The sequence below is a fragment of the Pinus tabuliformis genome, chromosome 5_2, assembly GCF_031772625.1.
Source record: "Pinus tabuliformis cultivar Carrire ecotype Pingquan chromosome 5_2, CPIR1, whole genome shotgun sequence".
Lineage (NCBI taxonomy): Eukaryota > Viridiplantae > Streptophyta > Pinopsida > Pinales > Pinaceae > Pinus > Pinus tabuliformis.
The window spans coordinates 248,151,245-248,439,602 of NC_142306.1; the positions used below are offsets into that span (position 1 = coordinate 248,151,245).

The following is a 288,358-nucleotide window of genomic DNA, read 5'->3' on the forward strand; positions in this document are numbered from 1 at the left end:
GTTCTAAGTATTCCTCTAAGGTTTCATCCTCTTGCTGGCTCATTCTAAAGATATCATCTTTGGAATCTTTGGATCTACAATAAGGTTGATATTTCCTTAGAAATATTCTTCTCATGCCATCCCAATCAACTATCACATGCTCACCAAGCCTCATGAACCATCTTAAGGTTGATGCCTTTAATGTCGCTGGGAAGAGTCTAAGCCTATGGGCATCATCTGTATAGCCATATGTTCGACATACAATGTCAAACTCAAACAAGAATGAGTCTTGATCTTCCGAAGCCATACCATAAAAGTTTGGTAGCACGGATGGAGGTATGTTTTTCATTTTCATCTCATCATCTTCTTGTGGTTCATGTATAGGAAACTTAAAAGTTGACTCTTCTTCGTCTCTCTGTCCTTGATTTGGTACTGATCCAGCTCCTTCCTCAGCCATTCTAATAGGTCTCTCTGTGTCAGTGTCACTTGTTTTAAAGAGGAGATTAAAGAAAGATTGTTCGGTCACTGTGCTACTTTCTCCTTATGTGGAAGATCTAGGAAAGTGCTTCTTCTGCGATTTATGTGTTAATAAAGTTTGCCTTCCGATGAGAGTAAGTCTTTGTCCTGACTTTTGTTTATCCTCTAATGCTTGTATGGTGACTTCCTCAGCTGGTGTTGTATTCCCTAAAGAGTCTACTCCTGATGATGATGGGTTAGTTTTTGGATGGTGGGGGGTTTTTATGAATCTACCTTGATTGTCTCTAAATCTAGGCATAAATGAACATGATTTCTAAATCCATGTTTTTGCTCGTTTTTGTTTATTGAAATTTTTTTCTCTTTTTAACTCCTTTAAGTACGCCTCCCCGGCAACGGCGCCAAAATGTAGTGTCCTATCTAGGGTGCTAGACTAGGTTATATTTATTATCGACCAGGATGCGTAGACTTAGAGTCATGCGTCTATAGTATATAGACATAAAGGATTATTAGCTAAGTGGTTATGATGGTAGGTTACAGGACTTCTTTACGGAAGATTGAGGTGTGTTACCTATCACCTAAACACTTAGGTCACTCAGTTAATCTACCTAATTAAAACATTGTCATTCAATTCATTTACCAAATTAAAACACTGTGTATCACTTTAAACCAAGATTTCAATCTCCTTACGGAGACACTATGCATAAAACCCTTGTTCAGCAAATACTCAGCATTCACTAATATTCATGAAAGATAAAGACATACTGAAATCATAAGCATACTTTAAAATGATAACAGAGTTCATGACATTGCTTTAAAAGACAACAAAGGATCGAATCCCTTACAGGATACGATTCACGATCTCAGTGATGAACTGTTCAAGCACTATCATAAACATCACTCATACGCATTCTATTGAAATCAAAAACCAATTCTAATTGTTGTGCATATCATTTAATACCCTAAGTTGCGAATAAAAAGAAATGACAGTATACCAGTTTAACGCAGGGCCCGTCCGCGTTTCAGAGGTATACTGGACTCTGATCAACCGATTATAAAATCAACGCAACAAGGAAAATCGTGACTGCAACCGTGTTCTTGGTATTAAGTTCAAAACTCTGTTTTCAAACGATACAATGATAACCAACACTAACTACACAGAACTGTGTTTACATATGTTTTTACAACCCTTACATTTCGAAAACGAATGTACATTCATGATGCGGCTGTTGCCGCTTTTATCATGTCGTGACTTTTAAAATGTTTCTATTCTGAACTGATTTCAAAAAGGAACAAAACTAAATCAGTTTAGAATGCTATGTTGTTGTTGCCTTTGTCGCCAACATGCTATACTTTGACCATGCTTGACCGTGCATGTAGGAGGGTCGGTTCTGCTATAGGATAGGTATTCGTCCATGCTTGGACATTCTACTTTTCATCCCTACCCTTCACTGAAGTTCGCTCTAGCCTAGCTGTCATGCCACATGTCAAACAATAAACCAATTACAGGATGTTGGAACTTCCTATAGTCATTTTACCAAAAATTCCTAATTCTTTAACATAAAACTCCTAAATCAATTTCAATGCATTTTAATAACTATAGTACTATTAACTAATCAATTTCAAGGGATCTAAGAGATGTATGATGGAAAGAGGTAGGCAAATGATATGTTTTAGGAGGAAAAAGGAGGTCATGGGATGGTACCAACAGGGTACTTTAACAAAAACATCAGGTTTATTGGGCAATGGGTTTCCAAGAACGGCTTAACTTATATCCATCCTCATGATTAAAGTTGTTAGGATGATTTTCAATTTCAGAGCTTCTCTTATGACACAATTCAAGATGAAGGGGTTGGATACCAAGATTTTGGTTTCGTCAAAACATTTTAAATGTTTAGTATTGTGGGAGTGTTTAGTGATTTTGTATTTTTCAGTTCTATTATGGTAGTTGTTAGCCATATGTTTTTTAAGGCAGAATTTAATGGATCTCCCAGTTTGTCCTATATGAGAAATTTCATAGGAGCAAGGGATCTCAAAGACTTCAGGGCCGAGCTTAGGGTCATTCTTATCTTTGAAATATCTAAAGAACTGGCTAAGAGTTATATCGAACTTGAACAAGGTTTTGACGTTCTTTTTATAAAGGACTATGGAAATATGATATGTAATCCCTTGAATGTATGGTATTGATATTCTGGCCAAGGGTGGATTGTTAGAGAGGTTTTTAGTATTTGGGAAGAGAGCTAAATGGAATGATATAAGATAATGAGTAACGATTAGCTTTAGCACCCTTTGTGATATGGTATTTTTCATTAGAGAACGATTATGAGGAAGAAATTTGAATGGCTCGAGTAACAATAGTTTTAAGCAGATCATGCTTTTAAGTAGGATGATGTTGAGTGTTTGCATAGAGGTAATTATCAATTTAAGTCTTCGAGAGAGACTTTGTGGGTAAGAGAACCATCAAGGAGGAGAGAGACAAGGACGTAAGGAAAGGGAATGGATTGGTTAGGTTTAAGTTCCATAGTAAATTGAATGTTAAGAGGAATATGCTTAAGATGGGAAATAAAGGCCTGTAGGATTGAATACCATGGGACCAGATAACAAAGGTGTCATTGACAACAAATTTCCAACATTTTGGTTGCAAGTGGAAGCTTTAAAGGGCTAACATTTCAAATTGCTCCATAAAATTGTTAGAAATGACAGGAAAAAGGGAGGAACTAATGGTTGTGCCCTCGATTTGCTTGTAGCAAACTCCATTAAAAGTGAGGAAACTGGTGCTTAGGCAAACTTTGATAAGACCAAGGATTTTAGAGTCAACAATTTTAGATATGAGGTCAATTGCCTCCAAGACAGGGATTTTGGTAAATAAGGAGATGACAAAAAAGTTGACCATGATGTCATTTCTATCAATCTTTAGGTGTTTGGTTTTGTTGTTGAAATCGACGAAGTCTTTAATCAAGGATGATGTATGGTTGGAGAAGGGATGAATTTTTTTACCAAGGAATCAATAAAGTGCATGAGTGGGGCCACCAACTCAAAAGAGTTATTTATGGCCCTTCATAAGCTCAATACCAACCCCAATATTCTCATTTTAAAACCTGATAAAGGAAATGTGTTTGTTTAAAACGAAGTCTTTCAGTAGAAATCACATAAGAGAAATGTGCATGTTTTCATGAATTTTTCATATTACCAATATAAAATGCTTGAGCTCCATTCCTCCTCCTCATAAAACCCTTAACCAATAAACCCATCAAATCAATGACAAACAAGGTAATTAAATCCATTAAAACCTCCTCCTTGGATACATCTATCCAAAAACTTCTCATTCCCCTTTACCCCATCACCCCAAGGATCTATGGTCAACCTAAAATCCATAAGAAGGATATCCCCTTCAAACCCATCATGAACGCCATTGATGGATTCACCCGTGTCCTTTTTGTATTCCTTGCTAAAAAACTTCATCCATTCTATGGCCATACCTCATCCTTCATTAGAGACTCTATCGATTTTGTCGATAAAACCAAACACATAAAGCTTGACAAAAATGACATCATGGTCAGCTTTAATGTTGTCTCCTTAATTTCCAATATCATTGACCTTATATCCAAACTTATTTACCTTAAAACCCTTTCCCTTATCAAAATTTGCTTGACCACCACTTTCTTCGCTATTAATGGAGTTTGCTACGAGCAAATTGAGGGAAAAACCATCGGTTCCTCCCTATCCCCTATTGTTGCCAACATTTTTTTGGAGCACTTCAAAATCTTAGCCCTTGAAAGTTTCCACTCAAAACCCAAATGTTGGAAATTATTTGTTGATGACACGTTTGTTATCTACTCCCATGGTATGCCAACCCTCCAACCCTTCCTTTCCCATCTTAATTACATTTCTCCTCTCATCCAGATTACTATGGAACTTGAATCTAACAATTCCCTTCTATTTCTTAATTTAATTGTCTCTCGCATTATTGATGATTCTCACCAAGTTTATCAAAAGAAGACTTACACTGATAGGTACCTCTATGTCAGCTTTCATGATGGTCTTAGTCAAAAGTTTGTTATGCTTAAAATTATTGTAACTTGAGCCATTCAAATTTCTTCCTCACAATCATTCTGCAATGAAAATAACATCACTTGAAGGTTGTTAAATCCAATGGTTACTCGTCATCCCAGATAATTAAAAAAAAATATTCCATTAAGCTCTCCACCCCAATCCTAAAAACCTCTTCAACTATCCACCCTTGGCCAAAGTTTCCCTATCATACATTTAAGGGATTACTAATCATATTTGCAAAGTCCATTGTAAAAAGAATATCAAAACCTTTTTCAAGCGCCATAAAACTCTCAACCATCTCTTCAGATCTACCAAAGACAAGAATGATCTTATTCATGGCCTTGTACTTTATGAGATCCCTTGCTCCTTCAAAATGTCTCACATAGACAAATTGGAAGATCCTTTAAAACTCGCCTTAAAGAACATATGACCAATAACTACCATAACGGAATCGCAAAATCCGCCATTGTTGAATATTCCCACAATGCGAACATTTAATCTTTTTTAACAAAACCAAAATCTTGGCCTTTACCTCCTCCACTTGAACCATGCCATGAGAGAAGCTCTGGAAATTGAAAATCATCCTAACAAAATTAATTGTGAATATGGGTATAAGCTGAGACATTTTTGGAAACCCACTATCCATTTTTGGTCCAATAAACCTAATCTCCCAAACACTGATCTCGGTCCTAACCATTCTCGTAGCCCCCACCCCCTACAACACTCCCCTGATCTTCTTTGTTCCTCGATTACCTTGTTGTTTAGTCAATTTAATGTTCTTAAATTGTAAGAATAAATTATCGACCAGGGTGGGTAAACTGATGAAGTGCAAGTGCACTGTATGTGCTAGAAGTCATTTATGTCGTTAAGGCGATTATGCTATTGTTATCTAGATTAATGTCAAACTCTAGAATCAGTGTTGAGATGACGTTATTATCTATACTAGGATGTTATTTCTAAGATTTGTTAATTGACTACTCTAAATGATATTTCTAGAATTAGTTATGATTGAATTGAGCTTTTAGAATGATTGAATAATGATTTTAACTCTTTTCAATAAATATGTTATGTTAATTTTTTTTCAACTTATCAATTGTTTTTGGATTTTTATGTTGCAGCTAAACAAAGCTAATTATGAAAGCATGAAATGACATAAAGAAAATCCTATTTTATCAACTTGGAAAATGAAATGTGCTTGAATTCAGATGCTGAGAAAGACTATCACTCTTATCTACTGCAACTTTATTTCAATGCAAAAGAAAAATAGAAATGAGATTACTGAGCTATGAAATAACTAAGCTATGAATGAAACGAAATTACTGAGTTATGCTAGGTATTAAGAAAATGAAATGACTGAGTTTATGCTAGATATTAAGCAAACAAAATTAACAATACAGAGATCAATCAAGTGAACCTAGTCGTGAACTTCATTGAACTGCATCTTAAAAATATGAAAACAGGGCATCCATGAATTAAATCTATGAAACAAAAGAAAATCTAATTGCAATGAATCAAAGACCTGATCTACGCGCAGGGGCCCTCCACAAGGCAGTCAGTTGCCTTAAATCAACAACACATAAAATGTATGAAACAAGATCTTTGCATTAAGCGAAAAAGAGTTCTACAGGATGCTCAAAATTACATATGGTGGCGCACCTGTTACACAGAGTTGCCATTTTTTTTATAGAGTCTTTTGTTAATAATACGAGAAATTTAAGCCTATAGGACTTCACTATAATCCTTATCAAAACTTAAATCATATCGCTTATTTGTCGATTTGCTATTGAAAAAGAAAATCGATGAAATCTCTTAAAAGTAAGACTTTGTTCCATCGCATTGTCTTGTTGTTGACTGTCATGGTTGACCGTGTTGTAGTGCGGATCTCCTGATGAATTAGCTTGAGGAAATGGGAAGAAATCCATGAGAGGATCATTCCCTATCTACCCATATACTCCTTTGATGAGTTGACGCACTTGAACCCTATCAACAATGGAAGTAGTTGTGGATCTGTGGATTAGCTGTAGAATCAAGTCAATTATGTAGCTGCATGTAAACTTTAATAAAACAATAAGGGATATTGACAAAATATGAAAAAGAGGACATATGAATGTTTACCTTATCAAAACCTTATGTTTATTTCATTTATTTGGATGATAGCGATAGGAAAAAGGAGGTAAATATGGACAAAAATGATGTCAAGATAAAGCAGTTCTTGGACTCTACATTCCCCCACACTGGAGGTTTTGTATGTCCTCATACAACACAAAATTGTCATTTTTCTGTATACCTTTGCCAACACATCTAGGTTTCACTTTCTTCTTCTTCTTGGTAGTTACTACCATCCTTGGTTTCCTCATAAGGATATTATACTTCAAGTTAATGATTTCTCTTTTCATGGCCTTGTTTTCTTTCTTCAATTTCTTGTTCTTTTTATACCATAGACTTAAGTGAAGAATGAGGTTATCACTTTTGGCAATTTGAATTCCATTTTGTGCCTTCAACATTTGATTTTCAATTTTGAGGTACCTATTTAATGTCTCCAACTCAAATATTTCTTGTTTCAAGACATTAGATGCTGGAGGTTCTTGTGGCTCATTAAACTGGTTGCTTCCTTCTTCTGGGCTCTAAATTGATCCTTTGGTTGTTGCTTCCTTTCTCTCTAATGATTCTATGTAATCATAAATTTCTTGCTGAATAGGATCAATACTTGGGCTTTGTACTGGACTCCTTGGAGGTGAAATGAAGGGAGGTGGTGATGCCCTTGGTGATAGTCTCAGTGATTCTCTCAGAGAGTTCTCAAGATCTTCAGATTGCTCTTTTGACTCAAGATCAATATGTTCTGCAACTTCTGAGGCTGCTTCTTTCATTGTGTTCAATCTGGTGCTTCTTCTCAAACCTGTGGTTGGCAACCCTTGAATTTTCTTTTCTTTAACTTTTGGATTTTCTTTCTAAGGAAGGATTTTTGTTTGGGGTAAAACCTCTGTTTCCTTGTTGGCTTTCTTTCTTCTAAGACTTTCTCTGTTCATTTTCTACAAAATTTCTACAATTGGTAGATCATCTTCTGACAATTCTTGTTGATGTTGTGGTTCCTGTTCTATTACTGTCTCAATTTTCTCTTTCTTCCCCTTAGGGTTTTGCTACCACTTGGTTGTTCAGGGGTTTTCTCTTCAAAGTGATTTCTCACTAGAAAATCTTCCCAATTATCACCTATGCTTTGAAGATGAAACTAAATCAAAATTTTTACTAAACCATGATAGTACATTGTGTTGTCTATAATTTGGCTTTTTTTCTGAACATTTACTGACATTTTCTTAAGGCTATGCAATAGAAAGTATGGAAGATTCATTTGATACTCTTCAAGGAATTCATCAATAACATAATGTGATATAAAAACATACACCCAAATCGGCCTTCACAAGTAACAAATTTCTGAAGGACAAGGAGAAAATTTCTCCATTTACTTTTGAGTGTAGAGCTAGTAATACCTTTTCTGAAGATAGTAGTATATATGCTTGGGTTTTTTAAGAAAATTTTTAGTCTTCCCCTTCGATTCTTCAGTTCTTGAACCATTTTTCTCTGGCTCTAGGTAGTCTGGTGGCTTCTGCAATCAGAGACTCTATTACTGCGAACTTGACATCGCCTATTTCAACTTTTGTTCCATCAAAAGATTGTGCAAAGGTTTTTGTCACCTCCCTGTGGAAACCATCAAACTTTTCTATGAAATCTAACCACTGAACTTTCTGTAACAATTCTCTGGTCTGGGGGTATCCTTCCAAAAATTTCCTTCTTGTTGGTTCTGTTCAAACAATAATGCCCATGGTGAGAGATGTTTCATCTCAAGAATTGTTTTACTTGACAAGGAAAATAGTCTTAGTAGGGTTTCGCTCTAAGATGGAGAGACTGTATGAATTGGAAGAATGAGAGAATGGGCGAGTATAATGAAGGTTTATGGGAATGAGTTAGCCGTTTGAATGCATTTAATTCAATGATTTAGCGATCAAATCGATGGATCTGAAATGAGGACAAGATAGGAGTTAAAATGGTGGCAGATTATAATGGATTTCACAAGGGACTATCATCCATGAATTGCAATGATTTTTTTTTCCAGAAATATTATGTCCACGTAATTCATATATGCAATATGTTAACCCCTATTGCAAAATTAAAGTGTTATATACCTTAGATTTATTTGCTAACATTTATTTGTCCTTTGATGTCATTTGCGGGTACTTTGCACTTTGAAAGGAGTCAATCATTTCTTCAATTTGAGCCACCAAGTGTCCCTGTTAGATTGGCTGCAGAAACTTTTTCAGAGCTGTAGAAACTTGCCTGAGCTGCAGAAAGTCACTAATTCTGTAGCTAAAAGATTTTCAAGAAAGGGATGTTTAGAAAAAGGGTTTTTTTTTAGAAAAATGATTAAGAGAAAATTTAAGGTGCCAACAAGGGTTGCGTTTCATGTTTATATATATATATATATATATATATATATATATATATATATATATATATATATATATATATATATATTATTTTTATTTTTATTATTTTTATATGAAATAGAGAAAAATAAAATTTCTAAGGTGGAAAAGAAGAAGGATTATTCTCAACCATCTTCAATTCTGAATTGTCTTGGAAAATTTTGACAAATTCTTCTTTTATCAATGGCTTCTGATAAAGTCTAAGTCGATGTCCATTCACTAAAAGAGGAATTTTCTCTTCATCAATAGTCTTGATTCTGACTGCACGATTGTCAAAGACATTTTCAACTTCATAAGATCCAAGCCAGTGAGTTTGGAATTTTCCTTGGAAGTTTTTAAACTTTGAATAAAAAAGACATGCCCAATCTCTAGGATGGAATTTGCTTTCTTTGATATATTTTTCATGCCATCTAGATCTTTGTTGCTGAACTAGGCAAGTCTTCTAGAAGTCATCTTGTCTTATTTCATCAAGCTCATTGAGTTGTCCCATCCTTTGCTTTTGTGCTTCTGATAAGTCAAGAACCAATTGCATTGTTGTTTTACAGGTTTGGATATGAAACTCTATTGGAAGTAAGACTTTCTTCCCATAAACAGGTTCATAGGGAGTATGTCCTATAGTGCTTCTCCATGTAGTTCTATAAGCCCACAAAGCTTCTAAAAGATTTTTTGCCCAATCCTTTCTATGTAAGTGTACAGTCTTGATGAGAATTGCTTCAATCACCTTGTTTGTAGACTCAACTTGTCCATTGGCCTGAGGATGGTATGGAGTAGATTTCCAATGCTTGCTTTTGTATTGTTCCATGAGCTTCTGCATTAATCTTGATGTAAAATGTGTTCCTTGATCTGTTACAATTTCTCTTGGGACACCAAAACAAGTAAAAATATCCTTAAAAAAAAAATGAAACTACAACATTTTTTTTGCTCATGAAGAGGGAGCTGGAAGAGGCGGCGTCAAAAAAGTTTTGCCACTGTTTTCTAGGGTTTTTCCACTACGTGGGGGTGAGGAGGCTGAACCCTAGCTGCCTCTGCCCCCGGTTTCGCCTCTGCTTCTCTGGCCAGGATCGAATGGGTTTCTCGTTGTTGCAGATGGTGCTTATTGGATGCGTGCTGGCCTTTCCTCTGCTATTTTAGAGCGTTGAGGGAACATGGATGTGGAGGTGACCGTCTCTGCATTTTATTTCATGCCGCTGCAACATGGCTGGGTGTGTTGGGGTTTCTGAAGGCTGCTGAGGAAGTATGGGGGCAGCTGTTTTTACTTATGGTTCCTCTGTTTCAAGAGGAGAGTTTTTGAGGGGGTGGAGGAGGAGAGGCTACCTTGGTTGTTTTTTTCCCATTTCGTGCCTCTCTTTCTTGTCTGGGCTGCCAGGTTTAGAGCTTCCTATCTCGGTTTCTCTCCTCAGGAGTTATCTTCAGCTTGTGGTGGTTCGATGTCGGGTCTGAGCTGAACGGCTGGTCTGCCGCCTCTCTCTTGGGGCTGCACCACTGCTTTCTTTGTTTTTTTTCTGTAATGGGTATGGGTTTTCTTTGGACTCCTATTTCTACAGGTTTGCTAGGGTTTACATACCCATTTTTTGTTATTTTTTTGTTATTTTGCCCTGTCTAAGGGCTTTTTCTAGAATACTTCATTTGGAGTATTGTTTTGTAAGTGGCTCTGCACACATTCATCATATGCTTGTAGCTTCTACAACATGTAATGTTCTGAAATCAATGAAAATTACGCTATTTCTCCCCAGGGAAAAAAACAAAAAACAAAAAACAAAACAAAGCAAAAACATTTTCAGTAGCAAAAGGAAGTTCTTTAGCTTCTACCCATTTAGTGACATAATCAGTACATGCCACAACATACATTTTTTGTTTTGAAGGTGGATTGATTGGACCAACAAAAGGTTCAATGAGTACCTGAGGTTGAAATGGCATTTCATTTGAAAGAGTAGGTTTCCCCATTCTTTGAAAATTGTCACATCTTTTAACATATTCCTTGGTATCCTTGAAAATGGAAGGCCAATCATATCATAAGAGAAGAATGTTATAAGCATTTCTTATGTCAGATAAATGCCCTCCATATGGTTCATGGTGGCATGCTTTAATTATCTTTGGTATCTCGTCTTCTCGAACACATCTTCTAATGATGAGATGTGGTCCTGTATTGTACAATTCTTCATTTATCCATGAGTAAGATGTGTTGTTGTGAATTATCCTCCTCTTTTCTCTAGGAGACAAATGAAATGGTAATTTCCCTGTAGCTAAATAATTACCAATATCTGCATACCAAGGTGATTTAGTAGATACTGCAAAAAGATATTCATCGGGAAATTTATCCTCCACAGGTTTATCATTTTTATCATTCTGAATTCTAGATAAAAAGTCAACAATTGTATTTTGTTTTCCAGGTCGATCTAGAATGGTGATGTTGAATTCTTGCAATAGTAAGAGCCATCTGGTTATTCTGCCATTAGTGATTGGTTTATTCATTAGATATCTAATGGAAAAATGGTCTGTGTGAATGAAAGTTTCATAGCCAGTTATATAATGTCTGAATTTATTAATGGCATGAACTACAGCTAAAAACTCCTTCTCAGTTACAATATAATTTAGCTTTATTGGAGTTAAATTTTTACTGGTATAATAGATTGCATAAGGAGTAAGGTATTTTTGTCCTAACACAGCTCCTAAGGTTGTGTCTGAAGCATCGGTTGATATATGGAAAGGAAATTTCCAATTAGGTCCTTTTAAAATAGGTGCTTCAAAGATTTTCTTTTTCAAAGTTTCAAAGGCATTTTGACAATCAGGATCCCAACTGAATTCACAGTATTTGGTAAGTAGTTTGAAGAGTGGAGATGCAATTTTGTGAATTTTTCTATGAATGTTCTATAGTATCCAGTAAAACCAAGAAAACTCCTAAAATATCGTTGACAAATTCGCACTGATAATTTAGAAATGACCTCTACCTTAGATGAGTTTACCTTAATTCCATCTCCTGAAATATGGTGACCTAAAATAATTCCTTCGTTGGACATCATAAAACATTTCTCATGACTTAATGAAAGATTTCTTTCTTTACATCTTATTAGAACTTTCTCTAAATTTTCAAGTGCTTCTTCAAAAGAATTTCCATAAACTATGAAATCATCCATATATACTTCCACACAATCATGAATAAGATCAGAGAAAATTATGAGGACTGCTCTTTGGAATGTTGCCGGAGCATTGCATAATCCAAAAGGAAGTACTCGGTAAGAATTTACCGGAGCATTGCATAATCCAAAAAGAAGTACTCGGTAAGCATAAGTTCCCCATGGACAGGTAAATATGGTTTTATCTTGATCCTCAGGTGCTATATGAATTTGATTATATCCACTAAAACCGTCCAAAAATGAAAAATACTTTTTCCCTGCTAATGTGTCTAAGACTTGATCTATGAAAGGGAGTGGAAAGTGGTCTTTTAATGTTGCTTTATTCAATTCCCTGTAATCGATACATACTCTCCATTTCCCATTTTTCTTAGGAACGATTACTAGGGGTGAAACCCACTGACTGTCTGATATTGGATAGATGAAGTTTACATTTAGTAGTTTTTGTAATTCCTCCTTAACAATTTCTTTCATATTTGGATTCATTCTTCTTTGTGGTTGTCTAACTAGTCTCGCACTCTGTTCAATGTAGATATGATGCATGCAAGTTTTAGGATTAATTGCTCTTATTTTAGTGTATTCCCATGCATAAGTAGAAGAGTGTTTTTGTAAAATTTCTACCATATGGTTTTTCTGTAATTCTTCCACGTTTTCATTAATATTCAAAGTTTTTCCTGGAAAAATTTATATTGAAGAATTTCCAAATTTTTCCATAGAATGTAAAAACATTTGTCTAGATGATAGATATTCGATTAAAATACAGTCATAATGTGAGGAGGGTCATTATTTTCCATTAGATTTAAAATTTGGTCCTCCTCACTTAATTGTTCAGTAGTGAAAACAGGTTGTATATCATCATCATCATCATCATCTATCTGTTCCTCACTCTCTATTCTATTGTTGTTTTTGCAAGTGGATACAATGTAAATTTCTTTGTATAACTTCCATCTGAGATAAACATGTCATCTGATCTACAACCGATGAAAGCATCAGTCGTAGCTAACCAAGGTCTTCCTAGGATTAATGGATGTCCTCCTAAATTATTCTTGGGTGTTAAAACCATGAAGTTGATAGGATATTCCCAAGAATCTAAGGATACACAAACATCTTCTGACACACCATCAGGTTTAATTACAGACCTATCTGCTAATTTCAACAATGTTGGCGTGTTTTGAAGATTAGGAAGCCTTAGCGAATCCATGATTTTTTTACTCATTATGTTTATGGTTGCTCCTAGATCAATCAGTGTGTTTGGTATTTCAATTCCATTGATGTGTATTTTCATAATGGGGCTCCCTGGATCTAGATATTTTTGTATTGTTTCTTTCCCCATCATGATGTTTGCAATTTTCCCAACTACTTGAATTCTCTTTATGTCTTTTCTTTTTCTTCCTGATTTTTGAGTACTCAATTCCTTGATTGTTTTTGCAAAAATTGGTATTTCTTTTATAGCTTACAATAAAGGAATTTTTATACAAACATTTCTTAGTTCATCTAACATATTATAATCAGGCAATGCGATATTCTTTTCTACTCCTTCATCAATTTTCAATCGTTCAGGAAAAGGTGGTCTAATGGATACCAAGGGTTGTTCTATAATAGGAATATTATTAGGATTTATAGGAACATTTTCTGTTTGGTTATTTTCTTTCTGAGGAAGAGAGAGTTCTCCTTCTTCAGATTGATTTTTATATTTTTGAAGATTTGTCCTTGTTTCCTGAATAATAACAAGGGGTTTTCTTTGTAATACTCTACCAGATCTTAATTGAACATTATTTAGATCTAATGGAGTTATTACATAGGTCTGAGGAGTTTGCCCCTCCATATTGTAAACAGGTTGTGACATTTTATTATTTGGATTCGAAAGTGTTTGAGCAAGTAATTGATTTGGTTTTTGTGCAAATGGTAGGGAGAGTTGTGGATTTTGATTTTGGATTTGGACTTGAGGTAATTGATTAGCTTGAGGAATTTTATTAGATTGAGGAATCTAACTAGATTGGGGTAAGAATTGTGGTGGAAAATTAGGATAGGATCATGAATATTGTTGATATTGAGCATAAGCCCCATAAGGATTTTGCCATCCCTGATTCCAAGATTGTGATTGTGGCTGAGCCCAAGGCTGCCAAGATGGATTCCAATTATTTTTTGAAGACTGAGCAAATTTTTGTGATTTAAAACCTTGTGGTTGATTTTCTTGAGAGTTCTGCCATGGTCTTTTAGCAATAAAATAAAGAGGGTCTACTTGTTCTAGTATCCCTTCATCATTAAATACAGCCTTAAGACTTGGTAAAGAAGGACATTCTTTAGTATCATGGTTATCTACACACATGGCACAAGTTTATATGCTTTTTAGATCTAAAGGACATTCTCTTAGAGCATGCTTCTTTCTACACCTCGGACAAAAGATGGATAATGCAACATTTTCATATTTTTTCTAGTTTTGTATTTTAAGGGTGTCAATTTGTTCACTCAAATTCCCTAAAATATTTGTCAAGTGTCAAGAAAACGTCCTAATTATGCCCTACTAACTATCCCATTTGCAAATTTATTGATTCTTGATAAGAGAGGATCCCTAGGACTTTTTTCCAACTCGTGCCTTACCCCTTGAGATATGTACACATTGATCACAAATATCTGCAAATGGTAATTGAGAAATATCTCCTTTTACTGTCAAGTTAAGGAGATCAATCCACTCATCTCTGATAGATTTGAGTAGGAGGGCTTTCAAAGTTTCCTCATCCAAACTATCCATTTTTTTCCCTTTTAACATTATAAACAAATCTATTGACTAAGTCTTCAAGATTCTCATATTCTTTCTGTGTCATTTTGAAGACTTCGTCCCTAATGTTGTGAGGCATACAATAGTCCCTATATTTCTCTAAGAATGCTTCTTTCATTTGTGCCCATGTCCTTATAGAATTCGTTCCTAGACTCATGAACCATTTTAATGTTGAATCCTTTAAGGTAGCAGGGAACAATTTTAATTTTTGAGCATCATGTAGATAATCATATGATCTGCATAATACTTCAAATTCAAAGAGAAATGTCTTTGGGTCTTCACTTCTTTTTCCATGGAAATTAGGAAGAATAGAAGGTGAAATATTTTTCATTGTGAGGGTTGTATCTTCATCGAAGATAGGAAATCCAAAAGGGTCTTGATCTCCCTACCTCTACCTCCTCCTCTGCCTCTATCTCCACCTCCTCCTCTACCTCTACCTCCTCCAATCCTATTTTGTTCACCATTGACATTGTGTACCTTTCCTCCTCCTTCTTCAACCATGATAGATTCTTCAGAACTAATATAAGGATCTTCTAATTCTTTTGGTTCCTCTATCAATGGATAATCAAGATGAGTTTCTTGTTCCTCTTCTTCACTGGGAATTTCTAATTCTTCTCCTAGAATTTGTTCACCAATGGAAGATAGAAAAACTACTCCTGTAGTTGGGGATGTAGGATCTTCTTCGATTATAGCCTCAGTAGATGAAGTAGGTGAAGTTTTGGATTGGATTTTAGATCTTAAGATTTCAGGAAGTCTTTGTTGGCCTACGAATGGAATTCGAGTTTGAGTGGGTGGTGTGGAACTTCGAAGTCGTGGTGGAGTGAGCGGATTTGTGGGAATTAAGCTTCTTCCTCGTCCTACAAATCTACCTCTAGAGTCTCTTTCCCTACACATATCATGTTTTTATTTGATGATTTTTTTTTAACTTCTATTTGCACTTCCCCGACAATGACGCCAAAATGTTTAGTCAATTTAATGTTCTTAAATTGTAAGCATAAATTATCGACCAGGGCAGGTAAACTGATGAAGTGCAAGTGCATTGTATGTGCTAGAAGTCGTTTATGTCGTTAAGGTGATTATTTTATTGTTATCTAAATTAATGTCAAACTCTAGAATCAGTGTTGAGATGATGTTATTTCTAAGATTTGTTAATTGATTACTCTAAATGATATTTCTAGAATTAGTTCTGATTGAATTGAGCTTTTAGAATGATTGAATAATGGTTTTAACTCTTTTCAATAAATATGTTATGTTAATCTTCTTTTCAACTTATCAATTGTTTTTGGATTTTTATGCTACAGCTAAACAAAGCTAATTATGAAAGCATGAAATGACATAAAGAAAACCCTATTTTATCGATTTGGAAAATGAAATGTGCTTGAATTCATATGCTGAGAAAGACTGACACTCTTATCTACTGCAACTTTATTTCAATGCAAAAGCAAAACAAAAACGAGATTATTAAGCTATGAAATAACTAAGTTATGAATGAAATGAAATTACTGAGTTATGCTAGGTATTAAGCAAACGAAATGACTAAGTTTATGATAAATATTAAGCAAACAAAATTAACAATACAATAATCAATCAATTGAACCTAGTCGTGAACTTCATTGAACTGAATCTTCAAATTATGAAAATAGGGCATCCATGAATTAAATCTATGAAACAAAAGAAAATCTAATTGCAGTGAATCAAAGACCTGATCTGTGCACAAGGGCCCTCCATGAGGTAGCCAGTCACCTTAAATCAACAACACATAAAATGTATGAAACAAGATCTTTGCATTAAGCAAAAGAGGGTTCTACAGGATGCTCAAAATTACATACAGTGGCGCACCCGTTACACAGAGTTGCCATTGTTTTTATAGAGTCTTTTGTTAACAATATGAGAAATTTAAGCCTACATGACTTCACTATAATCCTTATCAAAACTTAAATCATATCGCTTATTTGTCGATTTGCTATTGAAAAAGCAAATCGATGAAATCTCTTAAAACTCGGACTTTGTTCTAGCGCGTTGTCCTACTGTTGACTGTCATGGTTGACCGTGTTGTAGTATGAATCTCTTGATGAATTAGCTCGAGTAAATAGGAAGAAATCCATGAGAGGATCATTCCCTATCTACCCATATACTCCTTTGCTGAGCTGGCGCACTCGAACCCTATCAACAATGGAAGTAGCTGCGGATCTATGGATTAACTGCAAAATCATGTCAATTATGTAGCTTCATGTAAAGTTTAATAAAACAATAAGGCATATTGACAAAATATGAAAAAGAGGACATATGAATGTTTACCTTATCAAAACCTTATGTTTATTGCATTTATTTGGATGATATCGATAGGAAAAAGGAGGTAAATATGGACAAAAGGGATGTCAAGATAAAGCAGTTTGTGGACTCTACATTTGTTAAAGGAAGGAATAGGGTAAGGATGATGATTTACGAATGGGGTAAATAATAATAGAGTAAAGGAAGGAATCAAATAGTTTTAATGATTAAACAAACAAAATAAATGTGGGGGGATGGCACAAAAAAGGGAGAGGGGAAGGAGAATAAGGGAAAGTAAGAAAAAGGAGGGGGAGTGGCGAACAAGGTAATTAGGGACCAAAAGTAAATAAAAATTGTGAAATGGAAGGGGGTACTAAGAATGGTTAGCACTGACATCAATGTTAGGGGGATTAGCTTTATTGGACAAAAAATGGACAGTGGGTTTCCAAGAATGGCTTATCTTATATCCATCTTCACAATTAAAGGTTTTAGGATTATTTTCAATTCTTAAGATTCTCTAACAACACAGTTCAAGTGGAAGGGGGTAGATGCCAAGATTTTTGTTTCTTCAATACATATTAAATGTTTGGTATTGTGGGAGTGTTCAATGATGTTGGATTTTGAATTTATATTGTGGTAGTTGTTAGCCATATGTTCTTTAAGGCAAGATTTAAAGGATCTTCCAGTTTGTCCTATGTGAGAAATTCCATAGGAGAAAGGGATCTCATAGACTCCAGGGCCAAGCATATGGTTAATCTTGTCTTTGAAATATCTGAATAACTGGTTGAGAGTTTTATGGGGCTTGAACAAGGTTTTGATGTTCTTTATATAAGGGACTCTAGAAATATGATCTATAATCCCTTAAATGTATGGTATGGATACTTTGTCCAATGGTGGATTGCTAGAGAGGTTTTTAGGATTTGGGTGGAGAGTTGAATGAAATTCATTTTTTATCTAAGATGATAAGTAATCATTAGCTTTAACACCCCTGGTGATATGGGCTTTGTAATTATACAAAGATTATGAGGAAGAAATTTGAATGGCTCAAGTAAAAACAGTTTTAAACACATCATACTTTTGAGTAGGGTGATGTTGAGAATTGGCATAGAGGTACATATCAATTTGAGTCTTCTTTCAAGATACTTTGTGGGTAAGAGGACCATCAAGGAGGTGAGAGACAAGAACTCCAAGAAAGGGAAGGGAATGCTTAGCCTTAAGTTCCATATAAACCTAATGTTAGGAGAAATATGATTAATATGGGAAATGAAGGCTTGAATGTTGGCATACCGGGAACGGATAACAAAGGTGTCATCAACAACACATTTCCAACATTTTGGTTGCAAATGGAAGCTTTAAAGGGCTAATATTTCAAAATTATCCATAAAACTATACGAAACAATAGGGGAAAGGGAGGAATCGATGGTCGTGCCCTTGGCTTGCTCGTAACAAATTCCATTAAAAGTGAGGAAAGTGGTGCTCGGTAAAATTTTTTATAAGGCAAAGGGTTTAAGAGTCAACAATTTTAAATATGAAGTCAATAGCTTTCCAAAAGGAGATTTTGGTAAATAAGGAGACGACAACATAGCTTACCATGATGTCATTTCTGTCAAGCTTTAGGTGTTTGGTTTTGCCGTTGAAATCGATGGAGTCTTTAATGAAGGATGAGGTATGGCTTGAGAAGGGATGAATTTTTCTAGCAAGGAATCGAGAAAGGGAAAGAGTGGGGCTACTCACTCAAAAGACAAATTTATTTCCCTTCGTAAGCTCAATAACAACCCCAACATTCTCATTTTAAAAGTTGATAAAGCAAATGTGTTTGTTTTCATGAATTCCTTAGATTACCAATATAAAATGCTTGATCTTCTTTCCTCGTCCTCCTCATAAAACCCCTTAACCAAGAAACTCATCATATCAATGATAAACAAGGTCACTAAAGCCATTAAAGCCTCCTCCTTGGACACACATATGCAAAACTTTATCATTCTTCTTTACCCCCATCACCCCCAAGTGTAGAGTCCTATGACTGTTTTGTTTTTGACACTCTTTTCATCCATTTTTCCTCTTTTCATCATCACTATCAACTCAAATAAGCAGTAAACTATATATTTTGACATGGTAAGGTACTCAGATGTCTTATTTTTCATATTTATTAATGTGCCTTATTATGAAGTTAAAAGATTGCAATAAGCTACAAAATTAATACGATTCTGCAGTTGTTTCATGATTCCAGAGCTATCTCCATGGTTTGTCGGATTCCACTACGCTAGCCAAGCAAAGAAGCACATGGGCAGATGAGGATTGATATCCTCATAGATCTCCTCCTATTCGCCCGAGCCAAATCATCAAGGAAATCACCTAGTGGTGCAATCAAAGAAGCAGGTCAATACGTGGATAAGCGGAGCAACAAGAGTTCGGATAAATCACGACTCTCTGATTTTATTTCAAATAGAAAATCATAGAGAAATGTTATTATTCCGTTATAGATTACAATTCAAACTAGGATTGATTTAAGTTTTATAAAGCATAAAAGTCTGAATTTGTTGAACACAAATTTTATATGTATAACTCTCTAAACAGAAAGCAGAGAGGTGTATGTAATCTTTGAATGATTGTTTGAAGTTTTATAACTCTATTCTCTTTAATTGAAGAAATATTTTCGCCAACCTCATGTGCAGTTAGTTGTTGAATTAAAGTTTTAAAACTTGATGTTTTGTGGAGGGCCCCTGCAGACAGTTGAGGTTCAATATTTTACGTTTAGCTCAATCATTTCATTTTCGTTATTTCCAGAATTTCATTATCGTAGCTTCAGTTTATTTGTAGTCATTTGTTTACAATCTTTCTTTTGTTGTCTACCAATTTCAATCATTTATATGCTTTCTAAAATAGAACCATGTATATACTCTTCTTATTTTCATAGCAAATACATATGTTAGATTGCATTCCTTCTGTTTTTGCTTTATTATTTCAAAGTTGAATTGTTAATTGCAATGTAGATATATTAACATAGGATGCTTTATAAATTCATTCTAGAATAGAAGTGATTCTCTTTTAGAGCATAAATAATTGTCTTTCTAGAACATAAGTAGTTTATTCACAAATTTTAGAATAACTTTCTTTTTAGTTTCTTTTCAAAAATACAATTTATCTTAAAGAAGTTTTTCATAGAATTTACAAAGTAGTTTTTCTTTTCCATTACCTTGCATAGTAGTTCTTTTGAAACTAACAATAGTCAGTTAAATAGGATCATGATAGCTTGTTTTAATTTTCTTTTTAAAGTTGATTGAAGGAATTGGATTGTAATTCATCAATTCCATTAGGAATATAAGAATAAAGAAAACACTTAAAACAAACACAATCATCATTTTAATAAACTCAAGAAGGCTTCTAGCATATATAGTGCACTTACACTACACAAGTTTACCAACTTGAAAATTTATGTAAGTAATTTAAGAACATTAAATTAATTGAACATTTTGGCGTCATTGTCGGGGAGGTGTAAATAGAAGTCTTGATTTCTTTTAGATAAAAACAAAAAAAAAAAAAAACCAAAAAAACATGATATGCATAGGGAAAAGACTCTAGGGGTAGATTTGTAGGTAGAGGAAAGAAATTAATTCCAACAACGTCACTTACCCCACCATGACCTTGTAGTGGCACACCACCTACACAAACTCGAATTCCATCCATAATAGCCAAACAGAAACTTCCCAAGGTATTAATATCTGAAATCCAACCTAGAGATTCACCAACTTCATCAACAGAAGCCATAATAGAAGAAGAGCCCATATCCCCCGCAACAGGAATAATTTTCCTATCTTCAACTGGATAAAAAATTCTAGCTCAAAAGTTAGAGGTTCCTACTAAAGAAGAGGAAGAAGAAACCTAATTCAAACCATTGATAGAAGAACTAGAGGAAGTTGAAAACCCAATCTTAGAACTAGAACAAGAACCCTATATTAGTTCTGAAGAATCTACAATGGTTGGAGAAGGGGAAGGAGAGGTACATAATTTGAATGGTGAACAACCTAGGATTAGAGGGGGAAGAGGAGGTGGAAAAGGAAGAGGAGAAGATATAAATCCAGAACCCTTTGGATTTACTATCCTCGATGAAGATACAATGGTAACAATGAAAAATATCTCACCCTCTATCCTTCCAAACTCTCATGGATTAAGGAGTGAAGATTCTAAGACATTTCTCTTTGTATTTGAATTATTGTGTAGGTCATATGATTATCTACATGATGCTAAAAAGTTGAAATTATTCCCTGAAACTCTTAAAGATGTAGCAATAAAAAGGTTTATGAGTTTATGAATAAACTCCATAAGAACATGGGAACAAATGAAAACTACATTCTTAGAGAAATATAAGGAATATTGTATGTCCCATACATTAAAGATGAAGTCTTTAAAATGATACAAAAAGAAGATGAAAATCTTGAAGATTTCGTCAAAAGATTTGCTTACAATGTAAAAAGGGAAAAAATGAATAATCTAGATGAGGAAAATTTGAAAGCTCTCTTATTGAAATCCATTAGAGATGAGTGGATTGATCTTCTCAATCTAATGGGTAAGGGAGACATTTCTCAGTTGTCACTAGGATAAATTTGTGAGTTGTGCATACACATTTCAAGAGGCAAAGCAAGAACCGGGAAAAATCCAAGAGATCCTCTTTTATCAAGGATTAATAAATCTGCAGCTAGGACAATAAGTAGAGAAGAATTAGGAAATTTGATTGATAATTTTGAAACATATAATTTAGGCAGTCTTAGTGAACAAATTGACACCCTTAAAATACAAAACAAGCAAAAAACTGAAAATGTTGCATTGTCCCTTTTTTTCCCTAAGTGCGGAAAGAAACATGCCTTAAGAGAATGTCCTCTTGATTTAAAAAGTGTAGAAATTTGTGTTATTTGTGCGGAAAATCATGATACAAAAGAATGTCCTTCAATACTAGGTCTTAAAGTTGTCTATCAAGAAGGAGTATCGAATTAGGTAGATCCTCTCTATTTTATTGATAAAAGACCTTGGCGGAATCCGCAGCCAAATACAGCTCAAGGTTTTAATACTCAACCATTTACACAATCTTCACAAAGTAATTGGACTGCCCCAATGCCTTGGCAATATTGGCCACAACCTTGGTCACAAGGATGGCAAAATCCTTATGGAAAATACCCTCAATATCCTCAATTTCCACAATTTCAACAATCATATCCTACTTTTTCTTCAGAATATTATCCTCAACCTGTTCAACAAACTCAACCTCACAATTTAAATCCATGAATTTCATTACCATTTCCTCAAAGACCAAATCAATTGCCTGCCCAACCACTCCCAAATCCAAATAATAATAAAAATTCACAACCTGTTTACAATATGGAAGGACAAAATTTTCAAACCTACATGATAACTCCACTAGATCTAAACAATGTTCAACTTAGATCTGGTAGAATATTAGAAAAGAAGTCCCCATCAATTGTTATTCAAGACAATGAAAAAGAAAAGATCTCTGAAAATGAAAAGTTTCTTAATGAAAAAGAAAAAAACTAAAATATAAGTTACTCCAACACTTTCAAATAACTCAACTTCGATTCCTTAATAAGAGATCTTCCTAAGAAGTCCGAGAAACAAGGAAACCATCACCGCCGCCAGACTGGGCGCACACACTCTGTCCAGAGAGTGGCCCTCTTACCAGACGACCAATATGCCCGATCCGACTACTGGGAAGGCGAGATCTACCTCATTGCTGATCACATTAGGGCCATTCACAATGTTGAGTACTCTATCGACCTCCGACAGACCGGCTCTGCCTCCTGCGAACACATCAACAAGCACTGGAAGGCTGCCGCAAAGGAGAACGCCCAGGACTTCAACACTGTTCCAAACTTCTAGATCTCTGTGGAGGCAGTGCTGCAGGAGGAAAATCTGGGCGTGGATGGGGCAGGATCCAGCAGCCCACATGGCATTATTATAGAGGTAAGGGTCAACTCATCTTTTATATACCCCTTCCACATACCAGAACTTGGCCAAGTCACCTTTGCATGGCCAATGCACAGCCCTGAATCGAGCATTCTCGTCACGGAAGACAGCCAGATGCTCAGATCTGCTATCATACCAACAGATCAGGTACTTAGAAGAACAAGCTGCCTTCACAAAGTCTAGATCTGGGGGCACACAACCGTCAAGATACCCCCATGCCCTGATTCCTGGGCCATAATCACAGAGGAATGCCAGTTATGCAAACAGAAAGGCGATGATCCAGGATCAGGGATCTGGATGTTCCGGGCAACAGATCAGGGGAAAACTCAATCGGACTCAAACCCTAGAGAGGCAGATCTCACACATTTCTTCCTTAAAGCACCGGAAGGCAGGCATCACTGCTTAAGCTTATGGAAGGGCAGCAGCATCCAGGATCTACAAATCAAAATACAGAACCTACTTGGCATACCAGAACAGGGGCAAAACCTGATCTACAAGGGACGCAGCTTACAGGACAACTACACCCTTCAGGATTACAACATAACCACAGACTCGACCATCATCATCAACCTCCGTCTACGAGGTGGATGTTCCAGAACCAGCTCAAAGAATATAAATTCCAAGAACACAGGCTCCTTCAAGGATGTTCAAGGGCAAAGGAAAAGCACAAGCCAATCTCACAACAGCCCCTGTACTTCCCGGGCCCTACATAGTTGAACAAAAAACCGTGAATCCTGCTCTCACCATTGCAATGCCTGAGGTAAGTGCTCTGTACTCAGATCTATATTCCCACTCAGTCATTTGTAGATTCAATGGGTATTGGCCCAGATCTGGCGATCTGCACCACTGGATCCACACTACCTGGACACCAAACTGCGAAATTTACTTATGTCCCAAAGGTTTTTTTATAGTAAGATTCAACACAGAACAGGAAAAGGAATACATCCTTAATAAGGGGCCATGGTTCTGGGGCATCGCAGGGCTCTTCATCACCCCATGGTTTCCAGATTTTGACGCCAATACAATGGTGGTATCAAAGATGCCAGTCTAGGTCAGGCTGCACAACCTCCCATTACACTTCTGGCACCACAAGGTTTTAATCGCTATAGGGAATACCTTGGGGAAATTTCTAAAGATTGATGAAGGCAGACTCACAAAAGGAATATTTACATTCACTAGAATATGTGTTGAAGTAGATCTCAGCCAGGGACTACCAGAAAGCATAATACTGAATTTTAACAACACTCAATGGACACAATCCTTGGATTACGAAAACACAGCATTCTGATGCCGAGGATGTCTACAAACAGGCCACCTTCTTAGTGCTTGTCCACAAGCAAGAAACATCCCCAATCGGAACAAGCAGCAACAAAGGAGGCCCAAAGGATGGCAACATATAGAGCCATTGGATGAAGAAGAAGATACAGCAGACACTATAGAACACAAAGCAGAAAAGGATGAACAAAAATCCCAGCACAACACGCAAGAGCAAGAGGAAGCCCCCAGTAATCCACTGCAGCAACAAGACCCCCGGACAATAGGAAAGGAAATATCTGGTAACAAGAGAACTCATGGATCAGAAGGATCTGAATCGGACAAGGACTCTCTCATAACTATAACAGAAAATCAGCTCTCCATTGTAACTACTACCCCCAACTCTAGGGGATGGTAAAAGGTGGAGAAAAAGAAAAAGAGAAAAGAATAGTTTTTTAAAATTTTATTTTTTATTTTTTTGGTTCCTGTGAAAACCGGATCAGTATCTCTGCATATGCATTTTAGCATCTACAAAATGTAATTTTGTCTTATGAACAAAATTATGACTTTTTCCACCAAAAAAAAAAACAAACAAACAAAAACAAAAAACAAAACAAAAAAACAAAAACAAAAACAAACAAACAAACAAACAAACTCAACTCCTGTTATGGAACAACCTTCAGTATTTGTTTCAAAACCACCTTTCCCTGAAAGATTAAAAATTGATGAAGGGGTAGAAAAACAAATTTTATTGCCTAATTACGAAATGTTAGATGAACTGAAGAATGTTTGCATAAAGATTCCTTTGCGCTATTAAGGAAATACCAATTTTCGCAAAAACAATTAGGGACTTGAGCATAAAAATACCTCGAAGAAAAAGGAAACAAATCAAAAGAATCCAACTAGTTAGAAAAATTGTAGATATCATGATGGGTAAAACAAAAATTCAGAAATATCTTACTCCACGAAGTCCCATTGTGAAAACACACATCAACGTTGTGGAGATCCGAAATACATTGATTAATTTAGGAGCAACCATTAATATCATGAGTAAATGAACTATGAATCAATTAAAACTTTATAATCCTCAATATACACCTACACTATTACAATTAGCAAATAGATCTGTAATCAAACATGATGGTGTATTAAAATACATATATGTGTCATTATATTCTTGGGAATACCTTGTTGATTTTATGATTTTAAGACCCAAGAATAAGTTAGGAGGACATCCATTGATTTTCGGAAGACCGTGGCTAACTACAGCCGATGTTTTTATAAGTTTTAGATCTGGTGATATGTTCATTTTTTACGGGAGTACAACAAAGAAATTCACACTGTACCCACAAGAAAAAACAACAATAGAGGTTGAAAATAAAGAATGGATAGATGATGACTTTGATATAAGACCAATCTTTTTTGCTTCACAAATAGGTGAAGAAGATCAAATTTTAAATCAAATGGAAAATAATGAATCTTCATCATATCGTGAATCTACTCATAATTTTCAAGAACAATGCAATATTGAGTATTTATCATCCCGTCAACTATCCTTGCATTCTATGGAAAAATTTGGCAATTCTATAATTGAAATATTTCAAGGAAAAACTTTGAATATCAACAATAATTTGGATGAATTTCAAAAGAAATAATTAACCAAGATATTACAAGAACATTCATCTACTTATGCATGGGAATATACTGACATGAAGGGAATTGATCCTAATACTTCTATACATCATATCTATATTGAAGAAAATTCCAAACCAATTTGACAACCTCAAAGAAGAATGAGTCCAAATCTAAGGGAGATTATTAAGGAAGAACTACAAAAATTGTTGAATGTCAATTTCATCTATCCAATGTCAGACAGTCATTGGGTTTCACCCTTAGTAATTGTTCCTTAAAAGAATTGAAAATGGAAAGAGTGTATTGACTATAGGGAGTTGAATAAAGCCACTTTAAAAGATCGTTTTCCACTCCCTTTCATAGATCAAGTTTTAGATACATTGGCAGGAAAGAAATATTTTTCATTTTTAGATGTTTTTAGTGGGTATAATCAAACCCAAGTAGCCCCAGAAGACTAAGATAAAAAATACCTTTACCTACTCATGGGGAAATTATGCTTGCAGAGTACTTCCTTTTGGATTATGTAATGCTTCTGCAACATTCCAAAGAGCAGTATTAGGCATTTTTCTGATCTAATTCATGATTGTGTGGAAGTGTATATGGATGATCTTATAGTTTATGGAAATTCTTTTGAAGAAGTTTTTAAAAATTTGGAAAAAGTTCTCATTAGATGTAAAGAGGCAAATCTCTCATTAAGCCATGAAAATGTTTTATGATGTTTACTGAGGGAATTATTTTAGGACACCATATTTGAGGAAATGGAATTAGAGTGGACACATCTAAAGTAGAAGTTATTTCTAAATTATCAATTCCAACTTGTCAACGAGATGTTAGAAGTTTTCTTGGTTTCACTGGTTATTATAGAATATTCACAGAAAACTTTACAAAAATTTCTTCTCCACTTTCAAACTGCTCACAAAAGATTGTGAATTCAATTGGAATTATGATTGCCAAAACGCCTTTGAGTCATTAAAAGAAAAAAAATCTCTGAAGCACCCATTCTTAGAGGACCAAATGGAAATTACCTTTTCATATTTCAACTGATGCTTCAGACACAACTTTAGGAGTTGTACTAGGACAAAAAGACTTAATTCCATATACCATTTATTACACCAATAAAAATTTGACTCCTACAAAGTCAAATTATACTATCACAGAGAAGGAGTTTCTAGTTGTTGTTCACGCCATCAATACATTCAGACATTATATTACTCGCTATGAAACTTTTGTACATACTAATCATTATGAAATTTGATACTTAATGAATAAACCAATCATTAATGGCAGAATCACTAGATGGTTGTTGTTGTTGCAAGAGTTTAACAATATTATTTTGGATTGACATGAAAAACAAAATACAATTGTTGACTTTTTATCAAGGATTCAAAATGATAACAATGACATGCCTATAGAAGATAATTTTCCTGGTGAATATATTTTTGCAATATCTGTTAAATCTTCATGGTTTGCAGATATTTCTAACTATTTGGTTACAGGAAAATTACCATCATACTTGTCTCCTCGAGACTAAAGGAAGGTAATTCAAATTACTGCATCTTATTCATGGATAAATGAATAATTGTATAAAACAGGGCCAGATCTGATCATCCGAAGGTGTGTTAGAGAAGATGGAGTACCAGAGATACTGAAGACTTGTCATGATGAGCCATGTGGAGGACACTTCGTTGATAAAAGAAATTCTTACAAATTCCTTCTCTTAGGATACTATTGGCCTTCCCTTTTTAAGGATGCCAGAGAGTATGTTAAGAGATGTGATAGTTGTCAAAGGATGGGGAAACTTGTTCCTTCTGATGAGATGTCTCTACAACCTCAGGTACTTATCGAGCCTTTTGAAAAACGGGCTCTAGATTTTGTTGGTCCAATCAATCCACCTTCGAGACAAAAAAGGTACATTCTTGTTTGCACTGATTATGTTACAAAATGGGTAGAAGCTAAAGCACTTCTTTTTACTACTAAAAATGTTGTAGTTTCATTTCTTTTTGAGGATATCTTTACTCGTTTTGGTGTCCCAAGAGAAATTGTAACAAATCAAGGTACTCAATTCACATCCAAGTTGGTATAGAAGATAATGGAGGAATAAAAAATCAAACATCGGAAGTCTACTCCATATCATCCTCAAGCAAATGGACAGGTGGAGTCCACCAATAAAGTCATTAAAGCAATTCTCACCAAAATTGTGCATTTGCATAGAAGAGATTGGGCAGAAAAGCTTCCAGAAGCTTTATGGGCATATCGTACGACATGGATAAATACTACAACGTATACTGCTTATGAGCTTGTTTATGGGAAACAAGTCCTGTTTCCTAGTGAGTTTCAAGTCAAAACTTTCAAGCCAGCAATCAAATTGGGTCTTGATCTTTCAGAGGCACAAAAACAAAGAATGGAGCAACTAAATGAACTTGATGAGATAAGACAAGATGCAATCCAAAGAACCAATCTAGTTCAACAACAAAGATCTAGATGGCATGACAAATATATCAAAGAAAGAAAGTTCCAGCCAGGAGATTGGGCATTACTGTTTGATTCAAAGTTCAAAGATTTCCAAGGGAAATTTCAAACTCATTGGCTTGGGCCTTATGAGATTGAAACAATCTTTGATAATGGTGCAGTTAGGATTAGAACTATTGATGAAGAAAGGACCACTTTTCTTGTGAATGGTCATCAACTAAGAATCTATCATAAGCCATTGACCAAGGAAGAATTTATCAAATATTTGCAAGATAATATTGATTTAAAGTTGGTGAAGAAGGATTTTCCTTCTTCTCCAACTTGATCTCCAAAAGTATTTTTCTTTTTGAAAATAAAAATAAAAAAAATAATAAATATATATATATAAATAAACTTGAAAACCAACAATGGTTGGCATGTTTATATAGAAAATCTAAGGTGAAAATCAAATTTTGACACCTTAAAATTTCCTCATATCTGTTCTAAACCCATTTTCTTTATATCCCACCCTTTTTTTTTCAGAAATAAAATAGCTACAGAATTACTGAGTTTTTGCAGCTCTAACAGATTTTTGCAGCCAATTTGACAGGAATTTCCGATGAAACAATTGAAAGAGAGATTGACTCCCTCTAGTGCGAAGCACCTAAAGACAATATAAAGGACAACAACTAAAGGTTAGAAAGCAATAATTCAAAGGTATACAACTCTTTAATTTGACAATAGGGATAAAGAAAAAAAATAGCATTAGACATTGTACTACCAAAATTCAAAATCATTATTACTAAGAGTTGATAGTATCATGTCAAATCGGATCTAATCCACCATTCACTCGTCATCATTATACTTACACTCCAACCCACATCCCGATTTTATTGATCTAATCGCCCAAATCATGCTCATTCATGCTCTCAACGGTTAGATTTTGTCGCACTTCTTTATACCCTTACCACTTACACTCCCATCATTCACACTCTCATCCTCATCGCTCTGAAATCCTCTGAAACCCTCATACCCTATCAAACAAAATAGTCTTGAGAAAAAGCTTCTCAACCATGGGGGTTATAGTCAGAACAAAACCAGCAAGGAGAAATTTTTTAGAAGGATATCCACATACAAGAGAATTATTGCATAAAGCGCAGTGGCTGGAGTTTGTGGAGAAATTTGAAGGTTTCCGCAAGAAGTAACCAAATCCTTTGCCAGAGCTTTTGATGGGGTGGAAGTTGAGATAAGGACATAAAATTTACAGTAACAGAGTCCTTTGTTGCCAAAGCTATTGGATTGCCTTGAATTGGAGAAAAATGGTTTTAAAATAGAGGTATTGAGAGGGAGGACAAGAAGGTTTTTCTGAAGAACCCTAACATGGACACCACCATTTTTAAGAAGGGAATTCTGAGCATAACATTGAAAAGTAAGTGGAGAATTTTACTTTTGATAATTCAAAAATTTGTTACTTGCGAAGGGAGGTTTGGATGCATGTTTTTCTATCATATTCGATTGATGGTGAATTTTATTGAGGATAATGAAATAAATCTTCCACATTCTTTACTTAATAGTCTAAGGAAGATGTCACGGAATGTTCAAAGAAAAATTCAGTGTATAGAGAATACCATGTATCACCATGGTCTTGTTAAAATCCTTGTTGAATTTCATCTTAAAAATGTGGGTGATAATTGGGAAAGCTTTTTAGTGAGGAATCATTTTAAGGAAGATACTCAAGAACAACCAAGTAGCAGCAAAGCCAAGAGAGGGAGAAAAAGAAAAATTGAAGAACCAGTGGAACAAGAACAACAACAGCCACAGGAGCCATCAGAGGATGGCATTCCTCTTGCAGAAATTTTAGAGAATATAAACAAGAAAAATGTTAGAAGAGAGAAAACCAACAAAAAAACAAAGAGCACACCCAAAATAGAAAAGCCTAAGATAGAAAGGAAGAAAGCAAAAATTCAAATGCCTCTTGTGGCAAATTTAAGAAGAAGTACCAAACTCAATCTAGCAACAAAAGAACTGCCTTAAAAAAGTATGGAGTGTATCGACTTAGAAGCAAAGGAAGATTCAAGGGTTTCTTTGCCAACTTTCATCTCACCTCCTCAGAGCCTAGGCCGAAGAACACCTGAAATTGATCATGTACAAATGAAAATTTATGATTATATCGAGTCCCTGGAGAAAAGAGATGCGGCAAGAACATCAACTTTAAATCAAGAAGAAGTCCAGTTTAGTAAACTGCAAGAACCTCCAATGATAAATGTTTTAAAACAAGAAATTTTCAAGCTGGAGACACTAAATAAGTACATTCGTAAGGAGAATCAACCCTAAAGGTGCAGAGTGAAATCCAAATAGCTAAGAGTGACAATCTTCTTTTACAACTAAGTTTGTGGTATAAGAAAAATAAGAAGTTGAAGCAGAAAAATAGAGCTCTACAAAGACAAGTCATAAACCTGAAGTACAAGATTCTCATGAAAAAGCCAAGGATGGCAATGGTCGGTGTTAGGCCCCTATACTACTATAAATCCTTATTGTTATTATTACAACCCAATTATTATATTGATGTACCCATGTAGTGCCCATATTGTTACTATTGTGCCCCATAGAAGCCCACTATTGTTATTATTGTGCCCTTACATTATTATTGTTATGTCGGCTCTGATTATGTTATGACCCCTTGGACTCCTATATATAGAAAGGAGGTCTTTTCATTTGTATCATCCAAGAATTGTTCATTTATGTAATGTAAAGGAGGTTGCCCCCTCGAAGAGGCTGAATTCTAAGGCGTTGATATATCTTTTCTATCTTTTCTTGAGCTGGTTTCATAACATTTGGTATTAGAGCTTTCGATTCTAGGGTTTCACTGCTCCAAACAGGACATCGTGGAATTTTTGCTATAACTTTTTTCTGCGACGTTTCAGAAGCTAAAAAAAAAAACCCATTTGAGAAGAAATCGCACTGAACCTTGGGTCCAAATTTTAGATCTTTTCGCGGTATATTTGCAGAGATATGATCTGAGGAAGTTGGTATTTTTGCAGACCCCTGAATTACATTCCAAACAGGTGACCTAGGGAAAATCGTCATAACTTTCTCTCTGAGCATCAGATTGAAATTTTGTAAGAAGGTACAAAAAGAGGACGGACTGTAGTTTCTTGTAGATATTGTTTAGAGCCAAAGGTCGAAACAGTGACACGTGGCACTTCATACAAGTTAGCTCTTATGGAAAGGTCTATAATCAGGTCATCTTGGGAGATTGTGCATAACTCTTTCTTGGAGAATCCAATTTGGATTAGACTGGTGGAATTGGAAAGAGGACATAGAGGGCTACTATAGGTCACAATTTCAGAACTTAAAGATCCGAAAGTATAGAGTTACAGTCGTTTCAAGATCGATCTCCTAAAATCAAGAAAAAGCAAGATGAGGAAGTTTGATGGAAAGGATCTGGTAAATTGGATACTTCAGATGGAGCAATATTTTGATCTACATGGTGTACCACTGTTACAAAAGGTATGTATTGCATCTTCATATTTAGAACCATATCAACTTTTATGGTATGAAGGGCTTTGTTCTCGTAAACAGCTTGTTACGTGGTCAATTTTCACGGAGGAAATGATAGCACATTATGAGGATACAAATAGCAAAACCTTCTTTAGAGCAACACAAAAACAATTGGAAAGAGTAAAAGGGCTTTGTGACATAGTGGAAAGAAAAATTATGGAAACCAGGAAGCATACCCCTCACAACTATAAAGATGGAATTGTTGTTTCTCCTAGCCTTCCACAACCTACAAGGGTTACACCACAACAATTGGAAGAAAAAAGAGAAAAAGGGCTTTGTTACAATTGTGATAGCAAATGCACTAAAGGTCATAAGTGTGCTGAGAAGAAATTATTTTACATAGAATATGAAGAGGAGGAAGAAAAGGATCAAGAAACATCAAAAGAAGAAGATATACGCTAGGACCCCACCCTAGAGAAAGAAGAAATGAATAAGACCATATCTTGTAAAGCATTGGCAAGAATTACCACTCCTCAAACTCTCAAGATAGAAGGACATATCAAGAAGAAAAAGGTGCAAGAAGTGAAAGATCACATCGAGAAAGAAGAAATGAATCCAACCATATCCTGTAATTCATTGGTCCAAATTACCACTCCTAAAACTATCAATATAGAAGGACATATCAAGAAGAAAAATGTTCAAGAAGTGAAAGATCACATCGAGCATCAAGAAATGAATCCGACCATATCTTGTAAAGGATTAGAAGAAATTACCACTTCTCAAACTCTAGAGATAGAAGGACATATCAAGAAGAAAAAGGTTCAAGCAGTGAAATATCACATCGAGCATCAACAACAAGTTCTCCAAATTTTAAAGGATAACGCCACTTCGGTGAAAAATCAAACGAAACAACAGGTAGATCAACATCGTAGTGAAAAATGTTTTGATGTAGGTGATTGGGTATTTGTACTGCTACATCTCAAGCGAGCTATTTATGAGAAGGAAATGTTGGCAATACTACATGCACTTAAAAAATGGCGACCTTATCGAATGGGAAGACTATTCAAGGATGAGGATGTGGAAGCATTGTTTTGTGTTATTCCTATTATCCAACCAGATTGGATAAATGAAGCAAGGGATGAATGGAAGAAGGACGAAGAAGTATGGCCACTTATTCAAAAGTTGCAAAAGATCCCAATTCAAACAATATTGCCAGAAATTGAAGAGGAAGGAAAAATCATATTGGAACCTGGAGCAGTCACAGAAACAAGAACTCGACAGCTAAAAAATCAATCAATTTATGAGTATCTCATCAAGTGGAAGAACTTACCCGTTGAAGATTCCACATGGGAGGACAAGAATTTTATACAGAAGCATCAAGAACTACTCAAGCGTTGAGGACAACACTTTTTGGAGAGGGGCATGTTAGGCCCCTATACTACTAGTGTAACCCCTTATTGTTATTATTACAACCCACTTATTATATTGATGTACCCATGTAGTGCCCATATTGTTACTATTGTGCCCCATAGAAGCCCAATATTGTTATTATTGTGCCCTTACATTATTATTGTTATGTCGGCTCTGATTATGTTATGACCCCTTAGACTCCTATATATAGAAAGGAGGTCTTTTCATTTGTATCATCCAAGAATTGTTCATTTATGTAATGTAAAGGAGGTTGGCCCCTCGAAGAGGCTGAATTCTAAGGCGTTGATCTATCTTTTCTATCTTTTCTTGAGCTGGTTTCATAACAGTCGGAAAGAAAGGGAAAAAGATGAAGTTGGATGTACTTGAAAAGGTCTCAAAAGAAATGCAGTAATTAAACAAGAGACATCAGTTTTGTGTTTTGCATGAGGACATGCAAAAACCTCAGCATGGGGGAATGTAGAGTCTCATGATTGTTTTGTTTTTGACACTCTTTTCATCCATTTTTCCTCTTTTCATCATCGCTATCAACTCAAATAAGCAGTAAACTATAGATTTTGACATGGTAAGGTACTTAGATGTCTTATTTTTCATATTTATTAATGTGCCTTATTATTAAGTTAAAAGATTGCAATAAGCTACAGAATTAATACGATTCTGTAGTTGTTTCATGATTCCGCAGCTATCTCCATGGTTTGCCGGATTCCAGTATGCCAGCCAAGCAAAGAAGCACATGGGCATATGGGGATTGATCTCCTCATGGATCTCCTCCTATTCTCTCGAGCCAAATCATCAAGGAAATTGCCCAGTGGTGCAGTTAAAGAAGAAGGTCAATACATGGATAAGCAAAGCAGCGAGAGTTCGGATAAATCACAACTCTCTGATTTGATTTCCAAATATAAAATCGTAGAGAAACATTATTACTTCGTTATAGTTTAGAATTCAAACTAGGATTGTTTTAAGTTTTATAAGGCATAAAATTCTTAATCTGTTGAGCACGAATTATATATATATATATAGATAAACAGAAAGTAGAGAGGTGTATGTAATCTTTGAATGACTGTTTGAAGTTTTATAACTCTGTTCTCTTTAATTGAAGAAGTATTTTCGTCAACCTCATGCGCAATTAGTTGTTGAATTAAAGTTTTAAAACTTGATGTTTTGTGGAGGGCCCCTGCAGACAATTGAGGTTCAATCTTTTATGTTTAGCTCAGTCATTTCATTTTCGTTATTTCCAGAATTTCATTATCGTAGCTTCAGTTTCTTTGTAGTCATTTGTTTACAGTCTTTCTTTTGTTGTCTACCAATTTCAATCATTTATATGCTTTCTAAAATAGAACCATGTATATACTCTTCTTCTTTTCATAGCAAATACATCTGTTAGATTGCATTCCTTCTATTTTTGCTTTATTATTTCAAAGTTGAATTGTTAATTGCAATGTAGAGATCTTAACATAGGATGCTTTATAAATTCATTCTAGAATAGAAGTGATTCTCTTTTAGAGCATAAATAATTGTCTTTCTAGAACATAAGTAGTTTATTCACATATTTTAGAATAGCTTTCTTTTTAGTTTATCTTCAAAAACACAATTTATCTTAAAGAAGTTTTTTGTAGAATTTACGAAGTAGTTTTTGCTTTTCCATTAGCTTGCACAGTAGTTCTTTTGAAACTAACGATAGTTAGTTAAATAGGATCATGATAGCTTGTTTTAATTTTATTTTCAGAGTTGATTGTAGGAATTTAATTGTAAATCATCAATTTCATTAGGAATATAAGAATAAAGAAAATCCTTAAAACAAACACAATCATCATTTTAATAAATTCCAAAAGGCTTCTAGCATATATAGTGCACTTGCACTTCACAAGTTTCCCAACTCTAGTCGATGATTTATGTAAGCAGTTTAAGAACATTAAATTGACTGAACACCAGGATCTATGGCCAGCCTAAAATCCATAAGAAAGATATCCCCTTCAAACGGGTCATGAGCACCATCAATGGCTCCACCCATGCCCTTTCCCTATTCCTTGCCAAAAAACTTCATCCCTTCTCTTGCCATGCCTCATCCATCATTAGAGACTCTGTCAATTTAATCCATGAAACCAAACACCAAAATATTGATAGAAATGACATCATGGTCAACTTTTATGTTGTTTCCTTATTTACCAAAATCCTTTTCTCAAAAGCCATTGACCTAGTATCCAAACTTATTGATTCTAAAACCCTTTCCCTTAACAAAATTTTCCTAGCCACTGCTTTATTCACTTTTAATGGAGTTTGCTACGAGCAAACCTAGGGCGTGACCATGGGTTCCTCCATATCCCCTATTTTTTCCAACATTTTTATGGAGTAATTCAAAACCTTAGCCCTTGAAAGCTTCCACTGAAAACCCAAATGTTGGAAATGATTTGTTGATGGCACCTTTGTTATCTAATCCCATGGTATTGCATCCCTCCAAGCCTTCCTTTCCCATCTTAATCACATTTCTCCTCTCATCCAGTTTACGATGGAGCTTGAAGCTAACCATTCCCTTCCCTTTATTGACGTACTTGTATCTCATCTTCTTGATGGTTATATTACCCACCAAGTTTATCAAAAGAAGACTCATACTGATAGGTACCTCCATGCCAGCTTTCACCATCATCTTGCTCAAAATCTTGTTGTGCTTAAAACTCTTATTACTCGAGCCATTAAATTTTTTTCCTCACAAACATTCTCCAAATGAAAATACCATGACACCAAGGCTGATAAAGCTAATGGTTACTCATCATCATAGATTAAAAAAAAGGTATTCCATTTAGTTCTCCACCCAAATCCTAAAGACCTTACCATCAATCCACCCTCTACCAAAGTTTCCCTATCATACATTCAAGGGATTACTAATATTTTTTCCAAAGTCCTTTTTATAAAGAACATCAAAACCTTTTTCAATCCCCTTAAAACTCTCAACCAACTCTTTAGATTTTCCAAAGGCAAGAATGATCTTATGCACGGTCCTCCAGTTTATGAGATCACTTGATCCTTCAAAATGTCTCACATAGGACAAATTGGGAGACCTTTAAAGCTTGCCTTAAAGAACCTATTACTGACAACTACCATAACAGAATTGTGAAATCCACCATCGTTAAACACTCCCACAATACTAACATTTAATCTATTTTAACAAAACCAAAATCTTGGCCTCTACCTCCTTCTACTCAAGCAATGACATCATAAAACCTTTGGAAATTGAAAAGCACCCTGACAAATTTAATCATCAAGATGGATATAAGCTTAGCCATTCTTGGAAACCCACTATCCATTTTTTATCAATCAACCTAATCTCCCTAACATTGATCACAATCCTAACCATTCTTAGTGCCCATTTCCCCGTCACCGCTCCCCTAATCTTCTTTTTCCTTGATTACCTTGTTCAAGGAAGGAATAGGGTAAGAATGATGGTATTAAAGAAGGAATTAGATAGGTTTAAGGATGAAACAAACAAAAGAAATGTTAGGCCCTTATACTACTAGTGTAACCCCTTATTGTTATTAGTACAACCCGCTTATTATATTGATGTACCCATGTAGTGCCCATATTGTTACTATTGTGCCCCATAGAAGCCCACTATTGTTATTATTGTGCCCTTACATTATTATTGTTATGTCGGCTCTGATTATGTTATGACCCCTTAGGCTCCTATATATAGAAAGGAGGTCTTTTCATTTGTATCATCCAAGAATTGTTCATTTGTGTAATGTAAAGGAGGTTGCCCCCTCGAAGAGGTTGAATTCTAAGGCGTTGATCTCTCTTTTCTATCTTTTTTTGAGCTGGTTTCATAACATTTGGAATTAGAGCTTTGGATTCTAGGGTTTCGCTGCTCCAAATAGGTCATCGTGGCATTTTCGCTATAGATTTTTTTTTTTTTTTTCTGCGATGTTTCAGAAGCTATAAAAAAAAACCCATTTGAGAAAAAATCGCACTGAACGTCAGGTCCAAATTTCAGAGCTTTTCGCATTATATTTGCAGAGATATGATCTGAGGAAGTTGGTCTTTTTGTAGACTCCTGAATTACATTCCAAACAGGTGACCTGGGGAAAATCGTCATAACTTTCTCTCTAAGCATCGGATTGAAATTTTGTAAGAAGGTATAGAAAGAAGACAGATTGTAGTTTCTTGTATATATTTTTCAAAGCCAAAGGTCAAAACAAGGACACGTGGCTCGTCGTACAATTTCGCTCTACTGAACTAGTCTATAATCAGGTCACTGTGGGAGATTTGGTGCAACTCTTCCTTGGAGAATCCAATTTGGATCAGACTAGTGGCATTGGAAAGAGGACGCAGAGGGTTATTGCAGGTCGCAATTTCATAACTTAAAGATCTGAAAGTACAGAGTTACAGTCGTTTCAATATCAAGCTCTTAAAATCAAGAAAAAGTAAGATGAGGAAGTTTGATGGCAAGGATCCGATAAATTGGATACTTCAAATGGAGCAATATTTTGATCTACATGGTGTACCACTGTTACAAAAGGTATGTATTGCATCTTCATATTTAGAACCGGATCAATTTTTATGGTATTAAGGGCTTTGTTCTCGTAAACAACTTGTTACGTGATCAATTTTCACGAAGGAAATGATAGCACATTATGAGGATACAAAGAGCAACAATTTCTTTAGAGCAACACCACAACAATTGGAAAGAGTAAAAGGGCTTTGTGACATAGTGGAAAACAAAATTATGGAAACCAGGAAGCATACCCCTCACAACTATAAAGATGGAAGTGTTGTTTCTCCTAGCCTTCCACAACCTACAAGGGTTACACCACAACAATTAGAAGAAAAAAGAGAAAAAGGGCTTTGTTACAATTGTGATAGCGAATGCACTAAAGGTCATAAGTGTGCTGAGAAGAAATTATTTTACATAGAATATGAATAGGAGGAAGAAAAGGATCAACAAACATCATAAGAAGAGGATATACGCTAGGACTCCACCCCAGAAAAAGAAGAAATGAATCAGACCATATCTTGTAAAGCATTGGCAAGAATTACCACTCCTCAAACTCTCAAGATAGAAGGACATATCAAGAAGAAAAAGGTGCAAGAAGTGAAAGATCACACCGAGAAAGAAGAAATGAATCCAACCATATCTTGTAATTCATTGGTCGAAATTACCACTCCTAAAACTATCAAGATAGAAGGACATATCAAGAAGAAAAATGTTCAAGAAGTGAAAGATCACATAGAGCATCAAGGAATGAATCCAACCATATCTTGTAAAGGATTAGAAGAAATTACCACTCCTCAAACTCTAGAGATAGAAGGACATATCAAGGAGAAAAATGTTCAAGCAGTGAAAGATCACATCGAGCATTAACAACAAGTTCTCCAACTTTTAAAGGATAACTCCACTTCGGTGCAAAATCAAACGAAACAACAGATAGATCAACATCGTAGTGAAAAATATTTAGGTGATTGGGTATTTTTACTGCTACATCACAAGCAAGCTACTTATGAGAAGGAAATGTTGGCAATACTACATGCACTTAAAAAATGGCGACCTTACTGAATGGGAAGACTCTTCAAGGTAAAAATGGATCATGATAGTCTTAAATACTTTTTAGAACAACTATTATCTTTAGAAGAACAGAAAAAATGTGTCACAAATATGTTGGGTTATGACTTTGACATCATCTATAGAAAATGGAAGCAAAATTTTGTTGCAGATGCACTCTAAAGAAAGGATGAGGATGTGGAAGCATTGTTTTGTGTTATTTCTATTATCCAACCAGATTGGATCAATGAAGCAAGGGATGAATGGAAGAAGGACGAAGAAGTATGGTCACTTATTCAAAAGTTGCAAAAGATCCCAATTCCAACAATACTGTTAGAAATTGAAGAGGAAGGAAAAATCATATTGGAACCTAGAGTGGTCACAGAAACAAGAACCCAACAACTACGAAATCGATCAATTTCAGAGTATCCCATCAAGTGGAAGAACTTACCCGCTAAAGATTCCACATGGGAGGACAAGAATTTTATACAGAAGCATAAGAACTACTCAAGCATTGAGGACAACAATTTTTGAAGGAGAGGGGCATGTTGGGTCCCTATACTACTAGTGTAACCCCTTATTGTTATTAGTACAACCCACTTATTATATTGATGTACCCATGTAGTTCCCATATTGTTACTATTGTGCCCCATAGAAGCCCACTATTGTTATTATTGTGCCCTTACATTATTATTGTTATGTCGGCTCTGATTATGTTATGACCCCTTAGACTCCTATATATAGAAAGGAGGTCTTTTCATTTGTATCATCCAAGAATTGTTCATTCGTGTAATGTAAAGGAGGTTTCCCCCTCGAAGAGGCTGAATTCTAAGGCATTGATCTCTCTTTTCTATCTTTTTGTGAGCTGGTTTCATAACAAGAAAGGTCGGGGGGGAGGTTGGCACAAAAAAGGGAGAGGTAGGATAGAAGGGAGGGGGCAAAGGAGAATAAGGGAAAGTAAGAAAGGGGGGGGGGGGGTGGTGAACAAGGTAATCAAGGAACAAAGAAGATCAAAATAATGGTGACATGGAAGGGGGTAATAAGAATGGTTAGGCTTGACATCCTTGTTGGGGGGTCAGATTTTTCGGACAAAAATTGGATAGTGGGTTTCCAAGAATGGCTTAAGTTATATCCATATTTCCAATTAAAGTTGTCAGGATGATTTTCAATTTGAGAGCTTATTTGATGACACAACTCTAGCGGAAGGGGGTAGATACCAAGATTTTAGTTTCGTCAAAATAGATTAAACGTTTGGTCTTTTGGAAGTGTTGAGTGATGCCAGATTTTGCAATTCTAATATGGTAGTTGTATGCCATACGTTCTTTAAGGTAGGATTTAAAGGATCTCCCAGTTTGTCCTTTGTTTGAAATTCCATAGAAGTAGGGGATCTCATAGACTCCAGGGCCAAGAATAGGGTCATTCTTGTCTCTAACATATATGAGGAGATGGTTGAGAGTTTTATGGGGCTTGAACAAGGTTTTTATGTTCTTTTTAGAAAGGAATTTGGAAATATGATTCGTATTTCCTTGAATGTATGGTAGTGATACTTTGGCAAATGGTGGATTGATAAAGAGATTTTTTAGGACTTGGATGGAGAGATGAATGTAATTTATTTTTTATCTAAGATGTTGAGTAAACATTACCTTTAACACCCTTGGTGATATCGACTTTTTGATTAGAGAACGATTGTGAGGAAGAAATTTGAATGGCTCGAGGAACAATAGTTTTAAGCACATCATACTTTTGAGTAGGATGATGTTGAGAGTTGGCATAGAGGTACTTATCAATTTAAGTCTTCTTTCGAGAGACTTTGTGGTTAAGAGAATCATAAGGGAGACGTCAAGAAAGGGAAGGAAAGTGTTAGCTCTAAGTTCCATATTAAACTGAATGTTAGGAGAAATTCGATTAAGATGGGAAATGAAGGCTTGGAGGTTGGCATACCAAGGGACTAGATAACAAAAGTGTCATTGACAACACATTTCCAAAATTTTAGTTGCAAGTGGAAGCTTTCAAGGGCTAAGGTTTTAAAGTGATCCATAAAACTGTTGGAAACAACAGGGGAAAGGGAGGAAACCATGGTTGTGCCCTCGGTTTGGTTGTAGCAAACTCCATTAAAAGTGAGGAAAGTGGTGCTCATGAAAATTTGGATAAGGCAAAGGGTTCCAGAGTCAACAATTTTAGATATGAGGTCAATGGCTTCCAATATAGGGATTTTGTTAAATAAGGAGGTGACAACAAAGTTGACCACGATGTCATTTCTTTCAAGCTTTAAGTGTTTGGTTTTGTTGTTCAAATCGACAAAGTCTTTAACGAAGGATGAGGTATGGCTAGAGAATTGATGATATTTTTTAGCAAGGAATTGGAAAAGGCATGAGTGGAGCCACCAACTCAAAAGAGGAATTTATGGCCCTTCGTAAGCTCAATACCAACCCCAACATTATCATTTTAAAAGTTGATAAAGGAAATGTGTCTGTTGTCATGAATTCCTCATATTACCAATATAAAATTCTTTAGCTCCTTTCCTCCTCCTCATAAAATCCCTTAACCATGAAACCCATGAAATCAATGACAAACAAGGTCACTAAAGCCATCAAAACCTCCTCCTTTGACACATATATAAAAAGAAATATCATTCCCCTTCACCCCGTCACTCCATCACCCCTAGGATATATGGTCAACCTAAAATCCATAAGAAGGATATCCCCTTCAAACCCATCATGAGCACCATCAATGGCTCCACCCATGCCCTTTCCCGGTGTTAGAAAATCAGAAAGGCAGAAATATTTTATTATGTTGATAATTAATTGTGATATTTTCATGTTCTTATTAAATTTCTTATGTTTTTCAATTATCTTTGTTTCATCAAGAAATCATCAGAACAAAACCATGAAGATCAATGACACGAGATTTAAGCTCTTAGCCAGGGATAAAACTCCTCTATAGGGGAAAACCTAGTCAAACTCTTCAACTAGAGAATTCAAATTGAGATATACCAAGACCCTATACCAAAATACCTCCCTCCTCCACCAAGTCAACTTTCCAATATGATTCAACAACCTTCAGTAGTCTTTTTCTTGTCCAATAGTTATAGCCCAACAAGAAGCCATAATTTCGGCCCAGCTATATGTTGTGCTCTACAACAATCCCCCATTTCATATCATTTTTATTCTCAAAACTATAATATGAAATGTGTACCTTTTTATTTTAATTGGTATCAACTTTGTATTATTCAAAAAGGTCATAAAACAAAATGAAAACATTACAAAAACTTTTTGATAAACCAATTATTTGGTCTTATAATATAAATGATTAATCTTTTATCATTGCGATAAAGCGATCACAAGATCGCATGTCGCAATGACAAAGGAGGCATAACTTAAAGACCCATTGGTTTTCTCCGACGCGACAACACGCAATAGGCTATCGGATATCGGCAATAATAAGTTAGCATAACAAAAGTTCCTTTCGCTCCGATGCGATGCGATAAAGTTCCTTTCGCTCCGATGCGATGCGATAAAGTCCCTTTCGCTCCGATGCGATGCGATATCGCTATCGGCGATCGGGGATGTACCATGCATGCTTTTCAAAGTGCTCAGTTAATACTCCCGATGCGATGCGATATCGCTATCGGCAATCGGGGATTCCAAAAGGAACCAATATAACGATTTAAGTTTTCCCCCGACGCCCGATTGCGATAAAGCCAAAAGCGCGAATTTCAAAGAATTGTTAAAGCAGGGATATTACGATTAATTCGTATTAAAGGCCTTATCTTCCAAACAGTGATTCACCTGCGCTCAACCGCCAAAACATCCAAGGCACGCTTAAACAAATCATTCGGCCAATAAACGATATGATGGGCATTTAAAGGATTGGCAGGTTTTAACGGCCATTTAATGAAATAGTAAGCCTAAAAATCTTTTCACAGATTGTATCCGCGGCCACTTTAAGTTAATCCTTCATCGTGCATTGATCAATATATCTCGCTCATATTTGGTTTGCGCTACCAATTCTCTGTATTACGTTCATTTTCACTCCTGTGCAGAACTCTTCCGAAGTAATAGATTCAAGCAGAATGGGGAAGAAGTCTAAGAAAACTACAATTTCTTCCGCTTCACCAGCCACAGGACAACTCATCGCTGATCCAAGAACTAAAAGAAAAGGATTGATATCTGATACTACATGTCTAGGACTCGGCAAAACTACTTGGCAAAGTACCTATAATTTGATTGAGGCCGAAGAACCCGAGGTGACAGCAGTACAAGCCACAGTAGATACCACTCGAAAATCTGATGCTACTCTAAAGGACTTAGCCGACTCTTTCCTTCATCGGATAGCAGCTCGGGAACAAATTCTCCCATATACGGATGTAATGAGGTGGGCAATTGAGGAAATCCCAATCACAGACAGAACCTTCTGCACCAGAGATGGGAGAATCTTCGGTTCATTTCAATCTAATGATTTGAGGCAAATGTATCATTTGCCTATGCCAGAGAAGAAGTACAACAAGGCATTTCTGGAGAAATTCCGAGATGAGAACGAAATTGAATCCGAACCCATTCGGGATTGGAGGCAAAATCCGGCAAAACACAAGCATGAATCTTCGGGTAAGTACTCTGTTGATTCTCTATGTTCTCCTTATTGTTACGCTGGGATAATGATGTGTAGATTGTGGGGGTTGCATGATTCCGCTAATTTCACTATAGAAATGGTTCCCTTGATGGAAGCGGCATGTAATAGTGAAATAATGGATTGGGCAACTATACTGTCAGATAAGCTAGCAACCGCAGTTCTTGATTTTAGAAGCAAAACCCACGTCACTGAAAGGCTTATTCCCCCATTCTACTACAGTGCTTATATACTAGACACCCTGTGTTTTAATTCTGAATTTCCCGTGCTCGGATGGAGGTGGACTTCACAAGACCCCATGCCCATTCACATATACCATCAGAAGTTGTGGAAAACTTACTACAAGCACCATTTATACCAAGTCTGCAATGGCTTTATGTTACCCATTCATTATTCTATTTTTGATAAACCTGCTCCTAAGATTTCCTACCAAGCAAGGATTGATTTGACATCAATAGGAAGATGGTTCAGAGAGGAAAAATTTACTTATACAAGAATTTTTGGCAGCCAAGCCAAACCTCATGTCCTTCCTTTGTACATACCTGATAAACTGCTGGCTAGGGAGATAGCCTATCAGATTATCTCTGAAGGAGTTACACAAACTCTAAAGAAAAATAAGAAGCAGGTCTGGCCCTCTTTTCCTCTTAGATGTGGTGTCTACACTTTGCATGATTTCAAACATGCAGAGAAAGAATCTGAAAAGATGAAGTCATTAACTCTAGCAACTCTCCCTAATAGGTGATTTGATCCAAACAAAGTTGCCTATAATGCACTTGAACAGGCCAAATTGACAAAGTTTGATCATAAAGAAGATAAGTTTGATGACCTGTTCTCCTCAGCCGAGTCAATGTCCCAAGTTAAATCACTGGCTAGAATGGAATACAAAGATGATGGGTTAGTTGAATTCAACAGAATCAGAGAACAGAGGTTGCAAACTCTGCCTCTAGATCTGTTAGCAACAACCCCAACAACAGAATCAAGCGAGCCTGAACAACGACTTACTAAGGAACCTCCTGTTACATCAAAAGAACAAGAGGAAGTGCATATGAAAAGACAAGAGGACACCCAGATGAAAGAGCAAGAACAGAGCAACATAGAGGTGAATGTAGATACTCAAATTGACCCGAAATTGCTCCAGGAATGGCAGTAATTCGACTCAATTATCAGTAATCTTGAGTGCTCTAAAGATGTCGAGACATCAAAAGCAGCTGATACACAGGAGACAACTTCAAAACAGGTTCCAAGTGGAACCAGCGGCCTACCCAGTTCAAAAGAAGTAGAGATAATCCCAAAGGATCCCTCCGATCATATTATTTTGTAAATAGAAGAAATTCCTCCCTTAGATGTCTTCTATAGCCCAAGACACAAAGCTGTGGTAAAACGACAAAGGAAGAGGAGAAGGACTGATCAACCTTCCCTATTCCCAGAACAAACAGATGGGCAACGTGGTTTGGAAAGAGGAATTTGACCCCTCTGATGACCTAACAAAACTATCACAATATGCAGGAGCCTATTCGACAGCAACAATAGACAAGGCATCAGAGGTGAGTACTTTATTAAAAACAAAAGACCAGGAGATCTTTTCACTGCAAGCACAACTATCAGAGGCACAGCAGAAGGCGGAGCAGGCAGAACGACAATTGGTAACACAACAACAAATAAATAATCAATTGATTAAACAATTGCAGGAAGAGAAACAGAGGATTGATTACAGCGCAGTTCAAAAGCAGAAAGAGCTGTCTGAGGCATTGGCACAACTAAAAGCAGCGAATGAACAAATGTTGAAGTCAAAAGATGAGCAGATTGCTCAACTATCAGCCCAGCTAGAGAAAACAAAGAATCTTCCACAGATAGCTGAATTCAGAGTAGAGGCATTACAGATAAACAAGGCATTGATAACACAGATAAAGCTTTTATGTCAACAAATCGCCCAGGCGGAACCATTATGCGATTTGACGACATCAATAAGTGAAAAATCAGAAAAAGCTAGAACAGACTTGGATCAAGCCGATGAAACATTAACTAATTTTCTTGAGTGGCAAGATACCGATCAGGGATAGGCGGCTAATTTACCAAAGATTTTAGAATCACATAAGGAGATATTATTTATAGAATGGCAGTCCCAGTTAATGAAAGCAGAGAGAGCAATTTCAAGATGCAAATCAAGCGCAAGTAATTTGGTTTAATTGGTTAATAATACTCTCTACTTGTCTAACATGATTTCTCAATGTACTCCAGGTAAATTGACAACGGCTAAAACATTGGAGCAATCATGTTATCCGGAACTAGAGAAAAATGGGAGATTAATCGCAGGAATTAACAGTTTGACATGGGACACCTATTGGTTCTTCTTAGTCAAACCACACAGCCAGAGAGCTACCCTCAAATGCCTTACATATGCAATCGGGTATATCATTCCTGATATTCAGGATGCCACCTATGCTGCCCAACTCAATTCTCGCCTCAACAAACCACCCGAAGTGGAGCCAATGCTTGTGATATGTCAGCTCAGGTTTAAAGGCAAACAGCCTAAATGATGATTCATGCCGCCGACTGCCAGATTGCTGTGAAAAAGATATTTAAGATCAATTGATACCAATTAAGTAGGATTTCAGTTTCATAGGTAGTTAGCTTAATTAAGTATTTATAGACCCTTTCATTGTATTTGAAAAGGGTCGTAAGTTTTGTATATGACTTAAAACCTAAAGTTGCACTATTGTACTTCAGGTATATTCTTTTATAAAACTGGACCAATCATTCTAATTTTGACAAAGAAGATTTTATGCGAATGTGCACTACTGTCTTTGTTTGAAAGTATTTCTGCGTTGGAAGAAGAATTTTAAATAGCGATTGATATTGGGAGTGATAAGCAGCTCATATGGTACTATTATCTATGTCTGAATTCGTTCTTTTTATATGAATTGTCATTTGACCGCTTTTGCTATTATCGGATATATGTATGTGTTTTAACACCATTCTTTATTCCTTCCACTATTGGATGTTTACAGTATGCTTTTCTTTTGACCATATATGTATCGATGATATAAATGATAAGTGTAGCAATATTGTGTTAATCACTTTGTTTAACTATTTAAACAAAGTAATCATTGAATGAATAAATGTCTATGTTTATTAGATAGAGTCATCTATATGCCTGTCAATAGACAAAGATCATCAAGCGCTACATTTCAAAAAACAATAGTTCCCGGGATCAGTAGTAGTTCTTTTATTTTGCTGATAGATTAAATTATTTGCCTATCGTTAGATTAGATAATCAATCATTCATCCACCCTTTCATTCATTACTGGGAAACTGGTCCCATTATCCCCAGTCGGAGCCACCATTCCAAACGGAAAAGGAGTTGTATTAAGGTCCGGACCAGGTGGTTATCCCCCAATGTTGATACAACAATTTTCGGGGCATCAACACTATATTACTGTAATTTCGACCCTTCCAACAACTCAACAACTTCACACATGAGAGAGAGAGCGAGCGAGAGAGGGAGAGAGAGTTTCAACTTCTTGTGCTTGATAGTGACCTCCTTCTCCTTCGCTAGCCCTTTCCACCTTCTTCCTTGAATTTCACACTTTTTACTGCCCCGACAACTACAGATCGAACTTGGTGAGTGAGTGCTCCAAATGAGGTCGAGTTGTTGCCTTTATATAGGATATTTTGCCCCTCAGTTAGGTCGACTTGTCTAGTTTGAGGCCGACTTGGTGGAGGAGGCCTAGAAGACCTAATTTACATAAAAATAAATTTGTTTCTTGATTGAAAATGCCCAAGAAGGGTCTATTACATTATGTCATGTACAAGGACACTTGACATAAACCCTAAAAGCCTACAATGGAGGATTTATAAACCATTAACCCAAGCATGAAACCCATGCTTTAATAAGTCAATTTATTTTATAATAAATTTTCTTTTTCTTTCTTTTGACAAATATATTACATCATGGCTCAAATACAATTATGAAGATTCACACTAGTTACATTTTTTAATGCTCCCTCTTAATTAGTGAGGTATTCGTAATTACATATATATAGGGGTACATGGAAGATCTCTAAATGATACGCTTTATGAAGAGTCACAACACACATAGTGCTACATATTATATATCTAACCAGGGTACTCTAATCAGGTGGGACTAAGGTGGACTCAAGCTTAACGCGCTCTAGGTACCGTTAGGCTATTAAGATCTACCACCAACCCAGGGATTTAGGTGTGTATCCAAGGTCGAAGTTCCACGACCAATGCCACCCTCCCTACTTCGGGATCTAGACATCAACACATAGATCATCTAGATGTCCTCCTAATCATCTTGTTATAAGTCTCTCCTAATCAACTAAAGCAAATATATCCACCAATCCATGCATGCTTCAAACATTCAATTTTTTACGGAGAGATCCTACACAATCACAACCCCAATCAGTGATAAACTTTCAAATGTATATATACAAGTAAACACAAACCTTCAAGGTCCTCAATCATTTTGATGTTGCTTATGCCATCTTCAATTTTCCTTTTCCATTTATTCAGAAACACCAAACACAATGTTAGTACTTCTTGAGTTTTTTTTTATAACTTCATTCATTTGTAGTACTTTCATGTTGATCTAAAGATGATCTGAGGTTGTCATTGATGTCAACCCAAGCAGCACTAGGGGTTACCCTGATCTTGCAAGGGAAATTTGACTTGAAAACTTACTCTATTTTGAGTCAAGGATCTTCTAGATAGATTCTACTCATCGAGATGTTTCCGTTGATATATGGCACGCCAAGTAATTCTTCACGGTTTAAGAGATATTCATGTTTGAAGTTAGTAACTCCAGTTAGTGGGCTAAAACCTTATGGGGTTGTGGCATGGCACTCATAATTGGTTGTGGTCATTGAACAATCATTAATTAATAATTTTTTAAGCTCCTAAAATCCCTCCAACATTCTCTATAGAAGCCCCTCTCAACTCTATAAAAAGAAATCTCATATATCCTCCAAATGTAGTGATCGTGGAATTTTCGCTATAATTTCATTTCTGCAAAGTATTAGATTCTGAAATTAAAACCCATTTGATTCGCAATCCTGATGAATGTCGTGACTGAATTTCAGATCTTTCTTCGCTATATTTTCAGAGATATGATCTGTGGAAGTTAGGGTTTTTGCAGGCTGCTTCATCTCAAAGAAGTGACCTTGGGAAAATCGTCATAACTCTCTCTCTGAGAAGAAGATTGGAATTATGTAAAAAGTTGTGGATATTGCACAAACTGTAGTTTTTCGTGTATCAATTTCAGAGCCGAAGGAGGAAACAGTGACACGTGGAATGTCGTACAAGTTCGCTCTAATGAACTAGTCCATAATTAGGTCATTGTGAGAGATTGGGCATAACTTTGCCTTGAAGAGTCCAAATCGAGTCAGACCCGTGGCATTGGAAAGAAGACTTAGAGGACTTCTACAAGACTGAAGATCACATGTTGGGGATCTGAAATCGCAGAGATACATCAGATTAAATATCGTGCTCCTAGAAGGCAAGAAAAACTAGATCAAGTGTTGTCAAGGGGTGCAAAGGACTAGACTTTCTAGGGCAGCAAAGAGAAAGGTGCAACAAAATGATGTAGCAGAGGTAAGCTACAGGTAAGTATCTTCTGTATATGCATGTTCATCTCTTAATTGCATTAGGTTCTTTGTATTCTAATTTTTTGTTTTTGTTTAGCACTGACATATGCTCTGCAGGATGAGGTAAGTTTTGCTATTATCATGTCATGGGTATTTCCTTGAAGACTTTTTGCAGGTATTATATATTCATCAAGAGAATATTTAATGCATAATATAATGTTCTGAAGAATGAGAAAGGGTAGCATGACAAGAGCAGCAATCAAGTGCAGAACAACAGCAAGAAGTTCACCACATGAAGTCTTCAAGTGGGCAGCACTGCATACAAACATTGTAAAAGTTATCATTGTACAGAGTCATTGTAAAAACATATTTTTAAAATTTGTACAAGTGTCTATCTGCCAAGAGTTGAAGAGGCAGTTTCGGGAGGTATAGGATCATCATTAGGTGGTTGTGTCATAGTTGGGGTTATGGTCTAGAGTGTCTTCTTCTTCTACATCATTTTATATCATTGTAAAGTGGACCATTTTCCCTGATATAGGAGTCCATTCTTCTTTTATTCTTCTATAGGGTGGTACGGTGGTGCTAGGATGGTGCATTAAGTCACCAACAGGTTCAAGCCTGTGAAAACTTCAGGGTGGTAGGGTGGTGATAGGGTGAGTTGTATCTCATTGGGTGTTGGGGCATCCGTTCAGTTAACTGCTAAAGAATCTCGGGCATTGGAGCATCCATCCAGTGGGAGCTGGAGAAGAATGATTTTCTATATTCTAGGAAGTTGGAGATTTCTTTTCAATTGGAGTTGAATATTAAAGAATTATTAGAAAAGTGTTCGATGGTTTTTGACCCGGAGGGGGTTTTCCACCTAAACTTTTTGTGCCTCCTGTGTTCTTTTATTCACTGTTGTTACTGCATAAACATTAATGATAATTGAATATATTTTTTTTCTCGGTAAAAACTAATTCTATTAGGAAAACATAATGTACAATGCGTGGTTACAAGCAAGAGAATCAAGAACATAGGCAGCCGGAAAGGATTGGTAGTCCACCTCGGCTCCTAAGAGTGGAGCACATGAGGAACAAAAGAGCAAGAAGACACAAGAGGAACAATGGAGCAAGAACTGAACAGAGGATTCTACCCCACATGTGCGGAATCCACTATTCTGCATTTTTTCCCTTTCTTTTTCCCAACTTTGACCCACTCGGGAGGATTTTGCTGAGCTGTCACGACTTGCAAACTTAGATGAGCCGACGGAGAGGTCTCCTTTTCTGAGTCCGAGGTGGAGGATTCATGGTTCCTTTTCTGAGAGACTGGTATGACTGACGAATCCGCAGGACCTGCCGAGAACGGATCCGGTTCTGACGCTGCTGCCCCACCTTCCTTATTCCCTCCCTCTTCATCGGAGCTGAAGTCAAAATCGTCCATGGGAGGAGGATCATGTGGCTTCCAGCTTTTGGATTTCTGCTTAGCATTGGCTTTCTTCTTTTGGGCTGGCATCGTGGGACAAGAGCTCTGAAGGTGGCCTGTATGATGGCAGATGCGGCAGCGGAAGGCTGTGTTCTCGTAATCCAAAGTCTGAGTCCAATGGAAATCTCCAATTTTGAGATTGATCTGGTCCGGGAGACCTTTGCTTATGTCTATTTCTGCACAGGTCCTGGCGTAAGTGTATAGGCCTTTTTCCCCTCTGGAGACGTCCGTGTTGAGTAAGCGTCCTAGTGAGTTGCCAATCCCTTGGAAAACCGCAAAATGCCAAAGATTCGCTGGGAGGTTTGGAAGTCTGACCCAAATGGGGAGTTTGGTGATAGCTGCTGTAGAGGGGTCGAAATCTGGGAACCAAGGAGTGAGGAATAAACCAGCTGCACCCCAGAACCATGGGCCACCAGTTAAGGCTTTTTGATAGTCCTCATCATAGGCAAACACGACGATGAAAAATCCTTTTGAGCATAGCAAAGTCTTGCAGTTGTTGGTCCAGTTGGATTGGATCCATTGGTAGAGGTCTGCTGTACGCGGCCATAGCCCATTAAACCTGCAGATAATGCCATGTTCCGCAAAATGTTGGGTTTGCTCATCCAGAGATGGATGTTTTATTTCTATGGAAGGGGATTCCTCCAGTTTATCCACCAGGAAAGGCTTGGGAGCTTGAGCTGGTGGAACTGTTCTTTCAGGCATCTTAGCATGGACAGCCTCTTTATAGGAAAACGCCTTGGCTGAGGATGACTGCCCTGCAGCGCCCCCTCTTAGACGAAGGGTAAGAGCTATGGAGGAATTTCTCTGAATGTTGTAAAAAGACAAGGGGAAGAGATCCTCGAGTTGTTTACCTTCATGGAGGAGTCGTTGTGCTGTAGAGGGAATCCCCAGCTTGATTTTCAGAGCCTGCTTGAGGTCTTGCACTAGATCCAACGATTTTACCCATTGAAGCAGGGTTTTGCCAGATAAAAGCTTGATCTGGATCTGATAAGGGGCAGAGAAGCCAGAGATCTGCTTGCCTCTGCCGATCTGAGACAACAGGCGGCTGGGGCTTTGCAGGGCCTTCTTATCCTGCGTTTGCCGCGTGGGGTAGAGATGAGAAGATGTGGGAGTCCTAGGGACGCCGAATTTTTTATCGATCGTTAGCAGGAAAGAGGCTTCGAATCCTCTGTTTTTAGGCGGCGTCGATGTGGTAATATCCCAGATCTGCGTTGCAGAGAGCGATGGAGCTTCATAGCACCGCGAACCCTGGGCTTTACTTCCACCCCATACCTGATCTACGGTTTTGCCCTTTAAGTTCCGCCCGAAATTGGTAGATGGAATCCCTGGTATGCTACAGTGGGGCATGAAGGCTGGCATAACCCTCTTTCCTCCATATTCGCCAGCCGGTTCGCCATACCTGTGCCAATAGTCCTTGTACGATGGCGTAACGAGACGAGACAAGGTGAGGATCCGTTGTTTTGGGGCATAAAACTCCAGACATAGGATTTCTGATGCTGCCGTGAAGAAATCCCTCTGCCCCCTGAAGGAGGAGAAACGCAATTTGTCATGGTTCAATTCGAAAAAATCTTTTCCATCAACGGATTCCGACCAGGACCCAAACGGGGCATCGTGTTCATAGTTTCCATTGGCCAGGCATCTAGCCGATCCAGTACAGATCAGGGCTCTTGGAGCCGCGGCGGCGCTGAGGATACCTTCTGAAACCCTAAGTCCCAAATACGCCTCCATCGCTCTTGGAAGGGAATTAATGATAATTGAATATTAACTAATGTTCTGAAAATATTTAAAAGTGATAATTGCTAAGGAATATTGATTCACCCACCCTCTTAGTATTTTCCAACATTTCATTCATTCGGTTTCATTCTCACTTCAAGGTATTCGTTATGATTGTCATAATATGCCCTCCCTCTAAACTGGAGAGATATACCCTTTCTTCTATCCAGGATCCCTCTCAACTTAGGGAGATCAATAACTTCAAAACTTCGGAGAAAAATCTTTCAAGAATTCATTTCTTTCTTATGGCATCAAGGTCATCTTGATAATAATTATTCTTATAACTCCCTTCATCATGCTCATTGTTATCATCTTCAACGTATGAATATCTTGAAGATTATGTACCTACAGATTTTCAACAATGAGTACAACCAAATACAAATATATAGAAGCAAGAAGACAACTATAATATGTTTATCATGTCTTACAATGGAAGCATCGAAACATTCAAACTTTAGGCATCAAATACCTAAACCTAGTTAGGTTCATAATCAACAAGAGAAATATCTTTTTATATACTAGCCTTCAATTTCTTGCTATTGTTTTGTCATAAACCCTATACTTCATCTCCGAGACATAAAGCCTTAGATATCAACAATTTGAGAAAAATCCAATCATAGTAAAATATATCTAAGGTTTCAACAATAAGTTTTTGGAATTATATGTTAGACTCTACTAGGGTTTGTTTCAAACTGTATATTTCATCATCAAAACTAAATCATATCAAAAGCAATATCCTAAAATATCAATCTCTACTAGGTTTTGTTACAAACCCTAGATTTCACAAACTATATCATTAAGTTAGCATACTTGCTTATAGATATCTAGGATGCACTAGCGTTTCACATCAATATCTACTAGGCAAACCCAAGACACAAACACCGAAGTTAGATATACAACAATTTTATTCAGACTAGGGTTTTGATCATACAGACGAATATACACCAAGGATCTTACTATAAAGGTTTTGTTCAGGAATCCTAAATCACCAAACCTTAAAAATCTAGAGTTTCAGTATATGTTCTATACAAACCCTAAGAAGACTTCGGGTTTCATTATTAACACTAACATACCCCTAGCATTAAGAGGCTAGGGTTTTATAGTGAAGCCTAAATGTTAGGGTTTCACAAGAATGATCAAAACGATAGTATAGCGAGGGTAGATTCAATCCAATGATTAATCACCCTAACAATAATCTTTAAGATTCAAAATCTTAGACATAACGATGTCAGTAATTTAAATCAAGTTTCAAAAGACAATGAACATACCTTTTCTATGAGGAGAACCTTGTAACAAGAAATGTAGTTTAAGAAATACCTTGCATTGTTCTTTAACAACCTTGTAACAAAAAATGTAGTTTAAGACATACCTTGAATTTTTCTTTAACAAACCTTGTAGGAAGTCAATTCTTGAAGGGATTCAATTGCAACATAGATTCTTCCATGCTTTAATTTTATCCTTTGAAGTCTCCTCCATAACCATTGTGTATTCTTCAATATTTCCTACGAAGGAAAACATAAAAGGTTATTAGCATATAATACAAACAAATCTTGATATGAGAGGGAAATCAAACATAAAAGAGGAGACAAAGAAAAATATACTTATAATTTGGTAAAATGGTGAAGACTCCCTCCTAATCCAATCGTTTTGAGGGATACCTACAACTTATCAAAATAATTCAAAAATGTCCTAACAAGATATGTTAAACCTACAAACTTTATAAATCAAAACATAAAGGAAAATAATGCAAAATTTAAGATAGAAGGATGTGCAAAGGATAATGTTCCCCACGAGTCTTTGGCACATAGATATTTGATTTTAGATTCTTTAATCTTGTTTATCTTAGTTGGAGCTTCATCAACAACATTCACATGTTCTCTTTCTCTCTTCTTATTCCTTGGATATTCACGACAATGACTTTTGTAGCAAACTATCTTACGACATTTATAGCATTCAAACTTGGATAGATCATCTTTCTTCTTTGGTCCTTTGAAATTATTGAAGGTTCCCTTCTTCTTCTGATGAACATAATAGACATTAGAGGTGTTGTATTCTTCATCCTCCTTCTTGTTGTTTACTAATGATATTTGGATTCTTCTTAATTGCATCCATTCCACATTTGTTTGAATGTTGGAGTATCCTTCCAACTGTTAATTCTTGATGCAAAAGCACTCCAAGATTTTGGTAGACCTACAAGAGCAACAATTACTAGTTCTTTTTCTAGTACAACCTCATTTATTGCTTGGAGTTAATCTCTTATTCTATATATCCTTACAAAAGATGATAACACAATATCATCTCTTGTCATCCTTATTGTCCTTAGTTCATTCTTGTAGCTAGCTATCTGACCAATGTTATTGATGGTGAATAATTTGGAGAGGGCTTCATTCATTGCTTTCAGAGATTCTATATTAGATATGTAAGGGGTGATATTGTCCTTCTCTCCATCTACAATTAAGTTCATGGCCAAGATATCAGTTTCCTTATATTTTTCTTTTCCTAGTTCATTTGTTGGTTCCTTGACTTTTCCTTGAAAAAAATCCAACATTTTGTGTCTTGCAAGAATAAGATCCATTCTCTTCTTCCATGCCTTGTAGTTGGTTGCTCCTTCTAGCTTGTTTTTTGACTTCATTGAGTTTGTCATATTGTTATCTTCTACTCCTTGTGACCTTCCTTTAAACCTTTTTTCTTATATCTCTCTTTTCAACAGATCCTCAGTCTATCTTTCTCTTCTTCTTCACGTTATCTCTGATACCATGTTATAAAATTAGAAAGGCAGAAAGATTTTCTTATGTTGATAATTACTTGTGATATATTTGTGTTCTTGTTAACTTTCTTATGTTCTTCTTTTATCTTTGCTTCATCAAGGAATCATGAAACCCAGTCAAACTCTTCCACTAGAAAATTCAAATTGAGATAGACCATGACCCTAAACCAAAATACCTTCCTCATCCACTAAGTCAACCTTCCAATATGATTCAACAACCTTCAATAGTTATTTTCTTGTCCAATAGCTACAACCCAACAACAACCTAGAATTTGGGCCCCCAACAAATCAAGAATTTTGGCCTAGACAAATTACTGTAACTTCGACCCTTCCAGTAGCTCAACAACTTCACAAGTGTGTGTGTGAGAGAGAGAGAGAGAGAGAATTCTGATTTCTTCTGTTTGATAGTGACCTCCTTCTCCTTCACTAGCCCTTCCCACCTTCTTCCTTGAATTTCACACGTTTTACTGCCCCAATTATTGCGGATCAAACTTGGTGAGTGAGTGCTACAAATGAGGTCAAGTTGTTGCCTTTATATAGAATATTTTTCCCCTATTTTAGGCCAACTTGTCGAGTTTGAGGCCGAATTCATGGAGGAGCCCTATAATACCTAATTTACATAAAAATAAATTTATTTATTGATTGGAAATGCCCAAGAAGGGTATATTACATTATGACATGTACAAGGACACTTGACATGAACCCTGGTGTTACACAGTAATTTGTCACCGTCCTGTTACCCCTTCTCCCGCACATTGGAGGACTTATTCTGGGACCTGTGAGAAGTGACATAACCTAAAAACACTTGCATTGTATCCCCTTGAGTATGTACTTCATATGCCCTGAAGACACCTTCTGCAAAATACCCATAAAAATAGACCTTTTTCCATTGGCGCGGTTCCACTGTGTATTACTCGCGCCAACGAGGGAAATCCTCCAAAGAGGGCGCGCCAGCTGGCGCTCTGTCGCAGAGTCGCACTCGCGCCAGCCTAGTTGGGTAAAGTTTTTAACAAACAAACTTACGAAGGTTCTTCCTAACCCACTCATGAACTGAATCTATATTGAGTTGGGTCAGTTTGGCTTCGAATCTCCATAGAAAGGAAGTAGTTCTCCACCTCTCATGGAAGCTTCTTAGTGATAAAGCCAATCCCATGAATCTTGTGGATGACCCTAACTCCTTCTCCTCTATCTATAAAAGCTTGTCCTTTTGCCTTTGACAAGTTAGAGTCTTCGAGTTCCAAATTCTAAGTCTCAAAGTCTGAGAATTGTTAAGCTCATGCTACAAGAAGCCTTCTTCATTCCCATGAAGCTAAATCTAAAGTGAGGAGATTCTTGTCCAAGTAACCAAGGAGAGAGAGGCTTGTTCACCATTCCCAACAAGCTTTGCAAGGCATGTGTTGCTGATCACCCAGCCAAAGGAGGATTCGACGTCAGAACTATGGTTGTATTCTTCTTTGTTGTTTATCAATAATAGACGACTATCATTATGGTTCCACTCTTATTGTCTTTGTAATGATGATTGAATTATATCCTTTCTGACTGATATATAGTTGCATCTATTGATTTTATGCTTGTATTTGTGTCGTTCTTTGCATGTGCAGGTGTCCGTTCACTAAGATCGTGGGGATTGTGACCGGCTGGAGCAAAGGAACGGGAGCAATGACTCTTCTACAAATACTAGCGTTGGAATCCAAGTAGGCCCTCATCATCGGTCTTTGATTTGCAATTAGGAACCTGCGTGTTAGCGTTGTTTGATTGTTGCTAGACCCCATTTGGGCTAGTAGGGATCGCCTCTGTCCGTAGAGGGGATTTACCTCCACAACAATTTGGCGACTCCACTAGGGAGCTAGTCTTGCTTTTTGGTTGTTTCTTGGTTTCTCCTGCTTGGTTAGCCTTCTGGGTTGAATCCTTGTGTTGCTTCTTGCCCCTTGGTGTACCTGGGTAGTGTTGACTTAGCTTTGGCTCATTTGTTTTTTATTTTTCCATAGCAAACTCGGTTGGCGCTCTTTTATAGTGTTACAGTCGTGCCATTTGGCGCCAGCTGCTCATTGACAACCCGCGCCAATCCCTGAAAGGCGCTCTTTTTGGCCTGACAGTCGCGCCAGGCCTGGGAAATTTTGAAGTTTGCTTGGTTTTGAGCCTCCTGAGCTTGGTTTTTGTTCTAGGTACCTTTTTTAGACTACTTGAGTGTGTTGGAGTGTGATTTGACTGGCTTTGATCATTACCCTTTGGGTGTTTGCTTTTTTCCATCGATTTCACATTTCTAGCCCTAGGGCATCTAGTGGCTTTGTGTGTCGAGCCTTCCTCAGGTGTTTTGATCTTCTAGTAGTCCAGTCGACTCTCTGATTACTCCCTTGCACTTGTTTGGTGGTTCTAAATCGTTTTGTTGTGTTACTTGGGTGACTTTCTTTGTCTTCACTTGAATTCCGCTTCGTCTCACTTTGAGCCTAGATTACACGGCTCATTGGTCTCTTTGGGATCTTTTTTGTTCTTTGGAGTTTTGATTTGTGATTTAGGGAACTGAATGTGTGAATAGAATTTGTTTGTTGTCATTTCTCAAAGTTTGTTTAATGCACTTTGCCGTCAACAAAAGAAAAAATCTCTTTTTCTTTGTATTAGTTAATGAGAATTAGAACTTTTCATTTTGATTAGTGATCTTAAAGAAAAGTTTTTTAATTTCCATTAGCTGCATTAGGGAAGTTATTTGTTGTTTTGTGATCATTTTGTTTGCATGAAAGCCCTCAAACCCTCTCATAACTAGCATTCATCGAATGAAATGACATATTTTGGCATATAGTTTGCATTTAGGGAATTTTGAGAGATTACATACGGTAAGGCCTGAAAACTGAAACCTAATACAAGATCAAATTTAAAATGAATTGAATGAATCTAACAACGCATTGGAACATAATGCAAACATTTAGAGGTCTAGGCTAGAGACGTGCTCCGGCGTCGTTAAACCTAGTCACTTTTGTTTCACTCAAGGTTGGGTGATTCCTCCTTCTGTGACGCAATAGTGGTCTAGTACGGATTTGAGCTCCCACGTACCGTCGAGTATATGGGGAGACCCCACTAGGTTATCATCCTTTATCCATAGGAAGGCGTGTCTGCTGCCTTACAAGCCGTAACGCACCGAACACAGCATTCGGGAAGATTGACTGCCGTACGGAAAGTCCTTGGTTTTCATATGACTGCCAAGGTGTATATGCAATTTTACGGATTGTCTGGTAAACCTTTTGCCTAGTTCTCTAGAGTAGTCACTTTTCAATCCTTTTCGGACTCCCTAAAAGAAAAGGCTCATCTGAGCACTTGTCACTTCAGGCTCATTAAACATTCGAAGGCGACTAGAGTCATCTTTTGTCCTTTTCTCAACTCTCAAAAAATGAAAAGGTCAAGTTTTGTTCCTGTGTCTTAAAATTTATTCGGCCACGATTCACATTTACCCGGTTAGATCTTGTTTGCGTTAGTTTGAGTAGGGTTCTTTTTCGTTTGTGATGGCAACTCTTCCGGAGTTTACCAACCCAGGCATCCCCTCTGATGGGAATCCTGTTCATTTCCCTCCTTTTGGAAATGTTGGTGCTCCTTACATGGCAACATTGTCCATTCCTGGGTTAACTGTTGGGTTGCCTGTTTGGTTGTTCTCAACCTCTCTGGTCCCTACCGTCTCAACTGCTGGTCAATCAGTTCCTCTACCCGAACAACATCATGTTGATTCTAAGGTGGGCCTCTCCCCTTCTTCGCCTGTTTTTGCGACCTCATCTTCTACTTCGCCTGGTGAAAGTCTGGATTCAAGTAACCCGGTGGCTAAGAAGAAGAAGAAGAAGACGAAGAAGAAGAAGTCTCCTAGGTGAGAGGTTAAAAGTACAACTCAAGTCGAGCCACCTTCTGCTCCTCCGTGGAAGTTCAAATTTCCTTGTAGATTGTGCAAGGACGACCATCTTCTTCGTGATTGTCCTGGTATTCCCAGGATCCTTGAAGTATGGTCTCACGATCCAGCTCGTCCCTCATCGTCCTTTAAAGCTCATGGCGATGCCACCCTATCACCCGACAACATTCAGAAGAAAGGGAAGATTCGAATCCCCTGTAGACTATGTGAAGGCAACCATCCCCTTCACCTTTGTCCGCTCATGGATAAAGCTTCCACTGTTTTGGAAAGTCTTACAGCTTCTTCACCCCAACTTCCTGTTGGATATCAGAAGCTCTCTTCTGACCCCCTCCCTGTGGACAAAGAGATCGACGTAGATTTTTCTCTTGTCTGTCCTCCTCCTTCTGAACCTGGATGTGCCAAGCCCACTCCAGACCAGCCATTGGTCGGAGAGAGTATCGACTTGAGTTCACAACCTGTTTATTACTCTGTTCCGGAGGAGCATCATGATTCTACTGCTCATGTTCTTCTCGTCTCGTCAAATTCTCTTGAGTCTCAGAACGACCCTCCTATCCTCGCTGATCAAAAGGGTCCTTCTTCGTCTCCTGTAGAGCAGGGGGGCAATCATACGATTCCCCCACCAAGTAGTTTGGTCGTTTCCTTCGACTGGAGTCATTTGACTACATTCCGCCTTCCATCCCATGTGCCTTTCCAGATTACAGTACTTGCCTATGATAAGGCAATACCTGGCACTGTCTTGGATGAGGGTGCATCTGTCACTCTCATGCCTTTCACTACTTTGCAAGCTTTGGGCTTCCCACAGCTTGTGCCAGTTGCACAGAATCTATTGGCGTTTGACGGAGGAACCAGTCAACCATTAAGGATCCTCCCGAAGTTCCCTGTTACTTAGGGAGGCAAAACCATCTATATAGGCGTACTGGTTACCCAAGGTGCTCCAGATTTCAGTCTTCTCCTTGGTCGTGACTATGTTTATGCCATGGGGGCCCTTGTCTCTTCGCTTTTCCGTGTGGTTTGTTTTCCACACGACGGAAGAATCGTGACTATAGATCAATTATCGTTCTTTAGTCCCCCGGTGCCTCCTGCGCAGCTGCCATCCCCTCCTGGTTTTTATCCACCAGTTGTGTCTACCCCACCGCAGGTCAACTACGTGGCTACTTATCTCGTGCCTGTATCCAGTGACGCCGCCATCATCCGTAGTGTCCTGGGGGCATTGGGTTCTGACTTCCGAGATGTTATCCTTCCACCGGGAGTGGAATTCTTGGAAGCAACGACTTCCTGTTCATTATGATGAAGTTCGGTCAGAGCATAGTTCGCTTTCCTATGTCAAGCTCCTTAAAAAATTGAAACTAGGTTTGGTCGGAGCATAGTTCGCTCTCCTATGTCAAGCTCCTTAAAAAATGAAACTGGATCTAGTCGAGCATAGTTCCTGATCTTGTGTCAAGCTCGTTAAAAAATGAAACAAGGGTTATGAGGATAGTTCTTTTACTGTATCAACCTCATTAAAAAATGAAACGACTCCCTTTCCCGATCGAGTCTTTGATTAAGATCTCGTAAAATCCAAGTCGAGTCTTTCCAAGATCTTGAAAGTGAACCTTCATTCCATCCACTTTGTTGAATGCAATGAAGCTTGGGGGGCATGTACCTCATTTTGCGTCATTATGCTGGGGGCATGCAAACTCATAACAAGCATAGTTTTTCGTTTCAAGCTTGTGTAAACATGAAACCGAATCCAAGCAGAGTTCTCCATGGTTCAAGCTTGTGTAAAAATGAACCCATACCTGATTTACCTCTCGTGATTACCGTTTTATCCGCTAATTCTGCTAGATGAGCCTTGGTTGTTTTCATTCCATCGCCACCATCTCTTTGGCCGATCATATGCTTTCACTTGGTTGTTTTACCTTTCCTGAGGGACCGCAGTTATGAGTGGTTTTGTTAGCCAGCCTCTTAACCATTATATGTTTTGAGCAGTTCCACCATTGCCGGAACCAGTTGCTACCCTTTATACCACTCGTTCCTCCAGGACGATTCACCTTTAAGCTCTTTTCTGACTCGTAAAATATGAAAAGATTGCCGAGTATTTTCCCTTTTTGACTCGTTAAAGAGAATAAAAATGGAGGTCTGCTTTCAGCTCTTTTCCAACTGTTTAAAGACGAAAAGATTACCGAGTTTTTCCTCTTGACTCGTTAAACGTAAATAAGAGGCGGTCGTCTTTAAACTCTTTTATGACCATGTAAAGACGAAAAGTTTGTCAGACCCTTGTCGTTTCAGGTTCGTTAACGGTTACGAAACGACGTGATTTCGGTTGCTTTTTTACTTTTTCAGGTCGAAGTCACTAGTCATGAAAAGTACTCCTCAATTGTAATGATCGGGTGGTTCTTTCGAGCATTGTTTTATACTTTTTCGGGCTTGAGAGACACAACTCTACGAAAAAGGACCCCCCTGGAGTTTCCTTTTTTGCTGTCTTTTCAAACTCTCTAAACATGAAAATACACCGAGTTCTTCCTTTGTCAGAATCGTTAAAACTTAATGACATTGGATTCTGTCGAAATGACACTCACAAGCATATGCTATCCCCATAAAGCTTGTCGATAAAAATAACTGGGGTACTCGCCAGAAATGGTGGGGGAAATGGAACCACAATTATTTTCATGTCGGCAGTATGTCGCTCTTGAACATGGCACTTGTCTGCATTCGTGTCTGGGTGGGGACGTCTCATCTTGTTTTTACACTTGCCTCTGTGGGTTTGGGTTATCATGTTTGACCTCTCATCTGCTCATTGCCTTGTCACCATGACCCCTGATCATTTGATGTCAAATACTGCCAAGTCCACTGTCGTGCCGCCAATATGTTCAAGAGAAGTTGACCTCTGCAAAATACTCAACCTCCCTCTGATACCTCACACAAAACATCTTATCCTTCTCTGTCTCATGTCGATGATGTGGGAAACATTATGGCCCACCTTCGATCAAGGTCACTTCCTGTCGACTTCAGCTCATTATCCAAGAAGTTGACCTAAAGACTCCCTTCAGGTGCCTTGGAGCTTGCATGCCTCAATGGCAGGTTCTTCGTGTTCGACGCGAGGTTTTCATCATCGGCCTCCGATCGAATGATTCTACGGGTGTTTGACACCGGCTCACTGATTCGCACGCCGTAGATTGTACCTATAGTACCTTGAGGACCATTATCATTATTGGTGGTACCTCTCGCGTATGTTAACAGTTTTCATCATTGACTGGTAATCAGACGATGTTCTTGCATGTTCGACTTCGACTCCCATATTCACATGCTTGAACTTGTACTTTTTTCGGGTCGAGATGGAGCGCAAGACCCTGGATTTTGTCTGTTGAGATCCAGGTTGCGATTTTGTGGATTATTATGATCATTACATGACTCATTCACTGGATGGCTGCGACCATGCCTGAGTCTGTTTATCGATCCTCACTGGATGGCTGCGCCCATACCTTGGATCTGGATTTTTTATGGACTCTGCTATGGATGGCTGCGCCCATACCACATACATCATGTACTTGAGATATCAATTGTACTTTTTCATGCAGGTTCTCCGGCGACAGTGTTTTCAGTTGGCCATGTTCTTGTAAAGCATTTCACCCTCTCTCTCTCTCTCGGGCCTCATGCTTTAGGGGGCATCTGTTACACAGTAATTTGTCACCGTCCCTGTTACCCCTTCTCCCACACATTGGAGGACTTATTCCGGGACCTGTGAGAAGTGACATAACCTAAAAACACTTGCATTGTATCCCCTTGAGTATGTACTTCATATGCCCTGAAGACACCTTCTGCAAAATACCCATAAAAATAGCCCTTTTTCGATTGGCGTGGTTCCACTGTGTATTACTCGCGCCAATGAGGGAAATCCTCCAAAGAGGGCGCGCCAACTGGTGCTCTGTCGCAGAGTCGCACTCGCGCCAGCCCAGTTGGGTAAAGTTTTTAACAAACAAACTTACAAAGGTTCTTCCTAACCCACTCATGAACTGAATCTATATTGAGTTGGGTCAGTTTGGCTTCGAATCTCCATAGAAAGGAAGTAGTTCTCCACCTCTCATGGAAGCTTCTTAGTGATAAAGCCAATCCCATGAATCTTGTGGATGACCCTAACTCCTTCTCCTCTATCTATAAAAGCTTGTCCTTTTGCCTTTGACAAGTTAGAGTTTCCAAGTTCCAAATTCTAAGTCTCAAAGTCTGAGAATTATTAAGCTCATGCTACAAGAAGCCTTCTTCATTCCCATGAAGCTAAATCTAAAGTGAGGAGATTCTTGTCCAAGTAACCAAGGAGAGAGAGGCTTGTTCCCCATTCCCAACAAGCTTTGCAAGGCATGTGTTGCTAATCACCCAGCCAAAGGAGGATTCGACGTCAGAACTATGGTTGTATTCTTATTTGTTGTTTATCAATAATAGACGACTATCATTATGGTTCCACTCTTATTGTCTTTGTAATGATGATTGAGTTATATCCTTTCTGACTGATATATAGTTGCATCTATTGGATTTTATGCTTGTATTTGTGTTGTTCTTTGCATGTGCAGGTGTCCGTTCACGAGGATCGTGGGGATTGTGACCGGCCGGAGCAAAGGAACGGGAGCGACGACTCTTCTACAAATACTAGCGTTGGAATCTAGGTAGGCCCTCATCATCGATCTTTGATTTGCAATTAGGAACCTGCGTGTTAGCGTTGTTTGATTGTTGCTAGACCCCATTTGGGCTAGTAGGGATCGCCTCTGTCTGCAGAGGGGATTTACCTCCACAACACCTGGAAACCTACAATAGAGGCTTTGACCTATAAACCATTGAGCTAAGCATGAAACCCATGCTTTAATAAGTCAATTTCCTTTACAATAAAATTTCTTTTTCTTTATTTTGACAAATACATTACATCATGACTCAAATACAATTATGAAGACCGACACTAGCTATATTTTTCAACACCCCATTCCTTGCCAAAAAAATTCATCCCTTCTCTTGCCATACCTCATCCTTCATTAGAGACTTTGTCGATTTCATCCATAAAACCAAACACCTAAATCTTGACATAAATGACATCATGGTCAACTTTGATGTTGTCTCCTTATTTACCAGAATCCTTGTCTCAAATCCATTAACCATATATCCAAACATATTGACTCTAAAACCCTTTCCATTATCAAAAATTGCCTCACCACCACTTTCTTCACCTTTAATGGAGTTTGCTACGAGCAAACTAGGGGCACGACCATGGGTTCTTCCCTATCCCCTGTTTTTGCCAACATTTTTATGGAGCACTTCAAAACCTCAGCCCTTGAAAGGTTCCACTTAAAACCCAAATGTTGGAAATGATTTGTTGATGACACCTTTGATATCTAGTCCCATGGTATTCCATCCCTCCAATCCTTCCTTTCCCATATTAATCATATTTCTCTTCTCATCCAATTTACTATGGAACTTGAAGCTAACCATTCCCTTCCCTTTCTTGACGTACTTGTCTCTTGCCTTCTTGATGGTTCTCTTACCCACCAAGTTTATCAAAAGAAGACTAATATTGATAGGTGCCTGCATGCCAACTTTCACCATCAGCCTGCTCAAAAGCTTGTTGTGCTTAAAACTATTGTTACTCGAGCCATTCATATTTCTTCCTCAAAATCATTCTCCAAACAAAATCCCATCAGACTAAGGCTATTGCAGTAAATGGTTACTCATCACCACAGATAAAAGAAGGTATTGCATTTAACTCTCCACCCAAATCATAAAAACCTCTCTAGCAATCCACCCTTGGCCAAAATTTTCCAATCATACATTTAGGGGATTACTATTCATATTTCAAATTCATTTCTAAAAATAACATCAACACCTTTTTCAAGCCCCATAAAACTCTCAACCAACTCTTCAGATCTTCGAAAGACAAGAATGATCCTATGCATGCCCTTGGATTTTATGAGACCCCTTGCTCCTTCGGAATGTCTTACATAAGACAAATTGGAAGATCCTTTAAAGTCTTCCTTAAAGAACATACAATTGACAACTACCATAACAGAATCGCACAATCCACCATCATTGAACACTCCCACAATACTAACATTTAATTTATTTTAACAAAACCAAAATCTTGGCCTCTACCTCCTTCCACTCGAACTGTGCCATCATATAAGCTCTTGAAATTGAAAATTATCCTCACAAATTTAATCGCGAAGATGGATATAAGTTGAGACATTCTTGGAAATCCACTACCCATTTTTGTTCCCATGAACCTAATCTTCCTAACAATGATCTCGATCCTAACCATTCTTAGTGCCCCCTTTCCTTTCACCACTTCCTTGATCTTCTTTGTTCCTTGATTACCTTGTTTAAGGAAAGAATAGGGTAAGGAAGATGATTTAACAATTGGGTAAGTAATATTAGAGTAAAGGAAGGAATTATATAGGTTTAAGGATGAAACAGACAAAAGAAAGTTGGGGGAGGGGTGGTGGTGGCCCAAAAAAGGGAGAGATAAGACAAAAGGGAGGGTGGGGAGGAGAATAAGGTAAAGTAAGAAAAGAGGAGGGAGGTGGAGAAATGGTTAATCAAGGAACAAAGAATGTCAATAGAATGGTGAAATGGAAGGGGGTACTAAGAATGGTTAAGGTTGCCATCAATGTTAGGGGGATCAAGTTTACTAGATAAAATTTGGATAGCGGGTTTCCAAGACTGGCTTAACTTATATCCACCTTCACCGTTAAAGTTGTTAGGATTATTTTCGCTTTCAGAGCTTCTTTGACAACATAGTTCGAGTGGAAGGTGGTAGATGCCAAGATTTTGGTTTCACCAAAACAGATTAAATGTTTGGTATTATGGGAGTGTTCAATGATGCCATATTTTGCAATCCTATTATTGTAGTTGTTTGCCATATGTTCTTAAAGGTAGGATTTAAAGGATCTCCCAATTTGTCCTCTGTGAAAAAATCCATAAGAGCAAGGGATCTCATAGACTCTAGGGCCAACCATGGGGTCATTCTTGTCTTTGACATATCTGAAGAGTTGAATGAGAGTTTTATGGGGCTTGAACAGGGTTTTGATGTTCTTTTTATAAAGGACTTTGGAAATATGATCCGAAATCCCTTGAATGTATGGTAGTGATACTTTGGCCAAGGGTGGATTTCTAGAGAGGTTTTAAGGATTTGAGTAGAGAGCTAAATGTACTGCCTTTTTTTTATCTAAGAAGATGAGTAAACATTAGTTTTAACACTCTTTGTGATATCAACTTTTTGATTAGAGAATGATTGTGAGGAAGAAATTTGAATGGCTTGAGTAACAATATTTTTAAGCACGTCATACTTTCGAGTAGGATGATGTTGAGAGTTTGCATAAAGGTACCTATCAATTTGAGTCTTCTTTCGAGAAACTTTGTGGGTTAGAGAACCATGAAGGAGCTGAGAAACAAGGATGTCAAGAAAGTGAAGGGAATGATTATTTTTAAGCTCCATAGTAAACCGAATGTTAGGAGAAATGTGATTAAGATGGGAAAGGAAGGCTTGGAAGCTAGCATACCCCAGGACTAGATAACCAAGGTGTCATCAACAACACATTTCCAACATTTTGGTTTCAAGTGGAAACTTTCAAGGGCTAAGGTTTCAAAGTGCTCCATAAAAATGTTGGAAACAACATGGGAAAGGGAGGAACCCATGGTCATGCCCTCGTTTTTCTCATAGCAAACTCCATTAAAAGTGAAGAAAGTGATGCTCAGGCAAATTTTGATAAGGCCAAGGGTTTTAGAGTCAACAATTTTAAATATGAGGTCAATGACTTCCAAGACAAGGATTTTGGTAATTAAAGAGAAGACAACAAAGTTGACCATGGTGTCATTTTTGTCAAGCTTTAGGTGTTTGGTTTTGTCGTTGAAATCAACAAAGTCTTTAATGAAGGATGGGGTATGGCTGGAGAAGGGATGATTTTTTTTTAGCAAGGAATTGGGAAAGGTTTAAATATGAGGTCAATGACTTCCAAGACAAGGATTTTGGTAAATAAAGAGAAGACAACAAAGTTGACCATGGTGTCATTTTTGTCAAGCTTTAGGTGTTTGGTTTTGTCATTGAAATAAACAAAGTCTTTAATGAAAGATGGGGTATGGCTGGAGAAGGGATGATTTTTTTTAGCAAGGAATTAGGAAAGGGCATGAGTGGGGACCCCAACATTCTCATTTTAAATTTTGATAAATGAAATGTATCTGTTGTCCTGAATTCCTCAGATTACCAATATAAAATGCTTGAGCTCTTTTCCTCCTCCTCACAGAACCCCTTAACTAAGAAACCCATCAAATCAATGACAAACAATGTCACTAAAGCCATTAAAAAATCCTTCTTGGACACATATATCAAAAAAGTTCTCATTCCCCTTTACTCCATTACCCCCAGGATCTATGGTCAACCTAAAATCCATAATAAGGATATCCCCTCCAAACCCATTATGAACGCCATCGATGGCTCCACCCATGCCCTTTCCCTATTCCTTACCAAAAAATTTCATCCCTTCTCTGGCCATATCTCATCCTTCATTAGAGACTCTGTCAATTTCATCCATAAAACTAAACACCTAAAGCTTGATAGAAATGACATCATGGTCAACTTCGATGTTGTATCCTTATTTAACTAATACCTTGTCTCAAAATCCATTGACCTTATAACCAAACTTATTGACTCTAAGACCCTTTCCCTTATCAAAATTTGCTTGACCACCACTTTCTTCAATTTTAATGGAGTTTGCTATAGGCAAATTGAGGGCACGACCATGGGTACCTCCCTATCCCCTATTGTTTCCAATATTTTTATGAAACACTTCAAAACCTTAGCCCTTGAAATCTTCCACTTAAAACCCCAATATTGGAAATGATTTGTTGATGGCACCTTTGTTATCTAATCCCATAGTATGCCAACCCTCCAAGCCTTCCTTTCCCATTTTAATCACATTTCTTCTCTCATCTAGTTTACTATGGAGCTTGGAGCTATCCATTCCCTTCCCTTTCTTGATGTACTCATCTCTCGACTTCTTGATGGTTCTCTTCCCCAACAATTTTATTGAAATAAGACTCATACTGATAGGTACCTCCATGCCAGCTTTCACCATCATCTTGCTCAAAAGTTTGTTGTGCTTAAAACTCTTGTTACTCGAGCCATTTAGATTTCTTCCTCACAATCATTCTCCAATGGAAATCACAACACACTAAGGTTGTTAAAGCCAATGGTTATTTGTCATCCCAGATAAAAAAGAGGTATTCTATTCAGCTCTCCACCCAAATCCCAAAAACCTCTTCAAAAATCCACCCTTGTCCAAAGTTTCACTATCATACATTTAAGGGATTACAAATCATATTTCCAAAGTCCTTTCTAAAAATAACATCAAAGTCTTTTTCAAGCCCCATAAAATTCTCAACTAGCTCTTCAGATCAACCAAAGAAAAGAATGATCCTATGCATGTTCTTGGAGGTTATGAGATCCCTTACTCATTCAGAACATCTCACATAGGACAAACTGGGAGATCCTTTAAAGCTCGCCTTAAAGAACATACGACTGACAACTACCATAACAAAATAAAAAAATCCACCATTGCTAAACACTCCCACAATACTAACATTTAGTCTATTTTAACAAAACTAAAATGTTGGCCTCTACCTCCTTCCACTCAAGTCGTGCCATTAGAGAAGCTCTGGAAATTGAAATGCATCCTCACAAATTTAATCATGAAGATGGATATAAAATGAGCCATTCTTGGAAACCCACTACCCATTTTTGCTCCAATAAACCTAATCTCCCTAACATTGATCTCAATCTTATTCATTCTTAATGCTCCCTTCCCCTTCACCGCTCCCTTGATCTTCTTTGTTCCTTGATTACCTTGTTCAACACCCGCCCCCCTCCAACACTTTTGTTTGTTTGTTTCATCCTTAATCCTATCTAATTCCTTCATTTACTCTAATATTATTTACCTTATTCTTAATACAATCTAATGTAATCTCATGAAATAAAATATCTATTTTTCTCTCCTTATCCCCTTATTCCCATCACTTTCTTTATCATTATTAATCATACTTTTCAAGTCTAAATCTAATAATAACCTTTAATACTATGTTAATACTATTTTAATATTTAATCAAAATATTTATTTCTTTTAATTATTTATTCTTTTATTAATAATAATTCCATTTTTTTTGGTAAAATCTAACCCATAATCTCTTTTGTATTAAATTCAATTTAATAATATTTATTAATAATTTGATTTAACAATTTTAATTATACTTCAAATCCCATTCATATTTTAATTGAATTATTCTTACTTTTAATTATTCCTCTAATCTCGCCCATGGGGCATAAAATAAATTGTGACAAGGTGTTTTGTTAAGACACTCTGCCGTGAAAAGGTAGTCTGGTTGGAAACTCCATGGGCAAAATGGGCAAAAATTCAATCATGCTAAACGCTGGCGTGGTGCCCCTGGGTCACAAATACTCAAGCCACAGGTTAGTTGTGCTAGTCATCTTAGGGCTCACATTGAGTTAAGAATTAGTAAAATCACATTGAATTGTGTCTATGAATACGAAATCTCATTTATAAAACAAAAAATAATATATGCCAAGGTGAGACTTTGAAATACATTATTTTGATTTTTTATTGTTTCGACTTGCTTTTTTGTTTATATATATATATATATATATATATATTAATTTGATAATATTTTTATATATTTAATTGGATGATTATTTAATATAAATTCTATTTTAAATTAAATTTAATAAAGAGAATACTAGTTATATTTTTTTAATGTTTAAAATATATCTTATCAAAATATAAATCTATTAATTTTCAATTATTTTAAGTATTTTTCTTTTATTTTAATTAAAAACTATACCATTTTATATATTCCCAGGATACCACATATTAAATATTACCAATCTAAATACTAAATTTGTGTATAAGACCCCTAAACCAATCTTGTACTTAAAACATCACTTTTATTATCTTTAAAATTGGAGATAAATATAATCCCTCTAATTTTACAACCATTATGGTTATTCTCATCTTAGTCAAGCTATATGGAAGTATTTTTAAAAAGGAAGATTAACATAAGGCTCCAAAGCCATGGAAAAAGAGCTAAAGGTCAAATTAGCTTTAAAGACTATCATACCACTCTCTACCATTTTGTTATGCTTAAAATCATTATAGAAAATATTCTATAATAAAACCAAACTCTTTTATTTTTGCATTGATTTTAGAATATCTATTGAAACTCATTCAACATAGTTATAAATTAAATCTTTAATTAAATTGTTAAATTTATATTTTAATAAGAAATAGTTTACTCGGTATAAAATTGTAATATATATATTTTTATTATTTTTTAAATTATATATTTATTAATTAAATTTTTAATAATTTAAAATGTTTTATTTGATGTATCTTTAATTTTGTTCACTTAAATCTAAATAAAATATAAGAAAATATCATTGCCCATAAAACAATTTCAACCTTTTTATATATATATATGTGTGTAAAATAACATTTCGATAAATACTAACAAGTGAATCATATATATATATATATATATTTATTTATGATAATATTTCTAAAATGTAAATGATAATTACTGGTAACAAGCTAATAGCATTTGAGCAAGGGTAGTAGTAGAATATCATATCTATCCATATCACACTTTTGCTTAGTGCCATACCCATATTTGATGTCAAGAATAAGGGAAGCATATGTAGTGGATCTAATCTAAACCCTCAAATTCACATGGTCATGGGTCATCTTAGTAATTATCAATTGGTTACCATCAAGGCAAAATTTTTACTTCAATTTAGATACATTTAAACTAAGGGCTATAACATAATTATCTCTCACATGTGTATGATTAAATTAGTAAACTATTATTTTGAATTTTGTAACAAATGCATAGATTCTCATTATCTCTCACATGTATATGATTAAATTAGTAAACTATTATTTTGAATTTTGTAATAAATGCATAAATTCTCATTGTCTCTCACATGTATATGATTAAATTAGTAAATTATTATTTTGAATTTTGTAATAAATGCATAAATTCTCTTTGAAATCAGCCTAGTATTGGTGGAGAGCAATTATTATTCATTAAATACAATCCAACTAAAATCTTAATCTTGTTGTCCTCTTTAAATTTATAAAAACTTAACATAGTCAAATAAAGTTTATTATGAAAGTCACAAGAGTTTAGAATTTACATAATTTAATGCTTACAATTCAACAAAATTAGTTAAACAATACAATGATTTATATACCCTAAATTTCTAGAACTATTGTTCTTAGAAAAAAAATAGCATTCCTTTCTTTATATGAAGCAGTCCTTTTCACATTTACTTACTACATAGCCCTAGATGTGTTTTGTTCAATGTGAGAGTTAATTAATATCTTTCAAAGTCCAATAATTAAACTAAGTGACATGAAATGCTAACTGTGCAGCCTTGTTTATACATTACAAATATGACCAATTAAAAATATGGAATAAAATGTAACTAGTGATTAAAATCATGGATTAAATTGTAACTAGCCCAGTTGAAAAATCAAAAGAATCCTAACTTAATCAATGGTGGAGCATTAATAAATTGTTTTAGCATTTTCAATAATAGTCAAATACGTTGTTGGGTGATAATGGGGCAATTTTCTCCAAAACCATTAAATAACCTCACAGAATAAATGATATATGGAAAAGTAAATTTATTTAATTATAAAAAAAATTAATTATAATTTGTCCCTTTATAAATTATAAACAAAAGTTATATAGTAGCAAGTACCCACCACTTCGTTTAAATATAGCTTAATTGAAGTAAAAAACAAAATATTTCATCATAAAAATAAAACAATTAATAAAATATTGTATTGTGGAAGGCCATCATCAAAGGATTAAGAAATATGATTAAATGTTTTTATTTATATTAACATATATAAACGGAGTTGTCTTTAGTGCCGTTTTTTGGACTTTCGGGTGTCGGAAGCCGACGGAAAAATTTGAGGTGAAATTTTGATTTTTGTTATTTAAACTGGTTTTTTTGATTGTATATATGGATTCAACACTTGAAAAACCCCTAGGGCACTTCGATTGTGCAGAGGTTACCCATCAAACTTGTGGCTTCAATAAATTCCTGCGGGATTTTAAAGAAATTAGACGGGAAAAACTTCAAAAAAATCAACTCGTATATAAACTTTAATATATATATATATATATATATATATATATATATATATATATATATATATATATTATATGATGATGATGATGATAACTTACTATTAAATTTATTAAAGTATGATTTTAATATATTAATAGCTCATCTTAAATTGAAAATATGGAAGAAAAAAATATAATTCATGAAAATAGAAGTAATAAAAACATGAGTTAAATAAAAAGTAAATAAAATAAAAAAATTAGTAAGTAACAAAAATTAAAATTACTAAACAACTCATAATAATACTTCAACCAATAACTTTACAAATAAATAAATTAAAAAAATAACAAAATTAAATTCTTAATATTAAACTATAAATAAAAACACTAAATTTTTGGTACAACACTCAATACTTAATACCATAACAACTATTTAATACCATTTTTATATAAATTTAATACCAAAAATCCCATGCAATGAAACTAATTTAAAAAATTCAAAATAATCCTCACATTCCAATAGATCATAAACAACATGACACATCTAGGGGAACGCTCTTTAAATAGTTTACTCTGATTTAAAATAAAGTACCCACTCCCCGCCTTTGCCAGACGGCTTTGTAAGATTTGAATGCTGTGCTGGTCTAAAAATGCTGCTCGGGTATATATATGAATGAGGAAGTAATAGAGCGTTATAGCAAAATAGCACCAGCAATGGCAGACACACGCCCCTCCAAGAGAAGCCGTACGAAGGAGAGCAAGGTGGAGGAGTCTAATACTTCGCCACCCCCGGAAGATAATGAAAATAAAAAGCCTCTGTTAGTCTTTGCTCATGGCGCCGGAGCTCCGTCAACCTCCGAATGGATGATAAGGTATGTTTTTTTCTCTGAAGATCTTTTTGAATTTTCTTCTCTTTCCAATTAAAATGGGTTATAGCCAAACCTTTTACTTCTGCTTCCAAGTTTTTGAAAACCTCAAATGATTACTGGTGACTTAAATCTGGGTGTAATTTTAAGCTTGCCCGTGGGGATGGGGATTTGAACCTTCACTAAAATAACTCACAATGGCCAATTAGTGCACAGTCTGGAAGAGAGATCTTATGTGCTATACATATTTACACATTTTCCACTAATGAGGCTCCCTACTATGAGTGTGATTGTGAGTCGAGCTATCTAAGCTGCTCCAAGACCAGGTCCTGATTCCTTTGGGAGCTGAAAAAGTCTCTGTTAGGAACTTTCCTGGCCCCATGGGATTAAGTCAACCTACCTGCTCTTGCTCCGTTGACTTTATATTTATTTGGCTCTCCCGCTTAGATGCCAAGATTGAGGGATAACCATTCCATCAGAATGAGCATTGCCCATGACTTGCGTTTGCCCTCTCAAAGAGGCATGCTATTTGAGTGGGATGGACAACAGCAAGAATGGTACCTAGTAGACGACCTAATACTTTTCTAACGTCACTAGTGAATCAATCCCCATTTGCAGAGTTCATAATTATAATGTGATTTAAATGGGATAGCATCTGATTTAGCAAATGACAGCTAAATAAGGTCAGCTGCAGCAAAAGAGGCCCAATGACGGACAGAACCAACCCACCCTTCCAGGGACAGTACTTCTGATTTAGCAATGATAGCTAAATTAGGTCAATTTTAGCAGCAGTTGGGTAATGCTGGACAGAACCAACCCACCGAGTCTTACTCATTGAGATATTACTTTGTGCTGCCACTTAATATCAAATTACCAAGTCGTAGTACTCTTGAACTCTGCTTACAGAAGGCATTTAACAGGCTAAGGGGCGTACATTATTTCTCGTGTGTGCATTATTGCATATGGTGCTCTGTTGTGATATCGAATTATGTTGGTGTAATAGATGGAAGAATATGCTGGCATCTGCAACTGATGCTGTGGAAGTTGTTACTTTCGACTATCCTTGTAAGTTGAACCATTTATTTTCATTTTATTATTATTTTTTTGTTTTTTAAATTGAATTGAAATGCATAAGTTAGATTGAATTAAAAGAATTGGCTTTACTAATTTAGGTAACTGATATTGCCTTTCCATGAATGTTGTCGGACATTTATGCATTATGAAATTATTGAACAGATTAGTTTAATAGAGTTTAGAACTTTGGTCTCATGATAACTGGGTGGCATTATGTTTAAACTTCAGCTTCATGAATTGTGACAAACACATCCAATGTTAGCCCCACATACTGCACAAGCACATGGGAAGCTAGAGCCACTGTCGTTTAGGAAGCTCTGTTTACCATGGTCACTTCTCTTGATCGGCCATCTTAGAAATTATAGTAGTGGATGAGTAGCTTAGTCTAAAATTGACATAAAACATGCAGATCTTTCTGGAGGAAAACATGGGGCACCTCCTAAGGCAGAAAAACTGGTTGATGCGCATGTTGATGAAGTGAAGAAAGCTGTTACCAAGTATCCAGGACACCCATTAGTGCTGGTTGGAAAATCCATGGGTTCAAGGTATTGAACTCATTTGCACATGCTTCTGATATTAGGAACTGTCAACAAAGTCACATGATTTGGATGCGAGGTGATTCTAATAGTAAAATTATGGCTTCTTTTAATGTCAGGAAGAGATTTTGTTTGATATGCACAACTCTACATTCAGAGCGTGGATTAATTTTAATTTCATGCTTTTTATGGGCAGGGTAAGTTGCATGGTAGCAGAGAGGGAAGATATTGCTGCTTCTGCAGTAATATGCTTGGGTTATCCACTTAAGGTGTGGTAGATTTTGTTTGTTTGGTGCTTATTTTAAATGATAAATTGATGATAGCGTGATGTATATAATTTTTTTTTTTTAGAGTTTGAGTCCTTGAATTTTAATTGCAAAGAACCATGAATTACATCCTGGACAAACTGATGAATTGAGGCCGTAAGAATGAACATATTGATATAAAAAAAGATTGAAAAATGTGAGATTTGTTTCTTTAATATCTTTGTTTCAATTTAATTCAAAATTCAAATCAAAGTGTTCAATCATATAGCTATTCAACTTTAAAGATTTACAAGTATCCCTTTGGAAGTTTTGCGCTATTGTAATGATTCCTAGTCTTTATGAGCATGCTTCTTGTTATTATGAATCCAAGTTCGTTGACCATACTATTTCTACCCTTGAATCATTCCTTGAGCTGTTATTTAAATTTTGTCATTTTGTCTTGCTCTTGTATATGCTAAGGCTAATTTATGGTGATTATTTTGGCTGGCATTTTAAGGCCATATTCTCAAATTGAAGATTCAATTGATCATTTTTTAATTTGATATAATTTAATTTGTCATTAAATTCATGATTGTTTGTCTATTTGTTCAGTTGAGCTTAGATTTATACGTTGGTGTAATTTATGGGGTTGAAAGGTTTGATTTATGTTACTTGCATAATGTAATGTACCGTATGGATTAATTGCCCAAGGGAGGATGAAGTAGCCTATCCAACCCCATAGGCTATAGTCATTGATAAAGGGAAATCCATTATCCAATGTTTTGGGGCAACATTGGGTAAAGTTTGGGGTAGCTGGGGAAAAAGCCCTGTAATTGCATAAAATGTTTAGGCACTGCGACAACAGTTCAGATCGGGGGTTGTCACCCTGATCCCCAATCTCTCTGTTTAAGCTGTCTCCCAACAATAGGCTAAGGGGGGTAGACCCTACGGAAATGGAATGAAGAAGAACTAGTTGGGAACGAACTGGTTCGCGAGACGCAGTCAAGCGACCAATTACTTGTTTTAGATTTAGCGAGACTTATAGGATTCGATTAGATTTAAACAATTGGTACCAGTGCCTTATGGAGTCAACTATTTGGCTAGGAAATTTAGGACCAAGTAATTGATGAACAACTGCTGCTTGGATGAATAACTATCTTATATGAAATGCAGATCCTAAAACTAATGTGAGATGCAAGAATCTTGGTTAATTTTAGTTAAGTGCTTATCTAAGTTTTAACCCTTTGATCCTTTCTATATTGAGTCTGATTTCGTAGTAAGTGGCAAAGAGAAGATAAGGTGAAGCACACTAAGGTGTGATTAATGATACCTCTCTTGAAAATCTAACATACCCAGTGCCTCTGGTGTTGTAGAGAGTTGTGGCTCTGACGACTGCAAGGTCACCATTTTAAGTACTATTAAAACCAAACTTCTCAAGCAAGGATGGATGGGTACCTTTCTTTTTATTGACCAAGCTTATGCTTGGAAGTAAATTTTAATAATGCAAGACTAACTTAATATGCAAATGCATGAGACGATTAGAAGATGGAACAAGATGAAGCCAGATCAAGGATTGAAAGTGCTTATGTCATGATTTATTTTTGAGCTATATGCCAAAGCCTTTAATCGCCAAAATGAATATTCACTTCACTAGACTAAAAGATAAACTTCTAAGCAATATGCTTAAAATATCACAAATTAATTCCCAATTAAATGACAAGCTTATCACTTCAATTTATCTAGATTCTTTCCAATGCAATTATAGCTCAAAGAGAACAAAAATCTCTTCACAATTCTTTAATATCAATGCCAATCATATAGATGTTTAAAAAATACTCGAAAGATATGCAATTTACCACAATTCCATAGAAGAATACTTAACAATTAGTTGAAAAATTCTCAAAAAATTATGCAATAAATATCCAAAAATTGAAGTAATTAAAACCACGCTTAGAGTTAATTAAACAATGAGCAATCTCAATAGATGTCAAGCATAAAAATGTTAAAAAACCCTTAACATGCAAAAGACTTAAGCGATTAAATTTCGAAAATTACTTACCATGAAGCACCATGAAATTTAAATGCTAAACACTTCAAACAATTTCGGATTCAAAATAATTTTCTTGAGTGCTCCAATCTAGAAAATTTTCTTATAGTCAAACTTTAGAGATAATTTAAAATATTTAAATGTGCTTGGACTATAGAAGAAATTTAAATTTTTACCCCTAAAAGAATTTTGCTTTTAAGATTTAAAAAATCCCAAACCCTTAACACAAAAAACCCCAAAAAATGAACTTTAGATTTAATAATTTATATTATTCCCTTTGGCAATTTTAATGTGATAAGTTTTATGAATGATGATTAAAATTTTAATATGGCAAATGATTAATTAATTTTTCAAAAGGCCACAAAAAAAATTTAAATTTGAAATTTTAAGACTTTGAAAAATCAAAGTCACACTTAAAAAATTAAAATCGAAAAAGCTTGGGATAACAAAGCAATTAAACAAAATTCCAAAGAAAGAAAACAAAGGGAAAAGGGTGCTAGGGTTTTTGAAGGCAAAAGAGAAAAATCGTATGGAGAAGAGAGAGAAGGGACGAGGGGAGGATGGGAGCGCAGAGGCTCGAGCAGCGAAAGGAAAAGAACAAGGAGGAGAAGCTGCGAGCGTGAATGAGGGAGCGCTTTTGTGTGCATGTCGGTTGACAGCGAAATAGCTCAAAGGAGGGATGCGAATAAGGACGAGGGAAGACACAGGAATGAAGGACACAGAGAGCGCCGCAGATAGAGAAGTTTGCAGGTCGAAGGAGCCACAAAGTGAGGAATGCCGCAGAGGAATGGCAACGCGCAGGAAAAGAAGGGTTCACGCACCGGTTGAGGAAGCAACGAGAGGAAATGCAGGTTGACGGGGCAACCAGAAGGGACGAGAAGCAATAGGAAAGTCTAGGGTTTCGAAGAAGGATGGAGGATCGAAGGAACTCAGACAGCGAGGGGAAGAAGGAAATGCTAGCCGAGGGAAAGGGAAAACATAGCAGGAGAGGAGGGAATATGCATAGGACGAGGAGAAGGCAACGATTTGAGGGAGCAAAGAAAGAAAAAACGCAAGGGTTAGGTCCAAAACTTAAAAAAAAAATATTTTTCCAGAACTTTTATTTAAAAATCTCAGAAATTTTATGAACAAATCCAGATTTAAATTTCTTTCTTGCACATAAAAAATTTCTGAGACAGGATCTTGCCCTCCAGGGCATAGATCTGTCTCAGATCTTAAAAAAATTCTTTAAAAAACCTTCAAATCAGCACCTACAAAATGGAAAACGAAAATAATACCCAGATCTCGATATATACAAAAAACTAAGCAAAACCCTAGAACCCAAGCTGAAATCTTTAGATATATACAAAATATTTATAGATCTATGCACAAGAGTTGCAGATCTATAAGATTTGTGTTAAGTTTAGGTATGTTCTATGCTTAGAATAATTTATTTCAATTTTCATAGTTAGCTCAATATCTTTTCTAGATTAGCAATCACATCAACATTAAAGTAAACTGCAGATAGAACATAAACATAAATCGCAAAAGACAAGCCAAGACAAGAGGACACAAGATGTGGCGCTAGCCAGGGACAAACCCCAATGTGGGGAAACCCTTGATAAATTCTTCTTATATGTTCTTCAATAGTTCAACACAGAGAGAGAGAGATAGTACATATACAACATAAGTCAACAGTTTGACTTATCTAAATAAGAACATAGATCATCTCTAAGTAGATGATACATGAGGTACTTGAACTTAGTTGAAGACACGTTACTTCAATTGATTCTTCCAGGTAACTCCATCACCATGCTGCACCTCATTGTGCTGCACCATGCTGCACCCATCATCACCATGCTGCATCTCATCATGCTTCACTAATCATGACTGTACCCATCACTGTACTACATCATGTACTTGCTGTCCCATGTGCCATTGCTGCACCATGCTGTCACACTACTTGTCCCAATGTTTAACACTGGTGTACCTTGCTGCCACACATGCTGTCCCAATGTTTAGTACTGCTATACCTTGCTGTCACACATGTTGTCCCAATGTTTGCTGCACCAAGCACCATTGCCTAGCTGTTCCCTTTACCATGCTCCAACCAATGTTTTTAAAACCGGAACCGGTGATCGGACCGGTCCACCTAATGAACCGGTTTACCGACCGGAACCGGTCTAACCGGGACTGGTTTGGTCTAAACGAACCGGTTTTAAAAAAATATATTAAATAATTAATTTTTAATGAAACAAAACTATTTTTAAGATGTAAAACCATGATTCCAAGCCAATAGAGACAAAATATGCAAAGTTTGCTCATTTATATACCATGTAAAGGTGAATATATCAAAATGGCACCGAGTGCAATACATATCATCGACAAAATAGAAAAATACATAAGAAATGAGGCTTTAAATGGCCTATAAAGTCCAAAAACAATGTTGCAAGCTATGAGGCCATTGGCCTACTACAAGTCTACAGTGTACACATGATCAATCATCAAGTTCATCACCACTACTAGACACAAGATCATCATCAGGAGCTACATAGACATCATCTGGTTCAGAGTCTGAGGATGCCTCAGCCTGATCTACAACCTCAGTATCAATGCCACCAATGACAATAGAAGTGGACCTAATGGAAGCACGAGTTTGTCGACCTGCATGACTAGTGCCTTCCATTGGTTCTTTGCCTTTCCTTGATGCCGCTACTGATCCTAGTTCTGATGCCACCACATAATCTGCTTCATCCCCTGCTAAAGCCATGTCGATATCAAAATCAGCGTCAAACACAGGTTCTTTAGTCTCCTCCACCCATTCTGATGTTGGATCAATATCGTCCAACACAATGGGATCTAGATCGGGAGTTTTGCTCATCATTTGGAGCTTCGATTACATTTATTGTTTACCCCAAACCATGAAATCCTGAAAACCATTAAGTCTGCTGAATTTTGAGTGAAATCTAAAATTCTAGTTTCTCCATATGAAATCCAATGAGGTCGAAACCACTCTCAAACATCCTGAGTCATTTCATGGTAATGTTAAAAATTTAAGTAAAAGGATGAAAATGAAAATTAAAGGAAATGTCACTTTTACTTTAAGAATTTAACATTACCATTTATTGCCAACATTGTTAGGGTTGAAACACCCTTAGTTTCCCCCCAAAAACCCTAAAACACAGTCAGAAATATGCTTTTTTAACTTTACGGTGGGCGTGCCTAAAACCGGCCGGTTTAGGACAAAACCGGCCGGTTTGATACAAACCGGCCGGTTCCGTCCTAAACCGGCCGGTTTTCACTGGTTAGGGCAAAAAAATGGAGAAATGGGCATTCAAACCGGGTTTTTTGGCCGGTTTAGACCGGCTGGCTTGCTAACCGGCCGGTTAGACCAGTAACCGGTTTTTAAAAATGGTTTTTAAAACATTGGCTCCAACAAGCACCATTGCCTAGCTGTCCCATTTTCCATGTTGTACTAAGCACCATTGCCTAGCTATCCCATTTGGCATGCTGTACCTTGTCATAGCCTGCTGTCTTATTGCTTTGTCCACCAAGTATCCTAGCCTTGCTGTACCATTTGCTTTCTCCACCAAATGACCTTGCTGTCCCATGTGTCTAGCTGCCAATACACCATACAAATGCTGCTCCAAACAGTTTATGTGCTGTTGTTCATGACTGTTTTGGTTAGGGCACTAGGGCAGACCTAAACTCCTCACACAGTCCTTGAACAGCCTTATGGAAAACTGCGACATACGCTTGAGAGACACCTCCTTTGCTACGCTGCTGCCGAAAGTCAATATCAGCCCTTAATCTGCCCCTATGCAAGCCTTGCTGTGGTGCTAAGGCCTGCGGCCTAGCACACAGCAATCCTGTAGGCTTAGGTCCCTAAAATAGTGCCTAAACCAACAACATTTAGCCCTTAAGGGCTTGGCATAACACACTGCATAGTTGGCCTCCATTGCAGCAACTCGGACCCCAAAACAATCCTCCTATTCCACGCTGTTCCAACCTCCTTATGCTGCGGCTAGGGCATGTTATAACCCTCCTTAACTGTGGCTAGGTACCACTCATTTAAGGCCTCCTCTATAGCGTTATTTCTCCATCCTAGGACTGCGACTAGGTTCCTTTAGGTAGCGTATAGAAGTAGGGGTCTCCTCCCTTGAATTCATCCTCCTTAGGACTGTGTTAGGGCATCCTCCTTAGGATTGTGTAGATCATCTAGGACTGCATTTAGGGCTTGTAGAGGGCAGCGTGTAGGCCTCCTTCCCTCCTGCGTCTTAGGGCTACTTCCTCCTAGATTTTTCTCACACTAAAACCCAGAACAAGTGGAGAGAAATCAAGAGTGAAGTGTGCGTGAAATGACTCTCAAGTCATCTCCTTTTATACTAAAACGTTGAGCACATGTGGGGTTTATTTGCTTGCTGGCTGACCTTGACAAATTATCTTATAACACAAATAAATTCATAACTCCATGAATACTTATCGGAATCGGATGATCTTTAGATCAATCCTACACCTCTCGATGAGAGGGATCCAAGAAAAATATCAGCTGCCATAAATAAGATGACCCACATGGAGTTTGACCCTAGTTGCCAACTTTAACACTCCCTCTCAATTAGGGAGTACTCCATCCGCTGATCCATCTGCCAGACTGTACTATCTCTGCCATTAGTGCCCTGCACTGCTCTACTCTGCTCTGCTGAACCATGAAGAAGAAGAATTGATTGAGAATGTCTCATACCATTCTCTACTGACCCGAAGTCAGTTCCATATGAAGAGAGTGTGTCATACCACTCTTACTGACCCGAAGTCAGTTTCATTGATCCTAGATCAATATCACAAGAGAGTGTCTCAAACCACTCATACTGATCCCAGATCAGTTTCATTGATCCCAGATCAATGGAGGTCATCCTAGCATAGGGAGTACAGTAGATACAACGATGCGTCCATCGATAGTACTACTATGGTCCCTAACCACATTTCCCTGCTCATTGGCCAGATGAGAGGTACTTCCCATGAGTCCCAGACTGCATGGGTAGGATGTCTCAACAAGAGAACCACTCATCCTGTCCCTGAGTCGCCATGGGGTATCACAGGGGAAGGCTGAGCCATTCACCCTGTACACAACACACCATTAGGGGAGGGTGAGTCGCCCTATGTTCGCTTGTTGCTCTAGGAAGTACCCCAAGCCCTTCAGAGCTCTCAGAGCTCAATGCATGCATCATGCAGGACCCTCATAAGAGGGTGTCTCAACGACTCCAAGTCGTTCGGGAAAGTCACAAATTTGACCTTTCCCCGGGGCTTCGACAGAATGTCTGCGACCTTTACATCAGTCTCAATGCGATGGAGCCTCCTTGCTCATCGATGTACCATATCCCAGATAAGGTAGTATCTGATGTCTACATGCTGGAGCAATCATAGAATACAGGATTCCTCAACAATCGAATCCCCCCTTGGGTGACACAGAAGATCATGGTGGTATCCATCATGTGTACAAACAACTCATTGAAGAGCTTCCACAACTAAGCAGCTTCCCACGAGGTCATACTCGTAGCTATGTATTCGGTCTCAGTGGTGCTCAAAGCAATTGTCTTCTGCTTTCTGCTCATCCAGGATATCGAGCAGAACCCAAAGAGAATTAGCACTGAGAAGTGCTCTTGAGATCCTCCACACTGCATGCCCAATCAACATTTGAATAATCATGCAGCTTCCTATTTCCGACAGTTTATCTCAATCCATGAGAGATTGTGCCCCGAAGATATATGGGAAGATTCTTGTCACCAATCTAGTGAGGCTCAACCAAAATATGAGCCCAACATGCTAACTGCAAAACATGTATCTGGACGGAAGTTCACCAAGAACATCAATGTGAATGAGTTTATGAAATTCAGAGGCATTTCCCAAATCTGGTCCGGCATCACTACCACATAACTTCTGAAAGTTAAGCTCCATCGAGGTATTCACGGGCTTGAAGTTTATCATTCTAAATCTAGAATCCAACTCCCTCCTACTTTTGTAACTGAGAGGGTCTGTACCTATCAGAAAGAGGCTGTCCTCAGAAGGTGCCCGTATGAGAGGTCTATCATCCACAACCTTCAAGCAATGGTTTGGATCGGCTTCACTTCTAGTGAATCTCAGCGTCATCAGACAGCTATCAATCCTCTCATATTACACTTGGGGTGTTTTGCTTCAAGCCATAGCGAGCTTTCTTCCACTTGCATACATGAGATTCCCAATCATGAATCTCAAACCCCTTGGGTTGTTCCAATCCTGTGGACTTGCTATATGAGGGGAAAGGTCCCCTTGCAAGATTTTCCTTCGGTACATCTTAGACATGTACCTTCATGCTCTACTTGAATTTAGCATCCCTGTCACCATCTGACTCACATCGGGTAGGGCCCCATAATAAGTAGACCTCTGGTGCTATAGATGAGATGTCACAACTGACATGGTTCCCAATGGACCATCTTGCAACTCGATACAAATTGCCAACCCTAAACCCATGAGTAAAAGCATCTTTGAAAATTCTATTTTCAAACACGTACCTTTCCATCGATGAATGCCACCTTGAAACCTTTGATTTCCATTGCCGAAATGGACACCAGGTTCTTCTTGCGATCAGGTACATAAAGAGCTTCTTTTAAATGAATCGAGCTACCCTCATTCAATTGGGATTGGTGGCATCGACTCCAAGTATAATCCCACGATTGTTTCCATCTCTACCAAATTAGAGAGAGCACCCTTCTATCCGATGAAGTGCCTTGAAGCACTACAATCAATAAGTCAGATTCCCAAAGAGTCTGGAGGAGAAGGCCAATATAAGATAATGCTTCTTTATCTTATCAAAAACAACATTTGATTCTTCATACCTAGGGTTCCTTGCTTTCTTCGAAGAGTCGCTATTTCCTTGATGACTTGTATCACCTATTATTCCTTCGATCATTGAAGATGTCCCTGGAATGATTGTTATCTTCATCAAGTGAGTGTTAGGTAATAGGGTCACTGTTATAGCCATACATGGTTACTGCCATATCAAATGTCATTGTCATGCTAGGTTACTGCCATATCAAATGTCATTGCCATGCTAGGTTACTGCCATATCAAATGTCATTGTCATGCTAGGTTACTGCCATATTAGGTTATTGTTATGCCAAATTTATTATCATATCAAAGGTATTTCTGTCAAAAACACTTGCCATAGATCGTGCCGCTTGCCACTGTCATTATCATTGCCAAGAGGTGCAAACATCAAAGTCACACAACAAGTATCATGGCCACAAGTCACAGAAAAAGATGCGAGTCACAGAGAATGAATGCAAGCCATGGAAAGTGAATCAAATGCAAGTCACTAAGAATGATGCGAGCCACATGCAAATATGCAAACCACAAAGATTTAATGCGAGCTACTGATATGCTAGTATGAGCCATAAAATATGCCAAGGCAAGCCATTGTAATACCAGCCACATAGATGCTAATGCGAGCCACTGTAAAAGCGAGTTACAAAGATAACAAAAATGCCATAATGTGAGCCACAAAGGTGTTAATGCAAATCACAAAGATATGAGTGAGAGCCACAGAAATACAAAAGCGAGCCACATAATAGGGAAAGCAAGTCACAATAAAGCGAGCCACAAAAATGCTCATGCGAGCCATAGAGATGCTAATGCTAGCCATAGAAAATAGAATAGCTGTCATAGAAAATAGAGTGTGAGCCATAGATAATAATTACAAGCCATAGAAAGACAATACGATCCTCATTATGACAATGTGAGCCACAAATTATAATTACGAGCCACATAAAGACAATTCGAGCCATAGTATGACACTGCGAGCCACAAAAATGCTCATGCGAGCCATAGATATGCTAATTCCATCCACACGAAATAGAATGCGATTCATAGAAAATAGAATGTAAACCATAAATAATAATTACGAGCCACATAAAGATAATACTAGCCCTAGTATGACAATGTGAGCCACAGAAAGATAATTCGAGCCACAATATGACAATGCGAGCCACATAAAGACAATTCGAGCCAGAATATGACAATGCAAGCCACACATGATAATAATTACCAACCACAACAAGATGCGAGCCTCAAAGATGTAAAGTGAGCCACAAAGAATATAGATATGTGAGTATCATTGCCATTGAAGTCTCTTCGAACTAATCCATAGAAATGTAAACTTTGATAATCACATTATTTTAGAAGATATGTATGTGATCCGAATTGCTGTGCTTGGGAGGATGATTGATCTTATATTTATAGTCTTCCTCAAGATTCAATGGGTGGCAATAGAAGTCAAGCCAACTTGTTAGATTTGGAGGGAACCATCAATTCAATTTTTGCCTTTAATAATATCGATTACCACATGCCATATTTATTGCTTGCCCAAATTTTGTGTCACATTAATAATAATATTTTTCTTATCAATTTGAATTCTTCCTTGGGGCAAGACGAGCTTCTTTGGGGTAGTTGGGTGCCTATGGGGAATTTGTTCCATAGCTACCCCAATTTTCAACAGAAAATAGGCTTAAAATTGACTTCTAGATGCTTGAAATGCCCTTGGGGGCCTTACTTCATCCACATGCTTCCTTAACTTTTCTTTCAACGGGCTATTACTTGCTTGAATAGGAATTAACCTGCTTACTTTGCCTTCAGTCAATCCAACGATTACCTTGCTTGATAATGCTTGTTCTTTGACCTTGAATTGACCTTGCTTTAGTTGCTTTATGTAAAGTTTTGTAGATGTTCTATGCTAAGAGCAATTTCACTTTTCTCACAGCGATCATACAAGTAGATAAGCAAAATGCAGATAGAACATATAAGCAGATCTTACAGAAGACAAATCAGAAACAAGAAAAATGTATGTGTTTGTTTCGGCGGTCAACAGGATGCTTCAACCAGCAAAGTCTCCTTTGGTCAGCCAGCCCAGCATGTGTCACAACAACCCTCCAACCAGTAGATGAGTCAACCCAAGTCAGTTCTACAAAAGTCAACGCTGTCCTGAAAAGTCAACGTAGGGACACCAAGCTAAAAGTCGACGCAGCAGCAAAACGGTCAACCCTTTGACCTCGATTTTTGTGCCAGGTAGTATGGCCTTCAAAAATCAAACCTCCCACAAGTTTTCAGCTTGTTTGGACCAAGCGTTGACCAAAGTCAACGCTGGTCAAACTTCTGCGAAACCCTAGCAGCAGAAAAATCCTCTTCGTCCTTCCCACGTGTGGCTGAAATTCGTCCTTCAGGTAGCTCGTACTTTTTAGGATGAGAGAGAAAGATGTGAGTTGTGTTGTGATCAAATTCTCTCCAACTTTTCCTGTATATATATATCCATCAATGAGGGTGTGTGACACATCTGTTGGGCATGTGAGCCTACATTACAAAACTGGCTGACCTTTGCACATATAATTTATTAAGAATAATAAATTCAAAATATAAGTTCTGCTCATCGGATTAAGACTATTTTTATATGGATTTTACACCTCTCAGAAAGAGGAATCCAACAAAAATATTAGCCTCTTAATCTGAGCATCAGAACATGGAGTTTGGACCTATTTGTCCAAATTTAACACTCCCTCTCAACTAGGGAGAACTCCATCTATTAGTGCAATTAACATCGTGAGTCATCCCGCCGAAACTTGCTTTGCTGGCTTCTTTATTTCAGAACAAAAGTGGGTCAGTCACAAAGACATCATTCCCCGACTGACATAATCAGTCCAGAGGTCCCAGACCTCACAAATCTTGATCCCAGATCAAGTGGTTGGACCATGCCATCCTAGATAGAGAGTACGGCAATCTCTGATGCGTCCATCAGTCTTTGCTAATAGTCTCTAGCTTTTCCACACCTCATTGGCCAAATGAGAGGTACTTCCCATGAGCCCTAAACTCAATGGGTAGGATGCATACGGGGCACAGATTAAATGAGTGGCGAACCAGCTCAATAATCACAAGGGTGGGGCAGAAGCATTATGAGTGCTTATAGCTCCGAGAAGCTATCCCCAAAGCCCCCCAGAGCTCCCAGAGCTCATCGTCCAACAGGACCCACATCATAGGGTCTTTCCACGACACCAAGACTCTCACGGAAGGTTAGGAACTTGACGTTCCCCAGGGGCTTAGTGAGAATATCCGCGACCTGCTCATCAGTTCCTATATGATCGAGCCTTACGGCGCCTCGCTGTTCCATATCCCGGATAAAGTGGTACCTGATATCAATATGCTTGGATTGGTCGTGGAACACAGGATTCTCAGTCATACGAATCCCACTCTGATTATCACAGAGTATTACAGTGGTATCTAGCACATGTTGGAACAACTCACTAAAGAGCTTCCTCAACCAAACTGCTTCACAACAGGCCATACTAGCAGCAATGTATTCGGCCTCCGCGGTGCTCAAAGCCACCGACTTCTGCTTCCTGCTCATCCATGAGATCGAAGCAGAACCAAGATTGAAACAGCATCCAGATGTGATCTTACGATCCACCACACTGCCAGCCCAATCGGCATCAGTATATCCCCGGAGTATCACACTCCCGGCAGTGTATCTCAGCCCATGGTTTATCGTGCCCCGAAGATATCTCAAAAGATTCTTGGCACCAACCCAGTGAAAATGATGAGGCTCAACCATCTGTTGACTCAAAGTATTCACTGCAAAACATATGTCCGGACGGGTGTTCACTAAGAACATCAAAGCTCCTATGAGTTGACGATACTCAGTAGGATTGGCCAAGATAGGCCCTGCAGCGCTGCCACTCAACTTCTTAAAGTTGAGTTCCATTGGTGTCGACACGGACTTACAGTCCACCATCCCAAATCTTTCCAGAAGCTTCACAATATACTTTCCTTGAGAAAGGAAAATCTCTCCAGGTCTCTGCCAGACCTCCAGGCCTAGGAAATAGTGCATCAGTCCTAGGTCTTTCATCTCGAACTCAGCAGCAAGCTCCCTCTTACATTGATGAATGAGAGGGTCATCACCTGTCAGGAAGAGGTCGTCCACATACAGCACTAGAATGAGAGGCTTTCCTTCCTCAACCTTAAAGTAAAGGTTTGGATCAGCATTGCTTCGAGTGAAGCCCAGCTTCATCAAGTAACTATCCATCCTCTCATACCAAGCTCTGGGTGCTTGCTTTAACCCATAGAGGGCTTTCTTCAACCTGCAGACATAAGTGTCTCGATCTTGAACTTCAAATCCCAGAGGTTGTTCTACATACACCTCTTCCTTTATTGCACCATGCAGAAAAGCGGTCTTGACATCCATCTGATGAAGACTCCATCCTTGCGTAGCAGCAAGGGCTATGATGGATCGGATGGTGGTATATCGAGCCACAGGTGCAAATATATCGTCATTGTCAATTCCTTCCTTTTGAGAGAAGCCACGGGCAACAAATCTTGCCTTAAACTTTTTAGCACTCCCATCAGATCCATGTTTAATCTTGTAGAGCCATTTAGCGGTGACAACAGATTTGTCCTTCGGTCTCGGGACCACATCCCAGACATCATTCTTCATAATAGCCTCATATTCTTCATGCATAGCATCCTTCCAGACTTGATGCTTGATGGCTTCTTCAAAAGATCCAGGTTCAGATTGTATAATAGTACTCATGGTAGCTAGATACCCTTGGTATCTACACGGCTTCTTGCTTTCTCGGAATGTTCCCCTTGGGGCAGCATGACCCTCAGCATCTTCGAGGGTGTCCCTGAGCCATGATGGCCTCTTTCCTAGAGAAGGGGAAGGATCAATAGGGTCCATTGGCCCTTCAACATCAGGCATAGTCTCATCCTGGGGTTCTTCCAGATTTCCAGGTCTTTCTTCATGGTTTTCTTCAGATCTAGGAAGATCTACTACTTTCTTCAGGGAAGCATCTTCGTCAAAAGTGACATCATGGCTTATCTCTACTTCCCTTTGACCAGGTACATAGACTCTATATGCCTTAGAAGTCTCACTGTAGCCCACAAACATTCCTTTCTTCCCAGTAGCATCCAACTTACTTCTCTTTTCTTTCGGCACATGAAAATAGACAGGACATCCAAAAATTCTAAAGTGTGAGACATCAGGTTTCTTACCAGAGAAAACCTCTTCGGGAGTTTTGGAGTCCAAAGCGGAATGAGGGCATCGGTTTTGAATGTACACAGCAGTATTTGCAGCTTCTCCCCACAGAAACTTTGAAAGACCCTGGTCACATAGCATGGCACGGGCAGCTTCCACAATAGTCCTATTCTTGCGTTCAGCAACACCATTCTGCTCAGGAGTATATGCAGTGGTAGTCTCCCTCTTAATGCCAGCTTCTCTGCAAAAGTCTTTGAACTCATTTGACTCATATTCAGTGCCATTGTCAGTCCTCAAAATCTTGATCTTCTTTCCGGTCATATTTTCCACCAAGGCTTTGAAGGTACGAAACCACATGAAAGCCTCATCCTTCTTCTTCAAGAAGTATATCCAGGTTTTGCGAGAGAAGTCATCAGTAAATGTCATATAGTAAGAACATCCCCCCAGGGATGTTACAGGCAACATACCGGAAAGATCAGAATGGACCAGTTGCAATATCTCAGATGTCTTTGTGACACTTGAGGGGAAAGGTCCCCTTGTATGTTTTCCTTCAGCACAGCCCTTACATACACCTTTATGATTATTTCCAAAATCAGGCATCCCTGTCACCACCTTCCTTGCTTCGGGAAGAGCCTTGTAATGAAGGTGTCCAAATCTTCGGTGCCATAGTTCAGTTTGACGGATAGTATCACAAGTCATAGCTCCCAACGGACTCCCTCCAACCTGGTAGAGTGTACCAACTCTAAAACCAATTGAGATAGCTTCCTTGAAGCTCTTCTTCCACATGAGTACCTTTCCATCAGAGAAAGTTACATTGAATCCTTTGTCTTCCATGGCAGATACAGACACAAGGTTCTTCTTCAATTTGGGTACATAGAGTACATCTTGTAGATGGAGGACTTGTCCTTGAGACAAGTGGAGGGTCACAGTCCCGGTCCCTTTCACAGGATAAGTGGCATTATCCCCAAGGATAATTTCTAGATTAGTATCCCTTTCAACCATGTCAGAAAGTGCTTCCTTGAATCCGGTGATGTGTCTTGAGGCACCACTATCGATTAGCCAAACATCCATAGTGTCGGGCGGAGATGCAGCTGAGAGAGCAGATATTAGAATATACTCATTTCTTTTATCAACAACATTAGACTCCTCATACCTGGTATTTCTGGTCCTTTTAGGAGGTGGATGGTTTCCTTCAAAGTGAGCCTTCCTCTTTCCTTTGGATTTGTCATTTCTTTGATTCCCATTCCTTCGGTTGTTGTTGTTGTCGTCACTATCGGGAGAATTCTTCTGGAAGGGGCATTCTCTAGCATAGTGTCCAGTCCTATGGCAGGTGAAACATTTACCCTTCTTCTTTTGAGTCTTAGTCCTTCCTTTGTCCTTGGAACCACCAGAGTTCTTCTTTCGGGAATGAGCAACATAGGCAGCATTTCTTTCATTATCAAATTCCTTCATCCTTGTTTCTTCTTGCATACATCTAGACAGAAGCTCATCAAAGTTAGGGATGGTATTATTGTTGAGAATGGTAGTTGTGAATACTTGCCATTCATATGGAAGTCCTCCAAGTGCGGTGAGAACCATCTCACGATCAGCTATTGTCTCCCCAATAGCTAGCAGATTGTTCCTGGTTTCGGTCAACTTCATAAAGAAAGTTTGAATAGACTCGTCTCGGCCCTTCTTCATATTCTTCAACTTGTTCTTGAGGAATAGCACTTGGTTCACATTGTTTACTCGGAACATAAGTATCAGTTTGTCATACATCTCCTTGGATGTGCCTAGTTCAGATATGTAGGCAACCAAACTCTTATTTATGGATTCCCTGATCAGCAGTTTTGCTCTGATTTCTCCCTTCTTATACTTGTGTTTAACAGCAGCAGAGGCATTTGATGGAGGTTCTTGAATCTTCCCTGTCACATGATCTAGGAGATCATGATCTTCTAATTTGAGATCTAATAACATCTTCCAGGCATGGAAGTCATCACTTCCAGTCAGCTTGTCATTCTCCCTGAATTCAAGCTTAGAGGAATCCATTTCCTTCGATGATGATTGCTATAGATAGAGTTTGTCTTCACCTCAGCTCTGATACCATGTAAAGTTTTGTAGATGTTCTATGCTAAGAGCAATTTCACTTTTCTCACAGCAATCATACAAGTAGATAAGCAAAATGCAGATAGAACATATAAGCAGATCTTACAGAAGACAAATCAGAAACAAGAAAAATGTATGTGTTTGTTTCAGCGGTCAACAGGATGCTTCAACCAGCAAAGTCTCCTTTGGTCTGCCAGCCCAGCATGTGTCACAACAACCCTCCAACTAGTAGATGAGTCAACCCAAGTCAGTTCTACAAAAGTCAACGCTATCCTGAAAAGTCAACGCAGGGACAGCAAGCTAAAAGTCAACGCAGCAGCAAAACGGTCAACCCTTTGACCTCGATTTTTGTGCCAGGTAGTATGGGCTTCAAAAATCAAACCTCCCACAAGTTTTCAGCTTGTTTGGACCAAGCGTTGACCAAAGTCAACGCTGGTCAAACTTCTGCGAAACCCTAGCAGCAGAAAAATCCTCTTCGTCCTTCCCACGTGTGGCTGAAATTCGTCCTTCAGGTAGCTCGTACTTTTTAGGATGAGAGAGAAAGATGTGAGTTGTGTTGTGATCAAATTCTCTCCAACTTTTCCTGTATATATATATCCATCAATGAGGGTGTGTGACACATCTGTTGGGCATGTGAGCCTACATTACAAAACTGGCTGACCTTTGCACATATAATTTATTAAGAATAATAAATTCAAAATATAAGTTCTGCTCATCGGATTAAGACTATTTTTATATGGATTTTACACCTCTCAGAAAGAGGAATCCAACAAAAATATTAGCCTCTTAATCTGAGCATCAGAACATGGAGTTTGGACCTAGTTGTCCAAATTTAACACTTTAGCCCTTGGGGACTTACTTTCTCACTTATTGCCTCAAAGCCTAGCTTGGAGGGACATTTCTTGCCTTATTTGATGAATTTGGCTTGCTATGCTTGCTTCAAATGCTAACAACCAACTTGATTAGGAAGATATTGACCCTTTCTTGGAGTATATTACACTTGATGCTTGATAATTAGCCCATTGGGGCTCCAACATTTCAATATTATTCCTCATATTCTTCCTTTACTCCATCAAAATAACCCCAAAGAGAATGACGTTGTGCCACACGTGTGGTACAAGTGCTTGGAGATGCCACCTTGGCTAGAGTGTTGAGTTGATTTGGCTTGTACAAGTCACTTGCTTGCCACATCTTCCTTGTCCACTTCATCACTTAGCTTCAAATTATGTTGCTTGCAATGCGACATGAAAAGCCCGTTTTCCCCAAAACTGGGTCCACTATTGTAACTAGAGTTCTTTGAGTGTGTTTTGTCTACTTTGAAAGGCAAGTGGTTCATCTAGGCATATATGAATCAAATGGACACGTTCTTTGTCTCAAAACTTGTAGCGTGTTGCCTCGGGAGATGCAAATTCATTGGGAGCTGCGAGACTATCAGGATGCAAAGCCAAGGCCAAAGGAGAGTGCAAAATACATAAGGCACATGGCACATGTGGGGTAGGGGGTGCATTGTGATCAGAAGGGATAATGTCAAGTAAAAGCACATATGGTTATCACCCTCACAGGACTTTATTAACAAAAGTGATCCCTTAAACCATGATTCCTAGCAATGCTTATTCCATGATACTTGCACACCATCTTAGGGTATAGGAATACCCATCAAGGGAGGGAGTTACCACTCACTAGGGGGAAGTCAACGATGCCATAGAGGCAGACATATCATGAAACAAACAATATCAAGAATATCCATGGCCATCCACACCAATGGGGGGTCTAAGAGTCACTTTCAGAAATAACACACCCCCACATGGCCTTTCAGGGCTATAAGGCACATCCTTTGGGCTTATATGGTGTGGCCACAAATTTCTGGAGTACTCCTGCTGAAAGAGGGGTGACAAGGCTTGCTTGATGAACCTCCTTGGCCAACCTCTAGGTTGTGATGAATTGGTATCTTAGCCCTATTGCCTCAAAATCTAGTAGGCTTTGTGAGATGCCTCCCCAAGGCAAGAACTAGACTAAGATACAATGGTGATGTGGTTGCCACTATCACCTTAGCAGTCCACCTCCTGCTCTTTATTGAAATTTCACCTTTTGGAAGGCTTCCCAATGTATATCACCTAAAAGATGTTCTAAGTCAATTGGCCCAAGGTGACGTATGTGAATGGCTAAGCAAGGTACTTCTTAGTTGGATTAGGGCACAAATCTTTATGTCAAGGAGCAACACACCATAAACTAAGCCTTGAAAAGAGTACTTGAGGCCTAGGGTTTCAATTTGTAGTTCAACAACAGTATATCTAGGCATGCAAGCACAAAGAAAAGGTTTACTTAAAGGTATGATCAATAATAGGAGATGGTAAACCTTCAACAAGCCCTAAGTTGAAGCCTTGTATAGAACTAGAGTTTATTAAGACACTAAATTGCTTAGGGTTGATGATGTTAGCCCTAATGAGGCACTTTTCTCTAAGAAATACGCTGGAGTTTGAGGTCAATCAAGTTGAAAGGAAGCCAAGTCAGCTCCAATGTTGCAATGGTCGAGGACCTAATTGAATTCGACCCTTGCCCTAGCCTTAGCAGCTTGCCTTAAAGGGTTCAAAAAGTAGAAGAAGGGGAAAAGGTAGAAATTTTAAAGAGTTTTGATCATCAATAGGATCCTAGTGCCTTTCCCTACTTGGGTGATGGAGTCTTATGGGTTTAAACTATAGAGATATCAAATTCATGCATGGAGTAAGGGGGAAAACCCTAGTTTTCACTTCAAAACCCTAGCTATCTTTTTATGAGGGGAGAAATTAACTAAAAGAAAATCTCTCTAGGAGGTCTTCTAGGGATTTCAAGGAAAATAGATTAAACATGAAATAATTCACCAAAACTTTCCAATAAAAAAATGCATTTAGACAAGGAACAATAGAAAACCCTAGCAATATTCCATTACATGTAAAACCATAAAAGATGTGCAATAAATACTCACAAATTTTCCAAGAAAATGCCTTATTTCAATCCAAAAAAGCGTGTCTCTAATACACAAACTAGTCTTCAATAACAACATCTCCACAAGTAGCGAAAATACAAAAGGCTAAGTCAAGCTCTTTCATAGAGGTCAAAATCCACATGAATGATGATGCGAAAATGAATGGAGTGATCCTTCTTTTATAGGAGGTCTGTCACATCCATTAATTCAAATAAAAGCCCCTGAACAAGTTCAATTTTGAGTATACACAGAGTAAATGGGTTACAAGCCAACCCAATAGCTCAATGAAATAAAATATGACAACATATGCCAAGACGTGTGAGGTTTAAGCTCTCTCTAAGCATGATGTCATGCCATTTTAGGGCATAAAATGCTCCCAAAGTGTAATGGAAGGGCTGGATGTTTCTCTAAGCATCATGATTAACCTTAATTTGAGGAATGGTCCTTAAATCAAACCTCAAAGCATCTCCATGTGTCCAAAAGGTAGCTCTACGTGCCCTACGTCATCTCCATGAGTGCCATCTAGACAACGAAGTGTATTCTCTCTCCAGCGTTGGGGTTCCATTAGGTGCTACAAGCCCTCCCTAATCATCCTGGGCATTTCCAAGGTCAACCCTTCATTCCATAGGTGCGAGTGAAAATAAGTGGCAACAGAGGGGAATGACCTCATGGCAATGGAGGTCCACGTCCTGAGTATGTATATGTAATGGAGGGAGTAATCATGGGGGTATGAGCTACCCCTTTCCTCAACCTGCTTTTTCCACTCCTCTGGTGCGCCTTTTACATCTTTTTGATAATGATTTTATGTGGTGTATAGCTCAAGGATCAAATCTTTCTCTTTATGATATAACATTTATTTTACCCCTTAAGATGAGTTAGTTTCTCGCTCATCAGGGTTGGGACATGCAAGGGTTCCTTATGATGAGATGGAGCATCAAGTGCTCAAGAATCAAGTGATGGCTAATGAGGGAGTTAGAGCTCAGGTTAGGGTTTTTATCACATGTTAATTATGCCCCAACCATCTTTTGCATTTTAACTAGTCTTTCACTTTTGTTGTGGCTATCTTATGCTTTTTCATTCTTTTAGCTGCATCAACCTCTAGGGAAAAGCTTTCAACCTTACTTAATAGTGTTGATGTGTGAGTGCCAAAACCTAATGAACTAATGACAGTTAACCCAAAGGATGGAGGTCGTATAAGGGAATGATGAAAGGTGTTAAGTATGGAATGGTAGTGGACACACTATTTCAATCCAAGTTTCACAAGTAGTGCCCCACCTATAACCCTAAGGCCTTAGAGGAGGTCCCACTAGACTAGGGCTAAATTCTTGTTATTTTTCTACGACACTGGAGTCTAGGTTAGAATCCTACAATCATTGACGCTACCAATCCAAGTATCGCAACAAACTACTTTGCACAACGGAACAATATACAATCGTAAATCTAGTAGTGCACAAATATAGACAACGTTCTACAATTTTCAATAACCCAACTTTGTTATATTAACAAATTTAATACAACAATCTAGGGCTCCTGTACCAGGGATAATGGCCTTCATACATTCACTGATACAAGAATAAAATAACAAGATACTTTGACGATGTAGTTGATGTAGTCGACAATCACAACTCCTCTTTTCATACCCTTAACACTTTGCTGGTTCTTGTGCTACCAATCTGCAACTTCTACCTGTATTAATGTACCAACTCCTTTAGGTCACTGAACACGGTTCTAGTCTGCTCTCTAGTTGGTTGTTAGCCCATCAACACATCAACACATTGAGACTTCTATTGAGTTGTTCACAACTCCATTTGTTCACAACTCCCAACTGCCCACTGCTTCTTCTTAGCTCCTTTGGGACTTCTTTCCTCTAATGCCTTCTTGCGCTGCTCTAATGAAGACAAATGTTGAGCCAAAGGACTACCACTTATCACTGCAAGATGTCCTTCTCCAACAATGAACTTGGGCTGATGTAATCTTCTCCCTTGACTTCCTTTCTTCGTCCTTCAAGAATCAGTCTTGAGCTTACACAAACGTGCCTCTCCTAGCAATCCTCTTTGTCCTTCAAGAGAGTGCTCTTAGGCCTGCAACTTCACCCTTCTTACAGTTTTCAAAGTCCTTCTTGGCATGCTGATTTAGGGCTACTTTGAGCACCTCCTTGCTGCCCTACAATAGCCTTCAGACACCCAACACAAATCTATCCAATCTGGACAACCATCCACTATCATCAAATCAACTTTAATACATCAAATACATACCCCTGTTTCTGTGCATATTGCTGTAGCTTCACCCACTGCTTAGGGCACCCAACAAACTTGTTTATCTCTCCAATTCTACTCCAACAGTCCACTAGAAATCTGCGCCCTTCCTTCCTTAATCTCCTGCTCTCATCTGTTGAAACCTAGGCTAGTTTCCAACCTTGAAATAGGCCTCATGACACCCTCCTTTTCCACTAAATAGGGCTTGACCCTTTTGTAATTAGCCTACAGACTTCAGCCTATAAAAACAAAGAGAAAGACCCCCCAAAACCCACACACAAGCACCCAGATTTGTCCTTAACCCATGTGGCTAGCTTCTGCTCCTACTCGGCCCTGTAAAAGACACAAACAAACCTTCTTTCACCCTTGGCCTAGTCTCCTTGAGCTACGACTGCCTCAGATTGATGTATTACTATGAAAAGATGCACTTAGGATGTGAGAACTAGCCTCCACGTCCACTCTTATTTATATGCATCTCCTTGGGGCTACACAAACTGTCATGAGGGCACACTTTTACCCTAGCCGACCTATCTTTCTTTGTGCAAACCCACCAACATACAAAATAAATTAATAACTCACAAACCACATGACATCTCTTGGTGTTTAAGGTGTCCCCTTGCTCCTCTAAGGGTCCCCTACATCCTCCAAGTGTCAAACCAATGAAATTCCTTGTGGTTTCACACCCACAAGCTTGGGTGCAAAGCCCACACCTTGGGTTCTAAGTCCACAAAGCCACTTGTGGTGCTCCTTCCTCCAACACCCCGAACTCTAGGGCTTGGAGTCCCTCCCAAGCTACCAATCTCAACACTCCCTCTTAGCAAGGGAGGTTCTAAGACTAGGAAGTAACTCGTCATCATCACTATCACTGCTGGAGACACTAGCCCAACTCCTGGCACCCATAACTGTAGCAACCATGTAGCATGGACTACGCCTCTCTCGAAAGTGTCACTGTCATTAGAAGTCTCCTGCTGCTTCTTCTTCTCTTGAAATTCTTTTAGGTCTTTCCATGATTCCTTCTTGGCAGCTGAAGAAGTACCCTTACTCCCCATTGACCATGTCCTCCTCTTGGGTTGCACATTCTCCCTCTAAACTTGCAAACTCCCTCTAGAACTCGGCTCCCTCTGAACCTGTGGAACATGGACCTTCTTTTCTAGAACTTGTACCCACTTCTCTAAATCTTGCACTTGCTTCTCTGGAAACTTTACTTGTTTCTGCTTCTTCTTCCCATGATATATAGGCTTGCCTGTTTTCCTATATAGACCATGCTCTCGAACTCCAATCACAACACCTGCGGAGCTAGGTCCTCTAGGCCCGAGTCTCGCCTTCCCACCTTGGAACAACACCTCAAACCCTTTCTGCTCGATTGCTGAGACATACATCACATTATATCTGAGTCCTGGTACAAACAATACGTCCTGAACTTGCATCAACTGACTTGTCTCCATCCTGAATGGCATGACACCTGATCCACTGATCTCCTTCTGACTATTGTCACCCAACACCATGTGCAACTTCGAGTCCCATTCAACTTCGAGTCTCAAACACATCATGCGAACTTGTCATGTGCTTCGATGCACCACTATCAACATACCATGCAAGTTCATTGATGGTACCTTGTGAGAAATGAGAGATCAATGCAAAGTCCTCACTCTCCAATCTCCTAGAGAGGTCATCAATCTTGGTAGAAGAGGTGACACCTGCAACCTGCTTCCCTTTCTTCTTCTTGTCATCTCCCTCGTTCTTCCTCAGACACTTCATCAAATAATGACCAAACACTCCGTAGTTGAAACACTTGATCTTACTCAAGTCCTTTTGCTTGCCCTTCATTCTTGTTGCAAGCGCCACGTTTTCATCTGAAGCCTTCTTGTTTGGATGATGATCCTCATCTCGCAACTCTTCCTAAATGAGGTCATCCCAAAACCTGTTCCAGTCTGGCAACTTCTCCCTAGAAACAATCCCCTTGATGAATGATTTCCACTTTGGAGTAAACCCCTTCAAAGAAATCCTCACCATCTCAAAATTTGAAACAATCTCATCGATGGTGGCAAGCTCATCTCTAACTTAACACAACCTCGTTAGATACGAAGTAACCCCTTCAACTTGTATCATCTTGGTGGCCTTCAACTTATCCTGTAACACTAATACCCGGTTCTCGTTCTTATTTTGGAACAAATTTTGAAGAGCCTCCCACATCTCATGGGAGTGTTCTTCTCAGATATATGAGGTATTAAGGAATCCTTGACACCATCTAGGATGATCAACTTTGCCTTCGTATCCAACTCTTCATACACTTCCAACTCCTTAGGGTCTGTTGGCTTCTTGATTGCTTTCTCGACAAAGTCCCATACCTAGTTCACCATTAGAACCAACTTGATCCATTCCTTCCATGGATTATAGTTGGACAAACCTTCCAAACTATCCTCATATCGGAGACCAACCTGCAACTTCGACATTGTTGTGAGCCCTTCAACAACAATGTGACCAACTCCCTCTTAAGTTGTACTTCGCTGTGCACACTTTGATTCACTGGCCCTTCAAAGTAGCTTTGATACCATGTTGTTTTTCCACAATACTGGAGTCTAGGTTAGAATCTTACAATCACTGACGCTACCAATCCAAGTATCACAACAAACTACTTTGAATAGAGGAACAATATACTATAGTAAATCTACTAGTGCACAAATATAGACAAACTTTTACAATTTTCAATAACCCAACTTTGTTATATTAACAACTTGAATACCACAATCTAGGCCTCCCCTACCAGGAATAATGATCCTCATACATCCACTAATACAAGAATACAAGAACAAGATACTTTGGCGATCTAGCTGATTTAGTCGACGATCACAACTCCGATTGTCGTATATTGAACACTCTGCTGCTCCTTGTGTTCCCAATCTGCAACTCTTACCTATATCAATGTACCAACTCCTTTAGGTCACCGAACATGGCTCTAATTTTCTCTCTAGGTGATCATTAATCCATCAATGCTTCAACGCATTGAGACTCTTGTTGAGTTCAAAACTCCCAACTTTCCACTGCTGCTCCTCAACTCCTTTCAGACTTCTTCCCTCTAATTCCTTCCTGCACTGCTCCATTGAAGACAAACTTCGGGCTGTAGGGTTGCCACCTATCAGTGCAAGATGTCCTTTCAATCTTGAGCTTACACAAACGTGCCTCTCCTAGTAGTCCTCTTTGTCCTTAAAGAGACTGCTCTTAGGCCTTCGACGTCACCCTTCTTAAAACTGTCAAAGTCCTTGGTACGCTGATCTAGGGCTACTTTGAGCACCTCCTTGCTGCCCTCCAACAATCTTGAGACACCCAACACAAATTTGTCCAATTTGGACAACCATCCACTAGCATCAAATCAACTTTAATACATCAAATACACACCTCTAATTCTGTACATATTGGTGTAGCTTCACCCACTGGTTAGGGCACCCAACAACCTGCCCTCCAATTTTGCTCCAACAATCCACTAGAAATCCGCGACCTTCCTTAATCTCCCGCTCTCATTCGCTGGCATCTGGGCTAGTTTCTAGTCTTGAAATAGGCCTCATGAAACCCTCCTTCGCCACTGAATTGGGCTCGACCCTTTTGTAATTATCCTACAGACTCCAGCCTATAAAAACAGAGAGAAAGACCCTCCAAAACACATACAAAAGCGCCCAGATTTGCCCTTAACTCATGCGGCTAGCTTCTTGTCCTACTCGACCTTCTAAAAGACACAAACAAGCCTTATTTCATCCTCGACCTTGTCTCTTTGAGCTGTAGCTGCCTCAGATTGATGTATTACTATGAAAAGATGCACTTAGGGTGTGAGAACTAGCCTCCATGTCCACTCTTATTTATATGCATCTCCTTGGGGCTACACAAACTATCATGAGGCACACCTTTACCTTAGTCGACCTATATTTCTTTAAGAAACCCTCCAGCATACAAAATAAATTAATAACTCCTAAACCACATGACATCTCTTGGTGTTTAAGGTGTCCCCTTGCTCCTTTAAGGGCCCCCTACATCCTCCAAGTGTCAAACCAATGAAACTCCTTATGATTTCACACCCACAAGCTTGGGTGAAAAGCCCACACCTTGGGTTCCAAGCCTACAAAGCCGCTTGTGGTGCTCCTTCCTCCAAAACCACGAACCCTAGGGCTTGGATTACCTCCCAAGCTACCAATCTGAACAAGTCTAACCCCCCTGGTAAGGTGAGAGAACAAGTTTATAGTCAAGATTGCTCAATCGTCTAGAATCCCAGATCAGCCCTTTATCCATGTTAGAATGTTCAAACATTAAGTAAAAGGACTCAATTGCAAAATGGTTAAAGTACTTGCTCAGTGGTAGCCCACCATTAAGTAAAAGCATTCAATTGAAAAATGGTTAAAGTACTTGATGAGTGGTAGCCCACCGTCAACCAAATGGAATGTTGGACAATGAGATGTGTATGACCAGTGTAAATGGCAGAGGAATGTGGCATATCATCATCACTGAGCAATGTTTGGGGCTACTGGCTAGCTAGCTGTCCAAGAAGTTTTCTCTTATAGGGCTACCCATTTTTGTGGGTAACATCTGGCCCAAATCGGGGTCATGGGCTCACTATAGAGTGCATGACAACCTTGACAATCCCTGGGTTTGTCGACTTGTTACATGCACACTTGAATCATCTATTTGTCGGCATGTATACGTGGTGTTGATCATCACCCTTGCGTTTATGTGATATAGAAACTACATACTGAAAAATAAAAGGTCTATTTAAATTCACTTTAATGTGGAATGCAACATAACAACATGAGAAATGAAATAAGTAGGATGCTCACACAATATGCAATGCAACTGTTGTCGCTCAAATTGTACACGTGGATGCGACAATGATCAGGGCAGGGGCTGTCAATTTGATCCCGACCCTCTCCGTTTAAACTGTCTCCCTACAATAGGATAAGGGGGGTAGTCCCTATGGATGAAATGATGAATTCAAGAGACACAATGAAATGGCCTAGAAACTTGGTTGAAGATAATTGGCAAGTTTAATTATTTAGCACAATTTAATTAGATTTATCGGAATTATCAATTAGAGACCAATGCCTTAAGAGTCAATTTAGTTGCATAATATAGATTAATTTCCAAGTTACCAGATGAACAATTGCTGCTAGGATGAACACTATCCTATATGAGATGTGACACCTATCCTATATTAAATGCCTATTGTAAGTGAATCCTTTCTCTCAATTGTTTTGAAGTTTGTCTCAAATGTAGGTTGTGGAGAGAAACCCAGTGGAAAAAGGTTATGGCCTTATTAACGATACCTACCCTCGGGTTCTAACCACCTGAGTGCCTTCGGCACTACAGGGACTGTGGCTCTGATGATTGCAAAGTCACCCTGTTAACCACAAGTGAGGGTCTAAACTTTGCAAGCTGGGCGAGAAGGTGGTCCTATCTTCTTTCAACCAAGCTTATGCTTGGAGGTAAATTTATTAATGCACAACTAATCCTAGAATTATATGCAAGATACGAGTGATAGCTTTAAGTGAGATTATTAATTGACCTTTAAGTAATTCAAATTAAATTACTTAAGATTTAATGCATATAATGTTCAACACTAGAGCATGAATGAAGTACTTAGAGTGAAATTATAAGAGCAAATATCACTAAAGAAAAAGTGCCAATGAACCACTTGATTGGCTAATTAAAGTGCTTCAAAACCAATTTAAGCAACTTACAATTGATTATCCAATCAAAAGATTTATTCAATGATTTAACAATAATGAAAATGAAAAACAAGAAGTACCAATTCGATGTGCAAATTATAAATCAAGTGAGACAATGAGGAATGCTCAAAAGATGGATAAAGTGATTATATCAATTAGCAATCTCAATGTTCTTTAAACAATGACAACAAGGAGCAAAACAATATTATATCACATTAGCAATTAGTCACAATGTTCCTCAATAAACAAGATGCTCTAAAAGTAACAAGAGAAAGGACAAGATGCACTTATGCTATATCAATAGATCTTTAGAGCATTAACAATACAACAAGATACGCAATTAGATTCTCTTCACAATGAGGTTGATTTTATTAGAGCACAGTTTCATTCGATGTTGGAAAACACTTATATGCAAATCTTGAGATGCAAAATTATGCCAATGATGCAAAATGCAAAGAGTGACCAGCAAGACAACAATTATGATTCCACAATGATTAGTCTAAGCACTTTGAGCAAAACCACTTAAATCACCTTGCCAAACAAAGCTTGTTGAGCCTTTAAACTATAATGATGGCTTCTTAAGTATGTTAGGACTGTTTGGACCAAGATTTTAGCATCAAGACTCAAAGATTTCACCACTGTTATAATTATATCAGACCTTATATCGGAGATATCAGATTTCCAAAATCACTTAGCAGAGGTACAAGACAAGCACGCCATTTGATTAGCCTTATTAGATTAATGTGCAATGATTATACCTTGAGTGAAAATATGTATTAAGGTTATTTAATGTGTTTGGATCAGATTTATGCCACTGTTATGCAAGTGCTCCAGATCTGAACATAAAACAGTGAGGAGGATAATGGGGTGAGAGAGCAAACCCTGGCCTTAAGGCCTTGCTAGATGGCTAGTTGACTTCCCAAAGTGCACTAGAGTCACTTCTAACATCTGCAACACAAATATTAGCCTTGACAAATGATGGATCAGCCTTCTTGTGACTGAAGCTAGGGCTTCTAGGGTTGGTTGATGAGGCTAGAGAAGACTTGAGCCCTTGAAAACTCCTTCAATGAGGGATGATGCATACAAAACCACTTGTTAGCTCAAAATTTCAATGGATTAGTGGCAAAATAATCTATAAACCAATTTTGAAACCCTTACCAACTTACCATAAGCCTGCAAAACAAGGATTAGTGTCAAAAATAAGCCGCGAAACCCCACAAGTAAGCCAAGACCAGACTGTAGCAAGGAGAAAAATGCCCAATTAGTGCTGCGGCCTAGGGCTAGAAGCCCTCTAAGGCTTGCGGCTAGGGAAAATCCCTTCTAGGGGCTGCATCTTGAAGGAAAAAGGTCCCTGAGGCCTGGGGCCTAGGGATTCAAGCCCATAATGGGATGTCGGTAAGGAGAGGAGGCCTCGCAAAGGGCTGCGACTCACAAGAACAAGGCCTTTAGGGCCTGCCGCGAGGATAGAAGGCCCTACAAGGGCTGCGACCAAGGGAAATAGGCCCTAAGAGTCTTGCAACTAGCCTCCAAGAGATTGAGAAACCCCACGATACCCCTACAAAAGAATTGGCCCCCCTGGAAACAAAAAATTGTCACTGCAAAATCACTCTAAAAGGCCTCAAAGGGCTATCGACTTCTTTCTTCTGGCTAGGGAGGTTGGATCTTTTTGGGAGCTGGGAAGCTTGGATCTTTCTGAGTTGTTGGGAGTTGGGAAGGTTGGATCTTGGCCTAGAACAACCTTTTTCTCTTGAATGAATAGCCCAAAAATCAATTGTTGCTTCAAACCCTTGAGCTATTACTCGCACAAGTGAAATGGAGAAGACCCAAGAACCCAATATATACAAAAATCGAAATAAAACCCCAAAACCCTAATAATTATTTACAAAACTTCAAAAATAAACAAGGGTTAGTGGAAAAATAATTTACAATTATTTACAAAATAAAATTTGCTCTCATTAGCTTTTTAAACTTTGTAGCACAAGTAAATAATTTGAAAATAGTGAGAGAATAATTTTTAAATTTTTTTTGCAAAGCCTTCCTGCATAAAATTTTCGTTAGATCAAGACTCTGATCCAAAGACGGGTGTGATCTCTTCACAATATGTGAACTTGGAGGCCAAAGGTTGGTGCAACTTGTAGCTCAATGCACTTCAAATGATAGATTATTAGATCAAGAGGGGTTTGATTCACACAAACCCCCTATAGATCTAGAGATACCTGCTAGATCTCGGTAGGTTCAGTGTGTTTCCTCTTGCCCAACACCTAAGGCAAGATACCAATATATGTTCTTACTACCAACAACTGAAATAATAATCGACAGTATAATAGCTCAAAGCATATCAAATAAAAAACCAATACATACCACAGATCAGCAAATGGGAGACACCTTGAATTGAAGCCCAAAGACTTTTTATTAAGTGCAAAAGAATTTTCAGTAGAGCCTTGCTCAGTACATTAGATAATTTTTTTTACATTATCCCCCAGATGAAATGAGGAGCTACATAGCTTCCTTATATAGAAAATGAAACAAGAAAATCCCCCCATGTTGAAATAACAACTAGTTGGCTTGATCTTCGTCAAAATGATATCATCCATCGATCATCTTTTGAAAATAACTTGATCTCCATTGTCGATTCTTTATTTTTGAGGAAAAATACGAATTTCTCTTGAAACCCCTTTTTTATTAATCCAAAAAATAATATTTTGGACTACTATCCTCAAAATACTCACTATGACTTAACCACCAAGGTCCAAGGGGTCAAATGTTTTTGAAAAATCATTTTTCCGTTGGTGGAGGACCTCCAAAATTTAATTCTTTTTTGACCCCAGAAATTTTTTGATGATTTTCCACTTGGAGAGAATTTAATTTCTCTCAAATTATTTTTTGTTTCAAATTTAATTAATTTTTTGGCTAATTATTTTCTTATTTTTGCTAGAAAAATTAATTCAATGACAAGAGGGGTTTAATTGTTTTTTCCACACTCAAATACTTTAGCCATCGTGTCTAACTATGAGTAACCATGCACTAAAATTATTTTTTACAAGATATTACAATTTAATTCAACCCTTAGAAGGGGAAATAAACATTTAGCCATATACCCTCAAGACATTAACCAATTCTGCGACACAATATGATTTAATATGAAAAAATATGTAGACTCGATAAACATTAGGACTCACCTAAGACTTTGTCAATGAATTCCACCCTAGATTTGGGGTATATATGGGAGAAAAACTCTTTCGATTATGCGTGTTTACAAACACACATAATTTGGGGAGGTTAAAAACCTCCCTAGGATGAAATCCTTTGACAAGAATCATAGGCTTACCTAGGTGTTGTTACATGGCTTCATAGTCTACTAGAATCATTTACAATAATAAAAGCAGAATTTGGGTTTACAATGACGAAACTAATGTTGAATGGTGATAATGTTATCTTCGAAAAAATTTGGCCACTGTTTTGTACCCTGCTTTTTAGATTGTTGAGAAAATATGGTCAAGATCTAGCTCTACTTGAGGACACGTTGCTTCACTGAAGGAATGTGAGAATCCATAATCTTGTATCTAAGAAAACATGGAAACATAAGGTAGATATGCGCTCAAACTCAAAATCATCATGTATACATCATCCATATATTGCTCATCTGCTGGAAAAGAAAACCTATCCTAACATATGAAAGATAATGACATAAAACATAATTGCATGGAATGAAAACTAACTAGTGACATAAATGAAATCCAATCTATGAGAGTAGAGTTAGAGATACAATACGAAGGATGCCCTATGGCATCAAATGTCATCTTTGTAGTCTAATCTGAAACATCTATTTGTTTACAAGTGGATCCATAGGCTGCTTGTCAGATTTTCCCTATTGAATCTTGTCCCTCTTTGGTTGATGAAGGTGTTCAATGTCAGACTGTATGGTATCTTTACATCTGTTCCTCTTCCTCTTTGTACTTGTGGGATGATATGAATAAATGTGTTGGACATGCTGAAAGAACTTAGTCACTATTGCATTGTACTCTCTAGGATGCCCCTGAATCTCTTGATTGGCAAGCCTTCTTGGATCCTTAATGTGATACCTCCTTTCGAATTCTTTTTATAGTTTGACCATACCATCTGCTGCCGTAGAGATAGTAGCATGAGATAGATCCAACTTGTTAAAATTGGAAACTAGGGCCAAACTCCATGTGGGTCATCTTATTTATGGCAGCTGATATTTTTCTTGGATTCCTCTCTTCGAGAGGTGTAGGATTGATCTGAAGATCATTCGATTCCGACATGTATTTATGGAGATATGAATTTATTTGTATTATTTGACAATTTGTCAAGGTTGACCAACAAGCAAATTACCCCAGCTCAACCTCAACGTTGCATTATAAATAGAAGAGTCTTCAAGTCATTTGACACACACTTCTCTTATGATCTCTCTCCACTCGTTTGGGTTTGGTGGCTAGAGAGGTCAAGAGGGAGAAGCCCTAGACGCAGTGAAGGAAGGGTTCTAGACGCAGCAAGACAAGGTGCCCTAGACGCAGTTGAAGGGAGAGACACCTAGCCGCAGTTGAAGGAGATCTGGCCGCAGTCAAGGAGGCCTCATACGCAGGCCTAATCCACAACAAAGGAAGGCTCCTATCCGTGCAAGGGTAAGGCCAAATCCGCAGCTATTGAGGAGCCCTAATACACAGTCCTAAAAGTGCCCTAGTCATAGGTGAAGGGGAGCCTTAACCCTCACTTAAGGGAGGCCCTAATCTGCTGTCAAGACAACCCTCAATCCACTGTCATAAAGGAGACTAGGACGCAGTCAAGGGAGGTCCTATTCACTGTCAAGAAGAAGCTCCAATATGCAGCAAACAGGGACCTAATTCGCTGTCCAAAGAGGCCCTAAATCCGCAGTCACAAGGAAGCCTAAAACCGCTGTCAAATGGAGCCCTAATACACAGCTAAGTAAAGACACTAAGCCATAGCAGAAGTAGCCCTAGGCCGCAACAAGAAGGAGTCTTATCACAACATTAAGATGCCTGGATAGACAACATATTTACTGTAGGTGACAGTGTAATAAAGGAAGCTGTTCTAGGTATGATTTAAGGACTGTTTGCTAGGTTGATAAGCCACAATCATAAATTGAATGTGTTGAAGAGATCTGCTCCATAGATCAACATATAGATGCTTGAAAGTGCTGCTGCGTTGATGATGTTTATGTAACTGTTTTGAGGACATTTACTTCAGTGTTGCTATGTGCTAGGCCACAGGCCATAGCACCATAGCAAGGGTTTCTTAGGGCTGCTCTCTTAGGGCTGTTTGGAGATTATGAAGGAAGTTTAGTACTACTTCAGGTGCCCTTATCAGATCAACAATTCATCACAATCAAGGGAGTTTAGAGCTGCATATTGTGCCCTAACCAGAATTGCTGGAGCAGCTAGCAATCGAAGGAATGTTGCATCAGGATATGCTACAACACTCTTAATGATTGAAGACTGTCATAATGATGTACTTTCTACTGCTGTCATAAAATCTCAGATTTGTATATTTGTACTATCTCTCTCTCTGTGCTGAACTATTGAAGAATATAAGAAAAATTGATCAAGCGTTTCCCCAAATTGGGGTTTGTCCCTGGCTGGTGCTACATCTTGTGTCCTCTTGTCTTGGCTTGTCTTCTACTGTTTATGTTTATGTTCTATCTACACTTTACTATCATGCTGATGTGATTGCTAATATGAATATTGACATTGGGCTAATATGAAAAATTGAAGTAAATTGCTCTAAGCATAGAACATTCCTAATTTAACACAACTGAATGCATCCTCCTAGATTGGCTGCAAATCTTCTTGATAAAAGCATTCCTCATACATTAGGCACATCTATGATTTCTATATCCATAGTAATTATTCTGTACGAGTAATTTGCCAAAGCTTCTTGCAAATCCTTGATTTACGAGTAATTTGCCAAAGCTTCTTGCAAATCCTTGATTACACCGAGGACTTTAATCTTCTTTGAATCCATAGAGAAAATATTATGGTAAGGCCTTCATATCCTTAAGTTCAATTGGTCCATGACCTTCTTATTCAAGACATTAGTTGAGGCCTTGGAATCCAACATACAATTATGAAGCACATGATCATTAACTTCAAAGATCAGGAAGAAAGGCTGATGATCTTCATTTGTCATGTAACAATTTAAATCCTTTAACTTAATTTCTTCATCTTTATGGTGCACATCAGTCTTATCCTGCTGAGATATGCCTAAGGCCTTCAAAAATGCAACTCTCTGAGATGGAATCTTTAGGAGCTCCAAGATTAGGACAAAGATTTATCATTTTACAATTGTTTATCCATGAGACCCAATCAATCTTTAGCCTTGATTGATATGTCTTGGATGAAGTTTGTTGCTTTCTCTGATTCCAATCTTTACCTTTTTTTCAATACGTGTACCCTTTACTTCTAGCAATCTCTACAATTTTCTCTTGAGATGGCTTTTCGCCATATATCTGCGTGATAGGATCATTTTCATCACTGAAATTATTAATGGTGAAAGTTGAATGGATCATTTCCATACAACAATTTTCCTTTGGAGAATTCTGATTAATATTATTTATTTGTTCACTTGTTTCCTCTTCTAAGATGCTTATAGCAATGTCACAAGAACTTTCGTCATGGAATCCTTCATAATCTCTGCAGAATGGCGCAAGCTGATCAACAACATTGGTAGATTCAAGCAGATTTGGCGGTCTTTGCTCATTTGGAGGATTTTTCCTTGGCCATGCATTATTATGAAGCTGCATATTATGAGCTTGATTTCTCTCCATTTGAATTAGCCTAGCTTGCATAGCATTCATTTCTCTGGCATTCTCAATTCTCATTTCTTTGATCATTTGAGTTAATTTTTTAATTGGATTATGCTCTAATTCTTTGACTTCTTTTCCCTTAGCTTTAACCAAAGTTCAAACCTCTTTCAACATGAGGAATTTCAGACTTTCCTGATATTTTCTTCTCCTTTCCCAATTCTTCAGGTAAGGCTTGAGCGACAACTAGATTATTTGGCTTAGAATGTCTCAACTCATAAGAAGTATCAACAACAAATGCATCAGGATACTGTTCTAACAAAGATGTATCAGTTGGTTTGTAGTCTTGATGCATTTCCTGTAGAAAATTAATGATCTGCAGCCTAACTCCAGTGTACAATTTTGCATGTGTTCATTTGACCCAACCCACATGTTTTGTCATGCTGATATAAATTTCAAAATGCATTATTTGTAAACATTCAAATAGTACTTCTACTATTTAACACATTTCCTATCAGCTATAATTAATGCTAAATTTATGCAAGCATTCAACCATGAGAGACACTTATTTTTGGTCGAGGTGACCCCGAAAAAACCCCATAGCCTTTTGGGGAAAACCAGTCTTCAAAGAATGATTTTATTGCTTGAGAAATTAGTCTAAGTACATAAAAAGATGGAAAAGATTGAATCCCTAACCCTAGGATTCAGTGGTTGAGATTTAATTTCCAAATCTCAAGATTTGTGGTTGAGATCACTTTTCCCAAATGATACCCCTCATACATTGGCCCAATTACTTAAAGCCTCCCAGTACTTTTTCCAAGTTGTATACTTTTTTCTAATTTTCTCATAAAGTGATTTTCTCAACTCACTTTAATATTAGAAAAATGAACTATGTACTTTACACATAAAGTCACTTTATAAAGTACAAGTGACTTTAATATTAGAAAAAGTACATGGTACACCACTTTTAAGTATCTCTTCCACCCATGACATTAATATAACTCATAAATGTCACCAAGTCAAAAGTCATTAATGTGTCTACTAGGCTAAAAGGGATAAATGCCTAGTAACACCTCTCCTTGGTATTATTTTCAACATTTCCCTGACAATGCCATTGAACCTTTTGTTGAATTCCTCAATCGTCTCTTTTTCATTTTTCTTAATGGTGTTGATAACTTCAAGTAGTTATCTTCCTTCCCTCTTATCCTCATATTTATCTTCGAATGATTGATGATGGCATGTAAGGAGTCAAAAGAACATTAGGCTTATCCAAAAACCATTGCATCACTTCTCCTTCTAGAGAAAGAACAAAGAGCCTCATCTTAACATCTTCATGATTATATGCAGCTCTGTTAACATATTTGCCCAAGAACGTTGTAAATGCTATAAGACGAGCTTCAACATTGATCACATTATTCCCTTGAAACATAGGTATCTTGTCCAAACCAGAATCTGGAAGTTCATGAGGTTGACCCTAAATGTTGGCAAAGTTGCAAGGAGAAAACAGATCCATGATGTCTTGCTTGATGGGGTCAAGGAAAATCAAGTGGATATCAGGGAGGGCTTCCTGTTCAAGAAAGATTAAATACTCGCTAGAATGTAATTTGTTTAACTGAGCTCTAAGAGCCTTTTCAAGATCAGGAGCGGGGTTAACCAAGCTACCAAGATTTCTTCTAGTATAAGCTCTTGTAAATGGATGAATCAGTGGAGTCGCCACCCAAATAGGAAACTATTCTGAATGTGCAAATTGATGGGATCAAAGGAAAAGATAAAAATCAGAAAATGTGCAAATTGATGGGACCAAAAGAAAAGATAGAAAGGTGTCAAAAAATGTTGACAATTGTGGACAAGGTGATGAACAAATGAGAAGATGACGAGAAAGGATGTCAAAATGCCGAGAACAAGAAACTTATCCGTAGCAATGACGCCAAAACAATGTTGTCGGTCAAATTGTACACGTGGATGCGACAACTCTCAGGGCAGGGGCTGTCACTCTGATCTCGACCCCCTCTCCATTTAAGCTGTCTCCATACAACAGGCTAAGGGTGGTTGTCCCTATAGATGAAATGATGAGTTTGGGAGGCACAACTGAATGGCCTAGCAACTTTGTTGAATATAATTGGTAAGTTTAATTATTTAGTACAACTTGATTACATTTATCGGAATTATCAATTAGAGAGCAACGCCTTAGGAGTCAATTTACTTGCACAATATAGATTAATTTCCAAGTTACTAGATGAACAATTGCTGCTAGGATGAAAACTATCTTATATGGCACGCGACACCTAGAACGAAGTGAAATGCAAACTTTTTGTTAATTTTAAATTAAATGCCTATTCTAAGTGAATCCTTTCTCTCAACTGTTTTGGAGTTAGTCTCAAATGTAGGTTGTGGAGAGAAACCTAGGGGAAGAAGACTATGGCGTTATTAACGATACCTACCTTCGGGTTCTAACTACCTGAGTGCCTTCGACGCTGTAGGGACTATGGCCCCGGTGACGACAAGGTTACCTTGTTAACCACAATTGAGGGTCTAAACTTCGCAAGCTGCGCAAGAAATGTGGTCCTATCTTCTTTCAACAAAGCTTATGCTTGCAAGCGAATTTATTAATGCACAACTAATCCTAGAATGGTATTCAAGATACGAGTGATAACTTTAAGTGAGATTATTAAATGACCTTTAAGTACTTCAAAGTAAATTACTTAAGATTTAATGTTTATAATGTTCAACACTAGAGCATGAATGAAGTACTTAAAGTGAAATTGCAAGAGCAAATCTCACTAAAGTGAAAGTGCCAATGAACCACTTGATTGGCTAATTAAAGTGCTTCAAAACCAATTTAAGCAATTTCCAATTGATTTTCGAATCACAAGATTTATTCAGTGATTTAACAATATTGACAATGAAAAGAAAGAAACACCAATTCAATGTGCAAATTAGAAATCAAGTGAGACAATGGGGTTGCTCAAAGGATAGATAAAGTGATTTTATCTATTAGCAACCTCAATGTTCTTTAAACAATGACAACAAGGAGCAAAACAATATTATATCACTTTAGCAATTAGTCACAATGTTCACCAATAAACAAGATGCTCTAAAAGTAACAAGAGAAAGCACCAGAGCACTTATGCAATATCAATAGATCTTTAGAGCATTAACAATACAACAAGATATGCAATTAGATTCTCTTCACAAAGAGGTTGATTTTATTAGAGAACAACTTCATTAGATGTTGGGAACACTTATATGCAAATCTTGAGGTGCAAAATTATGCCAAAGAGTGACCAGCAAGACAACAATTATGATTCCACAATGATTAGTCCAAGCACTTAGAGCAAAACCCCACTTAAAATCACCTCGCCAAACAAAGCTTGTTGAGCTTTTAAACTAAATGATGACTTCTTAAGTATGTTAGGACTGTTTGGACCAAGATTTTAGCCTCAAGACTCAAATATTTCACTGCTGTTATAATTATATCAGACCTTATATCGGAGATCAGGTTTCCAAAATCACTTAGCAGAGGTACAGGACAAGCGCATGAGTTGATTAGCTTTATTAGATTAATGTGCAATGATTATACCTTGAGTGAAAATATGTATGAAGGTTATTTAATGTGTTTGGATCAGATTTATACCACTGTTATGCAAGTGCTTCAGATCTGAACATAAAACAGTGAGGAGGATAATGGGGTGAGAGAGCAAACCCTTGGACCTAAGGCCTTGCTAGATCACTAGTTGACTTCCCAAAGTGTAATAGAGTCACTTCAAACATCTGCAACACAAGTATTAGCCTTGAAAAATGATGGATCAACCTTCTTGTGACTGAAGCTAGGGCTTCTAGGGCTGGTTGTTGTGGCTAGAGAAGACTTGAGCCCTTGAAAACTCCTTCAATTAGGGATGATGCCACCAAAACCAATCGTTAGCTCAATTCAATGGATCAGTGGCAAAATAATCTATAAACCAATTTTGAAACCCTTACCAACTTACCATGAGCCTGCAAAACAAGGATTAGTTTCAAAATAAGCTGCAAAACCCCACAAGTAAGCCAAGACCAGACTGTAACAAGGAGAGAAAGGCCCAACTGGGATTGCGGCCTAGGGCTAGAAGCCTTCTAAGGCGTGCGGCTAGGGAGAAAGCTCTTCTAGGGGTTGCGACTTGAAGGAAAAAGGCCCTTGAGGCTTTTGGCCTAGGGTTTCAATCCCACAATGGGCTGCCGCTAAGGGGAGGAGGCTTCTCAAGGGGTCGTGGCTCACAAGAACAAGGCCTTTAGGGCCTGCCGCGAGGACAAAAGGCCCTACAACGGTTGCGTCCAAGGGAAATAAGCCCTAGGAGGCTTGCAACTAGCCTCCAAGAGGTTGAGAAACCCCACGACACCCCTGGAAAAGAATTCATCCCCCTGGAAACACAAATTTTTTATTGCAAAACCATTCCAAAAGGCCTCAAAGGGCTAGCAACCTCTTTCTTCTGGCTGAACGTTGAGTCACTGGGTGTTGGGAAGGCTGGAACTTACGCTCGACGACCTAGATCAACATTCTTCTCTTGAACGAATAGCCCAAAAATCAATTGTTGCTTCAAACCCTTAAGCTATCACCTGCGCAAATGAAATGGAGAAGACCCAAGAACTCAATATATACAAAAATCGAAATAAAACCCCAAAACCCCAATAATTATTTACAAAACTTCAAAAATAAACAAGGGTTAGTGGAAAAATAATTTAGAATATTTGCAAAATAAAATTTGCTCTCATATCTCAAGTCCTAGTCAAGTCTTTGAAAATCATCTTGAAGGAATAGAGGACCTCAAGGACCCTACCTCCACTCAAAGAAGAACCACATTGAACCATCTTGAAGTCTCTACATCAAAGGGAAGCAGGAAGATGCATTGCCATCATCATCAAAAGAATCAAGGTGATCTCCCTCTCTTTTAAGAAAAGATCACATCTCAAGTATATTTGAAGAAGGACATCTCTAGAAGAAGTATTGTCATCTTCATGAAAGCTATCATTATCTATCATCAAAATCAAGAAAGGCATCAAGTTGACGATATCATCATCAAGGAACATCTTCACTTGACAAGCATCCTTATATCTATGACTAAATCTACTATCAAAATGACTTCATTCTGCAAGGAGAGCAATAAATTGGTTGGATCATCAAATTTCCTTGCATGGAAGAAGAGGACAAATTTGATCCACATAGAAAATGAAGTCATTGGACATGTTAAGGGTTCAATCTTCAAACCACCAAAAGAAGAAGCTCAAGCTCTAACAAAGTACATGAAGAGGGAGACTAGGGCTCAAAGAATCCTTATAGAATCAATCATGTATTCTCTCATCCCCTATGCAACAAAAATGGAGAAGTCAAAAGACATCTATGACAAGCTGGTAGAATTGTTCTCCGCAAGCACTGTACAAGAAGTGATATCTTTGAGAACTGAGCTATATAAGATGAAGGTATCAAAGGAAGAAGGGTTAGCTTGATATCTTATGAGGGTATCACAAATAAGAGACTAACTACAAGAGTTGGGGGAAATAGTGTCTGAAAAAGAGATGACCACCATGGTACTCAATGCACTACCCGATGAATGGGGAAACTTTGTATCAAGCATCTATGGAAAGAAGGAAGCCACCCCATTCAGTGAACTCTGGTCATTGTGTAAGATTGAAGAAACTAGATTGAAGTAAAAAGCGATGTAGGACCAAGCGAACAAGTTCAATCATTTACTGTGATGGCTAGGAGAAAAGGAAAGTTTGGGAAGTTTGGTCCTCAGAAAAAGAAGAAGATCAATATGTCAAAGATCCAATGCTATGGTTGCCAGGAATATGGGCATTTCAAGAGATATTATCTGAAACTCAAGAAGGACAACAAGAAAAGGAAAGAAAGGAATGAAGCCCATGTCATCGAAGAAGTGGAAGAACTTGAGAAGAAGAAATCAAAGAAGGAAGAAGTGAAAGATCTCTACTATGACTAAGATAATCGTCTTCACTTACTTATTTTCAATTTTGTGAAAGATAGCTATCATGGTAGGAAACATTGTAAGTATGATAGTATGCATCATATTAGAAGCATATGATTGAAGCAAGAGCTCTTGACATCATTATAGAAGCTTGAAAGAATAGCTGAAGTAGAAGTCTACATGGTTGTAGCAGTCCTCATGGAAAGAAAGTAGCTCTTTGTAACCTCATTGAAAGCATAAGTAGTATATATGAAGAAAGTCATCTATCATGATAGAAGATAGAAATAATTCATCATACATCATCATCATTAGAAGGGAGCATTTGCAGGATGAGGATAATCAAGATCCTCTGTTGAATCTTCATTAGAAGGTTCACCTCTACTTGGAAGAAGCAAGTGTCTCATTGATCATTCCACCTTGTGTGGAATCTATGGTTTAGAATGAAGATGGTATGATGACGAAGGAGTGCAACATGTGAAGATGATTGAAGTACTTTAAATTAAGGAAAGGAAGTTGCTGAAGGAAGTCTAGATGACTAAAGGGAGAAAAGAGGTATGTATATATTTGATAGATTAAGTCATGTCATCACATAGTTGCAAATAGCGTGGGTGAATGCTCTATCTTATGAGCATAATCAAAGTAGAAGGATCTCTTCCTTTGGAAAGATGCAAGAAGGCATATACCTTGAACTAGTTCACATATTTACAAGATGAAATCAACATAATATGTCCTTATATGGAATATGAGGTGGTTGACAAAGATGGAAGAACTGTGTATAGAAGTTCCCGGGGAACAATATGTGAAGAAAGGAAGAAGAATTCGTGAAAGATGCAACTATAGTCACATAAGATAAGTGCTCAACATCCTATGACTAGAAGAATTGGCTACTACATCTCTAGAAAGAAAGTATGAAGACTCTGATGAATTTTGTAAAGCTATGTTGCACGAAACTTCAAGGAACCCGCCGTTTCTAGCTGTACACGTACCCGAAACTCCGAAACTTGGCCAAAACTCGACCATAATGTAATCATCTATTAGAGTTAATATAGACTTGTTTTTCCTTCCAAATTGTCATCTGTGGGTCTTATTCCCTTTTTTCTTGCAAGATAATTTGTTATTCACTTATTTATTTATATATGCATATATGGCGTTTCAGTTGATGTTTCAGCCAACGTTTCCGTTTTTGGGAGGTGATGTTTCTAAACTTACTCGTTTCGGAAACTCTGAAACGTTTCGGCGTTTCATACAACTTAGCTGTAAAGGAAAGCGACCCTTGACATTGAATGTCTTGGAGATGTATTTATGAATGTGCAGGATGTTGATGTTGCAAGCAAGTAGATGTCATGATGAAGGCCATCATAAAAGGTAACTTTGATTTGATGTTCATTTTTATTTTTGAACAACATCTAGTTGGGTTAAAACAGGGCTACTGAAAGAAAGTTGTAGATGTCACCTACAACTAGTACTCATGAGAATGGATGGAAGATCCTAAAGAAACATGACTTGGAAGAGGTAGTTATATAAAGGAAAACCAGATGTGGACTAGAAGATCACTTTACGATGAAAAGAAGGATGACATGATTATTGGTTCAACCCTATGGTTCATTGAAGGAGTGATGGATGGTTGATGCCCTACAAAGAAAATTTAGAAGATGAAGGCTCCATAATAAAGAAGATGAAGTTTATGACATTGAAAGGAGGAGCCCTGCGAGCAGTTGATAGTACCAGGATCTCTACCAAAGAACATATAGCTGCTGTTGATATCAACTTGTCAAGTCCCTAGTTAAGAGGAAGTCCCTAGTTAAGAGGGAGCTTGGACAAGTGCCAGGGTAAGAGGGAGCTTGGGTATATTCCATTTTATAGGAATGAGTATAACTTCCCTAGTTAAGAGGAAGAGATAGACACATCATTCTTGTCTTCATGTTGTGAAGAAAGAATGGAGGATTAGGTAAGCATCTGAGATCGTTTCCGATACTCTTTGCGGATGTGGTGGGGCATCCAATAGGTAAGAGTAGTCAAAGAGGAAATTCCTTGAGGATATGTCATTCCAAGATAGAAATTGTCCTAAAAGGACATATCTTGTGAACACCGTGTGGGGTATGTGGCTTGAGAGACAATGATGATGGTGTCTATAAGTCATTGGTCTCACCAACATTTTTCTCTGATCTTGTGGAGAGATAGAGCTGTTAGTCAAGGCCTTGCTATGTGACAATGTTGGTTGGTATGATGAGATGCTTTGGGAGAGATAGACACATCATTCTTGTCTTCATGTTGTGAAGAAAGAATGGAGGATTGGGTAAGCATCTGAGGTTGTTTCCGATACTCTTTGTGGATGTGGTAGGGCATCCAATAGGTATGAGTAGTCGAAGAGGAAATTCCTTGAGGATATGTCATTCCAAAGATAGGAATTGTCCTAAAATGACATATCCTGTGAACATCGTGTGGGTATGTGGCTTGAGAGACAATGATGATGGTGTCTATCAATTATTGGTTTCGCCAACATTTTGCTCTGATCTTGTGGAGAGATAGAGCTGTTAGTCAAGGCCTTGCTATGTGACAACGCTGGTTGGTACGATGAGATGCTCTGGCATAAGCTAAGGAAGTAGCTTATGAGATGGCTTACCAAGCCGACTCTTCTTATGAGAATTCTTTAGTTTGAGAATGTCCAAGTGCCTTGTATAGATTATGAATGCCTCCCTAGTTAAGAGGGAGTGTTGAAATATGTAACGAGGTTCAGTCTTCATAATGACATTTGTAATCATGATTTTATGTATTTGATGTAAAGAGAAAAATAAATTTATTATTGTCATTCTTGAGGCTTTGATTTCATGCTCAAGAGAAATTTATTTTTAGGTCAAGCACCCGTTGAGTGCTTCTAGGGCTTGTTACATATTGCAAAGAAAATTTTATTTGAGTCAAAGACCCTTCAATACCTCGCCATAGTGCTAGAAACAAGTCAACCTATTAGGGGACTCAAGGCAGCCTATATATAGGAGCACTCGACCTCGTTCAAGGAAGCATTCATCTAGCAACAAAGAAGTTTGATCAAGGTAAGAAGGAGACCTAAAGAAGAGCGAGAAAAGGAAGGAGAGTTGAGCACAAGAAAGTCGAAATTTCTGATTTGTTTTGGGCCTCATCTCCTCACACGTGCGAGATCTAGGGCATCACTTTGCTGCAGTAAATCCGAGTTGCAAAAGAAGCTGAATTTCAGTGACAAGAAGTCAAGTTTGCTAGCCGAATAATCAAGGAAGATAGGGCTGTCCAAGTGAAGAAGAGAAGAGAACAAAATCACCATAATTCTCTCACACGTGCCACCTAGGGTTTCTGCAACAGGGGTAAAAAACTGTAGCTCGAAATTGCAGTCAAATTGCACGTATGGAATCTTGGTCAAAGGTGAAGTGGAAGCTGTTGGAAGGCAAGTTTGACTTGGGTTGAGAAAGTGCTTCAAGGAGAAAGTTTGACTTGGTCTTGGAGGGGTCTTGGTCAAGGGTCATAGGTCTTGGAATTCGTCAATTGAAGTTCTATAAGAAGAGGAGAGTTCTTGTGGGTTTTCCTCTCAACAAGAGAGATTTTGGCCCTGGTTGATCGCCTATATCTTGTGTCCTTTTGTCTCATTGTTCTTTATTGTTTTGGTAGCTGTTTGATGATACAAATACTAATTATAATCAAGAGAAAGAAGAAGCTAATCAAGTTAAGTAATATTCATCACAAACAATTATCAAAGTAAGAGAAATCACCTAATCTTGTTGCCCCTAGATTTCTCAACATTCTGCAATAAAGAGAATAAATCAACATAAGGGAAAAATAGCCCAAGAAAGTGAAAATAAACGGAAGCATAAGTGCACTAGAGAGAGAAATAAAGCAAGCACAAGAGAGAGGAACACGTTGATGGTGCCCTTAGGCATAACAATATATTAATGATGGAAAAGAATCCACTTGAATGAATATTACAAATGAGAATTGGTGTATATATACACAATGTTGATTTTTAATGAATTATCTCAACAAACAATTACTTTTTATGATCTTATCTTAGGTTAATCTTTTCTTGCATTTATTATTTATCATAAAATAATTGCTCAGAGAATCACAACAGTAAAAACAAAAATGCCAGTAGGATCATAAAGAGACATCCACACAAGAACACAATAATTTACCTTGGGAAATCCCACATCGGGAAAAATCCAACAACACTTATTAGAGAAATCATTAAGTTCAATAGAGATGCATCGAGTCATATACAAGGTCAAGCTAACCAATACTAAAGCTAGGTCAAACCTGGTCCATTGGCCTTAGATCAAGTGAACAATTTGCTCCACTAGTAGGTCTTCTTCAAAAGATCGATTCTGCTTCAGAGACTCTGTCTTAAGTTCGACCTTTGTCAAGCCTCATATATGCTATTTTGCTTGCTTCAAAAATGTTACTTCCTTGGCCTTAGAGATGTTATTTCGCTAGCCTCAGAGATGACACTTCGTTGACCTCAGATATGATCCTTTGTTGACCTTCGAGATGACCCTTTGCTAGCCTTAGACCTCATTTTCGCTGATTTCAGAGATGACTGAGTTGCTTGCCTCTAAAAGCTGGAACCGACCTGAATTGATGGAGGGCCGACTTTACGATTGGAACCAAAATTTTTGAGTTTTCACAAATTCAAAAAAATTATTTTTGGAGCCAACGTGAAGAACATGATTGGCATTTATGATTACATACATATGAAGGGCCGAAATGTTAATTATGAAGACTGAATATATCTACAAACTTCAACACTTCCTCTTAGCTAAGGAGCTATTCATAATGACTATCTTGATATTCTCATGTTGACAGATTTCTCGAAGAAAGGGTTATATCAATTCATGATTAGCATTAGCATCAACATCATCAACATCTATTGCCATAACTTAGTCAACAACTCTAAAATATGATAAATCATCAACATCAACTAGTTGCCACAACTGGTCAGTACCATTGAACCATATTTTTGGTCAGTAATCCTGACAAATGGCATGACATTTGGCATCAACTAGTCATTATAACTCGGTCAGTACCACTGACCCATAATCTTGGTTGGTACTCCTAGCCTAGGTTAGTGTTGGTTCATCATCCAAGTCAATTTCTTTGACTCGTGGTGAAACTCCAAAGGCCACACTCTACATGAGCAATTAGGCCTGGTGCTAAATGAGATCCTCATCCTTTCTATAAAAACTGAATCTTGATTTTGAAAGCCACACGCTCAATTGAGTGATCCTGGGCTTCTAGGACCATTCTCCTCAATTGGTCAACACTTTTGACACAGAGAATCGCTGTCCTCTACTGGACCATTCTCCCAAACAGGTCAACATCTTTAACACAGAGAGAATGACTGTCCTTGATTCTTATCATATCAACACTCTCTCTCACTGAGAGGTATAGGATCATTCTTCATAAGAATGAGTGTCCTCTGATGCTGTTGTCTCATCACTCCCTCTTGTTGAGAGAGACATGCTTCCAAGCTTGTCCTAGGACAATCTACTTGGTGACACTGCAACCGTACCGCTCTCTTCTTGTACCGCGTCTTGGTACTAGATCTCAAAGTGCCTTGACCTATCATCACGCTGTCATTTGCACCTGATCAACTAATTAAATAACTTATAAAGCCACACTACTAAAATACAAACTTCACCGGCCGCGATATACTTTGCTCTTGCAATGCCAAGTGCGACAAATTTCTGTTTCTTCTCTCATCCAAGAAATCATAGCAGAGCCCAAGATGAAACATTCTCCCGAAGTACTCTTCCTATCATCTGCACTACTTGCCTAGTCATAATCTGTATACTCCTACAGTTGTATATCACTGTTTGAGTCATATCTCAAACCATAACTGACTGTGCCATGAACAACTCTACCATCTTGGTACTTCAACACATGTTGAGTTATATGCCTTGGCTCAACCATACACTGATATGCTTCCTTCTCTTGATCCATCATCTTGGCTACTTTTAGGTTACCCTAACTGGGTGTTCTTTCTAGAACACATCCTGCCATGGCAATTGTAGTTGCTCCCTTTACCACTGATGCTATTAACATGCATCAACTATTTAGTAAAAATCATCAATTTAGAGATCAACTTCCTCTGAAGCTAAAGCAAGGGTTCTTGAGGAAGCCTTAAATGCTCCTTTTGAAGCAAATCTCTTTGGTCAATGCTGCTCCCTATGAAACATGGTTTCTTCTGTTATCATCATAAAACAAATCATATATAGGATCAACCTTGATCCAAGTGTATCAAATTTAAGGAGCATGTACAAGGCCTTCTTTCTGCTTACGAGTATAAGACTTCTTCATGTACTTGACAAGCTTGAGGTAGCTCTTATGTACACTTCTTCTTTCATCAAGAAAGATGATTTCTACATCTGTCTGATGTAGTTTTCAACATAAATCATTAGGATAATACATTTTAACATAACTGTACCTAACAAAATGTCCCTTCGTAGTCTTCTCCCTCTTACTGAGTTGATCCTTCGCTTTGTACTTCTTACCATCCATTCATACTTTGTCTTGGAAGTCACTATCGAGTTCTTTTCGACATGGATCATGACATACTTCGATCTTGCTGATTTGTCTGCCCCTTTTGAGTCCAGATCTCATCAAGTACAATATCTCTCATTACATATCTTTATGGGAGAGTTTTCTTGTCACAACTTTGCTTTGTTCTTCCATTTGCTGTCAAAACTTTGGCAACCTTCATCATGTACTTGCAATCCTCGTTAGGAGGGCCATGGAAGAACAATTACAACCAAGCGAAGGATACAAAGACAAGATACTAACTACTAGTAAAATAGAAATAATAATGATTAGAGAAGAGAGATATAAGATACTTATCTTTTGAGAAAATATCAACTCCCTCTTGATCTTTAATCTTCTTCTATTCATCTTGCACCTTTATTAACCCTGTCCACATCATCGTCCTGATGCTAGTCCTTCCTTACAAGAGCTAGGGCTTCAACTTTCAGCGGAAACGCCCAATCCTAGGGTTTTGTCCATAAACCCTAGGGTGTTCTTTTCCACGCCTTGTTACTTTCTAGGGTTTACAATCCCTAGATTTTCAATTTCATAATCAAATTTCAGATCCTTAGAATTGACATGCCCTTTACACATGTGATGAAACCCATCATTGTCATCAATCAATCAAGGATGTTTCGTCCACTTGATTGTCTTTGGTACTGTTACCACTCAAACTAGCAAGGTTCCCAAAAGGGGATGCTTGAAGGGCTCTACTAGGTCAAGGGCAATAATGAAACAATAGCCCACTGTCACTTCGGCTAAAGCTCCCTACTCTTTATGGAATTTCACTGATGGGAGAAGACCTGTTATAATAAAGATCACGGAAATGAATGGATCAATGATAGGCCTATTCACAAGAGAGGCTCAGATATATGGCTTGCTTGCTTTGAAAGCATGATGAAAGGCTCAGATATATGGTTTGCTTGCTTTGAAAGCATGATGAAAGGCTCTCTAGGAAGGGCTTAGGGGAATTCTAAGAGTTAGGGTTTGAGTATATGACTTGTCAAGAAGACTCTTAGCTCCTAAAATCCTTGTGGAAACTTGAATTCCAAGTGGTCTTTGTGAAGTTGCCTTCAATAAGTTGTGGGACCACATGGGACCAAGTGGACCCAGAAATAGGTCAAGGGGATGGAATTTATCGACCAATGGTGTGCTTAACCTAATTGAGGGGGAGAAAGGGATTAAAGGAGATTTTTTCTTTGAATTTGATGCAATAATCCCAATGAGGTCACTAGCCAAAGGAAACTTAGGGCAAGAAACAATCCTCGAGATTGGGCTTGCAATATCTCGAGATCCCACCGTCGGATTTGCCTCAAATTTGGAGGGCGTCTAGAAAAACTCCAACGCAGTTGTGGACTAGAAATCGAAATATTTGGATGGAGAGATTGTGAGATAAGTGATGCCCTAGGTGACCTATGTAGGCTAGGCCTAGAAAGAAAGAGAGAAGGTGAAAAAAAATTCTTTAAAGTGATCACCAATGGAAGACCAGTGCCTTGCTCTTTAGGAGAGATGGAGTCATGGGTAAATTAGTGTTTGGCTTGATTCAACTTATCAAGGAGGGCTAGTTTGAATTAGCTTCAAGGTATTTATACTTCGTTTAGCACAATTCGATAACTTATTAGGAGAAATAGTTATCCCTAGGAACATTCATTCATTCATTTTATGGCCTAATCATGATACAACACCATTTAGAAACTTAATTTCTACAACTTTGCATAAATTGATGTAGTAAATAAGCTCTAAAATAGCAAAATTCCCAGCATCATGATGCAACAAAATTACATAACAAAAATATCCTTTAAAAGGTACTTACATGCAAGAAGAATATATCGAATCATCAAATTTGCCAACAAGAGAAGCTCCAAGACAAAGAAGATTTAACCAAACACCAAAATTCATCCATTCATCCTAAAAAATATCCTCCTCCAAAGAATGCGAAATTCTCACAAGAGCGAATGATCAATCCAAGTGATGATACAAATGAATTCATGTCTCTCCTATTTATACACTCATTAGGTGTTCAAATTATTTAATTTGAACCTACATTACCCCATAAATTAAAATAATGTGCAAATAAATATCTATTGGTGACAAGCCCACCAAACTAGCTCACAAATAAAATAATATGCCTCCCATGAGGTCGTATGATCAATAATGCATGTCGTTGGAATCTCTAAGAGGTCTGATGAAGTCCATAAGTGCCAAACTAATAAGTTGGACTTCCAAAAGTAATGGGCAAGGGGATGGCCCCTTGTTCTCCACATAATAAACCTGTGGTGCTCCCAATGGTTGTGAGGGCACACAAGTGACCTATTGGGTCTCCAAGTAAGTCGAAGATGCCTGTAGACCATCTGGAAGGGCTCAGATGATGGTGTAGATGATGCCACATCATCCTACAAGTCTTAGGTCAGCTGCCAAGTGAATGGTACATCTGTGGGGCTATCTAGGCAAAGGTGAACCAAGTGCATCTTTCTCGTCAAATAGGTGAATCTCGAGCAATCTCTGAACATCTCTGGGGATCCATGGAGTGTTGTCTACTACTGTGGAGGCCCATGGCTCTCAACACACACCCTACATGTGCCAATGTAGCTCTTTGGAGGGTTAGGACCTCGTATAGGGAGACCAAACCCAAGATGGAGACCATCTACAATCTTGCATAAGATCCAATGCCTCCCCTAGCCTTTCAGTACAACAATTCATCAAATAAATAGAGTAAAAGAGCTTACAAACCATGGACCACATGTGGGGATTCCATAATGACCTGCTCTTCCATAATGGGCTTTGGCATGTGCTAATGTCTCCAAACTCTAAATGGGGTTAACCAATTATCCTCTTAGGTGGTTTCTATTTCTAAAGGGGATAATATGTCCAAGGTACATCCTTTAAAAGGAGGTGGTATGTGATGAAGAGGTGAATGAAGTAGGGGATGAGAAGGGGTAGCTCTGGGCCACATGCTAGCGTACAATGGTGGCTAGTAAAAGGGAAGCCCACACTTGGGTATATACTGTATAGAAGGGAGCAATCATGGTACATGAGGCGCCTTGACCTTGATTTTCTACCCTTCTTTATATGGCTTTTGCCTTTTTATGGTTTTTCTTTCATTAACTGCTTGGGGCTCAAGGGGTAAGAGCATGATGTGTGAGATATAGTAGTGGATGCCACCTTTTAAGGTAGGGTTGTTCATTTCCCACCAATGGTTAGGGCAATCATGGATTCATATATGATAAAGGAGGCTCATAGAACCTGTAGGAACTGGGGTGATGGCAATGATGATGGGGTAGAGCTCATGTATTGGCTTTTACACACGTGCAAAATGTGTTTGTCCCGACCATCTTTTGCATTTTGTGGTTATTTTCTTGTTGAATGTGGCCAATTATGCTTTTACTTTTTTTTTAGTTGCATCAACCTCTGGGGCATCATTCTAGGCATGACCCAAGGTGTGGGCAAGGGGAAGGGGAAAACTAGCCCTATGTAGACCTAGTGGAGGAATGTGGACCCATGTGGGAGAAGTTATGAATGGGTTAATAATGATTGGAAAGGGGATAATATATGTAGATGAGGGAGCGGGACCACGCAACCAAAATCATGGTTTCGCGTGAAATACCATCCCTAAAGCAAAGTGGTCAGTGAAAGAGATCCCATGAGACTAGAATCTGAGGTTAATATCCAAAAGGTGTCTAGGGGACAACAACACAGAGCTAGCCCATTCTTTTCGCCGAATCCCCCCATTAATCCATGCCCAAAAGTGTCCATGGTAAGCAAACTACAATACACAATTTCCAAATGACAAGGCATACATTTAGGTTCAGGAGGCCCAACTTCAAACATACGATCATGACAGATGGGTGAGGGACCATATCGCAGACTTAGGTGGCGGAGAAATGACACAATGAGCTAGTTGGTGGCTGCAAGGGGCTTCTGGCTGCCGAAGGAGGATAATCTTGGAGAAAATTTTCTCCTAGGGGTATGACCCACAAAATGGTGAGTAACGTCTCGCTCCAACTGAGATGTGGTCTCTCTCGAAGTGGACGAAGCTACTCGAACAGGAGGTCACAAGAACTCCAGTAATCTCTTGGTTATCGTAGACCTGCTACCTGTACATTTAATAGATGAAATGCAAGAGGCAACATGCTTTTGCAACGTCTCATGATCACACATGCTTAATGTTAGGTCGTAAAACCAACAAAAAAATAAAATATGCAAATTTTAGTTTAGATGCATCTAATCTACCATTAGAAATATCATATGATGTTAGTTCTAATGCAAAATCAACATGCGATGAACCCTACTCTACCATGCATATGATACAATGTCAAGTGCTAGGTATAATCATAGACCCAATGCAACCAACGCGTCAATTGATCAATACAAGAATGTATGCTATCATGATTATTTTTGCAATGGAATTGGAAATATGAATGGGAATAATGATGTGAGGAGTTACAAGGGCGGGAGGTGGGAAAGCATGAGACCCATATGATATAGAAAGGAACCCTAGAAGAAGGGAAAGACATCAACCGAGAAGACTGAATTTGGTCTTTTAACCAGGAGATAGAAATTTCAATGATCAAGTACATGAATCATTGATGAAGAGCTATGTCAGGACAATGACCCTTTAGGTAAGAAGGATTGAATTTCTCGAACATATTTAGGATGATATTATTTTGGTCATTGGGAAAACAAGAAGTGGACTCATCCTTGTATTTGGGGAAAACCATGATTCTTGGTTCTTCATAGGGGAAAGCAACTCTTCATCAAGACTAGGGGAATGAATATCATCACAAACCTCTATTTACAGGGCATGGGAGGAACGCTCAAAGATGAAGAAAAACCCTTTATAGAGAGCATGCCCTAAGGAAGCATCTTCCTCAATTTTTTCTATATTAGAGTCATCAAAGTTTCCCACAATCTTGGGAGGCCCTTCTTTGATTGAATCATCTTGGAACATGAAGAAGAGACCTTTCCAATCACTAGGAAGGGCTTCATAAGGACCAACATTGTTATTTAGAAGGGGCAGAGCATTTTCTTCTTTCCTAAGTTCATTCTTATGGACTTGAGAAACCATGGGGTCTTCATTTCTATAATCATACCCAATTCCCCAATCAACAACCCAAAAGTCACTCGTAGATTCTTTGTTTATTCGATTATCATGATCTTCCTCAGAATCCTCCCATTCTTCACTATATATTTGGTGTTGGTTAGGATGCCATTCATTCTCTTCTTTAGATAGGGAGGACTTTTCCTCCTTCATCTGTTCTCGAAGAATGATCTCCAAGCTATTTACTACATGATTTTGATAAAACGCCTCAAGAAGAAGGTCATCAGTAGGACTCTCTTTATATTCACTCTTCGTGTTACATAGCCTTTGCGAGAAAATCTCATCTTACAAGCCCTGAGTTAGTTGCCAAGTGCATGGTACATCTATGGGGCTGGCTGGGCAAAGGCGAACCGAGTGCATCTTCCTCGTCCAATAGGTGAATATTGAGCAATCTATGAACATCTCTGGGGATCCATGGAGTGTTGTCTACTGCTGTGGAGGCCCATAGCTGTAATATCCCCTATCAGAGGTATCCCTCAAACATAAGCAATATAGTAGTCGGGGTGCTCAAAGATATAAAACAAAAATAAGAGTATTGCAACATACAATAATGTATACATGGAATATAAGTAAGTACTCGAGAAATGCAGAGAGAAATGCTAAGCCATTTTATTATAATGAGTAATGGAAAGAGTACAAGAGGTGATCAGACAGGTAGCACCTCGACTTGCATAAGGTAAGTGAAGAAATACACTCAGAATGGTAGGGAAATGGCCTCTCTCTGAACTGCGTCCAAACTGCCGGAGAACTGCTGTGCTGTTGCTACTGTTGGAATCAAATGAGGATTTGGGGCTATTCCCCTCCTCAGAAAATGCTGAAACTCTGGAATCAGCCTTAGCTCAATAAGCCCAGAAAAGCCCAGAAAGCTTTTCTAAAATAGTTGGCCCTCGAAAATCACCCCCTTGGGGATCTACGCAATCCCTCAAGGCTCTGCACTGCTGCGCAATCCCTCAAGGCTCTGCGTTGCACCTGAAGAGAATCCTCCAAAACTCTACCCGAAACTCTGCCAAAATCCTCCAATATACAAGGGCTAATCCCTAGCTCAATCTCGCAGCTCAAATCCTCCACAAAACCCCAGTCTTGATCTCCTACCCAAAGAAGTTGCGTCCTTCCCTCTCAAGCCTGCGCAATCATCAAATGCTCATCTCCTCCTCAACTCCAAAGATCGCTCCTCCTGCAAAAGACTAATGAAACTACCTTGCCCGAGTAGGCACTCTAAGTCCCCTGGGGCTAAGGGTGAGATCTCTGAACGGAGACACTCGATGCACTTTACAGTGCTGCAGATAGGCTAAACAACCAGCGTGCTCTAATTCGAAATGACTAGCTCAAATGCAACATAATCGAATGATCAAAATGAGGAGGCTCCTCTCTCTTTTATAGTGTTGGCAAAACCCTAAGGCCACCTCCTCCAACGTAGCCTCTCTCTTGCCACGTGTTCCTTCTCATCTGCGCAGTCCCTCCAAGTATCTACTTGGGCCCCCTTGGCTCCCCTTTTAAGTTACAACATTGTGCTACTAGGGAGTGACTTTATTCATAAAGTGAGCTATGTCCCCCTTTCCTCACTTTTATTTATTTATTAATAACTATAGAAGGCAAAATTGAGCAAAATCGAATATTCCAATTAGCCATGGCTAATTAGGAATATTACAGTCTCCCCCGGCAAAATGTTGCTTGTCCTCAAGCAATTGAAGTGACGAATGCTGCAAAATTTTCTCTCTCCCAAGTGGCATCCTCATCCGGTAAATTCTTCCACCTCACCAAGAATTTGCGGACCGTCCTGCTCCGTAGTTGCCTCTCCCTGGTATCAATAATAGCCTCTGGCTGCAACACCAAATACCCCTCATCATCCGTGTGTGGTAGCTCATCTGTCACTGTCACCTGCTGCCCCAATGGCTTCTTCAGGCATGACACATGAAAAACGTTATGAATCTTGCTGCCTTGGGGCAGCTCCAATTCATATGCAACCTGTCCAATCCTGCGTATCACCTTGTATGGCCCATAAAAGCGGGGCTTGAGCTTATCAACTCCCTTCTGCTTCAGTAACGACCGTTGGTATGGCTGTAATCGTAGGTAGACCAAGTCCCCTACCTCAAATTGTCTCTCCACCCGACCTCTGTCAGCGTACAGCTTCTGCTGGTTTTGCGTTGTAGACATATTATCCTTGAGAGCTCGGATGATATCCTGACTCGTTTGGATCCAAATCTTGGCTCTCGGAGCCTTGCTAGCACCAAACATCATGTCAGCAAAAGATAAAGGATGATATCCATACAAAGCACAGAATGGTGACATACCAATGGACATGTGATGTGTAGTGTTGTAGCAGGTATCCCCCAGATGCAGCCACTTCAGCCATGCTCGCTGCTGCTGACTGACATAGTTACGCAAGTAGCCCTCCAGCCACTTGTTAACTATCTCCGTCTGCCCATTCGTTTGTGGGTGATAACTGGTACTCGGTGTCAACTCCGTCCCCACCAACCAGAAAAGCTCCTGCCAAAACCTGCCCATGAAATGATTGTCCCTGTCACTGATGATGGTCTTAGGAAGGTCTAAAGACCTCTCTGAAGAACAGCTCGGCCACCTGTGTTGCTGTGTAGTGTGCAGATATGGTGAAAAAATGTGCGTACTTTGTTAGTCGATCAACGATGACAAAGATACAATCCTTGCCCTGCACCATGGGCAACCCTCTGATGAAGTCCATCGAAATACTCTCCCATTTCCCCTCCGGAATGGGAAGAGGCTGCAATAATCCTGCGGGATGGCTCATCCCCCCCTTGTTCCTCTGGCAAACATCGCACTCCCGGATATGTTGGAGTACGTCCTCCTTTGGGCCCTTCCATGAGAACCTCTCTAATGGCCCTGTAAGTTTTGGTAAACCCCTGATGGCCAGCCAATGGTGAATCATGTGATGCCTGAAGTATCTTCTTCTTGAGCTGAGATCCCTTAGTCAAGAAGATCCGGTCCCTATAGTAGATGATCTCATCGATCACCCTGTACCTGTCATCGCCACCTGCCCATCCAGAATCTCACATGCAAATCTGTCCTTGGAGTACTCTACTAAGAGTCGAGCCCTCCAGTCTATGTCCAAGCTCATAAGAGACAACGTGGCTGGTCTACGTGAAGGGGCATCTGCTACCACGTTGTTCTTACCCTTGACATACTCAATGTCAAAGTCATACCCTTGGATCTTACTAATCCACTTTCGCTGCCTCTCCTGTAGCTTTTTCCGCTACAAAAAGAACCTGAGGTTGTTGTGATCAGTGCTCACCCTGAACCTGTTACCCACTAAATATTGCTGGAATTTGGCCAATGCATGCATAATGGTCAGCATCTCCTTGTCGTATATAGAATACAACCTCTCACGCGGAAGGAGCTTCCGACTCTCAAAGGCTATAGGGTGACCTCCCTGCATCAACACTGCGCCGATGCCCTCTCCCGACGCATCACACTCCAAAACAAATGGCTGTGAAAAATCCTACAATACAAACACTGGGTAGCTGGTCGTAACCTGCTTGAGCTTGTCAAAGGCTCGCTGCGCTGTATCCGACCAACTGAATGCCCCCTTACTCGTCAAATCTGTCAGGGGTGCAACAAGCTGTGAGAAACTCTTGACGAACTTCCAGTAGTAAGTACAAGTACCAATGAATCCCCGGAGTTCTGTCACGTTCTTCGGCTCCGGCCAATATCTGATGGCCCCGATCTTCTCCTCGTGGACTCTCACTCCGTCCACCCCTATGATGTGTCCCAAGTACAACATCTCCGTCAACCCAAACTCACACTTGGAGAGCTTGGCATAGAACTGCTGCTCCTCCAAGATGTCCAACATTGTCTCAATGTGCTGGAGATGCTCTTCCCAAGTCCTGCTGTAAATGAGAATGTCATCAAATAACACCAACACAAACTTCCGTAAGTGACTGCGTAAGATGTGATTCATGTAGGACTAGAATGTAGCTGGGGCGTTGGTTAGCCCGAAGGGCATCACCAAAAACTCAAAGTGCTCATAGTGACACTTGAAGGCGGTCTTGGGAATGTCTTGCTCCCTCACGCGAATCTGATGGTACCCAGATCTCAAATCAATCTTTGAGAAGAACTGTGCTCCTCTCAACTCATCCATCAACTCATCGATCCTGGGTATGGGGTACCTGTTCTTCAGGGTCTTCTTGTTTAGGGCCCTGTAGTTAATGCACATCCTCAATGTGCCGTTCTTTTTCTTCACCAACACCACGGAAGAAGCAAAAGGACTCGTCCAAGAAGCCCAAGAGCCAGCAACTCCTGAATGGCCCACTCAATCTCATCCTGATAGGCCTTGGGATGCCTATAGGGGGTAGTAATCACTGCCTTTATGCCCTGCTCAAGCTCAATGGTGTGCTCAAAACCTCGGTCCGGTGGCTATCCTGGCGGAATCTCCCCAAACACTGTGGCATACTGGTCAAGGATGGACTATATCTCTGGGTGCACCGTCTGCCCGGTAGTCCATGCCTCTGATGCACGCAACTCCACTGCCCACTCTACGTCTCACTTCCGGAAGACTGCCTCCATCCGACGAGCCGAAACAGTCTGAACCGGATATGTGTGCTGTCCCCGTATCTTCTCATGCCTCCCTGTCTTCTCATCATCCCATTCCATCTCTAGGACCTTCCAATCTGTTGTGACCTTCCCTAGAGTGATAAGCCATTGAACACCGAGTATCATGTTGGTGTCCGGAATATCGACGACGAAAAAGTGGTCAGTCAGTGTGTAGGTGCCCATCATCACTGATAACTCTGGAACATAACGAGCACACTCCATGGTCTGATCTCGTGGGACCAAAACTGAAAAACCATCGAAGCTCTCTGTCTGTATACCTCTCCGCTCAACCATCTGTGCATCGATGAAGTTGTGGGTTGCCCCACTGTCAACCAAAACTGATACTCGCTGGCCAGGTATTGTCCCCCGTACGCGCAGCGTCAAATACTTGGGAACTCCTCGCAATGCTGCAAGGGCCCCTTTGGTAGGTGCAAAGGCTGCACCACCTGTTGCTAGTGGTGGAGGTGGCAAGGGATCCTGTGCAACATGACTATCTCCTACCTCCACATCATCCTTCTCATCCTCTTCCCCGCTGCTCTCGGAGAAGACCTCAATAAAATGTGCTTTGTCAGCAGCACATCTATGTCCCGGTGCCCACGGCTCCTGACAGGTAAAGCACAACCGCTTCTTCTTCAACTTCCTCCTGGCATCATCTTCAATCTGTGCTCGGCCTGGATTCCCCTTTGGAGGCAGAACCCTCACATCCTTCCCCTTAGGCTGGAAAGCTTGTCTCTCGGGGTAAGGTGTTTGGGTCCTGGGTAAGGCATCCTGTAAGTCCTGGGTAAGGCATCCTGTAAGTCCTGGGTCCTGTTAATAGCATCCTGGAGTGTGGCTGGTTCTAGTGGATCTGATTAGACCCCGAATTTGTAATATTCCTAATTAGCCATGGCTAATTGGAATATTCGATTTTGCTTAATTTTGCCTTCTATAGTTATTTATAAATAAAAAGGTGAGGAAAGGGGGACATAATTCACTTTATGAATAAAGTCACTCCCTAGTAGCACAATGTTGTAATTTAAAAGCGGAGCCAAGGGGGGCCCAAGGACCACGTAGAGAAGGGGCCCAAGTAAACACTTGGAGGGACTGCGCAGATGGAGAAGGAACAAGTGGCAAGAGAGAGGCTACGTTGGAGGAGGTGGGCCTTATGGTTTTGAGAGAGGCCAACGCTATAAAGGAGAGAGGAGCCTCCTCATTTTGATCATTCGATTATGTTGCATTTGAGCTAGTCACTTCGACTTAGAGCACGCTGGCTGTTTAGCGTGTCTGCAACACTGTTTAGTGCATTGAGTGTCTTCGTTCAGAGATCTCACCCTTAGCCTCCGGGGACTTCGAGTTCTTGCTCGGGGAAGGTAGTTTCAACAGTATTTTGCAGGAGGAGCGATTTCTGGAATTGAGGAGGAACTGAGCATTTTGATGACTGCACAGTCTTGAGAGGGGAGGACACATTCTCTTTGGGTCGGAACTCCGGACTGGGTTGTGTGGAGGATTTGAGTTTGGAGATTGAGCAAGGGATCAACCCTTGCATATTGGAGGATTTTGGCATAGTTTCGGGTAGAGCTTTGGAGGATTCTTTTCAGGGGCAGCGCAGAGCCTTGAGGGATTGCATAGATCTCTAAGGGGGTGATTTTCAGGGGTCAGCTATTTTAGAAAAGCTTTCTGGGCTTTTCTGGGTTTATTGAGAAGAGGCTGATTTCAGAGTTTCAGCATTTTCTGAGGAGGGGAATAGCCCCAAATCCTCATTTGATTCCAGCAGTAGCAGCAGCACAACAGTTTTCGAGCAGTTTGGACGCAGTTCAGGCAAAGGTCATTTCCTTACCATTTGAGTGTATTTCTTCACTTGCCTTGTGCAAGTCTAGGTGCCATCTTTCTGATCACCTCTTGTACTCTTTCCATTACTCAGTATAATAAAATGGCTTAGCATTTCTCTCTGCATTTCTTGAGTATCTGCTTATATTCCATGTATACATTATTGTATGTTGCACTACTGTTATTTCTCTAGTTGGAGTTTGCTTGTGTTTGAAGGATATCTCTGATAAGGGATATTATAGTGGTATCAGAGCATAGATCTGGCTCAGCCTGTGGAGCTAGCAGTGTATGACACCGAGGGAGAAGCCCTACATCTGTTATAGAGGTAGGAAGTACAGAGATATTGGGCGTAGGTTGGAGAACACCTACAGAGAGGGAGACTATGTTCGGGTGGTGGACACAAAACAGGAGGAGCCTGTGGTGAACACAGAACAGGAGGAGGCTGTGGTGGACGCAGAGCAGGAGGATCCGATGGCAGATGAGGATGGGAAGAGATTTGCGGACATGCTCCTCACATCAGTGCAGGATCTGTCGAGGCAGATCGAGGTGTTGTGGCAGAGATTCATGGTAGTGGAGGCTAGACAACGTGAAAACCCACGGGTTTTCCAGGTTGGTGAGGGATCGGGTACATCCCACCATTTGCCAGAGCAGGGTGCCACTCAGCATGATACTACTCAGCAGATGGTCTCACATGCCCCTACACGCTCTACCCTGCCCACTTTCCTAGGAGCAGACACGGGGGCCGGAGCCCAGCAGGAGGCAGAGCTCGGTCATATGGGCGATTATTTTGTAGAGTACCATGCCTATGGGCAGGAGTTCAGGGATGCTCTCTCATTCAGAGACTTTGTTCAGCTCCAGCGGGATAACAGGCCCCGCGACCATCACAGAGGATATCGGCATGATCATGATGGAGACACCCACTGCACAACTAGTAGATTCCACTTGCGTACATTTGATGGCTCATCAAACAGTGCGGTAAAGTCTTGGGTGGAGAAGCTGGACCTCTATTTCCAGATTAACCAGATGTCGGAGACAGAGGCCATCAAGGTGGCGACATTACATTTGAATGGTGAGGCCCAAGACTGGTGGTTCCATGGGTTGGTTACACTCGGACACTCCACAGTGACGACATATGCCGAGTTCACTAGGAGACTGATAGAGAGGTTTGATCGGAGGGATCTGGAACAACACTTTGTTGAGTTGACAAGGCTCAAACATACTGGGAACCCAGAGACCTACATTGCAGACTTCTTGAGGATTTCAGTGATGGTGCTAGATCTATCGGCGACACAGAGGATCTACATGTTTGTTGAGGGGTTAGCAGAGCCACTTCGGGGTCTAGTTAAATCCATTAGACCAGCCACACTCCAGGATGCTATTAGCAGGACCCGGGACTTACAGGATACCTTACCCAGGACCCGGACACCTTACCCCCAGAGACAGGCTTTCTAGCCTAAGGGGAAGGATGTGAGGATTCCACCTCCAAAGGGGAATCCAGGACGAGCACAGATTGATGATGATGCCAGGAGGGAGCTGAAGAAGAAGCGGTTGTGCTTTACCTGTTAAGAGCTGTGGGCACCAGGACATAGATGTGCTGCTGGCAAAGCACATTTTATTGAGGTCTTCTCGAAGAGCAACAGGGAAGAGGATGAGGAGGATGATGTGGAGGTAGGAGATAGTCATGCTACGCAGGATCCTTTGCCACCTCCACCACCAGTAGCGGGTGGTGCAGCTTTTGCACCTACCAGAGGGGCCCTTGTAGCATTGTGAGGAGTTCCCAAGTATTTGACGCTGCGCGTACGGGGGACAGTACATGGCCAACGAGTATTAGTTTTGGTTGACAGTGGGGCAACCCACAACTTCATCGATGCACAGATGGTTGAGCGGAGAGGTATACAGACAGATAGTTTCGATGGCTTTTCAGTTTTGGTCCCAGGAGATTAGACCATGGTGTGTGCTCGTTATGTTTCAGAGTTATAAGTGACGATGGGCACCTACACACTGATTGACCACTTTTTCGTGGTCGATATTCCGGACACCAACATGATACTAGGTGTTTAGTGGCTTATCACTCTAGGGAAGGTCACGACAGATTGGAAGGCCCTAGAGATGGAGTGGGATGATGAGAAGACAGGGATGCATGAGAAGATACGAGGACAACACACATCCGCTTGAGACTGTTTCGACTCATCAGATGGAGGTAGTCTTCTGGAAGGGAGACGTAGAGTGGGCAGTGGAGCTGCGTGCATCAGAGGCAGGGACCACAGGGCAGACGGTGCACCCAGAGATACAGTCCATCCTTGACCAGTATGCCACAGTGTTTGGGGAGATTTTGCCGGGACAGCCACCGGACTGGGGGTTTGAGCACACCATTGAGCTCGAGCAGGGCATATAGGCAATGATTACTACCCCCTATAGGCATCCCAAGGCCTATCGGGATGAGATTGCGCGGGCCATTCGGGAGTTGCTGGCTCTTGGACACATTCAGGCGAGCACGAGTCCTTTTGCTTCTTCCGTGGGGTTGGTGAAGAAGAAGGACGACACATTGAGGATGTGCATTGACTACAGGGCCCTGAACAAGAAGACCCTGAAGAACAAGTACCCCATACCTAGGATCGATGAGTTGATGGATGAGTTGAGAGGAGCACAATGCTTCTCAAAGATTGATTTAAGATCTGGGTACCATCAGATTCGCGTGAGGGAGTAGGACATTCCCAAGACCGCTTTCAGGTGTCACTATGGGCACTTTGAGTTTTTGGTGATGCCCTTCGGGCTAACCAACGACCCAGCTACATTCCAGTCCTGCATGAATCACATCTTCCGCAGTCACTTAAGGAAGTTTGTCTTGGTATTCTTTGATGATATTCTCATTTACAGCAGGACTTGGGAGGAGCATCTCCAGCACATTGAGACAGTGTTGCGCATCTTGGAGGATTAGTAGTTCTATGCCAAGCTCTCCAAGTGTGAGTTTGGGTTGACGGAGATGTTGTACTTGGGACACATCATAGGGGTGGATAGAGTGAGAGTCTACGAGGAGAAGATTAGGGCCATCAGAGATTGGTCGGAGCCGAGGAACGTGACAGAACTCCGGGGATTCATTGGCGTTTGTACTTACTACCGGAAGTTCATCAAGAGTTTCTCACAGCTTGCTGCAACCCTAACAGATCTGACGAGGAAGAGGGCATTCAGTTGGTCGGGTACACTGCAGCGAGCCTTTGACAGGCTCAAGGAGGTTATGAGCAGCTGCCCAGTGCTTGTATTGTTGGATTTTTCGCAGCCATTTGTTTTGGAGTGTGATGCATTGGGAGAGGGGATCGGCGCAGTGTTGATGCAAGGAGGTCACCCTATAGCCTTTGAGAGCCAGAAGCTCCTTCCGCATGAGAGGTTGTATTCTATATATGACAAGGAGATGTTGGCCATTATGCATGCATTGGCCAAATTCCGGCAATATTTAGTGGGTAACAGGTTCAAGGTGAGGACTGATCACAACAGCCTCAGGTTTTTTTTGGAGCTGAAACAGCTACAGGAGAGGCAGCAGAAGTGGATCAGTAAGATCCAAGCATATGACTTTGACATTGAGTATGTCAAGGGTAAGAACAACGTGGTAGCAGATGCCCTTTCACGTAGACCAACCACGTTGTCTCTTATGAGCTTGGACACAGACTGGAGGGCTCGACTCTTAGTAGAGTACTGCAAGGACAGATTTGCATGTGAGGTTCTGGATGGGAAAGTGGTGGATGACAGGTACAGGGTAATCGATGAGATCATGTACTATAGGGACCGGATCTTCTTGATTGAGGGATCTCAGCTCAAGAAGAAGATACTTCAGGCATCACATGATTCACCATTGGTCGACCATCAGGGGTTTACCAAAACCTATAGGGCCATTAGAGAGAGGTTCTCATGGAAGGGCCTCAAGGAGGACGTACTTCAGCATATCCTAGAGTGCGATATTTGCCAGAGGAACAAGGAAGAGATGAGCCATCTCGCAGGATTATTGCAGCCTCTTCCCATTCCGGAAGGGAAATGGGAGAGTATTTCGATGGACTTCATCAGAGGGTTGCCCATGGTGTAGTGCAAGGATTGTATCTTTGTTGTCGTTGATCGACTGACAAAGTACGCACATTTTTTCGCCATACCCACACACTACACAGCAACGCAGGTGGCTGAGCTGTTCTTCAAAGTGGTTTTCAGGCTACATGGTCTTCCTAAGACCATCATCAGTCACAGGGACAACCGTTTCATGGGCGGATTTTGGCAGGAGCTTTTCCGGTTGGTGGGGACGAAGTTGACACCGAGTACCAGTTATCACCCACAGACAAACGGGCAGACAGAGATAGTTAACAAGTGGCTGAAGGGCCACTTGCGTAACTATGTCAGTGGGCAGCAACGAGCATGGCTGAAGTGGCTGCATCTGGGGAGTACTGCTACAGCACTACACATCACATGTCCATTGGTATGTCACCATTCTATGCTTTGTATGGTTAGCATCCTTTATCTTTTGCTGACGTGATGTTTGGTGCTAGCAAGGCTTCGAGAGCCAAGATTTGGATCCAAGAGGGTCGGGATATCCTCCGAGCTCTCAAGGATAATATGGCTACAATGTAGAACCAACAGAAATTGTATGCTGATAGGGGTCGGTTGGAGAGACAGTTTGAGGTAGGGGACTTGGTCTACCTACGATTACAGCCATATCGACAGTCGTCACTGAAGCAAAAAGGAGCTGATAAGCTCAAGCCCCGCTTTTATGGGCCATACAGGGTGATACACAGGATTGGATAGGTTGCGTATGAATTGGAGCTGCCCCAAGGCAGCAAGATTCATAACGTTTTTCATGTATCATGCTTGAAGAAGGCATTGAGGCAGCAAGTGACAGTGACAGATGAGCTACTACCGACGGATGATGAGGGGCATTTGGTGTTGCAGGCAGAGGCTATTATTGATACCAGGGAGAGGTAGCTACGGAGCAGGACGGTCCGGGAATTCTTGGTGAGGTGGAAGAATTTACCGGATAAGGATGCCACTTAGGAGAGTGAAAATTTTGCAGCATCCATCACTTCAGTTGCTTGAGGACAAGCAACATTTTGTCGGGGGAGACTGTAATATTCCTAATTAGCCATCGCTAATTGGAATATTTGATTTATTTAATTTTGCCTTCTATAGTTATTTATAAATAAAAAGGTGAGGAAAGGGGGACATAACTCACTTAATGAATAAAGTCACTCCCTAGTAGCACAACGTTGTAACTTAAAAGGGGAGCCATGGGGGGCCCATGGACCACGTAGAGAAGGGGCCCACGTAGACACTTGGAGGGACTGCGTAGATGGAGAAGGAACACGTGGCAAGAGAGAGGCTACGTTGGAGGAGGTGGGCCTTAGGGTTTTGAGAGAGGCCAACGCTATAAAGGAGAGAGGAGCCTCCTCATTTTGATCATTCGATTATGTTGCATTTGAGCTAGTCACTTCGACTTAGAGCATGCTGGCTGTTTAGCCTGTCTGCAGCACTGTTTAGTGCATCGAGTGTCTTCGTTCAGAGATCTCACCCTTAGCCCCGGGGGACTTCGAGTGCCTGCTCGGGCAAGGTAGTTTCAGCAGTATTTTGCAGGAGGAGCGATTTCTGGAGTTGAGGAGGAATTGAGCATTTTGATGACTGCGGAGTCTTGAGAGGGGAGGACGTAGTCTCTTTGGGTTGGAACTCTGGACTGGGTCGTGTGGAGGATTTTAGCTTGGAGATTAAGCAAGGGATCAACCCTTGCATATTGGAGGATTTTGGCATAGTTTCGGGTAGAGCTTTGGAGGATTCTTTTCAGGGGCAACGCAGAGCCTTGAGGGATTGTGTAGATCCCCAAGGTGGTGATTTTCAGGGGTCAGCTATTTTAGAAAGGCTTTTTGGGCTTTTCTGGGTTTATTGAGCAGAGGCTGATTTTAGAGTTTCAACATTTTCTGAGGAGGGGAACAACCCCAAATCCTCATTTGATTCCAGCAGTAGCAGCATCACAACAGTTCTCTAGCAATTTGGACGCAGTTCAGAGAGAGGCCATTCCCTTACCATTCTGAGTGTATTTCTTCACTTGCCTTGTGCAAGTCGAGGTGCCATCTTTCTGATCACCTTTTGTACTCTTTCCATTACTCAGTATAATAAAATGGCTTAGCATTTTTCTTTGCATTTCTTGAGTATCTACTTATATTCCATGTATACATTATTGTATGTTGCACTACTGTTATTTCTCTAGTTGGAGTTTGCTTGTGTTTGAAGGATATCTCTAATAAGGGATATTACAGAAGTGGCTCTGCTAACCCCTCAACAAACATGTAGATCCTTCGTGCCGCTGATAGATCTGGCACCATCATTGAAATCCTCAAGAAGTCTGCAATGTAAGTCTCTAGGTTTGCGGTCTGTTTGAGCCTCGTCAGCTCAACAAAGTGCTGTTCCGGATCCCTCCGGTCAAACCTCTCCATCAGTCTCCTGGTGAAATCGGCATATGTCGTCACTGTGGAGTGTGCAAGTGTAACCAACCCATGGAACCACCAGTCCTGGGCCTCACCATCCAAATGTAATGTTGCCACCTTGATGGCCTCTGTCTCCGACATCTGTTTAAGTTGGAAATAGATGTCCAACTTCTCTACCCAAGACTTTGCCAAATTGTTTGATGAGCCATCAAACGTAGGCAAGTGGAATCTACTAACTGTGCGGTGGGTGTCTCCATCATGATAATGCTGGTATCCTCTGTGATGGTCGCAGGGTCTACTATCCCGCTGGAGCTAAACAAAGTCTCTGAATGAGAGAGCATCCCTGAACTCCTGCTCATAGGCCCGATACTCCGCAAAATAATCGCCCATATGACCGGGCTCTGCCTCCTGTTGTGCTCCGGCCCCCGTGTCTGCTCCTAGGAAAGTGGGCATGTGAGGCCACCTGTTGAGTAGTATCACGCTGAGTGGCACCCTGCTCTGGCAAATGGTGAGATGCACCCGATCCCTCTCCAACCTGGAAAACTCGTGGGCTCTCACGCTGTCTAGCCTCCACCGCCGTGAATCTCTACCCCATCACCTCGATCTTCCTTGACAGATCCTGCACTGATTTGAGGAGCATGTTCGCAAATTTCTTCACGTCATCATCTGCCATCGGATCCTCCTGCTCTGCTTCCAACCCAGGCTCCTTCTATTCTGTGTTCACCACAGGCTCCTCCTGTTCTGTGTCCACCACCCGAACCCAGTCTCCCTCTTAGTAGGTGTTCTCCAACATACGCTCAATATCTCTGTATTTCCTACCTCTGTAACAGATGTAGGGCTTCTCCCTCGGTGTCATAGACTGCTAGCTCCACAGGCTGAGCCAGATCTATGCTCTGATACCACTGTAATATCCCCTATCAGAGATATCCCTCAAACACAAGCAATATAGTAGCCGGGGTGCTCAAAGATATAAAACAAAAATAACAGTAGTGCAACATACAATAATGTATACATGGAATATAAGCAAGTACTCGAGAAATGCAAAGAGAAATGCTAAGCCATTTTATTATACTGAGTAATGGAAAGAGTACAAGAGGTGATCAAACAGGTAGCACCTCGACTTGCACAAGGCAAGTGAAGAAATACACTCAGAATGGTAGGGAAATGGCCTCTCTCTGAACTGCGTCCAAACTGTCGGAGAATTGTTGTGCTGCTGCTACTGCTAGAATCAAATGAGGATTTGGGGCTGTTCCCCTCCTCAGAAAATGCTGAAACTCTGGAATCAACCTCTGCTCAATAAACCCAAAAAAGCCCAAAAAGCTTTTCTAAAATAGTTGACCCTTGAAAATCACCCCCTTGCGGATGTGTGAAATCCTTCAAGGCTCTGCGCTGCACCTGAAGAGAATCCTCCAAAACTCTATCCGAAACTCTGCCAAAATCCTCCAATATGCAAGAGTTAATCCCTAGTTCACTCTCCCGGCTCAAATCCTCCACAAAACCCCAGTCCTGAGCTCCTACCCAAAGAAACTGCGTCCTCCCCTCTCAAGACTACGCAGTCATCAAATGCTCAGCTCCTCCTCAACTCCAAAGATTGGTCCTCCTGCAAAAGACTGATGAAACTACCTTGCCCGAGCAGGCACTCGAAGTCCCCTGGGGCTAAGGGTGAGATCTCCGAACGGAGACACTCGATGCACTAAACAGTGCCGCAGACAGGCTAAACAACGAGCGTGCTCTAAGTCGAAATGACTAGCTCAAATGCAACATAATCGAATGATCAAAATGGTGAGGCTCCTCTCTCCTTTATAGTGTTGGCCTCTCTCAAAATCCTAAGGCCACCTCCTCCAACGTAGCCTCTCTCTTGCCACGTGTTCCTTCTCATCTGCGTAGTCCCTCGAAGTGTCTACGTGGGCCCCTTCTCTACATGGTACTTGGGCTCCCTTGGCTCCCCTTTTAAGTTACAACGTTGTGCTACTAGGGAGTGACTTTATTCATAAAGTGAGTTATGTCCCCCTTTCCTCACTTTATTTATTTATTAATAACTATAGAAGGCAAAATTGAGCAAAATCGAATATTCCAATTAGCCATGGCTAATTAGGAATATTACAGTCTCCCCGGAAAAATGTTGCCTGTCCTCAAGAAACTGAAGTGATGGATGCCACAAAATTTTCTCACTCTCCCAAGTGGCATCCTCATTCGGTAAATTCTTCCACCTCACCAAGAATTCCCAGACCGGCCTGCGCCGTAGCTGCCTCTCCTTGGTATCAATAATAGCCTCTGGCTGGAACACCAAATACCCCTCATCATCCGTGGGTGGTAGCTCATTTGTCACTGTCACCTGCTGCCCAAATGCCTTCTTCAGGTATGACAATGAAAAACGTTATGAATCTTGCTGCCTTGGGGCAGCTCCAATTCATATGCAACCTGTCCAATCTTGCGTATCGCCCTGTATGGCCCATAAAAGCGGGGCTTGAGCTTATCAGCTCCCTTTTGCTTCAATGACGACTGTCGGCACGGTTGTAATCGTAGGTAGACCATGTCCCCTAGCTCAAACTGTCTCTCCACCCGACCCCTGTCAGTATACAACTTCTGCTGGTTTTGCGTTGTAGCCATATTATCCTTAAGAGCTCGGAGGATATCTTGACTCTCTTGGATCCAAATCTTGGCTCTCGGAGCCTTGCTAGCACCAAACACACCGTGGCCATGGCTAATTAGGAATATTACAATGGCTCTCAACACACACCTTGCATGTGCCAGTGTAGCCCTTTAGAGGGTTAGGACCTTGTGTAGGGAGGCCAAACTCAAGATGGAGACCGTCTGCAATTCTGCGTAAGATCCAATGTGTCCCCTAGCCTTCTAGTGCAACAAGTCATCAAATAAATCGAGTAGAGCTTACAAACCATGGACCACTGGTGGGGACCTCATAATGGTCTGCCCTTGCATAATGGGCTTTGGCATGTGCTAATGTCTCGAAACTCCAAATGGAGCTAACCAAGTATCCTATCAGGTGGTTTCTACTTCTAAAGGGGATAATATGTCCAAGGTACATCTTTTAAAAGGTGGTGGTTTGTGATGAAGAGGTGAATGAAGTAGGGATGAGAAGGGGTAGCCCTGGGCCACATGCTGGGGTACAAGGGTGGTTAGTAAAAGGGAAGCTAACACTTGGTTATTTAATGCATAGGAGGGAGCAATCGTGGTACATGAGGTGCCCTGACCTTGATTTTTCCAAACTTCTTTATATGCTTTTTGCCTTTTTATGCTTTTTCTTTAATTCACTGCCTGGGGCTCAAGGGGTAAGATCATGATGTGTGAGATATAGCAGTGGATACCCCCTTTTAAGTTTTAAGGTAGGGCGATTCATTGCCCACTAGGGGTTGGGATTATCATGGATTCCTATATGATGAAAGAGGCTCATAGAACTTGTAGGAACCAGTGTGATGGCCATGATGATGGGGTAAAGCTCATGTATTGGCTTTTGCCCACATGCTAAATGTGTTTGTCTCGACCATCTTTTGCATTTACTGGTACATTTTCCTGTTGAATGTGGCCAATTATGCTTTCACTTTTCTTTTTAGCTGCATCAACCTTTGGGGCATCATTCCAGGCCCGGTCCAAGGTGCGGGCAAGGGGAATGGGAGAACTAGCCCTATGTGGAGCTAGTGGAGGAATGTGGAGCTAGGTGGGAGAAATTATGAATGGGGTAAAATGAGTGGAAAGGGGGTAATATATGCGGATGAGGGAGCGGGACTACGCAACCAAAATCAGGGTTTCCTGTGAAATACCATTCCTAAAGCCAAATGGTCAGTAAAAGAGATCCCACGGGACTAGAGTGCGAGGTTAATATCCAAAAAGGGTCTTAGGGACAAGAGCACAAACCTAGCCCATTCTTCCCGTCGAATCCCCTCATTAATCCATGCCCAGAAGTGCCCATGGTAAGAAAACTACAATACTCAATTGCCACATGACAAGGCATACCTTTAGGTTCGGGAGGCCCACCTTCAAACATACGATCATGACAGATGGGTGAGGGACCACATGGCTGGCTCAGGGGGCGGAGAAATGGCACAATGAGCTAGTTGGTGGTTGCAAGGGGCTACCGATTGAGGATCATCATGGAAAAAATTTTCTACTAGGGATATCACCCACAAAATGGTGAGTAACAAGTCCAAATAACTTTTATTTCTCATTGTAGCAACAAAACAATCTTGTTCTTCATTTCAATGTGTAAGGAATGGATCAAAACATGTTTCAGTATTCAAATACACATACCAGTAGTAATTGCAAGTTCTTTCACAACGACACATATGTCATCAATACTTTAAAAATTTAGAATTTTGTAGCAACAGATTGTCCTGGACCTGCTACAAATGGTTCGACCATATCAAGATAGAGCCTTTGAATTTTAAATTGAAGAGGGACTTGGCCTCTTTTGCATTGTAATCGAACTTCCTTTATCACAGTGTGCTCTCTTTTAAAGGCGTATTAGTGAAAGTGATCCTTTTTATAGTTCAAGGCTGAGCATCATGGATACCATGGCTATTCAACAATTTTTATGCGGAGACATATCTTGCCTATAATTGCAACATTTCCAAAAAAAATAAAAAAACCTTTCAGAGCTTGAGTAAAGGGTCACATATTCCTTGAGTTTTTAACTTCTTAAAAAATAGATTCCAGGGCTAGTCATCTATATCCTGTACAAGTCACAGTGCATCTTTCCAGGGTGCTTTATGTTAATTTTAGGCAACAATGGTATGTTCTATGCTTACAACAATTTATTTCAATTTTCACAGTTAGCTCAATATCTTTTCCAGATTAGCAATCACATCAACATTAAAGTAAATTGAAGATAGAACATAAACATAGATCGCAGAAAACAAGCCAAAACAAGAGGACACAAGATGTGGCGCTAGCCAGGGACAAACCCCAATGTGGGGAAACCCTTGATCAATTCTTCTTATATTTTCTTCAATAGTTCAACAGAGAGAGAGAGAGAGTGATATTACATTTGCAATAGAAGTCGACACTTTGACTTATCTAAATAAGAACATAGATCATCTCTAAGAAGATGATACATGTGATAGCTGAACTCAGTTGAAGACATGCTGCTTCAATTGATTCTCCAAGGTGACTCCTTCACCTATCATTGTGCTGCACTTCGTCATCATGTTGCACCTCGTAATCATGCTGCACCTCACCGTGCTGCACCCATCATCACTATGCTGGACCTCATGACCATGCTGCACACATCATACTGCTGCACCTTATGCTGCCACTGCTGTCCCATGTGTCATTGTTGCACCATGCTGCCACAACTGTCCCATGTGCCATAGCTGCACCATGCTAGCCACTGCTGTCCCATGTGGCATACAACTGTCCCACTGTTAGTGACATTGCCATTCCATGTTTGGCATACTGCTGTCCCATTTGCTATGCTCCAACAAGCACCATTGCCTAGCTGTCCCATTTGGCATGCTGTACCTTGCTGCTGTCCTAATGAGTTTGCAACACTATGCTATTGTTGCTGTCCCATTGTAGCCTTGCTGCACCATGTCATTGATTGCTGTCCTATTGATTTCTCCACGAAGCGACCTTGCTGTCCCATGTATCTAGCTGCCAACACACCATACAAATGTTGCTCCAAATATGTTTGTATACTGCTGTTCGTGGCTGTTCTGGTTAGGGCACTAGGGCAGCCCTAAACTCCTCTAACAATCCACAAACAACCTTCATGAGACACCTCCCCTAGCACGCTGCTGTTTTGGGCATGTTTGAGCCCTCAACCTTTCCACACTGTCCCTGTTTTGAGGTGGTTAGGACTGTGGCCTACCACAGTCCCACGCTGTCACCTACAACCCACTCAAAATAGGCTTCCCTTACTTTTTCGCTGCCCCAAACAGACCTGTGATCACCCTTCTTCAACTAGGCTTCCAAGCTCAGCTCCTCAACTCTCTATCAACAACTCCGTTAGCCTCTAACTAGACCTTAACTCCTTTGCTGCCTTGGCCTCTTCTTGTAGCATCATACGTTGCCCTTTCTTGCACCCAAGACACGTCAATAGACCTGTGTCTAGGGCTTGAACAGACCTGCAGTTAGGGCAGATTTAGGACAACGTTAGGGATGCTTTAGGACTACAGCTAGGGCTTGTTAAGGCTTCCTCCATAGTTGTGTTAAACTTCTTCCATGAGCTTGTTTAGGTCAACATAGATCCCTTCCATAACTTCGCTAGCCTATTTTCTTTCTTGAGGCTAGGGCAACTTCCTTTCCTCCAACGTCTAGGGCTTCTTCCTCCTAGATTTATCTCACGGTAAAATCCAAGACAAGTGGAGAGAAATCAAGAGAGAAGTGTGTGTGAAATGACTCTCAAGCTAAGTTACCGGAAACTCCTGAAGAATTTCCCAGAAACGCGGATCCCCGTTTCCGATACATAAACGGATACGATTCTTGTCCGAAACACTGTAAAAACGTTTTTGTGCCGTTTCAAAAAATCGGAAACTTTAGATTTGGAATTGGATACGTTTCCAAGGGATTTAAATTTTTTTGGATCCGTTTCCGGTAAAACGGATCCACGAAAATTGTGATCAGAATCCACCCTTAAAATGTTAAAAAGCTTGAAAATTTGCATAGCCATAAATAAATAATAAAAATGAAGAAATCAGATTTGCAAATAAACTCACTATAAACAGAGTCTCCTAAAATCTTTTCTAAATATTTAGAAACAACAACACTCCATATATTTATCAAAAATTCTTACTAAGAAAAAGATAGATGTTCAAAAATGCAAATAAAGGGGTTTGATGAATGTCTTCGTAAAGAGGTTTATTTGAGCGATTAATTTTCATTTTGGTTAAGGTTTTGTTAATTGTCATTGATTTTGCTTTTGATTTCATAAATCCCTCCAATGTAACAAATCTTCTCTAGCCAATCTTGTGCCTGCATATAGTCACAAGACCATGCAGACATTGAGAAGATTGAAATGTTCAGATAGGTCTTGATGGAATATCCCAATGATCCCATGGGCCTTTTAATTGTCATGCAAGGAAGATAGATATCATCTGCCATGCATGACACGTTCTTTGAAGGAGTTGGACCCGAAAGCACAAAGGTTGTTGCATTTCTGATTACATTATTAATGATGATGATAATATGTTGAATGTTATAATAATCACTAATGATGATGACAATTTTTATGCTGAATTGATGATGATGATTTGTTTATGTTGATTTCATGACAATGACTATGCATTTTTAGATATAGATTCTAGATTCTAAAAGATGAATGGTAATATGAAATATATATATATATATATATATATGCATGCCGTTTCCTTGCCGTATCGTATCCTCATATTTTGAAAATTTGTCGTATCCGTTTCAAACCCCGTATCCGTATCCGTTCCCGTATCCGTTTCAGTGCAACTTAGCTCTCAAGTCATCTCTTTTTATCCTAAAACGTTGAGCACATGTGGGTGTTGTTTAGTTGCTGGCCGACCTTGACGAATTGTCTTATAACACAAATAAATTCATAACTCCATGAATACTTATTGGAATTGGATGATCTTTAGATCAATTCTACACCTCTCGATGAGAGGGATCCAAGAAAAATATCGACTGCCATAAATAAGATGATCCACATGGAGTTTGGCCCTAGTTGCCAATTTCAACATATGCTTTAGAGCTATTTTACTTCAATTTCTTTATTAGCCTAGTATCAATATTCAGATTAGCAATCACATCAACAAGATAGTAAAATGCAGATAGAACATAAACATAAACAGTAGAAGACAAGCCAAGCCAAGAGGACACAAGATGTGGCACCAACCAGGGACAAACCCCAATGTGGGGAAACTGTTCATCAAATCTTCTTTTAGTCTTCAATAGTTCAACAAAGAGAGATAGTACAATTTACAAATCTGATAATTTATAACAGCAGCAAAAGGGCCCTAACCAGAAAAGTCAACCCTGGTAAATAGGGCAGATTTAACCTTTAGCAAATCGGTCAACTTCAGTCAGCTTCGGCCTCCAAACAGCAAGATAAAACAACCCTCAAATTAGTCAAATTCAGCCCAATCAAAGTCTGGTCAAACAGCGCACCTGCAGTCAGCCCTAGCTGTAGTCAACACTGGTCAACAATCAACGTTTAGCCTTGATTTCTGTCTGGAAATGTGGCCTGCCCAAACAGAGATATCCCTCACAAAAACACAGTCAAAAGAGGTCAACGCATGGTCAAATTGTCCAGAAAGTCGGTCACCTGAAATTTCGGCATCCTGAAATTTCGCTATCCTGAAATTTCGGCTGTGTGGAGAGAGAGAGGCCCAGAAATATGCACCCAATCAATGAGGAGAGAGAGAAGTGTGAAGATGAGTGTGTCCAAATGAGGCTAAGGCATCATGTATTTATAGCAAACGTTGAGGATGATTAGACGTGACTGTTGGGCTTCTGAGCCTACATAAGTTTGCTGGCTGACCTTGACAATTTGTCCATAATCAAAGTAAATTCATAACTTCATTTGTATATGTCGGAATTGGATGATCTTTAGATCAATCCTACACCTCTCGGAGAGAGGAATCCAAGGAAAATATCAGCTGTCATAAATAAGATGACCCATGTGGAGTTTGGCCCTAGTTTCCAATTTTAACACTTTATAACTTAAGGTTCATGACGACAGATGTTGTAATTACTTTCAAGCTTGTAACTTCAACACTGCAGGCACACTGCAGGCATATTAGTGAAAGTGATCCTTTTTATATTTCAAGGCTGAGCATCATAGATACCATGCCTATTCAGCAATTTTTATGCAGAGACATATCTTGCCTATAATTGCAACATTTCCAAATATTTTTTTTTTTTTTTTTCCAGAGCTTGAGTAAAGGGTCACATATTCCTTTAGTTTTTAACTGCTTAAAAAATAGATTCCAGGGCTGGTCATCTATATTTTGTACAAGTCACAGTGCATCTTTCCAGGGTGCTTTATATCTTAAGCTTCATGACAACAGATGATGCAATTACTTTTCAAGCTGGTAACTTCAACACTGCAGGCATATTAGTGAAACTGATCATTTTTATATTTCAAGGCTGAGCATCATAGGTACCATGCCTATTCAGCAGTTTTTATGCAGAGACATATCTTGCCTATAATTGCAACATTTCCAATTTTTTTTTTTCAGAGCCTGAGTGAAGGGTCACATTTCCTTGAGTTTTTAACTGCTTAAAATATAGATATTAGTCCAGACTCCAAAGAAATACATCAGATCGGATTCTTAAGAAATTTAAGGTTTCGGTTTCTTCAACCATTGTAACAGTTGTTCTTCTTCAAGACTTGCTCAGAGATTCTTACTTTGTCAATTGAGAGTCACAAGCAAACAAAAACCCTTATTGGCAATACCCTGAATCTATTTCTATTTCTTGAACAAGATAGGCTTGGACAGATCAGATTGTTAACTATAGTCCTATCACTTTGATACAAGGCTATTTCCATAAGCATATTCAAAGCTATTATTTCTTGAAGTAGAACTTTTGATCCAAATGAGCAATGATACATACCTCACAATGTATCTCGGCTTTGTGATTGTACCTTTTATTTCATAGGTTTCTAACTTCGCTGGACATCTTTGTCTAACTTATTACTGTAGTGTGCTTGTATGGAAATAAATGTTTGCTTAGATCTCCAACACTTCGTCCCAGCCACTTGAGGTATTGGCCCTTCTACTTAAACTTGTCATCAGTTCATTTCCTTCTGCAGGTCAAAGATTAAAGGGTAGATCAATATTGCTAATTTATCCTTTCAAACTTCGTTAGGCTGCTTTGTCAGAAAAACATCACAAAGACAAATTTGAAAACAAATAAACAGCTGGCTGACTTTGAGACATTTTGGTCACTGTAGTCAGATCATGTTCAGCCTTCTGCAACTCAGATTAGTTCTGAAGAATTTTGGGCTTCTGATGTCATGCCTGAGGCTTCTTGGCCTACAGGCTCTGAGATTTTTCAGTCTGCTGCAATGGATACTGAGATTTTCAGACCCCCTGCAATTAACTACTGAAATTTTTGGATGCCTTGTAATTAACTTCTGAGATTTTTGGACTATGGCATCTCCATAGATGTAAAGATGCTTTGACTGAATTACGGTCTTTCCTTCTATCAAGGTTCCATAAGCAGGGTTATTCTCAACAGAGATGAAAACGAGATTTAGGGCTTCTTTTTGAGGCTGCTCTTTCATCCATAGCTCTGATATCATGTTGATTCTTAAAGGATCCTCTCAACATACAATTACTTCTTATGATCTTATCCTAGGTTAATGTGGTGCTTAAACCAAAATTTTCCCAATGAAGTTGGCAAATTAAATTCCTAAATTCATGTAATGCCCAAAACAAAATATAATTTCAAATTAAATTCCAAAGTTCAACTAGAATGTACCAACTACAATTTAAGCAAGAATTTTATCAATTTTAATACACAGACATCTGCCTAGAGTATTGTCTAGGGTAATCTATGAGTTCTATATGTTTCCCTTTAATCAATTCTATACCAGATGATGTGTTACTTTGTTAAATTATCTGCCATGTCCTGAGAAATAAGCATTCAGAAGGTATATATCACTCTAGTAGAGTATTGAAATTCACATTCATAGAAGAGAATTTGATAGCAAATTTTAATTACATCCCTATGGAAAATTTTGACATATATTTGACTGAGGGTGTGTATTTCTGTTTTAATGTGCTAATCTCAGAAAATTACTCTGGAAGAGTTCTGTAGATTTTCTTTCATAAACAGAGTCTGGAAAATGGTGTCCGTTACATTTGTGCACATATAAAGATAGTTTTGATTTATCCTGCCGTCTTGTGTTAGGGTGTGAATGGAGCGGTAAGAGACGAAACTCTACTACAACTCTCAGTTCCTGTCATGTTTGTACAGGTAATATATAGTATATACATGATTGCATTTGTGTGTTTGATATTGGATTTGTTCATTCTACTGAAGCTTAAATATTTGAGCATGAGCGATCGAATTTATAGTAGTCATTGTAATTGCAGTCAGAGGCATACTATTTGTGAGTTTGATATTGGATTTGTTCATTATTTTGAAACTTAAATATTTGAGCTTGAATGTTTTACTCAATAGTAATTGGCATTGCAGTCAGAGGCATACCGTTGATTTTAACATTTTTTTAAATTAATAAATATCAATTATGACAAGCATCCTTCTAGGATGGTTAGTACCATTACAACTTTATTTTTGGAAGGATTCTAATTGCAGTGCAATCTGGGCCACGCTCTGTTACAGCTTCATAACTAAAAAGAGATTTCCTTTAGAGCCTGTTATGATTGTTAAAAATTTGGACTTGGAAAAGAGCTGTCCACATAAACTTGAGGAGGAGCCCTCAAAAGGGCATAATAAAATCAAAATAAAAACATAAAAAAGGCAAACCTGTTAGGGAAAAATACATGATAGTTTGGACTCAGCAAAAAACAATCCCATGTAAACTTGAGTAGGAGCCTACAAAAGTGGCCTAATCAAAACAAAAGAAAACATAAAAATCCATGCCTATAGGGGAAAAGTACACAAATTTCCAAAGCCTAATATAGACAAAGGAGAGGGTGCCTCACATGAAGACAAATCAAAGTGGTGCCAATTAAGTGTGATTCAAGGGCTTGGATGCACATATATTCCAAAAAACATGTAGAATGGCAAATTAGTTGCAAGAAATACGAGAACATAGATTTTTGTAGTAGATTAATGATACTGTAAACATTCCGAATGCAAATATTGAGAAAAAGGTATGAACGTAGCTGTTGGAACATGGGAGTGGGGACACAAAGCATGTAAATGTGAGCATGAAATGCTATTTTCTAAAAAATTCCATCATTGTTTTGGGAGTGGGTTTATATAATATATGCTTTAATACATTTTGGTGCACATATATTAAAAAAAAGACATGCATAATGGAAAATTCATTGCAGGAAATATGAAAATATAGATTTTGTAGTAGATGACCGATAATCATCAAAGCATCAACCATATAGTACACGAATAATATCAACTATCTAGCAGTTATAACTTATAGCATTCCTATCAAATGAATAACGGTGTCATCAACCTTAAACCTTCGAGTTTCAACAGATAACATTTGTCATCAACACACTGTAACAGATAACATCAACCATGAAATGAAACAGGGCGTCACGACCGAAGAGTTGGAATAAACAGTCAACAGTTCAAACTTCAATCGTTGTATAATGTTTATGACATAATAAAGACAAATAACTCATAAGTTCTAGAATCTAGATTCTAAACTAAAAAAGACAAATAATTTGACTATTGACTAAGCTTTCTTAAATCTCTTGAAAAAGCAATTTCTAATTTCTTCTTCCATGGTCTAGTAGCAACAAGAACTGTTTTGGGAGAGTGGGGAATCATTCTGAGATCATGCTCCATTGCGATGCAAGCTTCGTGAGCAGGAGAGTGAGTGGTGGTGGGTGGGGGGATTCTCTGCAACTATTGGTGTAAGAAAGGTAAGGAGATCTTTGAGGAAGGTAGGTTAGAGATTGTTTCTTTTGTTTATTCTTTATCACTTTCAGTTTATTTCAGTGGGTATGCTGACAGGTTGACATATCTTCCCAAAAGTTACTAGGATAAGTCAACGATTTTGGATCTAGCTTGGCTAACTCAGTGTCTGACTTGGCCAAGTCAATGGTTTGGAGTTTGTCTTTACCAAGTTAAACTGAGTCAGCTACTGGCCATGTTAACAGTTGAGCCAGACTAGTTTTTTCAAAATGCTGTCAGACCTTAACACATCATATTTACGATTTGACAGAACTTATGTAGACTCCGAGTTATGTAAATTCCTGATATGTGAAGCTCTTCAAGGCGTGACACAACATCTCCTTTAAAAATTAAAAGAGCTCTGTCCTCAAAGTGTGCACAAATGTGGATGCCAGCTGATGAAATCTCTGGAATGCCATGTGTTAATTTTATGATAACAATGGTATGTTCTATGCTTAGAGCAATTTTACTTCAATTTCTTTATTAGCCCGATATCGATATCCAGTTTAACAATCACATCAACATGATAGTAAAACGCAGATAGAACATAAACAATAACAGTAGAAGACTAGCCAATACAAGAGGACACAAGATATGGCACCAGCCAGGGACAAACCCTTGATCAATTCTTCTTTATAATTCTTCAAAAGTTCAGCAGAGAGAGAGAGTACAATGTATAATATTCACTTGCCCAATTATAATGAAAATCTGATTAGTGAAATAGCAGAAAGAGAAAGCCCTAACCGGAAAGAAAACACTGGTCAACAGGGCAGAATTCTGCCTCAATTCAGCTCGGTCAAACCCAGTCAACTTCGGTCTCCAACAGCAAGTCTAATCGGCCCAAAAACAATCCAAAAAAAGTCCAGTCAAACCTGGTCAACAAAGGTCAACACTGCAGCCAGCCCTAGCACAGTCAACTCCGGTCAAACAGAGGTCAGATTGCCTTGGATTTCGTGCCCAGAAGTGCGGCCTGCTCAAACAGAATTCCTCCACCCAAAACCACACCCAAAACAGGTCAACACTTGGTCAACGCAGTCAAAAACAGCCTTTGCAATTTCGGTCAACTCTGGTCAATGGCTGGAACAGAAAACCCTTCCTTTTCTTCGCATGTGTGGAGAGCAGCTTCTAAATTTTGTACCCATTCAAATGAAGGAGAGAGAAGATTGTGAGTGAGTGAAGTGTCCAAATGAGGAGGAGGCACCATGTATTTATATGCAAACGTTGAGGATGAATAGACATGATTGTTGGGCTTTTGAGCCTACATGAGATTGCTGGCCGACCTTGACAATTTGTCCATAATCAAAATAAATTTATAATTTCACTTGTACATGTCATAATGGGATGATCTTTAGATCAATCCTACACCTCTTGGAGAGAGGAATCCAATAAAAATATGAGCTGCCTCATTTGAGCTATCCAATGTGAAGTTTGGCCCTAGTTTGCAAATTTAACACTCCCTCTCAACTAGGGAGAACTTGACTTGCCAAACTGTCTGACGGTTTGTACCATCACTGGCTTTGCTCTGCTGAACTATGAAGAAAGAAGAAATGATCGAGAATGTATCATATCATTCTCCATTGACCCGAAGTCAATCTCGAATAATAGAGAGTGTGTCATACCACTCTTAACTGACTCGAAGTCAGTTACCATTGATCCAAGATCAATATCAACATCCTAGCACAGGGAGTACGGTAGTATACGATGCGTCCATCAGTAGTACTATGGTCCCTATCTTCATTTCCCTACTCATTTGCCAGATGAGAGGTACTTCCTATGAGTCCCGGATTGCATAGGTAGGATGTGCCGATAGGAGGTGAACCACTCATCCTGCTCATATGCCATAGGAGAAGGTGAACCACTCATCCTATGCATATCTCAACATGGGGTATCACAGGGGAAGGTGAACCACTCACCCTGTACATCGCGCATCATTAGGAGAAGGTGAACCACTCACCCTATGGTCGTTCATCGCTCCAAGAAGTACCCCAAGCCCCCCAGAGTTCTTAGAGATCAACATCCATCTCATACGGGACCCTCATAAGAGGGTATCTCCACGACTCCAAGTCATTCACGGAAGGTTAAGAATTTGACATTCCCCAGGGGCTTCGTGAGAATATTGGCGACCTGATCATCAATCCCAATGTGTTGGAGCCTTATTGCTCCTCGTTGTACCATATCCTGGATAAAGTGGTACCTGATATCAATATGCTTGATGCGGTCATGAAACACGTGATTCTTCGAAAGACGAATCCAACTCTAGATGTCACAGAAGATCACGGTGGTATCCAACACATGTCCAAACAGCTCACTAAAGAGCTTCCTCAACCAAACAACTTCACAGGAGGCCAAACTAGCAGCAATTTATTTATCCTTAGCGGTGCTCAAGGCAACTGACTTTTGCTTCTTGCTCATCCATGATATCGAAGTAGAAGCTAGAGTGAAGCAACATCCAGATGTGCTTTTACGATCTACCACACTGCAAACTTAGTCTGCATCAGAATAACCATGGAGCCTCACATTCCTGACAGTGCATCTTAGGACATAAGTGATTGTGCCTCGAAGATATCTCAAGAGATTCTTGGTAGCAATCCAATGTATGTGATGAGGCTTGACCATAAACTGGCTCAATGTATTCACTGCAAAACATATGTCCGGACGAGAGTTCACCAAGAACATCAGGCCCCCCATGAGTTGACGATACTCAGAAGGATTTCCCAAATCGGGCCCAACAACACTTCCGCATAACTTCTTGAAGTTAAGTAACATCGGAGTAGTCACGGACTTGCAGTGCGCCATCCCAAATCTTTCAAGTATCTTCACAATATATTTTCCTTGGGAAAGGAAAATCTCCCCTGGCTTTTGTGAGACTTCCAACCCTAGGAAGTAATGCATCAATCCTAGGTCCTTCATTTCGAATTCGTAAGCCAACTCCCTCTTACATTGATGAATAAGAGGGTTTGCACTTGTCAGAAGAGATCGTCCACATAGAGTACCAAGAGTCGAGATCTATCATTCTCAACCTTAAAGTAAAGGTTCAGATCAACTTCACTTCTTGTAAATCCCAGCTTCATTAGATCGCTATCGATCCTCTCATACCAAGCCCCGGGGGTTTGCTTCAACCCATAGAGGGCTTTCTTCAACCTGCATACATGTGTCTGACGATCTTGAACTTCAAACCCCTCATGTTGTTCTATATAGACTTCCTCCTTAAGTGAACCATGCAAGAAGGAAGTCTTGACATCCATCTAGTGAAGATTCCATCCTTGTGAGGCAGCAAGGGCTATAATTGAACGGATGATGGTGTAGCAGGTAACCGGTGCAAATATCTCATCATAATCTACACCTTCCTTTTGAGAGAAGCCTCGAGCAACGAATTTTGCCTTGAACATTTCAACACTTCCATCAGCACCATGCTTGATTTTATAGAGCCATTTCAAGGTGACAACGGATTTGTCCTTTGGTCGAGGAACCACATCCCAGACATCATTCTTCATAATAGACTCATACTCTTCGTTCATTGCATCCTTCCAAACTCGGTGTTTGCAAGCTTCTTTGAATGTGCAAGGCTCAAATTGAACAATGGTGCTCATTGCAGTTAAGTACCCTTGTTACCTATTCAGCTTCTTGCTTTCATAAAATGTCCCCCTACATGCAACATGTCTCTCGGCATCTTTGAGAGTCCCCTTAAGCCATGAGGGTCTTGTTTTCGAGGAGGAGGGCTCATGAGGGGTTGGATCAATGGGATCCGTTGGTCCTTCAAAATCGGGCTGTTCATCCCGCGGTTCTCCTTGCTTTCAGGAATCTGCTTCTTTGTCCTTCCTTGGAAGAGGAAGGTTACTAATCTTCCCAAGGGCAACATCCTCATCGAAAGTGACATCATGACTTATCTCCACTTCTCTTTGACCAGGCACATAGATTCTATATGCCTTAGAAGTTTCACTGTAGCCCACAAATGTTCCTTTCTTCCCAAAAGCATCCAATTTGCTTCACTTTTCTTTCGGCACAGGAAAATATACGGGGTTACTACAAATTCTAAAGTGACAAACATCAAGTTTCTTACCGATGAAAACTTTTTCGGGAGTTTTGGAGTCCAACGCTTGATGAGGGCATCTATTTTGAACATACACGACGGTGTTTGCATCTTCGACCCATAAGAACTTTGAAAGGCTTTGATCATGAAGCATGGCACGAGTGGCTTCTACGATAGAACGATTCTTCCCTTCAGCAGCACCATTTTGCTCAAGAATATATGCGGGAGTAGTCTCCCTCTTAATGCCAACTTCTCTACAATAATCTTTGAACTCATTTGATTCGTATTCGGTTCCATTATCGGTCCTCAATATTTTGATCTTCTTCCCGGTTTGGTTTTCGACCAAAGCTTTGAAGTAATGGAAGTTGGAACCATGAGAATACTTTGTCCTTCGTCTTCAAGAAATATATACAAGTCTTGCGAGAGAAGTCATCCATAAAGATAACATAATATAAGTATCCTCCCAATGAGTTCACGGGCATTGCACCAGATAGATCAGAATGAATCAATTGCAATATGTCAGTAGTCTTGCTATCACTTGAGGGGAATGGTCCCCTTGTATGCTTTCCTTCGGCACACCCCTGACAAACACCTTCATGTTTTACTTTAAATTCAGGCAGACCTGTCATCATCTTCCTCACATCGGGTAGAGCCTTATAATGTAGATGAGCAAACCTCTGGTGCCATAATTCAGATTGAAGTGATGTGTCGCAAGACATAGCTCCCAATGGGCTTCCTCCAACTTGATATAGGCTATCAACCCTGAAGCCAAGTGTAAATGCATCTTTAAAATTTTTATTCCACACACATACCTTTCCATCAATGAATGCCACCTTGAATCCTTTGTCCTCCATGGCGGAGATAGATACCATGTTCTTCTTTAGATTGGGTACATATAGTACTTCTTGTAGATGAATGGTGTTACCCTAATTCAATTGAAGAGTAACATTCCCAACTCCCTTCGTGGGATAGGTGGCATTGTCTCCAAGGATAATTTCTAAATTTGTATCCCTTTCAATCAGATTTGAAAGAGCTTCTTTATACTCAGTGAAGTGCCCTGAGGCACCACTATCAATCAACCAATATCCCAAAGTGTTTGGAGGAGATGCAATAGAAAGGGAAGATATAAGATAGACTTTTTTTTGCTTGTTATCGACAACATTAGATTCATCATACATGGTGTTTCTTGATCTCTTGGGAGAGCGACCATTTCCTTGATGAGAAGCTGGAGCATTCCTTTTTCCTTGGTTGTTGAATTTGCCATTCCTATGATTGTTGTTGCCCCTGAAATTGTTGTTGTTGTGGTTTCCATCATCATGAGGTGTATCCCTTCTATTAGGACACTCCCTTCCTTCCATTTTTGAAACCCTGCCTTCCTTAACATTGCTTCTTTGAACATGCATTGTTCTTCTTTTTAGCATGAGCGGAGAATGCAGTAGGATCATTCCTATTTGAAGGCATATCCAATTCCGTCATCCTTGTTTCTTCTTGAGAGCATCTAGTCAGCAATTCGTCAAAACCAAGAATCCTGTCGTTGTTAAAAATAGTAGTGTTGAACACGTGCAATTCACGAGGGAGTCCTCTAAGGGCAATGAGGGTAAGCTCCCTATCAACAATAGCTTCTCCAATAGAAAGAAGATCATTTTTGATCTCAGTAGTCCTCATGAAGTAGGATTGAATATCTTCATTTCTTTCTTTCCTTATACCCTTCAACTTGTCCTTGAGGAAAATAATTTGATTTACATTGCTACATTTGAACATGCCAACCAACCTATCATATATCTCCTTTGAAGTGTCCAAATCGGAAATGTAAGCTACTAAATGCTTATGAATAGAATCCCTGATGATCTTCTTGGCTTTGACTTCACCCTTCTTGTACTTGGTCTTAGCAGCAACCAATGCATTAGAAGGAGGTTTTGAAATCTTTCCCTGCACATAATCCATCACATCTTTCTCTTCTAATGTCAAATCAAGAGACATCTTCCATGCATGATAATCAAACTTATCATGAAGCTTATCATCAGACTTGAATTAGGATGTGGAAGCCATTGAATCTTGTCTTTGATCAGTGATTGCTCCTCTTAGTGATTTCTCTTCTCACCCTTGCTTGGGCTTTGTTTTCCCCTCAGCTCTGATACCATGTTAATTTTAGGATAACAATGGTATGTTCTATGGTTAGAGCAATTTTACTTCAATTTATTTATTAGCCCATTATCAATATCCAGTGTAACAATCACATCAACATGATAGTAAAATGCAAATAGAACATAAACAATAATAGAAGAAAACTAGCCAAGAAAAGAGGACACAAGATATGGCACCAGCCAGGGAAAAACTCTTGATCAATTCTTCTTTATAATTCTTCAAAAGTTCAGCAGAGAGAGAGAGTATAATGTATGATATTCACTTTCCCAATTACAGTGAAAATCTAATCAGTCAAATAGCAAAAACAAAAGCCCTAACCAGAAAGTCATTGTTGGTCAACAGGGCAAAATTCTGCCTCAATTCAGCTCGGTCAAACCCAGTCAACTTCGGCCTCCAACAACAAGTCTAGTGATCCCAAAAAAGTCCAGTCAAACCTGGTTAACAAAGGTCAACACTGCAGCCAGCCCTAGCACAGTCAACGCTGGTCAAACAGAGGTCAGATTGCCTTGGATTTCGTGCCCAAAAGCGCGGCTTTCTCAAACATAATTCCTCCACCCAAAACTGCACTCAAATCAGGTCAACGCTTGGTCAACGTAGTAAAAAATAACCCCTGCAATTTCAGTCAACTCTGGTCAACGGTTGGAACAAAAAACCCTTCCTTTTCTTCACATGCATGGAGAGGAACCTCTGAATTTCCTACCCAATCAAATGAAGGAGAGAGAAGATTGTGAGTGAGTGAAGTGTCCAAGCGAGGAGGAGGCACCATGTATTTATATGCAAAAGTTGAGGATGAATAGACGTGACTGTTGGGCTTCCGAGCCTACATGAGATTGCTGGCCGACCTTGACAATTTGTCCATAATCAATATAAATTTATAATTTCACTTGTACATGTTAGAATGGGATGATATTTAGATCAATCCTACACCTCTTGGAGAGAGGAATCCAATAAAAATATGAGCTACCTCATATGAGCTGTCCAATGCATTGTTGATAATAATGATGTCGGAAAAATATCGGCGAGGGTCCAGAAAACATCTTATCGGCGATATCAGTGAAAATATCGGCAAGCATAAAAAATGCATAATATATTCATTTTTTTCGATATTTTTAAACATATAAAGCAATAACAACATGAAATAAACACATTGGCACATAAATATAAAGAAAGCATTGATATATATAGTTTCAAATAGAAATGATACATCAAAGGCGATAGAAAATTCTGTTGATCCCTGATAATTGTCCAATCAAGGACTCAAATGTGGAGAACCAATACAAAATAACATCACATATATAAAAGTATCTCATCATCACAAATAAAACTAGCAGCTATCTATTTGAAATCAATGCTCTCTCCCCCTTTTACGGGAAAACATGGTGGGCTGTTTGCCAGGCCGGCCCCTAGCAGTAGAAGGCCCTGGCCCTGGCCCTGCACCTAATGTCAAATAATGAATGCTAGGTATGGAGTTGTTCTCTCCTATATCTATAACAGATGGTGTTGATGCTCCCACAGTCTCTTCCTCCTCCTCCTCTGCCTCTTGCTTCTCCGAGTCTTCCTCCTCTTGCTACCCCTGTTCTAATGGATCATCTGGCTCTAACCATGAAGGTGACTCCTCCAAGATGGGCACCTCAGACTCCGCCCTCCGGTGAGGCAATACATCAATATTGTCTAAGGAAATGGCATCTAGATCCATTGGTGGTTCTATTTGATTCACTCGAAGTCAGATATTGTAATGCACATACACTAAATCATCGAGGCGTACGAACTCCAACTTGTAAGAGTGTCAAAAAAACTAATGAGTCTTGAGTCTTGACTCTTGAGAGTCATAAATTAAAAATTAAAAATTACAATAAACGTAATTGCTCAACTGAAGGTTGAAGCTCAAAGTTATATTTGTTGCGATTTTTTGAGTGTATTTTTTAAAATACACTCCAATTGCGCTCACACCATGAAGAGCTACATGTTTGACTCAAGATTCTTATGGCCAATTTCTACAAATTTGGTGCCCTTGCACCATAGGTTCGCCACCAAATATTTACAAAAAAATAAAGAAATAAAAAGTCAAAAACTTAAAACATAATTAAAATTTCAAATAAAAGTTACATAATTGAATTTTAAAAATCTAGAATTATAAATAAGGAAATTCTAAATTGAAAATTCAAATGAGTGATGACTTGTCACTTATGTGGCATGAAGAGGGTCCTTTCCCTAATAACATCATCAAAGCCAAATAGACCAACACAATCCCGATAAAAATGTATCTCGCGATTGATTTTGCTACGAAGCCCAGGATCAGGTACCATCCTATAAATACAGGAATGGAGCCCTTCCATCACTTTGCCATCAAAATCAAAGGCGCATTTGTATGAAAATGCGGGGTTGAGAAAGAGTGTTGCTGCATCCCTGTCCACCGAATATCAATCACATCCCATAACATCATATGCCTATCAAGCCTAGTAGAACCCTTGTTTGCATAATAAGAGCGAATGGCCTCCTTGGCCCTATCCATGGCCTCATACAAATAAGCCATTGGAGGCTTGTCCCCATCTACCAATCTCATATCCTTTACTATAGGTTCACTAACTGAGCATGCTTCTTCTGCCCTCTGCCAAAACATGTCAGAGTACACTATTTTTGCAATGACTCTCTTGTCATGTCTCTTGCAGTATCTACAATCACACCACTCATCAGAAACAAACATTTGCTTCAACTTGAACTGGCATTGAAGCAAAGACTGAAGGGTAATAAAGTTGGTGGCAAAACGTGTGATTGCAGGACACCACAACTCCTTGTTTCTAGTGTACCTCCTCATGAGGCTAAGAACAAAAGCATGGTTATAAATAAACTTGGGGACGTTTCTAGCCATATCAATCACCTCTTTGATGAAGGACAATTTCCCCATTTCTTTAAGTAGCAAATCGATACAATGTGTTGCACATGGAGTCCAGAACAATGTGCGGTGCCTCTCCATAAGCATCCTTTCGGCAAACACATAATTAGCTGCATTGTCTATTATGACTTGCACAACATTCTGCACACCAATCTCCCATATGAACCCATCTAACAACTCACATATCATTGCTGCATCTTTGATATGTGTTGATGCATCCACTGATTTAATAAACATGGTACCTTTAGGACAATGTACCAAGAAATTTAGAAGGTTCCTACCCTTCCTCTCTGTCCAACCATCAGACATCACTGTGCATCCAAAAACTTCCCATGTTTGTTTCAACTCCGTCAATCTAGAGTTGATGTCCTTCTTTTCTGCTCTAAGAAATTGCCCCCGCAACTCCTCATATGTAGCACTTTTGCACCTTGGGCCCACAACAACAATAACATCACACATTGGCTGCCAAAATGGATTGGTTTTAGTGATGCTTAGAGGTAAGTCGCTCCAGAAAAGACACCTCCCCATAACTCTATCTGCTTCTTGCTTCTTTTTTTAACAATTGTTTTTATGGAGGGTTGTGCTCCATGTCTTGTTCATGGAACAAAAAATGATGACCTGGCACTAGCAGTAGCAGGTGATGCTGTGGAGGCCCTCGCACTACCCTCAGTCTCAAAATCAGAAGAAGATATCCCGAAAGATCTACCTGCACATTCAACCTTGTTTCTTTCTGCCTCTTCGTTCTTTCTGTCTTTATAATCAATTGCATCAAGAGATTTTTGTATAAGCTCCGAACTAGAAACTATACAAAGCCCAACATCATGTCTAGGGAGTCTAGCCAGATGGTATTTCAATTACGTAACCCCTCCTATCATCCTTGTCCCACACAATTTGCATGATAGATATGCCCGATTTGTCCCACCATCAGGCTCCCCATACTCCCAAAATGGGTCCAAGGCTTTTGGCATATTTGTAGTGAGCTAATTCATATCTAGGGCACCAAAAAAGCAAAATAATGGAATTAATGATTAAAGTTACTTCCACCCATACACAAAAAAATAGTAAGTAATAACCACCTCATTTTACAAAATATTTTTTTTGCTACATTATTTGCAATGTGAATTCAATGAAAAATGACAATAAGAGGGTGCATTTGAAAGTTAAAAAGGAGAAATGGATTTTGTTATCCAAATATGGAGAAAACCCTTGCATTGCCTCATGGGCATGAAAATCATAGCAAATGGAAAAAAGAAGAAGAAGCAAAATGTTGGTAGGCAAAGAGGCAAGCAAGAATAACCCTAAATCTATTAAAAAAATCATTAACCTATGGGTTTTTAAGAACATACCTGTTAATGGAAGAAATGAAGATTATCTCATTGTTCTTCAATTTTTAATCAACAAAAAATTCGTAGTTGGTGGTGATAATGGCTCTTCGATCCTCAATTCCTCCTTGACAACTACCACAACACTCTCCTCTTCCTTCTCCAACACTCATAAAACCAAAATGAGATTTTTTTTCCCCTTTTCTAGGCGCGGGTTAAATGGACCGGCAATATTTCTTCGATCTTTAATCAACAAAAAATTCGTAGTTGGTGGTGATAATGGCTCCTCGATCCTCAATTCCTCCTTGACAACTACCACAACACTCTCGGCTTCCTTCTCCAACACTCATAAAACCAAAATGAGATTTTTTTCTTTTTCCTTTTTCTAGGCGCGGGTTAAATGGACTGGCGATATTTACTATCGTCGCATGATTTTTTCGCGAGATATCGGTGATATCTCGGAAATATCGCGATATTTTCAGGGAGCAAAAGTATTGCAATATTTTATCGGCGATATTTCGGCTCCCCGAAAATATCGCAATAATTCCGAATATCGGTGATATATCACAGATATTGTCAACACTGGTCCAATGTGAAGTTTGGCCTTAGTTGCCAAATTTAACACCATGTCACATCTTCACAGGGAAACCCCTTCCATTTAATTTTGGGTGTTCAGATTTGGTTATTCCTCAAGGTCTTGAGTTTCTAAAATGTCCTTGGGTTCAAAACTAACTCTTCTTTCTTCATCTGACCAAGGGGGGGGTTAAGTTTATACTAATATCATCATCATCAATATCTGATTGCTAGTTTTCTTCTTTAGATACGAAGCATGAAAGACATCATCTAGATTCCCTTGGTTAGGAATATCTACGGTGTAAGCTACTCCAGCAACCTTTGCTCTAACACGATTTGGCCCATAAAACTTTGTCTAGACTTAAGAGATTGTACTTGCCTTTCTGCTGAAGTGTAGTCTATTTGTATATTTAACTATATCTCGAGCTTCAAATTATTTTTCTGTCTAATATGTAGATTTTTGTATGGGTGCATATACACAATAAAATTATAAAACACGTAATCTGTGGAAATAATAATAATACTGAGATAATAAAGCTGCAACAGGTACATGATCAGGAGGCTAAGATAGGCTGTCCAACATACACATACCACTCTCTGGAGTTAACTATCTATCATTTACAACATATATGGCAGCCCCATACGGTCATGGTGATCCAACCAACTACCTTCTAGCCTTCGCAGTTAATACTACTTTTGAAATATTCATTGACATATAAAGTTACCATATTACACAAGCATTTACTTTGTGTTATACTCTTAACACCTTGCCTTAAACACATAATTGACATTGTCAAAGTATCAACTCCCCTTAACACATGACTCAAACTTTAACAATTCGGATCTTTTACAAAGGAGAAACATGACTGAAGACTACAAATTCTGATGACATGAAGGCAACATATGGGTCCACCTCCATGCATGGGGTTGTTGGCTAGCCGACCACAATGCTTGTTGGTTCTCTAGAATGGCTACCTAGTTATTTGTTGTGTTTTCAACAAACAATTGCTTCCCCAAAACCCAACATTGGTTCTCCATTGGATTGCCAGATTAGATACCTGCTGTTTGACTGTATTGCCACACTAATTTCTAGTTCTACCTTGTGATTAATCACATCTTGCAACAACTGCTCATGTCTAGGGCATTGAGTCTGTCATGGGTGCTTTTGCCATAGATTTTTTGCACTTCTTCTCACCTTTGTACTGTACTATCTTACTGTTGTCCTTCATATTCGGTTGTGATGGGTGTTTGAAAAATAACATTCATATTTGTGTTGGGTCTCTGAGCTTTTCTGTTTGGCAAATCTGGGAGGTCTCTGCAACTCAGAAGCATGCATATTTCCCCAGTCTTACGTGTCATGTATCTGTGTTGGGTATGTGGACACGTGATACACAGGATGCCAGTGTTGGGTACTCATGGGATACATGTCCTATGTTCAAACTTCAGACATGTCCCATGTGAGTCTAACACTCAGCCAACATATGCCCCAATGTTCTAGACACACAGGAAGCCAAAATAATTCTAAAACTTACAAAAAATTCAAAAAAATGCTCAGAGGTGTGACTATGTTTATAAAAATACTGTGACGTTGGATTGATGCAGTTATATTTTCTACATATTCAAAAAATTTACATCTTTATGTTTATATTTCATTTCTGTAATTTTAAATCCTACATACATTTTTTTTCCAAGGAAAAAGCTTTGTGAAGAACCTCCCCCATTTCCATGGACTGGTATCCCTCAAGGACTCAATGGGAATGGATCTTGAGATCTCTGTGGACTTCATGCAGGAGTGACTTGCCAATTGAGCTAGCCCTTGGGAGCCAGGGCTATTTCAAAACTATATTTACATGTTCCCTTATGTTGCATTTAGTGGGGTCTATGTATCTTGCATTAGATGCCTGTATTTGTGCACCCGTGTCAAGCTGTTTGGAATACAAGCATGAAGTGCCAATTTTCAAAAGACTCTAGGAGCTAATTGTTCTGGAAACATGCTTTATATAATGTATATTTTAATTTATTTTGATACATATATGGTACAAAAACACATATAGCTACAGAAAATATGAAAACATAGATTGAACTAGTGGATCAATGATGATCATCAGTGTTGTTAAAATCGCGATTTTATCCCCAACCCGACCAAATCGCGATTTTTATCCATAAAAATCGCCACTTTTTTTTTATACCGATTTTTATCGAAAAAATCGCGATTTTTTGAAAAAATTGCGATTTTTAACCAAAAAATCGTGAATGGCGCGGGCAGCGGGCTTTTTATATGCAAAATCGATTTTTTTTTTAATTCATTGTGCTGTCCGCGCGGAGGAGGAGGAGAAGAGGTGAGGGAGAGGAGCTGAAGGGTTTCCGTCGGATTTGGGAGCGAATCCAAGCGTTTTTAGGAGGAATCCAAGCCAAGATCACCAATTTGTCCATAAAAAAGGTATGTAGATTAATTTTTTTTTGTTTTGCTTCTATAAAAACTTTGTTTTTCATTGTTTTTAAAGAATTTTTTGAAAATTTTCATTGATTTGGGATGGGTAATTTGTTATGACTATGAGAACCAATTTTTTATTTTTATTTTCTCATTTTTTTTAAACATTGTTTATTTTTTTTGAATTTTCATTGTTTTTTGGCATTTGCCATTGGCATTTGGTTGGGTAACTTGGGTTTGGAAATTGGGATTTTGGAAATAATTAACTTGTAATTTTGTAAATGCTAAATTGTAATTTGTATTATGTAATCCTAAATTCCTATTTCCTAATCCTTATTTTTCCATAGGTTTGCAAATTCAAAATTCAAAAACAAACATGCCAAGGAAATTGGATCCTTTCTGGGAATATGGTGAACCTAAAACTCCGAATGATAGACAAAACTTGTATTGCAAGTTGTGTGGAAAGGAGATATTCGGGGGGGTGTACAGGTTGAAGTTCCACCTTGCACAAATCCCTGGACGTGATGTGGTGCCCTGTCAAAATACAAATGCTGAAATTATCCGAAAAGCCATGAGAGCATTGGGAGAATTAGAGCACACTAAAGAGGCCAAAGAAGAACTCAAAAGGCAACTAAAAAGGTCAGCTGAAGGAAGTGGGCCAAGTGGCACTGGTTCTACTGCAGCGTCAGTCAATCCGGTAGCTGCATCATCATTTTTTGTTCCTCGAACCACACCTGGTGCACAACCAACTATTGGTTCAATGCTAAAAAGAAATGAAAAACAACAAGCTGACAAGTTGATGACAAAATTTCTCCTCTGGAGTGATATTCCTTTCAGCATTGTAAGGAATAATCCATTTTTCCAACCTACTGTTGATGCTATTGCCAGTGTTGGCTCGGGGTACAAAATCCCTTTTCTTCATGATTTCAGAGGCTGGCTTCTTCAAGATGAAAAGCGTGACTGCACCCAAAGATTGGAGGATTTTAGGGAATCATGGGCACAAACAGTATGCACTGTTATGTCAGATGGTTGGACTGACCAAAAGGGGAGAACCCTTATAAACTTCTTGGTTAGTTGTCCCAAGGGGACTATGTTTATCAAATCTATTGATGCAACTCATCAAATCAAAGATGCAAAAACTTTATGTGATTTGCTGGATGTGTTTATTTTGGAGGTGGGTGCAGAAAATGTTGTCCAAGTCATAACGGACAATGCTGCAAATTATGTTGCTGCTGGTAGAATGCTTATGGACAGGCATCCTACTTTATTTTGGACACCTTGTGCTGCCCATTGTATTGATTTGATGTTAGAGGACATAGGGAAAATTCCCTTTGTCAAAGAGACTGTTGACTCATCAAAAAGCATCACAAAATTTATTTACAATCACACATCTGTGCTTAGCTTGATGAGAAAATGCACCAACAACAAAGAGTTGGTGCGCCCCGCCATTACACGGTTTGCGACGAGTTTCATATCTCTTCAATCCCTCTTGAAATCTATGTGGGATTTGAAGAGAATGTTTCTTTCAGAGGAGTGGCGTTCTTCGCCAATGAGCCGCAAACCAGAAGGAGAGGCCGTGTGCAGACTTATTTCATACCAAGAAGACTTCTGGGCGGGAGTGCAGGAGGTGTGCGCTGTCACTGAACCTTTGGTAAAGGTTCTTCGGTTGGTAGATGGTGAGAAGCCCGCAATGGGCTATTTGTATGAAGCCATGGACAGGGCCAAAGAAGCCATTCGGTCCTACTATGATGACAAGGGAGATGATGGGTTCCAGAGACAGCTCCTTCTATGGAACGTCATTGATGAGCGATGGAACAACACACTCCATCGTCCCATTCATGCTGCTGGGCTTTTCCTGAACCCTACATTTTCTTATGCATGTGGGTTTGATTTTGATGCTGAGATCATGGATGGATTATTAACCTGTGTCCACAAGATGGTGAGATCTCCAGAACAACGTATAGAGATCTCTAAACAAATTGAGACGTATAAGATGTCAGGTGGCACATTTGGCTTTGAGATGGCTATCACTGATAGGACGATCAAAATGCCAGGTATTTTTTAGTTTGTAACTTTGTACTTTGTAACTTTGTTTCAAATTTCATTGTCTCTTCAAATTCCATTTTTTTCTTATGTTTATTTAAAATTTTATTTGTAATTTTGTTGTAGACGCATGGTGGAAGATGTATGGTGGCAGAGTACCCCTTTTGCAAAAGCTTGCCGTACGCATCCTCAGCCAAACATGCAGCTCCTCGGGATGTGAGCGCAATTGGAGTGTATTTGAAAAAATACACAACAAGAAGCGCAATAGGTTAACAACTTAACACTTAAACATTTAAAATATTGCAAATTTCCAAATAAATTTTTGAATTCATTAAACAATATTTTTTTTATAATATTAATTATTAATTATTATTTCATGAACTTTGTACAGGTTGGAGTCCCGTAGACTTAATGACATGGTCTATGTCTACTACAATCTTCGATTGTGGGTGAGGCAACTAGACAAGACACCTGATATGGATGCCATCTCATTGGATGGGATTGACACCACTGCTGAATGGAGGGTTGAGACCGAGAGGCCTCTCATGGATCCCACTGAGGATTGGTTAGTGCAGGATGAGGGGGAGGGGGAGGAGGGGGAGGGGGAGGGGGAGGAGGAGGAGGAGCAGGAGCAGGAGCAGGAGGAGGAGGAGTTGGAGGAGCAGGAGGAGGAGGAGTTGGAGGAGCAGGAGGAGGAGGTGACACCGCCTACCCGGGCTACCACTACCACCAGTAGAGGACGTGGTCTCCGTCTACCTACAGTAGCTGCTACTTCTACAGCTACTTCTTCAGCTTCTAGAGCACGTCAGACTCCACTGCCATTTCCACCAACACAGGCACCAGCATCTTCATCTAGGGGGAAAGGGAAAGCAGTGACATTTTCTCGCAAGAGGGGCAGAGGAAATCAATAGGATTAGAGTCTTAGACTTTCATTTTATTGTATATGACATTATGACATGATGAGATACATTATCATATTTTTTGTTGATATTTTGAGGCTGAGTTGGGACTCAGGACTTACTATTCAGGACATGATTCAATGTTATGTGTGATTTTAGCGCTAGAAATGATATTAAACATCTTATATATTAGTTTTTTTATCATATTTATGTGTCAATGTATTTATTTTATGTTGTAGATGGTTTAGATATTAAAAAAATTGAAAAAAAATGAAAAAAAATGAATATTTTTGTGCCAAACGATTTTTTCCAATTTTTCCCGATTTTAACGATTTTTTCCGCTTTTTTCTCGGCGCCGATTAAATCCCGATCGCGCTTTTAACAACATTGATGATCATTAAAGCATCAACCGTTTAGAACATATATAATATCAACCATCTAGTAGTTATAACATCGTCATTAAATGATCAACTATAACATCAACTTTCAATTTCAAGCTTCAACAGATAACATTTGTTATCAACAAAAATTTACAGATAACATCAGCCATAAAATGAAATAGTGCATCATATCATGACCACAAAGTTGTAATATGCAGTCAACGATTCAAATATAAAAATTAAACTATCATATAATGTTTACATGATAGTGTTGGAAATACGGGGGTGGGGCAATGTGGGGGCTGTGTTGAGAAATATTTAGGCAGCTAGATTAGGTGATTTCTCTTACTTTGATAACTGCTTGTGATGTATATTACTTAACTTGATTAACTTCTTCTTTCTCTTGATTATAATTAGTGTTCTTATCATCAAACAACTACCAAAACAATAAAGAACAATGAGACAAATGACACAAGATATAGGCGATTAGCCAGGGCCAAAACCTCTCCTGTTGAGAAGAAAACCCACAAGAACTCTTCTCTTCTTATAGAACTTCAATTGATGAATTCCAAGACTTAAGACTCTTCTCAAAGTCCCTTCCAAGACCAAGTCAATCCTTTCTCCTTGATGAGCTTTCCAACAACTTGACCCCAAACTAGTTTTGCAACTTCAAAGTTCAACCCCCAGTTGCTTCTTTTGTAATTTCGACCCCTAGCGGATTCTTCTGCAACTTCGACCCCCAACAGTTTCTTTTGCAGAAACCCTAGGTTGCACACGTGAGATGAATTTGATTCCTTTCCTTCTTTGCTTGGATAGCCTTCTCCTTCTTGAGTACTCAACCAACAATCTTAGTCTTTTCACACCAAATTTCGTTCTCCTAAGGTAGTTGCAATTTCGGTCTTCCTACTACAAGTGATGCCCTAGTTTCCTCGTACATGTGGAGGACCTTAGCCCAAAAACTATCCCAAAATCTTCTCTTTCTTCTTTTCCTTATTTTGTAGGTATTTGGCTTCCTTTTTCGTCGTTTTCTCTTCTTAGATCGAACTTCTTGAGAGCTGATAGGATGGTCTTCAAACGAATTGTACCTTTGAGGAGGACGGATAACTCTTTATCTATAGCCACTTATGAGGTTGAGTTGGTGCCATTGCTAGCTGAGCCAACTTTGAGTAGATGGAGGGCCGGCTTGAGCACTTGGGTGCCAAAACCAAATTTCAAAAGATCTGAATTTTTGTTCTTTTTGATAAGTACAAAATTTTGACAAGTACATCAATATGAAGATGTTATGTAAAAATTTAATAAGATGTAATCATAGGTTAATTAGACAAAAGGTCATGATCAGAAGATCATGCCTCTGGTCATGCCCTTTCGCCAAGAGGCGCCCGAGGCAATATATAAGCCAGGGGCCTTTCTATGTAAAAACCATTCATTCATCAATCAAAATATATATTTATGTCTATTACTGACTTCTATGCTCCATCTGGTATAAGAGCTAACGACCCTCGACCAGCAATCACAGTCAGTTCACTAACCCTCGCTTTTCCGCTGCTGCTAACTTGTATGCTCCCACTCTTCTGTGACCCCATCGTTTTCTTGTCCTCGCCACCGTCTTCCCCTGCGTGTGTCTACCATTTCTTCTCCACCGTCGTCCCTACTCGTGTCTTGTCGTCCCAACCGTTGTCGTCTGTTGAAACCCCCGCTACTAGAGTTCTCCAGTTTGACTGCTCCAGTTGACAACTGCCATTCCCACCGTAACTCGCAATGCTGCCGACAACTTCCCTTCCCTGCTCGAAATGCCAATCCTCTGCCAATTCTTACCCCCAACAACCCTGATGTCGTGTCTCTCGTGTTCCCCGTCATTTTAGTGTCAAAATCACGCCTGTCTCCACCACAATTTTCCATACCCGTTGGTTAATTTATATCAAATAGTTAAAAGTCATTACATAGATAATAATTATATTATATAACTCACTTTATATAATTATAAATTAGTTATATAATGTATAATTTATAATTACAAAATTTTATTGTATAATTTGTAATTATTTAAAAAAAGTTTTAATATTAAAAAAATAGGGTCAAGGAAAGGATAAGTTAAAGCTGGATATACATATACACCACCACAAAACCAATCAATGTCTTCATCAATGTCGATGGCCGATTTTAGTAAAAAATTGATTGATCTTGAGAATAAGGTTACCAGACATTCCAATGAAATCAAGGAGCTCTAGGATACAACGAAAATAATGGAGAGCCAACTCGAGCAAAATCATAATGAATTTAAAAAGGATCATGCGATCCTTTCAAATAAGGTGGACTGAAATCATAATGCAGCGTCAATAGCTCATAATCAAGCAATGGTGATGTTGACTTGTATTTGTGACAAGTTGAAGATTACACTTGATCAAATACCCCAGAATAATGAAGCTACTCAACATCTCAATTCCTTGGAGACATCAAATTCGTCAGACTCACATGAGATACCTGAGTCTCCAAAAGCATCTTCCAAGCCTAATCAACAAAATAGTAACACAGATTTTCAAAATATGCAGCCCTGGAATCAATACTCAAATATGCAATTCTCGAATCAATACCCTTTCTTCACTCAACGAAGAGCAAAACTAGAGCTCTCCAAATTTGATGGTAACAAGAAATGCAGTGTTGCATCGTTCAATAAAGCAGAAGAATATTTTGAGATTTACGGTATTGACAATGATGATGAAAAGATTAAGCATGCATCCATGCAAATGGAAGGCAAAGCATATAATTGTCATATGTGGTGGAAGAAGACGACACTTGCTATCAGTTGGAAGAAATTCGAAAATGCATTCTTTAAGAAATTCCAAGGTGTCAAGGAAGAAGAGTTCTTCTTAGCACTCACCAGACTGCAACAAAAAGGAGATGTGGACGAATACACTCGAGATTGGGAAACCTTAGCTACACGAGTACCTGGATTATCAGAAACTCATCTCATGCAATCAAACGTCATGAGGCCTAAACCCCATCTCTAGGTGGAGCTTGAGCCTCATGACATCAATTCTATTGAAGAAGCAAGACATGAGGCAAAAGCTGTTGAAAAGAAGCACGAAAAGATGCAGTGGCCAAAAGTTGAAAGAGTATATTTGAGACGAATATTTCCCCAAACTTCAAAGACGGATAATACAAAATATGTTCCACCACATCTTCATGAAGGAGACAAAACTAATTTAGAAATGCAAAGAATGAAAGAAGGTAAGTGCAAACGTTGTGGCGAAAAATGGGACCCTAAACATATATGTGCTAAGGGAATAATTCAGACAATAATGAACTAGACATAGAAGAAATCGAAGATTCTCCACAATTTTCTCCAGAATTAAATAACGAGAATATTCCGCAAGTGTGATTGTCGACCACGATAGGTATATCTCAACCTCAAACATCAAAATTAAAAGGACATCAAAAAGAGCAACGTAATGTTCCTAATCGACACTGGTAGAACACACAACTTTTCAGACTCAACTATGGCAAAAAGGCTCAACATTTTCACGTTTCCTATGCCCAACATGAAAGTTATGGTAGTTAACGGTAAGAAAAATGAAAAAGTAGGGAAATGCCATAAAGTCAAATTACAGATTCAAGACTATAACCTAGAATCTCCATTCTACACTATACCATTAGGAGGAGTGGATGTGGTCCTAGGTATCAAATGGCTACAAACCCTAGGCACTTACTCTGCCAACCATCAAAAGCAATTTATAAAATTTAAATGGGAAGGGCATAAATACAAGTTATATGGGTTCCAACCCCCGAGAATCAAATTGTATCATCATCCTAGATGATGAAAATGATCCGAAAGGGAGCACCAACTTATTTAGTGCAGTGTCATCAATTAGAGATGCTAACTTCAAATCTAGTTAACGAAGAGTCACCTGAAGTTCAAGAACTAATTCAAAAGCACAAAAAAGTGTTCCAAGACCTTCCAATGAAGATGCCTCCTAAAAGAGAAATCGAGCACATAATCGAAGTCAAATCAGGATCAAATCCCATCAACATCAAACGGTATCGATATCCACATCATCAAAAACCCAAAATCAAGAGATTAGTCCAGGATCTTTTAAGATGTGGTATTATCGCAAAAAGTAGAAGTCCATACGTTGCTTCAGTTGTATTAGTTCGAAAAAAAGATGCATCGTTTAGTGTAGGAATTTACAGGGTAAGTTCTTTAGATAGAACACCAAAGGACACCGCTCACAAATAGATCACAGATTAGTACACCAATTTTCTTGACGTGGTTAAAACCCTCAAAGAGGGAAACAGTCCATGGCCTGAGCCAATGTGGCCAATTCAGGCAATTTATTAATATAAAAGAAAGAAAATTTACATAAGCTTCTCTCATGAACGATCACCTTACAAATGACCCTCCATGCTCTTTACATAGAGATCATGGACCAATTGGAAGCCACAGATCAAGTGTCGGTAATACTAAGGAGAGAATGAATCGTCGGATCATTTCATGTCTAGAACATATCGTGACCGTCAGATTGTAAGTTACAAAAAGTACATACGAAAGAAACACACTTTACTTAACTATACACTAGACCAAGTTACACTTAACTATTTCCTATGTGTCGGAATATCCTAACATCCACCCTTAAGAACAACTTGGGATAGGATTGAAGGATGTACAAATATGACACAATAGGAGAAGGAAGGAGGCATTAGAGCCTATCCCCCCTTAGTGACAACTTCCTGAACTCCAACTAGAAATCGAAATTTAGTAAACTTCGCCTTTGTGAGAGCCTTTGTAAAGATGTATGCAACTTGATCATCGGTTGAGCAATATTGTACTTCAAGAACATGGTCATGAATGAGCTTTCTGATGAAGTGCATGTGTAGTTCAATGTGTTTGCTGCGCCGATGTTGGACTGGATCTTTGTATAGTTGAATGGCTCTTTGATTATCACACCAAAGTGTAGTCGGATGTTGCTGCTGAAAACCAAACTCTGATAGGATCTGACGAAGCCATAGGGCTTCTTTACTAGCTTCAATGACGCCACGATACTCTACTTCTGTTGAAGAAAGAGAAATAGCACTTTGTTTCTTGCAAATCCATGTAATAGGTCGAGAACCAAGAGTGAAGACATAACCTGCAGTAGACTTCTGATCATTAGGGTCAGCAGCCCAATCAAAATCAGTGAAACCAACCAATAGAGGAGATGCTTCTACACTGTAATGAATCCCAAACTGAACTGTACCTCGAACATAACGAAGTATTCTTTTAGCTGCTTTCCAATGACTTTCATGTGGGTTTTGCATAAACCGAGCAATAAGGCCAACAACAAAGGAAAGGTTAGGATGGTATGGGTTAGATACAAAAGTTTTCCAACAAGCTGATGGTATAAGGTAGCATCAAATTCAGGGGAAGTACAAGTGACTGAAAGTTTGGCTCCAGACTGAAAGGGAGAAGGGGCTGGCTTACAGTCTTCCATGTGAAAGTGGTGTAGAAGATCACATGCATACTTGGATTGGGAAAGGGAAATACCTTCTTTTGATTGCAAGACTTGAAGACCAAGAAAACAATGTCAGTTTCTTAAGTCTGTCATTTCAAACTGCTTTTTAAGGCTGGACTTCACATGGTTTATAAGGTTGGGATCACTACCAGTAAGGATAAGATCATCAACATAAAGAACAAGAATGATAAGAGACTTACCCACTTTCTTGGTGTAGACAGTATTGTTAGAATGACACCTAGAAAATCTAGTATCTAAAAGAAAGCTATCCATTTTGGCGTAGCAAGCCCGAAGGGCTTGCTTGAGACCATAAAGGGATTTCTTAAGCTGACATACAAGGCTGGAGTCTGTTTGTATAAAGCTAGAAGGTTGTTCCATATAGATTTCTTCGTGCAAGTCCCCATTCAAGAAGGTGGATTTAACATCCATTTGATGGACTTCCCATTTGAAAGAGGCAGCAAGGGAAAGAACAAGGCAGATAGAGTTCATTTTGGCAAAGGGGAGAAGGTTTCAGTATAGTCAATGCCTTCAACTTGTGAAAAACCGTTAGCAACAAGACGAGCTTTATGTTTATCAACTTTTCCATCTGGTCCAAACATGGTTTTGTAAAACCATTTGCTTCTAACAGGTTTTTGTCCCTTTGGAAGAGGAACGAGATCCCATGTATCATTTGCCAATAATGAACGATGTTATTCATTCATAGTTGTGTCCCAATCTGGATGGCCCAAGGCTTCTGCAAAGGTGTCATGATCATAATTTGCTAAAGCTTGAGCCAATAAAGAAGAGGCTCTATAAAACTGAGAACGTGTACGATGCTGATCTGTAGGATCACCTACAAGAGCACCTGTTGCATTCCGAGCAGCACAAACCCATTTTGGAAGCTGAGGCACTGAAGGAGAATCCCGAGAAGGTGGGGCAGGATTGTCATCCTCGCTGTCATCGTCTGAAGAAGAAATATTTTTAGAAGGGATAGAGAGAGGTGCACATCCCGTTGAACTAGGTTTGTATGGCGATATATTTTCAGCAAAATTTACATCTCTTCTAATGATAACATTTTTGGATTTAGGTGGAAGAAGTCTATATCCTTTGGAATCTTCAGAATATCCAACAAAAATACATTTTTCACTACTAGGTTTTAAGGATTTATATTTCTCATCTGGAATATAGGCCCATGCTTCACTTCCAAAAACACGAAAGTGATTTACATTTCGTTTAATTGAGCTCCATGCTTCGTCAGGAGTGATATTCTTTAAAACCTTAGTAGGAGTGCGATTTACTATGTAGTTTGCACAGTTAATTGCTTCTGGCCAAAAATTATGACTAAGTCTTTTAAATTGAAGCATACAATTAACCATTTCCGTTAAGGCGCGATTCTTCCTTTCAACTACACCATTCTGCTGTGGAGTATATGGAACAATATGTTGCAATTGAATTCCATGTTCAGAGCAAAAGTTGATGATTTTGTTGTTAACATATTCTCCGCCATTATCATATCTTAGTTTAAGAATTTGATGTCCAGATTGTTTCTCAACAATGGCCTTAAAGGCCAAGAACACGTTGACGACTTCACTCTTGGGTATTAAGAAGTATACCCAAGTGCGTCTGGAGAAATCATCAATGGAAGTTAAGAAATACTTGTTGCCAGAGAATGAAACAACTAGAAGTGGACCACATAAATCACTATGCACAAGTTGTAAAGGCGCTGAGGCGTGCCAAGAGGCATGTTTTTCAAAACTATCCTGATGATGTTTTCCGAGTACTCATCCGGAACAAACACCATCTCTGCAAGATACCATAGAAAGACCTGTTACCTTATTTTCTTTACGTAGATTTTGAAGGGAGCGATAGTTTAAGTGACCAAATCGCTCATGCCAAAGTTTGCTCACTTCATCATTATGAGTAACGAACACCGAGGGAAGAGTTGATGACCCAAAGTTGTTAAACTTATACAACCTTGTAGAATCATAAGTAATTCCAGTAGTTAAAATATGTCTAGGATCTCTTAGGTCCTTAATTACATCATGAGGTGAAAATTCAACGATTTTACCTTCCCTTGAATGAGTTATCTGATATACAAATAGAAAGTTGCAGGATAAGGTAGGAACACATAATACATCATTAAATTGACCATTGTCTAGATGAATAGTTCCAGTCCCTACAACACTAAGAGATCTATCATCACCAACATATATATTTTTGGTGTTACAATCATTGAAGGAAGAAAACATGGCTTTGTTTTTAGCCATGTGATAAGAAGCTCTAGAATCAATGAGCCACTCATGAGAATGAGAAGAAATAGATACATTTAGTGCATAACCAGACCAAGATGCTTGATAACCACATGTAGAAAGTGCTATTCCTGAAGATGAAGTTGAAGTTGAAGAGTGCTCCAAATGGATGTTATGCTTCTTCATTGCTGCTTCCAAGGTTTCCATCTTTTTAAAGCATTTGGATTCTAAGTGGCCATCGCAATTACAAAAGTTGCAATGTCTATCAATCTTCTTCCCTTTGTTTTTATTTGCCTTATCATTTTGTTGAATTGATTTTTCATTTTGAGACTGAAATTGCTTAGGACCCTTGTTTGGTTTAGGACCATTCTTTTTAGCATGCTGCTTCTTAGGATTCTTTGAGTTTGGTTGCCACTGGGCTGCTAACGATTTCTTAGAAGAGTTTCCAGTATTAAGAAGATCAAGATGTAAGAGTTTTTCTTGTTCTCTTATTAAAGAATCACAAAAGGCATCAAAAGAGGGGGACTTGTAGGCTTGTCCTTGAGAAATAAAGGCTTCTTTAGTAGAATGGAAGGTGGAAACAAAAACAGAGTAGGCTGGTCCTAACTTAGTAAGAATGGAATAGATAAGACTACCATCTTCTTTCTTAACCTTAACACCTTCCAAGAAAAGTCTAAGGGTCTTGAACTTGGACAAAAAATCTTCAATAGAAGAAAAATTATTGGGGTCCAATGTAAGCAACTCATTTTCGAGTTGATGGGTTCTAATTTCATTTTTAATTCCCAAAAATTTATTGAGCTGTTTCATTGCTTCATCAGGGGTATCAAGTTCTGCGATATGAAATCTAAGGTCTGGAGAAATAGACATCCCTATCAACCCACATGCTTGATCTTGCATTATTTTCCCATTTGGGTAGCTTATCTTCATCTTTAGGTTTAGATTCTTGGCTTGAGGCTATTTTATAAAGACCTTTACTTCTAAGTAAATCCATTGTGTAAGATAGCCATTGGAAGCAGTTGGTGTTGTCAAGAATAAATAGGCCTGGATTTTCCATTTTAAAGAAGTTGACGCTGAAGATGTTGAAACCAAGTGTTCCAATCGAAAGATCTCGAAAAATTGGGTTGATTAAAAAAAAGGGCTTTGAAAACGGCTTCCGGATGAAGAAGTTATGGCTTTTTGAAGAGAAGTTGTTGAAGATGCCGACGAACTACGTGAATGTTGGGAAGATAATGTCATATTTAAAAAAAATCCCCCTGCCCCCCTCCAAACTTAATCTAATTAACTCACTTTTAAAAAAGATTACTTTATGTGACCCACTTTTATAAATAAGTGAAAGTCACTTTTACAACGGGACTTTATGAACTATCCATTAAATTGTAACTTGAATAAAAGATAGTGACTTTAGAATTATAAGTGACTTACTTTTCATAATGGGTGAGAACATTTTTATATAAAGTAACTTTAAAACATAAGATACATGTGCTTTTTGAAAAAGTAATTCTACAAAAAGAAAGACTTGAACCCAAGATCTCTATTCTCATAGAGTAGCTTTGGACCAAGTGAGTTAGTTTAAAAGGTTAGTAATTTTTTTTATTCATTGAAGCTTTGGGGTGCGTGCTTACTTGAAAAAACCCTTTTTGCCTACAAAACAAAAAAAACCACTCAAACCAAAACGAACACGCAAAAGCAATCCAACCCTTATGGCTTAAAGTTTGATTTGGCGGGAAACTATATATTTTCCTCAATGTTTTTGATTTTCCGAGATCACACTAAGGCACGACGGAAAAGAGCTTACGCATGAGAAAATCCTTCCTTTCTGTTTCTGATTTGCCCAGATCTCACAGAGTCGTGGGGCAAAGAGCATAAGCAGAAATGAAAGGTATAGATCCGGTAATAAAAAACAGAGAGATAAATAAACCAAAATAAATAGAGAGATAAATAACTAAAACTGCAAATAAACACTTATACCTCCAGATCTGAAAATGACGTAGCTAGGGCTACTAGAAACCTTTTCGCGTGAAATGAAAGGAGTTCCTCACTGGAACAGATGCTCCTATAACATAATAGAGGAGTCATTTCGGCCCGAAAGTGGTCAGAAATAGTAGATTTAGGAAACAACAGTGAGATGTAGTTGTACCAGCTTCAGATTTGGATCACCAACAGATGTGGCCCTTAACTTCGCTCTGATACCATGTAGGAATTTATAGGGGAAGTTCCTTAGATAGAACACCAAAGGACACCGCTCACAAACAAATCACAGATCAATACGCCAATATTCTTGATGTGGTTAAAACTCTGAAAGAGGGAAAGAGTGGACGGCCTGAGCCAACGCGACCACTTCAGGAAATTTATTAATGTAAAAGAAAGAAAATATACATAAGCTTCTCTCATGAACGGTCACCTTACAAATGACCTTCCATGCTCTTTAAATAGAGATCATGGACCAATCGGGTGTTAAGCTCACAGATAAAGTGTTAATAATACCAAGGAGAGAATGAACCGTCAGATCACTTCATGTTTAGAACATATCGTGACCGTCAGATTGTAAGTTACAAAAAGTACATACTAAAAAAACACACTTTACCTAACTATACACTAGACCAAGTTATACTTAACTATTTCCTATGTGTCAGAATATCCTAACATTTAGACTATGCGTAGACTACCAAGGGCTAAACAAGATAATGATTAAGAAAAAATTTCCAATTCCTTTTTTCGATGAAATGCTGGATTAACTACATGGAGCTAAATACTTTTCAAAACTAGATTTGAGATTAGGGTACTACCAAATAAGGATAAGGTTGGAAGACATAGCAAAAACTTATTTTCAAACACATGAAGGTCATTATGAATTTAAGGTAATGCCCTTCAGATTAACTAATGCCCCGACAACCTTCCAAGCCACCATGAATGAGGTATTTCGTCCGTATCTAAGGAAGTTTGTGTTAGTGTTCTTTGACGATATTCTAATCTATAGCAAAACATGGAAGGAGCATCTACAACATCTAGAGCAAGTTCTCACTATATTAGAAGAACATCAATTCTATGCAAAGATGTCCAAGTGCACTTTCAGGAAGGAAGAAGTAGAGTACTTCAGACACATAATATCTAAGGAAGGAGTAAAAGTAGATCCTAGTAAGATCAAGTCTATAAAATAATGGCCCAAATCAGTTAACATCTCCAAGTTAAGATGATTTTTAGGATTGACAGGGTACTATTGAAGGTTTATTAAAAACTATGCCCATGTAACCACACGCCTAACGAACCTTCTAAAAAAGAACTCATTTCAATGGGATGATGAAGCAGAAAGGTGCTTTGAAGATTTGAAGGAAATTATGTCCAATGCACTTGTATTAGCAACTGCAAAATTTTCAAAGCCATTTGTAATTGATTGTGATGCTTCAGGTTTGGCATAAGAGCAGTATTAATGCAGGAAGGTCACCCAATCACGTTTGAAAGCAGAAGCTCAACAAGAAAGAATGTCTCAAGTCTACATATAACAAAGAAATTCTTTCCATTATGCACGCATTAGCCAAGTGGAGACAATATCTCTTGGGAGGTAAGTTCTTAATACGAACATACCATAATAATCTTTAACATCTCCTCCAACAGTAAATGCTATCAACAGAGCAACAAAAGTGGATCGAAAAACTTGCCACCTTCGAGATGGATATTGTTGTTGCACAGATTGTCTAGGCAGCGCGACAACGCTTAGACTAGGGGCTGTCACCCTGATCCCCGATCTCTCCGTTTAAGCCTTCTCCCTGAAGCATGCTAAGGGGGTTAGACCCTATGGGAAAAAGGAAGAACAACTGGGAACCAGTTGGGTTGGGAGACACAGCAGGGGGAAACAAGCACTTGATCGATTTTAAAATTTGATTACATCTTTAAATGCTTAAGACCAGTGCCCTATGGAGCTAATGAAAACCACGTAATTAATTAGCTGCTGCTGCTTATGAAGTAATTTAATGATTGCTTGAAAATATTTACAAAATATCAAACATGTCACGAGCATTATATAATTTAAGCAATGATTAATTTCACAAGATGCAAGATATTCAAAAAATGCACAAAGCTCTAGCAATTAAATTTCAAAAGATCAAAATTCATTAGTCAACCATGAAATTCAAATGCTAACCAGTTCATAAAACGATTCATCACTTACAGATAGCTAATCTTCAGATAAAACTTAAGCACATTTAACTGTATAAAAATGACGAATATTAATCCCACAACAAAAAGAACAAGACATTAAAAGGAATTGCCAATTGTTAATTAGTCTTTTTCAAAAAAAATTAATTTTTAAATATTTTAATCTTTTTATTTTTTAAATATAAACTAAATTCTAAAATAAAACAAGACTAAATAAAAACCCAAGGATTAAATATTTTATGCTTTTGGGAATTTTTTTTTTTTTTGATATTGTTTTTAAAGTCAAAATTTAAACAAAATTAAACTAAACTTAAATAAATCTAAAATCCAATATATATATATATATATATATATATATAACCAAAACATTAAAATCTAAAACTTAAACCTTTTATGATTTTTATATTTTTTGTTATTTTTTATGATATAAAGCTCTAAATTTAAAATATAGCAAAACTAAAATTAAAATCTAATCTAAACTAAAGTCTAATAAAAATCCTAAAAGGAACTTTTTTATGCCCTTGTTTATATTTTTATATTTTTAGAGTTATTTTTAAATAAAACAAAACAAAACTAAAAAAATATCTAACTCTAAACTAAATGAAAATGAAACTTAAAATAAACAATAAATATATACAATTAAAATGAAATTTAAAACTAAAAAAATTTATTAAACAATTCTAATTCTAAAAACTAATTATATTAAACCTAAGCTAAACTATAAAACTTAACTCAATATATAAAAAAAATCGTAAATGTCAAAATCTAAGCTAGACACACAAAGGAAAAAATGAGCGTATTTTTTTTTAATGTGCAGGTCTTAGACAGCGGCAAGGAAATGAGGATAGCGCGATGGAACTGCGTTTGTAGGTTAGGGAGCGAGGGATGGCAATGGAGGGACGAAGTTGCAGCGAGAGCCTGAAAGGATGGACGCGGGTTTGGGCAGATGTTAAGCAACGAATAAAGGGAATGGAGCAGGGTTTGAGGGACATATGACTGCGGAAGAAGCAGCGAGGAATGGAGTAGGTAGAGGAGCGGTGAGTTGAAATGCTGAAGGTTTTGGACAACAAAATCGCATGGAGGAGAGCAGCGACTTGGAGAGGCCGGATGGAGCTCGAGCAGAGAGCCACGAGAATGATTTTTGTTTGCAGGTGCGTGGAAGGGCTCGACGAATTGAGGACGCAGGCAAAGGGATAGCCAACTAGAACAATGTTGAAGGCTGCAAAGAATCGTGGCAGCGTGAGGTGAAATGAAAGGCAGATGGGTAGCGTAGAAATCAATGGAGTAAGCTGCATGAGGGATGAAGGCGAACAAAGGAATGATGAAACAAATCCACGTGAAAAATTGCAGCTGTCGAGGAGAATGCGGCTGGAGGAATGAGCTGAAATTAGAGTTGCGTTTGACAGCTGTGGGAGAATAGAACATGAATTTTTCGCATGTATGAGGAGCATGTTGAGGGATTTTGGCAGCGGGGAAAAAGGCTGCCTGACAGCATAAAAATTTTGAGATTTTCTATCAAAAGAAAAATTTTGACCTTCGGCAACAGAGAAACTGAAACTGGCAGCCTAGAAACCCTTGAACAAATGATTTTCAGAAAATTTTAATAGAAATTTTGAATCGTGCTGTTTCAGATTTGTGAATTGAACCCTTATAAAATTTTTCCAGATTGTCAAACCCTTGAACAACAAAAACATGCACTTGCAAAAAAATGGTTCTAAAGCAAATATTCCTGCTAGAGATAATCCTAAGGCCAGATCTTACCTTCCAGGGCCTAGATCTAGTTTCAAGATTGAATCTCAGCTTCAGCTCTGCAACCTGCAATGACAAAAACAAGCACCCAGAAATAAAATGCGCAAGAAACAAAACATAAAAACCCTAAAACCAGCTAAATAATAACAATATTCACAGTTTAAAGGCTATATAAATAGCCAGATTTGTCAGTATGCCACAGAAATATTTTTTTAAGATTTTGAATATAGGATGAGGTGCTTCAGAAAACCCTTCATGCATCCACAAAAAAAATTCAAATGATAAGCCTGGGATCAAAACTGGCTGGGCTCTTCAGAAAAAGCAATCCGGGAGTTGGCTGGTTCAGCTGAGAACTTCCCCAAACGTCCGATAAACTCAAGATCAAGGATATTCTGCACAGCTTAATTCAACCATTAACAAAGAGGGAGAAAACGATACTAAGATCCAGATCTAATGGAGATACCTGCCATCATATTAAGAAATTTAACTATCATTCAAACCCTAGCGACTAAACAAGATACCTGTATTTATAATCACTTTTCATAAAGCTATAATCAGTGGCTGAAATTAAAATCATGCACAGAAATAAAACATCTTATAGCATTTCCGGAAAAATAACACCAGCAAGATTTCAACCCCAAAGTCTTTCTTTATTGCACATGAAAAATGACTAGAAGAGAGCTTTCTTTAGCACATGACTCTAAGATCGAATGATCTCAAATGACCCCTGACACCCTATTTAAAGGAAAATTTCCCAACGGCTAGTTTGAGTGATCCATGTCAAAATGATCTTGACCGTTGATGAGGATCAAAATCTCTTTTAATCTCATCCGTCGAAATTTTAAATGCATTTTAATATATTAAAAAAAGTCAAAATCTTGCATTTATTTCCTCAAAACTTTGACTTATTATTGTTTTATTTTATTTTTCAAAATTTTATTTATTTCTAATTTATTTTTAATTTTTTAGTTATTTTTTAATTTTATTATTTTTATTGGACCCTCGAACTTAGCCTTTGGAAAAATCACCGAGGACCTAAGACTTATGAGGGGATAAAACATTTTTTAACCCTCAAGACACCTTACATCATGACTTATACAATTTTACATCTCAATGGGGAAAACCCATTTGACATAGACCCTCATAGACTACCCAGTTCTGTGACACAAATATAATCTAGCAGATCAAGTAATTTGTAATAACCTAACAAAATAATTAGGATTATTTCCAAATTACTTTTACATAGACTTGGAGCACACTAGGATTCACCTAAGATTCACCTAAGATTCTAATGACAAAATCCATTCCAGCTTTGGGGTTAGGCTGAAGGAAAACTCTACCGATCATGGATCAGTGAGACAAAAAACCTTCAAGAACGTAGATGATCACTAGAAGATTAGGTTTACCTAGGCAAATACATATATGACACAGATCTGTTAAGATTATTTACAATTTACACATGTAGACTGGGTTTACAACATAACATGATCGGGCTGATGATGACAGTCGAATTGCACGGACATATCGATCAAGCACTATCCCTTTTGCGAGAAAGGGGATGTACTGCTATGGGTAGTTGACACGTAGTGGTCAACATCTGGCTCTACTTGGGGACATGTTGCTGCATTGTAGGAATGTGAGAATCCAGAATCTGCATCCATGCAACACACCACAAAACATAAGTAACATCCATCCAAAAATCATCATATAACATTAAGCACAGGAAAGATATAAGCTCTTCATTTATTAACTATCTAGTAACATGAAAAGTAAATCTAATCCTAAAACAGAAATGAAATGCTGAAAAAACAAAGAGTAGGGTTAGAAATGCAGAGAATGCCCCATGGCATCAGATGTGTTCAATATAGTGTATACTGAGCATTTGCTTGCTTTTAGGCAAATCTGTCGGCTGCTTATCGGATGTGCCATGTCCAATTCTACATACGGTAGGACTTTTTCCTATCCGAAAATCAAGTTGCTCGCGACCATCTAATGCATCAAATCTTCTTCTCTTTCTTTCTCTTGCGTTTTTCTTTGTCGAACATTCTGCTTCAAAACTCTCAGATGAAGTATGTAAGATATGCGTGACATGTCTTTCTTCATCTTGCATCTGATCTTTTATCGTTTTTAATTTTATTTGGGTCACCTTCAATTAACCACCTTTCAATCGAACCAATGACCTCCTCATAATAATATGGAGCTTGTTGCAGTAGGTAAGGAGGCTTCTGATCTGTCAATGTTTCTTGGTTTCTTTCATCCTCTGACCGCTGTTGAAATTTCTGTACCTGTATTGTAATGGCATCCATCTAGCTAGAGTGTTCAAGCTTCATAGCACTGATTTCCCTGGCATGGTCTTCTTCCATATCTTTTATTACTTATCGTTATTTTCCTTTATGGTCATCAAGCAATGCTGCATAGAGTTTATCTCTTTCTTATGATTTGCTTGCATGGTAGCCAACTAATTATTATAATTGAATGTCATGATGGTCATTTCTTTATCCATAGTTAATAACTTGTTTTGCATAGAATTAATTTCCCTATCATGATTAGCTTTCATGGTTTCCATTTCCTTATCTCGCTTTTTCAGGTGGGTGTATAAAGTTCTCATATCCTTGGCATAATCAGTTACTAACTTTTCTTGATTAATCTCCATATTTTTAACCAGCCGCATTAGTTCTTCTATAACTTGCTTCTGATTTTCCCTTTCATTGTCGACACTGATTTGATAATTTGTCCCTGCTTTTCCACTATCATGGATTTGATCTGCAACAGTAGAGGTGGATGGCACATTCTGATATGAAGAATTGTCTTGAAATCTTTCATTGACAACTGGACCTTTCATAAGATTACTTTCATTCTGTTGCACAATTTTAGGGGGACAAGGCGAGCTGTCTTGATAACCATATCTATCTTTAAAAGCATTGACAATGTCTTATAAAGAAGTGAAAGAATCTTCAGGACAATTATTAAACCAATTCAAAGAAAGGACAAATAGGCGCATTTTGACATCTTCATGATCATACTGAGGAGATCTACAATATATGATCATTATATGAGTAAACTTGCATAAATGCTTTCTAACAACGACTGAATCACCACCCGAGAACAAAGGTAATTTAGAAATGGCCACTTCCGGAATATCATGGAGAAAATCAGTAAAATGACATGGGGTAAACGAATAATCCATGATGAATAATGAGGGACCAAATGGATGATAGAAAGAGATCTCTGCTCAAGAAAATCAAGAGATGAAAGAAGTGGAGTCGCCACTTGAACATGAATCTAACTCTAGGATCCAAAAAGCAACAAACAAGTAGATATGAGGGAGGCTTCTTGTCTAGGAAAAAATAAATGAAAAGAAATGGAGTCGCCATCCAAACAAGAAACGAACTGAAGAGTAGGTGCTGAAGGTACGATGATATGACGAAAGATAAGGCGATGAAAAGATCAAGTGACGCCAAAGAATGTTGGCCATTTTACAGGTTAATGAATGTTGGAAAAGATGAGATAATGCCAAAAAATGTTGACTCTGTCGACTCAAATGAGAGATGAGAAAGATGAAAGATGAATGATGAATGAACCAAGGACAGAAAAAACTCTATCCCCGACAACGACGCCAAAAAATGTTGTCGCACAGATTGTCTAGGCAGTGCGACAACGCTCAGACCAAGGGTTGTCACCCTGATCGTCGATCTCTCCGTTTAAGTCATCCCCCTGAAGCAGGCTAAGGGGGGTAGACCCTATGGGAAAAAGGAAGAACAACTGGGAACAATTGGGTTGGGAGACACAACAGGGGGAAACAAGCACTTGATCGATTTTAGAATTTGATTAGATCTTTAAATGCTTAAGACTAGTGCCTTATGGAGTTAATGAAAACCAAGTAATTAATTAGCTGTTGCTGCTTATGAAGTAATTTAATGATTGCTTGAAAATATTTACATAATATCAAACATGTCACGAGCATTATATAATTCAAGCAATGATTAATTTTGCTAGATGCAAGATATTCAAAAAATGCACAGAGCTCTAGCAATTAAATTTCAAAGGATCAACATTCATTACTCAACTATGAAATTCAAATGCTAACCAGTTCATAAAACGATTCATCACTTTCAGATAGCTAATCTTCAGATAAAACTTAAGCACATTTAACTATATAAAAATGACAAATATTAATCCCACAACAAAAAGAAAAAGACATTAAAAGGAATTGCCAATTGTTAATTAGTCTTTTTCAAAACATTTTAATTTTTAAATATTTTAATTTTAATTTTTATTTTTTAAATATAAACTAAATTCTAAAATAAAACAAGACTAAATAAATACCTAAGGATTAAATATTTTATGCTTTTGGGATTCTTCTCTTTTTTTTTTTTTTTTAAATATTTTTAAAATCAAAATTTAAACAAAATTAAACTAAACGTAAATAAATCTAAAAATCCAAACAACAAAAAAAAAAAACAAAAAAACAAAAAATAGAAAATAGAAAATAAAAAATAAAAAATAAAAAATAAAAAATAAAAAATAAAAAATAAAAAATATGAGACCAAAACATTAAAATCTAAAACTTAAACCTTTTATGATTTTTATATTTTTATATTTTTTTGTTATTTTTTATGATATAAAGTTCTAAATTTAAAATATTTCAAAACTAAAATTAAAATCTAATCTAAACTAAAGTCTAATAAAAAACCTAAAAGGAATTTTTTTATGCCCTTTTTTATATTTTTTGAGTTATGTTTAAATAAAACAAAACTAAACTAAAAAAATGTCTAACTCTAAACTAAATGAAAGTGAAACTTAAAATAAACAATAAATATATACAATTAAAATGAAATCTAAAACTAATAAAAATTATTAAAAAAATCTAATTCTAAAAACTAATTATATTAACCCTAAGCTAAACTATAAAACTTAACTCAATATATAAAAAAAAATCGTAAATGTCAAAATCTAAGGTAGACACACAAAGGAAAAAATGAGCATATTTGTTTTTAATGTGCAGGTGTTACACAGCGGCAAGGAAATGAGGATAGCGCGATGGAACTGCGTTTGCAGGTTAGGGAGCGAGGAATGGCAATGGAGGGACGCAGTTGCAGCGGGAGCCTGAAAGGATGGACGCGGGTTTGGGAAGAAGTTAGGCAATGAATAAAGGGAATGGAGCAGCGTTTGAGGGACATATGATTGCGGAAGACACAGTGAGGAATGGAGCAGGTAGAGGAGCGATGGGTTGAAACGCTGAAGGTTTTTGGACAAAAAAATCGCGTGTAGGAGAGCAGCGACTTGGAGAGGCCAGATGGAGCTCGAGCAGAGAGCCACGGGAATGATTTTTGTTTGCAGGTGCGTGGAAGGGCTCGACGAATGGAGGATGCAAGCAAAGGGATAGCCAACTAGAACAACGTTGAAGGCTGCAGAGAATCGTGGCAGCGTGAGGTGAAATGAAAGGCAGAGGGGCAGTGTAGAAATCAATGGACTAAGCTGCATGAGGGATGAAGGCGAACAGAGGAATGATGAAACAAATCCACGTGAAAAATGGCAGCGGTCGAGGAGAATGCGGCTGGAGGAATGAGTTGAAATCAAAGTTGCGTTTGACAGCTATGGGGGAATAAAACAAGAATTTTTTATAGGTATGAGGAGCACGCTGAGGGATTTTGGCAACGGGGTGAAAGGTTGCCTGACAGCATACAAATTTTGGGATTTTCTATCAAAAGAAAAATTTTGACCTTGGGCAGCAGAGAAACTGAAACTGGCGACCCAGAAACCCTTGAACAAATGATTTTCAGAAAATTTTAATAGAAATTTTGAATCGTGCTGCTTCAGATTTGTGAATTGAACCCTTATAAAAATTTGCCGGATTTTCAAACCCTTGAAAAATAGAAACGTGCACCTGCAAAAAAGTGGTTCTGAAGCAAATATTCCTGCTAGAGCTAATCTTGAGGCCAGATCTTACCCTCCAGGGCCTAGATCTGGTTTCAAGATTGAATCTCACCTTCAGATCTGCAACCTACAATGACAAAAACAAGCACCCACAAATAAAATGCGCAAGAAACAAAACCTAAAAACCCTAAAACCAGCTAAATAATTACAATATTCACAGTTTAAAGGCTCTAAATAGCCAGATTTGTCAGTATTCCACAGAAATATTTTTTTAAGACTTTGAATTTAAGATGAGGTGCTTCAGAAAACCCTTCATGCATCCACAAAAAAAAATTCAAATGATAAGCCCGAGATCAAAACTGGCTGGGCTTTTCAGAAAATGCAATCTGGGAGTTGGCTGGTTCAGCTGAGAACTTCATCGAATGTCCGGTAAATTCAAAATCAAGGATATCCTGCACAGCTTAATTCAACTATTAAGAAAGAGGGAGAAAACGATACTAAAATCCAGATCTAATGGAGATACTTGCCATCATATTCAGAAATTTAACTATCATTCAAACCCTAGCGACTAAACAAGATACCTGTGTTTAAAATCACTCTTCATAAAGCTATCATCAATAGCTGAAATTAAAATCATGCACAGAAAGAAAACATCTTACAGAATTTTCGGAAAAGTAACACTAGCAAGATTTCAATCCCAAAGTCTTTCTTTATTGCACATGAAAAATGACTACAAGAGAGCTTTCTTTAGCACACGACTCTAAGATTGAATGATCTCAAATGACCCCTGACACCCTATTTAAAGGAAAATTTCCCAACGGTTAGTTCGAGTGATCCATGTCAAAATGATCTCGATCGTTGATGATGATCAAAATCTCTTTTAATCTCATCTGTCGAAATTTTAAATGCATTTTAATATTGTTGAATTGAGGCTTCTGTGATCCATATCAAGTTTACGAGATATTTTAAATGCATTTTAATATATTAAAAAAAATCAAATTCTTGCATTTATTTCCTCAAAAATTTGACTTATTATTATTTTATTTTATTTTTCAAATTTTTATTTATTTTTTAATTTATTTTTAAATTTTAATTTATTTTATTTTTTAGTTATTTTTAAATTTATTATTTTTTATTATTTTTATTGGACCCTCGAACTTAGCCTTTGGAAAAATCACCTAGGACCTAGGACTTATGAGGGGATAAAACATTTTCTAACCCTCAAGATACCTTACATCATGATTTTTACAATTTTACATCTCAAGGGGGAAAACCCATTTGACATAGACCCTCATAGACTACCCAGTTCTGCGACACAAATATAATCTAACAGATCAAGTAATTTGTAATAACCTAACCAAATAATTATGATTATTTCCAAATTACTTTTACATAGACTCGGAGCACACTAGGATTCACCTAAGATTTTAACGAAAAAATCCATTCCGGCTTTGGGTTTAGGCTGAAGGAAAACTCTGCCAATCATGAATCAGTGAGACAAAAAACCTTCCGGAACGTAGATCATCACTAGAAGATTAGGTTTAACTAGGAAAATACATACATGACGCAGATCTGCTAAGATTATTTACAATTTACACATGTAGATTGGGTTTACAACATAACATGATCGGGTTGATGATGACAGTCGAATGGAACAGACATATCGATCAAGCGCTATCCCTTTTGCGAAAAGGGGGTGTACTGCTATGGGTAGTTGACACGTAGTGGTCAACAGATATATTACATAAAAAAGGGAAGGACAACGTAGTAGCTGATGCTCTGTCCAAAAAAGACGAAGAATTGTCATTACTGACAATTTGAGTTGCTATCCCAGAATTCCTTAATGACATTCGAAGTGAGCATGCAAAAGATTTAGAAACAAGTGATATAATCAATAACCTTCCTCAGAATTCAAGATTCGAACGGAAAAACGATTTTCTGTGGTATAAGGGGAGAATTTACCTAAGTCCAAATTCCAAATTTAAAGCCAAAATTCTCAAAGAGTCCCATGACTCACTGTCAGCCGGACATGTAATGTTCTTTAAAACCTACTATAACGCATGTCAATCATTTTTTTGGAAGGGAATGAATAATGATTTTAAAAAATATGTAGCAGAATGCGATTAATGCCAAAGAAATAAAAATGAGAACTTTAGGACACTCGGATTGCTCCATCCCTTAAACATTCCAAATTAGAAATGGGAAGAAATATCAATGGACTTTATCGAAGGGTTACCTGTGTCTAATGGCAAGGACAAAATTCTCGTAGTAGTCGACAGACTCACCAAGTATGCACACTTCATTGGAATGAAGAAATCAGATTCAACAAAAGAGATCGCTGAGATATTTTGCAAGAATATCTACAAATTACATGGATTTCCCAAAGTCATTGTTAGTGATAGAGATGCTAAATTTAAAGAGAATTTTTGGAAGGAGCTTTTCAAACATATCAGAACATACCTCAATATGACTTCCGCATATCATCCTCAAATAGACGGTCAAACAGAAACTGTCAATAAGTGCTTAGAAGCTTACCTTCGTTGTTATGTAGCAAACAAACAAAGTAAGTGGGCTCAGTGGTTACACCTCGTTGAATGGTGGTACAATTCAACTTATCACACTTTTGCAAAAATGACCCCATTTCAAGCTCTGTACGGATATGAACCTCCTAAATGGAAGGACTTAGCCATCACCGAGACAAAAGTTCCAGCAATTAAGGATCAGTTAGAAGAAACCCAAAAGTCTTTCAAGCATTAAAAGAAAATCTAAGTATTGCAAGAAATCGCATGAAGCAGCAAGTCGACCAACATAGAACATAGAGAGAATTTGAAGTTGGAGAATGGGTATTTGTTAAACTTCAGCCTTACAAGCAATTATCCCTAAAGTAGAAAGGAAAAAACAAATTGGCGCCAAAGTTTTATGGACTGTACCAGATTAACAAAAAGATCAGCCAAGTAGCATACAACTTAAGCCTTCCAGATAATAGTCGAGTTCACAACGTTTTCCATGTATCTTGTCTTAAAAAGGCATTGGGAAAACACCAATCAACACAAACAACGCTTCTGATATTAGATGATGAAGGCAAGTTCGTTTTAGAACCAGAAGGAATTGTTACCACCAGGGAAAGGAAATTACAATCTCGAGTAATTAAAGAGTACCTTATCAAGTGGAAGAACCTACCAGAAGAAGAAGCCTCTTGGGAGATAGAAGCGTTTCGTCAACAACACCCATTGTTACGTATGCTTTGAGGACAAAGCATCTTTTTGAGAGGAAGGCAATTTTATGTAAAAATTTAATAAGCTGTAATTATAGGTTATTTAGGCAAAAGGTCACAATCAGAAGATCACGCCTTTTCGCCAAGAGGCGCCTGAGGCAATATATAAGCGAGGGTCCCTTCTATGTAAAAATCATTCATTCATCAATTAAAATATGCATTTATGTCTATTACTGACTTCTATGCTCCAGAGGACTGACCATAGCTACAAATGCAACAAATTTATCATTAAATTTAACTTTAATTTACTCCTAAACTAATTTCATTTAAAAAAAGTAGTTATTTGAAATATCCCCTTTTCTAAAATTTGTTATTTTAACCCACAATTTTTCAAATTTTTCTAAGGACTTTGTCAAACATTTAGTGAGCAAACATTTTCACAAGCACTTGGCGAGCAAAATAATTAGTATGCACAATAAGAATATTGCAAGGGAAATCAATAATTGTATTAACTAAAATATGGGGTTTACATGCAACTATCAACTTTATCTCCGGCAAATGGTTGAACCAACTAGACCTCCAAAGATAATGACTTCGGCACTCAGAATTGAACTCAACCCATAAGGAATTTGGCCTGGGAAATGAGATAGACTCGACCCTCTCAGCAAATGATATTGAGCTCAACAACTCGGCCTCTTACAAGAACTTGACTCCTAGAAGTGCAAGCAACTCGACCTATCAAAGGAAAACTTAGCGTCTTTGCATGAATGCTCAACTCCGACAAAATGAATCGATCACCAACAAATGAATACCAACTTTGGCAAATGGATCTAACCTCGGAAAATGAATATCAACCCTGAAAAAATGGATAGAACCCCATCAAATAGATATTAACTTTTGCCAGATGGATACAACCCTAGCAAATAAATATTAGCTTTGACAAAATGAATTAAACCTCGACAAATAAATATCAGCTCCAACAAAATGGATAGAACCGCATCAAATAACACAACTGAGGTAAATAATATTTGCAAACAAACTCGACCCTTTGAATAACAAGTGAAACTAGGCCCAACAATTGAGATGAATTCGGCCCACTGAAGAATGACAAGAGATAAGCTCGACCTTCTTATTAAACTTGATCCCAACAACAACAACTCAATCTTTGACAAATATATTAAGTTTGTCTCCTTAAGAGATAGCTGCAAATTAACTTGCAATTTAAGCACAAATGAAAAGTTGATTAATTTCTACACAATGCAAACTAGGGTGGCAATGATGTCCACCAAAATTGGATGATTACGAGCTAGGGTGGCTATGGATGTCCACCCAAATTAGTTTGAGAGTCTCACCTAAACCGTCAAGAGAAACTTGCCTGAGCTCCCAAACCAAACACCAAGAAATAATCATAAACCAGAATGAATGAGAAATGGCCTTCTCTCCCCTTTTATAAGATTTTGCCAAATCTTCTCCAATATTCTAGAAATCTCCTCCTATTTTCCAAGTGTGTTTTGTCCCCTTTTATTTACGCCTTAGATAAACACTTTTTCCCCTTTTATTTAATAAGTGATTTTTTCCTCCAATTTTCCAAGTGAGTTTTGCCCCCTTTTATTTACCCCTTAGATAAAAACACTTTTTCTCCTTTTATTTAATAAGTGATTTTTTATTACTAATTAAAGTCACTTTTATCTCTATAAAATGCTTAAACTGCCACCATGATCACACTAGCCTCCCAAAGCCCCTTTTCATCATTCTGTCTTGTAGATCTTTTCATCTTAATTCCAACAAGCTATTACACTAACATGTTTCTCCAAGTAATCCACCTGAAACAACACCATAAGCATAATTAATTAAAACATGCTTGTTAGTAACTCCATTTTGTTGAAAAATGTGTAACTAGGTTCGGTCTTCATAAGTGTGAAATGTATTCTTGTAAATATAAAATGAAAAGAAGTTATTATTATTATTGGAGCATGGGTTTCACGCTCAAGTTCTTTTATTTTATAGGTCAAGCACCCATTGAGTGCTTCTAGGGTTTGTCCTAGGTATAAGAGTCATTGTCATATATTGAAGCAAGGTTACTCGGGAGCGAGAGCGACATTTTCAGAAGCTCCCGGTTTGGGAGCGAATCTCGGAGCGTTTTTTTATATGATATATATATTTTTTATATTTTGATGCATATATGTCAACAAAAACATGTAGAATGATGAATTAGATATAAAAAACATAGATTGAATCATAGAACAACAATCATCTAGAAGTTATAATCTTCATCAACCACGTCCACAGGTTAGTAACATACAACATATTGAGTCTCATGAATCATGATTCATCAATCTTAAAGTTTCAAGCTTTCAAAATTCAATATATAACATTTATCATCATTGATCACCAAAGTTGTACTTGTAAGCTAAGTTTAACCATTACAACAAATAATATCTAACATGAAATGAAATAAAAAGACTTTCAACTTTCACGAAGCATCATATTCATAATTCATTACCAATGAGTTATAATTGCCAACTTCAAACTTCAAACTTAAATTGTCATATATTGTTTACAAAAAACATCATAATAAATATGAAAGAAGCAACAATTATAAAAGCTACTAGAAACTAGAAAAGACAAGTAAATCTATCATCTACATCTTCCTCTTGCCACCACGAATAATGTCTAATTTTTGAGCAAGTCGTGGTGGTCTTCTAGGAGTCTCCTCCTGCACAGTCCCACGACCAGAACCAGAAGGCACATGCCCTCCACGTGAGGATGTACATGGAGGCGGCGACAACAAAGGAGCAAGACTTGGAACTCGAGCACTGCTACTGGATGGTGGGGGTGGCATGGTTGTTGCTTCATCTTCCTCTCTCATAAGTTCTGCTTCCAGTTCTTCAAGATGTATAGTGCCATCCTCCAAATTATCGTCCTCTGGGTGGTTGTCCCAAATTTTATATGTTGGATCCTCATAAGCCTGATCACAGTAATGACTCAACAACCTCAAGTTGTAGTGCACATAAACCAAGCTTTCTACCCAGTTTTCATTGAGTCTGTTTCTTCTCACATTATGTATGAAGCTGTAGGTGCTCCAACACCTCTCTGTAGAAGAAGTATTTACAACCTGTGAGAGAACTTTTTTTGCCAATTTTGGCAAAAGTCCCATGCTGCCATATGCTTCCCACCATGTGAGAGCATCAAATATGTCTCTATCTTCCATTGCATGCAAAGAACCAAACAAACTAGTGCAACTGAAGTATCTGCCTAATTCAAGACGCAGATTAGCACATTCCTCCTTGTCAGGTACCAACTTGTCTAATGCTTCCATATATCCTATAGCTACCTTTGGATCCGTATGGGGTTTGACCCTAACCCCACCCCAAGTGCAGGTTGGACCAACCAAGTTGGAGAGTAGTATTTTGGCATAAGGATATACGCCAAGGCATGTAGTGGAATATTAAGTTTATTCCACCGTGTACACACACAATTGTGAATCAGTGTATACAAGTTGGGATCATCTTTTTGGACAATATCTTTTATTTTCCCCAACATGGTATCCATCTACTCATACACCTCCCCAATCACTGGTTTATATATATTTTCAAAACGAATCATGTGATAAATGGGCTTGGTGAATTCCAATACTTGCCTCACACGTGCCCAAAACTGACCATCAAGAGCGGTCTCCTCCACCTGTTCAAAACCTTGCTTGTCAGCTGCATTTGTAGCCCTTTCCTTTAATACCTGCTAGTGTGGACTTGATACCATGCTAGCCAATGACTCTCTTACCTTCAAAAGGCGCCTGAAGGTGAGGTAATAGCTAGCAAATCTAGTCTTCGCAATCTTCAACAACTCCAATCTTGAGTGACTGCGGAAAAGCCCATGGGTATTGCTATGATTTGTAATAAATTTTATCATTTGTTTGCCTCTCTTGTACAAATCACCAATCCATTTGTATTGTTGGTTTTTGTTCTTAATAATATCATGCATCAAAAGGTTCATTGTGTGAACCAAACACCCAAACCAAAATATGTTGAGGTATTTATCCTCAATAGTTGCTCCCGCTGCTTTACAATTAGCAGCATTATCAGTGATGACTTGGATGACATTGTATGGCCCAATATGTTCAATTGTTTCAAGTAATGGTTCTGCAATGTTGATGCCGGTCTTGAACTTGTCTGAGTAATCATATGCTGAAAGAAAGATGGCACCACTAATAGACACAACAAGAACACTTATCAATGGCTTGCCTTTTACATTTGTCCATCCATCAGATACAATGGACACCCCATGCTCAGTCCTTGAATTTGTCATTCTACTAAAAAAATGTGATATTTTTGCTTTTTCATGATCAAGTCCAATGGTTCTAGCCTTGTCATACCCAGTGCTTTTGTATCCTTTAGGGGCATCATTTATGGCAGAAACCATTTCATGCCAATAAGGTGAGCGAAGAACATTGAATGGCATCCCACATGCATAGAGAAACTGGTAAACTTTTGAATCCACATCATTCCTACACCCTTCATCAAGGAAATCTGATATGGTTCAACGCCTTAAAGAGATGTTTGGTGACCCTGTGCCTCCATATCCACTGCGATAGGAGGATACTGAAGGAGTTCTTTGTGCATGTAATTGTGAGCTTGGTTCAAAGAAACCCTTTGATCTTTTAGATTTGTATTGGGCTTCCTCCTCTTCCCTTACATATTTGGCTTTCTTTGCTACTGACACACCTGTACAAGTTTTGATTCCTATTTGTTTATCTCCATCCCATGGCCTTTCCCGCAGAGGTGCTTTCTGGCACGAGTATATGAACCTGTGTAATTATTGTTGCAGTGGGCAGTGAAATTTAGTGGTTCCACCCCCTTTCCCAGCTTCAGGCATAGTAAAATATTTCCACAATGGTGTTTGGTGTTGTTTAGTTTTTTGAGTTGAATCATGTTCACTCTCCTCCTCCTCCTCCTCACGAAGGTACTCCTCTCTGGGGTTTTCATCAAATCCACTATAACCCACTTCTTCATCCCCTTCTTCATGTTCAACCCTCATTTTTCTACTCCCCAACATCATAATAACCAAAAAAGGAACCAAGAAGAAGAACATGCCAATCAATATAACCATGATGTTTGAAATTTGAAGTTTTGAATCTACAAAAAAACGGAATGGGAAAGGGAATGGGAAATAGAGAATTTTATTTATTTATTTATTTAGCAATGAACATAGTTTTTTTTTTGCTAGATTAGAGTGTAGATCCTACCTCTTTGGCCTCCAATCTCCCCTTGCAAGCTCTTCAAACTCCTCCAAGTTCCTTTCTCACCAAGCTCCTCTCCTTATTTCAAACTCTCTCTTTCTCTCCAAACTATCTCTTGCTCTCCAAACTCTCTTGCTCTCTCTCACTTAGGATGAAGTGAATAATGAGAAGGAGAGGGTTTATTTATTCCCCCCCCTTCTCTCCACGCCGCCGTCGCCTCTCTCTCGGCCGCGTGGGCGTCGCTCTCCGCTGGTTGGGAGCGATCACTCCCCGAATGCTCCCTGGTTGACTAAATCGTTCCTTGAGCGATATCGATCCCAAAAAAACCACGGAGCGGTTTTCCCGACCCACTCCTGGGTCGCTCCCAACCCGCTCGGATTTCGGGAGCATGCTCCCGACCCGCTCGGGAGCGCGCTCCTGACTCGCTCTCGACCTGAGTGCAGATTGCGAGTGGGATTTGGGGGAGGGGGACTCCCCTGTAACCTTGTATTGAAGACCATATGGGCACATTGCAAATTGTAAAGAAAAAATGATTTTGTCTTTAAAGTGTGAAAATACCTCCAAGATCAAGTTGGCCTACATGAAGAGCCACGTCCACTGTTGAAGAACCCTATATATAAAGGAACTCGTCCTCCATTTGGTTCACTCACTCCCACTCATCTCTTATGTGAAGAAGAAGAAGAAGTTGAAGAAGGAAGTGTGAAGAGGAGGAAATCGAAAAAGTCGAAGTGTTTCTAGGCCTTATCTATTTCTGTTGGGAAGGTTGAAGTTAGGGTTTCTGAGTTGGGATCTCTTGTCGTTTGATCTTGGAAGCAGAAGAGAAGGGAAGGCAAGCGAAGGTCTCGTAGGGCATGTTATTAGCCCTAAGACTCAAGACAAGGCAAGTGAAGTCAAGAGGAAGGCTATTAGAGGGAGATCGAAGTATCCTAGAGAAGCAGCAACAGTTTCTGGGGAGCAAAATTTAAGATCTACTGGGAGGTCGAAGATATTGCAGCAGGATGCCGTGGTAGACTTGATCTTCTAGGGTATTTGTCTGAGTCTCTAGGTCATGGTATTCGTCAATTGAAAGATCTAAGCAAAGAAGAGATTTACGGGTTTTCCCCATAAGAGGAGGGGTTTTGGCCCTTGTTTGCAGCCTATATACGTGTCACTGTTCTTATTGTTTTGGTAGCTGTTTGATGTATTGCACATTGGAATAATAACGAACAAAGCTAATAAGTAAAAGATAACATGAACAATTATCAAGTTAAGAGAATTAACATATTCATTGCCCTATTGAATTCTCAACATGGTATCAGAGCTTTGGTTCTCTAAGGGCATCATGAAGATCTCCTCTACAATGAAGAAGGTCATCAAGAAAATTGCAAACCATATCAAGAAAGGTATCAAGGGAGCATGGAGTTTCTTATTTTCTTCAAAGAAGGCATCAATCAAAGAAAGGGATGAAGATCTCTTCTCGGCTCTCTCTTGTACATTCCAAGATGAAGACATCTGGGTAATTGATAGTGGTGCATCAAGGCACATGACTAGCCACCCCAACCGATTGAAGACCTTATCAAAAGGAAAATCGGCTTACTCCGTGGAACTTGGAGACAAAAAAAGCTATCTTGTGAAAGGCATTGGATCATCTTCCATAAAACTCGAAGATGGAAGCAACATCCACCTCAACAACATTCTATTTGTTCCAGGTTTGCACAAAAATTTACTTTCTATTTCAAGTTTAGAAGACAGAGGAGATAGAGTAGCCTTTGGTGACGGAAAAGTAGTTGTTTGGGGGAAAGACTCGGGCATAGATCAAGCGAAAGTTATTGGTATTCGAGAAGGAAGGCTTTACATATTAATATCCCCTGTAAACCAAGCCCTAGTTCATGCTGATATTAGTCCATGTGAAATTTGGCATCGAAGGTTTGGTTATCTACATTTCAAAACACTTCCAACTTTAAGTTCCATAGTAGATGGAATCTTGAATCTAAAGGAAGATTATGAAGGTGTCTGCAAGGGATGTGCATTGGGCAAGAATACCAAGAGACGATTTGGAAGTAGTGCTTCGTGGTCAAAAGAAACCTTGGATCTCATTCACTTCGATCTGTGTGGTCCTATGACTCCAAATCACTTGGAGGCCATCTATACTATGTCACCTTCATAGATGATCACTTAAGAAAGACCTGGGTTTACTTAATGAAAACCAAGGATGAAGTATTTACAAAATTTCAAGAATTGAAGGCTGAAGTAGAGAACCTTACAAAAAGAAGAATCAAGATACTAAGATCTGATAATGGAGGAGAATATACGTCCAAGGAGATTATAGCATTCTGTAAGGAGTCTGGGATTAAGAGGGAGCTGATAATCCCATACAATCCCGAACAAAATGGAGTCATAGAAAGAAAGAATAGATCTATTGAAGAAAGTGTAAAAACAATGTTGCACGATCAAGATCTACCTAAGTTTTTGTGGGGAGAGGCAACAAAGACAACAATCTATATTTAGAATCGATGTCCTCACAGATCTCTAGATAACAAGACTCCGGAAGAAGTGTTCACTGGAAAGAAACCGTCTGTAGATCATCTATGGATCTTTGGGTGTCCTATGTATATTCATATACCAAAGGACAAAAGAAAGAAGCTGGACCCTTTCGGTATGAAAAGTATATTTGTTGGGTATAGTAACTCATCAAAAGCTTATAGAATCTATATGAAAGATGGACATCACATTGAAGTTAGTCATGATGTCATATTTGATGAGAGTATAGCATTCAAGAAGTCAAAAGAACTTTCTATAGATTCTGATGATGAAGAACTTCCGATATTTGAGGAGGAAGTTGACAAGGAAGGAGAAGAATCACACCATGAAGAAGAAGGGCCTAGTGAACTTGTTCAACCTGTGGTCATTCTAGAAACAAGGAAAAGACCTAATTGGTTGAAATCCACACTACTTGATGCAGAAGGTCATGGGGCAGCGCAAGGATCATTTAGAGAAAGTAAGAGACCCAAGAAATATTCTGGGTATGTTGCATACATGACAAAATTAATAGAAGCAAAACCATCCACCTTTGAAGAGGTTGTAAAACATTGAGAATGGAAGGATGCCATGAATGAAGAGTATCAATCTATAATGAATAATGGAGTCTGGGAGATCGTACCTAGGCCCGAAGACAAATCTATGGTTACTTCCAAGTGGATCTATAAGATCAAGCATGCAACTGATGGAAGTATAGATAAGTATAAAGCAAGATTTGTGGCTAGAGGTTTCTCTCAACTTGAAGGCATCGGCTATGAAGAGCCATTTTCTCCAACAACAAGATATACAATGATTCGACCATTAGTTTCTCTGGCATCATCGATGGGATGGAACATCCACCAGATGGATGTCAAGGTTGTGTTTTTGAATGGCATCTTAGATGAAGAAGTCTATATAGAACAACCCTTGGGATTTGAAGTCAAAGATAGGAAGGCATATGTTTGTAGATTGAAGAAAGCATCATATGGCCTCAAGCAAGCACCAAGGGCATAGTATGCTAGAATGGATGCATAGCTACAGAGAATAGGGTTCGTAAAAAGTTCTGCTGACTCAAACTTTTATATGAAGGTTGTAAATAATTAACCTGTAATTATTCTTCTGTATGTAGATGATCTTCTATTGATAGGTGTAGAAGGTCGAAAGAAGAATGTAAGAAGCAATTGGCAGCAAAATTTTACATGAAGGATCTTGGGCCGATGCATTACTATTTGGGACAAAAGTCTGGCAAGGATCGAATGAAACTATTTGGGTCAAGGAATGTATGTGATCGAGATTCTAAAGAAGTTCGACATGGTGGCCTGTAAACCTGTGACCACTCCGATGATCACAAGCTTGAAGAGACTAAGGAGTTCTGAATCAAGGCTCGTGGATCCTTCTAGGTATAGACAACTCATTGGCTCATTGATGTACTTGGTGAATACTTGACCGGACATATGTTTTGCAGTAAATATACTCAGTCAATTTCAAGTGGAGCCGAAGCATGATCATTGGATAACATCAAAGCATATTCTGAGATATCTGTGAGGAACCATCAACTACTGTTTGAAATATGATGGAAGGAATGATGTTCAATTGATTGGATATACAAATTCTGACTGGGGAGGTAGTGAGCAGGATGGAAGAAGCACTAAGGGAGGATGCTTTCCTTTAGGATCCTCCATGGTCTCATGGATGAGCAGAAAGCAAGACATCGTTTCTTTGAGTAGTGCTGAGGCTGAATATGTTGTAGCATGTGAAGTTAGCAGAGAAGCAATATGGTTAAGGAAGCTGCTATCCGATTTGTTTGAAGGATCGATGAACCCTATAGTGATATTTTGTGATAACACCAATTGTATTCGTTTGTCTAAGAATCTAGTGTTTCATGGAAAGACAAAACACATCAACAAGTATCACTATCTTGGAGAGCTAGTACAAAATGGTGTGCTGTAGCTATGGTATATCTCCACTTATGAATAGGTAGCTGACAATATTGACGAAATCAATTCCGAACAAGAAGCTTGTATACTCAAGGGACAAGCTTGGTTTGGTTGATTTGACCTCCCTAATTGAGAGGGAGAGATAGACACTACATTCTTGTCTTCACTTGGGAAGAAAGAATGGAGGATTGGGTAACCATCTGGCATTCGATACTCTTTGAGAACGTGGTAGGGCATTCAAGATAAGAGTAGTCGTGGACCGATATTCTTTGAGGTTTAGCTACCAAAGATAAGAATAGTCCAATGGAAGGTCATACTCTGTGAACACTCGGGTGGAGTATGTACCTTGAGAGACAATTATGATGGTGTCTATACATCATTGGTCTCGCCAACATTGTTCTCTCATCTTGTGGAGAGAGAGAGTTGTTCGTCAAGGCCTTGCTATGTGACAATTCTAATTAATATGATGCTAGACAGATGGATTACCAATCCAACTCTTCTTATGAGATCTCTTCAGATTGAGAATGACCGTGTACCTCTTATGAATACCTGCCTTGTTAAGAGGGAGTGTTGAAAAATGTGTAACTAGATTCGGTCTTCATAAGTGTGAAATGTATTCTTGTAAATATAAAATGAAATAAGTTATTATTATTGGAGCATGGGTTTCATGCTCAAGTTCTTTTATTTTATAGGTCAAGCACCCATTGAGTGCTTGTAGGGTTTGTCCTAGGTATAAGAGTCATTGTCATATATTGAAGATCCTATGGGCACATTGTAAATTGTAAAGAAAAAATTATTTTGTCTTTAAAGTGTCAAAATACCTCCAAGATCAAGTCGGCCTACATGAAGAGCCACGTCCACCCTTGAAGAACCCTATATATAAAGCAACTCGTCCTCCATTTGGATCACTCACTCTCACTCATCTCTTATGTGAAGAAGAAGAAGAAGAAGTCGAAGAAGGAAGTGCGAAGAAGAGGAAATCGAAGAAGTCGAAGTGTTTCTGGGCCTTATCTATTTCTGTTGGGAAGGTGAAAGTTAGGGTTTCTGTGTTGGGATCTCTTATGGTTCGATCTTGTAAGCAGAAGAGAAGGGAAGGCAAGTGAAGGTCTCTTAGGGCATCTTATTAACCCTAAGACTCAAGACAAGACAAGCGAAGTCAAGAGGAAGGCTATTAGAGGGAGATTGAAGTCTCATAAAGAAGCAACAACAGTTGCTGGGGAACATAATTTTAGATCTACTGGGAGGTCGAAGATATTGCAGTAGGAGGCCATGGTAGACTTGATCTTGGAGGGTATTTGTTTGAGTCTCTAGGTCATGGTATTCGTCAATTGAAAGATCTAAGCAAAGAAGAGATTTACGGGTTTTCCCCTCAAGAGGAGGGGTTTTGGCCATGGCTTGCAGCCTATATACTGTGTCACTGTTCTTATTGTTTTGGTAGCTGTTTGATGTATTGCATATTGGAATAATAACAAACAAAGCTAATAAGTAAAAGATAACATGAACAATTATCAAGTTAAGAGAATTAACATATTCGTTGCCCTGTTGAATTCTCAACACGTTTTACAGAAATCGTCGAAATGCAGCGGAACCAAGATCGAACTATGCGAAACTCTGATCCTGATGATGAAAAATGGAAAGCAATCCCAGTCGCCCTCCATAAAACTCCTCAAAACCCTTCGGGCCCACCAATAATGTAATCTTTCTCCTGTGACCTGGCTGACATAAGCTCTGGAAATCCCTCCTAATCTCACCACAAGGCAATCCAAAAATTGGGGACATTACATTATTTCATGAAGAGGAATAGTTATGCTTCTTGAACTATAGGTTGCCAATAATGATCAAACTACTGCACTCCTTCTTGACATGAGATTGTCTTAACTCGCTTTCATGCTAATTGTGAACAAGAAGATTGAATCAAGGAAGGGAAAGATTAGACATTTCATCATATGCAAACCATGATAAGGGAAATCAACTTTATGCGTTTATGCTTGGTAACTTTTAGCAACTGCAATCCTCTATCAAATTCCCTTTTTGCATGCAATATTGGAATAAGCAGTTGGATTATGCTTCAAGGTTTTATGAAAGTTGGCAGAAGTGGTAATTACAACCAAAGAAACTGACCTTGCTTCCTGTCTGACATAATTAGCATGATACTTAAACAATAGGGTTTCCTTAGTTTGGCGTCATCCTATATGTATAGTGAATTTGGCATAGACAATAAGTTGAGGTGACCCAACAAATGAGGGAACTGGCTGCTTCTCATATATCCTATATGTATATTGAATTTGGCATAGACACTAAGTTGAGGTGAGCCAACAAATGAGGGAACTGGCTGCTTCTCATATATATATGAGAAGCAGCCAGTTCCCTCATTTGTTGGCTCACCTCAACTTAGTGTCTATGCTAAATTCACTATACATATAGGATGTTTCGCCTATTGTTTCCAGTTTGGGGAAATTATGTTTCTAGGCATACCCATTTCAGAAACTTCTAGTCATTTCCACGTTTTATGCAACTTAGCATGGAAGAGATGGAAAACATTATTAGAGAGAGAATTGTGTGGCTTTTTGAGATTACTTTGTTACTACACATGATCTAGTAGTTCTTTTATGGTTGTGAATTGTGATATAGTTTTGTTCAACTTTTCTCCTTCTATATTATTTTTGCATCCTTTAATTTGCCTCTCTGTTTTTATTAACATTTGGACTTTTATGTCGTCTTTTCCTTTGAATTTTCCAAGTGGATGCTAGTTAGAATAGATAGATGGATAAATAAGTTTTATTCAACCATTCGTCCAGCCAAATAGCCATATGGGGCAAAAGTGTTTCATATCTATGAATCCTTTTCAATGAAACCAAATCATGGCCTATATCTACTCATCTGGTTATGATCTCCTTCACTCTGTATTGAGACTTGGTTGCCACATCATCTCTTATTTCAATGCCCTCTTTCTTGTCCACAACATTTTCTCCACTATCCTTGTTGTGCTTGCTACTAGATCCCCCTGAAATGTTGATCCTAATCTTCAACTTGTGTATTTAACCTCTCCTTGATTTGTGAGTATGCTTCAAATGAAGGAGAAAATGCTGATTGGTTTCTACCTCGATTTCTGTATACCTGGGATAGCCCCTCTCCTCCCAAGGTTCTCTGGGCTATTCCCATCTTCCTGCGTCATATATGAAATTGCGTGAGTTAGTTCTTAGAAGTGCTCTTACCTACTTTTCTTGCCATGGGATGTTAAGCTTCAAGTAGTTTTAAAATTTAATTTCTTCCTGTTCGTTGAAGTCATCTATATAATATTGTTGTTTCCTTTTAGTATGTTTTCACCATTTTCCGTTCCTACAACATTCCTGTACATGAGTTTTCAAGACGTTCCTAATCAGCGGGGCAACTTTCCTATTATATATTCCATTCTCTGAACCATTTTTTGCACTACAAGTTCCATGTTTTGGTCCTCCTTTTCAACTTTTCTTGTCTGATTTTGACCAGAATCCTGTTGCCATCCATGGTTGCCATTTACTGTCTATCAGTGTTTTAAAAACCGACTGGTTTGAAAAGAAATCAGTCAAACCGACCGGTTCATTAGCTGACCGGGTCAAATTGGTAGAAAAACTGGGTTTACCCACCTCTTTGTCCAAAAATCACATAAACCGGTGCTAACCAGCCGGTTTAGGACGAAACTGGCCGATTTATGGTCAAACCAGCCGGTTTCGTCCTAAACCGGTCGGTTCACTGCCAAGGCCGCGAAGGACCCACACAACGTAGTTTAGGAAGGTTCGAGGGTGTTTTGGAGGGACAATGAGGGTTGTTTCCCTCCAAAAACACCCTCTCCAAGCCTTTAAAAGGAGCTCACCCCCCTCATTTGCATCACACATCTCATTTGGAGCTTTTGTGAGTTTGATTGGGAGCTTGGAGAGTGTTGAGTTTTTGCTGGAGTAGTGGAACAACAGAGAGCTTGAGCTAAGTAGTAGTCATCATGCCTCCAAAAGCCAAGGATATTGCATGGGCTCATTGTGATATGATTGATGGCAAAATGATCTACAAATATTGCCAAAAATCTATTGAAGGAGGGGGTATTAATAAGCTCAAGCAACACTTGGATGGGATAGGAGGCCATGTAAAGCTATGTGGAGCACCAAATGAAGTAATATGGCATATTAGGGTAGAATACATTCAGAAGTTAGAGACTCAAGTCACTGAACCAATAGAGAAGTTTGTGACTCAAGCAGTTGCAAAGTTTGGGAGTCGAGACTCAACCAACCGAGTTTGATCATGATGACTCATGAGAAGTTTCAAGTGATAATGCTGCTCACTGTTATCATATATGTAGACTTGTAATAGGTCAGTGGCCCCATAGTTTGTAGGCTTTGTTTTTGCACTCTAGAGGCCTTTTAGAGTCTCATTGATTATATATTTTGTTGTTGATATGTATTGCATTTGGTGCCATTTTGATATATTCACCTTTACATGGTATATATATGAGCAAACTTTGCATATTTTGTGTGTTTGGTTTGGAATCATGGTTTTAAATCTTAAAAATAGTTTTTTTCATTAAAAAATAATTATTTCATGTGTTTTTTTAAAACCGGTTCATTGAGATCTAACCAGTTCCAGTTTGAACGATTCCGGTTTGAAACCCGGTTTATTAGGTGGATTGGTCTGGTCATCGGTTCCGGTTTTTAAAACTATGCTGTCTATATAGGATCAGATATATCGATGCGTCAGATTCCTATTGTGTATAGTTCTATTTCAGTCAAGAGTATCTTGTAATGGGTGCTGCTTTTTACTCTTAGACAATGTGTTATTAGGTGCTATTGCACTTGGCCCAACTGGTTCCTTCTGTATCTAGGTATAATTGGTCCCCATATCGCACATCCATAAAATAGTATCGGGTTACTAGTGTTTGGAAGAGGAACACAGCATTTAATAGTGCCAAACATTTGCTGCCTCGTATCTGCTTCTGAGCAGGATAAGTGATTTCCATCCTCCTTGCAGTCTTTTCCTTGTGCATATGCCCCAGTGTAGCTTTTCATGGTATTCTAATTTCTAACCACAATTATATGTGGATTTGGATTATTTCTAGTGGTTCACCTCCAAAGCTGATTTGTCGCTGTTTTGTTCTTTTTTGGGTGGGAAGATTACTATCTTAATTTTGTATGTGTGCATGCTTACTCTACCATTGCACAAAAGGATTCTAAGGAAACTCTTTGCTGTCCTGCATCTGTATTTGAGCAGGAAAAGTTCTGTCCATCACCGTGTTCTTATCCTCGTGCAACATTCCATCTTAGATTTTGTTAAATTCTGACCCCAAATAGTTCTAGTTTTGGGTAATCTCTAATGGTCGCCTCCAAAGATATTTGTGGCTCTTCTGTTATTCTTTTGAGCAAGAAGACTACTATCTTAGTTTTCTCTGTGTTCACGCTTACCCCTACCTTTGTGCAAAAGAACTCTTAACACCTTTAGGTGATCCTGTATGCTGTGTAGGTCCTAGCTGTCAAGTTAGTACTTCATCATCAAAATAAGTTAAAAATTGGAAAAGCTTAATCATTTTTCCATCAAAATTCTTCTGCAAATTTGGTAGGAATTTTGCGAGAAGTTATGGTTCCACCTGATTGATAGGAACTTTGACCATGAAACTTTGCCCTTGAGGGTTTTAGCCCATTTTAAGATGACCCTGATTTTTGGGATTTCAAAAAAAAGTAGATTAGAGTGGAACTTTACCTTGCTGATGAAAAAAAATCCATAAAGGTTGAGTTTGTCCACTTTCAAGTGATTCATTACATCTGCATATATCGTAATCTTTGTTATGATCCCAACAATGTTCATCCTCCGACTCTTATGTATATCTTCTCTTTTTGCTTATCTACATGGAAACGAAAGTGCATGGGGGAGGTGGCTATCTTGTCTCATGTGATGTCACTGTTGAATCTCTCAAAAGGATTCTCTGCAATTCTGATTTTGGCTTTCACATGCTTGTGTAATCTGTATATCACTGCTCCCTATTTATTTGGGATCCCAAGTTCTTTTAACCTCTCCCACAATTCTTCATTTGGGATGGTGTCGAAGCCTTTTTTAAATCTACTAAAGAGCACCATAGTTCTTCATCTTTTCTATCCCAACTCTTCTCTCTTGAATAAGAGGGCCAAATCATTTCCTTGCTCCAAACGTTATCATTCTAGTTACACAATATAAACTGCTAAGTTGCATGGTATAGGAAAACGGAAACGCATATCTGAAAAGGGAATGTGCTGGAAATGTAACGCCCCAAAAATCAGGAAATGGGAATGCATATTTGAAAAGGGAACTCACTGGAAATGTGACCCCCTAAAAGCATAGTATTCAAAACCGGCTGGTTTGAACCATAAACTGGTCAAATTGGTATAGTTCAAACCAACTGGTTCATTAGGCCGAGCCATCCAATCGGTAGAAAAACTGGTTTTGAACCTTGCGGGCTAGGGTTTCTGGGCCTACCTGGCCATAAACCAGCCGGTTTATGATGGAACATGCCACTTTATGGGAAAACCGACTGTTTTTCTCATAAATTGGCCGGTTTATTGCTAGGCCAGCCGCAGACCCCATGAAAGGCGGTTTTGTGCTTTTTGAAGCTTTTTCTACCATATTATAATGTTGAGGAGATGAACCCTTCACTCAAACCAAAATCATTGGTTAGGCATGTTAAACTTTTTCAATTTCTACCATATTATAAGGTTGAGCAATCCAAGTTTAAAGACTTTGAGTTAGATGATGTTTATGTAGCTCTTGTTGATGATCCCATTTCTAATGGTGCTGAATCAATGATGAGTTTTATGAGTGATCATGTTGATCAATGATTTGTAGTTTTGATGTCTAGTTTTGCTGCTACTACTACTACTATTGAGGTTGCAGAGGACTCTGAGCCAGATGATGTTTATATAGCTCGTGTTGATGATCCCATGTCTAGGAGTGGTGATGAGTTTTATCATGAGGAGCATTGATCATGTTGATCACTGATATGTAGACTTGTAGTAGGCCAGTGGCCCCATAGCTTGTTGCATTTTTTTTTTTGGACTCTAGAGGCCATTTACAGCCTCATTGATTGTGTATTTTCTTGCTGATATGTATTGCACTTAGTGCCATTTTGATATATTCACCTTTATATGGTATATAGATGAATAAAATTTACATATTTTGTCTCTATTGGTTTGGAATCATGGTTTTAAATAAAAAATATAGTTTTTTTCATTAAAAAGAAATTATTTCATGTATTATTTTAAAGACCGGTTCATTGAGATCTGACCAGTTCCCGTTTGAAACCTGGTTTGATAGATGGACCTGTCCGGTCACTGATTCCGGTTTTGAATACAATGCTCAAAATAAATGAAACGAGAAAGCATGATATATATATATATATATATATATATATATTATGATGAAACTTTGAAAGAAAGCATTTAAGTTTTAACACTATAATTTAGAATAAAAACACTGATTCATGAGTAAATGAGCAAGTGCAAAGGCCCAAGTGCCAAAAATGTCATGCTACAACAAGTCCCTACATATTATTGAAATCATTGCCTATATTAGGATTCTCATCATCAATATCACCTTTTGAGCTTTAAAATAAGTTAGAAAAAGCTTAACATATCAATTCCAAATTTTGTTTGAATGATGGATACCCTTTTACTAGGGTCATAATAGAGGAGTTCAACAATCAATGCCACTTACATTAAGGTACATAGAGGGCTTTGTTTTCTTGATTAAGTGCAGTTCTAGATCCTCATAATACCATTCCTGAAATTCTAAAAACTGGTAAAGATGGTGGATTTTGAGTGGGGATCTAAAATTCTACTTTCTTCATATGAATTTGGAACCACTCTCAAACATCTTGAAACAATTAATGGTAATGTTAAAAATTTAAGTAAAATGATGAGAATAAAAGATAAAAAGAGATAACATTACCATTAATTATGTCGCATAATCATAACTTTACCATTAATTACATAGGATATTCATAACATTACCATTAATTACATAGCATTAGTACAACCTTGGGGTTGAATATTAGGCTGCCCCACTCATGAGTTATTGTTTTTTAAAAACTAATTTGTGTTTGGTCCACACACGCCAAACAATCATGTTGCAAGCGTGGAAACATGTTGTACAATGCCTGAAATCCGTTTCTAAGGGGGTGAAATGCATTTGAATTTTGTGAAACGCATTTCAGCCCCCTAGAAACGTGTTTCAGGTGTGTTTTGGAATTCCTGTACCGAAAAGTGGCAGGTACTTTTTTTTTGGGGGGGGGGGGGGTGGGATACACTATTATTTTGAATTTCAATGAGAGGAATGTTTGCTTCCCAAGCTGATTGGTTCGAGGCTATGTGTGACCTTGAACATGTCTTCCATTCTTTGATTGAATCTCTGTTTTTCATTTATTTCATATTTGGGTATGGTCTGCACTGCTGATATTCAAATACATTCCAAATCCTTAAAGAGATCTTTCCAAAAGATTCTACTGAATTTGGGTTCTCTATCAGTTATGAAATTTATGGGCAATCCATATGTATAAATACTTGTGAAGTGAGAATATTGGCTAAACCTTTGCCTTTATATTCATTTTGCATGGAATGAATCCTGGCAATTTGATATTCTACTACTACGATGACTTGATTCTTGTGCTTCTCTCTTTTGGGTGAGTTGGTGAAACAATTTATTGGCATACTTTCTCATTTGTCATATGCTGTAGCCAAGGGCACAAGTGTTATGACTGTTGTGTTGTTTTTTATAATTTATTTACTTGGCACTTCCCTGAAGTATTTATGCATTTCCTCACATCTTTTCTCACATTTTTCCAGTCAACATGCTGCTATGGAACTGATAGAACCTTATACTTCACAACATCTATAGTGGGAACAACAAGGGTATTATGTACAATAGCATATTATTCTCCTGTCTATAGGTATGTGTTTGATTGTTTGATTTGAACAAAGTTTAAATTTCCTGGTATCTTCTCTTCTTGTACCCTTTGATAATCTTTTGGAGACGTCCATGAGCAACTGATACCATTTATGAGTGGGAGAGGACATCTGTTGCCATGCTCTTTTCCCAGTCTATATCTTATCTTGAGTTTTCATTCATCAGAAGTCAAGGAATATTTGTACTTTATATTGCTGGTCAGTTCGACTTTTGGAGGGAAATACAATTATGGTTTGTGACTATGTTGCCAGGAAACGTGGGTTCCGGGACGGGTACATCACTTTTTGAAATAGGGTGTATGGGTTCATCGGGGTATATATATATATTTTAAATATATAAATATTATATTTTATAAATTATAATATATATGAATTTATATTTTTCAACTTTAAACAAGAAAACTAAAATATTTATGATTTAAACTTTAAAGATTTAAACATGCACATCATTGAACATTCAACATTCACATTGAAATTTCAAAATTTCTAGTTTGATATCAAGTGCAAATTGGAGTTTACATATTAATAAGAATCATGATATATGTCCATTGTCATACTACATTCAAAATTTGCCTTAAGGCATCTTCAAACATGAATTAGGAAATTTTAAAATACTAAAATAAAAATAGCTAATAGTGAACAATGGCTTCCTAAAGCCATGTCATCAGCATCACTCAGACTTTCAGTTAGCATTCTCTCCAAGTAGGAATCACTCATCTTGAGACTCTTGTTCATCCATAGCAACTGGAGGTAGCACAATAAGGCCATCTGGTTGTATCTCCTCATCCACATAACATCATTTGTGTATTGGTCCCATCTCTTGAAAGGATCCTCCTTGTACCCAGGGTCTTTTTGAGATATGAGACGAAGTGTGCTATGAATGTACACTAAGTTCTTTGCTTTCTTTGAGCCCAACCTATTTCTCTTTACTGAATGGATAAATGCATAAGTACTCCAATTCCTCTCGCAAGATGAAGAACTAGCTACCTGGAATATTAGGGGAAGCCCATTAAATTAATTAAAAATTTAAAAATAAAAACTAAAATGAACCCCAAAGAACCTGATTTTTGGGGTTCGAGGTACCCATCATCGAGGTTAGCTGTACTCGTCAAGACAAAAGAACCTATATTTTTTTAATGGAGAACCCGATTCTTCATAGAAGAACTCGGTTCTTATAGGTTCTTCTTAGAAGCACTTGTCCCTGAATCCGGTACTTAGGGACGAGAACCCAGGAAGGGTTCAAGAACCCCACCCCCATTCCTGAAATTCTAAAAACTGGTAAAGATGGTGGATTTGAGTGGGGATATAAAATTCTACTTTCTTCATATGAATTTGGAACCACTCTCAAACATCTTGAAACAATTACTGGTAATGTTACAACTTTAAGTAAAATGATGAGAATAAAAGATAAAAGGAGATAACATTATTATTAATTACATAGCATATTCATAACATTACCATTAATTACATAGCATTAGTACAACCTTGGGGTTGAATATTAGGCTGCCCCACTCATGAGTTATTGTTTTTCAAAAACTAATTTGTGTTTGGTCCACACATGCCACACAATCATGTCGCAAACGCGGAAACATGTTGTACAACGCGTGAAAGGCGTTTCTAAGGGGGTGAAATGCATTTCAGCCACCTAGAAACGTGTTTTAGGTGCGTAGTGAAACACATTTCACCCCCCCGGAAACATATTTCAGGCGTATAGTGGAACACACCCCTCCCCGAAACACGTTTCAGGTGTGTTTTGAAATTCCTGTACCGAAACGTGCCAGGTACTTTTTTTTTGTGGGGGGGGGGGGGGGGGTGGGATACGCTGTTATTTTAAATATCAATGAGAGAAATGTTTGCTTCCCAAGCTGATTGGTTCGAGGCTATGTGTGACCTTGAACATGTCTTCCATTCTTTGACTCTTTGTTTTCCATTTATTTCATATTTGGGGATGGTCTGCACTGTTGATATTCAAATACATTCCAAATCCTTAAAGAGATATTTCCAAAAGAGTCTACTGAATTTGGGTTCTCTGTCAATTATGAAATTTATGGGCAATCCGTATGTATAAATACTTGTGAAGTGAGACTATTGGGTAAACCTTTGCCTTTATATTCATTTTGCATGGAATGAATCCTGGCAATTTGATATTCTACTACTACCATGACTTGATCCTTGTGCTTTTGTCTTTTGGGTGAGTTGGTGAAGCAATTAATTGGCATACTTTCTCATTCATCATATGTTGTAGCCAAGGGCACAAGTGTTCTGACTGTCGTGTTTTTTTATAATCTATTTACTTGGCACTTCCCTGAAGTTTTTATGCAATTCCTCACATCTTTTCTCACATTTTTCCAGTCAACATGCTGCTATGGAACTGATAGAATCTTATACTTCACAACATCTATAGTGGGAACAACAAGGGTATTATGTACAATAGCATATTATTCTCCTGTCTATAGTTATGTGTTTGATTGCTTGATTTGAACAAAGTTTAAATTTCCTGGTATCTTCTCTTCTTGTGCCCTTTGATAATCTTTTGGAGACTTCCATGAGCAACTGATACCATTTATGAGTGGGAGTGGACATCAGTTACCATGCTCTTTTCCTAGTCTATATCTTATCTTGAGTTTTTATTCATCAGAAGTCAAGGAATATTTGTACTTTATATTGCTGGTCAGTTTGACTTTTGGAGGGAAATACAATTATGGTTTGTGACTATGTTGCCAGGAAACGTGGGTTTGAGGATGGGAACGGGGACGGGTAGGTCATTTTTTGAAACAGGGTGCGTGGGTTCATCAGGGTATATTATAATTTATATATATAATATATAAAAAGTATATTTTATAAATTATAATATATATGAATTTGTATATTTTTCAACTTAAAGAAGAAAACTAAAATATTTATGATTTAAATTTTAAAGATTTAAACATGCACATCATTGAACACTCAACATTCACATTGAAATTTCAAAATTTCTAGTTTGATATCAAGTGCACATTGGAGTTTACATATTAATAAGAATCATGATATATGTCCATTGTTATACTACATTTAAAATTTTCCTTAAGGCATCTCCAAACACGAACTAGGAAATTTTAAAATACTAAAATAAAAATAACCAATAGTGAAGAATGGCTTCCTCAAGCCATGTCATCAACATCACTCAGATCTTCAGTTAGCATGCTCTCCAAGTAGGAATCACTCTCATCTTGAGGCTCCTGCTCATCCATAGCAACTAGAGGTAGCACAATAAGGCCATCTAGTTGTATTTCCTCATCCACACACATAACATCATCTGTGTATTGGTCCCATCTCTTGAAAGGACCCTCGTACCCAGGGTCTTTTTGAAATATGAGACGAAGTGTGCTATGAATGTACATTAAGTTCTTTGCCTTATTTGAGCCCAACCTATTTCTCTTTACTGAATGGATAAAGGCATACGTACTCCAATTCCTCTCGCAAGATGAAGAACTAGTTACTTGGAATATTAGGGGAAATCCATTAAATTAATTAAAAATTTAAAAATAAAAACTAAAATGAACCCTAAAGAACTTGATTTTGGGGTTCCAGGTACCCATCACCATGGTTATCCGTACCCATCAAGACAAGAGAACCTATATTTTTTTAATGGAGAACCTGATTCTTCATAGAAGAACCCGGTTCTTACGGGTTCTTCTCAGAAGCACCTGTACCCGAATCTGGTACTTGGGGACGAGAACCTGGGATGGGTTCGAGATCCCCACCCTCAGGTTCGTGAACTCGTGCAACATATGTTTGTGATAATACTTTGAAATCATTTTATTCAAATTAATTTTCTAGATCTTAATAGCATGGACTATTGCTAAAAGCTCATTGTCAAAGATGAGATACTTTGTTCTCTTTTCATCAACTATTTGCTTTCATGTGCAATCACTTTGATTTGTTTTCTAAGTACAATCTTATATTGCATTACTGCAGGAAGAAGTACAAACAAGTGTACAACATGTTGGAAAATCAAGAATCTTGTGTATTATGTTTGACTTTCCTTACTTGATAATTACTTGTGATGTTAGTTGGTCTTTTATTACTTTTTATTTCTTGTTCATCAAGCAATTGCCAAAAATAATAAAGATCACAAAGAGACAAAGTACACAGGATATAGGCTCCAAGCTAGGGCAAAACCCCTCCAAAGGGGAAACCCAGAAATAATACTTCTCTTTTTATAAAATGTGTTCAAAATGGGACTTCCAATACCCAAGATCAAAGCCAAAAATCCTACCAAGCAACAAGCCAACCCAACAACAAGATGTCTTCCAAACGAACAAAGTTCCTCCAAAGTCAACGAAGATTAAAGCAACTTCACCTCAAAGTTTCAGCCTTGCAACAAGGTCTGCAATTTCGACCCTTGTAACTCGCACAAAAACCCTAGACAACTTCACATTGTGGACAAAAAAGAGAGGTTTTCCCAAGATATCTTCCTTCTTTGACTTCTTGTATTTCTCGCTCTTCCTTCTTCTTTGCTATTGCAGATCAAACTTGTTTGAGTGAGTGTGACAAATGAGTAGAAGTCCTTCTTATTTATAGCCTTTTGAGGGGGTTAAATAGGCCTCTTTAGGCTGACTTGGTCTTGGAGGATAATTTTGCTTTCTTGACTCAAAAATAATTATTTTCTTTTGTTACAATGAGTCCAAATGGGACTATAATACATGACAAAAATTCTTCTTTGACCTAGAAAGTCCTAAAAGCATGAAGAACATGCTTTGACTTAAAGTTGAGCATGAAACCCATGCTTTTATAATTTTTTTTTTGTTTTTTTTTATACAAAATATACAATGTTGTGTTTACAAAGATCATTATGAAGACCGAAACTAGTTACATTTTGCAACACAACAATGCATATGACCAAGTTATGAATAGACCGACAGTCTATCCCAACATATGCTAGGAATACTAGCATATTTTCCTTGTCCCCAATCTCAAAAAAATATACATCCTTTTAGAAATTTCCAATTATGGCTGCAATTGTTAATTTTCTGCTGTTCAATGTTGCTACAATTACTTTAGCCGAATTCTTGTCTTTAAATAGCAATCTTTAAACACAATTCAATCTTCCAATTATCACTAGCAATTGTAGATAGAACAATAAATGCATTGAACAATAAGAGACAAATAGGGGACACTAGGATTTGTCAAGGCCAGGGAAAAACCCCAGAAAGGGGGAAAACCCTTTCAAATTCTTCTTCTTATTAGATTTTCATAAAATGTTCAGCAAAGAGAAAGTACAATGATCCAATTCATCAATCACAAGAATATCCAGCAAAACCAACCATACAATATCCAAAAGATGAACCCAGTCACAACACTAATCAAAATCAAAGTTCCATGCCTACGGTCAGTGATCAAGATTTGCAACCAACTGTTATCAAAACCCTAGGTCACAACTGCACAGAGCTAGCAATCATGAGTGCGACTGCAACTCTCCAACCACACGGAGAACCCTGTATGCACCGCTACAGTCGAGATTTCCCTGTTCCAACCCTGCGACCCCAGAACAAAAATCCTAATCCACAAGTGCGAGCTCGACCCTGCAATTTCAGACCTGTACGAACTAATTCCATGAACCAATCTTGGACCTGTGCGAGCCAAAACAAAGAAGAGAGAAGAAGAAGATGCTTGATGATGATGTCCAAATGAGGTTCACTTGACTTGTATTTATAGGCTTCTAAGGCTGTCCAATTTTTCTTTTGGGTGACCTGTCCTTTTGAGCACATGTGGGTTTCCATATTAAAATTATATTTTCCTCAACCAAATGAAATTCTTCCATGGGCTAGGAGGGGTCTTTTTTGATGAAGAAGACTGTCCAAAGGAGGGAATTTGTGCTTGAGCTGCCAAAGTAACACTCCCTCTCCGTTAGGGAGAAATTACTGACTACAACAAATGTCCCATCTCAAATATCAAATCAAATGTCATCCTTACTCATCTCTGCTCATATTCTGAACACTCTCGAATCCAAAAGAATAAGAATTTGACATCATAGGGGAGCTCAAGCTGCCACTCTCTATCCATCGGGGAGCCATTGCTACCACTCATCTGTCAGCAGGAGCCGAATGATACTACCTAGGAAACTCTGCTAGCGGGGAGCCCAATTCTATAACTCAGGAAACTCTGCCAATGGGGAGTCCGATGCTACAACTTGGGAAATTGGTGGGGAGCTCAATGCTACAACCCGAGAAACTCTGCTGGCAGGGAGCTCAATGCTACAACTCGAGAAACTCTGCCAGCGGGGAGCTTAATGCTACAACCTGGGAAACTCTGCCAGTGGAAGCTCATTGCTATAACCTGGGAAAATCTGCTACCGGGGAGCTCAATGCTACAACCAGGGAAACTCTGCTGTTCTTCCCAACATGACCCTTAAGATTCAGTGGTAGAATACCAGTATCTTGTTAATTTTCAACTTCTCTATGCTATGTTAGTTACTTTTAGCCCAATTAACTTCTTCAATTTTAGAAGCTTCATAATGTAGATGGGCCAATCTTTGATGCCACAACTTGCTTTGATGATTTGTATCACGAACCATCACTAGAAGAGGTCTTCTAGTGACTTTATAGAGTCCTTCAAATCTAGATCCCATGTGAAAACATTTCTCATAGAGGATCCAATAAGCCAAGTAAGTACTTTTCCTTTGATGAAAGCAACACTCATTCCTTTGTCTTCCAAGCAAATATAGATACCAAATTCTTCTTCAATCCCGACACATACATCACATCATGAAGCAAAACAGATTCCCCAGAGTCCAAGTGAAATTTAACAGACCCAAAGCCTTTAACAGGATGAGTGGAGTTGTCTCCAAGAATAATCTTCAAACTTGACTCCCTCTACCAAATTAGAGAGAACTTCCTTATACCCAGAGAAATGATGAGAGGCTCCACTATCAACCAACCAACTATCCCAAGTATCCGGAGGAGAGGAACTAGAAAGTGCAGAAATAAGGATATATTTAGATTGATTAGTGGTATTACTTTCATACCAGGTATTTCTTATCTTCTTTTGAGGACAATGGTCTTCCTCATGATCACTTGAAGCATTTCTTCTTCTTCTATCATCTCTTCCATTACGATCATTCCTTCGATCATCTCCTCTTCTTCTTTGATTATTAAACTTGTTTTGATTGCTTCTAGTGTTATATCATGGACCATCGTTCTTCTTAGGGTAGGCTCGAGCATAATGGTCTTTCTTGTGACAATTGTAGCATTCAATGTGCGACAATTCCTTGTCTCTTCCATTCCTTCCGTTCGAATTTCGCGGAGGAGGCTTCCTTGATCTTGATAAATCTCCTTTTCCTTTTCTTTTTTCTTTTCTTGTTATGAGTGACGAAAGTAGCAGCTCTCCTTCTTCATGCTTTTGTATTTTGCCTCTTGAGATCATCCTTGATTCTTCTTGAGTGAGTTTTCCAATGATCTCATCAAATGATGGGAAACTATTGTTATTGCTTATAGTGGTAATGAAGGTTTCCCAAATAGGAGGGAGACCTCTAAGGGTTACCACCACCAGGTCCCTGTCAAGCACAATTTCCCCAACTCTCTGCAATTGATCTCTAAGACGAGATATCCTCATAATGTAGGATTGCACAGACTCTCCTTTATTCATCTTCATATCTTTAAGTTGATCTTTCAAGGAGATGATTTCATTCAAATTTTTGACTTCATACATGCCAGCTAGCTTATCATACATCTCCTTAGACTTCTTCAAATTTCCAACATAGGCAAGTAAATGATCTTGTAAACCATCAACTATAATTTTCTTTGCTTTTAACTCACCTTTCTTGTACTTGTTCTTGGCAGCAACGAGAACACTTTCCGGAGGCTCGGGAACTTTTCCTTGTATGTACTCCAAAACATCATTGTCCTCTGATATGATTTCCAACCTGATCTTCCATGCAACAAAGTTAGATGAGTCACCCAACTTCTCATTTTCCTTGAAGTAAGAGGTAGACATCTTGACTTGATTAGATAGGCTCCTTCAACTTTCCAAAGATGATTGCTTTAGCTCTTGTCTCCTTTGGGCTTGTCCTTCACCTTAGCTTGGGTATCATGTTAATTTTGAACTGCTCTATGCTATGTTAGTTACTTTTAGTGCAATTAACTTCTTCAATAAACAACCTTTTCAACCATAATTAATTCTTCCAATAATGAACAGTAAATGGTGATAAAACAGTAAATGCAATGACAATAAGAGACAATCAACACATCAACAAGAGACCAGGGAAAAACCCCCAAGGGGAAAACCCTTTGAAATTCTTCTACTATTAGATTGTCATAAAATGTTTAGTAAAGAGTACAATGAGCAATATCCATCGACAAGAGGTAAAGTCAAAGGCAACCAAGTCAACCATCCATAAATCCAATATACCAATATGAAAAGTCAAATCTGGTCAACCTTCATAAATATGCAATTTTGTCCAAGTCAACAATAGTCAAAGTCATCGCTAACTAGTTAAAAGTGAATGGTCAACCCTTCCAAACAACTTGGTCAAATCAACAATAAATGCGGCCTCATGTGTTGGTCAAAGTTAGCCCAAAACAATCAACAAAAGTCTAGTCAAACTCGGTCAAATGAGAGAGAAAGTTTGTGGTCAAAGTCTGCAATTTTCTGCAGTCAAAATTTGTGGTCAACGTTGGTCAAACAACCTAGAAAATCTTGGTTCTTGTGCCAATCAACTTGGCCTCAAAAAATCAAACTTTTCCTAGTCAAAGCAAGTCAAACCATGAAGAAAAACTTGGTCAAATATAAGTCAAACTCTCCCAGAAAAAGTCAATTCAAAAATTCCACCCTTGGACCCTCGCATGTGTGAAAGAGAAGCTGCCCTTGACCTGTACAAACTAATCAAATTCAGGAGAGAGAGGAGATGTTGTTGTGATGATGTCCAAATGAGGTTGAGGTTACTTATATTTATGTGTTGGAGGACTGCTAATTTGTCCTTAGGCCAACCTTGACAATTTTGACATTGTGGACTTCACTTCAAAAATACTCCTTCCCATATCTGAATCAATTGCTTCAAAGGTCAAATTGGTTCCTCTCGAAAAGAGGAATCTAGTCCCATGATTGGAATTTGTCACTGAGCTGCCAAAATAACACATCTCTAGCTTGAGATGGATGCCACTTACCATAAATGGTAAGGATCATGCCTAACTCAAGCAACCAACACCCATTGGCCAGATGGGTGTGAAGACAGATGCCAATTGGGGTATACTTTGTCAAATCTAAAGGTCCCTCAACCTTAGGAGCTCTAATGCTCAATTCCTTACCCTGGGAGCTCAGAGAGGGAGGAAGAGCACAACTTAATGTCCTCAATTCGCCGAAACCCTTATCTAGGAGGGTCACATCCATCAATTCAAGCTGCTCTTTGAAGACCAAGAACTTCCCTTTTGGCAAAGCCTTGGTGAGTATGTCTGCGATTTGCTTGTCTGTTGAAATATGACTGAGTCTTATGGCTACTCTATATACCATGCCACGTATGTAATGATATATGATCTCAATATACTTGGACTTGTCATGAAACATGAGATTCTCTACCAATCTAATCCCACTCTTGTTATCGCAATATATCACTGTCGTATCTAAGACCTGCTCAAACAACTCTCCAAAGAACTTCCTCAACCAAATCGCCTTGCAACTAGCAATGAATTTTTCCTTGGCCGTGCTTAAAGCCACAAACTTTTGTTTCCTACTCATCTAAGATATCATTGCAGATTCCAGGCTAAAGCAGTTTTTGGATGTCTCTTCCTGTCAATAATGATTCTAGCCCAGTCATCATCAGTGTATCCATACAGTGTCATATCGTCGGAAGTATATCTCGGACCAAGATCTTTCATCTCGAACTTAGAGGATTAGATTCTCTACCAATCTAATCCCACTCTTGTTATCGCAATATATCACTGTCGTATCTAAGACCTGCTCAAACAACTCTCCAAAGAACTTCCTCAACCAAATCGCCTTGCAACTAGCAATGAATTTTTCCTTGGCCGTGCTTAAAGCCACAAACTTTTGTTTCCTACTCATCTAAGATATCATTGCAGATTCCAGGCTAAAGCAGTTCCTGGATGTCTCTTCCTGTCAATAATGATTCTAGCCCAGTCATCATCAGTGTATCCATACAGTGTCATATCGTCGGAAGTATATCTCGGACCAAGATCTTTCATCTCGAACTTAGAGGCCAAGTCCTTACGCTCGATCATCAAAGGCTCACTACCTGTCAAGAATAGATTGTCAACATATAAAACTAAAATCAAAGGCATACCTTGTACCAGATTGAAGTAGAAGTTCAGATCGTCACTGCTTCTTGTGAATCCAAGCTTCACCAGGTAACTATCAATGCGGGCATACCAGGGTCGGGGAGCTTGCTTCAAATCTTTGTTTTAAAAATCGGCTGAGCCATACCCTTGACTGGTTCGGCTCGGCAGAAAAATAGGTTCGGTGGCAGGTTTGTTACCAAATTGGTTGAGCCGACAGACCCCAAAGTTCATTCTAATTGGGTTTTAGGTTACTTGAAGGCCACTTAACTCTCCCAAGCCTATAAAAGCTATCCAACCCCCTCACATTTCTTCACAACTATCTCATTTCATTTGTGTGAGAATTTGTGAGGAGTTTGTGTAGAGTTGTGGAGTTTGTTTTCGGAGCAGCAATGAGGAGGCTTGGGCAATCATTGGAGTAGTAGTGAGGAGCTTCTTGGGCAGCCATTGGAGCATCATTGAGGAGTTGGTTTGTTGAAACAACACTTGGCTGGTGTTAGAGGCCAAATTACTCCATGTGAAGCACCATTAGCGCAAATTGGGGAGATTAGGAAGGAGTTGCTAGATAACTTTGAGAAGTTTGAGCAAGAAAAAGTTAGGCAAAAAGAAATAGAGGCTGAAATTGGGAGGAAGAGGAGTATACAACAAATGATGGCTGCCAACCCCAATTTTGATTATGAGGGCTCTTCATCTATCCCTTGCACTAATGCATCCAACCCCTTTCACTATGTTCCTCCCTCTTTGGAGTCTATTCAAGAAAAGGGTAAGGTAAAATGAAAAAGAAGGGTGATATCAAAAGTTATTTCACACCCTCCTCTCCATCAGATGCACATGGTCCTCAAGCTAATAGAAGTCATATGCAACCCACTTTAGATGACCATTGGAAGAAAGAATTGAGAGAGACTGCTTGTGATTACATAACTAGATGGTGTTATGATTTTGATATCCCCTTCAATGCTTCTTGTTCACCATATTATGAACCTATGTTTGATGCCATATTTGCTCCTGGAAAGGGCTTCAAAGGCCCTACTATGCATGGGTTAAGGGGATCTCATTTGCAAAAATAAGTTTCCTCTATTGATGAATATTTGAAAGATTTCAAAAGCTCATGGGAAAAACAAGATGTACCATCATGTTAGATGGATGGATTGATTAATGGAACCATACCATCATAAACTTTCTTATCTTTTGCCCACAGGGAACCATGTTTCTAAAATTAGTTGATGCATCTGATAGGGTGAAAGATGCACACTTGTTGTTTCAACTTTTGGATGAAGTTGTTGAAGAGGTGGGGGTGGCTAATGTTGTTCAAATCATCACTGATAATGCCTCTAACTATGTTCTTGCTGGTAAAATGTTAGAGGAAAAACAAAAAACCATCTTTTGGATAGACCTCATGCTTGAGGATATTGGAAAAATAGATTGGGTCAAGAACACTGTAGAGCATGCCAAAAGCATAACAAAATATATCTACAATCACTCATGGATTTTGAGCCTGATGAGGAAACACACAGGGGGCAAGGATATTATTAGGCCTGCCATCACTAGATTTGCAACTCATTTTTGACATTGCAATCTATGCTTTCCCAACATAGAAACTTTCAAAGGGTATTTTCCAGTGAGGAATGGAATGAATGTCAATGGTCTTGCAAACATGATGGCAAAGATGTGAGAAAGAAAGTTAATGAATAAATATTTTGGAAAAAGGCAACAGAGATTGTGAAGGTTGCTGAGCCACTAGTTAAGGTGTTGCGGTTGGTGGATGGGGAAAGCTTGGCTAAGTATGGGCCCATTTGTGAAATCATTGATCAAAGATGGAACAATCAACTCCATCACCCTATACATGCAATTAGGTTTTTTCTGAACCCAAGGCATCATTATAAAGTTCTGGAGGCAGAAGCTTTGACTGGGGAGGTTAGAGATGGATTGATTGACTGCATTGACCGCATGGTCCCTAAGGAGAGTGATCAGCTGGAGATACACCGACAAATCACTTGTTTCAGCAGAGCCACAGGTACCTTGGAAAGAACCTAGCAAGGATTGCAAGGGAAGCAGATGAGCTAGGTAAACAAAAATTTCAATTTTCAAATTCTTATTTTGTTAAATTGTTTATAATTTAGATGTTGGATATAATTTGTTGAGCTAACTCATTACACTACTATGTTTTTTGTAGCACAATGGTTGGAGGCTTTTGGTAGCCATTGTCCTCAATTGTAGAAGTTTGCAATCCGTATTTTGAGTCAAACTTGCAGTGTTAATGGGTGTGAGCGCAATTGGTCCATCTTTGAGAGGATTCACACGATGAAGAGAAACCATTTGGAACAAAAACGGTTAAATGATATAGTCTATGTCCAATACAACATCTAACTAAGACACAACCAATTGTTGAACAAAAGACCTGATACATATCCCATTGTGTTGGAAGATATTGATCCAAAATCAGATTGGGTAGTGGAGAGTCAGCCAACAGAGTTTGATTATGATGAGGATATTGGTCTTGATTTGGATTTACATATGGAGTTATTAGTTGAACATAATGTGCAGTCGAATGTAGATCCACTTGTACTAGGCCCAACCCCAAGTCCTCCAGTTGCAGGCACTACCTCTACTCAGCCACGACGAAAGTTCATATCTTGTCTATCTCAGTGTGCAGCTGTTGCGCCTGCTAGTGCTACTACTTCTACAATTGCAGTTGGAGATGGTGATGGGGAGGAGGAGGAGCCATGAGTTTCCTTCTCTGATTCTGATTCTGAGTTTGAGCCAGATGATGTTGGCTTCTCTAGCAGTAACTAGTGGTACTCGTGACTAGTGGTGTTTTACAATTTACTTTTGTTGTAGAGGCCATTTAGAGCCTCCTTGGTTATGTGTTTTTGTTTTGATCTCTATATCATGTATGTATTAGACTGTGCACTGGGTGCCATTTTGATATAATGGATATATTCATGAGCCTATTTTGATCATATGTTGCCTTGTCTCTATATTCTAATGCTTTGTGTTTGGAAACATGAATGAAAATATTTAAAATTATGTTTTTTCATAAAATAATAAATATTTAATGTATTTTTTACAACGACCAAGTCATTGAAATCAAACTGGCCGAGTCGATACCAAGTCAGAGCTGACCCATGACCAATTTCGAACTCAAGTTGGAGTTTTAAAACATTTCTTCAAACCATATAATGCTTTCTTCAACCTGCAAACATGAGTCTTCATGTCCTTTACTTCAAAAACCCGAGGTTGCTCAACATATACTTCTTCTTGTAGCATACCATGAAGAAATGTTGTTGTTACGTCCAATTGGTGAGGTGTCCATCCATAACTAGCAGCAAGGGCAACAATCGATCTAATATTGGCGTAGCGGACAACTAGTGCAAGGATGTCATCATAAAATTCTCCCTCTTTCTGGGAGAATCCTCGGGCCATGAACCTTGCATTGTACTTCTCATTAGCTCCATGCTTTATCTTGTATATCCATTTTGAAGTTACAACAGACTTTCCTTTAGGCCTCGACACAATGTCCCATACATCATTCCTCATAATTGATTCATATTCTTTGGCCATGGCTTCCTTCCAAACCTGTTCTTTCATAGTTACTTCATTCTGCATAGGATTGATCTTGCTAAAGAGGAATGGTCCCCTTGACTTCTTTTCACTTCGATGCCATAGCTTACTTTGATGATTAGTGTCATGGATCATTGCTAGTAAAGGTCTCCCATTGACTCTATAGAGTCCTTCAACTCTAGATCCCAATGTAAAAGCATCCCTCATGCGAGATTTCTGAGGCCATGTGAGGACTTTTCCTGTGATGAAGGCTACTCTCATACCTTTGTCTTGCAAAGTAGAAATAGATACCAAGTTCTTTTGTAGTTCTGAAACATACATTGCGTTATGAAGAATAACAGATTCTCCATAGTCCAAATCAAATTTGACAGTACCAAAGCCCTTTACTGGATATGTAGTGTTGTCCCCAAGAATAATCTTCAAACTCATCTCCTCTCAACCAGATTTGAGAGGACTTCCTTATACTCGAAGAAGTGTCTAGAAGCCCCACTATCTACCAGCCAATTATCATATGAATCCGTAGGAGAAGAACTAGAAAGGGCTGAAATAAGAATATATTCAGATTGACTATTAGCTACATTGATTTCATACCTGAAGTTCCTTGACTTCTTTTGAGGATGAGGACTTTCTTCACATCGCTTCTCCTTATCTCATCGCTTCTTTTATCATTGTACCTATTGTAGTTGTAGCTTCGGTTGGATCTTGAAGCATCTCTCTTTCACGGACAATCTCGGGAATAGTGACCACGCCTGTGGCAATTGTAGCATTCAATATCCCATAATCTTCTATTAGAGTCCTTTGATTTAGGAGGAGGCCTTCTTGAACTAGATGGACTTCTCTTCCTTTTCTCTTCTTGTCTTGAGTAACAAATATCGAGGGATTTCCTTTTTCATGCTTTTGAATTCTTCCTCCGTCTATCATCCCAGTCTTTTCTTGAGTACATTTACCAACAAGCTCATCAAATGTCGGGAATACATTATTGTTGCTTAGAGTAGTAATGAAGGTTTTCCAAATAGGAGGAAGACCTCGAAGAGTGACCAATACCAATTCCCTATCAGATACCTGCTCACCTGCAACATGCAATTCATCCTTTAAACAAGATACTCTCATGACATAGGATTGCACAGATTCTCCCTTGTTCATCTTTATCTCTTTGAGTTGATCTTTCAAAGAGAGGATGTGATTTAAGTTGTTGACCTCATACATCCCGACCAACTTGTCATACATATCCTTAGATGCCTTCAAGTTACCAACATAAACAAGCAAATGATCTTGCAAACCATCAATGATAATCTTCTTAGCTTTGAGATCACCTTTCTTGTACCTGGACTTGATAGCAGTAGAAGCATTCACATGGGGCTCAAGTACTTTTCCTTGCACATATTCCAAAACATTGTTGTCATCCAATATGACTTCCAACTTGATTTTCCAAGCAACAAAGTTAGATGAGTTACCAAGCTTCTCATTATCCTTGAAGTAAGAGGTAGACATCTTGATCGAATCAAATAGGATCCTTTAGTTTCTTTCAAAGATGATTGCTCTTATATCTTGTCTCCTTGGGCTTTGCTCTTCACCTTAGCTCTGATCCCATGTTAATTTCTGTTCTCTTTTGTTACAATTACTTTAGCCCAATTCTTGTCTCTAATCAACAATCTTTAAACACAATTCAATCTTCCAATTATCAATAGCAATTGTAGATATGTTAAAATTGGGAACTAGGGCCAAATTCCATTCTGGGCAGCTCCTTTGAGGAAGATAATTATGGCATTAGATTCCTTTCTTTGAGAGGGCCAAAATTGATCTAAAGATCGTCAAATTTGGATAAGTAGAAGTGGGTTTTTGAATTTATTCCCTCACATGGAAATTACCAAGGTCGGCCTTATCTCTATGTTGGCTCAACATGTCCAATAGACACGTCTCTTGACCCCTACCGAAATGTATAAATAGGGGTGCCTCCACCCTCATTTTGGCACATCCATTCTCTCTATTTTCTCTGAATTGGCCGCAGCAAAGGAAGTTCTCCAGTGTGGATATCAAGGGCAGATCTAGAGCTGTTTGGGTTAGTTTGAAGACCGCTCAGCTACAGGAGGACAACCGCAGGGTCTGAGTCTATTTCTAGGTAGATTAATATGGATTTAGTATCTCTTGAAGATCCTAAAGGGCAGAAAAAGGAAGCTGCTTTCTCAGAGAAAACTTGGGCACGTTTTCAGCTTGGTTTGAAGCAGTTCAACTCTGTTTCATGAAGTCACAACCCTAGAAGAAATTACAGGTAAGTTGCAGACCTTATCTGCCACATATCAGGGTGTTGTGAGGTGAGTTTGGGGTTGGAATTAGCTCTAGACAACAGTGAGTTGGCTCAGAGGCAGAGGAAGCCTAACCACAGTTGTTAGGAGACTGTTTGGAGAAGATTAAGCAAGATAATGTGGAATACTAGCAACCCTAATCAGATCATACTTCTACAACAGTTTAATACCTGGGAAAATTTGTCTCCTTCAGGACTACATTTTGGGCTATCTATTTATCTGCTATTTGGCAAGTCTACTTTGACAGTTTGACTTATTGTACTCTCTCTCTGTTGAGCACTTGATATTTATAATAAGAAGATTGATCAAGGGTCTTTCCCATATTGGGGTTTTTCTCTGGCTTGAGCCAATTTTGTGCTCTCTTGTCTTGGCTTGCTCTCGGCATTTATGGTTTACGTTCTTTCTTCAGTTATTATGATGATCTATGTGATTGCAAAAGAAAGAATTATAAATATAAATTGGGCTATCATGGTAACTGATCTAAGCAAAGAACATGTTAACTCAAAATTAACAAGAACAGTAAATGCAATGAACAATAAGAGACAAGTAAGAGACACCAGGATTGGTCAAAGACCAGGGGAAAACCGCACAAAAGGGGAAAACCCTGTCAATTTCTTCTTCTTATTAGATTGTCATAAAGTGTTCAACAAAGAGAGAGTACAATGATACAATTCATCAATCACAAGACTATCCAGTAAAGTCAACCATACAATATCCAAAAGATGAACCTAATCACAATATTGATCAGAATCAAAGTTTCAAGCTTGCGGTTAACAATCAAGATTTGTGGTCAACTGTTATCAAAACCCTAGGTCACAGTGGCACAAAGCTAGCAATCATGAGTGTGGTTGCAACTCTCTGGCTGCACGAAGAACCTTGTATGCCTGCTGCTACAGCTGAGATTTCCCTCTTCCAACCCTAAGGGCCTAGATAAGAAACCATAATCCACACGTGCAAGCTTAGACCTTGCAATTTCAGACATGTACGAACCAATTCTGTGAACCAATCTTAGACCTGTGCGAGCCAAAACAAAGAAGAGAAAAGAAGAAGATGCTTGATGATAATGTCTAAATGAGGTTCATTTGACTTGTATTTATAGGCCACCAAGGTTGTCCAGTTTTTCTTTTGGGCCGACCTGTCCTTTTGTGCACATGTGGGTTTTCATATTAAAATAATAATTTTCCTCAATCAAATTAAATTTTTCCAAGGGCTAGGAGGGGTCTTTCTTGATGAGGAAGACTGTCCAAAGGAGGGAATTTGTCCCTGGGCTGCCAGATTAACAGAAATATGTGCTTTCAACTCTTCACTGAATGCTGTAATGTGCTCCAAACTTAAAGAGGAAAATATGTTTTTTTCTTGAAACTTAAAGTTATGTGGACCCCTTTTGTTTTTTGGGTTCCTAAAGTTATTTTTCAATGTGAATGTATATTTGTAATGCTTTTGATGAATGTATTACTCACTGTATTTATGCATGTATATATGCTTTATGGGGTGCCGTTCCTTGAAATTTAAGCGTTTTGCGGGCCATCTTTGAAACTCAGCCCCTTTATGCCTGAACCTTGGTGGAACATAGAATTTCGATTTAACACTCTTAACAGGTGTTAAGACTGCATGTTCAAAAGGCTGGGAGACCAACGTGCAATAGTTTGCCTTGTTGTATAGAATTCACTAGTATTGTATACAGATTCTCTGGTCTAAGATGAAAACTCACTAGTCGATGTCATTGAGGGGATTTCTGACAATGTCATTGAGGGGATTTCTGACAAGCTATTCAATCACTGTATTATCCATTCAAAGATTCTACCGTATTGTTAATGATTATGTTATAATGATTTTTCATTGTGAGACTTGTTTTTTCCATGATTGATCAAGTTTACAGGGTAGCAAGGATGGGCTGTGTCCATTGCAGAAGCTTGAGACGGTCAGGAAGAAGATGGACGTAGCAAATGAGCTTTATGTCATAGATGGTGGGGATCATTCTCTTAAGATTGGAAAAAGGCTTTTAAAAACAAAAGGGGTAAATCAACTTGAGGTTGAGATGCAGGCTTTAATGTCAATCCAATCATTTCTTTCCAAGATTTTAAAGGGTGCATGATAGGTTGCATGATGCATTTTATTTTGCGGTAATACATTACATCGGGAGTTTTATGTACAAGCTGTCTAATCTGACAAAAGTCTTTGAATATACGAGGAATAGTTACTCAGGATTGTTATCGCTTAAAGTCTTGGGATTTAACAATCAAACTGTCAGTGTATATCTATTTATGGAAGCAGTGCTGGATGGTATGTTGAGTTATTTTAATATGATTAAGTGAAAGTAGATTTCGCCTTACTTCTAGATCAATGAGAAAGTATTTTATAGGGAGCATGTATTTGATAGGGATCTTTTATTTTCTTCATAGCAAGTTTGTTACTAAAGAGTTCTGTAATAATACCAATCGTAATAAGTACTGAACATGCACATAAATATTGATCTTTTGATATAGTTCATGCCATTAACAATCTATATGATGCTTCCTTCTTATTAAAATTGTATCCTTGTGTGTTCCTCGTTTTGTACGTGTTTCATGTTTTTTCTTTTCCAGTTGGCTCCTTTTTAAAGTAATGATAAGGTTTCCAAATTGCGGATAAAACGAATGCGTACAAGAAATCAATTAATTTTAAACACCTAACCAACCTTATCTATATGTCACCTGACTGGTAAATGTTCTCTGTGATCTACCCATACTAGTAGCCAGGGTAACAATAACTATGAAATTTGATTGCTGCGGGGGAAATAATATAACAGTGACACCTGGGCAGTCAAATTAGGTCTCATACAGTGAGATGGGAAACTCTTAGACAAAAACATGACTCTGAGCTCTAGCAGATTCATTGCAACAATATCAACAAAAGGTTCTTTCTATTCATTTCATAAGTCTATGCTGATCAATAAAAGTACTCTAACGGGTTGATGGAGTGATTACCTTGATCATCATTTTCCATTTCCATGATCATTTCCCATTTCCATGATGTGCAGAGATATACATCACATAAAAGGGCAAACATTAAGGTGACGTGAGCCAAGTGACATTTCAAGAAGCCATTCACCTATTTGCATATTTTATAGATGTGAATGCCACTTTGCATTTTCCTTGAAGCAAGAAAACTTTAATTATCCCGTTATTTCCTGTGGTATTCTGCAAAGCTATTGTGTTAATAAAAATCAAACTAAATTTAATGATCTACTATGTTTGCCCGCCCTTTTTTCAAAGTGTTCAAAAAGCTAAGGATTACTAGTTATTTCTTATTATATTTTTATTGGACTATTTAATGTAATTTATTTGAAGATATAGAGTCTATGCCAAATGGGTTTAAGGCACATAGCACAACCAAATGAGAATGTTTGATTTCCTTAAAAATTTCCAGTTGAGGAATTTTAGATGTTACCCTACTGTATACAATATATGAGACATTTGAGAAAGTTCAATTAGTAATTTTTTATTGCAACAAAGCTTGTTCTCTGCTTGTATGGTGTTCTGATTAAAGACTGATTCTATGTCGGAGGGGGGTAGAGTCTATGCCAAAGGGCTTTAAAGCACATAACATAAGCAAATGAAAATGTTTGTTTCCCTTGTAAATTTGCAGGTGACGAATTATAGATATTACCTTGCTGCATGCAATACATGAGATGTTCTGAGAAAGTCCAATTAGTAAATTTTTATTGCAACCCAACTTGGTATCTGCTTGTGTAGTGTTTTAATTATAGAATTTGATTATATGTCTGATGTGTGGGTAATAGTGGGTAAGCAATTTTCAATCTAGGTTGACATTACATTCATGTTATCATATTGCTTTATGTTGATCATATAATGGGTTGGAATATTGGTGAGAATTCTTGAGTCTGCTTGATATGCAACTGATGATTAAAATTAACATAGTCAAAACTGATTATATTAGAAATGACATTGAGTTGTGTGCAATATTTCCAAGTTCTTGTCCCAACATTGGAAAGTTACCCTAGATTCTTACTTTTATGCCTCAGTGGATTTGTTCTTTTCCATTTTCCATTTCATTCCTTTTTATACAAAAAGTATTGATAATGTACATCTTCAATGAGTTTTTTTTGGGATCAAGACAACAATTTTAGGAAGAAGTGTTAACTTTACTATAAGAGATTTAGCTATTACTTTAAAAAGCACATCAAGTGACAACTTCGAGATCAACTCTTTTTGAGAACTTGATGTTATGATGGTGTGTCATATACCTGGTAAATAGAACCTCATAGGATTTTATACATCTCAGCTAAAGTAGAACCAATAAATTTATAATTAGCCATGTAAAGTTGAGAAGATATCCCAATAATTTGTGGGAATTTTCCATCTAAGATGAAGCTTGAAGAATGTTTCACTTAGCGAAGGTTGAGGGAAATTCATGGATTTAGAAAATAAACACAAATAACTTTTTTAGGGAACCAGTTTAATACGTTGTAATGCATTCTTAAAAGATATCTAAAAGGGTTTCTGGAGAAAACTAGTTAATATTATGTAAATATTTCACAAGCACCTTTATCCTTTTTCTATTTAAATATCATGGTTTTAATTTCATGTAAATTCTATTAGCTAAATGTTTGGAAGAATGCTAATATATAAGTATCCTTAATTCATTGTAACACAATATTGTTGTGGCCACCAATGAATTTCCTAAGCTTATTTTTGCTTAAGGTATGTTCACACTTAGTACATAGCCTTTTAAGTATTTCAAGTATTAGATCCACTTAAAGATAATGCTTCAATTAGTTTTTCTCACCTAGTGTGATGGTACACAATTATAGAGATATAATATGAATATTTATAGGAATAATTGCTACTTGACTATAGATCAATTGATCATTGGAGCGCCTTGAACAAATTTTGGTGTCATTTGATCAACATAGAGCATGATATAACTTCGTTGCCATTGTTTTTGAATTTTTTTTAATTGTCCAATTAAGAATCATGGTTGCTAGTTCATTTCCATATGGTTAATATTTTGGGCTTTTCCTAAGTATGATAATTATTACAACAAAATCTAGCACCTAGTGCAAAGCCTCACAACATGATCTACATAATTTACAACACTCGTGAGTGTTACCACCATCACTTCGACAACACATCCCCTTGTTTTAGTGATGGAAACAATCCAACACAAGGGAGGCTTCCCTAGTAGGGCTTAGGGACAAATGACCTAAAAAACTTAAGTGCCCTTAAGGATCCTATAATAACGTACATAGCTATAGACATTTAAGGTTTAAGGTGGATGAAATGGTAATTTCCAATTTTGGGTTAGACAACACATTCCCTTGTTTTAGTGATGGAAACAATCCAACACAAGGGAGGCTTCCCTGGTAGGGCTTAGGGACAAATGACCTAAAAAACTTAAGTGCCCTTAAGGATCCTATAATGAAAATCCATCATACATAGGTATAGTCATTAAGGTTTAGGTGGATGAAATGATAATTTCCAATTTTGGGTTTAGGATAGCTATGGCTCGATATAAAAGCTGTGGTTAACCTACAAAGGCTCATATAGGTTTCTTGAATACACCAAACAAGGAATTACTCAAGGCTATCATAAGCTAGAGTTTTGAATCAACAAATTGCAACAATACAATAGTTTATGAAAATAGCAAATTTAGCCCTTGAAACTATGATGAACACGCATAAAATTGTAAGAGTAAACTAGGAATTAAATTACAACAATATTTGAGGGTTAATAAAAGAATATAATGGGAAAAAGGCCTTGATGTCAGCCTTAGAAATTATTTTAAAATGCATGTAAAACAATAATTTTGCTTACACATTAAACTTTTCAACATTGTCGAACCATATGGCATAGATCAATAAGTAATTTAATGCTGAAATATAAGATTTTATCATAAATAAACTCTAATTTACCATAAAATGAAATGGAAATTGATTTCTATATTATAGGTATTTTCTACAAGAGGGATGGACTACTGACTTCTCAATCTAGGACATAGGGAATATAGGAATCAAACTATCTAATTTTCCATAGAGTGAAACAAGATTCAAGTAAACTAACTTACCATAGGGTTTGAGATCAAGATTCTTAATTTCCAAAAATGATTAATGGAAAGAGCAAACTAGCTACTTTCTCAAATACTTAGTTTACCAAGGATCATGCATCAAATATCAAGCAAACTAGCTTAACACATGAAAAACCCATCTAATAAAACATGAAAACAAGACAATTCAAGTAAATAAACTTACTTCAACATGCATTCTTTCGAGATCCACCATAATCATCAATGAAAATAGATCACTAAACATCCAAGTATGCCCAAGAAAAGTCACTCAACCAGTGTGCCATAACAAATAAGAGAGAAAGACTATTATTCAAAAGATGATGATCTCAAGTGTGACAATGAATCCAAAAGGTGAATCACTCCCTCATATGTATAAGGGTAACATAGTGATTTATCCCTAAATTAGGTTAAAAGCCCCTAAAAACATGTCATCTATGGTACAAGGTTGATAGGTCATGAAAAATAGCCTCAAAGAACTCGCATGTTAGTAAAGGCTCATTCAAAAGGTGACATCATCCTCATAAGCCATGTCTCTGTTGAATGTGTTGTCATTGATGTCAAGTTCAGGGGGAGTTCCCAACGAACACATTGTGAAAATTTTAAAACTATTGCAGTTAGTTTGGTTATTATTTACCTATCGTTAAAGATTATTTGTCTTCTGCAATTATATATGACAAACACTGAATTAAAAAATACTATAACTTCACCAAAATTAAATTGCAGGAACTAAGAAAATATTGCACACACAAAACAATAAACATCGATATTTTTGGACAAATTGTCCTTGGAAAACCCCTAGTGGGGAAAACTAGTTCTACAAATGAGTATTTTATTATTCTTTAGCAAATCTGTTATTGAAAATTATTACAATTGTTTGCCATAAATTAGCAAACTTCTGGCAAATTATTTTCTTCACTTTTGCTAGAAGACCTAGCCCTCTTGGAAGTAACTTGGCCTCTCAAGATCAATTCGTCCCTCCTCCTAGAACCTTGAATCGATCCATAGGTGCGACCCTAGCAGATATCTCGACCTCCTATGACAACTCACACTTCTTGGCAGAATATCACGACCTCCACTGGAAAATCATTCTCTAATGGAAAAATCGAATTCTCTCCTACAAATCGACTTCTTTTAGGAAATTCATTCTTCCTCCGACAACTCGACCTCTTTAGTCAATTCACACCACTATGGGAAACTCTATCTTTATAGATAAAATCAATCTCCCTCTGTCATTGAGAATCTAGAAATCACTATGAAGAAATCTTTTCGACAACTCGATATTCAATCCTTGTTAAACCCAACTGCTGATGTCCTCGACACTATCTCTGCATCCATGCTCTCACTGCAATTCATTGTGTCTCCGAAAGCCGCATCGATCTCTTGTAATATCTCGTTGACTAATCAACAACCACGATATAAGCATAATTGATGGCTAAGATCATCTTGACTTCCTTCAATCACTTTTCTAGAAGTCATTGCTACCACAAAATCTCGCAAGCCTTAGAGACGGAAACCCTACGAGGTAAGAACTAGACTAAGTGCTAACAATGGGACAATGACCTACTATCACCTCAGACAAGGTCCCCTTCTCTCTACAGACTTTCACTGATGGGAGGAGCCTTGGTAAGATGATAATCACCTTCAATAGATGTTCTAGGGTTTGAGGTACAAGGTGATGGATTAGGAACTCTCATGGAAAGGTTAAGATTATGATGTAATGCTCCTAAAGGTGCTTCACTCCTTTTAAGAGACATATAAATGAATTGGGTAAGGCCTATGGTTTTGCGAATAATCGTGGATGAAGGTGTTAATTTTTCCTTGGCACTTTAGTTATAGGTTTATGTCTAAAAAACCAATCATAAACACACAGAAGCACCTCAAACTACTAGCACTTTGCACAACGGAAATGTAACAACAACAAATCATTCTAGCACACATAGATTTGAGCCCAACACTCGATAATTTTACTAATCCTTTAACAAAAGAATGATGGGGCTCTCGTACGAGGGATCATGACCCTCGACCATTGATACAAACAATATATCACAATATACAACTAAGGCTTGTAGTCTGCAATGTTAGATACGTAATATTCCCACAAAGAACTAGGCACGAAAACATACTTAGCTTACTTGCTGAAGTAGATCCTCTAACTCAACCCTTTCTGCTCTTGTTGTCCTTGTCATCTTGCAGGTCCTTTCCCCCATTCGATCAACTGCTCACAAGGGTTCTACTACTCCAAAACCTATGCATATTCAGCTCCACAAATTTGTCTTTGCACAATGACAATGTTGCTTCAAGGTCATTGATCTTAGGCCCATATTAGTCTTCCCTCTAATAATGGTTTTCCACATTAAAATCACTATTCATTGGTTCTTCAACAGGCTGCCTACATACAATAACTCAGGTACTCCCAAGTCACTGATCTTAGGCTCCATGGATATGACTTCTAATAATGGATTACTTCATCAAATATCATAGGAACCATAAATTTGCTCTCACACAGTCCCTTTGCTAATCCAAGGTGACTGTACATAGGGCACACAACATACTGTCCACACTGTCTTGTCAAATACTTCATTTCTTCTTGCAATCATCTACTTGAAAACCAAGCCACATACCCTTTTAAGGATCTCTGCATAGATCTGCAAGGTCACGATCCTATGACACTTTTCTTGAAGTTTCCCAACCCTGAAACTTGTTTCTACAATACCTTAGCTTCAAACTTTAGGAAAAAATTGATTATCCCTGCGTATACCTCACTTCCAAGCCTTTTAACCTTGTACGCGTTACTTAGATGAAGCACGACCCTCATTGTTGATGCAACATAGGCCTTATGACCTTACTATGCACTAATCTCAAGGGTCTCAACCCTCCTTAACAAATAGACACCCTCAACCTTAAACACGTAAGTATACAACTAAAACACATGCCCAAAATCACTTTGATCTTAGGTTGGTTTTCTCAATAGAAGAGTTGCTCTTGGGTCTAACCCTCACGTACACACCACGCCAACTTTTCTACTTGGATATTGATCTGAATTGGATCCATAAAACACTGTCAAAGGACCATCACTGTATCAGGTCGAACAAATCTCTAAAGAAATCCAAAACAACGATCAAAGACACTCTGAACCAATGGCAATGGTAGCCAACGTGGAACAACGAGGACCTTGGTCAAAGCGCGCTGACCGAGGCCCATGGAGACCACGCAGGAGGTCAAAGTAGCCCCTAGTAGCCCCGGATTGGGAAAAAGAGGTGGTTTCTAAATCACGCATCGCTGGGAGAACAGGGCCATGAAGGAAAAGCCCGAGCACTCGGTTGTGTGGGGGAACCAGAGGACTATGGGTGGAAAAGGAAAAAGCGCTGAAAGTACAAGGCAGGACCCGCGCTTTGGAAACTAACGGTTTTGATCGGGGCGCCCTTAAACGGTAAGAGGTTTTGGACGAGAGCGGAGTGATTCCATGCATCGACTGACGCGTGGTACGCGGAGATGAGAGAAAACCGTCGTTGATCGCGTGCTATCGGTCGAGCAAGTCAACGCACAAAACGTGTGTATGGCGTCGAATCTGGAGGGCCCAGGTCGGACCGCTGAGGTCGCGCCCGGTGAAGGAAGCGGAATCAACAAGGGAATACGCCGCATTTTAGAAGGGATTTGGAATCCGTTTGATCGCCACGGTGGAGGAAGAATGCATCCACGACGTAACTGAAGAAATGAACCGACGAAGCAGGCTGGCGCCGTTTAGAGGAGGACAAGTGGCCACTCCCTGAGCATTCATGATGACGCCGAACAAGGAACTCCAAGTGCAACTGCAGAAGGTGAATCGATAGAGGTGGAAGAGGAACCGAACATGCATAGGGAATGAATGGCTAAAAGCCATGAACAGAGGAAGAAGATAATCAGTTCAGTGGAGTTAGTCGAAGTCGAGAGATGAAGAAGTGGAATAGTGAACCCTGAGAGGAGGACTGAACACAGAGAACAGTAAAGCAAAGCAGAAGAGACAGAGGTCTGAGTTGACCAGAGGCAGCATTGAGCACCAGAGAGCTTGAAAATTCAAGCCATCCCATAGAGGAATCTGTCTGGGACTGAGCATCACATTTGGCTCTTTCCACTGTAGACCAGAAGGTCACAGAGCTGGTAGGAAAAAGAAGTATGTGTACTTAAGTGGCTTGGGGAATCCAAGAACCACCCTGCCAAGCAAATCTGCTTCAGGAGAACTCATATTGAATCACTGTATTGTAATTTCTCTGCTGAAAGGTACAATAAAACAAGGCCACCACTGAAAGCTGGATCGGAGACGTAGCCCTGGAGAATAGGGCGAACTCCTTATTAAATTTCTTGTGTCTTTGTGTTGCTCACTGTATTTCTATGCTGTCTTTCCATTTTATTGTTTGTGTATTGGCAATCCTATCGATCCGTTGCTTCAATAACACAGAACACACACTAGCACATGAGTCTGTAATACCTATGTTTAATAAATCTTTAACTGATGTCACTTATAGGGTGAATATCAGATCAAGTCGTATCAGAGTTCTAGGCTGTAAGGTTAGACAAGCTTATGTTGGTTTTAGCTGTGAATGCTCACAAGATCAAAGCTCAAGTTAGGAGGAGAGTTGGTGGAAACTAATGCTGAAATTGGGAGAGTCTATTCTCGAAAGACAATGTCAGAGGAAGGTTCTGTAGGGCCAGACCCTCAATTCATAGAGAGTTTCCTAGCTATAAAGTCTATGGTTGAAGAAATGTACAGAAACTTTAGAAAGAAAAAGGTGGAAGAATCATTAGGCTCTAAACAAGATAAAGAAGAAGATGAGTCTCACTTCCAGGACCACTCCAAAGGAAAGGGGAAGAGGAAAGCTTTCTCACACCTCCTAATAGCCTTGTGCATCATAAGAAAGCATCTTTGATTAAGCTAGATGTTAAATTTGATTTTCCTATATATGATGGAGAGCTAAACACTGAAAAGTTGGACAATTGGATTAGACAAATTGATGTGTATTGCAGGGTACAGAACATAAACTCAGACAAGAGTAAGATTCAACTGGCAAGCCTACGCCTAGGTGGCACTGCCTTTGTTTGGTGGGAATGTAGAACCCAAGCTGATATGAAAAGACATGGCAAGACCATCTATGTCTGGAGTGAATTTGTTTCTGCAATCAAAAAGTAGTTCTATCCATTGGCCTACATGCAACAAGCCATGATGAGTTTGCAAACTCTTCGAAAGTTGAAAGGGAAAAGTGTGCAAGGGTATACTCAAGAGTTCAGGAAGAGAGCATTGATGTTGGGTATCTCACTAGACTCACTAGAGACTCTTTTGAAGTACATTGGTGGTCTACACAACTACATGAAGCATACCATCCTCATGTTTAATCCCACTAGTATAGATGAGGTGTCTATACAAGCTACTCATCTAGAAGCTATAGGAAAGAATGGCAATCCAGAAGTTGGGGGACAATCCCAACCCACTGTAAGCAAGAGCAAGGAGAAAAGAAAGCAGAAGTGAAAAGCAAGGAAGGCTAACACTGCACAAAAAGCCAAAGCTTCATGCACTCACTGTAAAAAGGAGGGGCATGATGATGAGCATTGTTGGATTCTGCATCCGGCGCTGAGACCTAAGAAGTTCGAGGGTAAGAAGAAGAAGATAGCTGCAGCTATTCAGAAAGATTTGGGGTCAGATTCGGGAGATGAAACAACTATAGCATCCACATGTATAAAAGGTAAGAATTTTGAAGCATCTACTAGTAATTCTGCTCAATTTATTATTGATGAAGAAAATGAGAGAAAAAGACATGAGCTTTTCCATATTCGAGTTATTTCCAAAAATCAAAAGATTGATACTTTGTTTGATAGTGGCACACAAGTAAATTTGATTTCTGAAGCAATTGTAAAGAAATTGGGATTAGAAACTACACCTCACAAGAAACCATATCCATTAGGATGGTTGAATGATAAAGCACAACTACAAGTGACTAGACAATGCGAACTCAAGTTTTCTTTCAGGTCCGCATTTGTAGATGAGGTTGAGTTAGACATAATTCCTTTGGATATATGTGGAATTTTTTTAGGAAGTCCTTACTTGTATGATAGAAAGGCTATTTTCTATAGAGATGAGAACAAGTATCTACTTGTTAAAGATGGAATCGAATACTTTGTAAGAGCTCATAAGCTCAAGAATAATTATACTCTCATAAACTCAGGACAGATGAAAAGAATGATAAATTCATGCAAAAAATTCTTACTGATGGTTGTAAAGGAAAAGAAACCTGATAAAACCAATGTATTTGGGGGCTGTAATGCTGAACAACAAGCTGATATAAAAAAAGTTGTTTTAGAGTATGATGTCTTGTTTCAAGAACCTAAAGGTCTGCCACCCGAAAAGGGAATAGTACATGATATTATTTTGCAGCAAGATGTTCCATTGCCTAACATTGGGATGTACAGGATGTCTGCTTTAGAGAATGCTGAAATCAAGAAGCAGGGGCAGGAGTTGCTCGAGAAGGGCTTCATCAGGCCTAGCACGTCACCATGTGGGTCACCAATAATTTTGGTGAGAAAGAAAGATGGCTCGTGGAGAATGTGCATTGACTACCGAGCACTGAATAAGATAACAATAAAAAATTGTTATCCCCTTCCTCGCATAGATGATCTCTTAGATCAATTGAAGGAAGCTGTTTATTTCACCAAGCTGGATTTGCATAGTGGATACCATCAAGTCAGAGTTGCAGAGAAAGATGCATGGAAGATTGCTTTCAAAACAAAGCAAGGATCGTATGAATGGCTGGTTATGCCTTTTGGCTTAACTAATGCTCTTGCTACTTTCATGAGATTAATGAATGATGTACTCAGACCTTTTTTTGATGATTTTGTTATTGTGTATCTGGATGACATTTTGATTTTTAGTAAAATGTGAGAAGAACATTTAAAGCATGTTAAGCAAACATTAGATGTTTTGAAAGGAGATTTTTTTATGTTAAACTCTCAAAATGTGAATTTGGAAAAACATCTCTAAACTACTGCGGTCATATAGTAGGGGGAGTTGAATTGAAAATAGATCTCTCTAAAGTGGTTGTCATTTTGAACTGGCCTAAACCCGGGTCTGCTACAGAAGTGAGAAGCTTCTTAGGAGCAGCACAATATTGGAGGAAGTTCATTTCTAACTTCTCCTCGATTGCAGCTCCCTTACATGCTTTAGCATGATTGAATAAGGTGTTTTAGTGGGGAGGCAAACATCAGAAAGCCTTCGACACCTTGAAAGAGAAAATTAGTACAACACCTGTACTAGCACTGCCAAATCTACAAAGACTATTTGAGATCCAAACTGATGCTAGTGACTATGCCATGGGAGCAGTGTTGACACAGCACGGTAAACCCATATGTTATCATTATGAGACTTTTAATCCTGCAGTAGTTAACTATCCTACATATGATAAAGAATTGTATGCATTAGTTCAGAGTGTGAAAAAGTGGAAACATTACTTAATGGGCAAAGAGACAGTAATACATATTGATCATTAGGCACTTCAATATCTACACTCCCAAACTAAGTTGCAGCAATCAAGACATTACAAATGGATGGGTTTTCTACAACAGTTTCATTTGGTCATCAGATATAAAAAGGGCATACATAACAAGGTTGAAGACACTAGACCCATTATAAATGCATCTACCATACTTAAGCATAATTCTGTGCTACATGAAAGCTACATAGAACAATATGCTCAGGATATGGACTTTAAAGATGCATATGCAACTTTGAGTCAAGGCAAAAGAGTAGAAGAATTGGACTATCATATGAAGGGCCGACTCTTATACCATTGTGGGAGACTTTGCATTCAACAAACTGAGAGGATAAAGATAATTAGGGAAGCACACACTTCTCTGATATCAGGTCACTTTGGGGTAAGTAAAATAGTTGCACAGTTGCAAAGATTCTGTTATTGGCCGAAAATGAATGAGACAGTTTCTAGATATGTAAGAGGGTGTGCCATGTGTGCTAAAAGCAAGCCTAGCAATAGAAAACTAGGCTTGTACACTCCATTGCCAGTGCCTTCTCACCCTTGGGAAAGTGTTTCCATGGATTTTGTTGGAGGGCTACCTAAGTCTAGGAAAGGTCATGATTATCTATATGTTGTTGTGGATAGGTTCAGCAAAATGTGTATTTTGATGCCTTGTAGTAAATAGATCACAACAGAACAGACTGCAAAATTGTTCTTTGAACATGTATGGGTTCATTTTGGATTACCCACTTCCATTGTATCTGATCGAGACACCCAATTTGTGGGGAAGTTTTGGTCGAGTCTGTGGGAAATGATGGACACCAAGTTGAAGAAAAGCACAACTTTTCATCCACAAACAGATGGCCAGACAGAAGTAGTAAACATGACAGTGATCCAGTTACTGAGAGGATATTGCAGCAAACATCCTAAGCTTTAGGATGAACACTTGTGTTATGTGAAACATGCTTACAACAGAGCCAAACACTCTTCTACACAGAGATCTCCTTTTGAGACCTACTTCGGTTTCACACCAAGGTCTCCTTTGGATTTTGTCTTTAGTAAAGATACCATGGTTGATGGACACAGTGATGTGGACAAGGCAACTAGGTTCATTGAACAAATCCAGGAGATCCACCAGGCAGTACAGGAACAGTTGGAAAAATCCCAGGCCAAGTACAAGGCTAGGCATGATAAGCATTAGATGGAGCATAGTTTTCAAGTTGGAGACCAAGTCTGGCTGTATATCAGCAAGGACAGGATGCAAGGTGAAGGTAAAAAGCTAAAGCCTATCAGGTATGGACCTTTTAGGATACTTGAGAAAATTGGTGAAAATGCTTTTCGCCTTGATTTACCAGCTTACATGCACATCTACTCAGTCGTAAATGTAGATTGCTTGAGATTGTTTGAACCTTCAATGATTGAGGACCCTGAAGAGCAAAGTCAATTGCCTTCTATTGATGACCTACTACCTGAATACCTCAATGAGTTGCAGGAAGACACAGTGCTGGACAGGAAGGTGAGGACAATGCGCAGGGGAGATGTTGAGTACCTCAGAATTGGGCTCAAAGGTTCAAAGCCAAGCAGTGCAAAGTGGATTGAGATTGGACAAATGAGAAAACAATACCCTCACTAAGTCGATGCTTTAAAACCAACTTTTGGTGGTCTAAAAGCTTTTTCAGTGGGAAGGCCGTGATCCGAATTGGATCCATAAAAGATTGTCAAAGAAACATGACTGTATCAAGTCGAACAAATATCTAAAGAAATCCAAAATAGCGATCAAAGACACCCTGAACCAGTGGCAATGGCAGCCAACGTGGAACGACAAAGACCTCGGTCAAAGTGCACTGACCGAGGCCCATGGAGATCGTGCAGGAGGTCAATGTAGCCCCTGGGAACCTCGGATTGGGAAATAGAGGTGGTATAGGGCTGTGAAGGAAAAGCCCGAGCATTCGGTCGCGTGGGGGAATCGGAGGACCGCGGGCAGAAAAGGAAAAAGCGCTGAAAGTACAAGGTGGGACATGTGCTCTGCAAAGGCGGTTTTGAACGGGACACCCTTAAACGGTAAGTGGTTTCAGACGAGAGCGGAGCGATTCCATACATCGATCTATGCGTGGCAGGCGGAGGTGAAAGAAAACCGCCATTGATCGCGCGCTATCGGTCGAGCAAGTCAACCGCGCGAAATGTGCGTATGGTGTCGGATCTGGAGGGCCCAGATCGAACAGCTGAGATCGCGCCCGATGAAGGAAGTAGCATCGACAAGGGAATACGCCACATTTTAGAAGGGATTTGGAATCCTTTTGACTACCATGGTGGAGGAAGAATGCATCCATGACGTAACTAAAGTAATGAACCGACGAAGCAGGCTGGTGCCGTTTAGAGGAGGACAAGTGGCCACTCCCTAAGCGTTCATGATGACGCCGAACAGGGAACTCCAAGCGCAGTTGCAGAAGGTGAATCGACAGAGGCAGAAGATGAACCGAACAGGCATAGGGAATGAATGGATAAAATCCATGAACAGAGGAAGAAGACAGTCAGTTCAGTTGAGTTAGTCAAAGTCGAGAGACGAAGAAGTGGAATAGTGAATCCTGAGAGGAGGACTGAACACAGAGAACAGTAAAGCAAAGCAGAAGAGACAGAGGGCCGAGTTGACCAGAGGCAACATCGAGCACCAGAGAGCTTGAAAATTCAAACCATCCCATAGAGGAATCTGTCCGGGACTGAGCATCACATTTGGCTCTTTCCACTGTAGACCAGAAGGTCACAGAGCTAGTAAGAAGAAGAACTCTGTGTACTCAAGTGGCTTGGGGAACCCAAGAACCACCCTGCCAAGCAAATCTACTTCAGGAGAACTCATATTTAGTCCCTGTATTGTAATTGCTCTGCTCAAAGGCACAATAAAATAAGGCCACCATTGAAAGCTGGACCAGAGACGTAGCCCTGGAGAATAGGGTGAACGCCTTATTAAATTTCTTGTGTCTTTGTGTTGCTTACTATATTTATCTGCTGTCTTTCCATTTTATTGTCTGTGTATTGGCAATATGATTGATCCGTTGCTCCAATAACTCAGAACACCCACCACCACATGAGTCCGTAATACCTTTGTTTAATAAATCTTTAACTAATGTCACTCATAGGGTGAATATCAAATCAGATATCAACCTCTTTACAACCCTTCCATAAGCCTAAGTAACCTTGGCCTCCAAGTTAAACATCTACAACTTCATAAGAAACTTGCAACCTAACTCTTTAAGCCTGTAGCTTTCCAGATCTTGGCCTAAATGGCCTCTTCTTCACTGCAGTGGGTCCTAAGGGAGCTCAACCCTCCTATCCACATTGTCACAAGCCTTTCAACCTTCTTGCAGATTTCATGTTAAAGATGGAAAATAGGGCCAAATTCCACTTTGGACAGACCATTTGATGGAGATAATTATTGCATTGAATTCCAATTTTTGAGAGGACCAAAATCGACCTAAAAAACATCAAATTTGGACAAGGAGAAATATGTTTTTGAGGTCAAGCCCACACATGTGCAAATTGTCAAGGGCTGCCACATCATCATGTAGGTTCATGAAGCCCAATGGACATGTCACTTGATCCCCAATGACTTGTATAAATAAGAGAGACCTCAAACCTCATTTGGCATAATCTCACTCACACATTCTTCTCTCTCCTCGTTTAATTAGTTCATACAACTTATTGGGCAACTATTTTCTCTCATAGGTGTGGCGAGAGAAGGACGAATTTCAAGACAGATTACATGGCCGAATTTTAGGAATTATTGTAGGTTTGACTAGCGTTGACCAACGTTGACCAACACCATATTGACATCCTTTGACTGTGGTTTTCAAGCAAGAAATTCAGTTTTGGAAGTTTGCATTGATTGACATAGGAACCGAGGATTTCTGGGCTAGTTGACTAGGGTTGACCACAACGTTGATCACAAACTTCAAGTGCAAAAATTGACCAAGTTTGACCGCTGCTTTTATGAATGTTTTGGGCTGACTTTGACCACTTTAGAAAGCCACGTTTGATTGGGTATGACCAAACTGCAAAGATGATGATTTGTTGTTGTGTTGACTAATGTTGGCTTTCTGGTTAAGGTAGAATTTGATTGTTGTTGATTGTAGATTTGACAGGGCTGTTTTGACTGTGATTTGGCAAGTCAATTTTGAATTTTGTACTCTCTCTCTCTACTGAACATTTGATATAATAATAATAAGAATTGATTAAGGGGTTTCCCAAACTTGGAGTTTTTCTCTGGCATTTGCCAAATTTGGCGGCCTCTTGTTTTGGATTGTCTTCTGCATTTTATTGTTCATGTTCGATCTACAATTACTTAAATGTGATTTCTGGTTAATGTGATTTCTATTGGAAAACTAAATTGGAAATTGTCATTAGGTTGCTAAAGGAACATTCAAGTAATTGTGCTAAGCATATAACATACCATTGTTATCTAAAATTGGCATGGTATCAAAGTGTAGGTCAAGACAAATCCCAAGCGAGAGAGAGAAAAACAATCACTAAGAGAGATCTATTAGACAAGTGTCAATGGTTTCTACATCTTACTTCAAGACTAAGGACAAGCTCAATGACAAATTTGACTATCATGTATGGAAGATGACTTTGGACCTGACTTTGGAGGAGCATGAAGTATTGGAATATGTGCAGGGAAAAGTGATGGAGCCTCCTTCAAATGCATCGAATGCTGCTAAGATGAAGTAGAGAAAATTTGAGGTCAAGCAAAGAAATTTTTGATTGATTCCATTCAAAAGCATTTGGTTGCCTATATTTACGATTTAGGAACCTTTAAGGAGATATATGATAAGATGTTTGGGATGTTAAAAATGAACAAAGCAATATAAAATCCTCTTTCTCAAGAACAAGTTAAAGGATATCAAGATAGACAAAGCAGAGTCTATCTAATCCTTCTTCACGAGAATAACTCAAATCAAGAATGACCTACTATCTATTGGAGAAGTTATTGCTGATAGAGAGCTCACTCTCATTGCACTTGGATGTCTTTCAAGACCTTGGGATGTATTTGTCACCATTATTCTCAACAATGATAGGATACTTGGTTTCTATGAATTATTGGCTAGATGCACTGAAGAGGAGACTAGGATGATAGAGAGAGACAAGCCCTGAAATGGAAATGAACCTTCTTCTTTCTCCGCTCATGAAAAGAGGACGAATAATGTTGGTCCATGGAGACAAGGTCAAGGATCTAAGAAGGGATCCAAAGAAGGAAGAAAAGGAAGGTGCTAAAATTGCAATAGGTTCAACCACTATGCCAGAGAGTGTCCTCACAAGAAGAATTCTATAAGGGATGATGATAACAACAACCACAACAATTTCAAAAGTAGTGACAATCAAATGAACAACAAGTTCAACAACAAAGGAAAGAGGAATGCTCCTGTTGCTCGAAATGGAAATGGTCGACCTCCCAATTGGTCAAGAAATGCCAGGTATGATGAAATTAATGTTGTAAAGAAACAAGATGAGTTTTATCTTATTTATGGTTTATGTATTGCCTCTCCTCCGGATACTTTGGATAATTTATTGATTGATAGTGGAGCCTCAAGGCACTTCACTGGGTACAAGGAGGCCCTCTCAAATTTGGTTGAAAATAAGACTAATTTGAAGATCATACTTGGAGATAACACCACCTACCTAGTGAAAGGGATAGGTATTGTCACTCTTCACTTGAATCAAGGTCAAACAATTCATATACAAGAAGTATTGTATGTGCCTAATTTGACACAAAACATAGTGTCTATTTTTGTGATGGAAGGTAAAGGCTTCAAGGTAGCACTCATTGATGGATTTGTACATATTTGACGAAGAAACCCCAAAGATGCATTTACTCTTGGATTTAGGATTGATGGTATCTATCAAGTTGGAGGAAGTCCTTTGGGAGCTTTGTTAAGTGATACTTCTCTTCAATCTGAGTTATGGCACTATAGGTTTGCCCAGTTGCATTACAAAGCCTTACTTGAGGTAAGAAATATGGTCACAGGGATGCTTGACTTTAACATGAATCATGAAGGAGTGTGTCAGGGTTGTGCAATTCAAAAACATACAAGGGGACCATTCCCTTCTAGTGAACGCAAGACAATCGATATTCTTCGATTGGTACATTCTGACGTGTCTGGTATGTTTCCCTTAACATTGTTGGGAGGATACTCATATTATGCAATCTTTATGGATGAATACTCTCGCAAAACATGGATCTATTTCTTGAAAAGGAAGGATGTAGTGGTTAAATGGTTTTTTTCTTTCAAAGAATTGGTGGAAAATCAAACAGGGAAGAAGATCAAAATATTGAGAACCGAAAATGGAACCATTATGAATCAAATGAATTCAATGAATTTTGCATAGAGGCTAGCATTAAGAGTGAGACAAGTGTTCCTTACACTCTTGAGAAAAATGGCATTGGTCAGAGGAAGAATTGAACAATCATGGCCTACCAAAGTTCTTATGGGGAGAAGCTGCCGACACTACTGTATATGTTCAAAATTGGAGCCTACATCAAGCATTGGATTTCAAGACACCCGAGGAAGTTTTCATTGGTAAGAAACTTGTTGTTTCTCATTTTAGAATTTTTGGTTGTCCCGTGTACTTTCATGTGCCTAAAGAGAAAAGGAATAAGTTGGAAGCTTTAGAGAAGAAATGAATATTTGTTCACTACAATGAAAATTCAAAGGCATATAGAATCTATGTGCCTGGTCAAAGAGATGTGGAAGTAAGTCATGATGTCACCTTTGATGAAGACACTGCCCTTGGGAAAGCCAGAGATATCCCTATCCCAAGGAAGGATGATGATGATGCTGCTAAAAAACAAGATGAACCTCCGACATATGAGCCTACACTCGATGTTGATGGTCTGATGGATCCTAATGATCCACCTCCGAGTGATCCCTTTACCTCAAGGAAACAATCACTTTGGCTCAAAGATACTCTCGAAGATCCTGAAAGACATATTGCTCCAATAAGGACATTTCGCGAAAGTAAGAAGCTGAACAGGTATCAAGGGTATTTGGCTGCTATGAGTACTATTGTTCACGTTGAACCATGCATGTTTGAAGAAGCCATAAAACACCAAGTATGGAAGGATGCGATGGATAAGAAATATGAATCTATCATGAAGAATGATGTTTGGCATGTGGTGCATAGACCCAAGGACAAGTATGTGGTCACCTCAAAATGGATTTGCAAAATTAAACATGGAGTTGATGGGAGCGCTAAAAATATAAGGCCAGGTATGTTTCTTGAGGCTTCTCTTAAAAGGAAGGAGTGGACTATGATGATATATTTTCACCTTTGGCTTGATATACCACCATTTGATCTATCAGTGCTCTCACTACCAACCAAGGATGGAGCCTACAAATGGATGTCAAGACCGCTTTCTTGCATGGATCGCTTAAGGAGGAAGTCTACTTGGAACAACCTTAGTGGCTCGAAATACAAGATCAAAGCACACATGTAATGCTTCTAAAGGTGCTTCACTCCTTTTAAGAGACTTAAAAATGAATTGGGTAAGGCCTATGGTTTTGCGAATAATCGTGGATGAAGGTGTTAATTTTTCCTTGGCACTTAAGCTATATGTTTATGTCTAAAAAAACAATCATAAACACACAGAAGCACCACAAACTATCTCCATCTATATTCCCCACCTCCATGCCTAAAAAGGGGTGCATAAGCCCCAAATTCTTCATGTCAAAATTTGCTACAAGGCCTCTCTTGCATTCCTCCATGAGCCCTAGTGAACCAATTAGAAACGAGTCATCAACATACAAAAAAAGAATGAGAACCTCACCCCCAACCACTAAGTAATAGAAGTTTGCTTCTGCCTTAGTCTTCACGAAGCCCATTCCCTACAAGCATCTATCAATGAGCTCATACCGTGCCTTGGTAGCTTGCTTGAGCCTGTACAAAGATCTCTTCAATTTTCACACATGGGTGTCATTGCTTTGTGCTATAAAGCCCTACAGTTGTTCTATGTATACATCCTCTTCCAACTCACCATTAACGAACACCATCTTAGCATCCATCTGGTGGATTTTCGATCTCATATATGTTGCGAGTGAGATCACAACTTGTATAGAAGTATACCTAGACATGGGAGCAAATGTCTCCTCATAGTCTAAAAAAACAATCATAAACAATCTCCTATGGTTTTGCGAATAATCGTGGATGAAGGTGTTAATTTTTCCTTGGCACTTTAGCTATAGGTTTATGTCTAAAAAAACAATCATAAACACACAGAAGCACCTCAAACTATCTCCATCTATATTCCCCACCTCCATGCCTAAAAAGGGGTGCATAAGCCCCAAATTCTTCATGTCAAAATTTGCTACAAGGCCTCTCTTGCATTCCTCCATGAGCCCTAGTGAACCAATTAGAAACGAGTCATCAACATACAAAACAAGAATGAGTACCTCACCCCCAACCACTAAGTAATAGAAGTTTGCATCTGCCTTAGTCTTCACGAAGCCCATTCCCTACAAGCATCTATCAATGAGCTCATACCGTGCCTTGGCAGCTTGCTTGAGCTTGTACAAAGATCTCTTCAATTTTCACACATGGGTGTCATTACTTTGTGCTATAAAGCCCTACAGTTGTTCTATGTATACATCCTCTTCCAACTCACCATTAACGAACACCATCTTAGCATCCATCTGGTGGATTTTCGATCTCATATATGTTGCGAGTGAGATCAAAACTTGTATAGAAGTATACCTAGACATGGGAGCAAATGTCTCCTCATAGTCTATTACCTCCTTCTGAGAGAATCCCTTGGACATGAACCTTTCCTTGTATTTCTCAATGCTACCATCTACACTGTGTTTGATCTTAAATATCTAGTGTGATCCAATCACTATCCTATTCATCAGTCTAGGTACAACCTCCCACACATCGTTCTGCATGATTGAGGTATACTCCTTAACCATTGCATCTTGCCACGCCTGCTGCTGTGCGACCTCCTGATAGCTAGAAGGCTCGTTATCTACTAACTCACTGACCAATGCCATGTAACTAGTGTACCTGTCTAGTTTTCGCCACTATTTATTTTGCTTTCTAGGAGCTGCCACAAGCTTTTGAGAATCTCTAAGTGTTTGTTGAACCTCATGGTTCCTCATGCCAACTATAGAGGATAGAATGTCAACCTCCATGTAGTCCTGATGCATCTCTTAGTTCTACTGCATCTACTACTCCATACTATTTGAAATCTCGAGAACTCTTGCACCTAATCCTGTGCTCATACTGGTAACTGTACTCGTGCTCTATTACCCCTGATCCTACTACTCAATCCTTACATCTTCCTTATGCTGCTCACTCTGATCAATTGTTGGAAAACATATAGGCATCCTATGTGCATTGTCCTCCATGAACCGAACGTCACACCTGACAATAATCCTCCTAGCCCCTAAAATAAATATCTAATATTCCTTTGAGGTCTTTCTGTACCCCACAAATACCTCCTCTCTGCAGTCTGATCCAACTTGTAACATGTGTCTCCTCGAATGTGATAATGTGTCAAACTGCCAAATATCCTGAAGTGACTAACATCTGGCTTCTTCCTTGTGAATGCTTCCTCTATTGTCATCTTGCACAACACCTTATGTGGGACCTTGTTTTGTATATACATTGTTATACTGCATGCCTTTGCCCATAAGTAACATGGCATATTTTGGTCATATAACACAACCCTTGTTGTCTCTGACATTGAATGATTCTTCCTCTTAGCAACCCCATTATGCTATGGGTTGTAAGGAACCGTCCAATCTCTCTTGATTTGTTCCCTGATATAGAGCTCATGGAACTCTTTCCTTGTGTACTTGCCTTCATTCTCTAACTGAAGAACCTTCACCTTCCTTCATATTTCATTCTGGACAAGAGCTTTGAACTCTTGGAAGCGACTGAAGAGCTCATCCTTGTATTCAAGAAGTAAATCCAGGTCTTCCTGGAGAAATCATCGATAAAGGTAGCATAGTACTCGTATCCTTTGAGAGACGTCGTTAACATTGGTCCACATATATTTGAGTGTACTAAATTGAGAACACCCTTTGATTTGGTGTCACTCCTTGGAAAAGTTTCTTTTGCAAACTTCCCCAACACACATCCCCTACATACATCATCATGCTTCGTGCTCACCTATGGAACACTTGTCACTATCTCACAAAGCAATTTTAGTGCTCCATGATGAATATGGACCATCCTCCTATTCCATAGCTCTCCCTAATATCTAGGATCACTACTTCGCCCCAGTACCTTAGGAGTATCCATCTACAATTTATAAAGATGACCGCTCCTAACTGTAATAAATATGGGTTATTTCCAATCCTTGTGCTTGATCAACACCTGTGCCCCTCTAAAGAGTATATCGTACCCTTTATCCTGAAGAATAGATATGGAAATCATATTCATGCCTAACCTAGCACATGCAACACATCATGAATAAGAATTGGCTTTCCATTCTCCCTCTGAAATAGAATAGTCCCTTTCCCAACTGGATTGCACTTAGACTTGGTCCCATTTGAATATCGAATATGATATTCTCTTTATAACTGGAGAAGTACTCCCTAACTCCTATCATATGAAATGATACCCCACTGTCTATATACCAAACACCCTATGAGGTTGAGCTAGTCAAACAAGCTGTGAGTCATTAGAGAACTTTTGAGGTCTAAAATGGTCCTCCTAAGAAAAATGTACAACAAAAATAAAATTTGTAAGAACTAATAGGATTCAAGCTGATGACGTCAAGCATGGGGGATGATTCACCGTTTTTGGGGCTAAAAAGTAAAAATATTTAAAAATAGTAAAATAATAAAGCTATTTTTCAACTTATCTCCCTAAATTTTTACTCAAATTTAGAGCGAGAGTACTCGTTAGATGCAAAATTTAATTCCTCATCCAAAGAGTACCCATGTTGCATACTTCGATGGACCCTACTACACAAAAAATGAGAAATACATGAAAAACGTGATTGCAATAACGTTTTTTTAATGTATTTCTCATTTTTCGTGTAGCAGGATCCATCGAAAGTATGCAACATGGGTAGTCCTTGGAGTGAGAAATCAAATTCTACATCCAATGAGTGTTCCCGCTTGAAATTTGAGTAAACCCATAGGGAGATAAGTTGAAAATACGAGTTGAAAAGTAGTTTTTTTTTTTTTTTTTTTTTTTTTTTTTTCCCTCTAAAATTTGATGATGTAGTCTAATCTTATTTTATTCTTTCCACTATTATCTTTTAAATTCCTTAGGAGGCCCATTTTATACCTCAAAGTTCCCCTAATGGTGAACTCTTATTCCATCCTACTAGAGAGCTCATCTGCACTTGCTGAAGCTACAATCTGCTTCTTTCCCTCCTCACTTTTCTTCCTTTGTAGGCAATTGCTGACATAATGTCCAAACTCATGACAATTGTATCATTTTACCTTTGAAAGGTCCTTTTTCTTCTCCTCACCTTTTCGGTTAGGTCCTTTTCTAGGCCCCTCCTTCCTTTCCCTTTTGTCGCTAGGGCCACATTTTCTTATTCCTCCTTACTTTTTTGAGTTTTAATGTTGTTCCCACTGACAAGACTTAGTTTAAGCTCCTCCTGAGTGAAATCACTCCACAATCGATCCAAACTCATTAAGATGTATCATTTACTAATAACTTGAATGAAGAAATCCCATTGATTATTGAACCGATTTAGGGCCATTTGCACTAGCTTTTCATGACTTGGTTTATCTCCAACAATTGCTAACTCATCCCTAACAAGTCAAACTCTAGTGAGGTAACTCATATCACTTTCTCCTTTGCTCATTCGGGTATTTCTCAACTTCTTTGAGAATCAACTTCCTATTAGTGGTAGCATCTTGAAATAGCTTCAAAATTATGTCCCATATATTCTTCACTATATCTAACTCTGAGATATGTCGAACTATATGGTCCTTAAGACCATCAAGTATTATCCTCCTTGCATTGATATCTTCCTTCTTATATGCTGCAAACAATGTTGGATTTGTAGGTGAAACTATAACACTAGTCACATACTCTTTGAGACCATTCTCTTCTAGTAACAAATAAATTTTGGCTTTCGAGACACCAAAATTAGAGGAATCATCCAATTTGTCTTGATCTCTCAACCTCGCTAAACCCATTTATGAAAACCCTCTGAGAAGATAACAAAACCCAAATAAATATAAAGAATTTCGAATTGGGTTTTTATTATAAACGCTTTATTTTTCTCTTCATGTGACTGCACTAAGCCTTTTATACCTTCAAATCTCCTCAAATACCATGTGAATATTTTTCAAACTATTGCAGTTAATCCATTTATTATTCACCTTTTGTTAAATATTATTTGACTTGTACAAATTATATATGACAAATACTGAATAAAACACTACTACAACTTCACCAAAATTAAATCACAGTAACTAAGAAAATATTGCACACAAAAAACTATAGACACTGATATTTTTGGACAAATTGTCCCTGGTAAAACCCTAGTGTGGGGAAAACCAGTTCTGCGAATGAGTATTTTATTATTATTCAATAAATTTGTAATTGAAAATTATTACTGTTGTTTCTCGTAAATTAGCAAACTTTCGACAAATTATTTTCTTCATTTCCACTAGAAGATTTGACCTCTTGGAAGTAATTTGACCTTTCAAAATAAATTCGACCCACCTCTAGAACCCTAAATCGATGCACACATGCAACCATGGAAAATATCTTAGCCTCATATGACAACTCAAACATCCTAGTAGAATATCATAGCCGCCACTGGAAAATTGATCTCTACTAGAAAAATCAAATTCTCTCTTGTAAATCGACTTCTTCTGGGAATTTCATCCTTCCGTTGGAAACTCGGCCTCTTTAGTCAATTTACACTACTTTGGGAAACTTGACCTCTATAGATAAGATCAATCTCTTTCTGTCATTGAGAATCTGGAAATTGCTGTGAAGAAATCACTCCGACAACTCGATATTCAATCACTGTTGAACCCAATTGTTGCTAACCTCCATGCGATCTTTGTGCCCTTTCTTTCATTGCAATTCACCGTGTCTCCAAAATCCCCATCAATCTCCTCTTATAATATTTCATTGAGAAATCAATGACCACAATCTAAGCATAATCAATTACTAATATCATCTTGACTTCCTTTAATCAATTTTCTAGAAGTCACTAGACAAAAATCGATTTTTCCTATGTTAGGAAAATAATTAAACTTGCTAATTAAATTAAATTAAGACAATTTTCCTTAGAATTTTCTTTTTTCTTTTGGGTATTGGAGATAATTAATTCAACTATCTTTCTAGTCTCATAGACCCCACATGAGACTGGAACACATGTCCTAGCTACATGAACTAACACTTCCTCTTAGCGAGGAAGGTGTTCGCATAACACCCAACTTATCTTTAAAGAAGATGATCTTGCCTTCCCCAAACCCTTGGTCAAAATGTCTGCTACCTATTGATATGTAGGTATATAATGTAGTTTAACTATCCTACACTATACACAATCCTTGATGAAGTGATACCTGATGTCTATATGCTTGGAACTATCATGAAACACTGGATTCTCAGATAACCTGATGCAACTCTGATTGTTAAAGTATATCATTGTCGTCTCAACCATATGACCAAACAATGCTAATAACAACTTTTAAAGCGATATGACCTCACATGTCACAAGGCTAGTTACTATGTATTCTACCTTTGCAGAACTCAATGCCACATACTTCTGCTTCCTACTATACCAATAGAAAAGTCTTGATTCCATGCTGAAGTAGTGCCCAAAAGTGCTTTTCCTATCCACTATTGTATCTTCCCAATCTGCATCATTATATCCCACCAATGTGATACCATCACCTTGAGGATATCTGATTCCTATACTCAATTGTACCATGCAAATACCACAACACATGTTTTACGGTTGTCCAATGCACTCTCTTCGGTTCAACCATGAAATGACTGAGACAATTTGCTGCAAAGGATATATTTGGCCTAGTGTTGACCAAATACATGAGAGAGAGTCATTTACTTGTCTAAGGTGGGTTCTACATCCTTCTCCCTAGATGCATTTACCTTCCTCCAATTCATGGTCATGGGTGTAGACATGGCTCTAAAATCCTCCATCTTGAACCTCCTCAAGATCTTGATGCAATATTTCCCTTTCCCAAGGAAAATCTCTCCATCTGTCTACCACACCTCCATGCCTAGAAAGTAGTGCATAAGCCCCAAATCCTTCATCTCAAACTCTGTTTCAAGGTCCCTCTTGCACTCCTCTATGAGCCCCAATAAACCTATTATAAATAAGTCATCCACATACAAAACAAGAATGATAACCTCACCCTTAAGCACAAAGTAGTATAGGTTTTCATCTGCCTCACTCCTCATAAAGCCTATTCCCTACAAGTACCTATCAATGCACTAATACCACGCCTTGGGAGCCTTCTTGAGCCCATACAAATCTCTCTTAAATCTACACACATGGGTGTCATTGCTGTGTGCTACATAGGCCTATTGTTTTTCTGTGTATACCTCCTCTTCCAACTCACCATTATGAACATAGTTGGATTTTAGACTTTATTTATATTTCAATGTCCAAATATTTTGCAACCCACCAAGCTAAAACACTTAGCTAGATTTTCGAATTTGTGTGTATCTGGGCATCTGGGCACCCAACTATCTAATCATGCACTAAGTTAACACTTTTCCAAGTGAAGTGGATACTACATTGAATTCAGTTCATTTCCTCATCTGACCATTTGAGAGTACATCAAAATAAACACTTAACAAAGTACTCAGATTCCAGACCCTTGTCCTGACCAACAGGTGGACTGTAGACAACAAAGATGTGGTTGTATGACATGGATGACAATTGATAGCGACGTGGAAAACAAGTGGCAAAGGTGATGACATGGAAATAATAGCATACAACACATAGAAGAAAAAACAATATTTTTGGCCAACAACCTAGGCGATTGGCAGGTGACATGTGGTAGGTAAAAATCAGCACAAAGACACGTGGGAGGCTTGGGTTGACCACATAAAGTGACTTGGAAGGTGAAATGGAAAGTGATATGAATGTGACGTGGCAAATTCTAGATCTTGTTTCAAAGCTAAAATGTTTTTAAACAATTCAACGATATGGCCATCCAATAATGTGTTAAGTTAAAATGCTTGGTTGTTCAACTCAAACTTTGGATTTTGTGAAGCTAATTAAAACAAATTTAATGTCCCTTTCCAAGAAGATCAATTTAATAGTTCATTTTCAATTGGAAAGGAAAGCAACATCAAAAGGTGAAATGAATAATTAAATTAAAAAGGATTATAAAGAAAAATCCATGATATTTTGATGACCCATGGTGTTGACCATGGTATTTCAATAACCCGGGATATTTGGAAGTGGAAAAATTATAAAAAGAAAGGCGAGACTTCATTGAAGGGTGGAATTGGTTATTTATTTTTTATAATCGTTTAAAGAGATTGAATAATTATAGTGTGAGGGATAAATCCTCAATTATTCCCATTTTCGGTGTTAAAACACACACTCTAGCTAGTGGCAATTAGCTTTGGCGGTGGAATATACACTTTAGTTACTCTAGGAAATTTCCATCTTAAAAAAAATTCCAGATTGCATATTCATTCAGGCCGAATTATTATCCTCAGAAGAACGCTGAATTGCATATTTATGGATATCAAGTTTTCATCTATAGGAGGTTGAATTGTTTCTTCCAAGTGTGCTGATTTAATCCTTCCTGGCGTTGACTTTGTTAGATACCACCAACATACAGGGAGTCTCCCCAATGTGAAGTCCCAATTAGACCTCACACTATTTGGAGTATAAGCCCCATCCAAAGTATTGACCTGAACACCATAAATTAAGGTTTGCCTTGGTTTCTGTGGATAACATAAGAGATTATACACATGACCTTTGAACAAACAAGTAAGTTGACATTGTGAAACACAAATCCCAATGTGTAAAAGGATAATTTCACGAAGGGAGAGTAAAGAGTGAGTCTATGGAAGGAATGTAATAGTACTAACCTAGGAGAGGCACACGAGAGCAAGGAAAGAATCACTAGTTATCTAGCAAAATAGTTCACATAGACAAAATGATTATTAAAGAAAATAAAACACACATTCTACAAGATAAGTACCAAAGCCAATGAAGTAGTTCAATTTCCTTAGTACATATGAACATAACATATACCGCAAACATCTAAAGAATAGTCTCACAACATTCATGATACATGCATGAAAATGTGTTGGCTCATCGAGCTTTTGATTATTAAGTGAAAGATCCAAGTACACAGTTACAATGATGAGGCAATAGCTCCAATAGTGGAACATAAAGTCACTTCTTGCTTCTCCAAGGAATGATCTTCTCTTCTATGCCAATCTAGAGAAGCCAAAGCTAGCTCTCTGAAGCCTAAGACCCTAAAATCCCTTTTCTTGAGTTATGAGGGTTATTTTATAACAAGAGGAATGTCCTTTCATATTCTCATGACTCTTGAAATTCCCTCGTGACCCTTTGACTTCTAAATGACTTTTGAACTTCTATTTGACTTATTTGTCCACATGTGACTCTTGGACTTCCAAAAATTACATTTTGTTATTTTCCTTTTGATAATTACATCATTACATCCATGAATGATGTGGCATGAAACATGGAAACATATGACATTTTGATGACACTTGTATAAGCCATGAATTTGAAATGATGGCATGGAATTACATGATGATGTGGAAATGCCAAGTCCTTCTCTTCACTGCTTTGACTTTGTCTTCTTCATGATAGATATTTTATTGTTCTTCACCTTCTCCCTCCAAAGGGTCTTAGATCAACATCAAGACCTTCTGAATTAGCATGCAATGTCTTCATCCTATCATGGTCCAAAATCTGCTTCATGTATTCATGATAGTTCTTCTTTGTGCTTCTCCTTTGCAAGTGCTTCCTTATTCCTTCTCCTTTCTATCTTCCTCGAGCATCTCCTTGCCATGCTGAGATGGTACAACTAGCAATGAAGTTCACTCATGAAAAATAAAATCAATCTTGAAATCATCTATCCTATCTCTACCTTGATCATGGAAGACGTTGTTTTGACAGGGCTATGAAAGGACTGAGAAGGAAGGGCTTGATGAGGATAACACAATTGAGCTCACTAGTGGCTTAGGAAAGCACCACTGCTCATTATAAATGTGGCATGCATTATGAGGAGGAGTTCTTCAAGGTCCAACACACTTGGAAAGTGCAAGGATGAGCTTGCTGACTAAGACTGCACAATGCATAGGGTTGAAGGCAGAGGAAGACAATGACTTCATAGTTTGACTTGATAGTGATTGAGAGGAGGACTCACTATGCTCTAGAAAATACTCATTGAATTATGTAGGGAGTGTTGGAAAATCGATATAGATGGCATTAAATGATTTTCCTTATCCATGATATTAACTTGTGATGTTTTTCATTATTAGTATTATGTATTTTAATTATCTTTTTTTATCATCAAGATTAATGCCAAGCAACAAATAGGAGAACAAAAGATATAGGCTAGATGCCAGGGAAAACCCCCCAAGGAGAAAACTGTTAGATGATCCAAAATACAAAATTCATAATTCACAAAGTTAAGATAGAATATTTAATTAAATATTGGAGACACTTAGAAATAGAATATTGTTGTAAAAGATATGACATCTAGAATAATGTCGTATCTTAGGTTCCAATTTAGGAGTAGAGTTAGTAGATTGGTTAGAATGGCATTTATTGTAAATGGACACTTGTTAATTTAATAAGTAGCCCATAACTAGAATAGGTTAAGAAATTACGCTTATATGTAGCCCATTCTCCTTATTGCAATTGAGTCGGTGTGTGTAAACTCTTATAAAATTATTATGTAATTTCTTTTCTGATTAATAAAATTGTGTCTGAGGACACTTTTGCCATTATTGTGGTATTAGAGTTGCAGCGGATGTGAAGAGGAGATTCCAACTCTACAAGTTATTGGAAAACTCCAATGAACTGATCCACAAATGATTGGTATGGAAATTGTCTATTTTTTGTTTAAAAGGAAAATCAATTTTATCATTGATTTTAGATTTTTAAATCTAAGAACCATTTTTATTATTATAAAAAATTTGCCTCTGTTTTCACGAGATGGGGGGCAGTGTTTTGAACAAATTTGCGGCAACCATTTTTGTGATTTCCTGCATAACTAGTTTAGTAAATTTTCCATTGCTGGATGTTATATAATCGACAAGTTCAAGCAGTGTCCGCCGCTTGATATCTTTCTCCTTAATATTTTTAGTGGGGTCAATGAAGTCAAATACCACACTGCAAAGATTCAATTTTCTGATAAACAAGTTCTGTTTCTCCGAGCTTGGTACATCCCTGAAAGATGGCAATAGTTCATAGGAAGGAGTAATTCTTCCGGCTCAGTAACCTAATTTCTTGGTTCGTATAATTGAGAGCACAAAGATAATCCAGATATTCATTCACCCCAGCATCATAAATCAGTCCAGGATCTGCTGCTTTATTGGGATTCAGGTGCCCGGACCTGAAATCCAGGGGATTTGTGGGACTAAAACGAGGGTCGGCTTGATCTATTATAGCCCGACCGGTATTATCCTCTCTGTAGGCTGTGGTCATGAGAGCAGACCTAATGGCAGTGGGGCTCCAATTCGGGTGCACGACTCTCACCAGTGCCGCCACACCCGCCGCATGAGGACATGCCATAGAGGTGCCGAAAAGCAAAGTGTAGTTTGCCTTTAACGAAACCGAGACGACGAACGTTACATTCTCAGACGACAACGAGGTCGCCAGAATGTCCACGCCCGGCGCAATGGCGTCCGGTTTCACAATTCCCGGGCTGAGAGCAGGAAATCTGAGACCAATTTTCTCTTTTCTTTTTATGCATTTCCACAATTGAATACTTGTGCACGGTATTGAACAGTTATTGAAGGCAATCTCAAACCTTGATCACACAAGAATACATTTTGGTGAGTCTTAGTTGATGCACTTGTATTGTTTGTTGACACTCCACTTTTATCCCGAGCAATATTAAACACCCCAACAAAAGAAACCACTTAGGAGGATCTTTACATTGCGTAATTCGCTTTTGAAAGGGGATGGAATAATTCCTTCTTGTCAGCTAGAAGTTCTCTATGCACTATGCATGGTAGAGGTGATCAAAACTCAGTGTAGTGAGTTAGTGCAAGCGAGAAGGGTTTGATGACTATGCTGGGGAGGTTTTCAATGTGTAGTCAAAGGAGATGACCTTAAGAGAGACTCAGTGCAGAAGTCTAGGAGGGATATATTTGATCAATAAGGGTCATGAATAGACAATGCTTATCACCTGGTGAAGGATTGGATATTTCATAACTTGCACTAGGTAGAAAGACCAACAAGAGCTCCAAGATGGCTAAGTGTGGGACTAATGGAGTAAGAGTACAAAAAGCATCCAAACAAGGCTCAAACATGGATCACACACATCAATTCCATCAATACAATCTAGGGGAATGCACATGACTCATGAAAAACAATCACACTTTGAAACAACAATAAAGATACAATTATTTCTAAGTGCGACAGTTAAGATGACACATTGCGACACAAGTTCTGACAAAAGTGTCGAATCTGACCATAAAGTGCACTAAGCTATAGGAATGTGTCTAGCATATATTATAATGATATTTAGGACCATCTAATGTAGGATAGTGCGCTAGAACTACTTCTAGTGATGTGCAAAGGTGCGACACATACAAGAGTGAAATCAACTAAAAGCGACACTTGCAACAATAACAAAACCTGAAAACGACACTTGTTAAAGTGAAAGCAAGCAAAAACGATAGTCACGAATGAGAAAGCGACACTTATGAAAGCAACGGTGAGCAAAAGAGATATTTGAGAAAACTCACTAGAATGATGAGACAAATGCAACCGAAAGTGAGAGGGATATTGTCAATGTAGAGTGTGCATTGACTGTTGACATGGTTTAACATTGCACAAAAACTGTCTTGATGGACTGCGCTATCCCTGTTCAAGCTTGCATATAGGAAGTGTGCTTATGAATTCATCAAGCACTGATCATGTGTGAGCAAGTGAATTTGGCAGTTAGAAATTGGGAAGCGAACTTAAACACTTAACACAACATGAATCGACAATGAAGTGACCATAGAATAACAAATGGTAAGATTCTCAATGGGCTCCAAAATTCAAGTGTAGTCAAAATTTTGGAGGGTGTTGATCATAGCGTCATCACTAAGATAGCCAAATTTATGTATTGAATGATCAAATTGTCAAGTGATGGAAAAGATAAACCCCCAAATCAATGTCAAATATTGAATCTTGAGAGGGCAGAGGTGGCTAAGAGAATAAGATTTCTTTGGATTGTATTGAGTTGGTTAATCATTTGTTCCAATTTCTATGGATCGTGAGTGCTCTTAGGGAGTTGATCATATCCTTCTAGTGATACGATCCATATTGTATTGTGTCTTTTTAAATTCTAAATTCCTATGATTGTATTGTGCCTTTTAAATTCTAAATTCCTATGATGTGTTGATCACGACCATTTCAACGAAGACCAGGCCAACATGGCACTATAATATTGTATAATGAGAAAACATCCTCATGAAATGATTGAGTGAGGCGCATGTTGTGAAATGGAGAGCTTTGCGTGTTCGGTTTTCTGCGGGTATTATTGGAATGACGAGTATAAAGCTTGCATTCCAGTGAGGGGATGATCCACCTTTGATCACAAGATGGATCAATGGTGATTCATTAACGTAGATTGTATCGTAAGAAACACAGTCATGAACTAAGTATGCCATCAATGGTGGGAGGTTGAGGAAACGTGCTGAGCAAACATGTTGGTAGTTACTATGAGAAAATGCTGAAGGGAAACAATTGAACAAAGAAGGAACCGGAGACGAGTGTGGGAGAGACAAGGAAGAGTTGGATGTGAATGACATTAAAGTCTTAGACCAAAGGGTTGGGATTTTGGGCCTCAAATGAATTTGATACACATTAAAAGGATCTAACCCCTGAACGCCCGACCAAGTTGTGTGTTTGACAAACACCTGACCCTCGACTCGGGGCGAGACTTGCATAGTCAAGCCTTGAAGCTATTTGGCTGAACCGTAAACCCACTTGAACTTTCGATATTCGTCGTCAATTTCACCGAGCAATTATGGCTGCCGATTTGAGAAGGAACCTGTGACGACCTGCGGTGCTGCACGGGCATACGACGTGACGACCTGCGGCTCCGCCTGGGCGTGCGCCCCTCCAACACATAAGAAAACAGCAGAACCGTGAGCGAGCCATGAAGTGCGATGTAAATGCGCACAAGTAATGGAGGACTCGCTCGTTTATAAGGCGGGTGCCTTATGTTCAGGCCGACTGTTAGATTTAATCACTGTTGGGTGGGCCGACGGTGAGTTAAAGTGAATGGTGGCGACTTGTCATGTTTTGTAGCGTCGGCCAGGAGGAGACATGCTCACATTAGAGGCGTATAAATGTGAGCGAGCTGCGATTCATTTGGCCATCAACCAATCGATCATCCTTCGCTCTCGTCGCACAAGGAACAAGTGCGCAATAGAGGAAAGGAGTAGTCGGTTGAAGAGTCGACAGATGAGCCCGCCGAGCCGGGCGAAGGCGCAACAGGTTCGGGTCTGGTTTTCAATGACTGTTCGGTGCAGCGGATTATTGCTTGGGTAACCGGGTTGGAGTCGGGTCCAGGTCGTGCACGGTGTGCCCGCCCGCCCAACGCCGGGACCGCATAAGGCACGGTGGTAAACTCCGGGTACGGGTCGCTACATGTTCGCCCGACGACAGAGATAAACGGTTGTATGGTAACAGTTATACTTGGTCTTGGGTTAAGGCGGAGGTAAGGCGGTGCACGAGGTGTGCCCGCTGTCCAAACGCTAGAATTGTATATCGGTTCATTGTATGTGTTGGCGGTGACAACACAAGTATTGTATATTGATCTTTAGTGGAGTCTAGGCGGACCGCCGTGCGGGCGAGCACGGGCGGTCGCCCTCCCGATTGTAAATATTACAAATAATAAAAGAAGTTTTATTATTATATTGTTGCATTGGTTCTTATTGATGCGTTAATGCTGTTGTTATATTATCGCATAATATGAATTATTTTCATGTGTTGATATTATAAGTTCACAATGGTTATGAATTAAGAAGGCGTAGCCCATAAGGTTTAATATCTTGATTACCTAGGCGGTGACGCACCCGCCCAATTAGAAAAAAAAGAATTGGGGGCGTGACAGGTGGTATCAGAGCAAAGGTTGCTCATGACAGGTGAAGCTGATAAGACTATGGAGAAGGCATGGATGAACCGCTTGGGGTTCGTGGACTTGGTGGTACATGGCAAGACCATTCAAGCCCTGGTGGACACAGGGGCCACACACAACTTTATGACGACACGGTTAGCAAAAGAGGCTGGGCTGATAATCACCCCATCAAACATGGAGGTCAAGGCAGTGAACTCTAGAGCTAAGGTGGCAGGTTTGGTACACGATGTACCTGTGCAAATAAAGGAATGGAAAGGTCAGTTGGACTTCACGGTGATGGAGATGAATGACTTCGATATGATACTTGGGCAGGATTTCTTGAAAGGCAACAAGGCTATTGTTGTTCCTTTCTGCGATGAGGTAGTGTTGGTGGGGAAGTCACAAACCTGGACTTTACCCACTCATGGGCAAAGGAAGGAAGTCAAGGTGCAGCATGTTTTGGCACTAAGTTTGGAAAAGGCTATGAGGGACTCGAATGTGGAGACATATGCGGTGATGTTCAAGGATGTTGAAGGTGATGGAGTAGGGACACCCGTTCCAACCAAAATATCTGAGGTACTTACCAAGTATGCAGATTTGATGCCTGATGAGCTTCCAAAGAAACTTCCACCAAGGCGTGCAGTGGACCACAGCATTGAGCTTGAGCTAGGAAAGCAACCCCTGGCCAAAGCACCTTATCGATTGTCGGGACCCGAGTTGGAGGAATTGAAACGTCAGTTGAAGGAGTTGACTGATGCCGGTTTCATTAGACCTTCCAGGTCCCCTTATGGAGCTCCAGTATTGTTCCAGCGGAAGAAGGATTCAAACGAGCTACGGATGTGCTGTGATTACCGTGCATTGAACAAGCAGACGGTAAGGAACAGGTATCCTTTGCCATTGGCTGCTGATTGCTTTGACAAGCTTGCGAAAGCCCGAGTGTTTTCCAAGCTGGACTTGAGGCATGGATATTATCAGGTGCGGATAGCTGAAGGAGATGAAAAGAAGACCGCGATAGTAACAAGGTATGGTAGTTTTGAATTCCTTGTTATGCCATTCGGTTTGTGCAATGCTCCTGCTACATTTTGCACTTTGATGAACGATGTCCTACGACCATACTTGGATTCGTTCATAGTGGTGTACTTGGACGATATAGTGGTGTTCAGTGACAACATGGAGGATCATAAGAAACACTTGGCTATGGTGTTCGAGGCACTGAGGACGAACCAGTTGTTCTTGAAAAAGTCTAAATGTGTGTTCGCTCAGACCGAGATTCCGTTCCTTGGACATATTGTTGGTCAAGGATGCATACGGATGGAGCCAAGTAGGGTGAAGGCGATCGAGGACTGGGTTGAACCAAAGAATGTCCATGAGATGAGGGTGTTCTTGGGAATGACCAACTACCAACGAAAGTTCGTAGAGGGGTACTCCAAGGTGACATCGACACTGACAGACTTATTAAAAAAGGACCAGAGGTGGAGTTGGACGAGCAAGTGTCAAAAGGCATTTGATGATTTGAAGAAGAGGATGGTTACAGCACCGGTACGGAAGTTGCCTGACTTCGAGAGGCCATTTGAGGTACACACTGATGCTTCGGATTTTGCCATAGGGGGAGTTCTTATGCAGGATGGGCATCCGGTGACGTATGAGAGTCGGAAGTTGCAGGATAGAGAACAAAGGTATCTGGTTCATGAGAAGGAGATGACTGCCATCATCCACTGTCTTCACGTATGGAGGCATTACCTGATTGGGAAGCCGTTTGTTGTCAAGACTGACAACGTTGTAGCCATTTATTTTGCTTCACAACCGAAGCTTTCTGCGAAGCAAGCTCGGTGGCAAGACTTCTTGGCATAATTCGACATGACTATCGAGTATCGACCGGGTAGACACAATGCGGTAGCCGATGCCCTTAGCAGGAAGGGACAGCTTGCAGCATTGGAGGAAGAAGACCGGGCAGCAAGGGGTAGGAGCCGAGTTCAGATGTCAGAGGAGATGTAGAATAAGATCAAAGAAAGTGTTGAAACCGATACTTTGGCGCAGAATATAGTGAAGCAGGTAAAGGAAGGGAAGACACGAAGGCTCTTCCTAAGAGATGGGTTCTTGTTCTTTGGGAACCGACTCTATGTTCCAAAGTCATCCGGACTCAGGAGACACCTTTTAAAGGAGTGCCACGATTCACCATGGGCGGGTCACCCAGGGCAGTGTCATTCTTTGGCATTATTGGAGAGAGGGTTCTTTTGGGAGAAGATGAGAGAGGATATGGAGGAGTATGTACATACGTGCATCATTTGTCAGCAGGACAAATCAGATAACCAAAGACAGGGAGGACTACTACAGCCTTTACCAATTCCAGAGAGACCATGGATGAGTGTCTCGATGGACTTCATCACTCAGTTACCACAGGCATAGGGGTATAATGGGATTATGGTCGTGGTCGATCGTTTTTCCAAGTATGCTGTCTTTGTTCCTACAAAGATACCTTGTGGAGCTGAGCGGACAGCGGAGTTGTTCTTTAAGAACATAGTGAAGTATTGGGGAATGCCACTGAGCATTGTGTCAGATAGAGATCCACGATTTACAGGGAGGTTCTGGACTACATTGTTCAAGTTGATCGGGACAGAGTTGTTGATGAGTTCGAGTTACCATCCGCAGACGGATGGGCAGACCGAGAGGATCAACGCACTGCTGGAAGACTACTTGCGACATTATGTGACAGCTGATCAGAAGAATTGGCCCGAACTCTTGGATATTGCTAAGTTCAGCTACAATATCCAGAAGAGTTCTACGACAGGGTATAGTCCATTTGAGTTGGTAAATGGGCAGATGTCGGTTGCACCACATACCGTGGTGACAGGAGGCTTCTTGAGAAGCCCTCATGCGAGGAGGTTCATGAAGGCTTGGGAGGAGATCGTGGAGTTAGCACGATTGCGCTTGCACGAAGCTGCAAGGAGGATGAAGAAGTATGCTGATCGTGGGAGACGAGAAGCACACTTTGATGTAGGGGACATGGTGTTTCTCAGGATTACTGGAGAACAGTTTCAGCCGGCCAAGGGGACGACGAACAAACTGACACGAAAGTATGAGGGACCATTCCGAGTGAAAAGAAGGGCAGGGGAAACTGCTTACGAGCTAGAGCTTCCACGCCATATGAACATGAAACACCCAGTTTTTCATGTGAGTCAATTGAAGAGATGTCGACTTGATGCAGACCATCCGGAGAGAGTGGAACCAACAAGGGGACCAGCCGGGATAGTGGACAGACCAGGACTAGAGTTGGAGAAGATTGTGAGTCTCAGAACTACTGGTGTAGGCTGCCACCGACGACGGGAATTTCTTTGCAGATGGAAGGATGCCCCGGAGGAAGAAAGCTGGGAGACGGAGGATTCACTCTGGAAATGGAAGGACAAGATTGCGAGGTATGACAGGAAATTAAGGAGGAGAGCAGGAATTGTCGGGACGACAATGACTTCCGGTGGGGGAGAGTGTGACGACCTGCGGCGCTGCACGGGCATGCGACGTGATGACCTGCGGCTCCACCTGGGCGCGCGCCCCTCCAACACATAAGAAAACAGCAGAACCGTGAGCGAGCCATGAAGTGCGATGTAAATGCGCACAAGTAATGGAGGACTCGCTCGTTTATAAGGCGGGTGCCTTATGTTCAGGCCGACCGTTAGATTTAATCACTGTTGGGTGGGCTGACGGTGAGTTAAAGTGAATGGTGGCGACTTGTCATGTTTTGTAGCGTCGGCCAGGAGGAGACATGCTCACATTAGAGGCGTATAAATGTGAGCGAGCTGCGATTCATTTGGCCATCAACCAATCGATCATCCTTCGCTCTCGTCGCACAAGGAACAAGTGCGCAATAGAGGAAAGGAGCAGTCGGTTGAAGAGTCGACAGATGAGCCCGCCGAGCCGGGCGAAGGCGCAACAGGTTCGGGTCTGGTTTTCAATGACTGTTCGGTGCAGCGGGTCATTGCTTGGGTAACCGGGTTGGAGTCGGGTCCGGGTCGTGCACGATGTGCCCGCCCGCCCAACGCCGGGACCGCATAGGACATGGTGGTAAACTCCGGGTACGAGTCGTTACATGTTCACCCGACGACAAAGATAAACGGTTGTATGGTAATAGTTATACTTGGTCTTGGGTTAAGGCGGAGGTAAGGCGGTGCACGAGGTGCGCCCGTCGCCCAAACGCCAGAATTGTATATCGGTTCATTGTATGTGTTGGCGGTGACAACACAAGTATTGTATATTGATCTTTAGTGGAGTCTAGGCGGACCGCCGTGCGGGCGAGCACGGGCGGTCGCCCTCCCGATTGTAAATATTACAAATAATAAAAGAAGTTTTATTATTATATTGTTGCATTGGTTCTTATTGATGCGTTAATGCTGTTGTTATATTATCGCATAATATGAATTATTTTCATGTGTTGATATTATAAGTTCACAATGGTTATGAATTAAGAAGGCGTAGCCCGTAAGGTTTAATATCTTGATTACCTAGGCGGTGCCGCACCCGCCCAATTAGAAAAAAAAGAATTGGGGGCGTGACAGAACCCATGCTGGCGGAGCGTTGGGTCACCAGCTTTGGTCGCTGGATAGTTTTGGGTGAAGGTTCATGCCCTTCGAACTAGTGCCGAGAAATCTGGGGTTTCAATTAAGGGAATGTATGGTCGAGTGTTGTGGAGGTCATGTACCTTATTTTTATTTGGGGATATGAAGGGATTATGAGTCCATTTTTGCATGGCAGATGAAGATCGCCAATTTTTGTGGGCCCATAAACCACATGAAATTGATTTGAATAGATTCCAAATGTGATCGTCATCAGGTGCTATCAAAGTAGGGAAAAAGGATTTTCTGGTTGTTGGAAAAATATGAGGATAACTTCTATCTGTGATTGGCTAGAAGTTGTTGACAATTTAATAGTTGTGATTACGGTAGAATTTTCAAGAGAAGTGAGTAGCATGCAATATCTAGAGGAATAAAGGAGATCAAAAGGTTCCAGTGAGATCAAAAGGTTCCAATGGAGGTGAATCTATGATGTCAAAAGACCAAGCCAAAGGAGAGCGCTTGGTGAGGTGTCAATAGAGGCTTGGTTGCAAATGGAGGTGAATCTATGATGTCAAAAGACCAAGCCAAAGGAGAGCGCTTGGTGAGGTGTCAATAGAGGCTTGGTTGCAACTCACTACTAGGTATGTGGAGAATCTTAGCGATACCTAAAGAGAAAGAAGACCAAGATTGAAGCTGAACGAGGTATAGCAATAAAGACACATGATTAGGAAATCATGAATATTTCTTATCGTGAGAGTATGATGCAAGAACATAACCCTCCAAAATAAAGTAAAAATCTTGAATCTTCCAGAAGTTATATGAGGCCAAGAGGATGAGAGTTCCCTGGATTTGATTGAGTTTGCTAATTGTTTGTTCAAATTTCTATGGATCGTGAGCGATCTTAGGGAGTTCATCGGATGAATGAGGAGTTGATCGGATCTTTTCAGTGATCTAATCCATATCGTATTGTGCTATTTATAAATTATAAAGGCCCGCGATGTGTTAAGCGCCATCATTTAAATGAAGAATACGCCACCACGGAACTATAATATTGTATAATGATTGTACATCATCATGAAATGATTGAGTGAGGCTCATGTTGTGAAATGGAGAGATGTTTTATTTGTGAACTCATGGAATTAGTATTTGGGTGTTTTGTGTATAATTGTTTATTGAATTCATTAAGATGTTTGTGTTCAGTGTTTTGTGGGTATTATTGGAATGACGAGTATAAATCCTGTGTTATAGCGAGGAGATGATACACCTTGATCACAATATGGATCAACAATGATCCATTAATGTGGATTGTATTATAAGCAATGCAGTTATGAACTAGGCATGCCGTCAATGTTGGCAGATCGAGGAAAAGCGCTAAGTGAGAAAATTGGCAGTTGCCATGAGAAAACGATGAAGGAAGGAACTGTAGACGAGTGTGGGAGAGATGAAGGAGAGTTGGACACGAATGAAGTTAAAGTCTTAGGCCAAAGAGTGAGGCATTTGGGCCTTAAACGAATTTGATACATGAAAAGGGTTTTGACCCCTAATTCTTGACCAAGCCGAGCATTGACGACATCCCAACGCCCGACCAAGCCGAGTATTGACGACAACCTGACCCTCGACTACGGGTGAGACTCACATAATCCGGCCTTAAAGATGTTTGGCCAAACCATGAACCTGCTTGAACTGCCGATTACTTGTGGGCCCCAAAAATTTATTTGTCATCAATTTCGTTGGATAGTTTTGGGCAAAGGTTCATGCCCTTCGAACTAGCACTGAGAAATTTGGGGTTTCGAATGGAGTGTATGGTTGAGTGTTGTGGAGGTCCTGTACATCGTTTTATTTGGGGATATGAAGGGATTACGAGTTCATCGCTGCATTGCGGGAAAATATTGGAAGTTTTTCATGGGCCCATAACCCACAAGAAATCGATTTGAATAGACCCCGTATTTGGTCGTCATCACCAAGGAGTGAGTGAAATTGTTGAGGAAATATCCAGCCAAGTATTTTTGGGTGATTTATCCATCATGCTTTCTCAAATCAAATAGATGTGATTTTCTCTCACAACTATAAATAAAAGAGGTAGGGTATGCAGTAAAATATTTACAAGTTTTGTGATCGTTAAGTTTTTAATTGTTTAAATTGGTTGAATTTCTCGCGATAATATACCCCATATTTGGTCGTCATCACCTAGGAGTGAGTGAAATTGTTGAGGAAATATCCAGCCAAATATTTTTGGGTCATTTATCCATCATGCTTTTTCAAATCAAATAGATGTAATTTTCTCTCAAAATTATAAATAAAAGAGGTAGGGTATGCAGTAAAATATTTACAAGTTTTGTGATTGTTAAGTTTTTAATGGTTTAAATTGGTTGAATTTCTCGTGATAGTGTGTTTTTATGAATAAAATCCATAGTAAAAATGATGGGTATTTTAGATAAATTAATAAAAGGGTTATTACAACAAAGTTTTAGTTGGTCAAGGTTCTGCACTAAAAGATAAATGAAAAGGCATCCAAGCATTCAATAATTTGGATGTGAACCAAGTATTGTCATTAACAAGAAGCCTAGACTCTCGATTCCTTTGAGAGGTGACTTAAGGCCAAGATTACAACTAAAAGTCACAAAGGGATAATATTTAGCACCTTGAGCTAAAGGAATCGAAAAGTAAATCTAGGCATGTGATGATCTACTCATGTACAAAGTATTCTCAATAAACAAGTGCCTAAACTCTGGATTTAGTGGAATAACTTAAAACCATGGTCCCAGATCTAGGTCACAAGAGGCCGACGTTTAGCACTTGAAGGTAAAAGGAAAAATAAAAAGAAATCCAGGCATATGTGATGCAAATCTATTAGAAAAGATGGAAGTAAATAAGACACACGGGTAAGGAAATGTGCTAAGAAAAGCGACAGTGATCAAGAATATGAAAGAGCATATATGCCATCAAAAAGCACGAGTGATTTGAGCACATGTGTAAGAATAACACAAGCATATGGAGAATAAATGTGTGAAGTTGGTGTGCAATCTGTGCAAGAGAAGAAGAGAACCGCAGAGATTTGACCATGTAAGAGATGAGATGGAAAGCACTAAGAGAGTGCATTGGAAGCTCTGAGAAAATACATACATAAACAAAGTGTGTGCAAATGAGAAGTGGGAGATTTGGGCCAGTAAGGAGTGTGAAAATAAAGTGATGTGTTGTGCATTATGGTAAAAGACTACTAGTGAACCAAAAAGAGTAGATTTCCCTTGAGAAAGAAAAGAAATGAAGGAAATTTGAATTAAAGAATTGCTAAACTGCAAGAATTAAAGAGAGTGCCTCTAGATTCAGTATGAAAATGTTGTGAAATGGAAATATAAAAGGAAATAGAGATTGGATCAACATATCCAAATGTGATTGATGCCTCTTACAAGTCAGTGCTTGCAAATCTAGGGGGATTTGTGTCTCCTGCAAGTTGGTGCTTGAAGATATGAGGGAATTGGTGTCTCTTGCAAGTTGGCGCTTGCAAATATGAGGGGATCAATTTCTCTTGTAGGTTTATACCTACAAATATTATAACAGTTGGTTGGTATCTACTTCATTCAAATAAATAACATTTTTTTGTTGTTTTCCCTCAGATGTGTTTCCACGTATATCTCGTGTTGAATGCACTCGTGTGACTAGTGTATTAGTTTGTGATTGAATTTCTTAAATAAGTGTAAAATTGTATTATACTAATTCACTCCCCCCCTGTCTTTCAATAAATTGTTAATCCAATATTCTCTCCATGAAAAGGTGTAATAGATGGCTCAAGGGGTATGTCTAATGACTTTTGGGATGAGTTATTGCATTTGGAAATTAATGATATTCTTATCACTCCCTCTGGGTTCCTCTTTTCTTGAGCTTCAAATCCCAATTTGCACAATCCTTGTCCTTGCACAATCTTGATTAGTCCACCTCCCATTTATTTTTGGTTGAATTAACATCATGTTGATAATAGAGTAGGGTGCATGAAGCAATGTGTAACTTTCAAGGATATACACAACCCAATATTTGACATTGTTTTCATCATAACATAAGCTTGGTTTTGGGAATGGATGCTGAATACACCTTCATTTATTATGTAATATTAATTTGGACAATTCAAATTCGTTATAAACAATTGGTATTCCATCACATCCTTTTAACTCACTCTATCATTTTGTATTGTTCTATGCCATACTTATTGTGTGTGCTATTCATTGTGTACATTGTGCAGACCCCTTGTAAGTATTTAGATGTGTTCATGTTTTTGACTATCTTCCTTGCACTCAGATATGAACTCTACTATGATCCACTTGACATCATAATACTTCTTTGGTTGTTGCATGATTTTCAACTCCATGCTTAAATTGCATGTTGCACCTCCCCTTCAGTGTGCTTGCACTTCTCTCAGACTTCTTTTTTATGCTCTTAGATTTATCATTATCCTTGAGGATGGCACATCAACTCCTCTTGTGAGTAAACATTGGGTCTAGATGTTGATTCTTCATCCTTTACAATTATTGTTCCATTGCAAATTCTATTATTTTATGTGTGAAATCTAAGTTTTACCCTTTTTCTAATATGTTCTTCTATTAAACTGATTATTATCCTTTAGTTCTCTACATCTTTGTTTCCCTATCATCTAGAGCTCTTAATTTTCTTTAGATTCTTATTTAGTATTTGTCTTCACTAAATTCACCTACCTACTCTCTTCCCTATATTTACCATCTTCTCTCTTTTTTATTTCTTCCATGGAAAATTTCATAGGCAAACCCAAGGGATGATTTCCTACATATGTGGATGACATGCTTAGTAAACCCATCATTGTAGACTATTGTGCCTCAAATAGGTGGATTTGAGCTGATAATCGTTGGCACAAAAATAGCTAGGTACCCAATAATGGTGACACTCAATTGAGATAATGCCTTGGGATAACTTAATCATCTTATTTTATGGTGGGCTCTCATTGTATTTGTATAGGTAGGTGACATTATATGTGAGCGATAAATCAAAGTGCTATGGTAATTGAACTTCATATATATTGTCACCAAAATTCATTCATATCCACCAAGGTTTGATCTTTACATTAAACTTATTTTACACACTTATGGGATAATGTTCCTTACTCAAATGTACTAGACTAATTTTTCAACTTCAAGAAGCTTATAACTTTTTCATGCATGAATGTGCTCCTTATTCTCTATGCTCTGCTCCTTCAATGTGTCTTGGACACTCTCATTCTCTTGTTGCAAAGGCTTCCATGTCATTGCTTCTCTTCAAGTATATAACCCCTCTAGCATTCTTTCCATACACAATCTTGGATAGTGAATATATAGTAGATCTATTCATAAGAATGTTATATGTTATTTAGCCTACACTAAATTGTGATACCAAAGTTTCAACTTGTTTCTAGTAAAACATCTTAGGAGATTTCAAAAAAATTGGTTTCCTACCTTTGTTTTTCTTTCTATTCAAGGGTGGTAAGTTGAAGGTATTATGATTCCATTCCCATCTTATTCCAAAACATCCTCCAAAAATAGCTTAAATTATCACATTCTTGTCTTATATAACTCATTCCATAATTTTTGAAGTTGCACAATTTCCTTGAAGAAAAAATCTATGCAATAACTCTAACTATTGAAATGCAAGAAATGTGCCAGCGACAAGAACCTTCTAACCATGTCAAACACTCCATTACTCTTATGTTATGTATATCACAATGTAATTATAAAATCCATTACTACGCCTTCCTACAGAATCTATGAAATTGACAAACATACAGATATATATCTATATATATATATACACACACACACACACACACACATATATATATGTATGTGTGTGTGTGTGTGTGTGTGTGTGTGTGTGTGTGTATATATATATATATATATATATATAAAATGTGTTATGACTCACCTTTTTGTTGATTTTCCACATCTTATACTAGATCACAAATATGTTGATCTCTTCCTTCATGATCAACCAATAATACCTCTAAGTGAAAAACCTATGTTCTATTGTGCTCAAAATGTCCCATGTCATTGTCATGCAACTACCAAATCAAATTTTCTTGCATTCATACTTCAAGGATACAATTTTTTTTTTTGTCGCTTGGACCAATAAGCACCCCAGATGAAATAATCTAATTGTGTAACTCGATACTACATTTTCAGATTCCTACGAATCTCAATGGCCTACTCAAAATATTTATAACTCTCATGCAAAGCCTTGATTTGCACTCATTCTTCATTGTTTCCAACGCCACTGCTCTTGTTTGTAGTTCTTTCATGAACTTGTTCTCTTTTAGGGTCTGATTCTTAGCTACAAACTCACATCACTATGGGAATTCAACCTGTCTCACATGTTGGTTTGGTTTGATTTCCCTCAAGTATTGATGAATTTTAGTGCATGACTTGATGAAGAAGACGATCTCCCTTAATGATAGGTGGTGTCTCGAATGTTTGCATATCCACATAAAATTCTAAATAATAAGTATATATTTCTTCTTCGCCTCATTCAAGGCCTCTTTGAATTTTTCTATCAAACTTGCCTCCTTTCCCATTAACGTGCTCTTAATTATCACCCCTAAGATCATAGTGTCTTTGTAAATATTATTGAAATTTGATAATGTTGGCATATACACTTTTGTTATATTACTTTTTTTCACCTTAAGACCAAGATACATTGTTATGCTCTACTAAAATCCTCATTTTTAAAAATATTTTTCCATTTATGTACATATATTGTTGGATATTTTATTGAAATTCACACACACACACACACACACACATATATTTATTAAATTCCACCTCCTTGCCATCGTGAAGGTGGACGAATACAAAATCACCTTCAATTTCTTTAAGTCCATGTCGAAAAATCCTTGGAAACAAGAAGTCTAAGATATACCAATTCATAATTCACATTTTTTCAAGTTAATGCATAATTCTTCCTTAATGTTTAAATCACCAACCTTAATTGCTACAAATGCTTTTTTTGCATTCTACAAAAATATAGATATAGAATGTCCAAGTACATAAAAACAAAATTACAATATAACTTTTCCATTATTCTCATGAATGTGCTCTATGTGTTGGCCAGTCTAAAAAATGTAACTAACCATTTGTACAATCCATCCTTTACATTGAATGTAGTGTTCCACTCACTACTCTCTTCACATCAAATTTAATCTACTATTCAATACTATCTTGCCAATGTATTTAGTACCACTCAAATTCATGTCAAATCATGTATCCTGATGCAGGAGCATCCGGACTTAGCCAGCAATGTGAAATTTTCTTCACATGTTGTGGCTAAACAAGTTGAATTTCATTGACCTGATTGGTCAAAAGCCAGTTTTACTGAGAGGGTTGGATCTCTCAAGAAATGAGTTGTATTTTATTATTGTAATAGTTAGAAATTGTCTTATTTTAGATTCAAAGATAAGTTGTTAGCATAGAGCTAGGAATTAGAGATTTGCTGTTAGATTTATTAAAAATAGAGATTGAATTGTTAGACATAGTTAGAGTGATATCCGATTGATAAAAGGAAGGAAAAATGTAATGAAAGAGAGAGTGGATTGATTGGAGCGAGAGCAAGAATAATGTGAGGATTGTATTTGAAACAAAGGTCTTTATTTGTGTAATCAGGCCAAGGCCGAGACTCTGTAATTATTTTATTGTGAATGAATAATATTGTGTGTGTAATCAATTCTCAAGTCCGCAGAAACCCTCGTTGTACCTTTGTTTCCTTTGTATACGGGCAAGAGTTTATTCCTTTTTTTTCTATGTTTCATGTCTAAATCGCAGAATTAATGGAAGTCCGAGGCCTTTTTAAATATCATTGTTTGATGTCGATTAGTTCTAACAGTCGAATCACCAATATCAGATCGGTGAAGTTTATTACATAATTTTGGTCCCACAAGCGAAAAATCTAACTTACACTAAGAATCGGTGCAAAAGATAGATCAGATCCAAACCCAGACGTGAAATATTATAGACAGTGGCTTTTAAACCTCATCGGGGTCCGTGAGTCTCCATCGTATTGCAATTCTAAAGCGGAAGGAGCCTGGCCAAGTGAACTTGCGACTTGCAATCGGCCGATTCAATCGTGGCTGTTAGCTCATGAATAAATCACAACCGTTGGATCACGGAAGTGGTCTCACTACAGTGAATGGTATTTCGGGCAGCTTAAGAGTTGTAAGCTATTTTGAAGGGTCGGCACCCGATCCCATTGAACATTTGACACGTAGCACAAGAAAGGAGAGAGGAAACCGCTTATCAGGCGGTTATTCCCCGTGTATGTGTCACGCCCGAAATCTCTGACAACCGTCAGATCAAACAGATCCAGATCAACGGTCATGAAGGATCGTACGCGTTGACTTTCAGTGTACGACGAGTGCACCGACTCAAAAGGTAAAATTCATTGTTTTGGCTTGTTTCCAAAGGTATTTTGGTTTAAAAGAAAAAGGTTGGGTTATAATTAAAAGGGAACCATGGGGTGATTATTGGGGTTTCTTGAGTTCTGCTTCCGCCTGCGTCATTTGTGGTATCAAAGTAGAAGTTAAGGTTGGTTGCAGCAAAAAAATTCCGCCAAGGAGAGGAGCTAGCATTGGTCGAGGAAGACCTGAAGCAAATGCAGTTCTATTGGAAGAGATTTGGAGTCTGTGTATGAGGATGGAAACAATTGAGACTGCTCAGAGAAGAATACTTGATGAAGGAGATAACAGTGCTAAAGAAGAATCTTCTGAGGAAGAAGAAGAGGAGGACAATGAAACTACCAGAGTTATCAAGATGTTGGTGAAAGTAGGAGGAAAAGCAAATATGGAAATTCCTATGTATGAAGGGAGTCTCAATACAGAAGAGCTAATGGATTGGATCAATTCATTGGACAAATATTTTGACTATGAAGAGGAAACTGATGACAAAAATAAGGTGAAACTTGTAGTTACCATATTGAAGGGTCATGCAGCTATTTGGTGGGATGAATTACAAACATCCAGAGTGAGGAAAGGAAAGTCCAAGATCAAGGAATGGGATAAAATGGTGAGTAAAATGAAAGTTAAATTTATGCCTAAAGACTATCAGTTAAATATTTTTAAACAATTGCAAAATTTAAGGCAAAAAAAATGTCTGTTAAGGAATACACAGAAGAGTTTTATAGATTGAGTATTAAAGCAGGACATGCAGAAGATGACACGGAGAAGGTAGCTAGATATATCAATGGCTTACGGTATGACATCTAGGATGATATCAGCTTGTTCAGTCTAAAGACTATTGAAGATGCCTATCAAGTAGGTTTGAAGGCAGAAGAGAAGATGTTAAGAAAACAGACCCAGAGGAATAGAGGAAGAAGCTCAGTAAGAGGTAGAGGATCTACCAGACCAAGGGGACAACAACATCAACATGAAGCAAGAAGCTCAAGTAGCAGACCACCACAGAGGGGAGAATTTAATAGAGGAAGATTTGCACCTAGAGGAAGAGGCCGAGGAAGAGAAGTTCGGTGTTACACATGTGGAGAATGGGGACATGTGTCGTGGGACTATCCTCAAATAAACTAGTAGGTCAGAGGAATGTGAATGTGGCTGAGGCAAAGCCAGAACCACCTTGACTTATGGAAAAGGAAGAACCCCCTGAAGTAGGAGAATCCCTGTTATTGAGAAGGAGCTTGCTTAAGATAGAGAAGAAGATTGAAGAACCATCTCAGAGGAAGAGTTTGTTCAGAACTACATGCAAATCTAAAGGTAAATGTTGTAAAGTGATAATTGACAATGGAAGCACTGATAACCTTGTTTCTACATAGATGGTGGACAAGCTAGGGTTGGTAAAGACAATACACCCTACTCCTTACAGAGTGTCATGATTACAGAAGGGACATCAGATTATTATGAAAGAACAATGCAAGGTTGAGATACAAATTGGTATGTATAAAGATGTGATATTATGTGATGTAATGCGCATGGATGTATGCCATGTATTACTGGGAAGACAGTGGAAATTTGATCGAAAAGTTATTCATGATGGGAGGAGAAACACTTATACTTTGGAGAAGGATGGAACTAAACATACACTGCTGCCATTGAAGGATGAAGCTAACAAGGGAGCACTTGAAAATAGTGTTATGCTGATGAGTGGGAAGGAGTTGTTACAAGAGGTTGAAAAAGGTGAAGAAATGAATTTTGCTGTCATAGGGAGACCTAAGGTAATTTTGACTTCCACAAACTTAGATGATTTACCTGAGGAAATCAAAACTTTGTTGAATGATTTTGCTGATATTGTTGTGGATGAGTTTCCAAATGCATTGCCACCGATCAGGAGTATTAGTCATCATATTGATCTAATACTAGGAGCAAGTTTGCCAAAAAAAGCAACATACAGATTAACTCCTCAAGAGAACACAGAAGTTGGAAGATAAGTGCAGGAGCTGGTGGATAAGGGGCTAATCAGAGAGAGTCTTAGTCCATGTGTTGTACCAAGAGTACTCAGTCCAAAGAAAGGAGGTGAATGGCGAATGTGTACAGATTCCAGAGCTATAAACAAGATCACTATCAAGTATAGATTTCCTTTACAACACATGGATGATTTGATGGATTGTTTGAGTGGATCCAAATATTTTACAAAAATAGATTTGAAGAGTGGATATCATCAAATAAGAATTCGAGAATGAGATGAATGGAAGACTGCATTTAAAACAAAAAGTGAGTTATATGAGTGGTTAGTGATGCCTTTTGGACTTAATAATGCACCTAGCATGTTCATGAGATTAATGAATGAAGTCTTGAAGGAATATGCAGGCAAGTTTGTTATTGTTTATCTTGATGATATTCTAGTTTTTAGTAAAAGTAAAGAAGAACATCTAAAGCATCTTAAGTTGGTTCTAAGAACTCTGCAAAAAGAGAAACTACTGATAAACCTGAAGAAATGTAGTTTCATGAAGGAAGAATTGATTTACTTCGGATTTGTAGTTTCTAAAGAAGGATTGAAAATGGACCTAGAGAAAGTCCAAGGGATTTGGAATTGGCCTATTCCCAGAAATATATTTGAGGTAAGGAGCTTCCATGGTCTTGCAAGTTTTTACAGAAATTTTATCAAAGGCTCTAGTCAGATTTGTGCACCAATTCTTGAAACAATCAAGGAGATCAATCAGCTGTTCAAGTGGACAGAAGCAACAGACAAAAATTTTAAATTGCCAAAGAAGAAAAGCACAGAGAAACTAGTTTTGGCTTTACCTGATTTTGAAAAGGTATTTCAAGTTGAAAAAGATGCTAGTGGAGTTGCAGTTGGCGCAGTTTTGAGTTAGGAACAAAGACCAATAGCATAATTTAGTGAGAAACTAAATGAAGCTAAGAAGAAGTATTCTTCTTATGATAAAGAATTTTATGCTATTACACAAGCCTTGAAGAAATGGAGACATTATTTGCTGCCAAAGGAATTCATATTGTATTCAGACAATCATGCCTTACAGTTCATCAATAACCAGCTGAAATTGAACCAGAAACATGCCAAGTGGGTAGAATTTTTGCAAAGCTTTACTTTTGTGATAAAACACAAGAGTGGTAAGTCAAATAAAGTCACTGATGCATTGAGCAGGGTAAGTTTTATTATGCAAGAATTCAAAGTGGGTGTTGTAGGATTTGAGGAAATGGTTGAAATGTACAAAGATGATGCAGATTTCAAAGATATCTATGCAACAGTTCAGAATCCAATAGTTCATAACATAAGTCAGTGGTTGGACTATCTCATTCAAGGAGGCTTATTGTTTAAAAGCAACAAGTTGTGTATTCCCAAATGTTCTATGAGGGAAAATATAATAAAGGAGAAACATAGTGGAGGATTATCTAGTCACTTTGGACAAGATAAAAGCTTTGCTCAGGTGAATGATTTTTATTATTGGCCAAAAATGCAGACTAATGTTAAGAAGTTTGTTGAGAAGTGCAGGATAAGTCAACATGCTAAAGGGAGAAGCCAAAATACAGGATTGTAACAGCCATTGCCAATACCAGACCGATTGTGGGATGCAGTTAGCATGGATTTTGTTTTGGTATTACCAAAAACCCAGAGAGGGAATGATTCTATTTATGTTGTAGTAGATAGATTTTCCAAGATGGCACATTTCATTGCTTCTAAGAATACTAGTGATGCAACACACATAGCTAATCTATTCTTTTCAGAAATTGTAAGATTACATGGGTTACCTGTAAGTATTGTGTTTGATCGAGATACAAAGTTTGTAGGGCATTTCTGGAGAACTCTTTGGAAGAAATTGGGAGCTAACCTCAGTTTTAGTTCAACATACCATCCTCAAACAGATGGACAGACCGAGGTAGTAAATAGGAGCTTGGGAAACATATTGAGAAGTTTAGTGTATCAAAATCCTAAGCAGTGGGATTTAGCACTAGCTCAGGCTGAATTTGCTTATAACGATACTCCAAACCGAAGTACTAGAATGAGTCCATTTCAGATTGTTTTTGGAATGAATCCAAGAGGTGTGTATGAGCTTAAGAATTTGGGTAAACAGAAGACCAGAAGTGCAAAAGCTGAAGAGTTTGGAGAACAGATGCAGAGACTACAGGAAGATGTCAAAGGCAGATTGTAGGAAAGCAACAATAAATACAAACAGAGGGTAGATATGAAAAGAAGAGAGAAAGAATTCCAAGTGGGAGATTTAGTGATGGTGTATTTGAGAAAAGAAGGATTTCCTGCTACGACTTACAATAAATTGAAAATGAAAAAGATAAGACCATGTAGAATTAAAAGAAAGTTTTCAAGTAATGCTTATGAAATTGAGTTTCTAGAAGGGATTGGAATGTCACTTATCTTCAATGTTGCAGATTTGTATCCATACAAAGAAGCAGAGACAAAGCTACAAGAGGAAACTACAGGAGATGAAGTTCAAACTGTGAATTGGGAAGAACAAGACAACTAAGAAAGAAGTGGAAGTTGTTTTGGAGAAAAGAGTATCCAAAAGAACCAGAGGACAGACTTATTTCCAATATCTAGTCAAATGGAAAGGACAGCTAGTGGAGGATGCTAGCTGGTTGACAACAACAGAGTTGCAGAAGTATGGAGTAAGTCCTGAAAGTTTGAAGGATGATTCTTTTCTTCCCCGGGAGTCTGATGTAGGAGCATTCAGACTTAGCCAACAATGTGAAAGTTTGTTCACATGTTGTGGCTAAACAAGTTGAATTTCATTGACTTGATTGGTCAAAAGCTAGCTTTACTGAGAGGGTTGGATCTCTCAAGAAATGAGTTGTATTTTATTATTGTAATAGTTAGAAATTGTCTTATTTTAGATTCAAAGATAAGTTGTTAGCATAGAGCTAGGAATTAGAGATTTGCTGTTAGATTTATTAAAAATAGAGATTGAGTTGTTAGACATAGTTAGAGTGATATTCGATTGATAAAAGGAAGGAAAAATGTAATGAAAGAGAGAGTGGATTGAGTGGAGCGAGAGCAAGAATAGTGTGAGGATTGTATTTGAAACAGAGGTCTTTATTTGTGTAATCAGGCCAAGGCCGAGACTCTATAATTATTTTATTATGAATGAATAATATTGTATGTGTAATCAATTCTCAAGTCTGCGGAAACCCTCGTTGTACCTTTGTTTCCTTTGTATACGGGCGAGAGTTTATTCCTTTGTTTTTCTATGTTTCATGTCTAAATCGCAGAATTAATAGAAGTCCGAGGCCTTTTTAAATATCATTGTTTGATGCTGATTTAGTTCTAACCATCGGATCACCGATATCGGATCGACGAAGTTTATTACATATTTTTGGTCCCGTAAGCGAAAAACCCAACTTACACTAAGAATCGGTGACAAACATAGATCGGATCCAAGACCGGGCATGAAATATTATAGACAAAGGCTTTTAAACCTCATCGGGTCCATGGGTCTCCATCGCATCACAATTCTAGAGCGGAAGGAGCCTGGCCAAGTGAACTTGCGACTTCTGATCGGCCGATTCAATCGTGGCTGTTAGATCGTGAATAAATCACAACCGTTGGATCACGGAAGCAGTCTCGCTACAGTGAATGGTATTTCAGGTAGCTCAAGAGTTGTAAGCTGTTTTGAAGGGTCGACACCCGATCCCATTGAATGTTCGACACATAGCACAAGAAAGGAGAGAGGAAACCACTTATCGGGTGGTTTTTCCTCGCGTATGTGTCACGCCTGAAATCTTTATAATCGTAAGATCAAAACAGATCCAGATCAACGGTCATGAAGGATCGTACACGTTGACTTTTAGTGTACGACGAGCACGCCGACTCAAAAGGTAAAATTCATTGTTTTGGCTTGTTTCAAAAGGTATTTCGGTTTAAAAGAAACAGGTTGGGTTATAATTAAAAGGGAACCGCTGGGTGATTATTGGGGTTTCTTGGGTTCTGCTTCCGCCTGCATCATATCCTCAATAATGGGAGCTTGTTTGTTGATCTAGAGTCTATAAACACATTCTTTCGTTTTCCATTTTTCTTTGGTGTGATCAATGCTACAAAACATGCATGGACTTTTGATACCATTGATTGACCTTTTGACAACAACTTATTGACTCATCAATTCATCTATGTTCTTTCCATTGGATTCAACCTATACTCCACTTTATTTAGCAATATTATGCCTTTAATTAAGTTAATCTTGTGAAATATCCCCATTTTTGGTAGTAGTCCTTATGGTAAAACTTCATGTGCTATTTCATTGTATTTATTTAGAAAATCCTTCACTTCATTTGCTACCTCCTTAATATCATGATCATCCCTCTATATATTATTAAATTCTCTCCATGTTGTGTTGTTGCATGGCTACTTCACTCAATGAACCTCTAACATAGCACGTGTGTTCATGGCATAATAAATAATACCCTTAATTTGACTACTTATTGGAAAATACCTCTAAAAATAACTTTATTTAACCCCTACCAGTATGAATCCAATACATCTTCCCAATTTAAAAAACCCCTACTTTCGCTAGATATTTTAGGTATCAATTTTTTCATCAACATTTTTTATACCCCTTTATATTTTTCATTAACTTTCAGCTCAATTTCTCATACACAACACATAAATACCCTTTACCCCCTATTATATGCTTAATATATTATGTCATTCTTTCCTCAATATATTTTTGGACCTCAGAATTACTCTCTCTTTGACAACTTTTCTCACTTCTTTCTCTTGTTAAACCATGAAAGACAGATCCCCATCACTGATAAATGATAGATTTTGTTTCAAGGAAGACATTAAATGATTGACATGTTATACTTTTATGTTTTTTCTATTTGAAATAAGTTTTTGCAAATTAGCTATGGAACGTAGCCCATTCTGCAGCTAACCGTGTGTTCTGTAGCCACTTCCATGGTTGAACATGTTACAGGTGTTAAACGAGGAAACCGGCCACATGGGCATCTCTAGAATGGTCACGACATGTATCCTATCCTAGTCACCCAGCCCAGATCGACAAAAAAAGCCAGCTGAAGACCACAGTCAAGGGTGGAGTCAAACGAAGAAACTCGAGAGCAATAGGATTCTGTGTCCACTCCTCATTGCTAATTAATAAATCCGGCAGTTTTGTTGTAGCATTAACTCAAACCAGCCATCGGTGATAACAGTTCATGCAACCATCTTGATGACTTAAAGTCACATGTAGCTGATCAACTGTTTACGTAGATCTGTTGTAATACGTGGAGACCACCTGTAGCTAAATTCTCTCAAAAGACAGTTAGAAATGTTTCTTTAAAAATCAGTTGTAAAGAAGTGAGAAAGAGTTCAAATTTCTATATGTATTAAGCTCAGACTTACATCTCTGTAGTTTTGGAACTTATTTTCCTGTTAACTATATGAAGCCATGTTTGACCAAGTGATCATTTCAAAGAGTATCTTCATCTAGTTAGCAGCTCAACTCAATTAGTTGCAGAGGGCCCTTGCACTGAAGGAGGTTTTTCTTTTGCTATTTTATTTACTGTTCAGTTTAGTTTCATTATTTACTTTTAACAGTAATTGTAGTTTAGGTTGATTTCCTGTAGTTTGTTTTATTTTAATTCTATTCAGTAGCATAATGTTAGAATTCGATGGTGCAGTCTTGTTTCTCCTATCTATTTCATAAATGAATCTTGTTTTGTTTTAACATGGTAAGGTGGAAAAGTAACAAGAATGCATTGTGGATTAGTTTACTTACTGTTTGTTTCCTCTGTTATTTATTTCCTAGTTCAGATTGCCAATGCACTGTGTGGATAAATGTTTTTGGTCACCATTTCACGTTGATATCCATCCTAACTAAATGGTTAAACATTCACTGCACACAAGGATTGAAATCAACTAGTTACTCTCTGCATATTTTATTTAGTTCTCTAAACTATAAAGTACAGTAAGTTGCTTGTTTGCCATCTCAAGAAAGTTATCTTTCAAAATTGGAGGCTTGGACAACTAAAAGTGTTTTAATCAGTTTTCATTCTCTGTAATTATTTCAATTTTCCTTAAAACTTCACCTTTTAATTTTTGACTTAGGATTAAATGATAAGATAGGATAGATGCTCTCTATTTCCTTCCTTTAACTTAGATTTTGATTAGTTCGAAATTTAGACTCAGTTTCATCATAATTTAGACTGTACATAATTAGAAATCAATGAAACCCCCCAAAAAAAAACAATATAAAATAAAAAACAACGAAGTAAGAAGGGTTAACTAGCACATACAATGCACTACACTTCATCAGCTTACGAGCCTCGGTTGATAATTTATGAAAAGCAATTTAGGAAACTAAATTGACTAAACATTTTGGCGCTGTTGTCGGGGAAGTGTAACTAGGTAAATTTATCTCTTACATTAAAAAAAATGATATGCATAGAGAAAGAGACTCTAGGGGTATATTTATAGCTAGAGGCATGAGTTCAATTCCTACAACACCACCTACTCCACCAAGAACAAGAAAAGATACACCTCCATCCCAAACTCATACTCCCAGTCATAGAACTCCTGAAATTCCAGGGGCAGAAATCCAATCAAAAGAATCTCCTACTTCATCTACCAAGTCAGTCCTAGAGGAGAAAAACCTTGAATATCCAACAACAGGAGTAGCCTTTTTCACCTCCATAGGAGAGCACATTTTAGTTGAAGAATTAGGAATACCTAGTGAGGAAGAATAAGTAGAACCTCTCTCGCATATCCCATTAGTATAAGAACCAGAGGAGTAGAAAGTAGCCTTGCAGGTTGAACCCTATATTGACCCTGGAGAAACTATAATGGCAGAAGAAGGAGAAGATGGCGAATTCACATTGTTTGGAGGAGGGGGTAGAGGAAGAGGTAGAGGAAATAATGGAGGAGGCAAAGGAAATAATGGAGGAGGTAGATGAAATAGGGAAATAGATCATTCTTTTGTATTCCCTATAGTGGATGAAGAAACAAATGCCATAATGAAAAATATCTCACCTTCTGTCCTCCCAAACTTCCATGGGTTAAAAAGTGAGGATCCAGAAACATTTTTATTTGAGTTCGAAGTCTTGTGCAGAACCTATGATTATCTAGAAGACTCTCAAAAACTTAAGTTGTTCCCTTCAACATTGAAAGGAGCTGCTTTGAAGTGGTTCATGGGGTTAGTCACTCAGTCCATTAGAACATGGAATGACATGAAGAAAGTATTTTTGGATAGGTATTTGGATTATTGCATGCCTACCAATCACAAAGATGAAGTGTTCAAAATGATGCAAAGAGAGGATGAAAACTTAGAGGATTTGATTGAGAGATTCAACTATAATTTGAAAAGAGCAAAGATGGACAATTTAGATGAAGATACCTTAAAATCTCTTTTACTAAAAGCCATTAGAGATGAATGGATAGATATCCTTAACATGATGGGGAAGGGAGATATCTCTCAACTCCCATTAAGTGATATAGGAGAATTATGTGTTCATCTCTCAAGAGGGAAATCCAAAACTGGGAAAGGTCCAAGAGATCCTTCTCTTGTTAGAGTAAATAAGTCTACAACTGGATTAGTGAGTAGGGAAGAAATTGGTAATATGCTTGATGAATTCAAAACAGATATCCTAGGGAGTCTTAGTGAGAAAATAGACACCCTTAAGTTGCAAAACAAGCAGAAAACCGAGGCTGATGCTTTAGCTATTTTCTGTCCAAAATGCAGAAAAAAACATGCTCTAAGAGAATGCCCTTTAGATGCAAAAATTATAGAAACTTGTATGATTTGCTCAGAGAATCATGAAACCAAGGGTTGTCCTTCTATTCCAAGCCTTGGTTATTTTTCAAGAAGAAACAGTTCCAAATTCAGCAGAACCTCTTTGCTTTGTATGTAGAAAACCTTGGCAGGGGCCACAAAATCATGGATTTAACAATCAAATGTATCTTCAGCCCTCACCAAAGTGGAATTCTTGGCAGAAACCTTGGCCTCGACCTTAATCTTAATCTCAATAGTGAGCACAAGGAGTACAAAATCCTTATGGGATATTTTCTCAATATTACCAATATCCTCCATCATATCAAAATTATCCTCCCCCACACATTCCACAACCAAATCAGTAGCCAAAAATTCAAAATCAAAACCCTCAACTTTCATTACCATTTCCACAACAAAATTCACAACAAATTCCATAACAAAACCAAAATTCTCAACTCTTATTGCCATTTCAGCAGAAACCAAATCAGCTACTTGCCTAACCATTACCAAACCCCAACAATAAAAATCCTCAAAATACGTACATGGTGGAAGGACAACAATTTCCAACTTATATGATCACTCCTCTAGATCTTAATGATGTTCAATTGAGATCTGGTAGGATATTAGAAAAGTAAATACCTTCTGTAGTTATTCAGGAACAGGGCAATTCTGAGGAAGATTCTCTACAGCCCAATAAAATTTTTGATGAAACATCTCTCAAAAACCAAAATACTAAAAATGAAAAACATAAAGAACCAATGAACTCAACTCCTATCATTGAGCAGTCAATATCTACTTCTGCACCTTCTTTTCCTGAAAGACTACAAGTTGATAGAGAAGTAGAAAGGCAGATCATGTTGCCCAATTATGATTTTCTAAATGAATTGAAAAATGTCTGTATCAAAATTCCTTTGTTACAAGCCATTAAGGAGATTCCAATTCTAGCTAAAACAATAAAGGAGTTGAGCATAAAGAAACCAGGAAGAAAAGCAAAAGAAACAAAAATAATTCATCTGGTAGGAAAAATAACAGATATAATGATGGGAAAAATTGCCATACAAAAATATGTAGATCCAAGAAGCCCAATTGTGAAAACACACATCAATGGAGTTGAAATTCCAAATACATTGATTTATTCAGGGGCAGCAATAAACATCATGAGCAAACAAACCATGGAACAGCTCAAACTTCCTAATATTCTTTACACACCTACATTACTGCAATTAGCAAATAGATCTGTAATCAAACCAGATGGAGTATTAGAAGATATTTCAGTATCCTTAGATTCTTGGGAATATCCTGTTGATTTTATGATCTTAACCCCCAAGAACAATCTAGGAGGACATCCACTCATATTAGGAAGACCTTGGCTAGCCACAACTGTTGCTTTCATTAGCTGTAGATCTGTTGATATGTATATTTTTGATGGGAATTCAACAAAGAAATTCACTCTATATCCTCCAACAAGAAAAATCACAGAAGTAGATGACAAAGAATGGACTGATGATGAAAATGACATTTAACCTCTCTTTACTATTTTAGATATTAGTGAAGATAGTCAAATCTTAAATACAATGGGAAATTTTGAATCATCTCAAGAATATGGACATGATGAATTTCAAGAAAAATCCAACATTGAATATTTGTCATCTAGGCAGCTTTCTCTTTATTCTATGGAAGAATTTGGTAGCTCTACAATTGAAATCTTTCCAGGGAGAACATTGAACATAAACAATAACTTGGAGAAATTACAAAAGGAAAAGCTAATCAAGACATTACAACAACATTCTGCTGCATATGCATGGGAATATACTAACATGAAAGGAATTAGTCCTAAGACTTGTATTCATCACATCTACATTGAGGAAAATTGTAGACCTATCAGACAACCTCAGAGAAGAATGAATCCAAATCTTAGGGAAATTGTGAAAGAAGAGCTGCAAAAACTGCTGAATGTAAACTTCATTTACCCAATTTCAGACAGCCAATGGGTTTCCCCTTTAGTGATTGTGCCTAAAAAGAATGGTAAATGGAGGGTGTGCATTGATTACCGAGAATTGAATAAAGCTACCCTTAAAGATCATTTTCCTTTGCCCTTTATAGATCAAGTGTTAGATACATTAGCAGGTAAGAAGTATTTCTCATTCTTGGATGGTTTTAGTGGTTATAATCAGATTCAGGTGGCACCTGAAGATCAAGATAAAACCACATTTACTTGTCCATGGGGAACTTATGCCTACTGAGTACTTCCTTTTGGGTTATGTAATGCACCTGCAACATTCCAAAGAGCAGTACTAGGAATTTTTTCTGATCTAATACATGATTGTGTAGAGGTATATATGGATGATTTTACAGTGTATGGGAATACATTTGAAGAAGCTTTGGAAAATTTGGAAAGAGTTCTTAAAAGTTGTAAGGAAGCAAACCTTTCACTGAGCCATGAAAAATGTTTTATGATGTTTACAGAAGGTATTGTTTTAGGGCATCATATTTCAGGAGATGGGATTAAACTTGACAAATCTAAAGTAGAAGTCATCTCTAAATTATCAATTCCAAATTGGCAAAAGGATATTCGCATTTTTCTAGGCTTCATAGGATACTATAGACTATTTATAGAAAATTTCACTAAAATAGCATCCTCACTCTTCAAATTACTCACTAAGGATTGTGAATTCAATTGGAATCCTGACTGCCAGTTAGCATTTGAGACTTTAAAAACAAAAATTTCTGAAGCACCCATCTTGAGAGGTCCAAATTGGAAACTACCTTTTCACATTTCAACAGATGCTTCAGATACAGCTTTGGGAGCTGTATCAGGACAAAAAGACTCGATTCCCTATGCCATCTACTATACAAGTAAGAATTTGACTCCCATTGAGTTGAACTATACTGTAACTGAAAAGGAACTTTTAGTTGTTGTTCATGCAATCAACAAGTTCAGACATTATATAATAGGCTATGAAACCTTTGTTCATACAGATCACTCTGCAATTAGATATTTAATGAATAAACCTATTACTAATGGCAGAGTTACAATATGGCTTTTACTCTTGCAAGAATTCAATATTATTGTGCTAGATAGACCTGGAAAACAAAACACAGTTGCTGATTTCTTGTCCAGAATTCAGAATATCAAAGATGACACTCCGGTTGAAGATAAGTTTCCTGATGAATATCTTTTTGCAGTGACTACTCAAACTCCTTGGTTTGCAAATATTGTTAATTACTTAGTCACAGGGAAATTGCTTTCACATTTGTTTCCTAGAAAAAAAAGAAAAAACATTTAGATAAGTGCAAGATACTCATGGATCACTAATGAATTGTATAAAACAAGCCCAGATCTTATGATCAGAAGATGTGTTAGGGAAGATGAAATGCCTGAGATTCTTAAGGCATGTCATGATGAGTCATGTGGTGGACACTTTGCTAACAAGAGGACAACCTATAAAATCCTTTTTTTAGGATATTATTGGCCATCTATCTTCAAAGATGCCAAAGCATATGTCAGGAGGTGTGATAGCTGCCAGAGGGTAGGGAAACTTGCTCCTTCAAATGAAATTCCACTACAAGTTTAGGTACTCATTGAACCTTTTGAAAAATGGGCCTTAGATTTTGTTGGGCAAATTAATCCTTCATCCAAGCAAAAGAAGTATATATTGGTATGCACTGATTATGTCACTAAATGGGTAGAGGCCAAAGCATTACCTTTTGCTAATGAAAAATCTGTAGTTACTTTTCTTTTTGAGGACATATTCACTCGTTTTGGTGTTCCAAGATAAATTGTGACAGATCAAGGATCTCAATTTACATCTAAAATGGTGAAGGATCTTGTGGAAAATTACAAGATCAAACATAGGAAATCTACTCCCTATCATCCACAAGCAAATGGTCAAGTTGAATCTACAAATAAGGTGA

General features: G+C 38.6%; 1 protein-coding gene and 1 pseudogene across 3 annotated transcripts; one reads left to right on the plus strand and one right to left on the minus strand.

Moving 5' to 3' along the window:
• Positions 1-72,788: 72,788 nt before the first annotated feature.
• Positions 72,789-228,236, plus strand: LOC149158470 (alpha/beta-Hydrolases superfamily protein). 3 transcript variants are annotated; one of them, XM_089436233.1, is made up of 7 exons: positions 72,789-73,080; positions 74,078-74,139; positions 74,558-74,693; positions 74,881-74,953; positions 150,036-150,101; positions 209,653-209,756; positions 227,777-228,236. In XM_089436233.1, the coding sequence occupies exons 1-7, from the start codon at positions 72,878-72,880 to the stop codon at positions 227,997-227,999; spliced, it is 867 nt and encodes a 288-aa protein (XP_089292359.1). In that variant the 5' UTR covers positions 72,789-72,877; the 3' UTR covers positions 228,000-228,236. The 3 variants fall into 3 exon arrangements, with proteins under 3 accessions (XP_089292359.1, XP_089292361.1, XP_089292360.1); XM_089436235.1 differs by lacking the exon at positions 209,653-209,756 and having other exon boundaries at positions 72,790-73,080; positions 227,814-228,236; XM_089436234.1 differs by lacking the exon at positions 209,653-209,756 and having other exon boundaries at positions 72,792-73,080; positions 227,784-228,236.
• Positions 228,237-257,869: 29,633 nt separating this feature from the next.
• On the minus strand, positions 257,870-258,196 carry LOC149158471 (subtilisin-like protease SBT1.7 pseudogene; annotated as a pseudogene).
• Between the last annotated feature and the right edge of the window lie 30,162 nt (positions 258,197-288,358).

What these genes read in the sequence shown, in the direction of transcription:
- LOC149158470 (XM_089436233.1), top strand. Translation starts at nt 72,878, where the DNA reads ATGAATGAGGAAGTAATAGAGCGTTATAGCAAAATAGCACCAGCAATG. An exon ending in TGTTACTTTCGACTATCCTT is followed by an intron (nt 74,140 to 74,557) that starts GTAAGTTGAACC and finishes TAAAACATGCAG; the next exon opens with ATCTTTCTGGAGGAAAACAT. An exon ending in GGAAAATCCATGGGTTCAAG is followed by an intron (nt 74,694 to 74,880) that starts GTATTGAACTCA and finishes TTTTATGGGCAG; the next exon opens with GGTAAGTTGCATGGTAGCAG.